This window comes from Chrysoperla carnea, chromosome 4 (genome assembly GCF_905475395.1).
Source record: "Chrysoperla carnea chromosome 4, inChrCarn1.1, whole genome shotgun sequence".
Lineage (NCBI taxonomy): Eukaryota > Metazoa > Arthropoda > Insecta > Neuroptera > Chrysopidae > Chrysoperla > Chrysoperla carnea.
Genome location: NC_058340.1, coordinates 34,313,892 through 34,602,249, shown reverse-complemented (window position 1 = coordinate 34,602,249; position 288,358 = coordinate 34,313,892). Strand labels below are relative to the sequence as shown.

Below are 288,358 nucleotides of genomic sequence, written 5' to 3'. Positions count from 1 at the left end.
TTAAAAAAGAGCTATTCCCTGTAAATGTAAGCATGTATGACATCTTGATTTTGAATGAAGTGAATACAAGACTTGCTGGTTTATTTATTTAATAAAAATTGTATACATAGATGTCCACAAATCGGAGTATTAAACTGTTGTTGTCTATCAAAATTATATTGAATGTCACATCCGTTAAAATATTTAATTACTTCCACTGGCGGTCTCAAATTTCCAAAACTATCATAATAGATGACACTTCGATTGTACTTTTTATATGCCGTCCAGTGTGTACCACTATTTTTGGATACATCATGGTTGATAATTCCTGTTTCATATTTATATGGTCTTTTGGGTAGGGTGTCACGCATAAAAACACCACGAAAATACGGAATTTTAAATTGTTTAGCATACGCACGTAGCTCCGTATCGTAAAGTGCTCTACGTGGTAGCGTTTCAATTAGTTTTTTGCTAAATATAATCCCATGCCTTTGTTGTACGGTCTTAAATACAAGCCTTTACCCATTGCTATAGCTTCCATTGTTTTGTTGTGTCTTTGACTCTCATTAAGTTGATCACGAGCACTTTTATAATTTGTAACGGCTTTAGCAATACCCGACGCTCCACCAGCCAAAGCACCTAAAGCAGAGAGTCCTGCGAATATTGGAATTAATGGAAGTACACCACCAGACTTTGGAACTGGTATTACACGTGTGGGTGCTTTAATACGTTGACCTCGCACGGCTGCTTTTGCTATTTTTACAGCTGCTTTTAAGTCCGTTGGTTGTGATTTTTTCAATGCATTTCGTGCCTTTCGCACTGATGCTGTAAAGTTTATAGTTTTCTTTGCCTTTTTCGTCTTTTTCTTTTTTAATCCCATACCAAGTGAAGTTTTTGCCTTCATGGCGCCTGTAACGAATAAAGCGGATGCTTTTTCACCAATTGTTGAATCAGATGCTTTGGCACGTTTCCAAGCGGCTTCAGCTAATTGTTTATCTGCTAGATGACGCTCCTTTAAGTCTTTACTTTTTGAATATGCTATATCATGTACCATACAAGCCTGATCCAATGCGTTTTTTGGTTTATCACCACGCGCTAATCGTTCTGCCAGCTTAGTTCCAGGTCCACAATATTGATAAGTTGGTATGTGTAACTCAAACGGTAATTTATTTATAAGTGTGTTAACAATACCTCTTCCTTTGTGTTGTTGCTTCTGATGTGACATACTACTAAATGATTTAAACAATTAAGTTCACATATATTTAAATGTTTATAAAATGGGTTGTATTGAAATTTTAGTCTTAGTTACATTAAAAATGCGTTTTCATAAACAACAACCCGCTCTGAGTGTTGAAAATTTAATACCAGAAAATACAGACACACAAACATATCATGGTCCTCTATTTTCAGATTCACTACGAACAATAATATGTGGCCCTAGTGGTTGTGGTAAAACCAATGTTATGTTGAATTTAATTTATGATGAAAACGGTTTACGCTTTGAAAACATTTATGTGTACAGTAAATCTCTTTACCAACCGAAATATCAATTACTAGAAGAGACTTTAAAATTAGTGGAAGGGGTTGGATATTTTCCATTTAGTGATACTAGTGAAATTCTTAGTCCGAATGAAGCTCGAGAAAAAAGTCTTTTCATTTTTGATGATGTGAGCTGTCATTCACAACAGAGAATTAGAGAATACTTTAGTATGGGCCGTCATCGAAAAATTGATTGTTTCTACCTATGTCAGAGCTACGCACGTGTTCCAAAGCATAACATAAGGGACAATGTTAATTGCTTGGTGTTATTCAAAACGGACGAAATGAATCTAAAACACATATTCTACGATCATGTTGGCTCTGATATGAATTTTCAAAAATTTCATGATTTATGTCGACATTGTTGGAGTTCACCAAATGGATTTGTTGTAATAATGAAAAATTTCTCTATGAATGAAGGTCGTTATAGGAATGGATTTGATGAATTTATTGAACTGTAGTGTCACCAATACTTTGTGTGTTTTTTCAGATTCATAATAATAATTTTTTTCTGTAAATTTTTTTTAAAATGTAAATTTTAATCATTAATAAATAAAAAAAAAATATTTATAAGATTTTTATTAAATAAAACCTTTATTCTAATCTCATAACACGTGTAAAATTATTTTAAGATCTAATGCGATTCAAACAAGTTTAAACATGTTCAAACAAGTTTGAACATGTATTTTTATTCAAACAAGTTTGAACATGTATTTTTATTCAAACAAGTTTGAACTTGTAACAGGATGATGATATCATATTTTTCAAGGTCAAATTAACATATTCTTGAAAATTGCTGACACGTGTAAAATTATTTTAAGATCAAAGTCCATTCAAACAAGTTTGAACATGTATTTTTATTATGTAAATTTCAAGTGTCATATTACATTGCTTAATCATAAAAAAATATTAGCATCCGGTCACGTGTTTTGACACATGTAAAATTATTTCAAACAAGTTTGAACTTGTTACAAGATGATGATATCATATTTTTCAAGGTCAAATTAACATATTCTTGAAAATTGCTGACACGTGTGAAATTATTTTAAGATCAAAGTCCATTCAAACAAGTTTGAACATGTATTTTTATTATGTAAATTTCAAGTGTCATATTACATCGCTGACTCAATAAAAAAAAATATTAACATCCGGTCACGTATCTTGAATTTTATCATGTATAAAGTGTCAAATTACAATATTTTTCAAGGTCAAATTAACATATTCTTGAAAATTGCTGACTAATGTCAACGTCCCGCCCCCGTTCACTCTCCGCCACTATTGGTCAAAGCCAATGACGTCATCAATGCTTAGGCAGCCATTATTCTCCTCCACCACACCTCCCGACGCCATCTTGATTTTTACAGTGCTACTATTGGTCCAAGCCAATGACGTCATCAATGCTTAGGCAGCCATTATTCCCCAACACCACACCTCCCGACGCCATCTTGATTTACTATTGGTCAATGCCGAGGTTTCCAACATTCACCTAGGTTTGCCCTTTTTGGAAAAGTGTACCATACTTTGGGGTTGAAAGTGGGCTCGATTATCTAACGTCCAATTCCCGCCCCCCTTTAACCCCCACTTCCAAAACCACGCTCACCACTTTAAGCCCCACTTCCGCCAAGAAACACACTAACGCTCTGTCAGCCACGCCCCACCACACCTCCCAACGCCATCTTGATTTACTATTGGTCAATGACGTCATCTATCCCCTCCAACTTCCGAGGTTTCCAACATTCACCTAGGTTTGCCCTTTTTTGAAAAGTGTACCATCCAAGCGGGGTTACTTGAGGTCAAACTGCGCCAGGAGTGACTTGACTCTTCTACTAATTTGTTCTTTATTTAAGCTTCATACTTATTTATGAAACAAAATGGGTTTATTATACATTCGACAACTGTCATTTAATTTGTAAATTTTCATTTGTTTTTCGAATGAAAATGAAGAGCAATTGTTATTGAAAGGTAATGGCCATACATATGTAGATCTAGCAATCTCGGAAATACAAGAGCCCATACTCCGTAGTTTTAAAAGTGAAGCTTTTTTTAGTAACATCGTTGTCATTCCTATATCACAATACTGAAAGTTGGCAAAAATCCATAATAAACTAGTTTGAAAGATTTAGGAATAGTTTTTGGACTATATCTTAAACACTTAATTTTCTTTATAATTCCAAACACATCTTTATCAATCCTTCAAAAGTCACAGATTCAGACATTTTTCACTTCATCTTAAGCTTTGGTATATTTTTAGTAGAACATTAATTTCAATGTATCTTGGATCATTCGCTAGTTTTTCGGGAAATGTTGCTGTTGACAGACACACACACACAAACACACATAACGGTTAAACTTTTAACACCCCCGTTTTTGGTTCGGGGGCTATTAAAAATACCAGCCTATAAGAGAAACGTGTAGGGCATTCTATGATACTGTTCCTTAGAGTGGACTGTAACGATTACACGTTGAAGAGAGCATCTTCAAGAAAAGTCGGTGGAGGTGATCCTAGGTACATTATGATATTGTACCATGGGTGACATTTCATATACCATGATTCATTCGTTTTATCGATAGTTATTTAATTAAAACAATTTATATGGCAATATTTCGAAAAATAGCTTTAAAAATCACATATATATATGAATTTTATTTTTTGATATTGCAGTTTCCTTCTTTGCTGCTAGCAAACTTTTTTCCATGATTAGTACTCACATTGTAAGAATTTCAGTCATAGCTACAATGAACGTTATTATATTATTTTGAAAAGTTAAATTGAGATTCAATTTCCTACTCAATTTTGGAATTATGGTATTTCACTTGTTCAATTTTTATAATGTAACACAATTGTCCCATCGAATATTATAGACAAGTCTCATGAAAATTAAATTTCCCTTTTTGGTTTACAAGTGATTAGATATAACAAAAGCAACAAATTCTGATTTATTATCACATATAGGGGATTCAAATCCCAATGTTGATTTTAGTATTTAAAAAAAAAAAAAAAAACATAAAATAATTATAAATTTTATTCGATAAATTACAGATTTGCATATCAAAAAAGTCCTAACAAACACAAATTGTTTATTTCATCAATCAAATTTTAGTGAATACAACTATTTTTAGAGGGTCAAATTTTATTGTCAACTAAATATTTTTAGAAGCAACATTTATTTTAATGATGTTGAAACACCTGCAACGTAATAATGAAATAAACAAGTGTGTCATCCATTAAACACAAAATATTTCATCCCTTTTTAAAACTGATACAGTAAAAAGCACCCTTCTTATTTTAACATATACGTATACATACAGTTTTGTAATAACGGAGTCACAGTTTAAAAAAAAAATAATAATATTCTTATTTTGTAAACTTATTAAAAAGACTTTAACGTCTACTTTGTTAATCTTTAAATCTTTAATTGTCTGAGAAAGTGTTAATAGATAAAAGAATAGTCAAGATATCAATATGTACTTGAAATAATAATTGTTAATTCCTCGAACTTCCACTTTAAAACTCTTTGATTATCCTTTTTTTAATCCTCTTATATTCTATTAAAAAGGACAATACTCGTTTTAATTTCCATTAAGTTGACGTAGCTTAATTTCTTTAAAAAATTGAAAAAAACATAAGAAATCATTTTGTACAGTAATACCAAAAACTTATATCTCCAGGCAGCGATTTTTAAAATAAAATCACTTGATTTATTGGTCAAGAACATCAAAAGAATCTTTGCACCACCGTCAAAATCGTTTATAACGATGGAAATCTCAACAAAGTTCCCAACCAAAACCTTATATATAAACACATTTATGAATGTCTCGGCTATAACGACACCGCTTAATTCATTCGTTCATTATACACTCCGCCCGCTTGATTTTCACAATGAAATATAACCTTTATTTTAAATCGGTCCAGTAGTTTTTAGGTCTATCTGTTGCAAACAAAAGAACAAACAAAACATCAAATCTTTTTTCTTCATAATATTAGTCTAGATATATCGGTTATAGCGACCAATTGACTTGAAATTAATTAGCAATAACATGTGTATATATGCACATTCCTAGACTCTAATATAAAAATGCACATATCACTTATAACGACCCTTCAATGTGGATATAATCGCTTTTGACTTTATTTTTTAGAAGATATAACAGCTTTTGACGGATATCCTTGATTATTCACTTTCTCAGTTTTCTCTGGTGATCAAATAGTTCTTCGTTTATGCTAGTAATCCTGAGATTATGTAATTTACCTCACTCGAGTGACTGACACTTATACTGGTTATCCGTAGCGACTTCTGAAAGAACGTTTCAATACCATTTAACAGTTTACCAATCACGTTTAATCTGCGCTGCAGAAAGCAAAAATCATATTATGGGTTAAATTTTGAACGTGCATAGAACTCCTGAGTAGAGCAGCACAATAATATTGATTCGTCTTCTTGAGCCAAAATTGATTCAAAATATTCAAAAATATAAAAAAATTAAATTACTTCTTTGGTTTTTACTTTTTACTATTTTATTTATATTTTTTGCTCATACTTTAAACCTTGAAGCACAGAAATTCTGGTGTGTTGCACGTTCAAATAAATATTAAAATAATGCCAGGGCGTATATTTATTCTAAAAAATTTCAATTGGTAGTGAAAATAATATTCAAAAATCTCAATTTTTAATTTAATTATTCAAGAATCCAAAATAAATTTCCCCACGTGTTAAACATAAAATTTAACACTTTTTATTACAACCAGTAAAGTAACACATTTGATGAGTAACAAACTGCACGGTCGGTCGGCCCAAACGATAAAACTCTGTAAAATAATTACTACTTTAAATTTGCAAACATTTACATTACAAAGTGGTCCATTTAAATGGAAGCAACCGAATATCCATTTATTCCGTACCAACGTACAAGATATATTGTAATGTTATATTAAATACTTATGAAAAAAAAATAAGCTACAAGACTCGCACTTGATCGCACTCAGTCGAAAATTCGGCTGTTTAACCATTGCGGTTTATGGATTCTCAGTAAAAGAGTTCCGTTGGTTACTCTTCGAGTACAGAGCTCTCTAAAACTGCCTTTTATTTAACAGGTAGCCAGGATACTGCAGCCTCTCCAACATCTAACGGGCTATTGTAAACCATATACTAGAATCTAAGAGTCCTTCTGAGACAACCAAGCTTCTTTTTTTGGGTGGAAAATCATCAGAAAGTCACAATACAGCCCTTATAGTAGTGTGAGATATCTGGAGAAGAAAGGTAGAAAAGTAGTATCTACACCACAGTTATAGTGCCACTTCAGCAGTGGGAAATGAGGAATCTAAATATGATCACCCAATACTGTTCCATACAAATTACAGGTTAGCGCTATTTTATTTGAAAAGCTATTTCACTTGTATAGATTCACCTGGAATTTTGTGGCGTATGGTAAGTATTTTTTGATTTCCCGTGGCTTCCACCATACATAATATACATCCGGTTTTGTAGTTTTTAATTGAAAATTTAAATGAAAAATATTTTTTTAGGGACAAGCTTTTATTGAATTAAAAAGTACAAAATAATTCTTCTATCAATCATTCATGTATGACTATTTATAGAAGCTTGAGGTGCTCTAAATCATCCCTGATATTTTAAATAGTCATGTATGATGATGAGTGACTCAAAAAATATTTTCTAATTTTTAATTCAATAAAAGCGTAACCCTAAAAATATATGTTTTACTAAATTTTTTTTGCAATGAATTACTTCAATTTTTAAGTATCTTTTTACAAGCTTTTATTTAGTTTCACCTGTCCCGTTGTCTGTCTGTAATCAAATCTTGCAAGTCAAATTTGATCCATTTCCCGGTTTCCTGTTGAGCTGAAATTTTGCATGCACAGCTGAATTAGTTTGAATGACAATGCATGGTGAGATTGTAGCGTCCTGATTTTCTCATCGCTTCCACCATATTTGATATATATATATATACATTTCAGCTATCCGAGCTTACAAACATCAATTTCATTGATTACATAAATTACATGAGCCTAATAACCAGCAATCAAATAATTCCGGTATGTATATATTAAATAGACCACCATGTATACCATGATCGGAAAGTAAAAATATATAATTTAAGATTTATTGAAATCATTAATATATAACTTAAATATATGTATATTACGTACGAATAAAAATATTTTTAGTCATCGTCTTTAAATGTGAACACAAACGGAAGTTGATTATTGTTTTTTTGGAGCATCATTTCCGGTTGTGACAATTTAAGAATTGTGCACGTCATATTAATGAACTCCAGTGGAAAAAGTATTACATGTACTTTTTATAGTATAATCGCATTGCTATTATAAAAATTTAAGTTTGGAAAATTCAATTTCTGTATATTCTTTTGTTTATTATCCACATTATTTTAAATCCTATCGGCAACAACAAGATACAACAAAATACTTCCTTACCTTTGCAACAATGTCCTAAGATAAGCCTTTGATTCTTTCTCAATAAGTAGTTTTCGAAAAATGAAGATTATATGTAGACAAAGAGCCGAGCCTCAAAAAATTATCAAAGTTCGCAAAATTTGAGCAGTAAGTCGGATTTGAATGCGGTTTTCGGCATTCGATTCGATAGAGCTCAGGAAATATTTTGACCTAGTCTGATTTATAAGAAATTAAAAATATGCAATTATAATAATTAATATGCATTTTATAATTGCATCATAAATTGATCGTAAATATTAAATTCATAATTCGGTTAAAAGAGATGAATGAAAATCATTTCAAACTTGTTAAATGGCGGTTTTTGAGGTCGCTGAATAAGAATATCGTGACAGAACTGATCTCAGGACGGAATTGGTACCTGGATCAACGGTATTCTGGTATCATTCCAACGAGTTGGACTGATTATACACTTCCCGTGACATAGAACAAATTATTGGAAATATGAAATCCAAAGACTCCATGGACTACTTAGGCATTTCCAGTAATGTTTTAAAATCGGTTTCAAAAACCTTATTGGCTCCTCTAGTCGAAATTGTTAATTGTATGTTAAGGGAGGGAATCTTTCCTGATCGTGGCAAATTAGCACGAATAGTACCCCTTCAAAAGAAACCCAATAATATGGATGTCAGTAATTTTCGTCCGATATCATGTTTACCTATCTTCAGCAAAGTTCTAGAGAGAGTTATATTTAATAAAATTTCAAATTTTCTAACTCGATTCAACATATTGACACCCGATCAATTTGGATATCGAGAGAATACAGGAACTACAAATGCAATTTTTGCCGTCACGGATCATATTCTCACGAAAATTAATGAAGGTTTTAAAGTAGCCTCTTTATTTTTTGATCTTTCTAAAGCCTTCGATCGCGTGAATCATAATTTACTCCTCTCCAAAATTTATGCATATGGTATTCGTGGCCAATGTTATAAACTTATAGAGTCATATTTATCTAATAGAGCTCAATTTGTTGAATTAAACATAGACGGAAATACTTTCAAGTCAAATTGGGGTGCAATCAGGTCTGGGGTCCCACAAGGGTCTATTCTTGGGCCATTGCTGTTTCTCCTATTTATTAATGACTTGCCAAATTCATTTAGTAAATTATTTTGTAAAGTTGCACTCTTTGCCGATGATACGACCATCGTCGTTTCACATAAAGATACCGATGAGCTTATGAAAGTCATTAACAATGTACAGGAATTAATGGACAGCTGGTGCCATGAAAACGATTTGCTTCTAAATCGTAACAAAACAGCAATTGTGTGTTTTGGTGGTGGAGTCGCCTTTACGCATAATCTGTTTGTAAGTAAAACGACATTTCTAGGAGTTGAAATAGATTCAGGAATGAATTGGAAATCTCATATTGACACCTTATGTGTAAAATTGAGCAGAGTGTGCTTTCAATTAAGAGCGTTAAGATCAAGAGTTGACCAAAAGACACTACTGTCAGTTTACTATGCAAATTTTGCTTCAATTATGACATATGGCATAGTAATATGGGGTGCTTCAGTAAATGCCTCAAAAATATTTAAAATACAGAAAAGAGCAATTAGAATTATTTTTAACTTAAAAAGAACTGAAAGTTGTAAAATATTCTTTCTGAACAACAGAATACTGACATTTCACTCTCATTATATTTTTGAAATCTACAAATTTTTTATCCAAAATAAAAATGTGTTCGAAATTAATATAAATCAGGGCAATCGTTATATGATTCGAAATCCATCTGAATATGTTAATCCCAGGTGTAAATATTCATTTTTAAAAAAAAATACGAGGTATCTTGCAATTCTTTTTTATGGTAAAATCAGTAAAGGGTCAACCGTTAATGACATTATGAGAGATAATAGAATGGCTCCGATCAATGCAGTTCGTAGGTACCTGCAACAGCAGTGTTTCTATTCATTGGAGGAAGGACTAAAAAGTAATTTTTAAACTTAATATATGTATTAAGTAATTGTATTTATAATTTTTAATTTCTGACACTTTCCGTGTTGATCTTAATCACCGGAATTCGATAATTTTATATTAATTTATTAATTTATTTATTTATTTTTTAATTAAATGACATTTACCGTGGAAATTTTTTATACACCGGTAATCAATTTTTTTTTTTCTTTTTTTATTATATAACATGTACCGTGGAAATTTTTATACACCGGTATCAATATTTTTTTAATTAAATGACATTTACCGTGGAAATTTTTTATACACCGGTAATCAATTTTTTTTCTTTTTTATTATATAACATGTACCGTGGAAATTTTTATACACCGGTATCAATATTTATTTATTTTTTATAATATTTGACACTTTCCGGTAGATTTTTTTTTATCACCGGAAAAAGAAATTTAATTAATATATTATTTTTTGTTTTTAGGTAAACAAATTTCATATTTATTTATTTTAGACATTCTTACTTTTTAAGGATGTCAACTATCCTACTCGTGAGTTTTTGATGGTTTTCCACGATGTTTAAGGTGAATACCGGGATAGTCTACGAAAAGTCGGCCATCACCGCATTATCTTTTAATATTATTATTATTATTATAAATTTTTTTTTTTTTTTTTGACGAATTCTATGTATACATTGTATATCGAAAGAACGAATAAAATATTATTATTATTATTATATGACGAATTTCTCGAAAACTCCAGGAGGCGACGGGGATGCCGTTGTAAATTTTTAATGTTTGAAAAATCTGAGGAACGGTTTTCATGCAACTATCTAATCATTAAAAACTGGAATTTTGACATGTTGTGTGTAAAAGGTGTTGAATAAACGCATACATTTTCGAATTTTCGATAAAGTAACTCCCTTTTTTTTCTTAACATAACGTACAAGATTTAATTTATAAAAGTAGAAGTTTTTTACTTTTATAAATTAAATCTCGTATTCAAGAAAAAGGTCTGATGAAGAGTTTTGTAAATAATTAAAAAGATACAAAAATTGACGAGTCAAAAGACGATTATATTTTAAGGAATGAAATAATTATATAAAACCGATTATTAGCGAAACAAGATGCTATCTAAATTTAAATAATTAACTTTTAATAAAATTTTTAATTTCTGTCAAAAAAAACTACTGTAAAATTGCAGTGTACTGTCCGATCAATCAAAATAATTAATAATAATTATTATTATTTACCTTAATTGTGTTTTGCCTCCAGCGACTAGACTATTGAAATATGTGCTAAATATAATGTAATTTTAATATATTTATTTCATGATGCGCCTTTAAACTGTTTTTAAATGAATGTTTATTAATTTAAAATAGTATTATTATATTTCCGAAACACATTTAGCCATAAATTTGTCTTTTAAATTTATCACATGCATACTAATAAAAATTTATTTTTGCACAAATGTATTAATAAAAACTTTAAATAGCATAAACTCAATAGCAGTCCCATCATGCCAACTAATTAATAAGATAATTAAAGCATACGTTCGCATGTAACCGGAACCTGAAATGATTTTGTTACCGTAACAGAAGAAGGCGTATTTTCTTAACAGTGCCAATTGACTTTTTACATCATGTATTTGCATGCGGTAATACTTCAATACTCGTTTCAAATGTACAAATATATCTTTGCATGTACATGCGAAAGAAAAGTTATCGATTCAGTAAGCAAACGAATTCAGGCGAAATAAGATATTCTTAGAGAAGATCTATTTTGTGACTTTCAGTATTATTTTAGATATAGGTATTTACCGGGCATATTTGTAGCACAGATATTTTTACGAAGAATTTTAAGAGAAATCGACGCAGCAAGCTAAAAGAAGTATGAAAATAAAAGCTGGATCATTGAACAAGCTGGCAACTTTACGATTAATAGAGAAAAGGGGATCGTGAAGGACGTTCAACCATGGACAGACCCAAGAGAAAGATGGCTGAAAGAAATGATTCAGCTGATATGAATGAATCTTTCAAGCTAATCCAACGAATTTTTTAAGGATGTATGAGCGTGTAAGATTAAGTAATTTCTGGTAAACAAGTATAAAAAAATTTATTTTCGATTATGATAGTGAATTATGCTATAACTTGATAATATAAGACGAAAAGTAAGAATAAAATTTTTCGATATCTGGCATAATTTTCAAAATATTGAAAGTTGTAAATTTTCTATAATTATTCATGCTTTCGATATTTCGAAAACCGTAAAAACCGCGTATCGCCAGCCCGCATGGGCTAGGCGCCCACACTGAGTCGACTCGTCCGCCATTCCTATTGCTAATGTACTATTCCGTCATTACACAACATTCAGCATGCAACAGGCGTTCACACCGATACTGACATAGTGATATCCACAAAAAATTTCTTACAGTGAAGATGATCCTGAAAGGTGGAAAGTGGAAAGTAAATAGAAAAACTACGTGTATACATACCTTGGTCGCTATAACCGATATGCCGTTATATCCGATTTGTATAAAGGTATTCGTTCGGGAACTTTCGTCGTCATATAACCGGTTTCTTTCTCTCTGTTCTATGAATTTTTTATGTCATTTTAAATGCTAATTTAATTATTCAGTCTTTTGTACATTTACGAATATTTATAATAGTCAAAGAAAAATAAATAATGGTCTTAGACAATACAACGATTATAAATAAATAATAATAATAATAACAATAATAATAATAATGGTTTATTTAACGGAAGTGTACAAGGTCGCACGCAATTGTAATGTCGGGTCACCGTTGTTTCTATTATTTAATTATTATATTATATATTTTTACATATATTACTTGTATATTATTTTTACTTCCGTCTCAACTTAACTATACCCTATATTGTGTCTTATCATAATTTAAATTATTTATTACTCACGTATTGTAGCTGAAAGTATTTATAGGTGAATATAGAGTTGGAGATCATCGTAATATTTGTAGCTTCCGTTACTTTAATACAAATATCCGCATATATTCAAAATAAAAAGGAATGAGAGGTGTCGTTAGACCCCGGCAGAATGTATGTTCCTTTCGTACCTTGATAAATGTAGCGCTTACTTTTTATTTACCAGATATGTTTCTGAAAATTTAAGGTATTAATTTTAGGAGTCAAATGCTTGTTTTATTCTTTAACTAAAACCCGCCTTAGCTTCGCACGGGTGCAATGCTGTTGCTAAGTATACTAAAGAATGTCTTTATATACAAAAATGTGTTTATTTATCAAATCAGAAACCTCTAAAATTATCAGTGTTTCTCTACTATTTTATGCATGAATTATACAGTTAAACATTGCTTTTGAATCACTCTATCAATTAAATAAAACCGCATCAAAATCCGTTGCGTAGTTTTAAGGATCTAAGCATACATAGGGACAGACAGCAGGAAGCGACTTTGTTTTATACTATGTAGTATAAATTAATTGTAAATATAGTTCTGATTTAGTGGAAAATTTTTGAATTTCAAGAAATTTTTTACCAAAAATATATTACTTGTGTGGATGATTATTACATCTGTGGGGACTAATTCCACTGCCAACAATTTGAAAAAACAAAAACCTTATTCAGACATCTCCGAATATGAAATAACAATTTATAAAGTACATAAAACATACTAATCCATAAATTTTGCTAGAGAATCTCCTGCTCTAAGTTCCTATTTTATTATTTGCATATTTATTTATTAATATACATTTTGCTTTTCTATTGTTTTCTGTTTTGCCTTAAGTTATTAGATGTTACTAAATTAAAAAATTATGTTTTGTGGGAGTTGTGGGAAGATTTATGAGAATTTTAGATTTATGAGATTATATTTAGTCTAAGCCTTTTAGTGAAGTGTTTTAGAACAAGATCGGTTATAAATTGTTTTTTAATCTATGTTATAGAAATTTGTAATATTAAATTATGACTTGATTGAAAAATATAAAGTGTGTCGCATTTAAGATGCAAACATCCCCATAATTTCTTTATTTATAGGAATATCCATTTGAAATTTTGCACAGCCATAAAGGGTGGATGCGTCACATTTTTTAAGAAACTTAACCGAAATCTGAACTCTAAACTCAGTCTACCACAAATAGACAAATAGGGCCAATTCTTAATATTTAGCCTAGCGTTTGGAATTTGCTTAATAGTCTGCCTCGCCTTAAATTATGTAAGAGTTCTGACGGCATTTATCAGTTTTATTTCAGTTTTATATTTTTTATTGACTGTTTTCAAACAGCATTATTTTTCGAAGTAAACGAGAATGATAATTGTCGGGGTAGATTTTAAATGTTTTAGAGGGATTCTGACAACTGATGTGGTAGTGTCTGTAAGTCCCAACCCTAGTTTTCAGATTGTGGACCTTTGAAACTACTGACAATCCGAAGTAATAAAGTCAACTTCAAAGTAAGAATTTTATTATTGAATAATAAAGCCTTTTTTCTCTACTTTCGTCTCTGTCTGTATGATTAAAAAAAGAGCCTGAAGAAAGGCAAGATCGGAAAAACAAATACTTGTTTACAATGTATTTTTAGATATACCATATAAAATTATTTTTCAATAAAAGGTGGGAAAACCCGAGGGCGTCTTCCACATACATTCTCACATTCACTCATGCAAACCACTCCCAAACGTTTGGAAAGTTTCTAATTCAGCGAATTTTTCCAATTACAAAATTCATTCGGTTCTTTTCAATCAGTCAATCCCGCATTTAAATGATTTGAAATTAATAAGATCACATTTTTAATTATATGCTAATTTGTTTCGTGAATTCATTTGCAAATATAAGCTTACAAATTATTCTGCAGGTACATAAATCGATTAAAATTCCTGCAGGCATCTCTTCGACATTATACCTACTAACTGCTTTAATAATACTGTATGTAGTCTTTAATTACTTACAGGAGTACGATCACTGTGTCTTGTAGGGACAATCGATGGCAGGTTCAATCTTGATTCACAGGGACGAACATATTTATAGGTTGAGTAACGTACAGTTTATACCAACAGCCGTAGATTTATTTTAAAGCTTTTGAAAGTTTTTAAATCGACTTTTTAAGGCTTGTGCAATGATTAATTTTGCGTTAAAAACAAAAAGTTCCACAACCTGTAAAATGACATCATCTCTTCAGAAATTGCAAGTTTGTCAGTTACGCGTGCATTGTATAGTTTGAAAATTTGGAAAAGAAAAAGGTTGTATTTTTCATGGTAATTCAGTCTTTCTTTCGTTTTCTGGGAGCATTAAAAAGTATAAAATAAAACTTGCGTACTTCTATAAGCCAAGAGATAATTCAGAATTTCGTAGGAAAATATGCAACTAAATTTAATTAAATATTAAACAGGCTACAAGAACACGCTTTGACATACAAACTTACATTAAATTTTTAATTTGAAAAGATAAAATTAAAAAAATTTTTGTACTTGTGAAAGTAATGCCACAAAAAATATATTATAAAAAACAAGAACAAGTACTGAAGCCTTTGAAATCTTTATACGCCGGCATATCCGACTTAAGGAAATTTCATACTGTACCATTTTATATAAAAATTAAATAATGGCAAAAATGGCTCATTTTAAACCTGATTTTCGTGAGTTAAAGTGATGAACACTAAGCTACCGTGTTCGTTCTACTTTAACAGCATGATTTAGTTAATTATTTATATTGCTGTATGTAAAATGTTTATTTTATTGATATCGTTAAACTATTTTTGATAACGTATCAGGAATCACTAGTCACGTTTTTTTTAACTATCAACATGAGTGGTAATGCTTTAAATTTATATTTTATAATTTAACATTTCCTATTCAAGAAGTAAGTACAACTTCAAGTACATTTGAGATAGAAAAAAAGAAGTCTGAATTTAAAAAAAAAATTATGAACAACAAATTTTATGTAAGTTCCCACTCCACAACTAATTTTTACACTGGATAAAAACAGTGCAGTGTGGCAGGTCGTTAAAATTATCAATTCACATATTTCAGTAATCCCGCTAAAAATTGATTTATCTGTGTTCCAGCAATTTTTGTCGTCTCATGCAAAGCAGTTCATCGAAAACTGAATTTTAATCACAAAAATTTTTAGTAAATAACACCAATTACATGTTATCGACTTTTTTGTTCTCGAAGTATAAAAAAGCCAAAGACAGGTCTTTAGAAGTTTAATGCTTTAAGAAATTATGGCTGAACAACCAAAATAGAGTATCTTGATTTTGGGATGGAATTTAATACATTTTTTCACTATTTACAACTTTTCTTGTTTGAAGGGGACAACATTTCTTGTTTGAGGGGGGAGGGAGGATCGCCCAGAAATAATAACCCATAAATACAATGTAAAAGGACAACTGTCTCTACGAAAATTGAATATTTTGTTCCAATAGACATAAAATGTAAAATTATACGACAGTATTATGGCTCTTATTAAAACGTAATCAAAATTCGATTTGTTTCAAGTTCAGGTGTCAAGTTCTCACAGTTTGTATTTAATATTATTTAAATTGCACAACTGAAAATCATCTTTTTGATATAATTTAATAAGTTATTTTTAATAACAGCAAGTTATTTAAGGTCGTATTTTACGGAATGTCAAATGGCCAAAGTTTATTATATCTAAATTTTAGGAAATAATTAATAATCCTTCTTTTTAATATAAATATTATTCACGAAGATAGTGATAAAGAATTTATCGCATTAAAAATTTTCCTAAAAACATCCGTTTTTTATAAAAATAGTTATTACCAAATTTTTCTAGTTATTATTAATGCCTATTAACATTTTTAACGACATAATCTATTTAGAGGGCAAATAAACAATTAGATTAGTTAGCCCTAAATTTTTGAAAATGGCTAAAGAATATAATATTATGGGATAATGGAATATATTTTATAGCTTCCAAACAGTTGCCACAACTTCACAAAGTGGGGTGTATTTAAAATCCATTTTTCAATGACTCAATGTATCTGATAGCATTGGTTGTTTATGCGAATGGTGTTAAATCAATCACACAATCTCAGTGACCTGTCGACGTCGTAGAAACACAAGATAAAATTGTCGTAAAACATGGCAGTTGGCAATGAGTATTCAAGGTTTGAAATCGTAACAGGAAAAGGTAACAGGAACATTACAGGCAAGTAATAGAAATATTAAACTAGAAATACTCGGGGCAATCTAGTTTCTAGTGAAATAATTTAATAGTAAAATTATTTATAAAATCATAAAATTGCTAAATTAGAAACATCCCACAAAATATTTTATATGTGAAATAATAATAATAATAATAATAAATACATAATTTTAAAAACTAAAAATTCATTCCGCATTTTTCGCATACATTTATATTATAATCTAAAATAATAAAACACGAACTTGTTTTTGCTACGTGCGTTCATTATTGAAATAACTACTAAACTTACAAGTTTGTATTCGAATTAACCATTCTATGTCCACTTAACAAATAGAGTGTGGCTTCCTCTGCCGAGGTCCTCCTTGAGGATGGTGTAAGGTATTGTACTTCCGATGACTCTTCAATTTCTGAAAGGTATTTCTATCTAAGAGACAACAACCATATGGAGGTAAAGTTATTATCGAGATATTGATTTGATTAAAAATAAAATCAATGAGTCAAAAAATGCAAAATTTTGCTTTTACTGCTTATTGCATTTGTCACTTGACTATTGTGTTTTGTATTTTCAATTACATACTTTCTAAAATTTTGAGGAGGTAAAAATTGAAAAGACTCGCCGTCATATATCGTGAATCTACGCAAACTTCTGCATCACAGAACAATATAAGTGTGTTGGCGCGAAGAACAGAGGGTAGAAAATAGAAGACGGCAAGGGAGTCACAGAGAAACACTTTCTGCCTTATTAAGGCTGTTCTATACACATTACATCCTTCAATCTATCGATTTGAAATTTGGATATGTTATAGGTACTCATATTCTACCTACCCTGGTTACTTTTATTTTTCGATAACTCTGTTATTTTCCCCAATTTTTACTGTTCACGTCCAGGTACAGAGTCGAATGGAAGAACGTGGGTGTGAACAATGAAAATTGAGAAAATTAACAGGATCTTCGAAAAAGAACCAGTGCAGAGTAGAATATAAATACCTATAAGATATCCAAGTTTCAAATCGATAACGTAAAGGGTATAATTTCAGGGCTTGAAATTCAATTCTAACTTAAAAATTCAATTCTTCTTTATAAAAATTTTTATCACCAATGAATATTTACGCCAATCAAAAGTGTGTATAGAAATAAATAATTTCAATTGACGTAAGAAGTCACGGACACCAACTAGTATAATATATAAATCGAAATAATATAAATGATATTATTTATTTATGTATATAAAAATGTTATAAATGTTTTATACATAACATATAGTAAGTAATAGTTTATTAGTATAATTTTATTGTTAACAATTTGATATTTTTATTGACTGTTTATTGATTTTTACAAATACATGCTACAAATATTATATACGCATTGGTAAAATTAGTAAACCTGTTGAAAAATTACACAACCTTTTGTTTTTAGTAACATATTTTCTTCACTAAGTTAGAAGAAAAAATTTTAAGAGAAGATAATATATAATACTAAAAGATCCCACTTGTCTTTAATGGTATGTTATTCCTATTTATCTTATTAAGTTAATTTTTGTACCTCCTTAAAAAAAAGTTTATATTTTGTCAAGGAAGTTTGCAAATAAAATATTAATATCTGAATGACCGAGCTTTGCTCGGTATTCTTAAAAAGACACAAATTTTATCACTAATAGAAGACCGTTTTAAATGTCTCCACACAAATACCAATTTGAATGTCCCGGTAATGTATTTTATTACATTAACTACGATATACACCAATAGATGTCAGGAAGAGTTATAATTTGCATTGTATTTCATTAACTACGATATACACCAATAGATGTCAGGAAGAGTTATAATTTGCATTGCCGGTTTTGTCAGGAAGAGTTATAATTTGCATTGCCGGTTTCAGTTTTTCATGAAAAAACGAATAAAACAACGTTTTTTTAAAATGAAACCTTGTTAGATCGACTTATCGCCCCAAAAAACCCCTACATACTCATTTTCATGAAAATCGTTGGAGCCATTTCCAAGATCGTTAATATATATATATATATATACAAGAATTGCTCGTTTAAATATATAAGATTTATCTTCATGAAAGTTGTTGAATTCAATAGCATTTAACGATGATGTTGAATTTGTCCCTTCAGGATCATTTTAAAACTAATCAATCATGTTTATAATTGGCAAAAGAGAGAAGAACATAATAAATAAGCCTGAATTCTAACTTTCTGAAGTAAAATCCATTATCTAAACCTTAATAATCTGATGAGTCTGTTTTCAAAAATTCACTTGTTCACCTTACCTACTTGAAAAATTAAAGCTTCTTTTAAGAGAAGTTATTTTAATACCCAAAAAAATTTGAATAGAAATTTCCAATTTATCTTTACGATTCAAGTTTAGGAAAATAAATTAAATTTCACATGTACTTATGGTCTTTCGTCCGTAGACATTTTGTCGTTCACGATTTGTCGTGATTGAAAGGTGATAACGGTCTCTAATTGCATTAGAAGTGTATTATCAACACCTATAATGAAAGTGGACTATTTTCTATTTTTTATACCAGTAAATACCTATAAATTAAATTTTAACATCCCATTAACCCAGCTTTTTTGTAGTTTATCTAGAATTGACGTCATGCAACGGATAAACGGATTATTTGTATTTAATACTGCAATTGCCATTTTGTTTTTTGATGTGATAAAAAGTCGTTAAATATAATATTTATTACATATAAATAGTAAAATAAATTTTTACATAATATTAAATATAATATGCAATATTTTTGCATATATTTATATGTGTATTTCATGTGTGTAAATGTAATAAAAAAATTATTCTCGTTGGCATAAAACTTTGAAAAAAAATATAAATTGCATTTTTAAGACATGAAAAATAGAGATTCCATTTACGAATTATCAAAATTAGATAAAATTTGGATGTGATAAAATTAAAATTTTAAATTTTTTAAATGTTTTGGATTCTGATGACGTTATAAGGTTAAAAAATTCAATTTTTTTGATAACACAGGCAAATTTGAACAGATCTTATTGGAACTTTTTTTGGAACCCACTAATTTTGGGACATTCTTTTCAGCTTCCATTGCAGCTTTTCGCTAGCCATCCCTTACGTGCCAAATTTCGGAACCAGGACTCCACATTATTGAAATTTATTAGAGCTAGATTAATTTTGATAACAAATTTGTAAAGTATGACCCAAATTTAGTAGGATTACATATTTGGTTTATCAACTCCGGCGACAACATTACTTTAGTATTTTTCATAAAACCTTTAAATATTATAGTAATCCAAACTTTACAAACACAATAACGCCATTAACAATGTCCTAATGATATATCGTTTTCAAGATAGAAATCAGAACAAATGAAGGTGGACCCATAAATACGATCCGGATAAAATCACAGTTTTGTGAAATATATTTTCGATATTTTATAAGCAATAGTTTACTTCGAAAATAGCAACAAATTATGTAAGATAATTTGAATTTTTGTTGTTGTTAAATAATTTTACAATCGATTATTATAAAATTTTCAAACAATTCATCTCATACGTCACACAAATCATTTTACAAACAAATGGAATTATTATTATATTAAACGCATGCAAGCAGCTCGCATTAAGTGCAACAAACAGGTTATAATATTGAATACAATACTTTAAATATTAAATTTCTAACAAATAATAAAATTAAATAATAATAAAGTAATAAAAATTATAAAGGATATAATACCTTAACAATAATTCTATAATCGCTTCTTGATTGTTACTGCTATAAGCAAAATAAATGCAGGTTTTTCAAATTTTATTAAAATGAACAGGGAAATGGATTGATCTTTTTGTAAAAATGTACTTATGACGCCATTATTTCATTTATATAGTGTACCATTTTTGACATATAAATTTAACATATAAATAAATACTATGGAAATGAATGGTCAAATAAACCTGGCTCAATTCATTTCGAAAAGTGAAATGGTAAAATAATTAGATAATTCAAAACAATACTTCAAAAGAACAAACTCAACTCAAATATTCCAATTTCAATTAAAATATTTCCAACAATTTGTCCCAAAAAATGATAACTCTCTAAGTATCCTTTTCATCTCATCTGATGTCCTTGACCATCACTTTGATATTGATTTAAGAAGGAGTGTTATAAGTTTAAAGTGTTTATCTGTGCGTCTTGTGTTTCTCAGTGGCATTGTAGCCCCTGAGTTTACAAAAATCGGTTTACTAGGGAGAAATCGAATTTGTCGGGGGTTTTTTACATTTTATAAATTTCACTTGTTTAACACAAACGCTAAAAACTTCAGAAACCAGCCAACACTTTTTAGTAAATAAACCAAACCAGCCCAACCAACTCGTAATTACAACAATAATCTGGGTCGATAAAATTTTCGGTCTATTTTTACCGATTACCGACTTACGCAATGAGCTCTTATAAGTCTGTGATAATTTAATAAATCTAATTAACAAAGTTTTGAATTTTAGGCTACCTAAATTTATTTTTACTAAAAATGTTTTTCAAAAATTTTGTTTTGTGTCCAAAACTATTATGCATAGATAATGACTCAAATTTTATAAGGTATTTAGAAAATTTATGATAATTTGTTAATAAATTAAATAATAATTAATTAATAATTATAATAATATTTATTTTGCATTCATATTTAATTAAATTATTTCGTTATTATTCTATAAAATCAAAAATTGAGTAACATTTTGTTTGCTTATTTATATTATTTCAAATATTTTGATAATAATATTTGATAATATTTTATATTATTTCAATGAAAACGAGCAAAAAAAATTTCAAAAATAACACCACTCTCAACCATAGAAAATGCCATGATCCGCTTAATTACTAAGATGAAGGTAATAATCTATAACGCTAGAAAAACCAACTTGTAACATACGAATTCAAATCGATCAATCGAATCATTCTACAGCGAAACAAAAAGATTATCCCGCATATAACCGATTATGACTCGCCTCTTTCCTTTTACAATTTGTGTAAAAATTTGTCCTAAATATAAATGTTATCACCTCATGCTTACCTGAACAGATAAAACTCATTAATTGTGTTAAAAGTCAACACCAAAAACAATTCAAATTCCAAATAAAAAAAACTTCTATTTGCGCGAGCATCATGGAACCTCTATATACAGACTAAAATTACTTTTGAATTTTTAAGAAAATTTTAATTTTCTATTTATTAAATTGTACTCCGTATGTGATGGTTTATTTTGTTAGCTTATGGTCGAGTATTATCGGATGAAAATAGTCAATATTAATGAGTATTTTCATCCGGGAACTCGCCTAAAAATATAACCGCTTTGGTGTCTCACGCTGCCAAACTCCTTCTTAGAATTTAGAATCGATAAACTCTTTTTGGTTTTTTCTTTTTTAATAAAAAAGCAAGCAAACAATTTCACATTTAATTATGGGTCGATCAAAGTCATTGGGTACAACTTAAAGAAAATTTGGAGAAAAGACAAAAGAACTTTAAAGCAGTCAATTTTGGATAAACCATAATTTTTCATTATTTTTAGCTATAGAAGTACAAAATTTGAATACTTTTATGAGAATGAGATATTTGATACAATTGGCGTCAAAATGTTATAATCTAAAGTAAAAACGCAGCTTCTAATTTGCATGAAATGAAAGCAATTTTAGATCTCTCCCTAACCGTTCCAAAGTTTTGGAGAATAATAGACACTTTTAATTGAAATCATTAAATTTAACGGTGACATGTTCTCAGAAACATGTAAAAGAAAGCCTTGGTTAGCATTGAAGAGGTACTTAGATTACGCAGCTAATTACAACGTAGTGAGTAATTTTTGTCATCTTTTCGAATCGCTCTAACTGCTTTTAAATAGCCTGCAATTCTGTTCTGTACATAGAGATAAAAACTACCATAACATAATTGATTTTTTTTCCAGCAATAATTATTAAATTACGTTATCAAAATCAGTAAATATATAATCATTTTTATAAATGTTTATATTAATATTTATTATCATAAATTAATATATAAAATGTATAAAATGGATTTTAATATTTTTATCTACAATAGATATGTTTTAATATCGTAAAACTTCCTGTTTATTATAAAATTTAGAAGCAAAAAAAAAAAATTAAATTAAATAAAACTTATATTAATCGTCAGTCTAATTAAGTATTTTTTTTACAGTTTCTAGTAGGTAAGTTGAATCTCCTTTGCTAAGTGCCTACACAAGTGCCTTGCTACTTATGACTAAACGTTTTATCAATTTATTATCTTACCTAAATAAATATGACGAATTCGATGATAAATACTTAAGTTTTGTACGAAATGAGTGTGCTAAATACATTCGTTGTTTGAGAAAATACCACAAAATTTCATAGGTCTCGTTCCCCGTTGCCTGAAAGTTAAATGGCAAGCATTTTATTTCAAAATAATTAATTTAAAATTCTTCCTTGCGCTTCCACCATCCTTCAGATCTCTAAACAACAACGAAAAGATTCACTCCGATCAAACCAGCCTTCAAATGAAAACTCGTATTAAAATCGATCTATCCGTTTAGTTAACCACAAATGTGTGGTTCCAGACTACGTTTTAAAAACGCGTTTACTTTAATAATCTTTTTTAATTAATGACCTAATATAAAATATTTATACAATTTTTTTTAATAATACTTGATTTAAAAATATTTATATAGTTTCCGTTAGGTAACTAAAAACAAATATTGTAATAATTTTAAAAAAAATTATGTCTTTATTTTTAATATTTTATCAGTTTACCAGCTTAAGTAATACTTTAAATAATTCTATAATGATTATATTTCCGATTCTAATAAATTCCATGGACGTCAAAATTATTAGATAAATTTTTTTTTTATCAAAGCGATATTTTATTTTAAAAAAACTTTTCAACTTGATGATTAAGTCTTATCATTTTGATTTAAATGATTAAAATCTTGTACTTTAATTACCTTTTATATAAAAAAAAAGACATTACTTTATTGAAAATTATTCAAGAAAAATAATTTATTGGATTTATTTTGTGTTTAAAGGTTGATTATCACTTCCCACAAATTTTTTTGTAAATATTTTGATTTGTGGCGGCTTACTGACTTAAAATTGTCATTCTAACTACAGGTTTTAAAACCAAGGCTTCTTTAGCCAATTCAATCAGTTTTGCCAATACACACTTAAAAATATGACTATATAGAAGAAAGCAGCCAAGCTGATGTTTAAGGAAGCTGATGCAAATTTTATTTTAACAATTTGATTCGCAGAATAAGTACCTATACTTAACTTATTATTTAAGTATGAGAAAAACTTTTATGGAACCCAAATGTACCCACTCTAAAAAGAATAATACAGTTTTTATGCATGTTGCTCCAAAGACGGACGTTCCCGACCACATGTTTTTCATATCAAAATTCTTGTTTCAAATACCCTGCCACCTCTTTTACAATTGACCATTTATTCATAAGCACCTGCAAAAAGGCGTTTTGGTTGGTTATTTACAGGTTTAAAGTTATACAAGAATCGCTACTTTAGAATTTGGAGAAAATGTCGGAAAATATGACCAAAAGAGATTATTAAAACGTGAAAACATACCGTTTTCAAAAGATTGTGCATTCTAATCAAGCCGTATTGAGTTCTAGCACCTTCATCCAAACAAAATCGTTTCCATATTTATACAACATCTTTTTTAGAACCACATGTAGCTACAGCTCTCAAACTTTGTTACGAAGCTCATAAATCATCCAATACTAGGAAATCTTTTTTAACATGTAATAAAAATGTAGTAATACAGCAGGAAAAAATCTAAATTAAAATATTTTTTATACACGAAATTTTAATTAATTCAAATTATTTGAAAACCAAAACAAAAAAAAACTTTAAAATTTGTAACAAAATAAATGAAATATTTTCTTTATCTATCTACTCAATTTTAAAAGAAATTATGTTGAAAATTAAAAAATTTGAACATATGGAAAGCTTTTAAAATAATATAAAAAGAATTCGTCATTTTGGAATTTATTTCAGAATGTATATGTTTTTCTTAGTGAGTCGGAAGCGTGTTTCATTTTATTAAAATACTAAATAATTTCTTTGTATACATTAACACACACAGAAAGAAAGCTAATTTATAGTTTACTTGGATACAAAATTAGTATCCTAAAAATAACAAACAAAAACTATTCTAATAATTTAGTCAAATTATACATGAAAAAAGGGGGCGAAGCTTGGATCAAATTAGACATGTTTGTTTTGTTCTCAATGTAAATGTAATGTTAAATCCAAGTTTTCAACTTCGGGAAACGACCAGATGATATCGAAAATTTGGACCATATTTCAGTGTTTGTAAATTTTGACCCGGAAGGGCTGATTTTTCATCAGTAATTGTGGTATTTAAATTAGGTTAAATTCACAACAATTTCAACTATTCGGACCGATGGTTTCGGAGACACAACTTTTCAAAGCTAGTCTATTTTGTCAAGTTACATGAATTTATGCACTTCTAAATCATTAGAAATGTAACAAAAGTTTAAATACGCGTTAACTGAGGACTAGGATTTATAAAATCAATTGATTTTTTTTTATTTACGCAGAAAAAAATAAATAATTAGTAATTAATCTTCATGTTTTGTCTGTAATATTTTGTTTTGAAATATCTAGAATTTTTTTTTATATAAAATTTATATCAGAAAGACATTAAAAAATGTTTACTTCTGGTCAGAGGAACTATTGTTATCAATAATTTATTGTTGTATGAAGGATTCCGTATTCGGAATGTTCTCGACATTGTTCAATCACATGTACCTAGATATCTACTTCATGAAAACAGTTCAAAGACGAATTAAACTTTACCAAACATAGAATGAATTTAGTTTGAAATGAGATTGCTTTCCTTGCGAATATATCAATTTTTAAAATTTAAAATAATTCCTTTTGAAATTCTTATATTTAACAGGAACTCTCTGACCACTTTATACTTTCTAGGTGATACAAAAACGATTTTTTACATTTTACAGATCCTTTGAAGACACAGACAATATTGCTGCTGTTGGTCATTTATTTAGTAAATACGCGGAATGTTTAACTTATTAAATTATTCAAAAAATTAACTATCAAAAAGAAGTTGAAGAATTGTTGAACGACAAGTGTTATCGTTTATATTCTATATTCTATAAGAAATATTTTAATTCTACCCTTTTCTAACCCTTAAACATAAAATTTGCTCTTACTAAAATTTATTCCGTTGTCTTTCAGGTTCATTTAAGGTCAAAAATTTTTAAAACTCACATGACAAATTATTTCTATAAATGATTTTTTTTTAATATCTTCATGGATCATTTTACTATAATGTAAACATTTTTTTCCTAAAATTTTTTACTGCGTAAATATTTATTTAATTAATTAGTTAAATTATCTACCATTCAACTTTTTAGATCAGCTAATTGTGTATGCATGGATGGGATTGTGCTTTGTGTCTATACAATCTTAGGACTTTACCCTTCCTTACTTATTACCCGTATAGGAATTTCCACATCATTTTAAAGCTCAGTCAATGAAAACTGGGAATTGGTAAAAAAAACGTAGCTTTTGAGACACAATGAATAAAAGTAGAAAAAAAATAATGGTTTTAAAAGACTAAAAAAACACGATTTTGTAACTAGCTGAAACTAAAAAATAGAAAATAATTTCAAGTTAAAGAAACAAATAGAGTGATTTAGAAAAAAATCCGTTTTATCGTCAAAAAGCGTGGGGTACTTTTAAGGATATTTTATAATTTTACAAATATCTGGCTATGAAACATTTACAATGAAATTTAGTATCCCACGCTTTTTTACGATAAAATGTTTATTTTAATCACTTTTTTTGGGCACTTGTAGAAATAATTTTCTACTTTTTAGTTCAGTTAGTTACAAAAGTTTATTTTATGTAGTTTTTTAAACTATTATTTATTTTAAATTTTTGTTATAAAAATCCAGTATCAGCTCATAATAATCCTGAATTCTTGAAAATGTCTAGATAATTATGGAAGTAAGAAGTTTGAATATACTTTAATTTATATGTTAATTTATTTAAAAGATAAGAAAAACTCATGTTTTTATTTAAACATTTACTTAACATCCTGTTCAGGTCAAAATTAAAATTATTTATTGTTTATTTATTACCACGTATCAAAATCGTTTTGTACGGCCTATCATAAAAAATATATCAAAAGGCAAAAGATACGTAAATAATTCAAAAATTAAAACAACTTTTTTTAAATGGGTTTTTCAACACTTTTAATGAAATTATTCAGTTTATAAAATACCCAGAATGCAGATATACTTCAATGAAAAAACATTTTTGGGAATAAAACTGCATTAAATATTTTGAAACAGGATGTTAGAACAATACTTAATCCTAGCCTTAACATTATGCAGTCAATATGGCATTATCAAGGCTTAAATTCAATGGTCTATAAAATGGCGAGACCATTTAACAAGTTTGCTAATTTTTATTAAACAGTTCATTCATGCATTTGGACAGTATTGGTGTAAATAACTATAGTTTCTTAATATGCATCTATTTATTCAACACCTGCTGGAAATCTTGTTTAAACCTCTTATCATAGTTCTATTTTAAATCATAATTTGTCACATAGAACATGATTTTTCCAATAACAGTGATAGTTTTCATAGGAATATGAAGTAGATAAATTTTGTAAGTTTTCTCCGAAATATGAGAGTCTGCGTCGTCACAAATATTCAAATCTGTGTAATAAAATAATCATGATCTTGAAACAACGAGATAGATTTCATTTAACATGGCTGGTATTCATCTCGATTAAAAAAGTTTGACTTTTAAAATGATTCATTTTTGTTGAAGAATAACTAACTAACTTGATATCTATGAATCAAGTGTAAACATTTAGACCGTAAACTCATTTGCAAAATTAATGGAAAAGTTGGAGTAGTAAAAAATATTGAGACTCTAATCCATTTTTGACGATCTAACGCTTGTGTTATCATTGACTTTTTTGAACATATCCTAAAGCCCTTTTCAAGAAATATGTCATGCTTTTTTCACATAGATTGTATCATAATATGAATTCGATTTTTGTCATTTTTGATCCTAAATTACTCAAGTTTTTACGCATTTTCCAAAAATGAATTTCAGAATGAAGTTCTATTACCATTGCGTTAGTACATTTGACTCACCGTTAACCACGTGAAGATGATTGAAATTGACTTGTTGATCGAAATAGAAAAAACACAAAAGGGCTGATTGGCATATATTATTGATCAGCAAGCGGGTACACTTAAAAAAGTGGATCGAGGTGAATTTTACCCCAAATTTAGAAACTAAAATTATCTTAAGCCAATTACGCATTTTGAACAATTTATAAAAGTAAAGATTAAATTTATTCAAAAATTAATTAATTAACAAACAAAAAAAAATCAATAAATCTTAAGTATAAAAAAGATTGAATTGAAATGTCGATAAAAAACAATTAATTACAAAAAAAAAAAAAAAAAAAAAATCACATGAAAAAAGATAGGAAATACATTAAATATTATTATTATTATTAAATACTTTATCAACAAAAAAAAATGTTTATGTTATGAAATAATAATTTATGGAGATAAATATATATAAAATGTTATCATTATCAACAAAACGGAAAAATGTGGAAGTAAGTGTTTTTATCTACTCTGGGTGGTATAAGCGCCTCCTGGTGTACCACCACACACAACTCATTTCTCATCAAAAACCACTTTTATTAAATTAGTTTAATAACACAAGTTATGGTCATGACAAAGTCAATAAAAAAATTTGTTTATGATATTAAAATAACATAAATGAATGGAGATTACAAAAATTTGTTTAACGGAGTTTCAAATCTAAATATATAATTTTTTTTTTTTTAATTAGATAACCTTTTGTGTATTAGTTTTCTAATATGTATATGTAATATTTTGACCATTGCCCAATAAATCTTTTGAAAAAAAAATCAATTTTAGTCTTGTGACTAGGAAATCACCATATCAGTAACATACGCATTTATAATCGTACTGAATGTTCAAGTATGTTCTATATATATATACAAATGAAATTTACAAAATTAAAAAAACTTCCGACAAATATGATTTATTTCTTGTAAACCAATTTTTGGAAACTATAAAATGTTCTCAATCGAGTCGTTTCGACCGTTGAGGGTCTACGATGCCACTGAGAAACACACAAACGCACAAATAAGCTTATAATAGAAGAATCGAAACTCTTGCAAGAGTTACCACGTGAATAAAGCAAGACCAAGATTAAAATCCGCTCAAATTTTTTTCCTAAATTAATTTCAAATTTACCATGACGAATAAATCATTAATTTCCTCTGTGATTTCTTGAATTTATATCATAAATATTAAAGTAAAATTTTGACATAAAAATAGTTTTTTATTTATCCAAAAGAAAACAATACCTTTTTATTTATGACAATACCCATTTTTATTTTCATGTCCAAACTCAGTTAAAATTTATTTTATTGATACAAAATTGAATTTGCGATTAATCAATTCACAAAAACATTTATTTGTATGAAAAAATAATAAAAATTAATTTAATTTTAAATAATAAATTTTATTTATTTGCATAATTTTTTAGTAGTGGAAGGTAATTTGATATCAGTAAAAATAAATCGTGTATAACTTATATCGATAGTATTGTGTAGCAAATAAAATTTGACACGATTATATTTTGTATTTCTATATACTTATGAATAAACTTTATTTTATTTTTTTATGGAAGTACGCATAGAAATCAAAAGTTATAAATCCCCAATCAGGTCCTTAGCAAAGGCGTGGCAAAGGCATCCACCACCGGCGCAACAGAAATTGAGACGCAAAACAAACAGTTTTATACATAAAGAATTACGTAAAAATGAAAATAACTGATCTTTGAAAAAACTTTTAATATTAAATTAATTTAGATCAAAAATTTGAAAAGTATGTTCCGAATTTAGTAGGATTACATACTTGGTTTATCAAAATTGGATGAAATTTGGAAGTGATAAAATAAAATAAAAATTTTTTGATTCTAATGACGTCATCAAGTTAAAAAATTCGATTTTTGTGGTACAATCATTATTAAAAAGATTACTACTTTTCAAAAATCACAATATATAAATAAAATAATTTTGTTGCTACATTTGTTTTTGTTTGCAATCAGTTCACTATTCCTAGTATAGTTCACTTTTAGCGCAAATAGGCAAAATTTTGATAACGCTTCTTGTACACATGGTACATAAATTTTGTTTAAAATTTTCATAATATTGAATCATAATTTTATAAAATGATTTACTTTAGAGTGAAATATATATATAAAGTTCGGATGTAAAGTTCAATTTATTTCTTAATAAATATATTTTTCCTCCTATTAAAAAAAAATTTTTTTTTAAATTTAATATAAGGTTTGCATATATATCTTGCAAAACAAATTTATTAGATCAGGAGCCAGACCTGCAAAAGTTTCTTCGGACCCTGGAATTTCGTCATTAGCATACACCGATAAAGTATAAGCGATTCGTAAGAAAACTTCTTGTCACTCCACATCAAATTACCATTCGTCATAAAAATTAAATAAACATTGGTTTTAATCACATATTAACACATTTTTTACACATTTAGCTCTTAATATCGTGCCACAGAAATTTACGAAAATAATTACATTAAATAATTTTTTTAGCCCAAATTATGATTAAATTTGTTAAATCTTAAAAATTTCAACACATCCCAGGAACCGTCTTCCCAATATGTGTACTATAGTGAGACGCAAGAGACCTGTTCGCAAAAAACAAGTAATTCGCAATCACTTATGCATTTGAGTAAAAAGTCTACTAGTGATTCAAAAATTAAAAAGAAAAGGTAGAGTACATTTCAGCGGCCATAACAGTCAAAGGGCTTATAGAATTTGCCTGTTAGTTGAATGGATTGTACGGACTACTTATTAATATCAATTTCCATGATGATTTTCAAGGATCCTTTGGTTAGGCTAGGTTAGATTGGCTGTCTTGGGGTGAGACACACATAGACCATAGGGTCCATTTTGATACCGAAAAGGGCTTATAAATTCCCGCCATTACTTCATGAACAGCGAGAGAGTTTTGACGTCAACGGACTGTAGACCGGATAAGTCTTCAAAGAAAGGTTCACTCAAATGAGTCCATCTTCTCATGGCAAGAGCTGAACATTGACAGAGAAGATGAAACATTGTTTAACCCTCTTCTCCACTGTGATAGCTTCTTCAGAAGAATACCTACGACTGTACCCCAATCTTATTTCTCTTGCAGTACCACAAGTGCATTTCTCCCTCCATCTAATATTGGCCTATTTTAAGATTTTCTCATTCAGGAGCAGCTTTTAGCCATTTCTAGCAAGCTAGTAGGCTTCAAAATTCTCTGGAATGTCTACGGTACCTATTTTTGGTTTACATTGACTTGTTCCTCCAGCTCATTTAAGGACTTTAGGGATTCTAACTATGATAGGAAAATCGTTGAAATCCAGCCTGTGTTTTGATATACGCACTAATACAAAAATAAATAACACAGGTCTTGAATTTGGCACATGGTCGGCTCTTGGTTTATATTAACATGATATGATAATAAAACTATTAACAAATATAAACAATACTTAAAAATTTCCATATTACTGTGATCAGTTTTGATGTCTTCTGATCGACCTTCTCTCTTTAAATGAATATACTGAATACTGTTGTTGACTGAACTAAATGTTTTTTTTAATAGTAATATTTGTCACATGTTTATTACTAAATTATGGTCACTCTATTGGTCAATTAAGTTTTTATTAACTCATTTCATATTACCAATACATTGATCATTTATGTTGCAATTGATACTCAAAATCCGGGAGATTTGCAATAGTTTTTGGTATATTGGAATAAAATTTATTACAATGCCAAAAATTTCAAAAACTATGTAATTAAACTCTGAAGAAATAGCAAATATAATACATGCGTGATATACACTCGGTGATTTGCAAATTTTAAAATTCTTAGGTTTTGATAATTTTATTACTCGATAAAATATTAACTTATACTCTTCTAATCATAAGTAATTTTGTACCTATGTTCATTCCTTATAGAAAAAGAATGAAAAATAATTATTATATATTAGAAATAAATATTTCGCAAAATAAGTACTCGAATCGAATAAAGTTAATTTAAGTATGAAAATTTAGTCACTTTTGATATACTTCGATCAACCAGTCTAGTATAAATGATCCAGTAAGAAAATTTATTAAGTTGCAACGTTTATTTCCAAATTTTGCGACTGGTACCACTATATCATATCATACCTACTCAGAATAACTTCTACATCAATGAAAGTCACCAAAAATCTTTCTATTCTAAGGGCTAAAAATCCTGATTTCTGGGAGTACACTTTTGCTTAAAGTTTTATTCACTTAATAACCTGACACCGATGAAATAACATATAAATAGTCAATTTTGTTTCGAATAAATATTGTACAGGCACTGATCTAGGATTCTTGTAATTGAACCAATTAAAGTCAGCCATTGCTTTAGTGATCCCCTTGACAATTTTGTCAACTTCAAGGGCTTATTTAACATGGTAAGTTTGTAATTAAATAGTAGGTGTAAGTTAAAAATTATTTTACTACCTACGGAACCTTAAATTAACAGTTTCACACACACAATACAGTGGAGCAATTATAATGATGAAGGTTTTCAAAAAACATTTAATTTAATTTTTTGTCCTGATTTTAAATAAATCAATTCAGATTAAAATTAAGAGCATGTGCTCATTAAAATTATATGAAAAAAATAAATAAATCTATACTTACTTCTAATAATTGCTTGTCAATAAAGTTTTTTTTACTTCAATCCATGGAAAAATGACATTTGAAATCTTACAACACATTTACGAACATGTGTATGTATGCAAATGTATGCATGCATTCACGAGCAATGAGATTAAAACTATTACCTTACATTTTTTTCTTAATGAAAAGGCCCCATAATGTGTTTAAAATAGTTTAACTATAGAAATTTAAAACAGTTATTTAAATTGCCATCAGATTATGCAGAGTCAAGAAAGGTATGATTATGCAGAGTCAAGAAAGGTTTTAAAAAGGATGACCAGATTTCCATCAAACTTAACTATAAACTATATTAAACTCTTGGATTGCTCCAATGTTCATAGACATCAGATTGTAATAAAATAAATGTAATTATTTACTTGCTAATACTAATTTTGAATCCCCATAAATAAATACATGGACACAGATAAGGGTTTCAAATTCTCCGGCTTTTAGCTGTGGTTAAAAACATATATTTCTAATTGGAAAATCACTAAGAAATCAATACGGCAGTCAGAGGATACTTAAATCTTAAAAAATAGCCGTGGTTTATAGATTAGATCATAAAAAAATGGGATAGTTTTTATGAGGCAGGTCTTTCATACATTTGAACACTATTATTATAAATTACTATGGTCTTTTATTTTCTGTTTAGATAACTTCTCTTGAAATCCAATTTTGAGTCTTTAGTTCTATTTTCAGTACATGGTCTCATGGTCTCATGGTTCAAAATTTTTCATCTACAAAAAACTCATCTAAAACATAGGTTCTTTTGACTTATCTGACGAGCTTTAATGACTATGTCCTCGTTGAATTTTTAATTTTATAATTAAAATTTGCCTGAATAAACAATATAAAATGCTTTCTAAGAAGTATAGCCTAAACTCTTTCTATCAGAATTGAAAATAATCTTACTTTTAGAATAAAAATTGAAAATAGTTAATATGACTTAATTTTATTTAATTATAAGGCCATCAATTGTCCAATCCTTTTTTCTAAATTTCTCTCGACAATAATGTAATGCGCATTTTTTAGAAAAATATTTTTAATATCAATGTAACTGACTTTATTGGAAAGATAATTTTATTTGAATATGATTTCGGATTTTTCTAGTTGTACAACTTTCACACACTTTTCGTAGCAATTTTGGTCCTATTTCACCAATAACTCACCAAATGTCTTATTCCAAGTATAGTACTCAACCATTTCTGGTTTACCAGCGTAGACAATTGACTTTACATTTTCCCAAAGAAAATAATCTAATGAGGTTAGATCGCACGATCTTAGATGTCAATTAATTTCAAAAAAATAAAAAATTGCCACAATTTGCTAGCGTTCCTCTGGCGTTATTCTATTCATTATAAACTGGCAAGCCAAACCAAGCACAAAACAAATGCCTGCTATCAAAACGGTTATCAATCAAAAACAAGTGTTACCAACTCAAAAATGTAAACCTCTAAAAAAACACCCCTTATCTACTATTTATAATTGTAAACATAATTAATTAATTAAAAATTCTCTTCACTGATAATAAAGTGGTGTTAATTTTAGAAAGTCGATCACTATATGCCTAAATAACATGATTATAATGACCCATGTCCGAAGATGAGATCAAAGCATTGAAAAAAATCACCACTAGATACTAGTTTTTAATTAATCATAAACTAAATCAAATTTCCGACTTGACTTCTTGAATTTATTACTATAACTAAATTAGGGTTGAGTAAACTTTTCTAATTCTAATCAAAATAGAGGAAACATGAAATCATTGCGCCTGGTGGTCCATTAAGTTCAAACACTTAATGTACCACCAGGCGCATTTCCTAGAAACAATTTGCTGAAATTTGGAAAGAAAAATAATATTCTTGTGAATATTGCCAAAACACCTGCTTAGTAAAATTAGACATTAAATAAAATGAGCTAAGGATTGTTATTGATTTAAGGCTTATAAGATATGTGATAAGTTACAATTACCAGGGGTAGATATATAGATATGCATATCCATTCGTTTCGAGAAAAAATTGTCTAACGCCATTGACTGGCTTGCAAATACAAAAACTTTATTCCTACATTAACGTTTTCAAAGCAGATGTTTTAGCAATATTCAGAATATTATCCTTTTTTTCTAAAATTTTATCACTCTTTATCTAGAAAAGATGATAATTACGGAAGTTTAAGTACTAAAAAGAAATCACTGCTGCAAAGAAATCACTAAAACAAAGTGGTTTAATAACAATAACTTCATCTTCCCGTGTCTCAATAGAAAAGATATTCGGATCAAAGCTTTGTAAAACAGTTTATTAACTTCCCAGAGGAAGTTAATGTAATGGGGCCGATTTTGAAAATCTGAAAAGTGGATAAAACACATCACTTTTTATGGAGATAATGATCGTTCCAGCATAAGCTGCAGGACATGTTCGAAGAATAATCTATGGAGGCTAAGAAGACCTTTTTTTAAATGTTTCCCCCTCTTTGGGATGTTAGTCGTGTGGACTACATGGGTCACACTCTCACGACTTCAGTACCACACCGACTAATATATGTACTGCCAATTTATTTAAATTATGTTTACACAACCCTACAACATTTAGCTATTTACATTAAAAAAATTTTTTATTGATAAAGTAAACTTTTATTTTTATGGTTAATTAAATTCCACTTTTTTTCGGTTGCATTTTAGAAAATTAATTCTATTACAATTTATTTACTCAATATAATTTTTCATTGCGTAATATTGTGTAAATATTGAATTTTCTCATATTATTCATTTATTATTTATGTTAATTGATCACAAGGAAATTGATAAAGCATTTTATTTCAATAAACTAATTAATTTTATATCAAAGGAATCACAAGACTAAATTTTTATTATAAATAATTTTTGCACATGTATATGTTTATTTCTTATTGAATGTGTTTTTTTGTTTTCTTAACTTGAACTGGCGTGCGTCCGCGTGAATTTGGTTGACGCAAATTTATTTGTTGTTTGAAGCTCATCTTTGAAAAACATTTCTTGCTTACAGATGTACTACTGCCGTGTTCGCTTTCTAAGAAGCCAGGAGAAGTTAATCAAGCAATCCTCTCAAATTCGAGACGTAATAAAAGGTATATTTTAGTTTCATTTTGGAAAAGAACACAGCAACATATCAGTTTCTGTTTTTTGAGTTTATGGAAATCGAGTTTTTCAATTTTCATGTTTCAATCTACGGTAAAAAAATTATTTTGGTAACTTACAACAAAAAATGATAGGTTTGGATTGTTTACAAACTTTTCCTGTCTGCCGAAAATTATCGTGTTGAAACATTGTTTTTATACCATGCATATATGTAATAAGTTTTTAACGCTTAACAATATTAAAGCTACAAACAAAATTTTGGTATAGGTGTTCATAAAATCACCTAATTAGTCCATTTCCGTCCGTCCGTCCGTCCGTCTGTGGACACGATAACTCAAAAACGAAAAAAGATATCAAGCAGAAATTTTTACAGCGTACTCATGACGTAAAAAGTGAGGTTGAGTTCGCAAATGAGCAACATAGTACATAATATAATAGTACATGAGCAACATAGTCAATTGGGTCTTGTAAACCGTTAGAGATAGAACAAAAGTTTAAATATAAAAAATTTTCCTTATCAAAAAATAAACAACTTTTGTTGGAAACATTTTTCGTAAGCATCACTGTTTACTCGCCAGGGCGCAAATTATGCGTAAATTTTATAGTATTTATTATATGGGAATATCAGTTATGTATGTGTGATATGTATGTATGTGTAATGTGATAGAGTAATCAACACTGTCTATGCATGGTATTTCAACAATTAACTCAGTCAATTGTTTGTTTTCTCCCTCCCATTAGAAAAATAGATCTCTAGATCCCTCCCAATAGAATGGGTTATTCATGGAGGAAAATTCTTATAAAGAGTTGTCACTCTTTCCTGTAAGGAGTGCGTAAGAGATCCTTTCCTACGGGATTTAAAGTCATGAATTTGACCAATAATTCTTGAATAAATTATGAACTTAGTAAAAGGTTGTCATATTGTTCCCTTTTTCATGCATAAAATTGCCCATTTTGATTGATTCTTATACAAGAATACACTTTCCTTGTGTTTTGATACTCAACCAACTGTGTCCTGGTCAACGACATTCTTTCTTGCGGGAATGGTTATCTGCATATGATCATCTTATTGCTAATCGTGTAAGATCTTCGTTTTCAATATAAAAATATAATACGGTAGTTCAGAATTCAATACTTGCCCATTTATTCTTTCATGTGCGAATGTTTATATGAAGAAGATCCGGTAAAAGATTTAATATTACTTATACATAGATAGGTACTTCTACTTCCTTTGGAATAGTATCTAAGTATTGTAAAGAACTAATAAAAATATGATATATAAATTATATTATTATTACTTACATTAGATGACTGACATAGTTATGTAAATATAATATTTAATAATAATAATAATTTACATCCTATTCCGTATGTATGTATTTTATAGATAGTACTTACAAGAAGAGGAAATGTTTACTTATACAGTTCCTCTATCTATACTTGTATTATATTCATTCACATAATAAAGTTTTAATATTAGTTCAAAGAGTATATACTTTTAACGGAATTTGATTCCGATTTTTTTTTTACAACTTTAAGGAAGTGGTGCTTTTTGCTTTAAAGTTTTGTTAGAAATATAATTTGCAATAAAAACTGCAGGGTAAACAGAAGGCATTAATAACGAGGGAAAATATTTTTCAGGTATCCATATATGTTTTAGCGGAAGATCACATGATTTTATGTTTATCCTACCGTACCTGCATTTAAAAATTTTTATTCAAACTAGAAATATGCTTTTCAAATTTTATCCACTGCATCGATGTCGACTTCAAAAAAAAAAAAAACTAAGCCATTCAATTTTTTTTATATTCTCTGATTCTGAAATATATTGGATACAGAAGACTCAAAACATAGAAAATACAATTCATTTACAAATACACACGCAGTTTTCGAGAAACACCATCCGAAATCTCTCCAAAATATAGGACTTCCTACTGGATATTAAGCGATATCTTTGAAAATACTCAACCAATCTTCAAATAAATCTGATTTCTGGGTTTTTTGGGTAGAAATAAGTAGTATATATACCTATCATGCTTTATCAAATTCAAAAACATAATGTGGTGTGTGATTTTTTATGATTTATTCAAACGATATCCGTAAGAAATTTGCGACTTAATTACTGAAGAAAATTCAAAAAACGAGACTATAGAAAACTCAAAAATCGAATAATTTTTGAATTGGAACCGCATGGTGTTAATCGAGATTAAATCGTAAAAACAATCGTTTATGTAAGATCATAATCATAAAAATTTTATTTTCTATTTAGAGAAAAATGCAAAAAATCATCGAATTTGGAACCTCAAAAACTCATTTGGAAAACTTGTACTTCCTAGTTTTAGAATACATTGGTCTAATTTTTATCTTCTCTATCGCTTTGTATTGAGGATTGAAAAGGGTGAGAAATGTCATCCCAAAATTTGTTTACAAAAGTTTTTTTAATTATTTTACAACAAATCTACTAAGACCACTTAAGGTAGTACCAGCATGAAATCACTTTTCGACAGATTTGGCCGAATTTTTTTTCTCGGGTTTATAATAGCTTTATTTATGAATTCCTAAAATTTCATAATTTTTGACCGTTTAGATCGCGAGATATTTAAAGACAAAGTTCGCGATTTTGAGGGTCATGTCCCATTTAAAGCATGTAAAATGTCCGGTCTCTCCAACTATTTTTTATGATATTATTATATATTGAAGAAAAAGTAGAAAAAAATGTTTATACAATACAATTCTAAAAAAAAAAATTAGAAATTAATTTTCACTTTCGAGATATTAATTTTGACGTAAATTGACCGTCGTGAAGTTGGCCCCCGCATTTTTTGTTCCAGAATATAAACCATATGGTTCGATTGTACTCGCATTAAGATGGATTGTTCCAGAATTTCACCCTTTTGTACCACCCCATTCTCGAGATATTCAATTATATATGCGCGGGGGCCAACTTCACGCTAGCCCCCGCATTTTTTGTACTGAAATTTTAATGCTACCTTTCGGAAGAACAATCAAATTAAAGGATTGTTCCAGAATATAAAGGGAAAAAAATCAAAAATACGGGGTGGGGAGCCAAAAATATACCAACCCACTAATACTAGTTAACAAGTTACCAATTCAGTAGAATAACGCTATAAACATAGATTTCTTACAAAAGACTATAAAATTGATACTATTGTTCATTTTGAGAAATGTATACTGAAAACGGCAGCCATGGGGAGGATATTTATAAGGGTGCAATTACATGATGATGGAAAATTATGTAAATGCTACTTCTTGAGACGTTAGTAATGAGCTACTGTATGTGCCAATTGATAGATATACGTTAAAAAAGGATTTTTCCAGAATATTTAATCAATACAACTTCAAATGGGGCGTGAGGGAGCAAAAATTCACCCCCGATACAAGAGTAAACACATAACGCATTCGTTTGTACTGGGCTATGAATGAAATTTTTAGAAAGAATACATATAGAATAACTTAGTTTTCCATTTTCACCATTTTTAAACTTCGAACGTAGCCACAGGGAGGTGATATATATTCGGGGGAGACCTAACCCTCGCTGTGCTGCTTTCTATGACGTTTGTACTGGGTTACTGTATACGCCAATCGATAGATATACATTAGTAGAGGATTGTTCCAGAATATTAAATCAATTCAACTTCAAATGGGGCATAGGGGAGGAAAATCAACCCCCGATACAAGAGTAAACACATAGCGCATTCGTTTGTACTGGTCTATGAATAGAATTTTTGGAAAGAATACATATAGAATAACTTATTTTTCCATTTTCACCCTTTTTAAACCAGGAACGTAGCCACAGGGAGGTTAGATATATGCGGGGGAAACCTAACCCTCGTTGTGCTGCTTCCTGTGACGTTTGTACTGGGATACTGTATACGCCAGTCTATAGATATACATTAGTAGAGGATTGTTCCAGAATATTAAATCAATTCAACTTCAAATGGGGCGTAGGGGAGGAAAATCAACCCCCGATACAAGAGTAAACACATAGCACATTCGTTTGTACTGGTTTATGAATAGAATTTTTGGAAAGACCACTTATAGAATAACTTAGTTTTCAATTTTCACTACTTTTAAACCAAGAACGTAGCCACAGGGAGGTGATATATATTCGGGGGAAACCTAACCCTCGCTGTGCTACTTCCTGTGAAATTTGTACTGAGATACTGTATATGCCAATCGATAGATATACATTAGTAGAGGATTGTTCCAGAATATTAAATCAATTCAACTTCAAATGGGGCGTAGGGGAGGAAAATCAACCCCCGATACAAGAGTAAACACATAGCGCATTCGTTTGTACTGGTCTATGAATAGAATTTTTGGAAAGAATACATATAGAATAACTTATTTTTCCATTTTCACCCTTTTTAAACCAGGAACGTAGCCACAGGGAGGTTAGATATATGCGGGGGAAACCTAACCCTCGCTGTGCTGCTTCCTGTGACGTTTGTACTGGGATACTGTATACGCCAGTCTATAGATATACATTAGTAGAGGATTGTTCCAGAATATTAAATCAATACAACTTCAAATGGGGCGTGGGGGAGGAAAATTTACCCCCGATACAAGAGTAAGCACATAGCGCATTCGTTTGTACTGGTTTATGAATAGAATTTTTGGAAAGACCACTTATAGAATAACTTAGTTTTCAATTTTCACTACTTTTAAACCAAGAACGTAGCCACAGGGAGGTGATATATATTCGGGGGAAACCTAACCCTCGCTGTGCTGCTTCCTGTGACGTTTGTACTGGGTTACTGTATACGCCAATCGATAGATATACATTAGTAGAGGATTGTTCCAGAATATTAAATCAATTCAACTTCAAATGGGGCGTAGGGGAGGAAAATCAACCCCCGATACAAGAGTAAGCACATAGCGCATTCGTTTGTACTGGTATATGAATGGAATTTTTAGAAAGCCAACTTATAGAATAACTTAGTTTTCAATTTCCACTATTTTTAAACCACGAACGTAGCCACAGGGAGGTTAGATATATGCGGGGGAAACCTAACCCTCGCTGTGCTACTTCCTGTGACGTTTGTACTGGGATACTGTATACGGCAATTGACAGATATACTTTAGAATAGGATTTTTCATGATATTAAATTAATCAAACTGCAAAGGTTGGGGACGTAAACGGTATTATATCCCACCGATACAACAATCAACAAATATCTTTCTCGTTTTTAGCTAATATATTTGCAAAATGTTTTTACTGGGCTGTTATCAGAAGGTTGGGGGAATTTATGTGGAGGGGACAAAGACAATGTGCCGATTGATATGTTGACGCCGAGTCCAAACAGCTTGTGATAGAATTTTACATATAGTTTATATATATGAGAGAAGTTTGTGTAAATGAAGTCTGTATATGTTGTACTAGAGGAAGGGGAGGAATATTGTTTAGGTAAGTGTTGTGCAAATTATTTACTTTCTAACAAAAATTAAAACGCACACCGTTGTTTTAATTCTATTTGGATTGACCGTTATTATTTCGGACTTTAAGCCGTCGTGTAGCTGCCATTTACTTGAAGCACGAAGGCAGTATGCTACATAGTGCCCAATACTATTCTCCACCTTTGGAGGTAAATTTGTAATGGCAGCGACAAGCTTAAAATTGTCATTGAAAATATTTATCTCTACAGGCAAATCTGATAATTTTATTTGGCCAGACCAATCTGGATCATTGTGTTTCGGAAAGTTTGTAAATTCTACGTCAATTATTAAATGATTCCCAATAACAGTAGAAGTTTCCATATCCTCCTTACATGATTTGCATTGTTGATTTAAAGCGATTCGTAGAGATTTTTTTATATTTTCTTCGACACCAGCAAAACCAGTTTCATAAAAATATTGGGGAGTTAAGCATAATGCAACAACAGAAGATGAACGTGCGGAATTACATTTTTTACATTTCCGGATATTTATGACACTGGGCTCATTTTTAAAGAGATATTCTGCCAGCTCTATTACGTTTCCAGAACAATCTAATACATTATTTTTCAGGGAATTCCCACGCCATTTCAATAAGAGGTCGGCCCTTTGTTTATAAATAGAAGACTTAGGCCCTTGCATTACAAAATTTTTTACTAATTCAAAAAACTGAATGCCGCTTTTGTCATGTAAAAAATGTAATTCCGCACGTTCATCTTCTGTTGTTGCATTATGCTTAACTCCCCAATATTTTTATGAAACTGGTTTTGCTGGTGTCGAAGAAAATATAAAAAAATCTCTACGAATCGCTTTAAATCAACAATGCAAATCATGTAAGGAGGATATGGAAACTTCTACTGTTATTGGGAATCATTTAATAATTGACGTAGAATTTACAAACTTTCCGAAACACAATGATCCAGATTGGTCTGGCCAAATAAAATTATCAGATTTGCCTGTAGAGATAAATATTTTCAATGACAATTTTAAGCTTGTCGCTGCCATTACAAATTTACCTCCAAAGGTGGAGAATAGTATTGGGCACTATGTAGCATACTGCCTTCGTGCTTCAAGTAAATGGCAGCTACACGACGGCTTAAAGTCCGAAATAATAACGGTCAATCCAAATAGAATTAAAACAACGGTGTGCGTTTTAATTTTTGTTAGAAAGTAAATAATTTGCACAACACTTACCTAAACAATATTCCTCCCCTTCCTCTAGTACAACATATACAGACTTCATTTACACAAACTTCTCTCATATATATAAACTATATGTAAAATTCTATCACAAGCTGTTTGGACTCGGCGTCAACATATCAATCGGCACATTGTCTTTGTCCCCTCCACATAAATTCCCCCAACCTTCTGATAACAGCCCAGTAAAAACATTTTGCAAATATATTAGCTAAAAACGAGAAAGATATTTGTTGATTGTTGTATCGGTGGGATATAATACCGTTTACGTCCCCAACCTTTGCAGTTTGATTAATTTAATATCATGAAAAATCCTATTCTAAAGTATATCTGTCAATTGCCGTATACAGTATCCCAGTACAAATGTCACAGGAAGTAGCACAGCGAGGGTTAGGTTTCCCCCGAATATATATCACCTCCCTGTGGCTACGTTCTTGGTTTAAAAATAGTGAAAATTGAAAACTAAGTTATTCTATAAGTGGTCTTTCCAAAAATTCTATTCATAAACCAGTACAAACGAATGCGCTATGTGCTTACTCTTGTATCGGGGGTAAATTTTCCTCCCCCACGCCCCATTTGAAGTTGTATTGATTTAATATTCTGGAACAATCCTCTACTAATGTATATCTATAGACTGGCGTATACAGTATCCCAGTACAAACGTCACAGGAAGCAGCACAGCGAGGGTTAGGTTTCCCCCGCATATATCTAACCTCCCTGTGGCTACGTTCGTGGTTTAAAAATAGTGAAAATTGAAAACTAAGTTATTCTATAAGTTGGCTTTCTAAAAATTCCATTCATATACCAGTACAAACGAATGCGCTATGTGTTTACTCTAGTATCGGGGGTAAATTTTTCTCCCCCACGCCCCATTTGAAGTTGTATTGATTTAATATTCTGGAACAATCCTCTACTAATGTATATCTATCGATTGGCATATACAGTATCTCAGTACAAATTTCACAGGAAGTAGCACAGCGAGGGTTAGGTTTCCCCCGAATATATATCACCTCCCTGTGGCTACGTTCTTGGTTTAAAAGTAGTGAAAATTGAAAACTAAGTTATTCTATAAGTGGTCTTTCCAAAAATTCTATTCATAAACCAGTACAAACGAATGTGCTATGTGTTTACTCTTGTATCGGGGGTTGATTTTCCTCCCCTACGCCCCATTTGAAGTTGAATTGATTTAATATTCTGGAACAATCCTCTACTAATGTATATCTATAGACTGGCGTATACAGTATCCCAGTACAAACGTCACAGGAAGCAGCACAACGAGGGTTAGGTTTCCCCCGCATATATCTAACCTCCCTGTGGCTACGTTCCTGGTTTAAAAAGGGTGAAAATGGAAAAATAAGTTATTCTATATGTATTCTTTCCAAAAATTCTATTCATAGACCAGTACAAACGAATGCGCTATGTGTTTACTCTTGTATCGGGGGTTGATTTTCCTCCCCTATGCCCCATTTGAAGTTGAATTGATTTAATATTCTGGAACAATCCTCTACTAATGTATATCTATCGATTGGCGTATACAGTAACCCAGTACAAACGTCACAGGAAGCAGCACAGCGAGGGTTAGGTTTCCCCCGAATATATATCACCTCCCTGTGGCTACGTTCTTGGTTTAAAAGTAGTGAAAATTGAAAACTAAGTTATTCTATAAGTGGTCTTTCCAAAAATTCTATTCATAAACCAGTACAAACGAATGCGCTATGTGTTTACTCTAGTATCGGGGGTAAATTTTCCTCCCCCACGCCCCATTTGAAGTTGTATTGATTTAATATTCTGGAACAATCCTCTACTAATGTATATCTATAGACTGGCGTATACAGTATCCCAGTACAAACGTCACAGGAAGCAGCACAGCGAGGGTTAGGTTTCCCCCGCATATATCTAACCTCCCTGTGGCTACGTTCCTGGTTTAAAAAGGGTGAAAATGGAAAAATAAGTTATTCTATATGTATTCTTTCCAAAAATTCTATTCATAGACCAGTACAAACGAATGCGCTATGTGTTTACTCTTGTATCGGGGGTTGATTTTCCTCCCCTACGCCCCATTTGAAGTTGAATTGATTTAATATTCTGGAACAATCCTCTACTAATGTATATCTATCGATTGGCGTATACAGTAACCCAGTACAAACGTCACAGGAAGCAGCACAGCGAGGGTTAGGTTTCCCCCGAATATATATCACCTCCCTGTGGCTACGTTCTTGGTTTAAAAGTAGTGAAAATTGAAAACTAAGTTATTCTATAAGTGGTCTTTCCAAAAATTCTATTCATAAACCAGTACAAACGAATGCGCTATGTGCTTACTCTTGTATCGGGGGTGAATTTTTGCTCCCCCACGCCCCATTTGAAGTTGTATTGATTTAATATTCTGGAACAATCCTCTACTAATGTATATCTATAGACTGGCGTATACAGTATCCCAGTACAAACGTCACAGGAAGCAGCACAGCGAGGGTTAGGTTTCCCCCGCATATATCTAACCTCCCTGTGGCTACGTTCCTGGTTTAAAAAGGGTGAAAATGGAAAAATAAGTTATTCTATATGTATTCTTTCCAAAAATTCTATTCATAGACCAGTACAAACGAATGCGCTATGTGTTTACTCTTGTATCGGGGGTTGATTTTCCTCCCCTACGCCCCATTTGAAGTTGAATTGATTTAATATTCTGGAACAATCCTCTACTAATGTATATCTATCGATTGGCGTATACAGTAACCCAGTACAAACGTCACAGGAAGCAGCACAGCGAGGGTTAGGTTTCCCCCGAATATATATCACCTCCCTGTGGCTACGTTCTTGGTTTAAAAGTAGTGAAAATTGAAAACTAAGTTATTCTATAAGTGGTCTTTCCAAAAATTCTATTCATAAACCAGTACAAACGAATGCGCTATGTGCTTACTCTTGTATCGGGGGTGAATTTTTGCTCCCTCACGCCCCATTTGAAGTTGTATTGATTAAATATTCTGGAAAAATCCTTTTTTAACGTATATCTATCAATTGGCACATACAGTAGCTCAGTACTAACGTCTCAAGAAGTAGCATTTACATAATTTTCCATCATCATGTAATTGCACCCTTATAAATATCCTCCCCATGGCTGCCGTTTTCAGTATACATTTCTCAAAATGAACAATAATATCAATTTTATAGTCTTTTGTAAGAAATCTATGTTTATAGCGTTATTCTACTGAATTGGTAACTTGTTAACTTGTATTAGTGGGTTGGTATATTTTTGGCTCCCCACCCCGTATTTTTGATTTTTTTCCCTTTATATTCTGGAACAATCCTTTATTTTGATTGTTCTTCCGAAAGGTAGCATTAAAATTTCAGTACAAAAAATGCGGGGGCTAGCGTGAAGTTGGCCCCCGCGCATATATAATTGAATATCTCGAGAATGGGGTGGTACAAAAGAGTGAAATTCTGGAACAATCCATCTTAATGCGAGTACAATCGAACCATATGGTTTATATTCTGGAACAAAAAATGCGGGGGCCAACTTCACGACGGTCGTAAATTGATCGAAATTGGGACGTTGGCATAATTATTTCCCATTTTAAGCGGTCAAAATTTCTGAAACTTTGGGAATTAATAGTAAGCATTATTAAATTCTTAAATTTAATTTTTCGTTAAATTCTGTCGAAAAAAAAATTGTACCATTGCTTTAACATAGAAACTGCAAATACCATGCTGGAACATCCTTAAAAGTTTGTTTATATTCTTGAAAATGAGTTTTAAAAAGTTCCTGTGCGAGTTTTCTAGACGAAAATATTTGCTTTCCACCCAAAATTGATAATCCTGGATTTAAAATTCTGTATCTTCTGAAATAATCACCGCATTGAAATTTGTCTCAAACCGCTTGACAACTCAAATTGCCTTCTTTTAAACCCTTGCCTTTTGATTTGTAAAAAAATTATCATTCTCTCACTTTTTCAATGTTTGAGTGTTTTTTTCTTCTGGGCACTATTTTGTATAAAAAAAGATAGCATCTAGAATCTCATCATATTTTTTCTCCGTTGTCAATATCCCAAAAACCTATGCAAAATTACAGATTCCTGAGCCAGTGTTTTCTTTAAACTTCAATTTAATAAAAAAGGAGTAACGATGAATATTGGATTTTATTTTAAATGTAGTTAAATTTTGTAAAACAACTATATCCATCACACAAACAACCTTGTTTCAATTCATATCGATTCTATTCAATAGAATTTGTTTAAAATTTAGGCCTTTTTCTTTGAAGAGTATAGGTATACCTAAATCATCAAAATAAAAATACACTTCAAATAGATAATAAAAACAATTGTCTCTTTGTGAAATAAAAATATACTTTAAATAAATTTGAAATGTCTTTAGTAAAAAGAACACACCTGTTTGTTTGTCAATGTAATAAAATTAGGTAGATATTTATTTAAATATGTATCTGTAACATGAAAAAAAAAAAAAAAATCAGTTTTATTTTTAAAATTGCGTTAAAATGCGACCTAATTTATTTTTATTTACTCAACAGTGTTAAATACACTATAATTATTATACCTACTTATAATAAATGGTACAGTCTGGATCAAAAGTTCAGAAATAGACAAAAGTGTGGAGACATAAAAACCAAACCTTTAAATTTTTTAGGAAATATTATTAAATATTCATTGTAAGCCATAGAATTATATATCCAGCACAACAACTCTTCTAAATTTTTGAATCGTTATATCTCAGAAACGGTGGCTCTCAAACAAAAAAAGTATTGAGACATTTTTGATTGAGACATTGAGACTGAAAATCGCGAAAAACCCTTTTTTGTGTACTTTAATCTCGAGTATATTTTTTTCCACATCTCGGATCGATGAGGACTTTTTAGATTTCATTTAAGAAGGTGTTTTGATTAATCCGATCAAATTTCAATAGGATGCGAATTTTTGTACCTTCGAATGTTTAATTTATCCGGATCATAAAGAAATAACTTAATAAATGATCATGCAATTTTGGATCGAAGTATTAAACGATCTAAATTTACAATCATAAAATTATTCAAATTTTAAATCCCACTTAAAAATAGGTTAATTTCCCCATTTTAATTACAAATAAAAAACTAAATTTATTTGTCCTAAATTACACAATTATTATCTAGACTTCTAGAGAATTAATTTTTCAATGTTATTATTATTTATTATAAATGAAGATATATTAGGCGCTATGACGACATACAACTTAACTTATTATAATGCTAGGAATAGTAAGTGATGATAGCAGAATTAGATTAGATAGAATTGAAGAAATAAATACAAATATACACATATTATTATTATTATTAACATTTAAAATTGGACAGGAAATAAATGTTCAACTATTAAACAAAAGGAAATACATCCGGTTTACTCAATCATAACATACCATACATACATGTTATACTACTTACTTATTTATTATTATTATATGTTCTTATTAAAGTTTAAATCCAAGCATCATGTTATATTTATTATTATTATTATAATTGAAGTATGTATAACGGGGATACTTGGGGAAAAAGATACACTTCGTTTGACGTACTGTTTGTTATATAACTGAGTCCACCTCTGAAATGCAGTAGGTTAAAGCACATCTATTTTCTTTATAAGGTAGTACCAGCATGAAATCACTTTTCGACAGATTTGGCCGAATTTTTTTTCTCGGGTTTATAATAGTCTCTCCAACTATTTTTTATGATATTATTATATATTGAAGAAAAAGTAGAAAAAAATGTTTATACAATAAAATTCTAAAAAAAAAATTTAGAAATTAATTTTCACTTTCGAGATATTAATTTTGACGTAAATTGATCGAAATTGGGACGTTGGCATAATTATTTCCCATTTTAAACGGTCAAAATTTCTGAAACTTTGGGAATTAATAGTAAGCATTATTAAATTCTTAAATTTAATTTTTCGTTAAATTCTGTCGAAAAAAAAATTGTACCATTGCTTTAACATAGAAACTGCAAATACCATGCTGGAACTACGTTAAACTGTAAACTTAAACTTTATCTTAACTTTGACTATTTTTACTCCAATCATTGTAAGGTTTCACCTCGAAATCTAACGGAATAAGCTGATTTTTTGTACAAACCTTTATTTTGATAGTACAAATGTTGCCTCAAAATTCAGATATCTCGTTCCCTTTGCCTTCAATCGTATTAACATTCATTATAAAAGTTGTAGAAAATAAAATTTTCTACAAATTTCCCCTGAATTTTTTTTTATACGTTGAATCGTTTTTGAAATAGAGTGCGCAGATGATGGTTCGCTCAGCTTAACGTACTTCAGTGCTGGATCAATATTTATAAATATGAGGTATTAAATAATTATGTAAGTAGTATTTAATCAATAATTAAGTGAAAAAACCGTATTATAGACTGGGATTCACGATTGACAAGTCTATTAACTTACGTACAAAGAAGAATACAGTAGAATCTCGATAAGTTAAAGTCCAAGGGAAACACAAAATATTTTAAGTTATAGAGGTTTTAAGTTATCAAGTGTCTATGTTAGGTAAAGGTTAATATAGAGGTATGTACATGTTTCTATGTACCCTAGTTAATATAGAGGTATGTACATGTTTCTATGTAGTTACTGAGGGCCTATACAGAGATTATTTATTTAAGTTATAGAGGTTGCGTATTTTAAGTTATAGAGGTTTTGGGCTCTGATGGGAAGGGAACATAGTATTTTTTGAAGTAACAGTTTTGAAGAGGTTTTTATGTTACCGAGGTTTAAGTTATCGAGATTCTACTGTATAATGTTTTCATTAGTTATTTTGACCAATTTTCCCATATTTAGTGTAGTTTGTAGTATAATCATATAGTCCGTTATCTTATTATTACTATTATTATTATTATTATTATTAACTAATGTAGTAAATGTTCGTCTCGGTAATATTAGCGAATAAATAAATAAGAATATTGTGTTATTAACTAACATTTTAACGTATATTAATTTATTACATTATTTGTTCTGATTTGGTAGAGAACCGAATAAAACTATACCCAATATATTTTTAAAAAAACATTCCTAGGATGATTCACATTGGTGTATTTCACACCGTCAATTCATACCCTCGTGAAATATTACTAGGTCAAAGTTGATAGTACCCATATTCAAAAAAACTTAAAAGTCCAGTTTTTTTGAATATGGGATTATATAAGTGAACCACCAAAAAAGGTCAACCCGTATTTACTTAACTAAATCTATCAGTCACCTGATGAATATATGATTGTCACTTGAACAAATAAAAATAATAATCACGAAATTTCGGAAGTAATATCTTACGAAAAAATCGCAAAACGCGATGTAAAGCTGCTTTTTTGGTATGTTATTTGGACTCTTTAGCGGAGTGTGAAACTACGTTTTGCAAGAAAAAATAATTGTGCTAATTGCGTAATCCGTAAAAAAAATGGCAAAACTTTCGAGCTCTTTTCAGTTTTTGCAGTTCTACACAGTTTTTTCAGTTTTTCACCTATTATGCGGATAGTACAACTTTTTTTGCCTGCAAAACGTAGTTTCACACTTCCTTAAGAAGTCCAAATAATTTTTACCAAAAAAGCTGCTCTAAAATAATGATTCAATTTGTTTGATAATTTTATTTTTTTCACTCCTTAACTTTAATTTGTACACAGTGCACTACATAAAAAATTATATCGATTATCTATCTAATCTATAATTGTATGGATTTTTGTTAATCGAGGTAAATCCAGATCCTTACTAATATATAAAACCGAAGAGTGGGTTTGTTTAGTTAAACAGGCAAATCTCAGGAACTACTTATTCGAAATGAAAAATTCTTTTAGTGTTGGGTAGCCTATTTTTATCGAGAAAGGTTATATAACATCACACGCAAGCAGCTACCCTCCAGCCCAATTAAAATGGTTTTAGTCAACTGGTACATTTAGCTCATGCAAAAAGTTGCAACTATAATAGGAAATAACTGTTTTAATTCTGTTAAACAGGCAAAAAAATTTGAATTTATTCTTAACCTCTCCTCATAATTTTATTACAATCTCTAAAAAAGTTTGTTTACGGCCATTCTACCTCAAAGTTAGTCTCCCAATGTTTCACAATGAAATAGAATTGTTAAAGGGTGTGTTTACGTGGGAATAGAAGAATCAGATTTTATTAAATTTTATCCAAACAATGTCGGAGTATAATTTGACGGTTCTCTACAAGAATTTATAGTTATATGTCAATAAACGGACTTAATTTATTGTTAAATTACTGTGTCATTTAATTTAATTGAAATTGTTTGTTGAATTGATGATGAACACAAATTTAATAAATAAAACGGGACATGCATGTGGACTTGGGTCTGTAAATATTAACTAACTATCAACTCTACTCTTGCTATTTAGTATGGACCGTAAGCCCATACACAAGCGATATTACCATGATTGATTTAGAATCTTTTTTTTTTTTTTTGAGGATTGATAATGGTAAGTTTGATAACTAGGAGGCTTGTGTGTATAATTCATGGAAAAATAATTTTCCGATTTTCGTGTTTTTCTACAATTTTTACCAACCATATTATCAAAAAATAATTAATGATAACAGGATACCTGGAAAAAATGGTAGATAGTTTGAAACTTCAAAGAGTTGAAAAAATAGAAAATAGTTGTTCTTTTTGTTCTTTTCCATTTTTAGCATCCGAATTAAAAAAGGGTATTATTAGTTTGACCGCAATGTGTGTGTGTCTGTCTGTGGCATCGTAGCGCCTAAACGGATGAACTGATTTTGATTTGTTTGGTTTCTTTTGAAAGGTAATTAATCTTAACTATCTTTCAAGTGCGAGCTAACAGTTCCGTTCTCGAAAATACTAAAAACTTGGTGATGATCTTCAAAATTGATTCAGTTTGAAAAAGGCATGGCGTATAATTTTATCCTTTCCATCTCTTCTGATGACCTTGACCATCAATTTGATAATGATTTAAGAAGAAGCGTTCTAAGTTTAAAGTGTTTATCTGTGCGTCTATGTGTTTCTCAGTGGCATCGTAGCCCCTAAAAGGTCGAGCCGCCTTGATTGAGAACATTTTATAGCTATGTTTCCAAAAGTCGGTTTACAAGGAATAAATCGCATTTGTCACGGGTTTTTTAAATTTTGTAAATTTCACTTGTTCAAGCTTTTCATCAGTCGCAAAATTAACTATGTTTTAACATATACGGCAGGCAAGGAAAATTGTATAAAAACATATAAAATACTTATCTATCTTTAGGAAAATAGACAAAAAGAATCATGGAAATTCTCTCTCCTCGTTATGTGCTCACGGTCTCAATACAATACTTATAACTTTTCTATTTACTGCGTTCTGTATCTGTTCTCTGTTGCTGTAGTAGTGAAGTAGTAAATATTTAAAGGACAGGAAATATCTGTCATTCTGTTAGTCTCTTATATTCATTTTATTTATCATTTACTTTTGACTTTTATTATATAATAATAATATTATTATTATTTTTATCTTTATTTTTTGAAATGACAATATGTTTAATTGTAAACTTGTTACAACTTGTAAACAAGTATTTGTTTGAACTTGGTAGAAAATATAAGAGTTGTCAGGCAGGCTTAAAATCTCATACTAACGTTTCTAAACATTTCAGATATTTATAAAACGACCATTCAAGCAAGCTTATATGAAAATTTAAGAAAAAAAATTGTATTTAAGGTAGTTGTCTTGCTATGGGCATATCGGCAGAAAATTCGTAATTTGTGTCTACTTATTAGGAATATAATAATACATTAACCAAAATTTGACGTCAATTGACCGTCTCTAACTCGAGTTAAATACAAAGTTCGGATAACTAACATGGAGAGCATAGGAAAGGTTGCGTTTTGTTATATTTTTAAGTTTTTTAATTCTAGAAAAAACCTAGATCAAAAATATTTTCAAATAACTAACTTTACATTCATGAATTTATGCATGTGAGTTTAAAAAAAACCAAAACTATTGACCTCTTCATTCTTGAGATATAGTCACTCAAAGTTATTTAAATTTTTTGTAAAACAGAAACAATTATATTTAGAGTAAAAGTAGTGTAAGAGAGATGTCTATTATATACAGAATTACAGATGTTTATTATCATACAGAATACGTGATAAATGGACAGTCGATGTTAAAATTAGTACTTATTTGAGTATGTTAAGCATATCTATACGTACATACCACTGCTGTATGATGTAGTACACTATTTTTACAATATTGTACAAAGACAAATACCTTTAAGATATGTAAACCGTAAAACACATAACCAAAGCGAATTAGTATTGATCTTAAAAACCTGTATATTAAGGTATATTTTATCGTCATTTTTTAGTCAATAAACCTATTTTAGTATTACAATATAATTTTTTGATATAATTATATATTTTGGTTCATTAAAATTTGTTCTTTATTTCTTTTTAAATAAAAAACTGCTTTAATTTTATAAAGACTTTTTATTACATACTCTTCACCGCGCTTCCACCATATTTCTTATATGCTATCAAATTAATGAAGTAGGACAATAAGCGTCCTAGATATGTTCGAACATTCTTAATAAAAGCTTGTAAAAAGTAATAATCTTTCCATTACCTTATGAGACAGCCACGAGAGGCCAGTGATGCCCAAATTATAGGATTAGGGTATTTTCACATTTAGGGAAATGTCTTGAATTTAGAGGATTTTTTGGAATACTAATATTTTGATACCGGAAATCAGCTAATATCTAACAATTTTAATGTTTTTAGAATAAAAGTTCTTTAAAAAATTCACTTGTAACTGGTAAACAAAATATTGTCAAAGGTACCTACACAAAAGTATGGAAGTACGATGTTTTAAGGAATTTTTGTAACTCACCGGTGAGTTACTACAGGGAAAAATTTTAATTTATTTATCAATTAATTCCATCACCAATAAATTATTGTTATTTTATTTCCTATACCCACGCAAAAGCAAATTACAGAAATATAAGAACTATTTAACTATCTATATTCTATAGTATTCTACTATAATAAAGCTATAGAGTCTGTTTGTTTGGTGTTTGATGAAGAGCGTTCATCTCTGAAACTACCATTCGCATACGAAAAATTATTTTTGTGTGATAGCCAAAATCAAGAAGAATTTCGTTACAAGAACTGTATTTTCCAAAAAATTAGACATTCTTGCGAAAATTGCAATAATGTAACCCAATGTGTCCGAAATTTCCCTATAAAAGTTAATTTTAATGAATAAACTCAAAAACTGCTAAATCGATTTTCAAAATTCTTTCATCTATAGAAAGCAACTTTATCAACAAGAAGCAGGGGTGTATTTTTTTAATAAGGGTAAGTGAGGGCAAGGAAGTGAAGGTCTTTGTTTTTCCAAGCGAAGGGGAAGAGTAACTGCTAGTTTTTAATATTCATAAACATATTTATAAAACAATTCTTATTAATTCTCAAGGTTAAATATCTGAAATCATCCACAAAATAAGAAATTAATAAAATGAAACTTAATCTACATATAATAGCATTTTTCCTCAATTAAAGTTGTAGGTCACATTTCTTTGAAATACTTTACAAAAAAAAAAAGAACTATTAACCAAAAGAAAAAAAAACGATATTATATAGATAGATATATCATAAACATTTTCCTGTTTTAATAAAAATACCTATATATTTATTAATTTGATGTAATTCCAGTGAATATATTTTCCATGTAAACAAATTTTTTCTTTGGAACTTATAAATAACATTCACATAAATTTTAATACAACATTAAAATAATAAATTATGTATTTTATTTGAAAATTTATTGTTTTCATTCCGAAAATCAACAAACATTTTATAATATCTTTGCGGTTTGCGAAGTGGGGATCCATCCCGAACGTTAGTTAGTTCCACGAAATTGAAGAATGTTAACCTGTCAGCACTTTCGTTATGAGAATTTCGCGCTCGACTTAAAACATAAATAACTTTTTTTTTTCAAATGATATTATGACGCAGGTAACATAAACTTTCCTGTACTTACTATAAATTATCTCTAGTATCTTTAACTTCTGATAACTCATTTTCACAACTAATTTTTATACCATGTATATATAAAATATATATAGTATATTAAGTTTTGTCTCAAGTTTGTAACGCATAGGTGTTCATAGAATCATCTAATTAGTTCATTTTCGGTTTCCGTCCGTCCATCCGTCTGCAAAAACGAAAAAAGATACCAAGCTGAAATTTCTATAGCGCACTCAAGACGTAAAAAGGAAAAAATCGTAAATGAGCAACATTGGTCAATTGAGTCTTGGAATAGTAGGACCTAATCTTGTAAAGCGTTAGAGATAGAACAAAAATTTAAATGTAAAAAATGTTCCTTATTAAAAAAAAAACATATTTTATTTGAAATATTTTTTTGTAAACATCAATGTTCACTCACGAGGCCACACATTAGATGCAAATTTTATAGTATGTATTAATATGGGATAATCAGTTATGTATGTGTGGCATGTATAGATATATGTGTAATGTGATAGAGTTATCAACACTGTCTATACATGGTATTTCAATAATTAACTCAGCCAATTGTTTGTTTTCACGTGTTTTATTGAAAATTCCTAAAATTTGGACAAAAAATACAAACGACAAATAATAAAATTATTTTTGCATATTCTCAAATTCAGGGCAAGTTCAATCGATTGAATAAGTTTTAGATTCTTTGGTGACTTTGGTGAGAATGATTTTGGTGATGGATTTTTGGTGTGGTTTTTAAGTTACACTTTTCTAGGTTTTACCTCTCAACGCGGAAACAAATCGAACATACGATAAGAATTGAAGATATGATTGGACAATCTATACTATTACTAAAATCTAAGAATAGCAATGGTTGATTTTAGAACAACGGATAATTATCTTATAAGAAAACTAATGAGTCTGAGTTTTCGTGTTATTATTTAAATCATACAAAGTTTCACGATCTGAGGTTTGCAAACCTTATCTTAACATCAAATCTGCAAACCAAAATTAATTTAGAATACTTCCTTCATATATTTTGCATTTATAAAATATACACACAAAAAATATATACCTACACGAATGAATATATTACAAGGAAGCAGAAAACTTCACAAAGAGAACACGGAAATAAAAATTTTATAATTAGGTATCACAAAATATATAATATTTAATATTTTTTTGTATAAGATATATTGTTTGTATATTATAATAAATGTTTGAATAAAAAATAAAAAAATATTGTAGGAAGTAATTTAATAATAACTTATTAGAAGATTAGATATATTATTTTTAAATCAGACAAAGTCTATATTATATTTATTATATACGAACCATGCTTCTTGCTATACCGTATATTAGTTCCAGTTAAATATGTTATACATAACTGGCATACATTCCAGTCGCATTATCATATAATCGCTAGAAAAATAATCATTTATCCACAGATAGAAAATATCTATTGATGTGGTGATGATAGAATTAGCCTGATTAGGTTAATATTTGAATAGGTTAGGTTAGGTTAAATTATATTGGGGCTGTCCACGAAGGACACACTTAGGCTATAGAGCCCATTGTGATATCATATATGTGTTTTACCACCTTTCCGATGATAATTTCAATCAGCTCCTCAATTTCAGAGTCTGAGTGCATCTCCTCCATGCATATACCTTGCACTAAACCAGCCCATCACAGCTATTAATTAAATTAATTTTGTTGCGACGGCGAGAATCGGATCCGCTACCCTAAGCATACCGCGGACGGAATTCGTTACGCCTTAACCAACTGAGCCTTAAGAGGATTAAGAGCCAGGCCAAAAAAATTCGTTGAATTTACTAAAGCTGGTAATTTTAGGATTGGTTATAGTAGTTGTGTACACACACATACTGCGGTAAGTCAAGAAAACGATAGAACAGGGCTCAGATATATGCTATCGAAACGGTTAAGTTTTACGTGGTAGGTATTAAAATGAATTTACTCAAGCTGAAAATTGTTATACAGATTTTATATTGCATATAAATAACAGTCATGATTGTCAGTCACCTAGGTGTTAGAACAGAGCTGGTCAGTCAGCCCTTATTTATGAACAATAATTACATCAAACTCATTTCTGATTTCCGTGGTATTTTAATGTATTTATTAAAGCTGAAGATTGTTTTACAGCTTCTATATTGCTTAAATATAACAGAGTTATTATATTTAGATAGCTTTGATAAAACTGTTGCAAACCATTCCTACATAATAGCAATAACAATTATTATTAATTATTATGTAATGATAAAATATTTTAATATTAATTTACTTGTCCTTCAAAAAATATTATTCATATTGTATGTTTTACTTTCACAGAGATAGAGACGATACTATAACTATACTAGGTTTGTGTTTTTGAATCAAATTACACGTAAATATAGACTAATATAGGCTAATGATTATAGCAATATGTATTCGTTGTGTGCGTAGTCATGGTAGGGACAATAAAATCGATGCCAGCGCTTCCAGTGAAATTTTTGCGTTAAAGGAGGCTGTTTTGACTAATTTGCAATTCAACTTTACATGTTAATATTATAGAAAATGTCAAATTAAAATTATTGAAAAACACTAATTAATTAAACTTAATGCATTAAAAATTGTGAAAATAATAAATCAAATAACACAAATATTATTTTTCAAATGTAAATTATCATAATTATTTATTTAAATTTCTGAGACAATAATATTAAATTTTCAATGTAAGTCATAAATGCAATCCATACAATTATATATGCATCCATATAATTCTATAATTAAAGTAGTGTATCGTTACCATGGAAACGCCTCCATAAAAAATACTGTGCGAATAGTAGATACTCTTTATTCTTGTTTTCCCCAAAATAACAACCGAATTCATTTAGTATTGAGTGATGGGAGCGATCGGAGGGAATCGGAAGATATCTGAAAATACATATAAGCATCAAAACTTCAAATGAAGAAGATTTTTATATTTTTTTGCGTCTTTATTACCCTTAATAATGCACAGACACGTCTTTAAAAAATTACAGCTTGGAAAAATTCGATATAATCTCAATTTTTGATATATTTCAAGCTACGAGCTTTTTATTCCTTCCAAAAATTGAAAGTGTACCAGAGAATTATGGAAAATTTATTACTTTGTCATGTAAAACAAGTGAAAATAAGCAATTGACTCAGTTAATTGTTGAAATATTCTATAAAGTGTTGTATGTCAGTGTATGTCAGTGCATTATTTTTAATAAATTAGAAAAGTTTAAAAAAAAAATCGACACAATTCACAAGCCCACTATAGTTGAAGCTAGCTACAAATTTTCAACCGCCTATCTTTTATCGTTTTGGTGAAAACGGACAGTGATGTTTACGAAAAAATGTTTCAAACAAAAGTTGGTTTTTTTTTTTATAATTAATATTTTTTACATTTAAACTTTTGTTCTACCTCTAACCTCTTACAAGATGGGTCCTGATCATGCTATAAAAATTTCAACTTGATTTTATGAACACCATAAAACCAAAATTTTGTTCAGGTCATAAGTATTTAATCGTTACAAACTTGGGACTAAAATTAGTATACCTTGATATATATTTCATATATACACTGTATAAAATCAAATCTATTGTTTATTTTTTAGAAAGAAACAATTTAGTAGTTATGCAATTCATTAAAATAACACATAATTTTTTATAGAATTAGTTTTTATTTTTTTTGAATTACTAAATTGATTAACCACAAAATATAATTAAAATTTATATACCATATACTTAACCTAAATTTTTTTTTTAAATATTAGTATGCATTGTTTCAAACATAAACTAATAAACTTATCCTACACATTTGAAATTCATTTTTTTAACTCAAGGCTCTTGAAATTTTCGATATAGGACGATATTTCTATCATGATCAAAAGTTGAAATGAGGCCTTTTAAATTTTCTGTTTTCTGTGTATTTTACATGAAATTATAATATGGATAGAGACTTTTCGTATATGTTGTAACTGAAAAAACACCAAACTTTAAGAAAATCAGTTCAGTGGATTTGGAGATAATTTCTGCACCAATGTAAAAAAATATGATTTCGAGAAAAGGAGTTAAAATTATTTGGAAATAGTGTGGAAAAGTTTATTTTGAAATAGGCCTCCTCCCTCGAAGCCTCGGGGCAATGCCCCGATTGCCTTATTTTAGATTCGGCCCTGGTAAATAATATATTAATTTTTGCATATAAATCATATGCAAAAACAATAGAAATCTTGTTATGTGAACAACAACATAATTATTTATTTATGATTGTACGTAGTTAGCTAAGCCTGCATATATATATTATTTTTTGACACTTAGCTTTTTATAATAAATAAAATTTTTATACATATGATATCAATAATACGCATAGCATTTATATAATACTAGCTGTTAAACCCGCTTCGCTGGGTTGTTTTTGCACATTTAAGGTAGTTCCTCCGCGACCGTCCAGTCAAAAAGTTTTGGACTAATACTATCATTCAGTGCATTAACTGTGCTATGACTATTATACATATACCATATATTATTTTCACAAGACTGTAGTTCCTCACTACTGTTTCTAGTATACATATAAACACACACACTATGACATATGCCTTTAACATTAGTCTTCATATCTTTTCCACAAAAATCATCGCTAAAACGAGTTAGTTATTTAAGTTTTTTATCGAAACTATATGGTAAATAATTTTTATTTTTATTTATATATTTTCTAAATATAGTATTCTACATTATATTAGTTTTTCATAGAGATGGTGGACGTCATTGTCCAGTCAAAAAGATTCCGTAATCAACACTGACTATTCATGGTATTTTAACAATTAACTCAGTCAATTGTGTTTTCACTTGCTAATAATAAATAATATGAAATCCCTTCGTCAGGTTTGTTCAGAAAATTATTTTACCCATATGAGTTACCAATTAATAGATATCCAAAAATTCAGATTTTTATCTGTACACTTCTGTACACTTCTTCTTTTTATCTGTACACAATTTTACACTGTCTTAATGTAAAATCAACTTTAAAGTTCAGACACTCTTCAGGGAAAACCTTTTATATACTTATATGTATTGAATATACAACAGTTTATAATTTACTTTACATTTACTACCAGCCATTACAATTATAACAATAAAATCAATTGTTTTTATTAATACCATAACCAATATTTTTAATATTTTTAAGACGGCATTTTATAAACACAACAAAAATTACCACCTATGTATATAACCACACTAATATATAGTTTAATTGAATGTTCCATGTGTAATACTAAACAAAATGTATTGATTAAAAAAGTTGTATATGGTTCGACTTAAAATAGCTAAATTTTATGCCTTTATTATTGCAAATTATGATATTTTTACTAAGATATTAAAAACATCATAATTGAAAAGAAAATAATTTAATATTATCGAATGTCTATAAATTGAAATCTTTGAATACTTCACTACGCTTCCACCAGTCTGCCTATGTCAACTACAGAAGAGCCTGATACGTCTGAATAGATTTGAAACATATATTTTGGCTCGTCATTTTTTTCATTGATATGGGAAAGTCATATTATTTTTTCCTTATAAAATAAAAATTAATTAACCTAACTCAAACAAATTTGGATTAATTTTTCAACGAGTTTTTGACTCGTACAAATATTTATACTTATGTTATTTTGTAAATATGTTATGATTTTTATATAGAAGTCTATAATATTTTAAACTTACAAAATACCAAATTTACAAAAAGTGTTCATAGAACATTGAAATACAGCAAGAAACATTCAAGAAGAAATAGTTTACCTTAATAAATAAATGAATTGTTTCAAAAATACATAAATTAAAAATTTAAAGAAACCCGCGACACAAAATCAGGTCTGATCGATTCGTTTGTGATATCGTCTCCTAAACGGATGAACCGATTTAGATTTTTTTTTTGAAAGGTAATTGTTGGTCAATTGAGAGTGTTCTTAGATGTTTTAAGCAAGTTCAACTCTTTGAAGATTATCATTCACCTCTCTTTTAGATGTTATAGAGTAAGGTACTGAATCCTAAAAACGAATTTGAAACATAACTAAGAACACTCTCGATCAAATTCCCCTTTAAAAAAAGCCAAAAATTAAAATCGGTTAATTCGTCAATTTGTTTGCGGCATCGTAACCCCTATTAAGCGGTTGAATCGCAAAATGGTAACACATTTATTAAAAATTGAATATCATATTCATTGAGGGACTGATTTGACAAAAATTTATTAATACCATACTTATCAAAGTTTTTATAATTATAAGTAAAAGGATATCTAAGAATAAACAATATATTTCATTTCACAGGAAAAAATTAATTATGATTACTAATTGAAAATAAATGTATATACTTTTATCAAATGGTTTTATCATTTCTATCTAAAAATTTTATGCTGAAGGTCGAATATGATTTTCTTCAATGTATTCGATTATTTTGCAATGTTTTCCATCAGCCGAAATAGCTCAGTTGGGAGAGCGTTAGACTGAAGATCTAAAGGTCCCTGGTTCGATCCCTGGTTTCGGCAACTAAATTTTTTTCTTTTTTGAACAATTTAGGAATATAAGATTTCATAATATTTCAAATATGATTGCTTTGGTTATTTAAAAAAAAATTAATAATAATAAAACTACGTTCCATCCCAGAGGTATAGGATCATAATAAAAGGGGATAGGCTACATGGAGAGAAGGTGGGGTTTTGAAGAAGGTGGCATTGGGCCACGTAATTTATGGACGCTTAGTAACACCCCAGATTTAGTCGGAAAATCAAAGATAAAATAAATGGTGAAGTTAAAAACATAGATTGTAACAAAAATTGTTGAAGAAGAAGCTGCGCTAGATAGATTGCTCGAGAAAACGAAGGCTGAAACTGATCTATCTTATCTAATTATTATTAATTATCAATTTAATTATAGATTTCATATCACACTTTATAAAATTTGGCCAATGAAGTCATAATTAATTTTACGTGGGCATACAAAAAAAAAATTTTATTGGTAACTAAAATGAAAATAGACAAGTGAAAACAAACAATTGACTGAGTTAATTGTTGAAATACCATATATAGACAGTGTTAATTACACTGTCACATTACACATACATACATGTCCTTCATATATAACTGATATTCCCATATAATACATACTACACAATTTCCGGATAATTTGCGCTCTCACGGGTTAACAGTGATGTTTACGAAAAAATGTTTCAAACAAAAGTTGTTTATTTTTTTATGAAAAACATTTTTTACATTTAAACTTTTGTTCTATCTCTAACGGTTTAGAAGGTAGGTCCTACGGACCCAATTAACCTATGTTGCTCATTTACGAACTTGACCTCTCCTTTTACGTCCTCAGCACACTATAAAAATTTCAGCTTGATATCTCTTTTCGTTTTTGAGTAATCATGATTACAGACGGACAGACAGACGACAGACAGACAGACAATCGGAAATGGACTAATTAGGTGAATCTATGAACATCTATACCAAAATTTTTCACAGTACCTATCAATATTTTTAAGTGTTACAAACTTGGGACTAAACTTAGTATACCTTGCATATTACATATATTCATGGTATAAAAATCTCTGTATAATGGAAAATTCTCTATCATATTAAAGAAACCAGAATGTTTCAACGTCATAACAAAAATTTAAAATAAACCACGTCATAACAAAAACACTATAGATATAATAATAATAATATATTTATTAACGTAAAAATTTAAAATCTATTTCTGAAAATAAAAACTCTTTTTATATATGTATAAATAAAATAAATATATTTATTTTTAAGATGAGTTGTTACGAATTGGCAAGAAGATTGGAATGTCGGCCACTTCCTTCCTTTCAACGAACATACATACATACACGTACGGACGAACTACGGACAACTCTCAGAGACGGACATTAAACAGTGAGTCTGTCTGTATCTCTATAGGCTACGCGATGTTGTAATTTAGATGATATTTATTATGTAGACATGATTCAAGATCCCATGGCAGTCGAGTTTGGTACCCATCTGGACCAAAATTATTTTCAATTTTCTTAGCCTAAAGGAAACAAAACAAGGAGCTTTATTGGATTTTATTGCTATGAGTTCGGGGAATTCTAAATAATACGTCATTATTCATGTTCATACATATTTTACTAACTTCAAGGGAGTCTGTTTTTTGTAATTCGAGTTATCTAGTTAAAATATGCACTTATTTCCTACTTACTGTAGGAAATGAAGCATTTGACTACGGAATTGTCTCCTCGTCAGTTGATTTCTATGGGAACCAGTGGAAAATGTTTGTCTGAGTGTACTCCGGACATCACATTCTCTTTATTAAATACCTAAACAAACTATTGGATTTCATATTTTGGGAAATTCTCGGCATATTTTATCCTAGAAATTTTTAACCAAACACACCGTTTTTGCAAACTCTTACAAGCTCTAAGCATTTGGAAAACAAAAATGTAGATTTTCGCCGACAACGACAAGTATTTTTTGCCTAGTGAAAATTTTCACTTAAACTAACCGTTTTCGTTATTGACGAAAATGAAGATTATTTTGTGGTTTCGGTCAAAAATTTGATTTGAAAACTATATGACTTTATATTTTGACAATTCTACACACTTTTCAACTCGTGACAATTTTTACCTTACCTCACCGTTTTCGATATGTCAGCGTTTGAAAAAAAAGAGGTTTTTTCCGAAAATCAAGATTATTGTGCGGTTGTGGTCAAAAATTTAATTTGAAAACAATATAATATTACATTTTGGATTATTTTAAACACTTTTTGACTCTTGATATTTTTTATTTTACCTCACCGTTTTCGATATATAAGCGATTGAAAAAATAAAAAAAAATATTTTTTTTTATGAATAGATGAAATTGAGACTTAAATACGTGTTTTTTTACGTGAGGTAAGACAAAAATTGTCAACAGTCTAAAAGTATCAGTACAGTCAAAAATAGTCCCAATATCATATAGTTTTCAAATCAAATTTTTGACCTGAACCACAAAATAATCTTTAATTTCGTAAATAACGAATTTTCGGCAAAATTTTACTGAAAATTGTCACAAAAAGTGCTGCACACAAAATCATCCAAAAGATTTTAAAGCGTTACGATCGACTCAAAGCTTGTTTCTTAAAGGCAGCGGTTGTCGCATGATATAATGTTTTTCTCGATATGAAGTTTGCTGTATATCTTGACGCAGCTTAATAAATTATGCTCTAGTTGTTCATCTTTTAATTTGATGGTGTTTTACGACGTATTCGATCCCGCTATGGAAACTTGGACTAACAAAGATATCTTGAATGTATATGATAAAGATAATATTATATAATTAGTATATAAATGAAATAAAGATAGATACACCATATTATATGTAAGTTTTTAATATAGTTATACTACATGCCAGAGTGATTGGTCACAATAATATTAACAAACACACACAAGATATATTCGAGTGAGCGAGCGGGAGCGAGCCCAACGCAACAGCAACTGAAAAACAGCATTTTATAAAACCACGACTTTGTGTGTTAATAAAATGTTTTTAATACGTTTAAAGTTAGTTAGTTCTTACTTATTTTAATTCTATTATTAGAAATGACTTAAGTTGACCGAACTAAAGCATTTTGTGTTATTTTACTTGAAACGTATCAAATCATTTTTTACAAAAAATTTTTATTTGCAGAGAATATTTGAATGCTCATCGTAATTATGTACAACCGTTGCTGTGGACCCGGATGTGCATACAATGCTTAAAGAGACCAAAAAATGTATTATTATCAATACGAAATTTGAAACTTTCAAGAAAAATTCAAGATCAATTAGTAACAATTAGTAGTAAATGAAAAAAACAATTAACTGAATTAATTGTTGAAATATCCTGTATAGAAAGCCATTTGTTTTGCTTTCCAAATTTAATATTAATTTTTTTGGGAACGTCTTTCACCGCTTAAGGATGATATACCATAAGCTATTTCCTAGTTTATAGTAAATGATGGTGGAAGCGCAAATAAATGCATTAAACATATCTACTTATCACAAAACTGAATGTTCCCAGCCCTTCCACCATTTCTTATTTATATAAAATGTTAAACTGTATCGAAAACTAAGTATACTTTTAAAAAGTATGCTTTTAAAATTTAGGAAAATAAACTTTTTACTTAGTTGTACGAATTTGAAGAAGAAGTATTGTGTTAGCGAAAAAATTTAGTATTGAATGAATCATTTTCCCCTCAATCGATTTTATTCAGTGTCGGTGTGACGCCTGAACGTAGTTGTGTGTATACATCGCATAAATCAAAAACTGTAGCCGTAGAATGTTGAAATTTTGAATTTAGGACTGTTTTGAGAGTCAGTACGTTCTTCGCTTTCTGTTTTGTAGTACTCATACATGATTTCGTCGAAATATTAAAATTCTAGGTATAGGTGCATAGGCTGAGATATACAAGGTGCAGAGAAGTGTACGATTTTAAAGTTGTTTAAAAAAAACTAATTAATTTTTGCAACATTTAAAAGTATATAAAAAAATTCAAAAAAATTACATAAGTTTGAATTTTTAAGTAAATTATAATTTTAACTAATAATTTTTACTAAAGTTAGTTATAAATTTGTCAAAACTTACGAACGTTTCTTGTAAGTTTCCCTAGAAAGAAGAGTATCAAAAGAGAAAGAAACTGTACCAGGATTATAGGCCCCTTACAATTGAAATAAAGCAAGGGTGAGACTGGTAATAGGGAATGCAAACCTTTTGAAATGTGATGAATAACTTGGTATCTATGGAAGAATGTGTACGGCCGAATGAATGTCATCTTACTGGAGTTATTTTTTGAACACACTTTTTTATATAATTGAATAATAATAAGAAAATAATGTGCTATCTACATCAGACCCTTTGAACAAATTATAAGATTTATCGGAAATGTGTTACAATAATCCAACTTTTCAAAACGTTTTAAAGATGAATTTAACAATGACTTCATCAGTTTAAGTAAGTTTTAACTTTGAATCTTTTTATATTTGAAATAAAAACCATTGGCTTAAGTCACAACATCGTGTATGTAAAGTTGTAAAATTTGAAGTGGTTTCAACAACTGTCATCAATATAATCTTATTAAAATCATTTATGCCAATGACCACCAACGATTTAATGCGATTTTATTTTACAGATTTGCATATGTTTAATAGTTTTTAAAAGTATTTTTAACGATTAATAAATTTTAAGTAACATGTATTTATAATAATAATCTTAGAAGATATGATTTATTTTTTTAAGGTTTTTAAAGATTTAATTTAAAGTATTGGCTAGCCACAATTATTATCCACATTTAGAATGCTGATTTAATCGTTATGGCTATGCGAGGAAATATATCATTGTACTTCTAAATAATCTGCAGGAGGTTAGACGGATCTGATGCAAAGATGTGATTTGTTAAAGCACAAATGATTCAATTCAGGAAGACAATCATAAAATTTGTAGCCTCCGAGACAACCTGGTTCTAGAAATCTTCCCAGTAATTTAAAATGTTTTCAAAATTTTTAACTAGAGTCTTTTTGAGACCGTTGATTACAAATGTGTTGCCCAAAATATTCTCCAATATACCTGGGATTGTGTATGCGTCTAAGGACCTTATCTAAGCAGCTTTTGTGTAAATTTACTTACTAAAATCATATCCATTGAAAAATTCGAAGAATCAACTTTTTATTTCGAAATTCAATAAAAGTAGGATACTTTTGAACAGGGTCGGATTTAAATGTGTGAAAGCTCTAAGGCGACAGAGAAGTAGTAGACCCCTAATTATTTTTCAAAAAGATATCAATTTTCATTTTTAGAAGGTTTTAATTATTTATTATAAAACAAACAGAATCTTGTCAACAAACACATGTGAAAATCGTAAAATAGATTAAATAAACCCAATTAAATTACATTGCTAGGCAAATGGAATTTTCCGAGCTATTTTCGTCGGCAAGTCATTAACTATTTCGGTAAAATCAAGCTCCCGAAGTAAGTCATTTTCAATTCTGGGCACGGATAACTTCGGCAAGTTCTAGAGGACGTCCTGAGGCTGCAGTCGCTGTTTCCCTCCCTTAAATTCGGCCCTGCTTTTGACCCAAAAATATAGAAATTATTTTTCGAGATATTGCATGAATTTCATAATTGAAGCGGATTATCTATAGAATAGATTTTTGTCATATGTCAAGAACTACAAGTGTACTACTCAAATGAATTACATTTGCCAATCGTTTTCTAGAAATTAAAATCGTTTAAGACTATACTGACAACCATTTTTATCAAACTTATAAATTTTCTTTTCTTTTCGGAAATCAAAGAATATCGTTACCGTTACCGGATTCGGAAATACCAATTAAATAAAATTTTATTTTTATGCAAAAACTATTTTTTTTATAAATATATGACTCTTTGTTTAAAGTTTTCATGTAATATAACCATACAATTATTTATTCTGTATATAATATAAGTGTAAATATTAATTTTGTGGATAAAGTCACTATTATGACGTCAATTATCAGTCAGTCTGTCTGTCAGTCAAGTCTAGTTAGTGTGTAATATATGAACAATGATTATTTTATAAAGTTCGTCTTTCTATCACCCACAATATTCATACGATGTAATTATTAAATGTATCTGCAAGAAAAAGATTTAATGTAACAACTTGCTGAGTTAATCGTTTTAATACTCTGTATAAGGTAAGATCTCTATCAGCATGTGTATTTTCTAAGCGTATTTGACATCGAAATTCAAATTATCGCTATTTATTGTAATTAACCTTCATTGACTGATAAAGGTCAAATGAAAACGTTGCGGTTAGCTATGTTTTGGCCTTCAAGAATTTCTTGGTCATCACATTGTTCGTTAAAGAAAGCAATAATATTATATATGTAAAAGAAAGAAACCCAAGTAAGGACCCTAAAAATGTAAAAAAGCCAACAAATTCTTCAAATATACAACAACACTGTTTCTTGTGAGAGATCTGTCTCTTTTTTCTTCCCAAATGAAGCATATAAGTCATCCACGAACTTTCACCATCGGACTCGATTCATAACCCGATTCTTAATCAGCTCTTTCCACCTTTTTTCTTTACTTTGTAACGACTTGGTGATTCTTTTTTTTGATCTTATACAAGATCAATTATATCCATGGTTACCATCTCGCTACTTTACTTACACTTATAAACAATTACCCTTAGAAAGTGGACTTCAAAACATCAATCAAGTTGTTATTATTTTCTATTCACGATTCATCATCATATGTAGGAACAAGATTCTACATTTTTGAATCCAAAAAAGGCAACCGAACCCGAGCCATACATTCCATAGAAACGCAAATTCAAGACGCAAATGCCTTACAACCTCTTTTGTGACGCTTGCGCTTTATTTCTTCTTTGACTGCACTCTACGTGTTTCATTTTTCATGTGTTTCATCCTACAAAACGCCTCGTTAGTACAACCAGGGGCCATCATATTTCAAGAATGTAACTACCTCAGCATAAATTGTTTGGTTGTTTTCCAAGTCTGATCTATACAAGAAAACATTTTTTATATTTATTCGCATTTTTGTGATCCTGCCCATCTAGCTGAAAGGCCAAGTAGACTTAGCCATCGAGAACGTGCCTTTGACTTTTGTCTAATCGGCATCTGATATCTTCTGGCGTGCCTTCGTCCGTGGAAATGATGTTCCCCAGATATAAAAACTGGCCAAACCGTTCTATCTCTTGCAATTATTTCTTTCCTCAGTAATTAGATCGTTTAGCTATGCATTCATTTAATGTCTCTGTATGAAATTGCGCAGAAGAATAGACAGTAAACAAAATAAAACCGGAATAATTAACATTCATTTATTATCTCAGTCATAACAATATTTGAACATTCTCATGTCCAAGTACAATTATTAGATCATCAACTAAAGTTTATTGTATTTGTTTAAAACTTTGAGTCCGTTGTCCATGTATACCAGCATCAAGTCAGTTAGTGACGCGGACATATCAATAATATTAGATTAGTCCGTTCGTTTACTTGTTAAATATTTATTATAATTTATTTTTTTTTCGTTTAAATTTTATTTTAAACATTTCATCATCACATCTTTTCATATTGTACGTAATATGTACAGTATAGTTGTTTGTGTCACTAACTATATTTATAACTACTTCCGGTTTGTTAAATTTTATTGTCATTTATCATTTTTAGATTAGCCGTGTAGACGTGCGTTTACGAAGGATAGAAAATATAGTTTATTTTATATTTATTTCAGTATTAGTAAATGACATAATGGTCATTTTTTTTGCCTTCAATATCGATAAATTTTATTATTAGATAATTTTGACCCAAACAATCCAAAAATCGGGTTTATTTCATGATTAGATGCGTTGCTTTTGAGATATAATCCAAAATTGGGCACAAAGAACGATTTTCTCAGAAACTATGCATCCAATCTATATATAAGCCCGATTTTTGTATTTTTTGGGTCAAAATTACCTTATATACAGAGTTTTATCGAAATTGGAAACCAAAACTTTATCCCGATTTTTTCGATTCTCTAAGGGGTACCCCTTAAGAAAATTGCCACAAATTGAAAAATTTTTCTTCCTTCGATATCGATAAAATTTATTATATAAGGTAATTTTGACCCAAAAAATCCAAAAATTGGACACAAAAAGCGATTTTCTAAGAAACTATGCATCCAATCGATACATAAACCCGATTTTTGTATTTTTTGGGTCAAAATTATCTTATAAAGTTGTATCGAAATCGGAAACAAAAATTTTTTCCTGATTTTCGATTTTTTTCATAGTGGTATCCCTAAGAAAATAATCGAGACCCAGTTGACCTATGTTGCTCATTTACAAACTTGACTTCCCATTTTACGCCCTTAGCACGCTGTGAAAATTTCAGCTTAGTATCTTTTTTTCACGCTGTGAAAGTTTCAGCTTTTTATCTTAAAAATAATGATGTGAGTAGCCTCTATTATAGATATTATGTCCTATAAAGTTTAATATTTTTTCAAAATTTATTACAACCTAAAAATAATGCTTTAATCTGAATGGATATTAATAAAATAATATTATTTTTATATACAAAAAAAAAATTAATCGGAAACATTTCATTAATTTCGAAATAATCAATTTTGCATTTGCATTTTTTTGCTTTTTTTTTATTGGCACAATAATTTATTACCAATTATTAAATCTGCAAAACATGACAATTATTAATAAAACAAAGGTTTTCCCCTTATCCAACAACAACAAAAACTTGTGTTTAAATATTTTTTTTAAAAGAATCAAATTTTTTTTCCAAAAATATTATATTACTTAATTAATTTATCACGTTTTTTCCGTATTGATTAAAAAAAATTTCCCCGGTATCAATATCAGTATACTGGTGGTCAAATTGGATTTTTCTCTTAATAATTTTCAATAAATATCCTGTGGTGTTTAATTTTAAGTACAAAAATAAATGGATGTCCTTGAATTTTTCATAAAAGTAATAAAAATACATTTCCGTAAGATTTTAATAATTATAATCAATTATGTGGGGATTTTTTATTTCTTAAAAATTCAGATGAATGCTTGAAAAAATTTCAATTTCTAAAATTTCAAATGAATGTGTTCTTTCTACAAAACATTTCTCGAACGATAAACCTTTGGGTAATAAACCTTTGGGAGTGTCGACCGAAAAAATGAAAAAATTAAAAATGCGAATTTCGTCATGAAAATCTGTATATGGGTAAAAAATAATCTAAGCAAGTTTTTCTGTTTTTATTTTTTTTTTTTATTTTCTCTAATCATCTCTGACGCTAAGTAAAATATTCAAAATCGACCCTATTTGTCAATTTGTAGGGTGAGTTTTAAAGTTCAGATTTCGGTAAGTATCTTGACTGTGCAAAATTTCAAATCGATTATTCCTATAAATTACGAAAATATGAGGGTGTTCGTTCAGTGTTCACCTGAAATGCGACCCACTGTACATCGCATAGTTTTACTCTTGTTTTTTATCTTATTTCCTCTAGTTCTAACATATTCCAGCATCCAAATGCAAAACGGAAGTATATGGAATATCCATACACTCGCTTTTTGAAATATACTACCTTAACGAATTGATATATTCAAATCAGTTTAATAGCATATTTCGTGGGGTAAGGTTGGAGTGGCTGTCCTGGAGGGGACACTTTTAGACCATAGAGTCCGTTGTTTTACCGAAAAAGGGTTGCTCGGTCCCAGGTCAATAATCCATGATCCATTTTGAGCTGTTTAAGAACAGCAAGAGTGCTTTGACATCAACGGACTTTAGGTCAGAGATGTCTTCAAAGAGAGACTGTCTCAAATAAGTCCATCTCCTCATGAACATTGATACACTGTCAGGCCCAGGTGTTCAGCATGCCTGCCTCCCAACCAATGTCCTATAATAGTCGCAACAACTTAGCAAATAGCGGCCCTTGGAAGCGATATAAGATCTTCGGAACGCCAACGATTGTACTCAGACCATGTCTGTCTTGTTGTACCACAAGTACGTCTGTCTCTCCCTCCATCTAAGATTGGCCTATTTAAGATATCCTCTTTAAGGAGTAATCTGCGGTAAACTTTACTCGGAAATAAAATCGAAGGTCAACAGCAATGTTTTAATGTAATTTCTATTAATTTTAAGATACTGCAGCTTTTAAAAAAAAAAAAAAAAAACTAAAATTTCGATAGTTTTCATCAAATCAAATTAAATTTATTACTTATTGAATTTTGAATTCATAAATAATTCAAGAATAACTTTTAATTTATTTACATTATGATGAATAATAAAATATTCTTTATAAATATTTTTATTTTAATTACAATTAATTTACATAAATTATATGTGTGATAAAAAAAAACCGGATATGAACAATAATTATTATTTGGAACTTGAATTGACATCATAGATTTTCAAAATAATTTTGTGGTAAAATAAAGTCATCAACTTAAAGATTGTTTATGTTCAATTAAATTTAATTATATCATTTTTGTTTCCATAAAATTGTACAAAAATAGATTTTTCCTTATGATATGGCGGCGCCAAAACTTATGAGTAATAGAAGCAATGGTGCAAGTGTGCAAGGCTGCAATCGTAAAATCAGCAGAAGGAAAACGGTATATAGACCGTAAAAAATAAAGGGTATAAGACTCTGATTTCTCATAACAAACCACAGGGTATTGGGTTTTTCAGCAAGAATTACTCTATCTAGCCTTTTAATAAGAGCTCACATCGTCGTTAAACAACCTGACACAACAACAAAATCAATACATTTTAGAAGTTTTTAGACACTTCGTCTTCGATAACCTCTGACAAAACCACTGGTTGATAAATAAAATGCGAAAAAAGCCAGGTTGAAATAGCTTTATCTCGGCTAATTTATAAACCAGAATTTTTTTCAGCATACCATTTAAAAAGAAATTTAATATATATTCTTTTGTCTGCAGCAATGCCTTTATCTCTGCCCAAATAAAGATATAGGCGAAAAGGCAAAAAACCACAAAAAATCGAAATTTTGTTTTTTATCTTTTGTTAAATACTATAATCCGATGGAAAATTTGATTCTCCACAAAAAATTGTATGTAAAAATTCTCGAAATTTAGCTTAGTGCTGTTTGCAAGCTGTTTGGTAAAACCAAAAGGAGTGCTTTTTCACTCCTATCTTCAATTTCCACCTTCTAATTTAATAGCACTCCCCGGTGTTTTGTTCTTTAATAACCAATTGAACGATTCCTGCAATAAAAACCCATGAACGCCTTATTTCCTTTCTATATGACATAATCAATCTATACTAAGAATTTTAATGTTTTTAGGGACCTAAATATGTAATATTATTTTGTGTCGTTTTGCATGTTAATAAATTATTAGCTAAGTTTAAGTTTAAGGTTTTATTTAAAGGGTAAGTGCAATAAAAACCATTGTAAAAATTGGAAAAATAAATTTCTTTCAAAAAATTTTGCGGTAAATTTCAATTGATTTAAAAATCATTATTTATATCTTTTATAAATAAGGTAAAACCTTTTTTTTGTAAAGAACTTGAATAATTTTTGCATTATATTATCGTGACAAATATTTTTGTCGGATACTTTCTTTAATCATTAGGTAACGATGTAAAATATAAATAGAATTCTATTTAACTCAAAGATACATTTATGGATTTCCCCAGTTTATTTCTTCTATTTACCTGCAGTTACCAAAATGGGTCACATCATCAATAAACCTGTCGGAATAAATTTTTTTCCTTAGAATACCTGATCTAAGGTCTAAGCTAAGGCTTTATAATACTAAATTTTGCTATAATATTCACCGACTCTACGAAACTATAATAGTCCGTGAAACAGTACCTTTCTTGTTAAATGATCAACACATACACCTGAAACTTTGTGAGTGCAATCTTTGGGCGAGTCTACCAAACTTTCTCTCTACATTTTTTTTTTTGAAGTACTGCGTTTTCAAATGAGCATGATAACGAGTTTAAGCTATCGGTCTGAAAAACGCAGCAGGGAATTCTTTGTGCATTATGACCACTTGTTAACATCAATAATTCTTCAACATTTCAGCAAAAGTGAACCATGTATGTAACATACAAAACAAAAATACTAAAGTACGGCATGTCCGAGATGGTAGGCAAGCTCATTAGTGCGTTACCCACGAATTTACTCGAATTACTCACATTTTTCAATTTCTCGTTACTTTTACAGCACTATAATTTTGGCGAAGTAGTCCAAACGTTTTGACTTGTAATATCACATATCCGTTTATATTCCTGTTTTAAGTGATTTATCAAATAAATGTAAAACTTTTACGAATTTAAATATGTAGATAAACATTTTTCCGGTTTGATACTTCCGGCTTTTATGTATGTAAATAGCTTAATTATCGTATATGTATATCACTGAATATATGTATATTCATAGAATATAAAAAATTTGCTTGAGCCCGAATTATGTCACCAATTTTAAGCTCTCGCGTTTGAAGATGCCGTTTCTGCGTTTTATCTTCAAACCCATTTATGTCGAAGTACACTCTACGATTACTAGGAAAAAAAGTTATGCGCCCTCACTAACAGTTGGGCTAAGATGGGGCCTACGAATCCAAGATCCAATTGACCTATGTTGCTGATATACGAACTTGACCCCTCTTTTTAACTTAATATCTCTTGAAGAAGAAGATGCACCATTAAAAAACTATCTGCAAAAATTACAAAAAGAAACTCACGAAAAAATTTTTGACTTTGAACACGAATAACTGCAGTGCGCCACCAAATTAGCAAAGAGTAACATTCACTAGCTAATTCTTACTGATGATGACTACTTGGTGGTCGAAAATACGTATTTTAAAAATATAAAAAACTGATCTAGGAAATTGGGGCAAAAATCGAAATTTATTACGAATAACTCTTTTTCTGTCAATCGTAGCGTGTACTTTGACATGAATCGATTTGAAGATAATAGGCATACAAGTCCAACGACAACAAAATCATCAAACTTTAATGAATATAACGCAAGATATGAGCTAAAACACAAAAAAAGTCATTTTCCAACAGACCCCTATTGAATTATTGAATACAAAAATCTAATGTCAAAAAATTTTGGGTGACCTATCTTCGATTTTCGTAAATGCACTAGACTACATATAATTTCTGCAGAAAGGAGAAATTTTAATAAAAATGAATAGCCTTGGAAGCCTTGATAATCAAAAGTCAAAGAATAATAATCAAATCCACACATCCACATAATCAAAGAATATGAAAATGGCACAAATAGGGCACGGCACGGAAGAGAAACCTCACAGTGGTTGAACTTCAAAAAATGTGAGAATTGAACAGCAATTTGATCAATTTGAACACTATAAAAGTTCAAAATAGAGCAAATATGTTTTGTTAGTAACGACGTATTCTGGTGATTAAGAAAGGTGCTTTGATGCTGAATGTATCCACCTACCTTCGTATTTAACGAGACGGAGAACTGCAACGAACAATCAACGCGATTTTACAGATTCTAAGAAATAAAGAACTTGAATCTAACGAACTTAAACAAAAATGTCTTTATTGGTAGATTTTTATTGCGTACCCGCGCAAAATTTCTTAATCTTCTGATGAAAAGGCAGATCCATATAAGGCGATTAAAGTAACTACCCTCCTGTCCCCTTAACATTAATACTAAAATCATAATCCTTCGAAGAGGTCCGTTATCTCAGACACCAAATACTAATATAGCGTCTCCAACCAAACGGGTTTAACATTATTATAATATTTTAAAAAGTTAAACATTGGATCCCTTTTTATAAATGATTAAACACGGGTAAGAAAGGAAATCACTGTCTGCAAAAATAATTCAGGTCACTTATAAGGTATACAAAAGTCTACATAACATATTGTCTAATAACATCAAATACTTTTACGATTAAACTTAAAGGAAGTGAAATCAATCGATAAAATAACATTCTTTAAATAATTGAACATATTAAAAAAAACTTGATAGGGTAATTTATAAACAAAATGATTTTATTAAAAAAAAACAACAACACAACAACAACAACAACACCATAAATATTTTGAAGAGTAAAGAAATTCTCATAATAAATTTCCATGGATATCATAAGAAACCTCATAAAATTTAAAACACCTTGCAACCGATCATTATGATCACAAAACTACTCACAGGTGTTCTTCATTTAAAAATGTCTACTTATTTCAATCTAACATATACAAATCACGTATATGTATATCTTTATTCAACACGAGTAAGATAAGTAACATCAAAACCATAGACTATACAAATTTTTATCAAACAAATAATGATAATCTTTTATGTTTATCCCTATCTATTACAACCATAAACTAGCAATCTATTTCGCAACGATCTCCCTCACACCTATTATATAATATATATTCACTTACTTCAAGTATGTTTGATAACTTGCATTTCAATTATATTTATGGTATTATTGTTACTTCATAACAAATTTGTACTTTTTTTTCTATCTTTATCAAACTTATATAGTTCTGTATATTGTTATTGCATACAAAATATTTTGTATTGCTTATGTCTTTTACTACTAAATGATTATGTCTATAAAGTTATCTTTATTACACAGATTTAGGGTACGGATACTTTTGTTTATCCTACACAACATATACTTGTTGGTCCCCTCATGTATTTACGGATATTTGAGAAGGAAGTGTCTGGTGTCATTTGTTCTTTGTCTATTTAAATAATGTTTTCTTTGTTTAAATGTATCACAGATTTATAAAGTATTTTACTTATAAAAACAGGTGTACAATATTCAAATTTTTGTAATATAAGGTTTTTTCTTCTTAATTATTTAATTTAATTTATGCGTTAGTAATTTTATTCATTTATGTTTAAAAGGTATTTTACATCTATGCAGTTTTTTTTAATTGTTTATAACGTTAAATTTTATTGCTCCTCAATTTTAGATTTACAAGAGATAAATAAGTAATTAAATATTCAAATTCAGCAGTTTCTTTCTTTTTATTTTAAATGAAATATGAGCTAGTCATAATTATTTAATTGGAAAATCGAGGATTTTGGAGATATATTAAATAGAAAAATCTGTTTCGAAACCTTTCAAATAAAACAAACCTGTATAATCGCACTGTATAAAATTGGTCTCAAAATCTCCAGAGGTTGGATCTAGGCTCATTAGTCTAAAGCTTAAAGCAGTAGCTATTATCAAATTTTATTTTAAAATCCATCTACATACCCTCCTAAAATCCTAACGTACCATTATGGGAAGGAGGTCATAAACTGCATATTTACAGCTCTGAGCTCAATATTTACGCTTCCTTCTTCCAAACAAAAGAAATTCTCACATAGGAATTGGCTGATAAACATCACTTGTTATAAATATCCATACTTTAAACTATCCCAGACATTATAGATATTACTTTCAGTATAATTTTGCAAAAAGTTTTAAATATTCAATATTTACATTGAAACAGAAAACAAAAACTTTTCAAACACATTCATTTGTTGCAAACGTAAAATAACAATTTCAATATGTTATCAAATTCCAAAACTGCTCAAAAACAATAACCATTAAAAGTTACATAACCTAGATTTTAAATTTGAAAACATAAGTTTTTAATAAATAAAATATATCCAATGACACAACAAAGATTTGCATAAGAGTTATGAAAAGTTGTGTTCTCAAAACGATCTGGTATATAATAACTATAACTCTATTAAATTCTCCCTTAATGTGAGTGATATTCCCGGAACCTGTCCCTACTCCAACACAAAAGCACCGACTATTTATTTTATATCTCACTCACTTAACACATTATCGAAAAACACATTTAAATAAAGAGACAAATAATGCATTTTATAAAATTTTGTACTGTATACAATATATGTATCTCATTTTAATGTACGTAAATTATATAGTGTTAAAAAAAGAAACCACTATAATTATATCTCACATGGTTTAAAAATAAAGGTATCTTTATTTAACTAATACTATTTTATTGGTTGATTAAACAAAGAGACACACAATATGCTATGTACGATAATAGAGGATAGAACGCGTAACATTACTTGCTTTACTTTATGCCACACACTAGGGGCTTCAAGCACCCACAAAATTCAAGTGTTTAGTTGTAAGGTGGCCGTAGAAGTGTGAATACCAAACGGAATCACAGTTACAACAATAAATTTTTTAGAAGAAGAAATAAGATTTTAACCAATATCTTGTGCTTTTTATTTATGTTTATTGTACGAAACTGATGTTATTTTCATTAACGGCGCCTTATTTAAAATTTATTTATTTTTTTGAGAAAAGTGTTTTCTTTATTTTTGCAATTAAGTGAATTTTTTTTGCGACAAAAAGTGTCTTGTTTCAAATTAGTGTTTTGTGTGGATTTTATCTTCACAATTAATAGAATTCTTAAAAGCACTTAGTTTTTTGAGAAAAAAGTGAATTTATAATATGTTTTTTATCGCAATTTTTTTGTGGTGAAACATTATTAAATTTTTAAAAATCAAACAACATTAACAATTTTTATTTATATCGGAAGTGTTCCAATTATTTTTCGACAATCAAAGGATTATTTTTGTGATTACTTCCAACTTTATCTAACAAAGGTATGTTTTACTTCCTTATTAATTTATTAGTTAAATGAGTCACCGATTTCAAGGATTCTCATGTAAGATAAATTTTGTTAAAAGTGGGAAAATTTTGTGTGAATCATTAAAGAAATTAAAAAAGATGCGACATATTCCTGTTTAAATATTCAAAACATTCTTTAAATAAGGTTGTATTGTGTATATTTCTGAGAATTAGAAGCATTCCAAATACATAAACCTCAGTTTGTTGTAGTATTGGTTTTTGTTTATATAGAGCGGCATATATGCACCAGCTTACAATATTGTAATGGCGCCAATAGATAAATAAACTATTATAGGAATTTCCCAAGACAATTTGGTAAATGGTTTATTAATTAATGTCTAGTAGTAATTAAAAATTTCTGAAATTTTTTCCATTACTCACCTTCGACAATTTAAAATTATTTTTCAATAAATATCTTACTACAGCGATAATACAGCGGTCTTAAAATGTGGATCGGGCCAGATTCTTATTTGAAAATAAACGAAAAGTTGTATGACACGCGTTAAGCAACTAAATTTGATAACCGCTGATTGAAATAATTTTTAATGTGATAATTTTTGTCACTTTCTTGCGAAAATTATTCAATGAATGTTAATGAAACTTTTCAATAATATAGTTCACAAATGAGATTATTACATGAAGTATAATTTGTAATGATAATGTCTTACAATAGAACTATAGCGCCATGCAAAAGGTAGTAAAATCTTTCCACTATTTCACTCTTCATATCTACAAACTCAAATTTTATAAGGAAAAAATTATATTTTTGACCATTTTAAACCGCTAGATCGATTTTCTGTTTAGTTTAAATTTCATATTACTTATTTTATAAATTCTATAGCCTTTACATTGGATACTTAATGCCACTTCCATAAATCAAATTAATTTGATAAGATTGAATAAATTTAAACAATTCAAATATATTTGAATCAATGTTGAAATATTTCATTTCACGCATATAAGCTTAAATTTCTACGTTTGTTGGACCGAATCATTTTTACGCTCAAATTTGGTATGGCCATTATGTTGTACTGAGCTAAATGCTTTGACCAAACCTAATTACAAATTCTTTTGATCATGAGTTAAGATTTAACTAATTTTAACGGTTTAATAGTTTTTAATTTTTAATTAATGTTGAAACAATTTACAAGGCATTATGATTTCCGCTTCTATAAAATATTCAATAATACTACCAACATCCTGTTGCCGCGTACACAAGATAAGGATGTAAAGTTTTATGTTACTGTTTTTAAGAGCAGTATTACCAACACATACACTCTCATATACATGTACATTCCGGAGCAGGATATCATAGTCAAGTATTTATGATTCGTATCTAGTAATTTAAATTTTGTAATTTATAATTTTTTATTTTCTGGTTAGAACAGATTCAGCCTTTGGTATCGATTCACTAAATCGAAATCAAACATGACCCTAAACGGTCGCCTTAAAAAGTATCACCTTAAGGTAGTGCTTTCTAAAGCTTGGGAAAGTTCTCGATAAGCGTTTAAAAAGAGAAAGAACACAAATGATTAAGTTCACTGCGACATTACGATCGCCATGCCTGGCTCTCAAAACTTGCTTAAGAGAACGCCGAGGTTTTATAAAGGTAGTATCTAACATAAGGACAGTAATAAAAACCTACTAGTTCGAACCCGTGGGGAATTCCGCTTTGCGGTTCCCGCGGCTTAAAAACAGGCCAGAGAAATAATATATAAGTGATTATTTACTTTCTTTCTATTTATAGGCAATTTTATTACAGATATGATATAAAAATTATATAGCAAACAAAATTAAATTTTAATATTATTTCTCGAGCCTGTTTGTTTTCCTAAGCGGTACATTCTTAGACCGTAAATTTAAATTGAGTTTTAAAATAAGGGGTAAATCATGGATTTTGATAAAGGAATAAGGAAGATGGTAAGGAAAAAAATCGGCTATGGAAATATTTAGAAACACAAAGTCTAGAACAATTTCTTTAGCGTCACGTTTTAAAATACTAAGTAATTTTTTATTTATGTAAATGGCCATTTTTTTACAATTCGTTGAATAGCTTTCTAAATCTGTTGAATTTGCGAAAAATTATCAACGAGTAACATAAGAGTAATTACGATTAGCTAATTCATACTGATGATGATTACTTGGTAGTCGAAATAAGTATTTATATAATACAAAAAACTGATCTAGAAAATTGGCAAAAATCGAAATTTATTTGTTGGATGTTGTAACATATATCCTATATTGATATAGTATATATACTCTATACAATAATTCTGACTCTTTCTTAATATACCCAGTTTTGTACAATAACCTTCTGATCTATTTCCAACAGAATCCAATAAACAATATATTATTGTTATTTAGAAATTTTAATGATCGTTAAAAAAATATTGCCCTGTTAAAAATTTATTATAACTACTTAAATTAATTGAAGTAAACAATAAATTGTTCTCCTACAAAAATCATTTTTTAAAATAGGATTATACGTGTATGTGTGTGATTTTCTTATCCGGAAATATTTAGTCATATGACATCATAAAAATATTTTAATTGTTTTCAGTTTTATTCTTAAATCGCCCCCATAATATTAATAATAATTGTGAGACGAATTAATTTCCTAGTTATTTGTTTTGCTTGGATATTTTATTTATAAAATGTTGTATGTATTTATGGTAAAATGTTTGACATTGAATTAATTATACTAAAGAAATTTTTTTTAATGTATGAACAATATTTTTATTTACAAAATGATTAGATTTTTTAAAGTATTTCTTTACCTCAACTAATTAGTGATATCAAATGAATTTGTTTTGTCTTAGCATTTAAGAATTCCGTTTATCAAAAAAAAGTTAGATAAGATTTCTAAACAATTACTCCATAAAAAAAAGCTCTCTTAGCAATAGATCACAGCTTGAAATCACTTTTCGATTTGTTTTGTCCTTAAAAATATATTATTCATTGATATCAAGTTGAAACTAAAGCTAAAGTTAGTTAATTTAGGCGTATGAGATATTCGGTAATCGGAAACAATAGACCCGGAAAAGTGTGACCGAAATTTTTTTAGGCCCGGATCATAGTTAGAATAACGAGTTGATTGGGTTGAATTTGTCGGCTATAGAGGAGTTGATTGGGTTTTGAGGTTTTTAGTCCATGCGTTCAAAAGTGGGACACCATCACAGAAAATTTTTTCGCTTAATTTTTTCTTAAATCAAAATTTCTAATCTAATTTTCCTAAAAATATATGCGCGGAAAAACTTTTTTTTCTATAACCGTGTTAAAATACACAATCGATTATTTATTTTGGTACTAGCTTCAAATGTAAAGTAAAAACAAGTGTAAACTTACAATTGACTAAATTAATTGGTGAAATACCATGTATAGACAATGGTGATATCCCAACCGTTTGTTTTTTTACGACATATAAGTAAAGAAAGATAGTCAACATACATACATACATGTCACACACACTTAACTGATATAAGGAACATTTTTTACATTTAAACTTTTGTTCCTCTAACGGTTTACAAGATGAGAAGAAATGAAGACCCACTTGACCTATGTTACTCATTTCCCAACTGGACCTCACTTTTTATATCCTGAGGACTATAACAGTTTCAGCTTGATATCTTTCCTCGTTTTTTAGGCAGACAGCCGGAAATGGTCTGATTAAGTGATTTTATCAACACCTTTACCAAAATTTTGCATCAATATTTTTAAGCGTTACAAACTTGGGATTAAACTTAGTATACCTTGATATATTTCCTAAACGTGGCATAAATAGAATGTAACTGCCGAAGAAAGATTTCATGATAGAACTATCTTAACTTCTATAAGATATCTTTTTTCATTATAATTAATATTAAACAGTCATTATTATTATTCATGTGACATCATCATTATGGGTTGTGACTGAATGTATTTAACAAAATATTAAATTGTCTTTTTCTTCTATCAAGAATATTTATTTTTATTAAATATAATGCGTAAACAATAGTTGTTGGGTTGATTGGCCTTGCCAAGGTCAGTCTTCATATCTATCAACCATTTTGTGGGGACAAACCGTCATTTCTTATGTATGTAAAAATTTTTTTTTACTAAGAAACATTATTTTGAATCATATACCCAAAAATATCACCACCAAAAAAAAAAATTAACAAACTCTTGTCAATATGAATCACAATAAAAATTTTGGCTTAGTATATTTCTACATGCGAGGAGATGACTGGTTTTTTTTTGCAATAGAATAAAAATTTCCTTTTAACAACTCGTGTGGAGATTTTTTTTGTTATTGCAAAATCCGGTTCATTTATATTTTGTACAGCGTGTTTCACGAATGAGATGATATAAAATGAAACAATCAAGCACTTAAAATTTTATAACTTATAGTAGACGTTGTGTGATAAGTTAGGTGGAAGGGATGACTGAATCAATCGCAAAGGGATGACTGAAAACGAATGACATTTTCTAATTGAAATTTATAGACATTTAATAATTTTTTGAGAGAAACTTTGGAGTTAAAATTTTGGAATCATACATTGGGTTTGATTAATGAAGACCTTTCGCGTAATGTTAAAGAACACTAGGATAATTTGATGAAACCAAGTCGGTCATCAATCTGAAATTCCTACAACATTTCTGAAACATTCTGTAGTCTTTTTTTTTTCTATCAATATTTCCTATGATCATTAATTCGTAAACAATAATCTTTTTGCGTTTTTTTTGCAAACTGTTACTAAGTAATATGTAAATGAGTTCTGTGAAAATGTATAAATGGATATTTTTTTTTTTAAAGAACAAAAAAGACATAAAAATACTTAATATGAATAAATTATCTTTCATTTGTTTTTGCAAAAAAATAACATCAATTTTCCTCATGTCATACAGAAGTTTTTTTTCTCATTTGCAAAAACTTTTATCTTACTTCATTAAATCAACCCATCTTGCTTTTAGGTTAAGAGTTGAAACACTTGGAAAATCTAAAAGGGTGAGTAGAATGCGTGGATAGTTATGAATTTACCAACGAAAATACTAACATTAATTCTAGTTGATTTTTCGATAGAATTAGGCAAGACTCTCGTCGATAGTTTAAAAGTGCTATAATTTTTGGTCGATGATATTATTTCTATAAGTAATGAGAATCTTAGAAAATTATTTTTACAAAATTAAACCTCAATCTATTTAAAATAAACTAATTGATAAATCAAGAACCTTTGTATAAATTTGAGTAGATTAATGGAAATCAAAAATGTTCTCCACCTAAAATAACATCAAATAAAAAGTCTCATTCAAGATTTTGACAATTTAAAAATTATTTATTCCATATATGTAATATTTTTAAAGGTGTGATTTCTAATTAAATAGTCACGTTTTAAGAAAAACGTGATTTTAAAAAAAATGTTGATTACTACCTAGAATTTCCCCTATATACTTTAATTTTAAATTACATCGGCATTTTTTTTTGTCAAAAATCGTAGACCTGAAATACAAGTTTTTTGACGGCACAACTCAAAAAACCAAATTTTGAATGAATTGTAATTTAACATTCATTAAGCTTGCTTGCTTGGCTGATTTTATGGATGGAAAGCGGAAATAGTAAAAAAAATTTTATAACTTAAAAATAACCACAAAATTGGAATGTAATGACTAAATTTGAGAAATAAAAACTCTTCCGTATCAAAGTTTGATTTTTATTTGTTTGGAAAATTTTTGGAAAAAAAATGTTATCTAATCAATAACTTTTTAACTATCATTCCACCTAAAATTCTAGACAAACAAGTTTTTAATGAAACGGTGAACTTCAATTGAAAAAGATAAGATTTTTTTGTATAGATTTCATAAAAATTCAAACAGAAAATTAAGAACAATTACCTTTTTGTTAAATAATGATAATTTTATCAATTATATAACAAACTGATTGTAAAGCCTGGTGTGAATGTCTTACAAGACATCCATATACAGATTCGATTGTCGAAGTACACATTAGTACCTACTGAGTTCTTAATTTTTCAGTGTTTTTGAATCTCTTATGCTTAGGGTGAATAAGTAGTAGTGATGATAATCTCAGAAAAACCATGCCAAAAAATAACGAATCTATAGAAATATTTCATTTTCTAAAGCATTACTTCATGCTTTGCGAATTATGGCCAAATTTATAGAAGTTTGCTTAGACGCCGTTCTGTAATATGGAAGTAAAAAACTATTTTGAAACAAATTTTTTTTGATATGTCAGAGTTATCATAATTTTAATTTTAAAAATTGTTTTGTTAAGACAATGTTTTGATTTTTTTTGATTTGGATAAATGGCGTCTAAGTAATACCTACTTGTTATTTTCTTTCCGACACACGTGTGCTAAAAATCACATTGAATTTCTTAAGTTTTGTAAATATAACAAAAATTTTTTTTGTTATTTTTATTAAAATAAATCAAAAAGTTTTTTTGTATAATAAATTTTTGAATAGAATAAAATGTAAATATTTGGATTTCAAAAGCATTTAAAGAGAATATAAATTTTTTGATATTCAAAGCACTCCAAAACAATTGTTTCTTACACGTGGAAAAACATTTTTCGTAAAAAGTTCATAGTATTCATCAAAATTAAATTTTTGAACTTCATTTCCAAGCAATCTGAATTTCAAACTTTTTCCGTTAATTCTTGATTATTCAAAACTATTTCTAAAAAATATCAAATAATTGTATATCTTGGTGATTTATTTCAAACTTTGTTCTGGCTTTGTATCTTTTTCGATGAAACTCGATTTTGTAATAGCGACGGATATAAAAAAAAAAAATACTTCTCAAAAATTGCCATCAGATCAATTTCATTTCCAAACTTTAATCTTTATTTTGTTTTTCAAAATCTAAAAACAATGAGGAAATTACTTTTACAAAATTTACATTTTTAATTTTATGGCATATAAATTTAGCCTCCATTAAATGATGATTTCAAAAGAAATTTGTAATTTTTTTCTGAATTACAATAAATATTTATTAAAGCCTATTTCATTTAAAATAATCAATTAAAAATGTAAATAAAATCAATTAAAATTAAATTTCAACACAAAGACGTAACACGAGTATTGTATTAAGGTAATGCTCTCACGGTATCCTGCTGTGAATCAATGATTTGGTATGAGATGTCAAGTGACTATAATCGCTTCTGATCTAGCCAATATTTTTTGTGAACCTCGTAATATTTACTTGCATACTTGCAATAGACAGAACACTATCTAGAACGCAGAAGTTTCCATCTTTCCTTAGAAAAACAGGTCCTTATTTCCCACTTGGAACTCCTCTATAATCTTGCAATCATTTTCCAAAGCTATATTATCATTTAATTAGTAAACATGACAAATTCGACAAAATCTTTGCTATTTCGAAAAATGGAAAACAAACTTTTCGATAAAGTAACTACGTGTAAACCTCGAAATTTTTTCTCACATTTTAATCAAAATTGGTATATGATAACTTGCCATCCGAGGCAAAATGCGTAAATAAAGCCCTGATATTTGACTAAAATGCAAAAAGTGGAGAGTTTTTTTAAATAAATTTCAGAAAAAACAAATAATTGTACCTGCAATCATCGATTACGACACTCTCTTTAGGAGTTCTAGTAATCGTTCTTCCTTAAACACCTTTCATGTATAAAATTATACTTCAGAAATTCGCTATAGGAAATAACTAACTACCTATAGCTGTAACTTACTGCTGTGTTGGTTGAATTTTTTTTTTTATAAATGTAAAATATCTAGGAAATAAATACGAATTAATGCTAATTATAATAATCTACACATAAGAAATATATTTATTATATTTAATTATTTTGTTTAATTTTATTTAATTTTTTAAGTAGGCGTTTTGGCATTTCCTCTTAAAAAACATTTAACAAGTATTTTGTATAAATTTTGTGTTTAGTATTTAGCAGAGTATCAAAAAAAAAATCTATTTTAAATAATATTTAACAAAAACTTAATTTAAAAATATAATTAATAGGTCTAGGGTAAGAAACTCATTTTAAAACGGCTAGAAATTTGAGATACTATATTGTCACTAACTTTTTCTGCTACAATAATTTTCATAGTCAAATACTTAGTTTTCTTTCAGTAGGACCTGCAAAATTTAATTCTATAGCAAGCTTAAAATTGAAGTGTATTCTTTGAAGCCAATATTTAAATAAGAAGATCATTCTTATAAAAAATAAAAAAATCATTTTAAGACACTTGAATTAACTAGGGTCCTCCACCTTAAACTTGAAAAATTGTTATTCTTAAGGTATTTTTGCTGTTTTAATTCAATTAACATGGTCCTAATACATGCTAATGAAAATTTCCAGTTTGTCTGAAAGAGAGAAGTCGCTATGAAAATTTTCGTGGAAGAAAAATAATTGTTGAAAGACCACCTTGAATAAGCCTTCTGAAATAATCTTCAAATACTAAACCTGGCCCCAGACTTACTAATAGCGATTTAGATGGATATAATAATAATAGCAAAAGACAACAATTTTTTATTTTAATATTTTTTAAGCATATTTACACAAAACGGTGAATTAACGGATAATTTTTGGTTTGTTAATATTATGTTAATATTTTTGATAATAAGATACTTAAGTTAAAAATGAATAAATAATAAAAAGAGCGAGAGGTTTCGACCCGGTAGGAACTATGTTCTTTTTGCTGGAGTTAATGTAGGTATGTTTAATTTAAAAAAAAAAAACTAATTTTTTTAATTAAAAGTTCGAAAAAAATCTTATGGCATGGAAGGTTTTTGACCTGACAACCTACCCCATGAAGAATGGATACCGTAACCACAAGACCATTGCGTCATTGAGAGTAATAGACATCCAAATTGTTTCTCATTTTAAAGCTGTGCACAGGTATTTCCATTTTCGTCCCCCAAGCGGTATCATACATTTTATAAAGAGCACACCCTAGGAGCGGTTTTTTTTTAAATTCGAGATCAAATATCACATTTTAATATAATGTAATAATTGCAATTTTCCGAATTCCTTACTTTCTCTGGTCTTCTGGTCTTTTTAGCTTACAAAATACTTATTTGCGCAATATATATTAAATACGTTTCAAAATAAATAAAAAAAATGTTGTTCAGGGAAAATTAAATTTAAAAAATACTTCCTAATTAAGGAAAAATTCTCATTAAAAGTTTTTTTTATTTTTCTTTCTTCAACTTTGTAATATAAATTTTAATTAACAATATATATATTTTTATGTAATAATCCATACAGCCAATCAGGTATTACATTTTTATGTAAATTTATTTTTATTATGTGGCAATCACCACACATCCAACATGATTTTATATAAAATAATGTAACACACATATACATGGATAATTACGTAACAGTATATTTAAATTTTATATAGTATTGGTATAATATGTATATGAAGTTGTATACCAAGTTATGTAAATTTTATTAGTATGAATACAAAATTATTTTGTATATCCTCTGATGCAGTCATTAGTGCCACTTTGTATTAAAGTGGATCTTGATTACAAGTGAAATTTACAAAATTTAAAAAACATCCGACAAATTTTTCGGGTACGAAACCCAAAACTTGAAACATAGCTAATAACACTGTCCGTCAAATTACCTATCAAACGAGACCAAAAAAATTAAAATCCATAGACACACACACACACACACACACATAGCGGTCAAACTTATAACACCCCTGTTTTTTTAGTTCGGGGGTTAAAAATAGCGTTGGCAATGGTAAGACAAAGTTGGATATTTCAAATATTTTCCGTTTAGTTAACTGTGTAACCGATACACGTTCCCCAAAAACGCAGCGAAAATTACTAATTTTTAAGATATTTAAAAAAAATCATTTTTCATGTTCTTTAAGCAAACTGTAATTTCCAGAACGTTTTGCCGTTGCTAATACTGCGCTGGGTTGAGTATTCAAAGCATCTTAGCGTGTATGTAATTTTAATTGGTCAGATAAAAATTTGATTGCTTTACTAGCGCACATACAACGTTAACTCTCAGATGCAAGAAATACTTCGTCACAATCTAAGTTCGATAAGGAAAGGAATATCCCAAAATTAGTCGCCTAAAAATAATGTATTGAAAACGTTGCCAGCCCTTGTACCATAACATATTAAAGCTTGTGATACTCAGAAATTTTTGATCGTGCGAATAAGCTTACAATTGGCGAACATCTATTTTTGGTATTACAGTAGGAAGAAATTTTCAATCCTTTTTATTGAATATCGGAAAAAAAATTTATTTTCACTAAAATGCATGCTTTGTTTTTCAACGGGTGATTGTGTCTCCGTAATATTATAAGATTATTAGTTAGTTATAATGTTGGTGCTAGATGCTAAGCTTGTTGCTAGAAGTGTTTGTGTGTGATGAAAGCGGAAGTAAAACATGCACCAGAAGAATACTATAAAAAGTATTAATAACATTGTAACCTTGAACAGGGTTATGGAAATAATATATACTGAAGTAAATATGTATAATGTTTTTGTGTAGTATATAGAGAAAAAGGAAATATAAGCTAGTAATTATTATACATGTGATTATAAAGTTTAAATACTTATTATATTGGACAAAATTATAGCTTTTGTTATGTTCACATGACTTCAAATGATGCTGTAAGAGAACGGATTCCGAAATTAAAATTTTGAAAACCTACAACTTAAGTTTGAGAAACTGCTAGCTTTAAAATTTAAATACCCAAATGCCTAATTTATTTGGAGTATTCCTTAAATAAAGACGATAATCTATGCGTTTTCCTAGGGATGATATAAAGTATAAAATTCGTTATTTCAAGAAAAAATCATGCATAAAAATTATGTTGACGACTATAGTTAGAGTATTAATGGTTGAAGAGCGATATCTATATTATCAAATTTATAAGCATGCACTTGCACACCATATATTATATATTTTTTTAGTTGTGTGATATTGTAAAGCCAAAATTAACTTATTACTTGACTACAAAGCATGTATATGGTTTATTGGTATGTACCGTGCAATAAACCAATACTTTTTTTATAATACTGTAGGTTTTCACAATCACCTTAAATGTTTGGAAAAATCACAAAATGCAAAAAATGGTCCTTTTTAAGCCTGAAAAATTGTGCTAAAAGATAAATTTTGAAGAATAATTATAGATTACTTCATACTTTGAATTTTTTTGTTAAATTTTAATTTTCATGTATAATAAATAACTGACATGCGCATTTCTTCACTTGCGATAGAATCAACAGCTCAATAAAATGTCATGAGTCATTTTTTCACGGCTTATAGGGACTTTGACTACCTATAATAACTAATTAAAATTTGAACCTTGACATTTAATGCTGTCGCAACTGGAGAAAATAACGTATCATCACAAAACCATTCAAGAACATGTGGTTACTCCAAGTAAAAAATATCATTGTCACAATTTCTTGTGACATGCTTTGTCTCAATTTTCTACTGAGTCATTATTGATAAGATTTCTACAAGTAATATTATTCTTTATGTCAGTTTAAAAAAAATTTACTCACAAAAAAAAAAAAAAAACTATAAAATTCGTTGACGTATGTATAATTTTTAAATAAAGGAAATGTATATAAATATACATAAGTATATTATAAAAAAAACTTCGACTTGCGGTTTTGTGTAATTTTAAAATAAAACCCGGAATTATCACTAAACAACCAACCAATGTCTATTATAATAAATGTATTCAATAATTTATTATTGTTTTTTTTTTCTACTATAGCACTATGAAAATGACCTTCATTTTAATTTATAATCTTCCAACATCGTTTGTATGTTTGTTCGTCGATTCTCTATGTTCAGTTCTCTCTGTTCTCTGTTTGTTGTTCATTTTATGTTTCATTCTTTCTTTGATGCTTTAAGTTTTTAATATAAAACGTGTCGTGTTGTCGTCAGACGATATAATATTTTACTTCCTAGTGCGTATATTTATTATATACAGGCTGGTCTAAAAAAAGGTGTTCCTCTTCAGACTTCACATATGTATGGAATGCAACTCGTGTTCACAAAAATAAAATTGTCATGCAAACATCTTTTATCATTATAGAGAGCATTATTTAACTTTAAGCCTTCTATATAAGACTTCTATACGCGCGTTAGACGATATTATATCAATAAATAATATTCGCTAGAGTAAAATCTTATGGTTTAGCGTCAAACACATGGTATGAATATACCATAGCCTAGAACACCTTAACCTAGAAAAATACAACAAAATCAATCGAAAAATGACACCTATATAATAATTATTAAAGCTGTACAACAAACTATTAACTAAGTGGTTCTGATCTTTGATAACTTATGATTACTGTTCATAGAAGGCGTTTTTTATGCCTGCCGAAAAAAATTTGGATTGACTTTTAACCTTTTTCTCGTGATCTAATCGAGCTGAAACTTTGCAGGCAGATTCTTGACGACATAAAACGATATATTAATTGCCAATATATAGAAACCTTTATTATGTTAAATTTAAGTATACATCGTTTTAACAAGCCCAAAAAATATATCTTATTTAAATTACTTTCAATAGGTTTTCTTAGGTTTTTAGATAAATTTGCCATTTTCAAATACATTTTCTCTTTTTTTTTTTTAAATTCAGACATTTAATCTTTATCTTTTATTTAAATATTGTGTTCTTGTAATAATTTATTGATTATATTTTCAATAACTTATTTATTATTTTTAATCGAAGGTAATTAAAAATTCCTTGAAATTATTCAGTTTTGATATTCGTAGAATTATAATTCATTTTGCCTTTTAAATCAGAATAATAATTTATAACGATTTACTAATATTTGATACATTTATTAGTCAATGTCTAGAAAAATGACGGTTTTAAAGTTCAACAACATGAGAAAATTTTTATTATTTTCATTTTCATGATCACTCCGTATTTAAATACTTCGTCTTTGTCCATTAGACAGTTTTTATTATGTAGTTAAAGTACCAGCTAAAATTTATTAGCTAACAAGCTAACATCACTGCTAATATTAATATATAAGTTAAGGTATTTTGATTATCATATGAGGAAAAGAATAATTACTTTATCTATTACAGCTTACAACATAATATTCTATTTATGTGTTGAATTTTTCCAACCTTCAAAGGTTTCCTCAATAATAGAGAGGTATTTATTTTCATATACAGGATGAATATTTATTATTCAAAATTATTGTCCTTAAGAAAAGTTGAACTAAAACAAATATTATCCTTTGTCCTGCGGTAAAATTTAATCAAATAAACATTTAATAGTTTGTAAAAGAACAATTTTGATAATTATAAAATCGATAAGTGATTGATTTACTAGTTATTGTTGCGGTATTGAAAGACTTAAAACAATGAAGAAAACCCGATTAAACTGTCTACTGAACCACTGTCCAACTGTCCAAAAAATTCACTGGAATTTTGCAATAAAAAATAATTAATTTTCAAAATTTCATATTTAATAAAATATAATATTAAAAAACAAATTTAAGTTTTATCTAAAATTTGATAAAAATTATCGTTAATATTGATTTAAATAAACAAACAGCTTTTCTAAAGAAATTTTATTTTATAAATAAAAATTATTTCTAAAAGAATTCTAACAAAAACTAATATTAAAAAAATAATTATTGATATATGAATTGGTTTCTTTGTAAAAATCGTTGAACTATTGAGGAAGAAGATATAATATGAAAGACAAATGAAAACGGTAAATTCATCGGTTTTATAAATGAACAAATCAAGAGAATGATGATAAAACGCTTCAAGCTATTTGGTGTTCGTTTTTATTATTTTTTGTAAAGAGATTATTAGTTAAAAATTTTATATACATTTTTAGGTGCTAATTGCTACGTTCCCTTTTATATTTAATAAACAATTATTATCTATTGATAGAAATCTAAACAAGAATACAAAATTAATGACTTTATTTAAGTTATTTTTAGAACATCTGCTAACATTTATGGAATTTTAATTCCTTAGAACCGAAAAATTTAATAATTAATTTTCCTATAAAAGTTTTCAAGAGAGCAAACCCCTTAGTTTTTGTGAAAACCATCTTTGAAAAATAAGCGTTAAAATAGGTTATGGGCCACGTAAACTTTTTAACTATGAATGTAAAGTAAATTTAACACTTAGTTATGAAATTCGTATGCTTGCTTTTAATACAACTAAAAGAAATATTTAAATACTAGAACATTTTAATAAGAGAAAATATTTTGATTAGAAATATTCAACCGGAAATGGCCTGCATACCTTGAAGTTTTTGATACTTATTACTTTTTATAATTAAAGAAATAAATCATCCAAATCGTTTTATATTTCACAATGACTTAATAAGTTTGTTTGTCGAGTGATAAATATTTGAACAAATCCGAAAGCGACGGATTAAAAAAAATTAAAGCAAGTATCATTTAAAAACAATAATACAAAATCGAAAATGTAATATTTAATAATAAATATTTATTTAAATGAAGATATTGTTGATAATATCAAATGTTAAAATTATTATCTTTACGAGGAAATACCACCTCATATTGGAAATTTTATTTAATTTGAATTTTATACCGGTTGTTATTATTCATATAAATTAAACTATACACTACTATCTTATATTGGTTATAATATTTAAAAAATAGGGGAAATCAAATCTTAAATTATTTGGGAGCAGTTATATCCGTTTGAAATTTCATTTTATTCAAACTCATCATGGCTCAAATGTTTAACTTGACTCTTAGCCTTCAATAATGATTTTTTCCAATCACAAATCAAAATATTTATAAGGGAACTTTGATTTACAAATATATTAATATATAAATTTCTTCCTGGGCTAAATGCCCCAATTTCCAATCTGTACGTTGTGGCCTCCTACGTGTATCGAAAATCAGTAGCTAAATTTCATATTAAATATTTCGAATAATTGATTAAATAATTTACAGTAATTTCCACAACAAACCTTATTTTGGACTGCCTGAGATCCGTCCACTGTGAATCTAAATAAAAGTGTCCCGTAATATTTAAGGGTTTCCCCTACAATAGGCATATTCGACCAATAAAGTAATAGGTTAAAATATTATTAATATTGATTTTATTACTAATTAATTTTTTCTGTTTTAAATATATACCATATATTTTATAAGTTTTATTTTAATTATATCATTGTTTTGTTTGACACACAACTAAAAATGATTATATACGTTAATCATAATTCTCTTTTTATTAATTTTTCAATAATAAATTAAAAATATTTTTATTTATAAATAATATTAATATTTGATTGTAACATAATAAATATTAATCAATATATGAAATATGATATTTAAATTAATAATCTGTAGTATATACATGTAATGCCATCTGTTTTTATTTGCTTTAATTTTATTATATTTATGTGTTTTTATTTGATATTATTATTATAAATAAAGTCGTATTGTTTAATTCATATAACTTGGAACAAGAGTTAAACATTTCAGTAGGAGATCTCTGTAAATAGAACAGGAGAAAATGTAAAAGTCTCTTGTCACTTCGAAATTTTAATAATCCAAAAACTGTATCTTCCAATTCGTTTAACAAATCGATTATTTGGGAAAAATAATACAAGATCGAATTAATTTGAGAGAATAAAACATCTCAATAGGCTATTTTAGTGGATAAACATAAAATTCTACTTTCAGTAAAATAGAAATATTTAATATAGACAAAGTTATAGAAAATAAATTTTACTATATGTTATCTTTGAATGGATATTTAACCGGACAGTTATTTGGCTTCATAAGATCCTACGGCTTGTTTAGGTTAAATTCCTTTGTGATGATTGAAACGATTGAGGTCGTACTTCTACTAAAATGATTCTTAAATTACAGGAATCGCGAATTATATTTTTTTCTATCAAACTTTGTGTTTAATGTTTTATCATAGTTTTTTAAATCAATTTTATTGATGTAAAAAATGAAATGAAAAATATTAATCATCGGCGCCGGTAACTGAGACGCTTCCTCAATAATTAATAAATTAAAAAAAAAATTAATCTATAGATTTTATTGTTTACATTAGTTTAAAAATAAACATTTATTTTAATAAAAGTAATTCGTTGATTACTAACTGAAATGCGACGCTTTTAATTATGGTACAATTCCGATGCTATAATTATATAAATTATAGTCCAAGATCTCATTCCAGTAACAATTACTTACGCTATTAACAACTTAAAACTAATTAAACAATTCTGCTCCAAAAAAATTTTCTTGACATAAAGAATTTATAATTTTGTCTACGCACGGATTTGTAATATTTTCTAAAATGCATTTATCATTTTTATATTTTATAACGTATATATAACCGCCTTGGGAGCTTAGACTATTTATTTATAATAATATCTGTGTACTGTATAATTAGTAATAGTGAACCATATATATTATTTTAAAAATAAAATTTGTGCAGCCACTAATTACAATTTGATGGCCATGCAAATAAAAAATAAATAAATATTTTAGAAATATATATATAATTATATTTATTATAATCACTAATTAGTATTTTAATATGTATATTTATTTATATTATAATAATAGGTCTAGAATCAATTGTAAAATTTGACAATCATTTTTAAACGACTGGAAATTTAATAAATTGTTATCAAAACTGAGCCTTACATCTTTTTCCCTCAGAAAAATTTGTATTGTCAGAAATTTTCCTTTCAAGAGAACTTTTTGAAGGTTTGATGAAATGTTTCTTATGTTTTCGTTTTATTCAGATATCTTCTTTGAATATTGCTCTAAATGAATATTTATCTTCAAGCTATGAGCAGGACGACCGAAATCTACAAAAGGACACCACGTTAGATCCACCAACTTTTTAGCAATATTTGCTGAAAACTACAAATCTTTTAAATCATTTTTACAACATAGACAGATTTTCAGTTGGCAACACTGGCCTGCACAAAGTTTTCAGTTATTTAAAGACCAATCACAACATAATAATTCCACATATACAAACTATAATTAATTAATATAATAATAAATTTATTGATATATAAATTTTTAATTGATGATTCAATCACATTCCTTGCATAGATGTTCTGTTCAGTTTATTTTCAAATGTTATTTTAATGCAAGAACAAGTTTATATTTAATTGGTTTAGTGTTTTAGAAGGGTAGACTACTATCATAATAATTGGATTGTAGAATTTAAATATTATTTTGTTGTATAAATTACATTTTGTAATCCCCCAACAGCTTTAATTTTCACACATACAAATTTTGAGAATGGTCTCTAAAGATTTTGAGTTTTTGACGATGAAAATCTTATTTTTTAATTCACATTCTCATAAAATAATTTGCATATGACATAATCTAATTCTAACAAGTGAAAACAAACAATTGATTGAGTTAAATGTTGTAATACCATGTATAGACACTGTTGATGATCCAATTAAATTCAAATGTCACCTTATTTTTTGGACACAGTATTACAGGATAAAAATTTGCACCTAATTTGCGCCCTCGCGGGTTAACAGTGATGTTTACGAAAAAAAGTTTCAAACAAAAGTTGTTTATTTTTCTATTAGGAACATTTTTTATATTATACTTTTGTTCTATCTCTAACTCTTGAAATGTATGTAATAACGAATAATTAATACATTTAAGTGTTTATTTAATAAAACATCTATGTTACTTAATAAAATTCAAACCAGGAAGACGGAACGACTTTAAAAATACTAGAATAATAGACTATTGTCAGTGTATATAAAAACATTTTTTTTTTTTTAAATTTTATTTTACTGTTTTAATTTGTGTACGGCCTTTCGCATTTTTAATATAAAATAAAAATAATTCTCTCAAGACTGTTGTAACAAAATACGTTTTATGCGCAATCATATTTAAGTAATTCTTACTTATGACATTACTGTATTATGACTTATAGTGTTGGTGGTGTTGGTTTGCTTCACGGCGTTGATATGCTTATACAATACCAACCAATATTACTTGTACAGAGATATTAGAAAAGAATGATCTAAATTTAACAACCCCCATATAATATCTAACCCTGAAAACGCTGGACAGTTGATACCCTGAAGGATCTAAGCGCTTGCTGAATTCTTAAATGACTTAACGAAACGTAAAGACTAAATAAAATAATATATTTTAATATTTATCTGACAATTATCTGATTATTTACAAATTTTCTCAAAAATTTCAAGGGAAAATCACAAATATAAAATCGCATGAAAAATTACTTCAAATATTAAAGAAATAAGACGATTCTAATTGAGAAGTATCCAATTTCACCATAATTTTTTATTATCTGAGAATTTTTTTTTAATTATCCCGATTTTTTCAAGCTTTCATAAAAAAAAAACAACGTCTGCATTTTATACACCTTTTTGTTTGAGGTTATGCGATCATTGGAGCAATATGACGATGAAAATTTGAATTTGTTACTAATAAATAGGGAATATATAAAATTTTGGAGGTCTGACTTGACTGAAATTTTAATCAACTATCGTTAAAGAAACTAACCAAATATTTCAAAGTGGAGCTTGATAAAGAGAAAATTTATACTTTATTTCAATTTAAAGAGTTCTGTTAGGGCGATTTAATCTAATCAAGCAAACATAATACAAAATCTTGTTTATTTTTCCTAAATGAACGATTCATAAAGAATGTGTTTTATAACTATAATTCATTAAAAATCACTTTGTAGAATACTAGACCAATATTAAACAATATTATTATGAAGTTTTTACTTACATTGGTTTTATCTAACTTCCTTATTTAATATTACTATTCTTGAATTCATTTCAAATCATAACTTTTATTACAAATCTGTTTGTAATCGATTAAGTAATAATTTTATATAGGTTTCTCCTTTTATTATTTCATACATTTCTTTCTTTGATTGTGTGTGTGTATATATAAAAACTACACTGATCGTCAAAAGTTTGGTCAATATGTGCATCTTTACTTCATCTGTAATATTATCTCTTCTAATTCAGGCTTTATTATCTATTCGAAAGAAACTAAACTTTAATTTCAAAGCCACACATTTTATAAACAAGAAAGTGACCTGTCATCCACTTTGAGTCTCAATTAAATATATCTTCTCTTTTAAATATGGGATCATAACGTTAATACAAAATGATGTTAATACCTTAATCTACCACCGGATGAAACTATCTGCCTGACAGATTATATCTCGCCATAAAAAACAACAGTTGAAGAATGAATTAAATTATTATTTAGAATATATTTTTTGCTTAGGTTATTATTGAGCTTCAACTTAAATCATTAACTTTTAAGCTGTTTTACATTGCAAAAATCATCCAACAGAAGAAATTCGATAATGTATTGTATTTAATCAAAAGTAAAAATCAATTTAACAAATCTGTTAGTGTACAAGGGCGAATTTTTTGTCTCTTAAGAAAATTGAATAGGTGCTATAATTATTGAGCAGAGAATACAAGCGGAAATATGACAAATATCGATTTCAACACGAAATTTTACTAAAGTAGCCCCTGGCTTAAACTGTAATGTTAATAATATAATTTTGTATATCATAAACAAATACACACACCGTTTATAGTCGGGTAAAAAAAATTTAACCTACTTTTAAAAATCTTTTTATGTAAAAAAATCCATAATGACATAATCAAAGAAATCATGTACAAAACACTTCCCAATTGTACAACAAAAAAAGAAAAAAAAATACACGCACTTACGTAACGCTGAAATAAAGTCAAAACATTTTTTTAATTAGTGTATAATAAATATTGTAATGGACGAAATCATGATTGTGTAATCATTTTTATTTTCCCTTCCTATCCATCTCATAGTAAGTAACATTCTCACCGTTCATTTAATAAAAATATTAGCAAATAATCAACATATTTATAAAATTTTTATATAAACAAATTTTTTTTAAGAGTTGTTAATTTACAAAATTACGTAATAATTTGTACAGAACAGAAATATTCATAATATTACAATTTTATTTACTAAACCACACAAATTAATTTAGTACATTACCCGACACAGATCGATATTTTTTTAACAATTTAAATGACACAATTTATCTTACATGACGAAAAGTTATTATTTTTTTTCATTTTTAATTCGAATTTTAACTAATAGGCTGTGAGTCCATAGTGAAGTAAAATTCTGTGATTCTTTATTTTCTGCCTTTTGGTAGGATTGACAATATAAAGTTGACCCAATGTAAATTTTCTTTAAACATATACCGCAGGAAAATCCGAAAAAAACCATTTCGATTGTGATTTTGATTAATGCTAAAATAATCACAAAATTCGGACTTATTATGGACTAACGGTTTAAAATAAAATACCTTAAATTAATTTAATTAACATATGTTTTTGTTTTGTTACAGACATTTACGGTGGTTAGGATCAATTGGTATGAAACTATTGCCTGCATTACCACCCGTATTTGCGGGCAATCAACTGCCATTACAACCATCCACAATGGACTTAAAACCGCAAACAACATGGCCGCTAACATTTAATCCATCGGAATTATTATGGCGGTATCCAATTGGATTACCATCATCACCACTGATGGATTTCAAAACACATTTACCAAATAATTTAGCAACAGATCCACGAATATGGTCACGTGATGATGTAGTCTCATTCTTACGTTGGTGTGAACGAGAATTCGATTTACAACCATTCGATATGGAAATGTTTCAAATGAACGGTAAAGCCATGTGTTTGTTGACACGAAACGATTTAGCGGAACGATGTCCTGGTGCTGGAGATGTTTTACATAATGTATTACAATTATTAGTACGTGATGCCTCGTTGTTACAACGGTGTTTACCTTCAAGTCCTGTGACACCAACTTCAAGACACGCATATCCATTATCACCGCATTCACATCCTCCTACACCAAATTGGAATATCTTGTCACAAGGTGCGACGGCGGATCACTTTCAAAATGCAGCTCATGCAGCAAGTTTAGCACATTTTATTAATCAAGGTAATTCAGTAACGTTGAGTCCTGCACCATCGGTGGATAGCCAATCGGGAAGTCCACAACATGCAGACAACAATAGCAATCCACCACAATTACCACCAATTTTTGTACCAAAAACTGAATGGACCTACAATGGTAATGGAAGCAATCATTCGGATTCCGATGAAGATAGTTACCATGAAAATAGTCCACAAAATGGTCATCATACAGAAAGTCCACCAAATACACCAAATTTATTAGCACCACCACCATTACGCAGTCCTAAAAAGGAGGCGCTAACTCCATCGTCATTCAGACCAGCACCAACAGCTGCACGGGAATTTTTCCCAAGTGATGCACCACCTGAACCAAATACAAGTAAGTATTGCACTTCTTTAATAAGTTCTCCATTTTTAAAATCACCCCTACCAAACTAAAATTGAAACCCATTTTTTCTTAAGATATTTTTGCTGCATTCTTGCATACTGACCCTTAAAATAATAAATGTATTACTTCTCTGCTCTTTGTTAATAAAAATATGATAAACTTTAACTTTCAATGCAAAAAAAGATGTCTCTCTCCCGCCGAAAGTTTTCTTTTTATTTTCCTTGAATTCCCAAAAAATAAAATTCTAAATTAAATTTTTTTTTATAGATGGCCGATTATTATGGGACTTTTTACAACAATTGTTAAATGATCCATCACAGCGTTACACGAATTATATTACATGGAAGAATCGTGAAACGGGTGTATTTAAAATTGCTGATCCAGCCGGTTTAGCGAAATTATGGGGCATCCAAAAGAATCATCTTTCAATGAATTATGATAAAATGTCACGAGCTTTACGTTATTATTATCGTGTAAATATTTTAAGAAAAGTTCAAGGCGAACGTCATTGCTACCAGTAAGTATTTTATGCTGTTTTTTTAATCACTTCCTCCTTTTTTGCTGAAGCTATTTAAATATATTTTCAAGGCCATTTTAATTAAAAAATAATACCGACTGAAAGAATGCAAATGTTTTTCTGTCCGCTTTTGAAATCCGGGTACATGAAATTGTTCAAGCGGTCAAAAGCAATATTAATTTTTCTTTCTAACAGACTCGAGTAAAAATGTCTAGCTGTTATTTTCTTAATTCGATTTGTTTAAAACACACACAGCTGAAGCTTCCGCACTTCAACTTACGTGCGACAATCGTTTAGTCAGAAAAGTTGGATAAGAAAACTTTTATTACGCTATCAAAACTTATATTACGCTGGCTGTTTCTACAAGTTTGCGGACTCAACGTGCTGGTTCTAGTGGCCTCTCTAGTCAGTAGTAAGGCTGCCGATCCGCAATCGAAATTTGAAGACAGGCTTGGCTTAATAATAAAATTTGAGATTCTTGGGTGACCGCGATATTAAAATGTTTTTTATTAATCAGGGTGTTGGAAATAAAATTTTGGGTGTTAAAAAATGAAAATCCTATCCTGTCGAAGTCAAACGTTTTAAGAAGCAGGCGTTGCCTAAAAATAATTATTATTAAATTCAAATTAAATGATTATTAGCGCTTAAGGAACGAAAAACTCATAAAACTTCGACATTAACTAAGACGTATCGGTTCATTATTCATGGCCATAGTTGATTTCATTATCCGTTTCTGGACGTAGAAATGTAAAACCTTGTGTTATTTAATTGCCAGTCCCATTTGTTAAAATTTTTGTTATTAATGTTATCACTTTTTTGTTTACAGATTTTTAAGAAATCCATCAGAATTAAAAAACATCAAAAACATCTCATTATTACGCCAACAAATGTCACCCACCCAACAACAACAAAATCAACAATCGGTTCATCAACAAAATCAACAAGCAGCTACACAAAATGGTTCAATGATGTTAATAAAAAATGAACAACAAAATTTAAAAAATATCACAGCATTACGTCAACAAATGTCACCAAATAACCATCAACAATCAATTGCCATTACAAATCAATTAAATTCAACAAATAGTGCAATATTAAATAGTAAAACAAATGAACAGAAACAAACTGAATTAAAAAATTTATCATTAATGCGACCATCATTAGTACAAAATAATTCACAAGTGACAATGTCCTTAAAAACATCACCAGAAATTACAATTAAAATGGAAGAACATCATCACTCCCCACCATTAAGTCATCACCATCAAATGGACACATCATCATCATCGTCTACGTCGTCAACATCAAATCAAAGGCATAAAGTGAATACCCCGATGGACGATGAAGATATGCCGACCGATTTGAGTATGATCCATCCTACCGACTTAAGTAGTAAATCCGATAAACATCGAATTAGTGTTTTATGTGCATCTGAAATAAACCGGGACTCCACAGCGTATTCAAACAAAATGGCAGTTAGTGATAAATAATTTAGACTCGAAACAATTTTGTGTCATAGACTGGCTTTTTAGCCCCAAAGTGTGTATTTTGAACAATTATAATATAGACAAAAAAAAAACATTGCACTAATTATTATAAACAATTTTTAAAGAGTGCCAACTTAGTTTTAATAAAATTTTGAAAAAAAAACCAATATGTGATTGAAAATAGTAACTTTAAACTAAAAATCGACTAAATGTGCCAAGAAAATTTTAAAAGAAAAATTATATTTAAAAAAAAAATTATTTTTATACTAAAAAAATTAAATTTTAGGTAGCTAAAAATTTTTTGAAGAATTAAAAAAGTGATATCAATATTTTTGAGAAAATTCTTTTGTTCAATTTTTTTTTTAGTTCTTCATGCAAAACAAAACCACATTTTCGTAAAAACAACGACAATAACAAAATTGAAATTTCTATTTTAAAAAAAATGTACAAATTTTTTAATTGTTAAGAGGGGATCTCGTATTTTTAAAAGGAAAATGTGACACATTTTTCGGGGACCAAAAAAATGATTTTTTTTGGTTTTGAAAAGTATTTTTTAATTAATTTTTATGAGTAAGCATTCCGTTTTTTAGTATAGAAAATTTAAAACACATTTTATTAATTTTTTCGAGATTTGCAATAGTGAATACTGCCCTGGTTATTCGCCCTAAGTTATATTCGGGTTGTGTTAATGACGACAAAAAATAAATTTTTTTCGAATCATTAATGATAAAAAAATCTGTCTTCCATTCAATTTTTTTTTGCCTAATTTTTGTTTTAATTAGAAATGTTTTGGAGTATTCACATTTTTCTCTGTGATCTCTTTAAAAATGTTTTACTCATGTGATTTAAAAATATAATTAAAATAGAAAAATATTAATTATAAAAATTAAAAATTACAAATTATTATTTTTAACTTATATAGATTTTTTTTTGTACATAATTTAATAAAAAAATTTTTTGTGTTTAAATGAAAAAAAGATTATAATTATTATAAATTAAAGATAAGATTATATGATTTGTGTAAATGATAAATACATCATCATTTTTTCTTTTTCTTTTGTGTCAAATGGTTATTTTTCCAAAAATATAAGCTTATACAATAATTATATCATTTGTTTTTATTTTGATACTCGATATAACCTACTAAATACGAAATCTACGAGTTTGAAATTCAAAGAGGTAAGTATTAAGATGCAAATTAATGTTGCGTCATTGTTGTTGAATATTTGCCGGGCTACGGTGGATTTTGCACACCTGTGGACATCGCGCGGGTTAGTTATGTTCGCTCACAATGGCCACGAAACATTTATATATACAATTGATCTAAGGAGGAAAATGTTCAGTCATTTCAATTTTTGATGATTATATGCTCTTTTTATAATAAACAGATGTTTAATTTTCATAAATAATGTATATTACTTCCTATTTACTTCCTTGATATAGAAAATTGACAAATATACCCGGGTACAACGACTTCGTTCTGTTTGGTCGCCACATTGACGCCGCGTTACGTAATTAATCGTTATCGATTTGGTGGAGCAATTCTGAATTCGAATATTTTGTCTCACAACAAATCTTACGAAAATCAGAATATATTGAACCCAAGAAATACAACAGTCAAGAACCCAAGAAATACAACAGTCAACAAGTGAAATTTACAAAACTTAAAAAGTCCCGACAAATGCAATTTTTTTCTTGTAGCTCTCTCCAAACTGAACCGATTTTCTTGAAACATAGCTGAAAACAGTATTCGTACTTTGTACTAATCACAGGCTTATACAAAATTAGTGAACTATAGTAGCTGTAGTATTAAGTAAATAAAGAGCTGTCAAAAACATAAATGATTAGTCAAGGTATTTATTTAATTTGATTTTTGTTTCAAAAAATTATTTTCTAAGTAATTCTAATCCCTGGATAATAATTAATAATAATAATCACAAAAGTCATAAGAAAAATAATATACTCCTCCATTTTTGAAAAAATCTAATACATTCAAAGATAAAACGTAAATTAACAGTGGTGACACTCCCGGGAAATATTCGCAGCAAAGCTTCTAATTGCGCAAGCTCAATTTTTATCTCGTTGTTGTTTACATTGTTGATTGTCAAAAAAATCCTTATCAATCTTTTGACAAAATAAATTAAAATGGCAAAAATAAGTTTTTTGGACTTAAATACAACTTCCATAATAATATCAATGAGATAGTAGTTTAAGAATAAAATCAACATACGCGCAGGCTAATTAAGTAAAATGACTGATGATTAGTGCACAGTCTATACTTAAATCACTTCATAAAATATCAATTATATGTAAATTTTTAATATAAGCTCAGTCATTGTTTACCTAACTTATCATAATTTATGTTAATGACATGTTTTTCAAAGGCCGTAACAAAAAAATATTAACTTTTCAAATTTAATAAATAGACTCCCAATACGGAACAACTAGATTTACTTAGTAGTTACGTTCGTTAAAGTATCATTTTTGCTAGCAAAACGAGTTTCCGCAAACAGTAGAAATTTTCATTATTGACAATGATTACGCAAGCCGAAGCTTATTTACAACAAGTGTTAACATATACGAACTTATTTTAAATCCACGGTGCCTTGTGACCCCTTATATTTCCAAACTAAATTACCGGAAGTTATGAGAAGGATTATAATGCTACTAAATATAAGCCGTCTCTACCGTTTATTTACATGTAAACAAACGGAGACCGTCTTGTAATACAAAAATGCTACGCTTATTGGTAAAGGGAACTAGTCAACAATCCGAAGCCCTTTTGCACAAGTGATTACTATTTGGGGTACACTTTATGGCGAAAATAAAATTTTTTTGGGAAAAATTCTGGAGAACATATTCGAAGTGGCTATTGCTTGTTGGTAATCACTTGTAAAAAAGGGCCCGAGGCTGTCGAATAGACATTTATATAATACATATCTTTTTTTACTATTGCAAGAACCTATGCAAGCCTCCTATTTTTAAGTCCATATTCGTGCACAACACGATTGCCTATGGAAAAAAAACTTGCTCACCTTGCATGCAATTAATTTACTTTGGAATAAAGCTTTTCAAATACAAAGTAAAAACTAGTGATAAATTTCTCTGAATTAAACACACAGGCGTATTCAGAATCCATCTAACTAATCAGTTCCTTAGAATTTGTATAGATCAGTCAGTGAGTCAGCTACAGTTATGGCGCTCACCGCTCTCTATCTCAAAGACGGTTGAGCGCATGAAAAATGTTTCAAATAAAATTTGTCGAAAATTTTATGCTCTACAATTTTTATAGCAGATGTTAATATCATCGGAGCAATATAAACCGAGATAATTACGAAAAATTGATTTTATAGACCTTTGACCTTGAATAACTTACGACTCAGACACGAGATTTTATGAGACTTTTGAGACAAATTTTAGAACGGCAAAATGAAGCTAGATACGAAAATTCAGCTTATTATCTATCATTCCGGGGTTGATCCCATTTTTATGCTAAAGTGACTGTATTAATCCTGCAACAAAAGACCCGGACCTTTTATGTTAATGTCACAGAGTCGATAATATATCCAAGTTCAGAAAAGCATACGCTTCTGTGTTTTATATATTTTTTATTGCAAAATGATTACCCACCATTAAACAACTATTTTAATTGATATGCATAATTAACTTTTTTGGAAATGAAATTCCATTTTTCAATACAAAATAATTCATTTGGGAGTTATTTGGCACTTTTGTAAGCTGTCGCATTGTTTCAAAAACTTATCTGCTTGTGTACTAAAACACAATTAAAATGCATTTTTATTATCTTTATTATCGCTTTAAATAAATAAAAATAACTTCAAATCCTTTTAGTATTTAAAAAATTTGAACACAGAAATTATAAATAAATGAACCCAAAAAAAAGGTCACTTATTTATTGAGTGATAAGATTTATTTAGCTACTTAAAATTATTACAATTGTGAAACCTTTTCCTCAAACAAGTTGTGAATTTTCAAAAAGAAAAATGGTGAAACAAACAAAAGTGTTTATCGAGCCACCGAGTCCAAAATTACAAGACGCCTATCGAATATTATTTAACGAAGAAATAAAATCCTTTTTGTATGAATTGTTTACTGAATTTGAAAAGGATATTAACGAGGTATGTACTTTTAATTTAAATAGTTGGAAATTTCTGATTCTTATATGCGATTTCGACGAGATAATTTTTGGGTTGATGTTGGAATAAAATCATATTTTACGACTATGAAGTCTGTAAATTTAGCACCCTTTATATGAAGTTTTCTGTAAAAAAGGCAGGTAATCAATGCTTGGGATGCTAAATTAACAGAGAGGGTGTAGCAGGGACTATTTTTTTAGCCACGGCAAATTACACATACTAAGCTATGCTTGAGACTTGAGATAAAGAAATTTGGGTACTATCGTGTAATCACTTTATGAATATATTTTCTGGGATAAAAACATAATGAACACTATGTCCCAATTTTTCAGAGGATCGATTCCTTTCAATATTCAAAAGTTGGTGCATTCGATTAACCTTACTCTGCCATTTCTTTATACTACTATTAATACTGGGTCATATCTCCTTCTTCCTTTTCCTTTAATCTATGTTAATGATCAGTTTGTCTACGTGATATTTAACTGCACCTAACCTTGCTTATCGAGACTGCTTACATGATTTCCTCATATTTTTGTGTTTGGAAATCCAACGTATAGACATTCCTTGCCATGGATCAAAAGGCTAACGTTTTCCATAACTCTTTAATAACTTTATCTTATCGACGCAGTATATAAGTGCAGCTTGGCTATCCAGGCAGAGTAAATTCCTGGTATCCTCATTTAAATCGATTAAAATTATCTTTCAACTATTTAAAGGAAAAAATTTTGATTTTAGTTATACAGACAAAGAGCTATTCGCCGAAAAGAAACAAACGCTGGAACATATAATTTACAATTTCGTAACAGTCCACAAGCTGCCGATGTAAAATGGCGAGTGGCACCAGTCCCGAAACGATTAGTAAACCGTCGATTAGATTTGGGTGATGTGTCGCCAACAAGCCTGGTACATTTTTCAAGTGCCTTGAATGCGGATGTTCAAGGAATTCAAGTGGATTTCGATGATGGCCACTGCCCCACATGGCACAATCAAATAACAGGATTATTAAATGTTTATAAAGCAGTACATAATCAATTACCAAATGTTCCTACAATTTGTAAGGCTCCAATATTAATGCTGCGCCCAAGAGCTTGGAACATGCTTGAGACTCATGTTTGGATCGATAATAAACAAATACCTGGACCAATTTTTGATTTTGCGCTGTTAATGTATCATAATGCGAAAATTTTATTCGAAAAAGAATGTGGTCCCTTCTTTTATTTATCAAAAATGGAAGGATCAAATGAGGCACGATTATGGAATGGTATTTTCACTTGGGCACAAAAGAAATTAAATTTACCATACGGAACAATTAAAGCATGTGTTTTGATTGAAAATATATTATCATCTTTCGAAATGAACGAAATTTTATATGAATTGCGTGATCATTCTTTGGGTTTGAATTGTGGAATATGGGATTATGCGGCGTCTGTTATTAGCAAATTTGGTAAGAAAAATTAGCGATAAACTCTTGGGATAAAATTAATTACTTTGTAATTTTAGGCCATAATCCAAAATATTGTCTTCCCGATAGAAATAAATATGTGAATATGAATAGACATTTTTTGAAACGTTATTTGCAATTAGTAGTACGAGTGTGTCATTTTAGAGGCGCTCATGCCACAGGTGGAATGTACGCACAAATTTTACCTGATGTCGGCGATAAGACTGAGTATGATAAAGTTTAAATTAAGTCTCGCAGAAAGTTTTAATTAATTCTTTTTTAGAACTTTTTATGGTATACAAAAAGCATTGAAAGCCAAACATACTGAAATAATCGAAGGAATTGATGGGTTCATGGTTTATGATATTCGATTGGTTCCATACGTGAATGAGGTAAGTTTTCGAGGGCCTTCGTTAATTTCCTAGAATTGAATCCTGGATACTTCCAAAAAATTTACGTAATTATTTCCTCTTTATAAAGGTGACAATTTAATACTAAACACTGAAGAACCACGCTCGAATACCTTAAGTTTAAAAATAAATGACCCTCCGTGCTTTTCTTTTTAGATGTGGGTCGCGGAATGTGGAACAAATCCAAATCAAATATCACAAAAACCATCATTTTTGAAAATAGAGGAATCGGATTTATTAAAAATGCCGGATGGAGGTGTAACAATGGATGGATTAATTCATAATATTCGTGTTGGAATATTATTTATATTAAATTGGTTAAATGGAGTTGGACATTTTATTTATTTGGGCAGTGTTGAGGATTCTGCCACAGCTGAAATATCACGTTCTCAAGTTTGGCAATGGATTAAACATAATGTAAGTAAATTTTCATTATTAATAAGTTAAAATTATATGGCAGTATATTAAGTATTCATTTTTCTGTCATTCCTTTATCGATTGAATGAATATTTTCTGAAATATTGACTAAAATCGTAACCGAGGAATGATATCCTGAATTTCTCCATTCGATACCTCATACTTTGCTCATACACTTATCATTAAACCATGCAGGTTTTTGTATCTAAATATTACATAAAAATCAATTTCTATGGTAATTATGATAAACACAACGTAAAAATCGTGCCCATTTGGCGATTAAACGTTTAGTTTCTGAAATATCGTCGAAAATCGTAAACGAAGGTATCAACGCTTAATTTATTTTAATAAATGCGACGCTAGTGGCCACATAACCTTTAGGTCAGGTGATAAAATATTTTAAAACTCTTTAAAATTCAAAATTCGTTTTTATTAATACAAGCAGTGTTTTTTTTTTAAATTATTAATTATATTGTCCTTAATAATTGACAAAAACACAACAAAGTGATTTACAAAAATACATTTTTTTTGCATTGCATATTAATTTAATTAACAAATTGTAAAATATATTAAAATACATTAAATGTGTTTCCATGATATTTTTTTTTTGTAGTCTGCAATTGAAGAAATGGACCAAACAGTAACGTTATCACTTGTTACAAAATTGACATATGATTTTATTGCAATCAAAGAAGCAGAATCAACTTGTAATATATTTAAAAAACGTGTACAGGATGCGGCAGCAATATTTTTAGAAATTGTATCAATGGATAATTTCCCGGAGTTTATCACAAGTTATTTAAATGAGCATCCTGTATTTAAAACGTATCATGATACTGGAGTTAGCACCATAAAACATAAATTGTAAACATTTATATAAAAAACAACAACATTGAACTTGTAAATAATTGTTTGTAAGTGTTATTTTTCCACGAGAAGCTACTCAAGTTTCTGATATTTAATAAATTAACAATGGTGATTACTACTTTTAATGGCAAATCTACTGCGGGAATGGTTTCGCCCAGTGATGCTTTTTTAAAGATTTAATTTGGAAACAATAGTTGTGACAATCATTTTGTAAAATATTATTTTTTAGTTTTTCAATGAAACGAAAATACAAAAAAAAAATAATAATAATACAAATAAATAAACCGATTAATAATAAGAATTATAAAAGTAATTTTGTGAATTTTAAATTTAAGTCCGTATCTAAAATATATAAAGCCAAATACAACTTCGACCTCCGTAAGTAAGATTGATTGCAGACCAGTGTACGTGGAGGAGGCTTTGGAGATCCCCTTCCCAAATTGAAAATCTCTCCACATTTAGAACTAGCCCTAAAACCCACTCAAAGCACTGGATCTTTAAATGAAGATCCGTTTCACAACAAGGGCGAATGATTTTAATTTTGCATGGACTCAAAACATACCTTAGATTGATAATGTCTAAGAATTGGCAAAACGGTATAGCGTCTTTCATCGTACATCGCAATGTAGAGGTCGAAGCGCACAGAGTTTCGATACTTGATCTGTAATAATATACCCAAAACACGAGTAATTAAGAACTAATCATAACCATGTTGTGCCATCTTGAGTAGCTTCTTGAGTGTCTTGAATAACTAATTGTTTAAAACGTTTAATTAGTGATCGGTTTTTTTTAATGTTAAATAATTCGAATTTATTTGTTTTAAATTTTCATCTTAGAAAAAATTGTACTATTAAAATTTTTTTGTTTTAAAAATATTACATTATCGAGTAAAATATAAATAATTAATTTCTAAACAAAATAATCAACAACTTAAAAATATTTTTTTTTTTAAATGATCTAAGGTCCGGATAAGTTCGAAATAAAATGCCTTGTTTACAAGTATTGAGCCAGAGTTTATTCTTTTTTTTTCAAGTTCCGTAAAATCTACCAAATAACAACATATCTTACGAACTTGAAAATGTCTAAATAAAAAATGAAACGTGTTAGAACACCATTGATTATTTTAACTGTATCCAATTATTTTTAAAGGATTGAAAGTTTTGTAAAATTTTTTAAGATAATTTATCGCAGTTAATGAATTATTTTTTCTATAATACTTTTGTTAGAGACAACTATGAATGATAGTCAAGCGAAACCTAAAAATTAGAGACGGGTCAAAACCAGATTTTTAATTCTTCGTAAATCAAACCATTGAAATTGAAAGATGAAACCTCGAATCTTGTGCATAATATTTTAGGAATTGATCATCTGGAAGAATCGAATTTGCGGAAGTTCCTAAAGCTTTGAATCTCTATCTCTGGTATCTATTACTTTTAAAAGAATCATTATTTGTTAAATAGCAGATATTTCCTGGATTGGTTGTTATATAAAATATATATTTTTTTAAATTGATAAAAATTGACTGGGATTTGTATATATAAATATTATTTTGAAAATGGAATGTAATATCGGATAATATAACAGGTTTTTTCCAATACTATGAACTGTGTAGCTTAAAAATTATTTTTTTTAGGAATTCACGATAAATTACATCTATCACCGTTTCGAACTTGTTGACGATTATTTACACTCCTACTATTTCGTTCAGATTCTTGTAAAGCTTTTGCTAATGCACGATCACTTTCTTCTTGGGTCATTCCACTATTTTCTTGCATCGATAAAGCTAACGCTCGGGCTAAAGCTTCGTCTTCTGACTATAAAAGTGAAAATTTTTGGTTAGTCATTTGTTCCAGGATGGGGTTATTTGGACACTATCGTGTGTTGAGACTTACGTTAAGATAATTTCGCATAGATGATTAGCGTGAATATACTATCTATGTTTTTTAAGCCTTTCTCAGAATTTTCCCGTGCTAACTCGATCCCATTACAACATAGCCCACCCGTGGATCAGTGAATGAACTTAATCATAAAAAAAGCTATTGATTGTTCACCAGCTCCGACAACGGATTCGTAACCTACGTAAAAATGCTCTAAATTGGTTTTTTGTTTCTTACATGACGCTGTAGAAGCTTTTTTTTAGGGAAAGATAGCGTAAATTAGTTAGCCGTTAGATACATGATTGTGTCCGAATATCCTTACCATTTGTTTATATAAGATTAGAAATATAGGAATAAAATATACTTACAAGATTTCCTTGAACCGTGGCTGGACTAGGAGCTTTACTCTTATACGAATGTCGCTCCAATGCAGCAGCACTATAAAAAATAATTAACCAGGTAAGTAATTTGATTTTATTAAAATTTCGCTCTTCAAAAAAACTGATAATTTAAGGTTTTACAGATTAAGATATTGATTTATATCAATCTTAGATATTTTATATGCTTTTAAACAAAACCGATAATTTCTACTTACCCTGCTTTTCGTTGTGCTGCAGCTTTTCCTTCACATTTATGATCGGCTGGATGGCGATGTTTCAAACAATAATTTAATTTACACTCTTGACATAACACGGGCACAATTTCTTTTATTTTACATCCTTTACTGGAACATTTATTAACATATGCTTTTCGTCTAGTTTTTGCTGGATCCGATTGGCAATCATTATCTATGTGGGCTCCAACTACGATATCAGGTAACATTCCTCGTGCAATAGGTATCAATGTATTGCATAAGGGACAAATAGGCACTTGAACATCTTTTTTATATGCTGATGGGCAGTTATGTTTAGAATAAGTGTAATGTTCGTTGCTAAAAAGTTTTCGAAAAATTAGTAACATCTAAAATGAAGTACGTAAAATAATTCAGGTGTACTTACCAGAATATTTGAGCGCATGCATCACATTTCATTGGAAGAAAATCTAAAAAGAAATTTAATTAAAAAATAATAATTTTCAGAACTATAGCCTTTCTCTAACTTACCTAATTTATTACAAGTACGTTCCAAGCACTGTTTTCCTAAATTTGGTAGTTCCATTATTGCTAAATATTGCGTTACAAATACGATCTAGTAATGCTTACTAACACGTTTGACTAAAACAAATGACTTACATAAATTATTAAATGTTTATATACTAAAACAAATGAATGACTCAATACAATGAATTTTTAACGTAACATTACTAGAAGGTTTCTCAATTTTTAATTTGTCATCAAACCAATAACCAAGGTTAATTTCTGTTGGTACTCTTTGGTTATTTGAAAACCTAAAAGTTACTAAAATAAAGTTTTCTAGAAATTTCTAGACTATTTAAAATATTTTATTTCTTATAGAAAATTTTACAATAAAAAACCAAAACCCCAATGCCAGAATAGTGCCAGATTTTAAAATATCATCTAATCTTTAAGGTTTTTTAAAATGTCATATACTCTGACCGAACTCATTTGATTAATATGATCAAAGAAAAAAATAATATTATTTCTATTAAAATCTGGATTACAACTTCCAAAACGTATGCCAAATTGGAAATTTGTATGAAAACTACATATTATTATCGGTATCTTTAACTAAAAATGCATAAATTTAACAGGATTCGTTTGTGTTTAGAATATCACAGTTATATTTCCGTTTTTTTTGCGAGATTAGGGCTGCTGGGATAGGAATACGAAACTCCCAAGTTCCCCGTTTCTTCAGTATATTTAAGAATCATTTGAAAGCAATTAAAATTTCAATTTATAGAAATGTTTATATTTTCGTTGATTGCTTTTGAAACGGTGGCTCGCCTAGAGTCATAGCCACATTATGCATTTACTGTTTTGACGTTTCATTCTAGGGAATTTTATTTTACCTTCAAAAAACCTAAGCGATACACAGTTTTATTAATACAGCTGTCAATAAACTGTCACAGACAGCAGGTTATGTTTTGTGATAGTAAAAATTAATAAATAAATTTTAGTAAATAATTAATTTGATTTTACGTGTCAGTTTTTATCGTATCAAATATAATCTTAATTTTGATTATGGAATTAATAAAAAAAGCTAAGGTAAGTGATTTATTATATAATTAATTGCTACTAATTAACTCAAAAAGTATCATAAACAATATATTTGCCCTAATTTTTTGTTTGTTTACAAAAATTTACATTAAATTTAAGTAATTGTTGTCATAATCACAAATTATTTTTTGCAATATTTAACATAAAAATCGCATGGGATTGAATAAACCCTTGATACGATAATTAGACAATTACTGAATTCATTAATAATATTTGTTGGTGATTTAATTGTTAGCTCTTTGAATTTTTAATAAAACAATGGAAAATAAATTTTAGTAAATTTACTGAAAGAAATACGTTTTTAATATGATATTTGCTTTTTGAATTTTCTCTTGCGCATGTATTCATAATACCGTTGGTATATTGTTGATACTGGAAAATTAAATAGGTGGGCGATGCTCGTTGAATGTTAATAATAGTAGCTTCGTTTTACGTACAAAATGCATTTGTCGATCACTTGTTTGGGATAAACGCACAGTGAAAACAAACGGAAAAGTTAAATAAGGAAATTCAATTTTTTGAAATTGATTCTGATTTTTGATGAATAGTAAATAAATAATTTTTTTTTTTGTTAAATAAAGTTTTTATTACTGATAGTACAAATATTTATGTTTTAAGAAAACTTTTTATCAGTTGTATTAAAATTGGATTTAAAAATAGATCTTATATTTGTTTGTTAAAATTGGAATAAAATTATAATCTTATCTTCTCAGTAGTTAAATTAAATGAAATACAAATAATCCAATTATCCATATAATAATTATTTATTAAAAATAATAACAATAATTGTGAAGAAATATTACAATAAAAAAATTTAAATTACTTCAAAAATTAATTCCGGTCATTGACTTTTTTTCCAATTTGTTTCCTTTTTGAAATATACAAAAATGATTTAATTTTCAAAAGAACTTTTTGTGTAAATAATTTTTAAAAAAATTGTGAAAAATTATGGAAGAAAATATAGATAATTCATGGAACTACGATTGTACATCGGGAAATGCACCAAATTATATTTTTCCAATATCACCATCAATTTATGCGCGTATACGATCGTGGATATTAAATGAATCGGAAGTATCACCGGAACTTATTAGAGGGAATCCGATTAATCGTAAGGTAAACATAATTTATTTATCTGTATATTTCGAGTTCGATTGTTGTATCTAATCAATTGTTGAGAATGTTTGGATGGAGTTGTTCATAATTTTATGAATAGGTAACACAAATTTTGATAGTTCCCTAGATCTCATTGTATGTATTGTTTCAAAATTGTGTTAACGAATTTTTGAATTATCAAATTTATTTGAAACGATTAAACTTAATGGCGCTTAAGGAACTATTGGACTTAAGCCAGAAGTTTATTTTTATACCCTGTTGTATATGAAAGATATATCAAGGTATACTAATTTTAGTCCTAAGTTTGTAACGCTTAGAAATATTGAAGATACGAATAAAATTTTGGTATCGGTGCTCATATAATCACCTAATAAGTTCATTTTCGTTTGTCCGCTCGCACGCTTGTCCGTCTGTCATCACGATAACTCAAAAACGAAAAGAGTTATCAAACTCAATTTTTTTCTTCCGTACTCAGAACGCAAAAAGTCAGTTTGAGTTCGTAAATGAGCAACATAGGTCAATTGAGCCTTGGGCTCGTAGGACCAATTTTGTATTTGTAAGAGATAGAATAAAAGTTGAAATGTAAAAAAATGTCCTTTATAAAAAACAAACAACTTTTTACAATATGTTTGTTGTTATTGTCAACATGTGCGTAATACTAATACAGGATACCTATCGAAGCCTAATATCGGATAGCCGTAATATGACTTTCCAGTAATTATGCGTCATTCTTTTCAAATGTTTTGTCAAAAACGTATCTCTAATAAATTTCGAAAATGCAGTTTACTTATTAAATATTATTGTTCAGTCATACTTTTCAAATCATTTGATATAAGGGCCAATATAAACGAACTACCACAAAAAATGAAAAATATGACCCAAAATTAGTGGGTTTAAAAAAAATTTCATTTTAATACGATAAAATTTGGTCAAAATATCTAAAAAATTGATTTTTTGAACTTGATGACGTCATAAAAATCCAAAAAAGTTGATTTTGCTCCACCACACGCAAATTTTATCCAACTTTGAACAATCAAGTATGTAATTCCATTAATTTTGGGTTATACTTTTCAAATTTGGTTTATACTTTTCAATTTTTTTTTAAGATACCTTAAATTTGGCCATATTACCCTAAATCATCGAAATACAGGAAAATACGGTTGATTTAGCTGTTTGCCGACAAGTTATGGAGGGTGTATTTTTTCCGAGTTTTGCTACCTAGATTTACGTGTTGATATTTGACGTTAGGATGTTTTTTTTGTTTTATAAAATAGATTTTTATGCGAGCATGAAAAATACCCAAGATAGATAAAAAAAATGTTTCCGCGGCATGTTTGTACCATCATCTATTTCCTTTATCTATATTTTTTTAGATGAAAAAAGGTTAAAAATAGAATAAAAAAAAGTTATTGTGTAGAGTTTTCCACTGAAAAACATAAATAATAACATGATATTTTAATATTTTTTCTAAAATAAAATAAAATTCACTGAAAAATAATATTCTCTTAGGAGATTTGAAATAAAGTATTTACGGCAATATAGAAAAAGCACTAATTAAAAATATATAACATAATACTTTTTATTCCCTATTTAATACATAAATTAATTTAATATATTAATAAAAATTAAGTATCTCAGGTTCAAATATCCAAGATTCACTGTTTGATTTCTTTGAACATTAAAATTTAAAAGACAAGCTTTTATTGTGCTAAAAAGTAAAAAATAATTTTGTGGGAGTCACTCATGTATATTCGTAAAAGCTTGAGGTGCTCCGAATAATTGTTGATATTTTTTATTAAGCGCCTCAAGCTTTTAAGAATCGTCATGTATGAGTGACTACTACAAAATTATTTTCTACTTTTTAGTAATATAAAAATTGACATATAGTGACACAGACTGTACATCATTTTCATCAATTAATCCATACATCCATCAAACAATAAAAACAATCTCAAATTTTTTATCTATTTATGAATTCAGATTTAGGGTGTTAGGCTAGAACCCTTTATCGCTGTTTTCATCTTTGGTACGTCTTATCTAAAAATAGCATGTTATCTTTTTCCTATAAAAAATTATAAGAAAAAACATTTAGACCGTGGGAGAGAAAGGGTGCTTTGTAAAATGATTAATGCATACTTGAAATTTCGTTAATTGTTTGTTTTTGGAGAGTCTACCGAACTTCTCTTTACGACTGTTTTCGAAAGCGCACGATGACATCATATTTAAGCTATCGGTCTGAAAAAACTCAGCAAAGAATTTGTCGGACACTATGGTCACTTGATAACATTAATAATTATTAAACAACAAAATATTTTGTCCGACAAAAATACTGCACCGATAAGCGTGTCTGCGACCTCGAACATGCCGTACTTAAATATTTTTGTCTTTCAATTCATACGTCGTTCATTTTTGCTGAATTGTTAAATTTGTGTCCGACAAATTCCCTGCTGTGTTTTTTCAGACCAATAGCTTAAATATGACGTTATTGTTCTCATTTGAGAACGCAGCGCTTTCGAAAAAAGTCGTAAAGAGAAGTTTATAGACTCGCCAAAAGGAAGTAACTTACAAAATTTCAAGTATGTATTAATCATTTTACAAAGCATCTTTTCTGTACCATGGTCTAATTATAAGATTCAGAAAATAAGATTAGATGTAACCATTTAAACAAAACTACTAGTGTACTATATATATTGACCAACCAACTGCGACTCGTGAGGAATTCCACAGAGCGCACCAAATCTTTTTATCTGGTATTCCAGTCTTTAACAATTCGGAAGAAATAACTTTCGTCTAGTCGATTCGTAACAAAATATCAACAATAATTTACGTTCTTTTTATTGCGTATAGGTAATTTTATTACAGATATGATATACAAATTACATACAGAACAAAATTATATCTTAATAATCAAATCGGTTTAATCGTGTGTGCCAGATCGGCGCAGTACATAATTAGATCGTGAGTTTAGTTTTCGTCCTTAGGAAGCACAATAAGCTTTAAAATGAAAAGAATTTCAAAGAATTCTAAATCTTTTTACCCAAATACTGGGTAATACATTGTTCTTATCTCAACTAATATGAAACATTCTGTATATAAAGCATTGCCTGTATAAAATCTTAAAAATATAGATTTCGAACTCTTTGAAAGTATTGTTTGTACATCATTATCCATTGTATTTCATATCAGAATTAATTATTAAAATTGCTTTTAAAAACATTAAAAAAAGTTAATTAATTACTAAGAAAAAATAATTTTATAAAGATAAAATAACACACAAAAAAGTAAAAGTAATCATCTAATAATGTTAAAAAAAAAGTAAAACAGATACTCAGTCAAGTCTCAATGATTGAGAGGAATATATGCGTTAAAATGTATGTTAAAGTCATTATAATTGTTCTCATGTTATAATTAATAGTGAACAAGTGAAAACAAACAATTGACTGAATTAATTGTTGAAATACCATGTATAGACAGTCTTGATTACTCTTATTACACATACATCACATTACACATACATCCATGTCACACATACATATTTGATATTCCCATATAATATACATACTATACAATTTGCGCCTAATTTGCCACCCCCCCCACCCGCGGGTAAATAGTGATGTTTAAGAATAAATGTTTCAAACAAAAGTTGTGTCTTTTTTTTTATAAGTAACATTTTTTACATTTAAACTTTTGTTTTATCTCTAACGGTTTATAAGATGGATCATATGGATCCAAGACCCAGATGACCTATGTTTCTCATTTACGAAATCGACCTCACTTTTTACGTCTTGTGTACACTGTCGGGCAGACAGCCGAAAATGGACTAATTAGGTGATTTTATGCACACCGATACCAAAATTTAGTTCGTAGCATTAATATTTTTAAGCATTAGAAACTTGGGACTAAACTTAGTATACCTTGTTATATTTCATATATACATGGTATAAAAATAGTCAATGCGTAGGTGTTTAAACATAACAAATGTGGTACAAATTTGAAATTTAAGATTTAGGCACATGTTTTATAAGCTTTTAATACTCCCATTAAATTAGGTGAAATTTACTGAAGTTTTGGAGGCAGCCGTGCCATCTTTTCCAAGTACGGTTTACGTTTTTTTATCTGTAGAATAAAAATTTTCATACGAGCACGTTTTTCCATGACATTATTTTGCAATTTTCTCGAAAAGTATTTAAGAGAACAAATAAATCAGTTCAAAGTTATCGGGTTTAAAATTCTCGAGCGATTTGTGTACATAAACTTTTTCTTACCTTTCATATTTCAGAAAAATCTTCATCAATGAACAATTTTTCATGTTTTTAGGTGTTGTTTTTTTTTTAAATTTTTCTTAAAAACTGTTCATTTTAGGAAACTCCTCAATTTTTTGCATTTTTTGAAAAATCGATATTTAAATAAAATTTTTCACGTTTTTCCGCAGTTTTTCTGAAATTTAGAAGTGGAGAAAACTTTCCAGTCCAAAGTTGTAGGGCGTAAAATTTTCAATCGACCCATATATATCGTTTTTTCCGGCTTATAATGTTTACCACTAGAAGGCGGAAAACAATAGGTCGATCGATAATATTACGCCCGATAACTTTGCGTTGACTTATTTTTTCTCTAAAATACATAGTTTTTGAGTAAAAATACGAAATCGCCGTTTGTTTTTCTGTGCATATGAAAATTTTTATTCTACATGATCTGAGAGACGGTATAAGGTCGATTTTCACCCATCTGATAACCAGATGAGATTTTACACCCTCCCATTCCCCTTAGCTCCCATAAACCCTCAATGTTTAGTTATCAAGTTATAAATTAATTACGTATCCGTTTGAACCCACACAATCTCAAAAACCATTGCGCTGCCAAAGTTTTTATACTGTTATTAATTTATCTATAGCTCGAAAAATTGTATACACTCATTCTTTGGTCACTATTAAACATTTAATGGGCCGTACCTACACATAAATCTACCCTTGACCACAAGAAATTTTTAACCCTTCTCCTATCACTAACCATACTGTGTGGTTTTAATGAAGAATGCGATGTGTTTGGGGTCTACCGCATAGACTATTATAAAAATATCTTTCACAGTCTCATACCTACACTTACGTTATTAATTATAATTTTCATTTATTCAAATTACATGTTTTTTGTACAGTGAATTTGTTTCATTTTTCTGACATACATTTTATTAAAGTCAATTGGAAAGTAACTTTTGACGCTATTTTATAGCTTTAAGGATCCGTTAAAGAAGAGGGAGGATATTTTACTTTCAGAATTTTTTTAATTTTTTTCTGAAAGTCACAAATATACTTTGATGTATGAAAAATCAACCCCGCAAAGTTTCGTATTTCGATTTTTCGTAATTTTTGTAACCCTGTAACCCTTTTGAAAAAAAACACAAATTTCTGCCTGTTTTAGAATTTGATAAAATGCGGCAGATGAGGCTATGTTGAACCTAAATAATACAAAATTCGGATACAATAAATAAACACGATTTTTGTAATTTTGGAGTCAAAAATACTTGAAATAATGAGTTTTATGGAAATTTTGAACAAAAATTTTTCCCGATTTTCTGAATGAGTACCTGCTACTTTTCGAAAAACTCGAATAAAACACAAAAAATCATCATACCTCATTCATACATTTGAACAGTATCAATCATCACCTCATTCATACATTTGAACAGTTTTGTTATAAGTTACTATGGTTTCCATAATATTCGTCTATTTATTCAACGCCTGTTTAAATCCAAACAAAGCCTGTTATCGTAGTTCGATTTAAAGGACTCGGGTGTCACATGACAAAATGATTTTCCCAATATTCCATAATGTAAAATCGTTTACAATTACCCTGTACGTGTAACATTTCATTGTTTCATTATAATTTCTGCACATGATAGAAGATTTTAATTTTAATTAAATATGGAGCTGCTAAGCATGAATATGAACGAACATAACATAATCAACTTGTTAATCATTATGTGTACAACATATTATATTTATAATTAATTAATTATTATAATAATAATGGTTTGGATAAAGGACTAAGGCCAAACCAAGTATTTGACAGTTATTTCAGAAGAAAGACAAATGAATTGAATTTGATTTATATGTGCTCTGAAAAAAATTCTTAATACCAAACGATATGAAGTTGTATCAATCTCATCGCGAGATCATATATGGCGAATGGTGCCACGAATGTGATTCAACTACGGTACGGGGTTGAGTGGTAAAGTTGACACAAACGCATGAGTTGTTTGTATGAAAGTAATACACTATCTAAAAATTTTAAATATTGTTGTTTTGTAATGCAACATAGTTTTAAACAAATCTTATATGGGAAACTGACCTGGTTAGTTAGGAAATGGAGTAAATGAAAAGCCTCTTTAAGTGGTAAAAAGTATTAAGCTCTTTGGGATTCTAGTTTTCCAGGTTCCACTGTAATGAAATAAAGAATGTGCGAAATCGGTTTGTCCAATAATCGAAAGACATCTTGCAAATTGCTACAAAAGACTTTTTTAAAATACAAGCTTTTATTGTAATAAATAGTAGAAAATAGTCATTTCTATGAGTCACTCATATATGATTATTTGTAAAAGCTTTAGGCGTTCTGAATCATCCTTTATATTTGAAATTGAGCAACTCCAGCTTTAAGAAAGTCATGACTCCGAGAAATCATTATTTTCCATTTTTAATTACAATAAAGCTTGTCCTTAAAAAGTATTTCTCAATAACTTTCTTATTTGAATACCATCCTCAAAGTATATAATATGACAGCCTCTAAAACTATCCGTTCTGAAATAACGGATAAATACTACGCCCAGTTCTAGACCTATTAGGTTTCTGTGCTGTCTATTATTATTGATTTTTTTATATCTAATTATATTAAATATTAATTAATAGAACCAGCTAACCGTATTTACTATTAATAATAAATAGACTTACTACAATAACGGTCATGATGTGAACGTTAATCTTATTGTAAATACTAGATAACAATGGGTATAAATCCATAATATATATTATAAATGTGAAAGTAAGGATGTTTGTTTGTTTGTTATGCTTTCACTCAAAAACTAACTAGAATGGTTTTTAATGAAATTGTATAGCAATATAGCTGATATATCAGAATAACACATGAACTATAATTTATAAAGATATATTTATAAAAAAAAAATTGAATTTAATCTGACATTTACTATTGTAAACTTTTACAGAAGTCTTTAATTTATCATAGATCTCCATCTATGTTCATCATTTTGAACCATAAATTAAAGATTTCTGTAAAAATTTAAAATAGTAAATGTCAAACAATTCATGGCTATCTTTTCTGATATACTCAATGAATTATGACTATTATGCAATTAAAAAAATTGTGCATATCTTTTAGCTGCGTAAAACAATTTCTTTAAGTGTAATTGAAGGGGGATAAGTGAGATCAAAGGAGGTGGAGGCTATAAGGCGGTGGTTTTATTTATCAAGCTAGTACTGTAATAAAGATACCTGTGTTTTGCCTACTCGTATGTAGGAGCATAGTCTATACAGTTATTCACTCTGGTCCCTGGTATTTGAAAGTAGGAGTCTTATTTATAGTATTTGTCTTCTCATAATAGAAAAAATTGTCAATAATCATCGAAAAAAAAGTGAAATAAGATAAGTAAAGACAAGAAAATTTTTATGTTTTTAGTCTTCATTACTTAATTAAATCATTTTACAGTTTTTGATAGTCCCGTCCATATTAAAAAGTGACACCTACTACGTCTACTGACTTACAAATTTCAGTGAATGGACGAATTTTTAAATTTTTCCTACAGCAATATCTCCGAAATTAGGAAGTGAAGAATTCTGCAGTCAATTATAAAACACTCTGTATAGTCGCAACAGTGATGTAATCAGTAAGTTTTTTTGGGCGTGGACTATAAATAATACATTTATCCTAAGAAAAAATAAAGATTGATTAGTTTAGATTTTACCTATACCTAGAATATTCATAGGTAAGTTTTCTTATATTAAGTTAACTTTTGTTTAAGTTTTCTTTATGTAGTTGTTATTTGTGCTAAAATGAAATTATTATTTTCTTTTTAAAATGTATGCAAATAGACTGTACGTGCAAGTAGTTTTCCAGCATTCTGTTTTTCTACACATATTGTTTTTGTTATTTTCATTTCAAATATATATATAACTTTTATAAATATGTCGACTGAACATATTTACATAAATTTTATTTCAACATTTTGTACGTAGAAACTTCGATATAATTTGATATTGCTACCAACACGTGTACACTATATTCTAGGTAATAATATTATTTGTTGTGTCTTCGTTTGTGAATTGAACTTAAGGTTGTTGGTATATTATTATACAGTGAAACCTGGCTAAGTGAGACATTAAGGGACCTGCAAATTTGTCTCACTTATAGAGGTATTCGACTTATCCAGTGTCTCAGATATCCAAGTATAAATAAATATCTGTCTTATTTACAGAGGGCTCCATTAATAGAAGTCAGAATACTATATCAAATTAAATATTATAATAATATATAGTGCTTTTTTTTTTAATCATCGGTCCACTTACCGGAACGTTTTTGCTACAAAGTTGCTTGACGTTTTAGTTTTCCTTGTCCTTCAAAACATTGTGATTGAATTTTATTTTTATTCTGAACTATTATACAAAGAGTAGATTTTGGCACATTAAATTCGACACAGACTTCATCGCGAATCTTCCCATTTTCATAAACTGATATTTACTTTAGTATTTTACGTATTGATAACGATTTTAGCCTTCGTTTCGACATTTTTCAAATAAACATCCATATGATAGTGAAGTAAAAATAAAACTGAAGGTCATTGAGACTCAAAATTAGTTAAATGTGGGATTTGCGGGTAGAATAACAATAAGTAAGTAAACAAACAAAACGATTTAATCTCAGTTCTCAGTTACAGAGGTTAATGCATAGAAAATTCACTCGTCTCAGTTATAGACGTGACAATAAAATCGAAAGTACAAATCCCAGATATACAGATATGCTTCGTCCCACTAACAGAGGTAATTCAGTGCCAAAGTGTTGGGACCTTAGCTTGAGTTCTAGTTATGAAGATTTCTCACTTATCTAGGTCCCACTTAGCCAAGTTTCACTGTAGTAATGAAATTCTTCTACAATTTATTGAAAGGTGGAGTTCGTTAACGGAAAATATCGGAGAGTATACAGGCTGTTCTATAATTAACTACAGACTTCTTCACTTCCTCAATTAGTTGAAAGTTTTATAGAACACCGTGTATAAAGACAGGTAAAATAAGGTCACTATTTTGGGAATTTCTCGATAATATTATATTAGAAAAAATGTCGCATGAATTGAATTCCTTGTAGTCGGATTTATGTGCATCCAAGTACGAAGGGAAAGAAGTACTAAATTAAAAATTTCAAGATTATACGGTTAATGGTTTTTGAAACATGCTAGGATATCGAAAATTTACGGTACATATTCGTACAAGGAAGGTCAAAAAAGGGGTACATAGAAGTACGTTCAGACCTTACGCTAACGTTCTCTTAAGTTTGCAATAGTGAAAGTAGTGACTATTCACTATTTGTTAGTGAAAAGTATACCATTATTTCAAATAACACTTGCAATATTAAGACAAATCTATTGACGTAAGAATCGAAATGAAATGAAATCGATCTACGCGCTCAGAGCGCCACAAGGGAACAAACATAAATACATAGACTCTTCTTCGCGGCGCGTAGTGTAAATATAATTTTGGGTTCTATATATACACTAATCTTATTGCAGAATTCTCGAATAAGTTTACATTTGCGCCTGATTCATAAGCAATGACTATCTTATTTTAACGAAAACTATACTTTATGTTAAATATTTCAACCATGTTTGTTTGAACTAGAAATGGACTTTTTGCAAATACGAACGCAATCAAGTAGAGAGAGAATAAGGTTTTTCTACAACACCGTAGGGTATGAAAACGTGGTCGTATTGTTATACAATTTATTCTACTCATCTGTCAGATGTTGATAGTTTCTAAAATAAATAGATGTAATATGGATTTGAAATTAAATGAAAACTTTAATTTCAAATATGGTTTTTACTTCTGTATAGAATTAAACGAAAAATAATATTAGATCTAAAATGTTCTAGAATGTTCTAGGGCAAAAAGAGCTCAAACATTTATAAGTAACATAGACAAAGATTCTCCATCGGAAATAGAACACTGAATTATTGGCTATTTCGAACTTTTTTTGGTAAAATCTTTTTTCTGTAGTTTATCGATTTGCCGGTTTGGTGGTTGCATATCTCGTAGGAGTATTAAATTTCTTAACAAAATTTTAGAATTTTCCTTTTGGAATTACCAGGCTTAAATGGCGAATAATTCGAAAAATGATACATTCCTGGCATAAATATTTGATCTGAAAATATTTACTCTCTTATTTTTTGGAATTTTCTTCTCTTTACAATCTTTATGAGGAGAAAAGTTTCTGAAAACGCTAAATGTTTAAAAAAATGAAATAATCTGAGGGGCGTATAATCAAGCAGATAGTTTGTGACCCAGTGGCCAAGGTTTTATCTAGAAAATGATGGAAGTTTTCTGTAACAGAACTTTGATAGCTACTTTTGATACGTTTAACCAATCAATTAATAACCTTTGAATAAAGAGTACGGTACCAAATTTGATCATGCAATTTAGACGAAATCGTATTATTTGTCCCGACTCTCGATATCAGTATAAATCCTCCAGAGTTCACAAGAGATTTTTTGACTTTTTGTTTCATATTCAGATAAATTTGACATATCTGAGCACCTTTAAAGCATTAAACGTAACGCATCGTACAATATTATGATTCGGTGATATAATTAGGTTAATTTCACTATCTTCCGACTTTTAATTTGGTCACTTTACTTAATTATTTAATCTAAAAATGTTTGACCTGAACTCATTTCAATAAAAACAATTGCAATTTAGGTCATTATCCTAAATAATATCCTCATAATAATTGCAAATGCTACATAAATTTATTACATCATTATTAAAAGAGTAGAGTTTAAAACTAAAATCGATAATGAAGAACATAATTGAAAAACCTGGGCCGACGGTAGTATTATAAATGTCAAAGAAATTATGTTATTTGCTTGAATGTTGTCATAAATAAAACATCGTAATGGTATGAATAATGAAAAATTTTGCTGGTTTGAAAAAAAAAATTGTTGGTAGTATAATTTACAATATTATAGGTTTATTAACGGTACCGGTAAAGGTTGATTTAAGTTAAAGGTTTTCAATCGAAAATGTTTGTAGTTTGACTAATCTGATTAAAAGTTTATTTTTGCTACATAATATTTATAAAATTTAAGGTCTAAATCAGTATGGGCTTTGAATAAGCCAATAATTCTAGGAAATTTCTTCGAGTTTACATGTACACGTTTATAAAAAAATAATAAACGACAATTTAATAAATTTGAATTGAATTATACTCTTCTCTTCAGTCAATGTGTGGCAATCATAAGCAAGCTTAAATTGCTAAAAAAATAGCAGTATTCTATGGAATAATTAGACCATACAGAAGGAAGTTCATTCATATTTTAACAGTATTGTTGTAAATTACTATGCTTTCTAAATATCCATCCATTTATCCTACGCCTAATGAAAGTCAGTTTAAATTTGTTATCGTAGCTCTCTTTTAAGGCATCATATGACAAGATGATTTTCTCAATATAAAAGCATGTGAGCCTAAACGATGGTTTGGTGTCAAAAGCAAATTAGCCGATTACCTTTTACACGAAGTCTAAGAGATCTAATAGTCGGCTAAGAGGATGCTAGTTGGCCAATAAAACATAGTAAATTGTAGATTGCAAACAGTTTTGTTTCGCAAAGAATATCCTATCGTAAAGTGTACTTAGAAATAATGGTAATAATATGTAGGAGCTTTATACGTATATGTTAGCCATTATCTACACCGAAGTATGTGTTATGTGCAATACCAGAGGCGTATCATCAAAGTTTTCTGATAATCTTAAATGCAAGAAACATCTCTCATGGGGAGAGACAGTAGAGCACAGTGTTTATGGCAGGAAGAAGTTACATTTTGTTCTTGTGTATATCATTGATTTTTCTTATCGTTTTCAATACTCAAACGGCTAACAACAAGCCTATTTGATCTCAATGATTTGATTTAACCAATATTGAGAATCAATGATTCTAGGAAATAATATTATTCTACATTAATTGAATGACACTATTGATATTAATGTCCTAACTCTACAGCTTAACCAACCCATCGAAGCTTGTTGCACATATACCAAAAAATATACTAAATGTTATACAAATAATCAATATGTTTATTTCAAATTCTCTGTTAATTGGTTACAACAATCTTCATGAAGTTGACTCAATCACATATGGACTAGACATGATAGATATGCGATCATAATAACCAAATACTCTATTTAAAGCAAACGCAAAGAAGTTTTCTTTTAATTCATCGATTCGCTTTATTTACACGATTATATATTCCAACTAAGTACAATTTTAGTTCCCATTAATAAAATACATGGCTTTAAACTAAAATCAATCTCTCTCATAGAAGTAATGGTTTTGTTTATTTAACTTCAGTGATTTTGTTTCAATGAATTCATATTTTAAATTCAATCCCATTCTATTGTAATTACAAATGTTTAGCTGTACTTGTTCCAATTGTTAGGCAATTATTTGAAAGTATTTTTACTTTATTTTAATATGAAACGACCAACTTCGGGATGAGGTTGTCATTATTTTAATTTGTTTTCAGTGTACTGCTTCTTAAAATTGATTTAGACTTTTGAGTTGCCGAATCTTTGATAGATACGCCATTGTATCATAGATATTGATTCCTTTCCATACATACCTACATTTGAGGTATAAACTACTTCATTACATAAATTAACATGAAAATATCATGTTCATGTTTATTGCCAATTTTCATCCTGTTTCTCCTTTAGTAACATAAAAATATATCAATTCTATCAAAATGATATTTGTATTATTTTAAAAACTTTATAAGTATTATATTTTTCATTCAGGGTTGTTTCAATATTTACGTTATAACAGACAACATTATTTCTAGTTAAATATTTTGTTTTTTAATGTAAATATAATTTAATGTTTATGTCTACAAAATTATTAAATATTGTCTATTACTATGAAAATATTGTTCAGTTGTTATTCGAATATGAATACACAGGTTGAACCATAAATATCTCGCTTTGTAGTTACCCATAAAAAAATAACTGAAACAAAAGTTGTAGAGTTTACTGGGTTACATCATGTTCTGACATCAGATTGGACCTACAAAACGAGATATTTAGGTGTATAGATTAAAATGACCCACTCAGTACAGTCAAAATCAGTTATAACTTCGAAAATTTAAGAATCCCTATATAGACACATATACATGAATGTATCAGCTATAATGACTTTGGTTATAGTGACCAATATTCATTCAGAATTATGCATGAAAATAACTTTTTTTTTATATATGTACATTCTTTTTCAGACAAAACTCCTCAACTTTATCTTTATTTTGGACCTTATTAAAATAATCCCTTAATGACGCGTGGTAAATAAGTTCCTGAGTGGATGTGAGCATTTTGTTTTATAGGACATATATGGCAGAGCCGCCATTTTCCAGATAGAGGGGAAGAGGGAAATAAAAATAGTAAAAATTGAGAAAAATTTCTGCCCTTTACCAAATAAGCTTCTTAATGATTGCAGAAATGTTAAATACTGTTGGCAGACATTTCCCTCCTCTCCTTCCTCCCAAACGCCCGAAAAAGACTATCATGGTTTGATTGATATTAGACGAGAAGGGAAGGGGGGGTATGTCTGCTAGCATTTCGTAACGTTTCTGCGGTCGTTAGGGAACTTATTTGGCAAGGAGCAGAAACTTTTTTCAATTTTTATTTCATTTCGAAAAAGAAAAGGCTCCACATCGACTCAGGAGCTTATTTACCACGTGGTAGAATGTGTGCTTACGATAACAACCATTACTCTCAGATTGTGGACAAGATAGCATCGTATTTTGATTGTTTTTACCCCGCCGACAAGGTTATGTGTTTGACCGGTATGTATGTACATGCTCATCTATTTCCCCATAGCTCTTAAACTACTTCTCATCATAAATTGACAAATGAGGGATTGTGGAAAGCGTCTCGATCGTACGCTGGTTAATGGCTGTATAACGTTACATTAAATGGGTACCCTATATGGAGTAATAAACTAAAAACAAATTTTAATTAAATGATACCATGGTAGGTATCAAACGAAAAGGCGCAATTAGCACTTTTTAGCGGTTTCAAGCCATATGACGTTTAAAACGTTTGGAAATAAAAATTATAAATGGTTCTATTATTCAAGCACACCTTTAAACGTTTAAAGAAAGAATGGAAAATAAATATTTAAACTGAGATATTAAATTTTCATTCTGGGAAATTCATCACCACATCCTAGTCTATTTTCAATTTTGTGGTTGACTAAAAGTCATCTTCACGTTCCATCTACATATGAAATAAACGAACATATACCATGATGACGAATGTCACATAGAATTCACGATGAAAGCCATGGATAAATAATCAGATTATACATTGTTTTAATTGCGACCTAATTAGATTTACAAATAATCTATGTACATACCACATAATATGGAGAAATACAGAGTTGTTTAGCAAGATGTTTTCATCTATATGTATCTGATTTTCTTTGTTTAATTCGCGCATTTTCAGTGTGCTAAACAAAGATCATACAAACAAGTGCTAATCTCTTAGTGAACGACTGTGTAAAGTGATATAAACATATTCATATATGACATAATCGTATACTTTGATATGCAAATTTTCTACATACTGGTATGAATGTTTCAAAATATACAGAATTTATTCAGCTCTTGTCATATATCGGCAAGAATCGTTTTTCATAAATGAAACATAGATAAAGGAAGCGTTTTAGAAGTTATACTTATTTAATCTGTTTAATTTGATCGGTAGACATGTGAAGCAAGCTTAATGTCATTCCTATCATCATCATATCTATCATTCACTTTTGTTTCGGACTAAATGATTTATAACCAACTAGCAGATACCTGCCCGCTATGCTGGGTAATTTCTCCTTTAAAAACAAAGACTATCACGTTATAGCGCTCACTTATCCTCCCTTTTGTTCACAATTTTATGGATTTTAATTTTTTGGTGGGGAACTTTTTTGAAAATGTAGTTTTGCCCATGATACTCGACATTGACTGACATTGTAACTCTATGTAGGTCCAATCATTAAATTAACCTGTTTTTTATACTTTTTGGATCAAAATTACCCCATAAATTGAGTTTCATCAAATTCCAAAACAAAATTTTTGTTCCGATTTTCTCGATTTTTCCCCCTCGATGTGCCCCTTAAAAAATTTGCAAAAACTTGAGAAATTTTTTAATCTCCAATTTCGATAAAATTCTAATGGCTGGTCGAATAGTTTTTGAGTCGAACCATTTTCATATAAAAATGTAAGGAACTCCTAAACGATAAATAAAGCCTGAACTCGAATCGTTATGATAGCGACCAAAAAGCAATGAACACATACTCCCGCAGCATCAGCAGAAAAACTCCTTATCAACCAGCAGACGGTTACTATTTTCACATAAAAATGTGTGTCAGGTCCTCGGCTACTGGAACTTTTTACTTAAAGTGCATTTAAAAGCAAAGCTTTCATTGTTCACCATAATTAATTTCCGGTAATATTTAAGCTTCATTTTAAAGTAAATAATTTTAGACAATAAATTTTTCAAACTTTTGTTAGAACATTAGAAACACCTTGTTTAACAGTGATTACATTTTATTCCTGGGGCAAAATCAATAAATTTAATTTCACAAATATTTAATATTTTCGGATCAATAACTTTTCAAATTTGAACGAAATAATCAACAATAATATTTATACGGTCAGAGTCAACAAAAAATGTTCACATTCTTTCGCCTACGAAAATATAAAAATAATTTCGTAATAAATTATTTGAAAAAAAATTTTTTTTATTCATTTTGCTTTTTCCAGGAAAATTTTTTTGTACTATCTGTGTATAGATAAACTTGTTATGGATTGTTATAGAAAAAAATATTATTTATTTTTATACCATGCATATATGTAATATGTAAGGTATACTAAGTTTAGTCCCAAGTTTGTAACGCTTAAAAATATATTGATGCTAAGAAGAAAATTTTGGTATAGATGTTTATAAAGTCCATTTTCGGTTGTCTGTCCGCCTGTCCGTCTGTCTGTCAACGCGATAACTCAAAACCGAAAAAAGATATCAAGCTGCAATTTTTACAGCGTACTCAGGACAAAAAAGTGAGGTCGAGTTCGTAAATGAACAACATAGGTCAATTGCATCTTGGGACCGTAGGACCCATCTTGTAAACCGTTAGAGATAGAACAATAGTTTAAAGGTAACAAATACTCTTTATAAAAAAATAAGCAACACTAATTTTAGTCCCAAGTTTGTGACGATTAAATACCCATGACACGAACAAAATTTTGGTATAGGTTTTCATAAAATCAAACTGAAATTTTTATAGCATGTTCAAGACACATCTTGTAAACCATTAGAGATAGAACAAAAGCTTAAATGTAAAAAATGTTCCTTATAAAAAAATAACCAACTTTTGTTTGAAACATTTTTTCGTAAACATCACTGTTTACCCGTGAGGGCGAAAATTATAATTAAAATTAATTATAAATTTTTCCGAATCCTTATTTTTATGTATGAATTATTTAGTTGACAAATTTGAAGAAAAACCAGCCGTGGTAGACATTACTTTTAGAGGCCCAATAACTTTCTTTATAAGTTAATTATTTATTCCTTGATAAATTAGGTCAAATAGAAAAAAGTTTCACTTATGATCATATATTCATTTCAATTTTTCTAATACTTATCGAAAATTTCCAAATTTTGAGTTCTAACCTTAAAATTGGTAATATTTTTGTAAAAAATTATCACAATTTTGCTTATGATTTATATTTCTATCTTGTTTTCAGTTAAACATTAAAATCGTAAATATTTCATTTGATTGGAAGCCAAATCAGTTAAGAAAAAGTTATAAATCACGCCTGAATTAAAATTTGGAGTGACAGTGCCAGTCCAAAAAAAGGACTTGTAAATGCATCAAATGTGATTTCCATACCTTTTTCAAATTGATTTTAGCATTTATTCGACAAACGGATGAACACATTTTTCGGTATCGGAGTTAAAACTTTGTTGAGGGCTCAAAAATATAAGATATAAGAAATTTAATGTTTTTTTTCGGAGTGCATGCACAATAAGTTTCTACCAAAAAGAAAAAAAAAGTTTTGATAAATATTCTTGTTAGCATATTATGAATGGGAAATCGATACAAAATCAGGTGTGATAAGAATATTAATATATCAGAATACACAGTAAAAAAAAAATTGCTCGACTGAATTAAACGTGTTTGCTTGACTGTTGATGTTCCCATAACAAGTATAAATTTTTTACAGTGTATATTGCGAACGCCTATCTAACTTTATCTAGTGTGTGTATTTATAATAATCATTTTCTGATAATCCTCAGAGGCTTTGAACATTATTAGTTACGAAATTTTGAGCTTTCAAATTAATATTTATAACTATAAATCTCCAAAATATGCAAAATTAATTAGAGTATTACGTTTGCCAATTTTTGTTTGTGCCAAGTCCAGATGATCATTATTAGAGCCGTTATCAGGGCCGTTTTCAACCTTTAGGTTAAGTGGATAGTGTTTAGATAGTAATAATGAAAATTATTTATTTTGATGAAATTAGTCATTATTTAAAATTTTTTTAATTTACCAATTTTTCCCTTTTTAACACGCTTTTATTAGTTTCATACGTATGTTCGGGATAGTTCACCAGGGACAGATGACAATACAATAATTTAATAAGTTTATTTTATTATCGTGATCAGGATTTTCTAGATTAACGATTTCCATATCTGAAAATATATACATTTACTTGCGCTCCCACCATATTTATAATGAATTTTTGATAAATAAATAATAGTTTTTTGATAAAAAACTAAAAAACACAAAATAAATAATAGTTTATAAATAATAGAAAAAGCTTAAAAGCACGCTTTTGTACTAGCTGAACTAAAAAGTAGAAAATAATTTCCTTAAATTCAAAAAAATCATTTTATCGTAAAAAAGCGGGGGTGTTTGTTATTTGTAAGATATTTTATAAAGACTTTACTTTTACCAATATCTGTCTATAAAATATTTACACTTTTTGAAATTTGATAACGATAAAATGTGGGCTTACACCAAAAATCCGCCTACAGGTAACAACATTTGTAAATGCGGCACTGCTACAATCATTCTTAAATAAGAGAATAAGCTTTAAAAAAAATTGCCGCTCGGTTAACCACTAATACAATTTTTTCCCTAGATATATTTCTTGGCTTTAAATAAGTAGCCCCCAAACACTTTAATATTGTTGTTTACGTATTCGCTCCGAGCGTGAATTTCGTTTCCATGACAACGATACACTACTTTAATTATAGAATTAATGGATGCATATATAATTGTGTGGATTGCATTGAAAACTTACATTTAAAATTTAATATTCTTGTTTCACAAATTTAAATAAATAATTACGATAATTAACATTTGAAAAATAATATTTGTACAATTTGATTTCTTATTTTCACAATTTTTAATGCATTAAGTTTAATTAATTAGTGTTTTTCAATCATTTTAATTTGACAGTTTCTATATCATTAACATGTAAAGAATTGCAAATTAGTCATAACAGCCCACTTTATCTCCAAAATTTTTCACTTAAAGCGCTGGCATCGATTTTATTATCCCTACCATGACTACGCACACAACGAATATTTATAAAAGAACTTGAATCGAATCACTTGAGATTTTAATAAAATATTTTATGTTTTTTATATTTGAATGTTGGTAGAAAAAGGCAAATAAAAGAAAATAATAAATTTTAATTTATTACATTTATAAGACGTGGTGAAATGGTCTTTCCCTAACAAAAGAAAAAAAGAAATGCAATGTTTTATTAAGCTATTTTGTTTTTTTATAGTAGAGAGTGGATTTGTATGTTGAATTTTAAACAATTTTTAAGGGAACTTATAGGCGCGAAAAACCGTCCTTTATTCCATCCTGAATAACTGACACATTTTTTTCTACATTTTTTTTCAATGCTCTTCGTAATAATCATTAATCGATTTCAAATTTTGATAGTAATTGTATTATAATATCCTTAAAAAGGATACAAAAATTAAGAACTTTCTGACACTATGCCAGAAGGTAGCACAACAATAGTATTTAAGGGTGTTGTCGTGCCACTATTTCTGTACGAAAAGTCTAAGCAGTACAAACTTGGAAGTTAGGTTAAGTGGGATGTGTATGGCAAAGGAAGAAAGTTCTCCAAGCGAATTTTAATTGCAGATTGGCATTCAACCAATAAGTAGTAGAAATATAAAAAATATTTCCAATTGGCAACATATTCTTCGAATACTTTGATGATTCCTGGAGGGAGAGCCAAAAGAAAATACTGGTAGACAATGTTTCGTAGTCGTAGGCTCATATCTACTGGACTAATATTAAAGTACTATTTTGACCTTAACTAAGAACAACATCTTATACGTACAAAGGTAATAAAATTATTACACTGTGACTCTGGATATTTGCAAAGTGGAGATGTAGATATACTCTTTCAAAGCTCCCATGTAGAACTGGTGAACGTGTGATAATGACGATGTTATTTAATCCTGCATAACTGATAATTATTGTATTATTAAAATTTCTTAGAATTAATGATATATTTCTAACAGTCAACATTTTTATTTGGGTATTCAAAGATATATATTTTTTCTGAAAAAGGTTTTATTTTATTTGATTGTAAAAGGTTTTATTTAATTTGTTATTTGACCTAGTAACATGTATATCCACCAAATTATTTTTACTTTAAAAATATAAATAAATACCAATATTTTTGCTATAAAATCCGTCCTCTATATAGTTATTATGTTGTCTTAGTTGCTATGTAGCTATTACCTACAGGAAAGAAATTGAGTCAAGAGTGAATTGGCTTCGCTCTGCAATGATGGTTTCATACCACTTCAACGTGTGTTAGAATTTTTTCATTTTGTGGTACATTTCGAATTTTTGTACCATTTTTAGAATGTTTGAGTTTCCGAATTAGCTAGTTGTTATAAGAATCTGTTAAGCCGTTTAAAACAACCAATACTTTTCTCTTACACTGAAAAAAATTCTTAATACCAACCGATATGAGGTTGTCTCAATCTCATCTCGAGATCATATATGGCGAATGGTGCCACGAATGTGATACAACTACCGTACGGGGTTGAGTGGTGAAGTTGACACAAACTCATGCGTTGTTTATATGATAGAAATATACTGTTTAACAAAATGCATCGCGGAATTCCTCATGGATTGAATATTATATACCTTAATATCAATTAAATATCGTAATCTGAAGTTATATTTGGAGGGTAGTAAAGTTATCATTGATTTAGTTTCGATTTTTAAGAAACGGGACACTAAAAAATACTATACAAAATGTACATACATTCTAATTTGCCGCACATATATGTATGTTTTGTACATAAAGAACCAAATAAAATCGTCATTATCACACGTTCACCAGTCTACATGGGAGTTTTGAAAGAGTATATCTACATCTCCACATTGCAAATATCCAGAGTCACGGTGTAATAATTTTATTACCTTTGTACGTATAAGATGTCGTTCTTAGTTAAGGTCAAAATAGTACTTTAAGACTAGTCCAGTACATATGGGCCTACGACTGCGAAAAATTGTCTACCGGTATTTTCTTTGAACACTCTCTTCAGAAATCATCAAAGTATATTCGAAGAATATGTTGCCGATTGGAAATATTTTTTTTATCTCTACTACTTATTTGTTGAAAGCCAATCTGTAGTTAAAATTCGCTTGGAGAACTTTCTCCGTTTGTCATACACATCCCACTTAACTCAACTTCGAAGTTTGTACTGCTTAGAATTATCGTACAGCAATTTATTTAAGGTTGTTGTCGTGCTACCTCCTGACAAGTGTCAGAAAATTCTAAATTTTTGTATCCTCTTAAGGATATTATAATACAAACAAATCACATTTTTCATCGATAGTATACATTTTTGAAAAATTCAACATAAATATTTTGTATAAAAACTTTTTGCACTTGTATGCTGCTGATAGGTACTAGTCTATATGTAAACTTAGAGTTGTTTTTAAGAAAATAAGAACATTTATAAAGTTTTTATTCGTAAGCTGCAAATTAAAAGCACTTGCCAAGTTTTCATTTATAAACCGCAAATTAAAAATGTTGAGTTTACTATGTTAGGAAGAAAGTTAAAATGTGAGTCTTGATTCTCAATAAAAATTTGTCGTCAGTCGAAAATTTTCCTTTCTAAATATTTTTTCACAAAATATGCTTGCAATAGACATTTAAATTTAAAAAAAAAAAAAAAAAGATAGATATTTAAATATAAAAAAAGGTGGGGACTGATTTGGTCGCCACTCTCATTAATTGCTAGATCCCTACAAAAAAAATTTCTAGCTCATACTGATAATTTTCTATCACTTTTTCTTGAAAATTTAACAACTAAAAATTATTTTCTTAAATCGGAGTGTCATTTATATTAACTCAAACTTAAAACCGATTCGAATCAGAAACGATATTTTGATATACATAAACATTTGCTTAATAGTCTATTTCGCCCTAAAGTATATTAAAATCCTGATACGATTTATCAGATATATTTCAGTTTTGCATCTTTTATCGATAGTATAAACGACATTACGATCCAATTTGCGTGAAAAAAATCATTATTTTTCGAAGAAAACATGATTGATAATTATGGGAATAGGCTATAAATGTTTTTTGGAGGAATTCTAACAATTAATGTGAGTGGTGGCGCGTTTGCTGTTCCGACCCATTTTTCGGGTTAAATACCAATGTAAAAAATTTTTGTTTTTTTCGTTGTTTTGAAAATATAAATATAATTTGAAGATTTTTATAAAAAATTTTCTCTTCCTGTCTTATTCGATTTCGTTGCTTATCTTCAAATTCTATTATGATTCAATGTTTATTATAATGTAAAAATATAGATAGATAAATAGAATGAGAATCGTAGAAAAAACAAACGTTATTATTTTCGATCTGATAGTATTCCTCTTATTATATTTTTAACGATTCGAATGTGCATATTTTTGTTATAATAATATTATGTACACTCGAATGCAATGAAGTTTAACCATTCTGTAAATGGATTTCTTTCGAAATGTACTGCAATGATATACCATATTTTATAATAGAACTCTCGATAACTGACAGGAGCTAGTTTTTGTGAATATAATAAAATGGAAGTATCAATCGAAGCATCTGTAGCAACAAGCTTCGCAATCATACTGGAAATAGTCGTTTGACAAATCTCTTATAAAGTATAGAAGGTACTCGAATTTTAATCGATTCGATAAATTGATATTAATAACTCACTTTTGGAGGAAAAGGTTGTTGTAAAAATTTTCTTTAAGAATCTGTTTTTGGTATATTTTGTAATATTTTGGAAAATTATATGATATTCCAGATTGATCAATCTACATTCAAGTCGATTCATTTTTATTTCATTCGAGTGTATGGAACTATCAAAGAAATAATTAATTATTGGTTCTTTTTCTTTACCCTTATCGTATTATTTTCTTTACTTTTGTTATTATAAATTGTACATTGGAGAGCAGCTTTATGAAATACAAATTAAATTCAGTTTATATTTAAAGATTTGTCTTTTCTCAGAGATATTATCTTCTGTAATTTACTGAAAGTAATATCTGATTATGACCACATAAAAATGACAAGAGAAGGTTTTCAAAAGAGAAAAAAAAAATGTAGGCCGTGTTTAATGTAGGTAGTTATTCTTAGTTGTTTTTGTTGTGTCTTCGACACCATTTGCTTTTTATGTTTAAGTATAATATTTAAGTATCTCTGTTTTCCGGACAGTTAGGTTTTGAATTATTTTATAATTCATTCTTTGGATGCCACTCGCAGCAGTTGTTAGAGTCCCTCAAAAAATATCCAACTGTAATAATCCTGAATCACCTTTACTTCGAAAAAGAGTATACCAACGATAAAGGATACAAAGCTGTTGAATTGTGTAAGGATTTTTACATATTTTGTATATTACGAGGCAGAGATTAAGCAAAAGCCTATGTGTATGTCAAATTCTTGGTTCTATTTTGAATCGGTTTTGAATTTAGGCTAAATAACTCATTTTTTATTCAATTCCTAATATCTATTATCAGTTTCTAATGAAACTAAAACAAACCCATATAAGATTGATCAAACTATGAAAAATACTTTTCAAAGGGCATTGTTTTGATTGAACTAAAAATTAAAAAATTATGATTTCTATCACTTATACAGGACTATTTGCAAAAGCTTTAAAATTCGTAATTAAACATATGAATGATCATTCGGGGCATCTCAAGCTTTTACAAAGAGTCATGCATAAGTGACTCATAGAAATAGTTATTTTCTACTTTTTAGTACCTACAAGCTTATCTTTTAAAAAGAATTTTTTATGCAAATTTTTAATTTAATACTAAATAAGAAACGTGTATCAAATATTGTGGAAGCGATGGGAAAATTAGGTTATGCTTACCATAAAAATGCATAGCTTAGCTAACCAATTGCTTTAATACTCATATCATGAAAATGCATAAAAATAGAATGAGTCATTTAACTAACCATGCATTGTCGTCCAAGCTAATCACGCATGCAAAATTTCATCTCAAGCGATTGAGGATAACTGCTCTAAAATTTAGTTGCAAGATTTAATTCTAACGAACATTGCATGTTTAAAAAAAGCTTGTCAAAAATTTAAATCGTTATATTTCAAAGAGTAACGTGAATCAAAATTATCGGATAGGATTGTTTTTTGGAGAAATTTTAACATTTTAAAAATTGATGCCAGTGGTGTTTCGATCCATTTTCGGGCTTAATGTCAGTCTATTCTATCCTCAATGGCTTAGACTGCATTGTCTGTTGGTCTAGAAATCTGTTAGCTTACGAAATATTTCCTTCTGCAAGATAAGATAATAAAATTTAATAAATTTTCGTACCCAAATGTTATACACAAACTCGTTAAAGTATATTACGTGATTTTCGGTTATAAAAATAGCAGAATCAGCATATTTTACAAGCTAAGTAAAATTTACTACTATTTAAATATAATTAAAAAATAATATTTTAATATATTTTATATCCTGTAACCTTAATTTTAATTTCAGGAATATTTCCCTAAACAAGTACATACGGAAGCTTTTTATATACTTGTATACCATGTATATATGAAATATACATAGTATATTAAGTTTAGTCCCAAGTTTGTAACGCTCAAAAATATTAATGCTACGAAAAAAATTTTGGTATAGGTGTTCATAGAATCATCTAGTTAGTCCATTTCTGATTGTCTGTCTGTCTCTCTATCGTCTGTCTGTCCGTTTGTCATCACGGTTACTCAAAAACGAAAAGAGATATCAAGCTGAAATTTTAATAGAATTCTGAGGACGTAAAAAGTGAGGTCAAATTCGTAAATGAGCAACATAGGTCAATTGTGTCTTGGGTCCGTAGGACCCATCTTGTAAACCATTAGAGATAAAACAAAAGTTTAAATGTAAAAAATTATCCTTAAAAAAAGTAAACAACTTTTGTTTGAAACATTTTTTCGTGACTGTTTATCCGTGAGACCGCAAATTATGCGCAAATTGTATAGTATGTATGTTATGACTATATCAGTTATATATGTATGGCATGTATAGGTATATGTGTAATGTGACAGAGTAATCAACACTGTCTATACATGGTATTTGAACAATTAACTCAGTCAATTGTTTTCACTTGTTTTCATTAAAATGAGAACACAGACTGATAATATAAAATGCATTAAATATTTAATGAAAGAACTGTTGAAAAAATAAAATGAAGAGGATCGTGTTATTTTTTCCCCGTAGAGAATTAGATAGGTAATTGTTTTTGTATTTTTTAGTTTTCGGTGTAACGGGTAACCTTGAACTTTTTCGAATCACATATAAAATTTAATATGAGTTTTCTCAACAACTTGATGTTTTTTATAATCGTTTATAATAAGACATGACATCAAAAAATATGTATAATCATTCATCATTATTTTTACGTTCTTTTTATAATATTTATATGAAATATAAATGCTAACGCTGCAAAACCCCTATATGGGGTGACCAAATAAATCTATGATTTAAAATACCGTAGGAAATGAAGCATTTAACCAAGGAATCGACTTCTCAGTTGATTTTTATGGAAGCCGGTGGAAAATGTTTGTACACTGAAAAAAAAATTCCTAATACCAACCGATATGAGGTTGCCCCAACCTCATCGCTAGATCATATATGGCGATTGGTGACACGAATGTGATACAACTATCGTATGGGGTTGAGTGGTGAAGTTGACACAAACGCATGAGTTGTTTGTATGAAAGTAATATACTGAATAACAAATTTCAAATATTGTTGTTTTGAAATGCAACGCAATAGTTCTAAACAATCTTTTTTTGATAGATTCTACCACTTATAAAAATTATAACAAAATACTGATGTGATTGTCACAACTGCACGAACAGGGAAAAAACAATAAAAGGTTTATACCTGCTAATAGGTTTATTTAAAAAAAAAATTAGATTTCTTCAACTCGTATTTGAACCAGCGACATGGACTAGAAATGATAGATATGCAAATACTCTATTTAAAGCAAACGCAAAGAAATTTTCTTTTAAGGATGTATGAGCACGGTAGTGGGAGCAAAATTTTAAAAATTATATTTTTTAAATTTTGATGGTGAATTATGTTATAACTTGACGTTATAAGACTAAGAGTAAGAAAAAAAACTTTTGAAAAATTGAAAATTTTCCTTAGGCCGCACGATAATCTTTAAAATGAGGGAAATTGATAAAAAAATATGGACGATCTCACCATATGATAGAAAAATATCTCAGGAATGCGTTGGTTGCATTGCTTTAAATAATAAATTGTGAAGAACTAATGATTCTTACATCAATTATTTTGAGATGTATTACAAAAGTTTTTCTTCTTTGCTCCTTTTCGATTGTTTCAATAACAAAAAATTCAAAAACGTTTTTATGATTTTTATTCAAATCTTCAGAGCTTTTATGGAGCTTTCATTAAAAATTAACATTGATTAAAAAACATTTTGGTTTGTAACTCTCTATATAGATGTAAAAAATTATTTTCGAGAGTCTGGGTACTTTATTTTTCTTTATACGAAGAATGTTCTACCATAAAGTAAGACTTAAAAAGAAGAATACATTTTTAAATGATAATGAAATAAATCCTCTTATGTATAGCAAAAAGCATCACCAGTATTGAATAAAGCTTCCAGCTCCAGTTAAATAAAATATTTAGTTCAACTTGACATTTAAAAATATGACTAACATTAATATTCTATAATGTAATTTTACCATTTTGTATATCTTCTTATAGGCGTCTAAGTATTTTCTAACTGTGTGATTGTTTGTGACTCTAAGCTCAACACTCTATCACCATATGTGTGTCGATGTCGTTCTGTTTCTTCTATTCTAATAACCGGATTGACATGAAATTTAGGTCGGAGTCCTGTCCGAAATTGTGGTATTTTGATCAACCCCTGGTTTGGGTTAAAATTATTCTATATATAAAGTTTCACCAAATTTCGAATCAAAAAGTTGTTTTTGAATGTTTTCACTATCTCGTAAATAAATCGCAAAGGAAAAACAAAGAACAATTTTTCATTTTTAATGTCGATAAAATATTGGCCCGAAAAATACAAAATTCGGGTATATTTATTGATTGACTTGAGATATACAATAACGTCAAAAATACCATACCCCATACGGGAAGATCAATTTCTCAAATCGAGACAAAATTAGCGTTTTTGACTTTATTGTTTTTAATTTTGAACCTATTTAAAATCTCATCCTAAGCGGGAAAACAGAAATATCATGACTATGGGAAGACACGTTGCAGGATATTTATTATCAGGATAGAGGATTAATCAATCTAAATAAAATTTTTATTTTACAAAGTAAATTGTAATTGTAATTGGTTGTTTACTTTTAGTCTTATACCACATTTCAAATATGTTTTGAATAATTTCAACAGTAAATTATAATGAAAATGGAAATAGAGAAGACAATATTGTTGGTATATCCTTCAAACTCACCTCAATGTTTTCTTTTACCCCACTGTAATCTAGTCTTACCATTTGACATAAGTATAAAATTATAACAAGGTATATAAATTCTAAATTCCTCACGTTTCAACACTGATATAATACAGTGGCGTAGATGTAAGAAAACAATGAAAAGTTTCCGTTGTCCGAAATAAGGAAAATTCCATTAAGATGTCCGATTATTAAATTTTTATTCAATTATTGTCATATTTGTATGCTCTACAACTCTACTCTTCAAAAAAAAAAAAATTTATGTCTATTCTAAAATGAGTCAAAATATATTCTGGTCCAAAACAGTTCACCCATTTCGGTTTCTTAAAGCTAGGTATTTCTTAAAATTAATAAATTGGCAATACATAGTCGGTGTGGTACTAAAGTTGTGTGAGTGCGACCTCTGTAGTCCACACGATTAACTTCCCAGAGGGGGGAAAAAAACAATAAAAAAAGGTCTTGTTAGCCTTTATAGATTATTCTTCGAGCATGTACTGCAGCTTATGCTGGAACGATCATTATCTCCATGGATAAATCATGTGTTTTATCCACTTTTCAGATTCTGTTTATTCAGTTTTTTCCAGTTTTTTATTATCATTAAAAAACGGCTAAACTAATTCTGCCCAGTCACGTGTTAATGTCATAACTGGTTCAAGAGATAATCGAGGCGAAAGAATCCGAACGAACATACGCACTTACACACACACACACACAGACATCATATTGAAAAGGTTTGATTCGGATATTGCGGCCTTGAAACCGCGGAAATATGTAAAACTGGAGATTTTCAAAATCGGCCCCATTACATTAACTTCGTCTGGGAAGTTAATAAAATATATATCCAGTGCATATTTTCAGGAGTATGGTGATAAAGTGAGCCCTGCATATAGTTATTCCTGTTAGATAATTATGTGTTTAAGACCGTCTTCTACGCTTGACCATCTTCTACGCCACTGAATAATACGTACACGAATAATCTATCTAGAAGTAAACATCCTAAGACATAAGAATGTAGAATTCTATATACTGAGAATGTAATAAATTATATTTTGAGTACTTTATTTTAAGACTGTAAGAAAATCGTCAACATAAAATGCGAAATATTTCATATTAAAAGAGGTATGTATACCTTAAGCCTTTTTATGTGACAATTAAAATTAAGTAGATTTTATAAATTTGTTAAATTTAAGCAATTTATTAATTTTAATTACCAAATACACGTGGGCACTCCTAAATTAATTAAAAATATTTATCAAGGAATTGTAGTGTTTACTTTTATGTAGGTTGTTGGATTAATCCTTTAGTGTAACAAAGATAAAATATAAATCTATTAATCTATTTTACTTATTGATTTAGTAAACAGCATTTTCAAACATGACATCTTCATTGAAGAACTAGCCGATATATCCAAAACTGCTGTAAAAACGTATTTTCTATTTTCATTTTTTTTACCCTTGTCTTGTATATTTGAATGATTACCAACAAATTTTTCATAAACGAAAAGGGCTAGGTCATTCAATTTGCACGCATAACTTAGGACTATTTGGAAATGAGGTCCAACTGGTACATTTTTCGAATTTTATCTCTAAAATAGTACTAAGAATTTCAATTGTAATTCATTCCATTAAGCCTCACGTGAACTTTTTTCTGTGGTCATGATAAAATCTTAAAATTATAAAGTTTAATTAAAATCGTCACATTAAACCTTAAAATATGTACCTATTTATAATTTAACTGTGAAGGAGGTTATTCCCTTCAATTTGCGGTCGAATTCGGGTAAAATGTGTTCGGGTAACAATGTTGCATTTAAAAAATAATAAACCGCGTTTTGTGGTTGTTTGGTTTTGAAGACAACGTGTAAATGAATACTAAATGAATGCATAGCTTATTTTTATTACTTTATGAAATACTAGTATGCATTAATTAAATTTATTACGTATTTAATTCTATTTGAAAATTTATTCTCTTCCGTAATTTGAGATGTTATTGGATATTTTATTTTATGATTTTATAAATATACAAAATATAAATCTGCTATTGTTTAATAGGTACTCAAAATATTAACAGAAATATACAGAAATTTCGAACATAATATACTTAGTAAATATTAATTTCTTAAGATTCTGCAGCAGGGCCGTTGACAGACAGTAGCCCGTAGGGAGGGGGTACAGAAAACAGCAAGTTGTCGAATTTTGACATCGCTACAAGACATGATTTAAATCCAGAGAAAAAGTTTATTTGGGCCTTATGGTTGACTACAGCGTTGTTCTATAAGGTCGAATTTAGTAAGACGTGTCTTGCCCCTAGACAGATATAAATATCTATCATCACTTTTCTAAAATAGATCTTCCTTCAGATTTAAAATTTTAGTCTTTTTTCAAAAACTGCGGCCCCCCTATGATTCACCAATATTCATTTGAAATGAATTTTAATTTTGAAAATATATTATCTCAGAACATGAGTTTTTAATTTTATTTTCTTACAATCGATTTAGCTGTCCTTATAAAATTATTTATATTGCCCTTATTTATTTACACCTAAATTTTGAAGGGTATAATAGCTACATTCTCCTAGAGTGCAAAATGGTCAAACGGAGCTAAAGGGTTAAAATATCCTTATAATATTACTTTGTGTTTTCAATCACGAATCGATGAACAGCAATAAACTTTGTTTGAAACATGATTTCATTTATTAACTTTTAATTAATTTAATTACTTTTTCTTTTTATTTCAGATTGAAAATGTTAAAATGTTGGATCGATACAACGTTCGAAATCCATCACAAGGTACACTGTATATAACAACAACTCATTTAATATTTGTCGGACCGGATTCTAAAAAAGAAACATGGGTAAGATCTTTTATTTTTATTGTGATCCTGGTGATTTAAAACGATTTCAGTTTGTAGTCTAAGGGGCCATTCATTAATAACGTAAGGACGATTTCGACGTTTTTTGACGGTTTTTTGTAACTTTCTATGGATCCAATCATTAAATTAACCTGATTATTATACTTTTTGTATCAAAATTACCCCATCCGCCGAGTTTCATCAAATACAAAAACAAAAATTAAAGGGCTACCCATTAAAAAAATTGCAAAAAATCGAGAATTTTTTTATCTACAATTTCGATAAAACTCAGTATATAAGGTAATTTTGACCCAAAAAGTACAAAAATCGGGCGCACTTGATGACTGGTCGAATTGTTTTTGAGATACGGATTTAAATCGTTCCAAATATTGCTATATCTCAGAAACTCTGCAACCAATCATTAAGTTAATTATTCTCTTCGTGTGAACGTGTGTACAAAATTTTAGGCTTCTAGACCCAGCTGTTTCAGCTGTGCGTTGATCGATCAGTCAGTTTCCATTTATATATATATAGATATATAAGCAATTAAATCTCCTGCAAAACAATTTTTGATATGTACTCTCTATGATAATTGCAGGTTATGACGTCACCAAGTGTTATTTTCCTTTCTTTCTATTTGTACATTTAAATCCTTCATATTTTCGTAGTCATTGATGTTATCCAAAAATTGATTTGGCACGGTGTTTTGGCTCAATAACGAACGTCCTTTAAAGCAATAAAAATATTTTAGGACAAAGGTCCATTTTTTTAAGACGAAGAGATGAATTTAATTCTTTTTTCTGTTTATTTTATAGATACTCCATTGGCATATAGCAACAATAGAAAAATTAGCTTTAACAACAACTGGCTCACCAATACAAATTCGTTGTAAAAATTTCTTATCAGTAACATTTGTGGTACCACGTGAACGAGATTGTTATGATATTTATTTAACACTACAACGTTTATCTCAGCCATCAAATATTGAAGATTTATATTGTTTTTTTTATACGTCAAGTGATGAAGATATACCACAACCAGCTGGATGGAATTTCTTCGATTTACAATCGGAATTTTTACGTATGCGTGTACCAAATGATCAGTGGTGTATGACGTTAACCAATAAAGATTATGATGTAAGTTAACAATATGAACCCATATATTTATGTTATTAAAAACTAAAGTGTTTTCCAAAAACTAAAGATCTTAAACGGTAAGAGATAGAACAAAACTTTAAATTAGAAAGTTGATCCTCATAAACAAAAAACTAATTTTAAATCGAGGAAAATTCCATTTAAAGATATGTCATTATTGCATTTAAAGAAAATACGCTAACTCCAGAAAAATGCTTTAGCCAAAAGTAGTCAAGGGCAATAGAGTACATTTTCCTGTGCCCATGACTTTGGCATAAAATTATCTATAAACTTTAAGCGTATTTCCTTTCGATTAAATGCAATAATGGCATATTTTTAAGTCCCATTTCCTCCGAAAGCTAACGTTTTTGAAAAAATGTTTTAAACAAAAATTGTTAGCTTTTTTTATGAGGATCAACTTTCTAATTTAAAGTTTTATTCTATCTTTTACCGTTTAGGATCTAAATTAGCTATTAAAGAAACCCGAAGAACTAGGTCCAATCTGATTTCAAAACATGATATCCCCCATCAAACTCTGCAACTTTTGTTTAGGTTATTTTTTGATTGGTTAATTACAAAACGAGGCATTTAGCTGTATAGATTAAAATGGCCCAGCCTGTATAATGAAAATGAGACAATTGTGAAATTGTAAGGTTAATATTTGATAATCTTGACTAACGAGAAAAGTCTAAACAGAAAAAATGCATATTTACTGAGTTCTTTAATGCCTAAAACAGAAAACTTCGCTTGAAAGTCATTAACATAAATACAGTGTGCATAAAAACAATTATAAATTATTAAAAGGCAACAGCACATAGTGTTCTCAAGCGATCTTGCTTTCAAGTACAAACTGTGTCAAACGTTGCTTAAATTTTGCGATCACGTGACCCGGTGTTTTTAACGTGGTATGTATGTCACGTGGTATGCATGTTGCTTCCAAGATGTCGCGAAATCATAAGTTTTACTCCTATCAAAGAAGTTTTCACTTCAAAAAATCACAAATTATCCAAAAATCCACTAAATTTATAGTTTGAAACTGTTAATTGTAAGATTGTAATATAAATTCTTCTATAAATAATTTTTAGCTATGTGATACATATCCACGGTATATTTATGTACCAACATCAGCAAACACAACAGTTTTAATTGGAAGTTCCCGATTTCGTTCAAAAGGACGTTTACCTGCACTCACATATTTACATCACAATAAAGCATCAATATGCCGGAGTAGTCAACCTTTATCTGGATTCAGTGCACGTTGTCTTGAGGATGAACAAATGTTAAATTGTATTTTACGTACAAATCCAAATTCTAAATTTATGTATGTGGTAGATACGAGACCAAAGGTATTCCCCACATTTGCCTAAGTTTAATTATCAAGTACATACTTACATTGAAAAAATAAATTTTTAGATAAATGCAATGGCAAATCGAGCAGCTGGCAAAGGATATGAAAATGAAGCATTTTATGATAATATAAAATTCCAATTTTTGGGTATTGAAAATATTCACGTGATGCGAAATAGTTTACAAAAATTATTGGAAAGTAAGTAAAAAAGTCATTTAACGTATAGTCGCATGCTAGCGTAATATTTGATTTGAATGATTATCGTTGGAGAAACGTCGTTTTATTTTTCCAAAACCGGGTACTTTTCAAACGAGAAATACATTCTGTCAAAAAATGAAAAATAGTAAGAATTTGTTATTTAATCATGTTTTAAGAAATTTTGGTCCTGAAAACATAAAAATCGTTTGTGTATTTAATTAAATAATTTCAGTACTTTTCCCGGTTTCGGGAACTGGTACCGGTTTTCGGTACTCCGAAATAGTTTGTGAATAGAAATAGAGTTAACTCTAAAAAAAAATTAATAAAATTTATTTTTTTAGCATGTGAATTAAAAAATGCAACAATGAGCAGTTTTATTGGTGGATTAGAATCAAGTGGATGGTTGCGACATATAAAAGCTATTTTAGATACATCTTGGTTTATAGCGCAAGCAATTGACGAAGGTATCAGTGTGGTTGTACATTGTTCAGATGGATGGGATCGTACCGCACAAGTTTGTTCAATAGCTTCGTTGTTATTGGATCCGTATTATCGGACCATTCAAGGTTTTCAAGTTAGTGTTTGTTGTATATATAATTTTTTTGTTTCAATTTCATACTGGACAATTATTAAGCACCATTATCAACTTGCCGAAATAGCTCAGTTGGGAGAGCGTTAGACTGAAGATCTAAAGGTCCCTGGTTCGATCCCTGGTTTCGGCATTTAACTTTTTTATTTTTTATACTATTACACTTGTGTAAGTTATTAATATAAATACTATTATTTAAATATTAACACGGAGCAATACTATTTGTACTACTTAGAAATAATAATTTGAATAAAAAATATCGTAATTTCTGCATGTCGAAAAATAAAATAATTAAATTAATAAATCCCATCCCATTGATTAAATTTATTTTGGTGTTTTTGATTAAATATATTTATTTTGATGTGGTGTCAAAGCTCGTTATTTTTGAATTTTTTATGAGATTTTTCCATTTTATGAATGTATTAGAGCAATGCTTTTGTTTTGAACAGGCTCTTATTGAAAAAGACTGGTTAGCCTTTGGACACAAATTTACTGAACGTTGTGGTTTTATACAAGGTGACTCAAAAGAAGTTTCACCAATATTTACACAGTTCATAGATGTAACTTGGCAACTAACACAGCAGCGACCATCTGCTTTTCAATTTAACGAACGTTTTCTACTGACTTTGCATGATCATGTCCAATCATGTCAATATGGTACATTTATTGGAAATTGTGAAAAAGATCGAGTGGATTTAAGGTAAGCACAACTTATACAGTCTTGGCTTGGGTAGTGTTATGCACTTACCAGTTTCCCCAAATTGCTTTTTTTTTTACTTTCTTTCTCATTGCATGTGATTTTATGTGTCATTTGTGTTTTCCAATTTCTACTTTCTTCTCCATGCTTATTTATTTATTTAACATTTTCGATTAGTAATGTCTCAGCGTCATTTAATTATACCTTCTGTCATATAACTGATTGCAACGAAAAAAGAGGATCGGTCGCTTAAATGAAGAGACTAATACATTTTTTATTTTTTAGACTTGCAGAACGAACTTTTTCATTATGGGGTTATATGGCGAATCATATGAATGAATATATGAATCCATTATATAATTCCGATGATGTTCCAGGTGTGTTTAAACCATGTCTAGCACCTCAAACGATTCGGTAAATTTTTGAACGTAAAGAAATATTTAGTATAATTTTTTGATATAATTTAATTACTTCTTTAGATTTTGGAGAGGAATGTATAGTCGTTTTGAAACTGGAATTCATCCACGTGAACCAATTAATGATCTATTATTAGCTACGTGTGATCATAGCAGTTCGTTGGAGGATCATATACGATATTTAACCAAAGTAAGTGAATAACGACCCAAATCTTGATGTACTTGCAGCTACCTGTTGATTTTTATTATTGCCGATAATCATGGATCTAGTAAGCAACCAATTACCCCAGAAAGTGAACTTCAAAACAAGAATCAAGCACTTCTTCGTCATATTTCCAAATCCTACATATTTACCCTCCGAGTAGGCTCAATTAATACCTCGATAAAATTTTAGAAATGACTTATCGGACATCTTTGTCTTGTTTCTTTCTTTTTCTGAATATGAATAAACTCAAAAGATTTTCTGGGTATCTTCTTCGTCTTTGGTCCTGGAATAAACAATTCTATTATTTTAATATGTGTGTTAGAAACAATTGAAGATATGTGTGTAATACATTTGTTTTTTTGCTGTAGAAAGTGACATCTTTAAAATCATTAATATCCAAAGCAAGTGGAATGCGAAAAGTCAAATCACCAACAAACTCAAATATTTCGTCACCGGATCCAACAAATGCAATTGATAATAAAACATTATATGAAAAATCTACCTTAGAATCAGCAGATGATTCACATCCATTAAAAGTAACATCAGATTTAAAACAAGAGGATGCGGTTAATTCAAATCATGTTAATTCACCAGCTATGGATCAAATTACCGAAGAATTAGAATCAGTTGCATTAGATTGGAAAACGCTTCGAAACGTTAAGGAATGTGTTTGCACAACACCTTTTGATAATTTTAGCCGCAAGGTAAGATTTCTAATCAATTTATGCAAACCTTCATATTCAATTCCAACTTAACTCGAGCCACGTATTATTAACGTCGTATTTAGAATATTGTTTTTTTTTTTTTTTTTTAGCACCACTGTTATAGATGTGGTGACGTATTTTGTACACGCTGCATAGACAAACATCATACATCGTTACCAGGGCATCATAGTCAACGTGCTGTTCCAGTATGTCGACCATGTTATCAAATTATTACACGATCTGAATCGATTGAAACACCAGAATAAAAGAAATATTTAACAAAACTTTGTGTATAAATTGTACTTCATACGCTTTTTTGGTTTTAAACTAAAAATTTTAAAATGTTAAAAACATAATTTTTACAATAACAGGAATTTTTTTTAAAGTTTCGTCTAAATCAATCTGGGAAAAGTGATTGCCAGTAAGTTTACGATCGGGCTTATATAAAGAGGAAGCTGGTTCAGAAAAGTATAGTTGACTCACCGTTTCAGAAGTTTTGATTTTGGAGAAATTTTAAAGCTGTAAGTTAAGGCAGACCCTAATGCAAAATAAATTGAATAAAATAAATCACAAAAATGTTTTGCGATGTAGATTTAATTTTTTTCCCATATTTTTGTACGTTGAAGTATGCTTAATTTGAAAATACTACGGGAAAACATCACATTATACTTGAAAAAATATTGAGGAAATTTACTGAAAGCTTATAATGAGTTACAGTATAATACAGGGTGGCGCAAAGTGATCTTTATAAGAATTATTTTTTATCTATATCGAATTCGTGGGGAATATTTTATCTCATACTCTTAACCTATACTTCAGGTGTTAAGGTCGCAATTCATTGTTTTTTATTTTTTTCTTCAAATTTGAAGAAGCGTTTAAATCCGGCAAACAAGAAAGTTTGTTGTTTTCGAAAACTCGCAATCAAAAGATTAATTGTTAGCTCTGAGGGCCCCATCTGCATTAAATTCTTAACGATAGGCACGCTTCAATTTATCAAAATAGTTTTTCGTTAATTTTCAAAATGGAATCCAATGAATTAAATATGTCCTCTAAATAATTGTGATATTTTTTTGCGCCACTCTGAATTTTACATTCTATAACTTATTGTAATTAAAAGTACAAACCTTAGATTCAACTTTCTCAATATTTAGCAGCACAATATATAAATATAACACTTTTAAAGTTGCTCAATAACAAGGATAGTCAAGGACGACAATAAAGAAGCAAGATATTATTTTATCATGGAATTTTTTTTTTTTTTTTTTTTGGAATAGATTCAATATAAATCATACAAAGTAGACTTTAAATCTGAAAAGTATTATTAAGTATACGGAAAAATTAGTTCTAAGTTAATTTCTTCCTACTTTCTCTACAAGTACTCTTTTACCATAATATTTTCTATACGATAGTGAGATGTTTTATCAGTTAAAGAGCGCATTAACTTGCTTAGCGTTTGCTCTAAGGGTTGTTAATGACAATTTTTAGCGGGTAAACTACCTCATTGAATAAATAGTGTGCTGTTATAACGTACTAGTCGGATAAATCGATTGTTTTATATACATTTTTATTTTATTTTTTGAAAATCAGGGTTAATATAGGATTTAGTTTATAAATTTAAGGTTTTCATTTTTTTAGGTGCTGGATTTATTCACTTTTTAAATTTCAGTAATTTTTTATTGATTATATTTTATGATATTATGCACTAGTCACATTCAAAGGGAGCGGCATAATATGCATTTTCCCTTTTGCTAAGTTTCTTAGATTTTGCACCCCCACAAAAAAAAGTCACAATTTCTAGACCTTTCAAAAAAACATGAAAATAGACCCATATTATTCTAGAACTTTATTAATCTAGTGGAAATGACAATTACTAATTCAAATAATAGGTACAAATGAAAATATTAAATTTAGTTTTTCCTTGATCAAATATTTGTCTGTGATTTTTATTTTTTGTTTGCTCATGCATATAATTCAATTTGTGAGGAAATTTTTTATTCATTTTAAGAGTGTCTAATAAAAATGTGTATATAATATGAAAAGTAAATGAAATTTTTAATATATAAAGGTAATCAAATTACATATTTTTATAGTTATTAAAAATACAAATTTATTGCTTAATTAAATGGATTTCAGAACTCAAGAGTTACTGAAGCTAAATCATACATTTCACGTTCCACAGTTTAAGGTTGTTATGAAAGTGGAAAAACAAAAACAAACGTTTTTGCCTATTTTTGTATTCAAACAATATTTTTTAATGATTAAAAATATATTTTTATTTCAAAAAAAAAAAAAGTTAATTGTGACGTATAAAGTCTGACAACACTGAAATGTTTATGTTGACATTCCCAAAGAAATTATTTGAATTTCGTGAAAAGTTCAATTGTTTTTAAACAAAATTCTTTTATTATTGAATTATGTTATATTTAAATTAATAAAAAATTATAATTACAACATTATTTAATAAGATAATTTTTTATCAATACAATGGCATATCTTCAACACATGTGAAACGTTGCCAAGCGTAATATAATTATATTAAATTTCATACATTTTGTTATAATTTTTGTTAATTATCTCAAAAACAGTTATTTATAAGCTTTTCATAAATACTGTGGTAGTTTTTTGTGAAACTGTCATTTCTGGGTCTCGAGTTTTGAATCTTAAATTAGTGTATTTACCGCCGTTTCCCTATAATGCAATATATACCCATCATAAACAAGTAACTTTAACATCGTTTTCTCGAAAACCAAGAACAGGAATGACTTCATACTTTGGCTAGGCTTTACTTTTTATATGAATAATTGAATGTCAAGTTTTTAAAAGTTTGTCATTAAATAGAATTTTCTTCATAACAACCTTGACAAGGCATAAAATATATAAAGATTGTAAAATGTTACTAAGGATGAGAATAAAGATAAATTTTATGTTATTAAAGTATCGAATGATAATGTTTAATCTGATTCAGTTCTGTCTGATGGCGATGATTATAAGTAAAAATTTAAACTTGAAGTATGTTGAATTAGACATTATGTAAGATGGATTACTTTGATCCCCACTAGGCGACTATAAGAGCGATTATCGATGGCGGGTTCTCATGCAATTTTGCACTTGCCAGGTGCTACAATCTAATGAAGTCAAAAAACAGCTGAATTTTTTAGTTTTACGATAAAAATGTTTGAAATGTCTAACGTCTAAGAATTATAAACAAAAACTTTTGAATTTTTTATGTTAAAATTAAGCTTTTTTTAATAATTAATATTCTTCCGTAGTTACTTTTAAAACTATTTCCATAAAAAAATACAATTAATGTCCAATTAGCTAGTTGAAAATAGAAAAATATTCTTCTTGTAAAAGGATGACCGTACATATAGATGTAAATTGTTTCTATGAAACTTGTTTTTCAGGAATTATTAGAAATTTTATTTTTCATTTGTTTAAAAAATATCGCTAGAATAATTTTTTTAAATTGGTTAATATTAATTTCATTACTCAAAGGTGTATATCATGCTATTGTACATAGTTATTAAAAAATATATAAATATTGTATATGTAATAAATTAATAAAACGGATAAATAAATAAATATTTATGAGATGTCATTCATTATTTGCATTTTATTGATTTTTATCTTTTGCGATTGTTTTCAATTGAATATTTTCTAAATAATTTATTGTTGCATGTCGTCGTTTGAAATCTGTATTGAATATAAAACATTTTCCATTAATGCAGTAAATTTAATTACATGAATATGCAAACTTTATTGAGATTAATGCAAGTGATCTCATATAACATCTTTTTTAGAGGTTACTCTTTCATGCGAATCATACGAACATCTCCGCAATATCTCCTCTCGTATAAGATTTTAGTCGATATCACATTTAGTCGATTCAAGTAATACCTGTAATATAAATCAACTAATAATTTGCTGGCCCTAATCATCTTAAATTATTTGCAGACACGATAAAATCGGGTTGATTTTGTGATTGAACTACATAGCTTGGAGGTATCGACTGAGAAAATTTCTCCGGATCATCGCCCGATCAATAGGGTTTTGGTATACATTTCATAACAATTTATCCAATCGACAAAGGTGTAATTTTCGTAAAGAGTATTTCAGCTTGTAATACCGTAGGAATTACTTAAAATATTTGACTTTCTTAATTTTTTGATGAGTCAATTATCGCCGATTATCTTCTCTCTGGGATTAACCCACTTGAAAATGCTATTTTTTAAAGACATCTATAATTATTCCAATCACGTTTTATATCTAACATTTTGGTGGGGGCCATGGAGGATGCACTTAAAGTTTCTCTTAGTAAATCCGTCCCTGGTTATAAATTAATTTACTGAAAATAATAACTCATAATAACTTATTTTAACTACTGTAATATTAGAAAGAAATATTTTAATTTAGTAGTATTAATTCTAGTAAAAATATTCTAAACTGTAATTACTTATAAGAAAATAATTTTATAGTCATTAACGACCTAATTTCTTTATATTTAATCGAAGCATTTAACTTTATTATTTAAAATGAAAAACCATACTTAATATTTCTCACGATCAATATTTTAATACTAATGAGTCATTAATATCAATTAATTTATTTTGGATATAGGCCTAACCTATAAACATGTACTCATTTGTACTCAGGGAAAAGAAGTTAAATTAAGTCATAAAAGTGTTACCTTGACGGTAACGGGTACCTTATTATGAAGGATATGGGAAAGGGTACATTACTTTGTATTATTGTTTCAAAATAAATTTTTTTGATGCGCGCGTACAAAGTGACGTGAAACAACATGTTCAAGCAAGTTACAATTTTTAACACCAAGAAGTTAGCCGATAAACGAAATGTCACTCACAGTAGACAACAATACAATATATAAGAACCATGAACACAATATATAAGTTAACTGGAGTATGTATTATTTGTTTACATTATCTATACATTATTATATTTCTTATTACCGAAGCAATTTTATTTCTCACGTGTGTACATAAGTACACACATGCTTTTTAGTACTTTGTTTTTGGGATACCTAAGAAAAAGATACCTAAGAAAAGTTTTTTTCACAAAAATTAAAAAAGACGCATTGCGGAATATTTTATACATGAACTTTTTTAGATGGTTAATGCGAACAAAGTATTCCTCGTCTTTAAAGTAGTTTTCTTTATTTGGAAAAATTTATTTATAAACCAATATTAACACTTTGTTTTAGATATAGGTACTAAGAAATTAGTTATCAAAAACGGTAAAATTTTTTCGTATGAAAAGTCTGAATTGAATTTGCCCTTGTATTAAAAAACACAAATACATAAAAAATACGCCAAAATAAAAAACCTTCAAATGGACATTGATAAATGTAAATTCATTTTTTAGTTTTCCGTATAAATTATTATTGTTTTATGTTAAATATTTTTCTTCTAATTAGTACATTTTTATTTAAAACAATTATTTGAAAGTTACTGCAAATTGTTGTTACATACTATATTTAATATTTACATTTATTTATCATGAAAATTTATTCTAAATAATGTTTATTAATATAATAATGAAATATGGGAGGTTGTTTTATTCTTGAAGTGTTAATTAATTTAGAATTGTAAACCCTGAATTGGTGGTTGAATTATAGAAAATTTTTTTTGTAGGTAAATTATGATTCAAGGTGGAATAAAAATTTCTTTGAATCTGACTAAACATTTTATCTTTTACAAAGTTAATTTTGTTTACGGAAAAATTTTTGTTTGTCGAACTTTTCACTATATTCCAGGCTATTTGGGTAATAAATATAGCCGTATCACCAAATTCTATAAAATAAAAAATCCTTGAAGAAAATTTCTGCAAGTATAATTTACGCATAATAGGCTATTATTAAAATTAGTCGTAAATCTAGAGTTCTATCAAGAATTCTCGAGGATAGAAACAAAATTTGAGTAAAGAGATGCAGTTTTAATCATCTAATTGGTCCATTTCTGAAAATCTGTCTGTCACAGGCAAAACAGACAAACAGTTCATCATCACGATTACTCAAAAACGAAAAGATATAGCGGGCTGAAGTTATGTTATGCACTCTACCTTAAAAATTTGGTTTTTGATTTGTAAGGAATAGAAGAAACCCTTCATACGCGACTCCGATTCGCATTTTACCGGTTTATAATGAATACTTTAATAAATCCTTTCGGTTGGGTTGTTGTAATCCTAGTTACTAAGAAAAACTCCTCAAGTCACAAAAGCTCTTTTTTGTCATGGGACGTAAAAGTTCCAATTGTTTATTTCAAGCGTAAAAGAATTAAAATTATATCTTCTTTTCGGTGTTTTATTTTCACCCGAGGCATTCTTTAAGCGATGTAATATAATAAAACTTTCAAAAATTATTATTTGTAAAATAAAAATCATTAAAAAATATTTTGCTGATGTCACTAAAGAAAGAAATAAATGATTTTAACAGATTCATTCATTTACTTACTTTGTGTATTAATAAGTGATCTCCTAAAAACAATGTTTTATTGACTTGTGGCGTCCCATCTTATAAACCGTTAGAGATAGAACAAAAGTTTAAATGTAAACTTTTGTTTGACACTTTTTTTGTAAACATCACTGTTTACTCACGAGGGCACACATTTGATGCAAATTTTATAGTATGTATTAATATGGGATTATTACTCATGTATTTGTGACATGTATATGTGTAATGTGATAGAGTAATCAACACTATCTATACATGGTATTTCAACAATGAACTCAGTTAATTGTTTGTTTTCACTTGTTTATAAAATACAAATCATTAAAAAATATTTTGCTGATGTCACTGAAGAAAGAAATAAATGATTTTAACAGATTCATTCATTTGCTTACTTTGTGAATTAATAACTAATCTCCTAATGCTTTATTGACTTGTGGCGTACAAATAAACATAAAAAATGTACATAAACATAAAAAATGAGATTCTATTTGAACAGACTAATTACTTACTAAAAACGAAATACAAAAAATGTAATGTGTTTTTATCATTAATGAAAGTGTAATTAAAAGTTTAATAATAATTTTATAATAGTCGTATAATGGAGTGATGAAACACGCAATATTTAGGGGAAATTGAGGAGGTACATAACAAAGTTCACTCATAGTTTTCCAATCTTATATATTCAAAAAAATTTTTAATTTCAATTTAATTGAAGGAAAATAGAGCAGATATCTTTCTCTGCGATGCTTATGAAAATATTACAATTCTATCATACAACCAAGAAGATTAAGCACAAGAGTGGAGTTAGAAACACGAATGAAGTGAGAAGTGCTTTAACTAATCGAGTACACATAAGACAATCCGAATGAGTTTTACAGAAAGTTTTTTCTTACGAATAATGGATTAGCCCCCCTACTCTGCATGTTGTGGTAATTTGTGCTCGATAAATTAATTATTCGCGCTTAATAAGAAACTAGATATTTGTCATGGCTCGGAAAATCGTGATTAAGAAAAGCAACCAAAGAACAAATAAATTTGCGCCTGCTAGAAATTGCAGAGAATGGTCTCTGTTTAAATTTATTGACTGGTTTTCATACAGATTACTATAAAATCGGGAAATCTAACTGAGGGTATAAAGAATTCTCTTTTGGTGAAAACGAAAAGTAACTTTTATGTTCATGGCTTTTTTAGCATTAAACGATTTTATGTAGAAGTATTAAACGATTTATTCGTATTCGTACTGCAGTGATTTTGCCCTATGTCGTTTTGCATGCAGAATAATAAATTCTTACATGTCTTTTCTATTCGATTCATACAGAAACATTTACTTCTTCCAACTACAAACATTTAATTGGATTGGACGGTACAATTGGAACAGTTGAAATCTAATCTAAAACTTTTATAACAATCATGACATTTACTAAACGTATGTCTGTATAGAAATTATAGAGGATGTTTCAGAATTACACGGCACTTTAGGTTTATTTTCAAGACCAAAATTAACAGAAAATTGCATATTAACTTTTGTCATTGGGCCTATTATATGGCAACCTTGATCTCCCGATTTATTGCCGATAGATTATTCTGTGTGGGGCGCTGCGGAGAGTGGAACGGTTGAATGGTAGACCTTAAGAATCGGATCATGGAAGACGTAGTAACATATACTATGAAATATGAATAGCAGAGTATTTGATTGTAGAGGGCTTTACTTTGTGGACCTCCATAATATAAGATTTGAACAAAAAACTTCCAATTTTCTTTGCTTAGTCCACTTGTATTTTATTTTAATTTCTTTTTAGGTTGTTTTTAAAACCGTACAACTCTGCACCACCCTGTATTGTTTAATTAATACATTTTATGACACCTATAAATTACTTTCGGTAATAAATTAATTTCAGCCAAATGTTTATATGAAGTTTTTTGTTTGTTTATATTATGATAGCACACACATACTTTAAATATTGCCGTGCAATTCTGAAACACTGTGTACATATTAAACATATTAACAACATAGGTGTAGTAAGAGTGTATAACAATCAAACTTGGTTTTGGTTTATTGGTTGGCATATAATCGTTGATGAGGATTGTAGGATAATAATGGTAGGTCATAGGTTTGAACTCTATGAGTGTTGAGTGTGTATGTACCTACACTAGGTGGGTGTAGGTGTTCTAGTGGTATCAGTTGCTTTTATTCATTAATTTTTTTATTTTTGTTTAACATACAAATAAATTTTATAATACCTTACCTTAGTTGACATACTTTTATGATCCGTAGTACGTAAAACAAGAATTTTTTTAATTTTTCTAGTCATTTTAGGGAATTACTTACGTGGGAGGGGGGCTAGTTAGGCTCATTGTGCTACATTATACGTGTTTTGACCTAAATTAGTGGGTTTCAAAAAAAATTCCAATAAGATCGGACCAAATTTTCCTGTGTTATCAAAAAAATCGAATTTTTTTACTTTATGACGTCATCAGAATCCAAAAACTTTAACTTTGCTTTATCACAGCCAAATTTTATTCAATTTTGATAAGCCAAGAATTTAATCTAAATTTGAGCCTTACTTTTCAAATTTGTGATCAAAATTAACCTAGGTCAAAAAATCAAATTTTTTAACTCTTCTAATTTATAAAAAAAATAATGCAAGCACTGATATTCAACACTTTGCTATACAGGATATTTCAACAATAAACTAGTTAATTGATTGTTTTCACTTGTTTTTCATATTGTTTTCTTTGCAAACAAATATTGGAAATAGTTTTATCCTGTTTTTAATTGTTGAATTGGTTTAAAGTTTGGATAACGGTTCAATAATTAATATGATAATTTAGATACAAATTTGGTGGAAGCGCAAAGAAAATTATTAAGCCTTTAAGGCTTTAGCCGTTAAAATTTTTATAGTTTTAATTTAAAAGTATGATGTAACGCGATGAAAAACTAGTTTCAATTACCGTCAACTTTCCTCTATAGTAATGTTAAAAGTAAGCAACCCTCGAAGTAATGCTTCAAATTCTTGAATTAAAAATTTTATTGAGATATTTTTAGAGAGCTTATACTAGCTCACTAAGCAACTAAATATATATTTTATATATTTAAGCTTCGATATCTTGAAATTTAAGAGAGCAATTGCGAAATTTGCTCAATTCGCCCGCCTAATTCCTTAATCTATTGTCAAAATGTATCACTAGACATACAATATTTGAGTTAGTTAATCAATAATAAAAAAATAATGTTAATTTTTCGTTTTATGTTGGTGCTCTTATCTCAGAACATAATAGCTAAACTAGCATCAAATTAAGCGTAATTTTCCAAAAAATGCAATATTTACCAGGATTTTCGATCTATAGCAGTTGTTTTAGAAAAGTAATATATATTGGATAAATATAAATATTCAATGTAGATTTCGAATCCCATGGAAAGTATACTTACACAATCTTCGCGATTTTTTTTGTGTTATTACAAAAATAGCTTCTCTGTATAACTAAAATTTAATGTACTATATGTATGCTAGTATGTAAATGAAATATATTGATTTTTTTTCCCATATTGGCTATATGACTATGAATTTGATTTATGGGATAAAAAATCATTACCCAGACGTGACTGACGTCTACAGTGACGTAATAAATAGTCATATATTGACATTTTTGCATCAGCGAACATTTGCTGTTTGCATTGAACGTTCATAGGCTTTATTTTATATATATATATATATATATATATATATATATATATATCTGTAATAAATTTTAGAATAACTTAATCAATTTAATTGCTTTTTTTCTGCCAAAGCTATGTATTAAATTTTGATAAAAAATTAGTTCTATATTTATCGGGGATAGTAGATATATAATTGATTTGCAATAAATTATTATTTTCGCTGTTTATTAAAATTCATCAAATCCGTACCATTTTCGCAATCGGTTTTATAAATAATAAATCGTCAAAATTAGTGTTAAACATTAACCTTTGAATGCAAAAACCAGTATTAGCAAAGAAAATAAGTTAGATATACGAATGAAAATTCTGACCACAAATTTACAAATGTAAAATAATTCCCTGAAATAAAAGAATCGCTGGGTTTTTCAGAAGAAAATAAAAGTTAAATATTTGAATATTAAAACTGTCTTTTCAAAGGTTTGTTTTTCAAGCAGAAATATTTCATGGCAAAATAAAAAGCAATAAAGTTTTTGGATTTTACTGTCTGTAAATTTTTGTTATTAAATCAAATTTTAAAATATGCATTTATAATTGAAAGAAGCTATTTTGAAATGTGATAATACTTTTCTTAATATAAAATGTCTATAAATTTTTTTTTTTGTTGATAAGAAACATTTTACACATATTTTAAAAGTTTTAACTAATTAAATAACATAATAATAAAATTATTAGAATAATAAATGAAATATATAGGTACACTCAATGTCAAAAAAAATGCTCGTTTTAAAACATTCTAAGTGTTACTATTATAACATAACATATGATGAGTACCCTTAGAATGTTTTAACTGAGGCAGTTTTTTTGGAGTTAAGTGTACCTAGGTACTTTTAGCACCAGAAGTGTGAATTTTCCGTTGTGAGTATGCAAAAATAGTTGAGCGGTGATTAAACATACCTACCGCACTTTTCGTTATTTGAAACGTGAAAATACCTACTCATTGTTGTCGATTCTTAGAAAGTAATCGGATAATCGTCAAAAGACTCCGATATTTCTATTTTTATAATTACTCTAGAAAATTGTAATCCAAATCGGAGAAAAAATATCCTACTTTTGTAAAATTTTTCTTATAGAAAACTTAATATATACAGTAATTTTGACAAAAAAAAAAATTCAAAAACCGTGTTTATTGAACGATTGTTTCAAGAGTTTGTGATGATATCTCCTAAAATACTCATGAAAACAACATAGTATACATAAGGTGTTTCAGCTTGAAATCACTTGCCGGCAGATTTGGTCTATTTTTTTCACAGTCTCAGTCAGAATTATGTTAACTGTGAGATCCCGAAGTTACAGAATTTTTGTTCGTTTAAATCACAAGATAATCAGCTGCAAAGTTCGCGATTTCGAGGATCAAATCATGTAAAAGTTACTGTCTTCCCGGCTATTCTTTACGATATTCAAAATTCTGTCAACAGAATTTAAAAAAGGAGGAGAGTTGAATGGAGTGTTTTAAGAATAAATTTAAAAATAATCACAGCGTCGTTTTGCTTTCGAGATATTATTTCTGACGTAAATTGTCAAAATTGGATACTTAGGTATTAATTATCTCGTAAACGGTCAACATTTCTGAAACTTTAGGATTTAATAGAAAGACCTATTCTAAGTCTGTGAAAAAAACTCCATAGTTTACCATAGTTTTAGCATAGGAACTGCAAATACCATGCTGGTAATACTTTAAATGGAAAATATACTACTACTCACTAGCTTTTGCTTACTTAACACCTGCTAGATTCACTTGAATATAAAATACTAATCATAATTTGCATTATTATTATAATGTAATAATAAATGACTCATCTTACTTACTAAATGGTAAATTTTATTATCAATAATATTATTTAATATTCAGATTAAATTCAAGTACTAAAATGTTATTATTTTTATTATAAAAATTCAGGGTTAGTTTGCCATACTTTTATCAGGAGGATTGTTAGGACTACCTTATCCTATTTTACGCTATTTTTATTATAGAACGATCGGAAATGAAAAATGTTACGAACGAATTCATACGGATCCCTAAAAATATATATTATGTATCTACAAATTATTGTTTTAGATTCAAAAGTTTTATTTTTCTAAAATTCAAATACATATAACAACTTTTAATTTTTATATGAAATGTAATTATATAGTTTCAAGGATCTTGTTTTAATATCGATAAAATTGTCATTGGTTTTAAATGCGTTGTGATTTAAATAAATTACGCCATGGCGAAAACGTGTCATAAAGTGGACATTTGTTTCTATATAACAAAGATAAAGTTTATGCTACTTCAATATTTACATTGCATTGTTTTTTTAATCAATTTAATTGCGCATTTTCTAAAACTACACATTTCCCGAAAGGCATTACGTTCAATAATAATAAATCAATCCATAAGGTTACCATAAAAAAACCAATGCAAATTTACATGCGTCTCTTAGCGAACGTTAATAAAACAAACTGCTGTTGATTAATAACAGGTGAAATATATTTAATTGATTTATTTATTTTAATTGGAAGAGGAGGGATATACAAAAATTGGAACAATAGGGTTTCTGGCAATATCTGGAATATATAAGCTTTTCTGAACAAGAATCAATTGACAAAATGTGGCCGTCGCTCACTCAACTCTATCTAGCGCGTGCTCTAACAGGCATTATTAACTTCCCAGAGGAGGTTAATGTAATGGGGCCGATTTTGAAAATCTCCAGTTTTACATATTTCCGCGATTTCAAAGCCGCAATATCCGAATCAAACCTTTTCAATGTGATGTCTGTGTGCGTGTGTGTATCTCGCCAACCAGTTAGGACATTAACACTGGGCTAATTCGACGCGTAATCGCGTAGTTAAGAACTGAAAGAGTTTTCAGTAAAATAAGTTGAGCCGTTTTTTAATGGTAATTAAAAAACTGGAAAAATCTGAATTTAAACGGAATCTGAAAAGTGGATAAAACACATCATCTATCTATGGTGATAATGATCCTTCCAGCATAAGCTGCAGTACATGCTCGAAGAATACTTTATTAAGGCTAACAAAACCTTGTTTATGTTTTTTTCCATCTCTGGGAAGTTAGTCGTGTGGACTGCAGGCGTCGCACTCACACGACTTCAGTACCATACTATGTACTGAAATTTATTTTATTTGCATTTGTATCGAATTTTATAAAATATGAAAAAACTAATTTTCATTAAAACAAGTGAAAACCAACAATTGACTGAGTTAATTGTTGAAATACCATGCATAAACAGTGTTGGTTACACTGCCACATTACACATACATATAATAGATACTATAGAATTTACGCCTAATTTGCGCCCTCAGGGGTAAACAGTGATGTTTACGAAAAAATGTTTCAAACAAAAGTTGTTTTGTTTTTTATAAGGAACATTTTTTACACTTAAACTTTTGTTCTATCTATAACGGTTTACAAGATGGGTCCTACAGACCCAAGACCCAATTGACCTATGTTGCTCATTTACGAACTCGACCTCAATTTTTACGTCCTGAGTACGCTGTAAAAATTTCATCTTGATATCTCTTTACGTTTTTGAGTTATCGTGTTGACAGACAGACGGACAGACAACCGGAAATGGACTAATTACGTGATTCGATGAACTCCTTTACCAAAATTTTGTTCGTAGCATCAATATTTTTAAGCGTTACAAACTTGGGACTAAACTTAGTATACCTTGCATATTACATATAGGTAAGGTATAATTACAAACTTGGGACTAAACTTAGTATATCTTGTATATTACATATATGTAAGGTATAATCACAAACTTGGGACTAAACTTAGTATACCTTGCATATTACATACATGCAAGGTATAAAAATATTACTTTTGTAAAAAAAATTCATTTTTATAACAAGACACCACAATAATAATTTTGTTATGCATGTTTTTGAAAAAATAAATACAATTTTTACCACATGAATAAATATGAAAATCAATACAAGAAATTTTACACGACAAAGTTTAAATTATCATGCAAGGTTTTATTTTCATTTTAGTGCTAAAAAAAAAATTGTATGATATGTTTCATAAAAATACTAATTTAGATTAACTAGACATTATTTGCATAGTTTTTAACATAATGATTATAAATTTTTGCTAATCTATGCTAATTTTATTGTAATAATCTAAATAGTGTCTGTTTTTTTATATTTTAAGGGAAAACCGATATTAACAATTTCTGTGATGTAACCAATTCAATTTTGTTCATATTCGCGTTGATGAAAATATCATTGAATAGATATTATTTCAAAAATTGACATCACAGCTGAAAATAATGGCCCGAAACTAGTGGGTTTCAAAAAAAATTCCAATAAGATCGGATCAAATTTGCCTGTGTTATCAAAGCAATCGAATTTATTAACTTCATGACGTCATCAGAATCCAAAAAATAAATTTTACTCTATCACATCCAAATTTAATCAAATTTTGATAAACCAAGTATATAATCCTACCAAATTTGGGTATAACTTTTCAAATTTGTGATCAAAATTACCCTAGATATAATTGGTTTCAAGAATGTGGAGCCCTGGTCGCGGAATAAAGCACATAAATGATAGCAAGTGAAAAACCGACATCGCGGCTGAAAAAATGACCCAAAATAAGTTTAAAAAAAAATTCCAATAAGATCGGATCAAATTTGCCTGCGTTATCAAAAAAATCATATTTTTTAACTTTATGACGTCATCAGAATTCAAAAAATTTAATTTTGCTCTATCACATCCAAATTTTATCCAATTTTGATAAACCAAGTATGTAATCCTACTAAATTTGGGCCATTCTTTTCAAATTTATGATCAAATTAACCTAGCTCAAATAAGTTTCAAGAATGTGGACTCCTGGTCCCGGAATTAAGCACATAGCTAGCGAAAAGTTGATATCACAGCTGAAAAGAATGACCCAAAATTAGTGGGTTTCAAATGATGAAATGAGCAATTGTTGTTCGATAATCTACGTTTCAACATATTTCACGAAACGATTCTTTGTATTGTCATTGATATGTTTTGGGTATAAAATTAGATCTCTGAAAGAAAAGTTCGTTGTTTATATAAGGATAACATTAAAAAGCTATCATCATTGTGATTAAATATTTGAAAAAAGATTGTTCACGAACTATTTCTGCTTGAAACACAGCTATTCATTCGTGTGACTTTTCTATCCTATAGACTTAAGAATCCGGTTGAACCTCATTCGAGGAATAAAGGCACTCAAGGAACTGAAATAATATCTTCACAAAGTTGAAAGTTGTTGTAACATTTCCATTACAGTCTAGTTTGAACGCCTTTTAAGAAATTGGATAATTAATATTTTATTAAAGTAAACTTTTGAAAATATATATCTGATACTACGATGTAAATGTTTGGTAAAAAATAATACCAAAAGTTTCATTTTAAAATGAAAAAGGCCCCAAAGCCACGAAATATAGTCATTTTTCTTAATCTTTCGAATCATAAAATAATAATAAATATTAAATAATGACTCATAGACAGTAGGTAATATAAAAAATTGTAGTAGCAATAAAATTCAAAATACAATACACCTTATATAGCGGAAATCCATAGCCGTCAGGTGATATTTTACTGTACCTAACTGATTTTAGTTAAAACTAGTTTCATTTTAAAAAAATTAAAAAAACTTTATTAATAGCATGAACATATGTTTAAATATTGATATTACCTTAAAGATTTTGCTAAAAACAGTAATTTTTTTACTGTTATTTTTCAATGATATTTTATTATTTTTAATTGGCTGTTAAGTATAATAAAATTTGGTTAATTATATAAACACGACTATTTGTAAAAGCTCGAGGCGCTGCGATTCATTCTTGATATTTTAAATTGAGGGTTTCCAGCTTTTACAAATTGTCGAGCATGAGTAATTATTTACTATTTTTGCAAAAAATTATTTTATATTTTTTAGTACAATAAAAGTTAGTCCCTTAAAAACTTTTTATTATTTCAATAATTTTAATAATATTATTAATATTGAATTATAAAGTATTGAATAATATAATAATACAGTTTTAAAAGAATAAAATCATCAAGTCAAAATTAAAATACATAATAAAACAAGTGAAAACAAACAATTGACTGAGTTAATTGTTGAAATACCATGCATATTCAGTGTTGATTTCTTTATCGCATTACACATACATACATGTAACACATACATAACTGATAATCAAGTATAGTACATATTATAAAATTTCCGCCTAATTGGCGCCCTCACGGGTAAACAGTGATGTTTACGAAAAAATGTTTCAAACAAAAGTTGTTTATTTTTAAACTTTTGTTCTATCTCTAACGGTTTACAAGATGGGTTTTACGGACCCAAGACCCAATTGACCTATGATGCTCATTTACGAACTTGACCTCACTTTTTACGTCCTGAGTACGCTGTAAAAATTTCAGCTCGATATCTTTTTTCGTTTTTGAGTTATCGTGTCCACAGACGGACGGACATTATTTTTAAGCGTTACAAACTTGGGTCTAACTTAAAATACTATGTATATTTCATATATACATGGTATAATAAAGTTTTGTGTTATTTGAGAACTTAGAAGAAAGTAATTTTATTAGAACTTATAAAAACAAAGCTATATTATTATTATTATTATTCTTATTTTTATGTAGATTTTGTGTGTAGACATTTATTAGAATTTACTGGTATTGCAAGAGATATGAAATTTAATAATCCCACGACTTAATCGAAGTGTGGGTTTGGAGAAGGACAATCGTGGTACTTAGCCACTTCAAATGGTAACAAAGTATACTATTATTAAAATAGGAAGTATGCAAGTCATAAATTTCAGACAATAGCTATAATACATAATACAATTCGAAAGCTCGAAGTTCGAACAGAAATAAAATCTAAGAATTTCGGAGACACCAACTAAAATCAAATACGAGGAGTGGCACCTTGTAAGAATATCTTTAGGAGAAATCTATGAAAATAATTGTTAATCATTTGCAAAACCAACTAGATTTTCGTGCTTATGTATCTAGGATTCAAAGTACATATACTTTCAGGAAAATCGCTAAATGAACCTGATTGGTAAAACTTTATAAATCAAGCTTCATAAAATTCGAAAATAAAATTTTTCTGTGATTTTCTCGACGAAGTACGTACCCTTATGAAAATTGCAAAAAATTAGCAATTTTGTCGTCTCTGATTTAAATAAAATTTATATTTTAGTGTCATTTTTACTTAGGTAATAAATGCAAGAAGTATATCTCGAATTAACAAGTTTCGAAACTTTTTTTCTTCGGGTAACCTGACTATTACCTAGAATGGGTTTTATGGTTACATGTGTTTTACAATATATGGCTAGCAAAATATATTGTGTCACAGATATGAATTGCTTTGTTTGGAATATGATAAAATATAAATTTGAACAGAAGATACGTTTAGTTTAAAGTTAAGTTATGAAGCAGCTCTTTTTAATAAAGGACGATCACAGACTGGATAATTTTTTATAAAAAAAAATCTGTTTTTATATGAGACAAAATGTTATCAAGATGCAGACAGCTACACTGTTTAAAACGTTTAAATTAATTATTTGTCCACTTGGAAGATTATAATTGAGAGATATCTTACTGAGCTGTAAAAAGTTGGAGCGAGTTCAAATAAAAATAAATAAAAAGTTAAAGTACTCAAATGTAGTGTGGGAAGTAGGTCAAGGTAGTATTTTAACTTTAAAATCACTATTGACAATAATTGATTGTTAATATGAATTAAAATCTAAATATTGGGAAAATCGCTTTGCCATGCGACGAAGTAGATATAAAGGTTGGGCTATTTTAATCTATGAGGACTAACAGATCGTTTTTTATAGTTAACCGATCAAAAAATAACTTACACAAAAGTTTCAGCGTTTGATGGAAGACATCATTTTGGACCCAGTTCTTCGTATTTCTTTAATAATTTAGATCTTGGTCAACTGGGTCTTTGTTGGACCCACTTTGTAAACCAATGGAGATAGAACATAAGTTTAAATTTAAAAAAATATTCCTTATAACAAAATAAACAACTTTTGTTTTAAACATATTCCTCGTTAGCATCACTCTTTACCCGTGAGGGCGCAGATAAGGACAAAATTTTGGTGTCCGTTTTCTCCAAAACTATAAAAGATAGTAAATTGAAAATTTGCAGGTATCTTCATTGTAATTAATTTGCAGGTAGTTGTCATATGAAATATTCTCGAAAAATGAAAAAAATTCCAGATAATGCTTTCGAAAACTTTTGAAAACCAAATAAATGGCGGCTGAAAGGCCGCCATAATTGTGTTGGTTTTGTAAACTCTTCTAATTTATAAAAAAAGAATGCAAGCACTAATATTCAACAAATTCTATAAAGTGTATTTTAACAATTAACTCAGTCAAACTCACGAAAGCGTGTACTTTGACATAATTGGGTTTGAAGATAAAACGCAGGCAAGTCCAACGACCTCAAAATCATCAAATTTGAATGAATACTCTTAGAATGCAACGTTTTGACTCTTGAAAAGCAAAATATGGGCCAAAGCGTATCAAAGAGTCAAAACTTTTGGGTCATCTCTCTGCGATTTACGTAAATACACTAGAGCAAATTCATGATCTTCTAAAATGATTGTGTCATACAACGCCGGATCATATTATTATTGGATGCCTTAGCGTCTTTTACGTTAATAACGCATTATTTCTAACTCATTATTTTTCCTGTTACATTCTGTACTAGAATCTGAACCACAGCAGGGAGTACTTTTAAAATAAACTTTGTTACTTGTCTAGTATATAAAATATAATTATATAAGTATGGTACTACTCGTTTAAGAGAGCGTTCACGTCGCGTCCGCAAAACAAGCAGTACACATAAACTATAAAGGTAAGCAAAGCTAAAAGGTAAACGAGAGGTAATACCAGCAAACATTCTACCACCACCGCAGCGCATAAATTCAAACAACCAAACAAAACAAACTAGCAAGGCAAGTTTAAATGTAATGCATCATCATCGCGTATATCGCGACTGACTATGTTTTATACAGTGGAATCGTGATTCATGTAGTGGAATCGTGGCCGGCTACGATTTAACATCATAATGTTAATTTTTGATTGTTTTGTTCTATAAAAAACTTTCTTAAAACTAATTTTTCATTTTATTAGTTTTCTTTTTTTTTGTTTTTGGTGTGTTAGAAAAACTCGACGTTTTGCTTTGTTGTGAACGCGAATTTCCACCGTATGTTTGTGTTTCAATTAAAAAGTTTTTAAACGTGATAATTTAACTTTTGTGAAGTTTTTTATTTCTTTGGTTTTTTGTTGGTCGTTCTTTTTTATTTGTGTTTAGTGATACTTTTGATTTGATTTGTTTGGAAAAGTGTTTTTTTTTCCTTGTGGAAATTTTGTTGGGATTTATTTTTCTGAAGTAGGTATCATTTTGATTATAATTACAATTTTGTTTATGACGACTTAAGGTAGTTCCTCCGCGACCGTCCAGTCAAAAAGTTTTGGACTAATACTATCATTCAGTGCATTAACTGTGCTATGACTATTATACATATACCATATATTATTTTCAAAAGACTGTAGTTCCTCACTACTGATTCTAGTATACATATAAACACACACACTATGACATATGCCTTTAACATTAGTCTTCATATCTTTTCCACAAAAATCATCGCTAAAACGAGTTATTTATTTAAGTTTTTTATCGAAACTATATGGTAAATAATTTTTATTTTTATTTATATATTTTCTAAATATAGTATTCTACATTATATTAGTTTTTCATAGAGATGGTGGACGTCATTCATTGGTAAATAAATATAATATTTGTAAATTTGTGTATTTTTATACACTTCTCCCATGTACACGTACAAATTGCGTCACTTTTAATTGCTAATATCTCATGTATGGCATGGTAAATCATCTTCTAATTTTAACAGCAAGTGTATTATGAATTAAATATTTTATATTCTGAGTTTTGAGAAATTCTTGGAATATCACTTTCGTGTAGGTACTACCTTAAGTTTAAAGTATGAAGGTTTATTATTTATATTTTTAGTAATTATAGTAATTTTATCAAAACAATTTTTTGTATATATCAATCATTAGAAGTAGCTACGATTTTTTGCTCAAAAGTTCAAGAACTATTGTTGAAATTTTTTACCTTCAGGCATATATATTATTACTAACTTAGATTTTGAAGAGAGTTGTAATGGATTCACTACTTTTGATACGTGGAATTACGACGAAAATTAAATGCACTTATATTCACGAACATATATGTGTTTTATTATTGCAATATCCCGAGGCTTTATTTTAAAATCAAAGCATTTCCGGACCAATGTTTGCATGCACATTTTATCATGCATACATATAGGTATTTATCTTAAGGTTGTCGGGCGCAACACAAACTTACCTTAAGATTGTATAGTTCGTTCAAAACATTCTACAAAGTTCAAAATAAAGTGAAATTATTGGCTTATGAAATCTGACTTAATTTATCTATATTGTATATTTTTACCCGACTGTCTAGGAGTGGTTATGTTTTTCGCACGTATCTTGTATGTATGTATATTTGTCTGTATATTTCTTTATTATCTCGTATCTTCCAAATGGCTCAATGGATTTGAACCATCATCATTGGAGATTTCATCATTGAAGGTATCATTATATCTGTCTCAAAGACCCAAGTGTGCTTAGATAGGTTTTTTAAAAACGAAAACAAAATGGTGGATTTTTGGAGTGAAATATTAAAACGTTACTTAAAAAAACAGCAAAACCTATCGAGTTGGGTATTAATATAAAAGAAATTAAAAGGGGATTACAAAAATATATATTAGTTATATGTTTAAATTTAATAATGAATAATCAATTGGTTTAAAAAGTTTTAAAATAGTATAATAAGATGGATTTTTTAGTGCTGGGACACTAAAAAGTCTAAAATAAAATAATAGTAAAAAAAATAAAAAAAACCCGACTGTGTTAAATAAAATCTGAAAAGAAAGAAACAAGTCAAGTGGTTTACATAGCGACTCTAATAACAGTCGGGACCCATTAAAATTTAGATTTACTCAAATCTTCCGAATAATGGGACCCGACTGTTAAAGTCGCTATGTAAACTACTGAACTTGTTTCATTCTTTTCAGATTTTATTTATCACAGTCGCGTTTTTTCTTTCTTTTTTTTTTTTTTAACTATTTATTTTATTAATTAAATGTAACTAAAATACATTATTGATTTTTAAGATTAAATTATTGAAATACTTAGTTTACAATTATGTTTTTAAAGCCTTACCAAACTTTCTTAGATAGGTTCAAAAATTAATCGGCAAAGACACATATTGAAAAATTCAAATTTCTGTAGAGTTAAAACATCAATTGTCTTAATGGTCAAATGTATTTTCATCCATCATCCAAAATACAGATAAACAGAATAATCCAATTTTAGACCATGGTCTATTTGAAGAAAAAATTTTCAAATGATTGATAAGATTTTCATAAATTTTAGAACCATTTCCATAGAAAAAGGCTATAATAAAAAAAAATTATACCCAATATCTTGTGAACTCCAGTCATATGGTTATTACCATTCGAAGACAAAGAATTTCCGGACAAATATTCACATTAACGTTTTTTCTCACGAGTTCGATCGCCCCATATAAAGTTATAATTAATATTGTACAAAATTACATATATAGAATAATTAGACTTCCTTCTGTTAACAATATATCCAACACGAAAATATGGAAATAGAAAAATATTACGCCTTGTTGAAATTTAGAAGAAAAATAAAATACTGAAAAAAAAAATTTTGAAATAGATTTCATCGCTGTGGCCTATAATTCGATCTTTATTTAAAGTAATAAAATTGTATAAAATATTAATTATTCATCAAATTGGGAGCATTCGGCGATGGAGTCTTGTGACATGTCTTCGTTTTCTCTCTTAGTCTTTAATTTATATTAGAATATTATCCGTTAAACAATTTTCTGACTCATTTTAAACAGTTCCTAGTACAAAATAATATTAAACAAACAAAATTTTACAACCATAATTAGCTCACGAAATTTTATTAAATTTTATTAGCCTAGCAATTATAATTTTAAAGAAAATCCAAAATAAATCTTAAATAAATGTTACTTTTTTCTAAAATGAGTAAGTTTACGCTGCGCTATTCACAAAAGATCCATTTTATCTGTAAAATATAATTTTAGAAAAAGTCTCAAAGAATTATTTGAAGATAATTACAATCGTATTAACGCGGCGTTTTAACTGGCTGGGGAACACTTTAGTAAATTTTGAACAAATAAATCATATAAAAATAGTCCACAAATGCTTTGCCGAGCTCCAAAAAACTATGATCAAAATATATAAAAGTTGTTCTATCGAGTCTTAAACTTAACCAAAATTGATATCAGATATAATTTAGTCTCGAAAATAATGGTATAAACTTGCCTGCAACTGCTAATGAAAATAATTTCAATAAAATTTCATAAAGAATATATCTCATCTGGTTATCAGATGGATGAACTTCGACCTTATATCGTCGCTTGTACTGATATTAAAAAAAGCTATAAAACCTATTGTTTCATCGTTGCCAATTTAACGTTGCAGCGAGCACAATGATTAAAAAAAAAACCACTTAATTTATTCATTTAAAAAGAGTTGGTGTTCAGAAAACAATGGCTTTATTATAAAAACTATTGTAATTATAAAATGGCATGATGTTTACGTTAAACGAATTTCAATTGCTGCTGTCAATTTTATGATTTGCGAGAAAATGCACACTTTTATCTTAATATAGTTATAAAGTTATGAGTTACTTTTTGTTATGAGACTTTTTCTAACCAAAAAAAAAAACCGAATTCAAAAAAAAATTATTCCTTTGTGATTTTTAGTGAATCTGAAGTACACTATGAATCATCGAAATCGGTTGGCGTGATATTCAGTTATTCGTCCATTTGTCGTGTAAATTAAAGACTTACATGGTTATCTCAGGGATGCCATTGTCAAAAGTGGACTAAATGAGACCACACGGGAAGCACCAGCTTACAAATTAAAAAAGAATAATCAAAATCGATTCACCCAAGTTATGAGATAACAAACATAAAAAAAAAATACAGTCGAATTGAATCTTCGAGAAGATCCTTCTCCTTTTTGAAGTTGGTTAAAAACTCCATTTCCTGAACACTATGTAATTTTTCCACTTATTTTTCAGTCTTATTATTTACATTACAATATAAAAATCTTTCAAAATCGATCTTGCAACAGGTGCAAACTGCCAACCGAGACGACTGCCAAAATTAAGATTATGATCAATTCCTTTTTTTTTAATTGTTTCCCTCTGTGAAATGAATAGAAAAACTTTGTTAGAAAAACGTTGAAAAAACGAATCTTTTTTTAACCTTTTTGACGGTTCTATTGTTCTTACACGTATTTCTTTTAACATACACGAATGACAAAAAATCGAAAAACCGAAAATTTCCTAAAATTCTATACTCGAATTTGAGTTGGTATATATATATACCTAATATTATAGTTAATAATAATAAAAATTGGACTAACTTGAAATTTCTCGACCTAATTACAAAATTCTCTTCGGATCACAAAGATTTGTCGAAAGTTTCCATTTCGAAAATCGGACTCATTACAATAACTTCCTATAGTGGGAAGTTAAAAATGAATATAAGATTTATGGGCTGTAAATATTTAATATTTTTATTTATTTAGTATTTCTGTAATAAATATAACAAACATTCAATCGGTTGTTGAAAAGGAAAATAACTACAATAGGTGATAAAAGTTGATAAGCTTGTTAGTTTTAAACCAACATGTTTGTCGTAAAACAAGTTAGGTATAAAGCTTAAGTTCTAGGTATAAAGATGAAGTTCTAGGTCCGGTAAATTTTAAACCGTCGGCTTAAAGTAAATGCATTTTCTCTTACTCTAACAAAAAAAATGACCGACTCTTCGATACTTTTTGGCTTATCATTGTCCTTTTGCTTTAAAACTTCAATCCACATGCATTTTTCGGACACCAAAAATTATTTTTGATATATGCCGTGAACAGCGACTCTTTCAATAACGCCCTTGCTGAGTGTTTTTGAACTAAGCCTTAGAATTATCTGTATAGAAATTTTTCACTTTCCAAAATAATTCCAAGAAATATACGCTAGCTTTATACCTATGATATATATGTTCATGAAAATATATATTTTTCCCATGACTTTAAGATTATAATTTGTTTTTTTATATGGAATGGATGCCATAAGTAGTTTGTTTATACCTGTATATTTAAGGAAGTTGATAGCTACTAATTTTATTGATTTATTAATTAAAATAAATCCATATTTTTTAGACACACCATATGCGTGTTTAATAATAATAATAATAATAATAATAACATAAAAATTTTATTATATGGCAGAAACACATACCTGTACTTATGGATGATTGGTTGATCTATTTGATCTTGTAATTCGGCGATACGTTTGCTAACTACTTCGTCGAGAAATCTTATGTATATAAAAATTATGTGTCACGTTGTTTGTCCGCTATAGATTCCTAAACAACTGAACCGATTTTAAATTTGATTTGCACACCGTGTGCAATTTGATCCAACTTGAAAGGGAGGATAGCTTACATCTCAATTTACAATCGCAATATTATTTTATTACAAATTATTTATTTATTATTTGATAGTCAGAATTTTCTGCTAGCTCCAAACGATTTTAAGAGATGGCAATATCTGTTGACTGGATTGAGTAAGTATTCAATAGATGGCGCTATGTTAAAAATACAAACGTTTCATATAAGCTACAATTAGTGTTCCTCTTGAAGAGTTTACTACAATGTTATATAACAAGAACATTAGCCACAGCAACGCGTATCTGGCTGTTAGAAAACGACAATATTGATGGAAGAAGTGGAAAATTAAGTAAAGAATAAAATACATGAGAAACTCATTCATTTACTCTGCGATAAGAACTCTGTAGTAACAAAATTAAGTTATAACTTTTCTCTAATTTAATTATAAGTGTCTTCTTTATTCTGGTGCCACAATTTAATAGATTAGTATAAACTTTGCCTACAAATTGTTCAAATAAATTTTATTCAAAAACAAACAGATCATTTATGATAAAGAATAAAATGTGACTGAATGAAACAGTGTATATTATAGCTACATATTATTATTATGATAATATGTATTGAATATAAGGTCATGACAATGTTTCATTTTGACAAGAATGGGAATGGAAATGGTAGGAAATAACGTCATTTAAATCATTTTGAACATATATTCATTTTCATTATTAAAACAAACTAATGTACCTTGCTTGCAAAATACATAACAGACGATGCAGCATTTAGCTTTTAGTTGCCAAATTAATAACTTTCTGATTAAAATAAATCTAAAATTTCATTGGTAAATTATTGAAAAACAAAAGAAGTATACAGCAGAAATTCTGAAGCAAAGAAAAGAAGTCGAATTAATAGATGAAATTGGCAAACGAATTCGAAATAGTGCATTTCAAAAAAACGACTAGATTAAGGGTGCTGACATTAAGGGAAGCGCTGCTTTGCAGAAAAGCCGAAAACAATCTTTGAAAGGCTCCCAGAGACTCTGAAGTGAAGGTAAATATACAGGATGGGCCATTTTAATCTATAATGGTTAATAACTCGTGTTGTAGAGTTTGATGGGGGGCAGTTCTTCGGGTTTCTTTGATAGTCAATTTAGATCCTAAACGGTAATAGATAGAATAACACTTTAAATTAGAAAGTTGATCCTCATAAAAAACCAACAATTTTTGTGAAAACATTTTTTCGAAAAACATTAGTTTTTGGAGGAAATTTGACTTAAAAATATGCCATTATTGCCTTTAATCGAAAGAAAATACGCTTAAAGTTTATCGATAATTCTAGATCAAAGTCATGGACACAGTCGAATGTCTTCTATTTCCCTTGACAACTTTTGATTAAAGCATTTTTCCGTAGTTAGCTCCGGTGTTTTCTTTTGATTAAGTGCAATAATGATATATTTTTAAGTCAAATTTCCTCGAAAGCTAATGTTTTTCGAAAAAATGTTTTCAACAAAAATAGTATCTAAATTGGATTAAGATTTCATTATAATCTAATTGGCTATTAAAAAAACCGAAGAACTATGCCTAATATGATGTCAGAACATGATGTCATGAACATGAAGGCTTTGAAAGAAATTATCAGGATAAAACACAATGAGAAATGATTGAAATGAATGAAACTTGAGGATTGTCACACATCTCGAACACTGTGGCCCGAAAGTTAATCAAACCACCCAGTTATTAAAAAGCAGTAAGATATCTTAAGCAATACGGGGTGAATTATAGGTGTCATTACAGGAAAATGGGCATCGGCAATAAATTCTTTGATGACCTCCTACGCACATTTATATGAAGGGGAATATTTAAGGCAATGAGCTGACTAAGTAATCATGGAAGAAAAGGATGTTTGGCTGGATCTTGAAAGCTTTATTGTCGGAGTAATGACAACAAACCGAACAATTAAGATATCATACAATGATTATTTTGATTTTCATGGTGAAAATAATAATTTTCTAACAGAAATTTAATGAAATTATAATATTTAGTTGAACAAGTTCTACTTTATATATGTTACTTAAGGTAGTACCTACACGAAAGTGATATTCCAAGAATTTCTCAAAACTCAGAATATGAAATATTTAATTCATAATACACTTGCTGTTAAAATAAGAAGATGATTTACCATGCCATACATGAGATATTAGCAATTAAAAGTGACGCAATTTGTACGTGTACATGGGAGAAGTGTATAAAAATACACAAATTTACAAATATTATATTTATTTACCAATGAATGACGTCCACCATCTCTATGAAAAACTAATATAATGTAGAATACTATATTTAGAAAATATATAAATAAAAATAAAAATTATTTACCATATAGTTTCGATAAAAAACTTAAATAAATAACTCGTTTTAGCGATAATTTTTGTGGAAAGCATATAAAAACTAATGGTAAAGGTATATATCAAAGTATGTGTGTGTATACGTATAGAATATATAATAGTGAGTAACTACAGTCTTGTGAAAATAATATATGGTATATGTATAATAGTCATAGCACAGTTAATGCACTGAATGATAGTATTAGTCCAAAACTTTTTGACTGGACGGTCGCGGAGGAACTACCTTAATACTTATATACCTGACTCTGAGAAGAACAACGAACATTGTATAGGTATATAATAGGTGCCGTATTACGTATGACTATGTGTAAGAATTCTTAATGAATATTATATAAACATTCCATATTTATATCAAAGATATTCTGATGTATGACATATTAATCATTTTAAATTCTATTATGTTATTATTGTACAGAAAGATTGAAATTACTTGAAATAAAATCTACGCTTTTACAATTTATATACAGTGGAACTTGGATAAGTACGCTCTTGGTAAGTATGTGACAAAACCCTTACTACTAGGTAATTAGAAAGAGGTTCCCACTTTTTATACCATACATATATGTAATATGCAAGGTATACTAAGCTTAGTCCCAAGTTTGTAACGCTTAAAAATATTGATGCTATGAACAAAATTTTGGTATAGGTGTTCATAAAATCACCTAATTTGTCCATTCTCGGTTGTCCGTCCGTCCGTTCGTCTGTGAACACGATACCTCAAAAATGAAAAAATATATAAAGCTGAAATTTTTATACCGTACTCAAGACGTAAAAATTGAGGTCAAGTACGTAAATGAGCAACATAGGTCAATTGGGTCTCGGGTCCGTAGGACCCATCTTGTAAACCGTTAGAGATAGAACAAAAGTTTAAAAATAAACAACTTTTGTTTGAAACATTTTTTCGTAAACATCACTGTTTACCCGTGAGGGCGCAAATTAGGCGTAAATTGTATAGTATGTATTATATGGGAATATCATATAAGCTATATTAGTTATGTACGTGTGACATGTACGTATGTGTAATGTGATAAAGTAATCAACACTGTTTATCCATGGTATTTCAACAATGAACTCAGTCAATTGTTTGTATTAAAATATCTCTGTTATTGGGAATAAAAAAACTTTCATAGCTAAGATTTCATTTTTACAGTTTCGTACTCAAAGGATAACCAACAGGAGCCTATTTTACTAAGACACCGCTGTCTATCCGTTCTTTCGACCTCAGTCTATCATCCTTTATGTATCAAATTCTCCCTTAATTGCAAAAGTTAGATATCTGAAATATTGACAAAAAATGTATTACTATTTGCCGCTAAAACAACAAGTAATGATTAACGATGTTCCAGCATGGTATTTACAGTTTCTATGTTAAAGCAATGGTACAATTTTTTTTTCGACAGAATTTAACGAAAAATTAAATTTAAGAATTTAATAATGCTTACTATTAATTCCCAAAGTTTCAGAAATTTTGACCGTTTAAAATGGGAAATAATTATGCCAACGTCCCAATTTCGATCAATTTACGTCAAAATTAATATCTCGAAAGTGAAAATTAATTTCTAAATTTTTTTTTTAGAATTTTAATGTATAAACATTTTTTTCTACTTTTTCTTCAATATATAATAATATCATAAAAATTGGTGGAGAGAACGGACATTTTACATGCTTTAAATGGGACATGACCCTCAAAATCGCGAACTTTGTCTTTAAATATCTCGCGATCTAAACGGTCAAAAATTATGAAATTTTAGGAATTCATAAATAAAGCTATTATAAACCCGAGAAAAAAAATTCGGCCAAATCTGTCGAAAAGTGATTTCATGCTGGTACTACCTTAAACCACCCAACTCGAACCGATTTTTTGCTCCATAACCTGTAGAAGAACGACAATAAATAATAATATACCATAATAATTATTGTTGTGAACAGGTTGCGACATGTTCAAACAAACATTTGGAATTCTTCCGCCAGAAATTTCTGGATATTTGGGAAACTATCTATTTCAACCTGGCTATTTGAGAAAATGAGTAAGCCTCTTTAAGTGATAAAAAATGAAAAGTCTTCTTAAGTGATAAAAGTCTCTTCATATCCCAGTTATCCACGTTTCAGTGTGAATCGTGATGTATACGTCGATGATATCTTTAAAACTTTACAAAAACTCACATAATCGACTCTTTGCAGGTTTCTTTTTTAACTTTTGTATGCAATTCCTTTTTCCAGGCGTGAGTTTTACATTATTATAGAATTTAGCCCTATGTTCAAACATGTTTTACAAAAATTGTTTTTATAATAGTAACTGAATCAAATAGAAAAATTTTGGCTTAAAAATAACATTTATTTATGTGATTATTTGAATGAAAATTTCTAAGTCATTGCCCCTTCTAATCGGTGTCATTATTCAATTAAAATTAAAATTTAACCTTTGTTCGAAAGACAGCTTTAGAGACTTGATTTATTTTAGATAAACTAAATGGAATTTTCAAGAAGTTAAATTCAAAACTAAATACATTTTCAATACATTTTCAATACTACGAAACTAAAATTATTTTGAAAATTATCGTCTCGACTCACAATACGCGTACGGATACGCACTTAGCGGATAATTAATTAAATCAATTCAAAGTAAGCAACGACATAAAATGAAAAACAAGTGTAGTGAAAAAACGATAAAAATTGTTCATGAACTCTCTCCTCATAAAAACATTCTGTATCCGCCCTTGATTTGTAATAAAACTAATCAATTTAAGAAAATATACGAACAAAGTAGCAAATGTTTGAAATCAAATATTTATATAAAATAATTAAATATTTTTCTCTTAATTAAGGTCACATGTAATTTGTTTTACCTTGTTTGATTGCAATATAACTAATTGATGATACGTTGATTAAAAAGTTTTTTTATTTTGGTTTTCTAAACTCGTGGTTATCAAACCAACCAATCCAATATTTTAACCAAACCAATATTGGCGTATCAATGTTGAAAAACTTTTAAACTTTTTGTCTTTTACAGGCTATAATTACTTTTTGAGAGGTACAATAGCAAAAAGCCTATCGATCTATGGTCACCTCACAAAGTAGGCCTTATGAAAACTACGAAGATAGATGAAAACTTTTTGCTTCCATAGAAATACTTTTACATGAGTTTCACACACACTGTTTGTCATTCTTGCTAAGGAATTGATATTGGTGGAAGAGTTGGGAACTGATAAAATATACCAAAAATCGTTTGTAAACAGTGAATGATAACGATATCTTGAATATGGCAAAATTCATGCGAAAATATCTTAGTAAATAATTATGTGCAGAAGAAAATTGTATTTTACAGCATTTCTAAACGGCAATACATCATATTTTCATAACATCTCTAGAAGTTGAAAAAGAAAAATTTTAGGCAAATACCTTTCGGTACTCATGCGTAGAGGCGTGCTTAACTAAAATAACAATTAAAAAATAAAACAATATTTTAATTGACCACATGTGGATGCCGTAAATATCTTTATAAACACTTGAAATTTTACCATATGTTGTGTGGTTTACGAGTTTGTGGTAGTAAGTACGTACCGCTCTGAAAGTTCATTTATATTTTAATCATATAATTATTACATGCAATTACCGCATCACATAAGACAATTTCAAAACAAACAGGAAAATGAAAAATAAAATTTTTCACATACTTCTGCAGCTCCAACCATTTTAATTCTCATTGTTTCCCATCAAATATCTGTCAGTATAGTCTATGAATATTCTTCATACTTGAATTGAACCCAAATTTGTCTCGCTTGGATTTTATATTCAATCCAAGTGAGAATTTTTGCGTATTGTTTTCAAGAACTGTTTATGTCTAAAGAAGATTTATTTTGTTTGATAATTACATCATTTCCATAGATTCAGAGCTCGGAAAGTTTCTTTTTTATTTTGCTGATTTTCGCTTTATTTATAATCGTATTTACATTTATCTTATATAATATTTCTCTAGCCTAAATTTTCCTGCCCTCTTATTCCTTCTTATTCCATTATCATATTCCATAATTTATCCCTCATTTTAAGTTATCGTGCCGGCTACTAACGAAAAACGGACTCACGGTCTAAAAATGTACAGCTTACGAAAAAAAAAAGCTAGAGAAATAATAAATTAAGTTTAAATTTTGTTCATTTTGTAGTTTGTATATCATACCTGTAATAAAATTGCCTATAAATAAAAACAAAGTAAATTACTCACTTGCATATTATTTCCCTAGTCTGTTTTTAGCCACGGGTCAAGTTAGTTAAATTTTAATATCCGACTTTTTTTGCCCATTCAGTGCGGATATTACATACAGCCCCGTTTGAGTATCTTTAAAATTAATGTATAAATAATAATATATTAATGATCTTTTACTTTCAAATTATATAGCTATTTAAAATTTATTAGGTATTTCGTAAACTAAAATTCATTGAACATTGTTAGTACCTAATTCGCGGTTAGTTGGTCATGGTTTTCTAAAGAGTAGGTACGAAGATATATTTTAATTACGTATTTAATATCGAATCTCTAATAATAGTTTTCCAATTAGTCTGTTATGGTTAATTAGAATCGAAAATTGCTGCTGATAATTGTAAAAAAATTTCTCCAAGCTATCTAATCTAATATGTCTAATTTGATAAGAAGTACCAGGACGCAGTTAACCGTTCTGATTAAATATTACTCGGGGACATCTTAAAACTTTCCTTGGGCTCTACAAGCTGCAAACATAATTAAGTTTTTGAAAGAATTTGAAAAAGTTGCGAACAGATATTTTTAAAGAATTATCCCTATTTTAAATTAGGCTCAAAGGATCATAGGTTCACATTATGAAGAGTTGTGTCTTTGTATTTTATTTACAAAATCAATATTGGAAAAATAATAATAAAAACATAAACAACATATTCACCATCTCTACAGGAAACAACTTATTTATTAAATTTACGCACAATATCGTAAAAAACCAAGCAGGCAGGGCATTAAATTATTGTTTTTAATAAAAAGAAAACAAAATTTATTGCGGAAATATCAAAACAATCAAAACATTTTACCTTCATGAATTGATTTAATTTTATATCTTTGTTTTGATGTTTGTCAAAATTTCATTAGTTTATCAATAGTTAGGAAATAAGAATAAATAGTGACCTATTTAATCAAACAAATTGTAGGTAATCGAAGATGGTTGAAACTAATTACAAATATTAAAGAACTAAAAATAGATTATTTATTTTTTACAATAATATCCTTTTCAAGAAAGTTAAACAAGAATCATTTCTTTAGTACAGTAGAACTTGTCTTGCAGTGAAAAATTAATTATTATTAATTAATGAAATATATAAAGTTTTATATTTTTGTTATCATTTTTATTTCACATTTTAAATTTTATTTTTCAATTAATCATCCTTTTATGGGTTTTTTGTGAAAAATTCATATCGATTCTCTGTACGGTTTAGGAGAACTATCAAAGTCAGTGGCTTTACCAAAAAAAAGTTTTTCATTTTTATGCACAATTCTTAATTTTGGTATATTAATCTAAAACTAACGTTTCGCTAAGCGTTCTTCAGTCAATTTTCCAGGTATCTCGATTTGATTAACCTATAAAATTCATAAATTTGAAAAGTTGAAAGTTAATCAACATGTTTTACTGTATTTGCTAATAATTTATTTTCCATTCACCACCAACGAAACAATACTGCACTTAGATATATTAACAACGTATTACAGGCAGTTACCATTCAAACTAGCCAATGGAAATTTAGAATTTCAATAGGAAGCCTATTTATTTTGGTAACCTAAATAGATGAGGCTCAAATAAAGCCATATAATCTCAAAATAAAGCTGTATTTTTTGCTTTCTACGAATTCAATACATTGAAAAATTAGTTTAAATAAATTTCTTCCGTAAAATACACAAAAACTTTCTTTGATAAAATTGAATTTTCGAGAAATTTCGAACTGGAATAACTCGCGTAATCGTAAGTTCATATAAATTTACGGTAAATTTACGCTTTGAATTATTGTCTGTCTTTATGCGCCAAATTTAACGACACCTAAATGGATTATTAAAATTTTAATATTTCAAATGGCAAGCCTAATGTGTCTCAACTTGTGTACATATTTACATATAACGTAAACTTTATCGATTATTTTTTACAATAAAAATGTATACCTATATATAGAGTTTAAGCATAATATCTTGAATGAACTGGTTTTCCACTGCCCTAATTTTCTTGTACTTATTTTCATTATTTATTGAAAATAAAACCATTCGAAATGATTACGATGTTATTATGAATAATAATAGCTGTCAAATGAAATGAGAAGTATCAATCGTAAACTATATTTACCCTCATTACTATAACATTATTTGTATTATAAAAAAGGAATTTTAAAGTAATTTTTTTTTAAATAATTTTATTTTGGTATGTTTAGAAATTAGGAAAAACATTACAAATAAATTGTTGAGTGCTGACATAAATAAATAAAGAGCTGTCATTAAAGTTGACATGAAAATCATAGAAGATTTTATATTTTAGAAATGCTTTTTGCAGGGCCGTAACTAGGGTACATAGCGCCGGTGGCAACTATTTAGGTTGCGCCTTATATATATCAGGATCGGCTCTAACGAGTTTGATGAAAATTCGTATACTGATAGTATTCAATATAAGAGTAACGCAAAATGGGAAGAGTTGCCATAATCGTGTCATTTTACCTTAAAAAGTCTGTACATTTAATTGGTAAACTTTTTTAATTTATTCAAATAAAAGAGTGTCAAATTAAAGTATTGTGTTCTCTCTAGGTTTCCGAGCAAAACAAGGAACTCCTTACTCTCCTAAATGATACGGGGGTATTTTGCATAAGAAACTGATTAACCTCTCAAATTTTTATCATTCTTAAGGCATTTTATTCCTCATAATGTTCTTTCTGAACTACAACTTATGATTCTTTTAAAAATGAAGACTTCTCAAACTATTGCAAACGATTATAAAACACTCTCTATTATGAAAATTTTGCTAAACAATGTTTAGAAATTATTCGAAATCTTATTGAATATTAAATCCGATTTATTTTTTTATTTAATAGAAATATTTTTAATGGGCAATGATTTCATTTATTTCCCTTGTAAATATTTATTTTTAGATATCTATATGACATTAAACTCTAAACCAGTGAAAGTGATTAACGGTAACTGTTATGGTATTTTGCACATATAGAGTATACATTACTTCAAAGTCAGTCATTTTATTATTATATATTTTTTATAAAAACTTGTATTTTCGATCTATTAATAAGTTGAATTAGGATTTTAAAGAATTTTTTTCTATTATTAAAGAATGTGATAGTTATTTTATAAAAACATACTTGAATTTTGTAGTATCTTATGGTATCTTCTATATTTTTTATTTAAAATGTATGTAAAAAATATATATCTACTTTTATACCATGTATATATGAAATATACAAGGTATATTAAGTTTAGTCCCAAGTTTGTATCGCTTAAAAATATTGATGCTACGAAAAAAATTTTGGTATAGGTGTTCATAGAATAATCTAATTAGTCCATTTCCGGTTGTCCGCCCGTCCGTTCGTCTGTCCGTCCGTCTGTCAACACGATAACTCAAAAACGAAATAAGGTACCAAGAAGAAATTTTTACAGCGCACTCAGGACGTAAAAAGTGAGGTCGAGTTCGTAAATTAGCAACATAGGCCAATTGGGTCTGGGTCCGTAGGACCCATCTTGTAAACCGTTAGAGATAGAACAAAAGTTTAAATGTAAAAAATCTTCCTTATAAGAAAATAAACAACTTTTGTTTGAAAAATTTTTTTGTAAACATCACTGTATACTCACGAGGGTTAGGTATATGTGTAATGTGATGTCTGTACATGGTATTTCAACAATTAACTCAATCAATTGTTTGTTTTCACTTGTTTATTCTATTAATAAGTAAATAATAACGGTATACACACATCAATATAAAAAATATGTACAGTAATTGTGAGTTTATTAAATTTAATAAGCAAATATCAATTATAATAATAATTGCATACTCATGATAGAAAAAAGTTGAGTAGATTTCATCATGAGAAAAATCATTGAAAACGGTACATGATTTGTTCCTTACAATACATCACAAGAATCGCGTGGTACATTTTCCGGTTCAAATTCCAGTATATTTTTTTCAGTTCTTCACATTATAAATTCAACTTTTATTTATATAGCAAAAAGAATATAGATTCTATACCGGGTGCCAAGAAACTTCTCACGCTTTTTGAAGTGAAAACTTCTTTAGCGGCGTTGGTCACTTTTGGTAGGAGAAAATGTTATCGGTTTGCGTTACCAACATTGCTGTGCGCGCGCCAATAGGCTTATAGCAGTATATCTGTAGCTATTCAGCTGACGTATTGTGTAACATTAGTGCTGCGTATATAACAAGTACATTGAAATTTATATAAATACAAATACTATCCACAAATCATATGATTGTATATTAATTGTTATTTCAATTGAATTGTATTTATATTTTGTCATAATCTTGTACAGCCCGTAATATGTATATTTAAATAATAAAAAAACATATAAACATGCATATAATTGTTGCTCGGAGTCTCAATAGGTTTGAAAACCAGATTGATGTTGATAATTTTAATTCAAATATTATGAAATTTCAAATTTTTATACTAAAACTTTTTTTTATACTAAGTTTTCAATTCTATTGGCAGTCTCTATGACTGCAAATTTTTTTTAATATTTAGTGCAGTTTGGAAAAAATATTTAATTTCAAATATTGAAATATATTGGCCGAATAAGTTAACACAATTAACTCACAAATCTTACCAAAATTAATAATGATGACGCGTTTCATTAACGGAACCAGTTTTACAGTGTAAGATTGTACATTAAAATTATTTTTTTAAAGTATGCAACAGTCGATAAAAAATGTTATTTTCTTATTTTCGTTATTGATTCTTGTTATAGTTTTCTTTGAGTTGATAATATTCCTTGTCGCAATTATATATAATTATCTACATGCTAATTTATCGGTATTATTTCATTAATGATTCAGTAAAAAATTGATTTTCTTTAAAAAGGAAAATATAAAATTGGGTCACATCATCTAAGAAAATATGCACATTACATAAATGAGGAAAATTTAGCTAGCCCTTTCATTTTCAGAGTCTATTGTCACCCAAATTCAACGCATATTTAACCCAAATTCAGTAGAATGTTTTTTGGTTATAACCTTGTAAAATATATTTTTTAATTGGTAAAGTTCTCAAATTTTCAAAAAATTGATTTTTCTCTACCACACACAAATTATCTCAATATGAAGTCCTTCTGAATTTGAGACAATTTTTCCAAATTTTTGGTTAAGCTGTAAATATCAAGTCAAATTGGGATAGCATTTTTTAAATCAATTTTTTGTACCTTGTGATGTCATCAAAGTTCAAATCATTGGTTTTCACTACTGGTTGTAAACTTTATCAAAGATTAAAAAATCTAGTATAAAATTGTACTAGTAGTAGTCGTAAGTTAGGGTCAAAATTTCCATTTTTTCAATTTTTGCAAATATTGTACTTTTGCATTTCGTTACATCTTAAAGTTGTTTACTCGTAAAATGACTTTTCTTAGAAATTCAATAAAATTGAAATAATAAAATTATTCTGTACCTATTAAAAAAATTTTCCGCGTTTGTAGAATACGATATTAACAATCAAAATGTGCATGCTGGAGGTAGACCGAGTATAAAAGCTCTAAATTATTTTCTAAAATTCTCGAAAACGGTTTTTTTCCAAAAAAGACGTATTAATTTATGAGAAATTTTTTGGTTTCAAGAAAAAGATTCTTACCCAATTTGTTGAAAAGATAAGCAAAAAAAAAAAAAAAAACTTAATAAATTTTCTTTTTTATGTGTATTAGAAACTTGCAAACTTTTATCCAATTTTGTTAAACAAAGAATGTTGTTATTACTAAATCACACCAAATTTGGGAAAATAAATCAATATTTTGTTGGTTGAAGTGTTATCAAAAGCCAAAATGTTAATTTTGTTCTATCATAAATTTAACAAAATCGATGAATATTCGTGGATGGCACAGCCAAACAAAAAAGTAACGTGACTTACGTTTTCGATATTGTTTAAAAAATAAAAAACCTCACAAAACCACAGGAAAAGTTCCTTACTACTCGTACAAAATCGTACAAAAGAACAATACAAGACTGAACCCACATTATCGAAATTTTTGAATTTCTCTGTAAAAAATTTAACTGTCTTACAATTACGGTTTATGAGATACATCCCACTGATAGTCAGGGGAATGGACAGGCGGACGTAAAGCGGAGTCTTAGTAAAAGGGCTCCGTTGGTTACCTTTGGGATACGGAACCCTAAAAATGAACACAGTACGTGAACTAATAATATTTTTATATTTTTATATTTTATTTATATTAAATATAATATAAAGTTTTAAAAGTTGTGAAATTGAAACTTATGCATTTTCCTTATCAGTGAAAATAATAATAATTTTTTTATCATCTTTTGAAATTGAACGGTTTTGGTAGAATTGATCGTATCAAAATATTATTTATTGCTGAATATGTAAATTGACTTTCAAATGCATGGCCATAAACAAAATATGAAAAACTTTTTCCATAATTATCATACAGTGTATCGTATTTAAGATGAAGACACCCTCATATTTTTGGTATTTATAGGAATATCGATTTGAAATTTTACACATTTCATTCAACGTGATGGGTCATATTTTTAAGATAACTTAACCGAAATCTGAACTTTAAACTCAGCCTACTACGAATTGAAAAATAAGGCCGATTCTTAATATTTTCCCTAGAGTCGGAGATGGTTTGAGATATCGAAAAAAATTGTTGGAAAAAGTCGTTTAGAATAACTTTGTATACCCATATACTTTTTCATTTACATTTTCATAACAAAATATTTAATTTGTAATCTTTCATAATTTTGGCCTACACTCGAAATTATTAAGTTTATTGAAATATTTGAATACATGACACTATTAAATTATCAAATTGTCCAGTTTTTTCATTCCATGGCACATAAGTTCTAAAATTAAAAAATGAACTTGTAATAATTTTGAGTATAGACCGTAAAATAATGAAAAAATTATCTTGTTAAATTATGAGAGAGGTAGATATTCATCAATTTTAACATATTCGGGAGAACATAGTTTAATAAAGTATAGCTCTCTCAATATCGTTTTTTTAAGCGTTGATAGACTACTTGCGAGCTATATCTACACAAATTTTCTACTTGGTAGCTTAATATACTTAAAATATCAATATATTTAATAGTCTGAATGACGATCAAATGTACATGATCTGTAAGAGTCAAATTTATAACACTTTACACTTTTCTTTAAAGCCTTTGTGTTAACATAAAAAGCACAGTGACTTTTAAATCACTCTGTTTAACATGAAGACAAAAAGTTTATAGTAAATAGTTTTTTAGCAAGTACATTGTACTTTCAATAATACTATTATCTGCATTTTATTTCAACTGTACATGCAATTTAAGTTTTCATCGATTATCTCAGTTTTGTAAATTTGCTTACTATAACATGTTACTTTATTGTTATATAAACTATATGCAACATTTACTCTCAAAAATACGAAAAAAGTAAAAACATTTAGGTCAATAATTTGTTCGATTATTTGGAACAAAGTTTATTTGAAATAAACAAAAATGTTTTTAAAAGTTTTCTACTTTTCAGAACTTCAATAAAAGTATTTTAAACTTAAAATAAACAATTTTCCAAAAACAACTCTACTTTTTTTATTTAAGGACTGATTGTAAACGTGGATAAATTTGGTGTTGAGAATTCAATGGAAATTCATTTTAAGTATTCTTGAATTAATTTCCATTGTTCTGGCGTGTTATCTGTAATATAAAAATGAATCGCTGAATGTGTTGCTAAGCGCAAATCTCGAGAGCAGCTGAACCGATATTCCTTGAAGTAAGAGAATGGTTCTTACGGAGAGAAAAATTTAAAAAAATTGCCAAAAAAGTCTAAAAACAACACTTTTCTATATTCCCATACAAAAGACTCGCAATAATATAATTAATTCAATTTGATCTTTAATTTACCATATAGAGGGGTTCCGGGAAAACAAAACAATACAACGATTGCTTTCAAATGACTTCATTCGGAGCAACAAAAGTATTTCGGAAAAATTTCATGCCAACTTTTAAGGTTTTTCAATAGTATTTGCAGTTGTATGTTTATTAATCATAACTATTTATACTTTTCCCCTTTACAGATAAGAAAATCTGAAAATTATTTAAAAAAATAAATAAATAAAGATTCGACTGTTAGGCGGTACGAAGTTCGTCGGGTCAGCTAGTTTGTACTTACAAATCTTATGTAAATCAAAATCCACTTAATGTAGAATATGAAAATTTCATTAGTTCGTCAAATGTGAGCTTTATTACCCGCTGGGCATTATTTACCGCAGGTATACTCTGCGTCACATAATGTACAAGGGTTTTACCATTCTAAGTGATGTTATGTTACAGCTATATCACTTAGAATGGTAAAACCTGTGCACATTTTGGGACGCAGAATATACTTAAATTCATGTTTCTAACATAGCCATTTCGAACTTTTTCCATAATTGAAACAAATTGAAATACAATTTTTCTGATCGTCAAACCAGTTATTACAAATTTTTCGTTCAAACAGTGCTAGTTTATAAAACGACATGCAATTAACACAAATTTTTCAAATAATTGAAAATTAGTTAAAAGTAATTTTCGATATATTATTTTTTAATTACAATACAATAAATTGTTAATAATATAATTAATTAATGATTTGAAAATTTGTTAATTCTACAAAAAGTATTTATTTTTTCAAAATAAGTATTTTATTTATTGTTTAATTTTTATGCTGATTTTAGTGCCTTGATTTTGATTGTACAATAAATAAAGATAATATTTTAAAACCACACAGACGCGGAAAAAAATACTATATACAGGTTGTTTTTTTTTTTTTTTTTTAACTAGACAATTGCAAATTTTCAATTTTCAATTTTGTGTTAAAATGAAAAACACTTCTTCACGTTCTACGAGTTTTCTAGAATGAAAATATCTGATTTTGATCACAAAAAATATATGCTACATATGAATGCTATGACTTAGTAGTCTTTGTTATTAAAGTTGAAATTGCCCAGCGAAGCAGGCAGGTAGTTGCTGGTAGTTTTAATATATTGATATATAGTACAGGATTTACGTTCACTTTCATTTACGGCTGTCTAAAACTTTCAATAACTTTTATTTATTATTATATTATCGAAATAATTTAAATAATTTTAAAAGTTTTTTTTTTTTACATGAAAATAATTTTTTAAATAAATTCAACTGTATATTATTTAAATAATAATAATAATAATATCTTATATACATAATATTAATTAAAATTATAAATAATAATTATAAAAATCTATATTAATTAATTCCACTAAATTAGTGGCTAACTGTTTTATTTACATACTCATTCATTGTTTATTTATATAAATTGTATTTATGTAATAATTAATACAGTTAGATAAGCATAAAATGTTATTATTGTTATATTTATAGTTCCTTATAGAAATAATATTCAACATATTTATATATAATTCTGTTGAACGTTCGAATTCATGTCACTCGTTCAGAAATAGGGTATTATCGTTAGTCAAAAATAAATCATGAAATTTGAAAAAAGTTAAAATTTATGTAAAATTATACTTAAATATTCTGATTTCGAGTCATAAAAGTACTTTTTTATTTAAAAATATTTAAATTAAAAATCGTAATTTTTAAACTGTATATCAAGTGACCTAAAACGCGGGTAAGACCTGCTGTGATGTCATAGCGGTATGAGTCATAGACCATAAATTAGTTCAGTGTAGACAGCTGGGTATAATATATGCATAGATAATAATTATTTATATTTATTATATTCAGAGAATATATATGTCAAATTTATTTGTGCTATTTCATATAGTGATACCCATATTACGTCATCAAATTGGACGCCTGCGTTTTTGACAGTTTAAAAAAGGTTTAAAATTTAATTTAAGTTTTTGGCAAGAAAGCCTGTGTATTTTTCGAAATAAATTTTTGGTGGCTTTATATTAGCAAAATCAACATTTTGAAGTACTTTTTCAAAAATAGTGGAATACCCTATTGTCTATGGTATTTAGAAGAGTGAGTTATGATAGCAGATTTTACTAAACGAAATTATGTCGAAATTTTTTTTTCTAATTTTTTTATCAAATTATAGAAGTCTTATACATTTCATCGATGCTGCTTGTTATTTTGGGTCCTTAGTCATTTGTAGGCGTTGTTTTCAACTTTCCGCTGCTAATTTGTACCAAGAATTCAATTGATACAACAAGCAGAATTTCAGCAGAGTAAAATTAAAAACGAGATTTTCGACATGAAGCGAACACTACTGCGATTTATTTTTCAATGAGTTTCATTAACCATTCTACATAAGTTTACATACTAATAAAGGTATCTATTGTTTTGAATAATTGAACATTTTAAGTGAACATATGAAAGGCGGATATATGAAAGGAATAGCATAATCTACTTACTGGAAATATTCTAGTCTCCTTTTAAGCTAACACTTTTAACTGAGACATTCAGAATTTTTTGTATTTCATAGAAGTCAGGCAAAAGATAGCTATAAAAATTTATATGATAATAATCAGAAATTTAATAAATATCTGTAAATTTCTCGAAGAAAATGTCATTAAAAAATAATAATATGGTTTATTAATAACTATTATTGTAATCAAATAATTAATATAATAATTTTGTTCTTATACCATGTATATGTATATGAAATATACATAGTATATTAAGTTTAGTCCCAAGTTTGTAACGCAAAAAAATATTGGTACAGGTGTTCATAGAATCACCTAATAAGTCTATTTCCGACTGTATGTCTGCCTGTCTGTCTTTCTGTCGTCTGTCTGTCCGTCTGTCATCACGATTACTCAAAAACGAAAAGAGATATCAAGCTGAAATTTTTATAGTGTGGTGAGGACGTAAAAAGTGAGGTCCCTATCTTGTAAACTGTTAGAGATAGAACAAAAGTTTAAATGTAAAACCTTATAAAAAAATAAACGACTTTTGTTTGAAACATTTTTTCGTAAACATCACTGTTTACCCGCGAGAGCGCACATTATGCGCAAATAGTATTGTATGTATGTTATGGCTATATCAGTTATAGATATGTGGCTTGTATATACGTGTAATGTGGCAGAGTAATCAACACTGTCTATACATGGTATTTTAACAATTAACTCAGTCAATTGTTTGTTTTCACTTGTTCGATTTTAATTTTACTTTCTTTGTAGGTATTTGAGTCTTGCAAAATACACAGTTTTAAACTAAAATACAGAAATCAATCTAGAATAATACAAAATTTACCTCCTACAAAAATTATGCTCAATATATAAAGGTGTATAATACAAAAACTTTTTGACGTAACGTAATTCATATAACTTTCATGAATTTATAATAAAAGGGAAAGTCACTGTCATAAAATATTGCGAATTTTCATTAGCTAAAAATAGTAATTATATTACCACCTATCTATAAAAAAAAATACACTGTCTCAATCAAACCATATACCGTATATGATTTCGTAGATTTTTCAAAATAATAAAATTCAGTTGTTGTTGTTGAAAAAATCTGCCTAACATTTCAAACACGATAGATAGGTTTTAATAAACCTTAGAATATAGAGATTAATAGTTTTAAACAAATAATTGTTTACGTATAACAGCGTGTAAATTAAATAGCCCGTAATCATTTACCAGCAAAAAATATTTTTTAAATCATGTGACCTATGGATGATGAATGTTTGATGTACAAAACTGGTGGAAGTTGGGAAAAATTACTCAATAATGCAAGAAACGCAAAATGAAAAAAAAGCAAATATATAAAGGAATTAAGGTAGTACGAGTGCCAAGGGAAGTTTAGTGAGTACCTGATTTTCAACTTTGATGATGAATTTTGTAATAACTTCATGAATGCAGCCGAAAAATAAAAACAAATTTCCCATTTTAAAATTTTTAGAATTGATTTACACTTAGACCAACTTCATATTTAAAAAAAAAATCAAGCCTTTTATTCAAAATTGTCCTGGCGCTCGTACATCCTTAAGTAAGGGAGTAAGATTGGTTTAGTGATTTTTATAGATAATCATACAGATATGTTTTAAAAGAAAACTGTATAAATATGCATAGATTATGGTACAAATAAATCCTCTTTACAATCGATTGAAAATGGTTCTTATATTTTGCTACAGACCTAATTAATTAATTAATTAATTACAATTACAACTAATATGTAAGTAATAAACGTGGTTGGAGTATAATGCTATTCAAAACCGGATAAAATGTTTTTTAGTGACATGTTCTTCGAAAATTAAATGCATTATGTTCATATATGTTGGTGATAATATTTTATTTCGATGTTATGGTTTGTTTATACCTAAATTTAAAATACTACATGAACTCCACAAAAACCTCTATATGCAGAAATCTGTATGAAGTATTATGGCAAATAAAGTTTTTCTATTTTATATGGAAATATTATCTTGATGCCCGCCCGCTTCTCTGGGCTTAAAAGTAACAACCGCCACTCTATAGCCTCCAGTTCTTTTGATCTCACTTATCCCTCTTCCATAACAACACTCGAAGGGATTGTGTTACACAGCTAAATTATACGATCCGTTTTCAATTTTTCAAATGTAAAAAAATCATAATTCCTTGAGTATATCAGAAAAGATGGCAATGAATTCATTAATAATCATTTATTTGCACTGCATTATTTCTATGGAATCCATATTACATTTTGATATTCAACAATTAAGGCCTGAGAAGAATAAATAGCCTCAAAAATAAAAAAAATATTTATTTCCAGGCATGTTTTTAGAAGTCCTTTATATAACGTTTCTTTGACATGGAAGTGAAACTACAGGTAAGTATTTGTAAGTACATGGTTGTTATAGTTGAATTGAGTACAAATTCATGTACCATCATGGTACATAAAATAATGATAATTTATACCCCACGTGTACCTATGCAATATTTAAACCATTGTATTTTTTTATTTCCGGTAAATATATGGATGTATATTCATATCACGGGTGTTCAAAGTGTGGTAAATTAAGAGCGAGAGATTATAGTAGGCGAAAGTTCGCAACTGTCATGCATAAACTCGTATACGTTCTTGTTTCTTTTATCATTTTTGAAACGATATTTTAATCGAGTCGGAAGGGGAGCGGGAGGATTTTGAGATTTTCTCTAAATTTGAGATTTTGCATTTTAAAATACGAATAATTATAAAAGGCACTAAAACGTTCTAGCCAGGAAAATCTATAGAGATAATTCATGGTGGTAAAAATGAAAATACTCTAATTAAGTAGATACATGATACTGAGTTTATCACATTACACAACAAACTGCAAAATTAGACTCGTTTTTGCAAAACGGGGCTTTGAACAAAGTTCCCATGTCAACTCATAAAAATTAAGTAAATACTATTAACAATATTTTATAACTATTTTTACCAATATATTGTTGAATGTTTAATGACGTATCGATTACTGTTACGGAATCTTTTACCATTAAGCTATCATTTTCACTGGACTATAAATATTTTAATTAAAAAAAAAATTGTATTGGATATCAAATAACTCGTGAAAATTGCATGCTAAAGAATAAACATTTAAAATTATTACATGAAACTTACAAAAAAAAAAAATTTATTTGTAATAACACCCACTGCGAACTGATACACGAGTTTCCGTATAAATCAACATGTGCATGTCTATCACGTGTATCCAGTCACTTATCAATTATGCAATATTTGGATTAAGATAAAGTAAAAAATTTGTAATGGTTATGCTTTTATAATTAATACCTTAAGGGAAATCGTGGAAAATAAAACACTTGGAAAATTTTACATACTCAAAATGTGTGACTTGTTGATAGAATAAAATTTTTTTGACAAAAGTGGAAAAATTCCATGGAAGGTTTATAACAAAACTATTTTTATTTTTTATTTTATCATAAAAATTTTAAAATTATATACATTTTTTAAAAACTTTTCAACAGAGGAAGGATGTTAAGTATGGGAAATATGAGAAATGAAATCTATTCACTGATTCGCATACCTGCGAGCCTCAAAAGTCTATCTAGATCTTCGATACGTAACCTTTGTTACTCAAGTGAAAAGCTATTAAAGTGGATTTTTGTCAAACTTGAGTGGTTTTCGAAGTAATGCACCTCTCAGTTTAAAAACCAATTTTTCACTTGCCAATTCTAAGCAGTGTATTTCTAATTCTAATGGTAGTAGTATCGTGTGGACTCCACACGATACCAACTTCACACAGACTTCTATAGAATTTTGTCTATTTTGTCTGCGCTACAAATCAGAGCAAACAAAAGTCGGTATGATGGTATGAAAATATTCTATAGAAGTTGGTATCGTGTGGACCTACCATAAGCAGTATACATTTATTCTGTATATGTATGTGTTTGTTTATAGCATATAATATGTTCACTGAGAAAGTTAGAAAAAGGAAACTCTTATTACTTTGTGTGTAAGAGTGGCTGTCTTTCTTTACTTACATGACGTCAAAAAACAAACGATTGTCGAATCAACACAGTCTATACATGGTATTTTAACAATTAACTGAGCTAATTGTTTGTTTTCACTTGTTTTTTCCTAATTATCCCGTTAAAAAACCAGACAAGTTAATTTTTTTTAGTCCTGAAGTACTTTGCGCTGCACATACTCCACTAAATTTTTAGAGTGTGGTCTACGGACAATTTTTTCGACCTTACTTTATAATCAACTAAGAAGAAAAGATTTGGTGTTTATGATTACGATTGCATCAATATAATTAAAATTATAATTCAATTAAGTTATAAATCGTTATCCAAATAAATCTTTATTATTGAAAATATTAATTATAATTTTATTATTAAATGTGGTTTACATTCATAAATATTTACCTATATATGTGCACTTCCGTTTTACTATTAATAATCAAGGATACAGATCATCATTATTTATTATTCATGCCAATAATAATTATTAAATATTATTTATTTCAATTAAAGAAGATCATGCAAATCATTTATTTATACAGAATGATTTTTGGAAATTATTCAAAAAAATTAAAAGATAATCGATTTATGTTTTTGGTTGTCAAACTGAGTGATTTAAAAAACATACATAAATTTTCAATTTCATAAAAATTTTTGGTTGGTTTATTATAATACAGTATATTCGTTTTTGCAATTTATTTAATCAGATTCTATGCAGAATCTTTCTCACTAGATTCTTTAGTAGAATCTTATTGGGCTTCATTCTCATCAGATTTTAAAGTATAAATAATTTTGCAATCTGTCTCACCAGATGCTTGAATAGAATCTTCTACGGTAGCTGTCTTATTTAAGCAATTTACTAGTTCTTGAAGTACTTCCTGTTTTACTTCCATTAGAACCTTTTTTCCTTCTGCTTTTGCTGCATTTCCAACAACTTTAAGTCCTGTATTGACTGTATTTCCAGCAATTTTTGCTCCTTCTTTAGCTACATTTCCAGCAATTTTTGCTCCTTCTTTAGCTACATTTCCAGCAAGTTTTCCAGCTCCTCCTATAGTGTTTATAACACCATTTCCAATTCCACCAGCAATTTTTCCAGCTGTTTCTACAGTTTTTAAAACGCCAGTTCCAATCCCACCAACAATTTTTCCAGCTGTTTCTACAGTTTTTAGAGCTTTAAATCCTTCAATAAGATTAGATAATGCTTCGGGTATATCGGATGTTTCGGGTGTATCAGATGTATCGGGTGTATCGGCTGTATCGGCTGTATCGGGAGTATCGGCTGTATCGGGTCTGGGTGCAGCTTGCACACAAGATAATACCTAAACGTATAAATATGTAATATTATTAAATTAAAAAAAGCGGAGTTGAGCCAGCAATTCTTAAACGCACGCTAGTTTTTTAGGCAATTTGAAAGAATTTAGGGACAACTTAACATTTTGAAATTTTAAATGATTAATAGACTATAAGTCTACACAAATCTTTATTTTTGAGTTCACTAATTAACCAGTTTTAAAATTTCTTTCACTTATAGAATGCTTCATTATCACCAATTAAGATGGGTTGTATTTTATTTTCAAAAAAAGTTAGGGTTCTGCACCAGAATTTAAAATCCATTTTTATTGTTATTAAATTGAAATATATTTTTTATACAAGTTCCACAAATATTGTTTAAACAATATTAATAACTTACAGTTATTTTACCACGTTATAGCCTTCAATTCTCTTACCTTCACTTTTGTTTATTAATTAATGGATTTTAACTTTAGTGCGAATGCTTAATTATTTTGAAAAGAAAATACGGCCATGTCACTCGCTGATAATATAGCATTCTATAGATGTAAGAATTTTTTAAATCGGGTAAGTAGTGAATTCAAAAATGACAGTTTGTATATGGGGGATGATTCTTTAGGATATGAATTTCGAAAAATCCGTTCTTAAATGATGCCTACAGTATAAAATCAATATCCTTTCGAAATTTTAAACTTAAATAATATACAAAAAGAATCATTTTGAAATTAAAATCATCAAAGTCGGTGCTGTTATTGAGGACTTCTGGGTAAAAACATTCTTTGATGCGATTAATAAACCCAAATTACAGAAAATTAATAATTAAATTTTTTCATTAAATTTACTTACCACGGTAATTGCCAATACAAGAGCAAAAATATTGAACCACTTCATTGTTATAGATAATTTAGAAATATCACTGACTTTGTTCTGATTCGAATTAGTTTGCTTTTGTCTAAAACAGTTTTGATAATTTATACCTAAAAATATAATCTTTAGAATAATAAAAGAATTATTTTTAATCCTTAAGCCTATGACGTAATAATTTATCATTACCATAAAATTTATATTTTTATGGCCAAATTTTAATTTTTTTCGCAAACTTACATCATACTGAACAGATAGTTTTTTACAACGGAAAAATTCAATTTTTTTCTACAGGAGATTTTTTTATGTTAATGGATTTTATTTACATTTTTATGCTTAAGAAAATATAAAATTAGGTACCAAAAAGTCAAATTTTCTTTTTTACGAAAAAGAACAAGAATCTGCAAAAAAAAAATTAGGTAAATTTTAAAATACAAAGTAAACTTCGGTTTCATCCTTATTTCATTTCCCATCCTTTTTTCAAAATATAAAAGTGGAAATTTTTAAAAAATCACCTGTATAATTTGTAATATAATTTACCAGAAAGATTAAAATTCCATTTATTTTCATTGAAAAAGATTACGCTAAGAAATAACCGAATAAAAAATAGTTTTAACAAACTAAAAACAAAACCATTTGATAACTAGCTGAACTAAAAAGTAGAAAATAATTTCTATAAGCTCAAAAAGAAATTTATCGTAAAAAAAGTGGGATGTTAGATTTAAATTATTGTTAATATTTTACTGACAGATATTGGAAAGTAAAAGTAAAGTCATTATAAAATATCTTTACAAATATCCCACGGTCTTGTCCAAAACTATTTTTTTATTTTTTAGTGAAAATTTCTGCAGTAGATTGCATTATGAAACTACTTTTTTTGCTCTGGGAAAAATAGTAAAATTATACTATTGTAAAAATCTCAAAACATAGAGATTATTGAAATTTTTTGATTTCTCAAAAAATTCTCAAAATTGAAATGCCTGATTTAAAAATATATATTTATATATTAGTGTCTTAGGTTGCTAAATTAAAAGTAAAAGTAAATATCGAATTTTCGCAAATTTTCTGAAACAAAAAATCTTAAAGGTTTGTCATAATGAAGCCACAAACGAAAATACAACCGGGCCTAACCCACTGCTCTCCCAAAATCAAGAATTATTAGGAATAAGCCATAATTGATTTTTTTGAATTAGTTATTTGTTATTCCTACATCCCAATAATTACAACTTTCAGAGTGTCTGACTACGGATCATTATGTCGATCTTTACTTGTTATCAACTAGGAAGAAAAGGAAAGGATTAAACGTTTATGAATAAGATTGCAGCAATATAATTGTTATCCAAATAAACATATGGTAAATATACTTAGTAATTCACTTGATTTTTAAATAAGCTAGCTTTATTTTAATACCCCAGAAGTGAGTACATTTTAATGAACCCAAAAGTTTACTCTGTATAACATGTATGGGACATTTATTTGGGTAACAGCTTGAGTTCCCCAAGTTTCCTAGAAATCGGTATTATCAAAATAAAGACGAGAATCGCGAATATGATAACCAGGTAAAAAGCCGGAATATGTATGTATAAATATTTAAATTAAAAAAAACCTTTTTGAAGAACAAGCTTTTTATGTACTAAAAAGTAGAAAATAATTATTTCTATCAGTAAATTGTTAATAGAAGACAATAATAAGTAATAGACATTAACAAGTAATTTATTAAATAATAACAATTAATAAATATTACATAATAAATAAATAATACATACAATAAAATAAATATATAATAATAGTTTATAAATATTTATTTATACAGAGTGATCAAATTTGATCTAGACATTTTTAGTTTAAAATAAAAGCAAAACGGTATAAGGTATCAATATGATTCCTTTTTAATTTTAGACATTGGATTATTTAAAAAACAATTTAACTTTAAAATGATTTCATGTAATTGAACGCCTCTTGGATGTAATGTTATTATCAATTTCATAAAATTCTGTATTGTATTAAATCATTACTGTGTACCGCCCTTGACGACTACGCGGCCACCACCACCAGACACACCAGGTGCACCATAACCACCTAACAGTATCTAAATATTATACAAACTTTTGTTAAATAAAACATCTTGTAAGAGCCTACACACAAATTCTATACTTAATTTTTGAGACCACAATCAAACAGAACGTACGTGCTAATTACGATTGGGTGATTATCTGTAATATTCAATTGCCCTAAGATTCTAATATAAACCAAAGGCGGTTCATTGAATAATGGAATGATGGTAAATTTTATTTATTATAATTTTGCTTTACGACCGAGTGAATTGCATTTGCATAAAAAATTTTGTATAACAAAAGGTCTGACAGAAGTTAAAAAATGAGAAAAATGGTTCATTATTTACTATAAATTGTGTAAGCAAAAGCAGGAGCTTTGAAAAAAACACTTTTTTTTTAGTTCACTTCAAAAATTAAAAAAGGATGACAGTTAACAAATTTTTGTTAGTCTGTCTATCTAATATATTTTATTTAATATAACTATTGTAAAAATTTTAATTCAACGATATTTTACGAAAGTTAAACGATATTTTACAAAATTCTATGTAGTTAAAGGTAAGTACCTACAACGAATCCGAAAGCTGCAAGGAACTTTCTTCTTGGAATTTTAGTGATAGAATGCGCAAATTCAAGACTTGTCCATCACTAATTCATTTGCTCTCCGAATTCTAAAAAAATGTAATAATTAAGTTCACTTACCATGGCAATTATTAATAAAAAAATTAAAATGTTGAAATATTTCATTGTTTAACTTTACTCAATTTTTAAATGCAAGTGAATTAACTGTTGTTCTGATTAAAATTGGATTGATATTGCCTAAAAATATGAATTATTTTATTTTTATATATTATTAATTTTATTTATTTTTCATAAAATTTTTATTTATATATTATTATAGTAAATATAATTATTTATTTTTAGTCTAGACTTTCTCGTAGAACTTACAGAGAAGCAAATGGTTGATTTTATCACGCATCGAAATATTTCTTTCGTAATCTTACGAAAGAATGCTTTTAGTTATTTTAAGTTATTCTTAATGCGGTGATATAATTTGTACTTACGTATAGGCAGTTGCCTAAACAGTTTATAAATAAGGTTTTTCCATATAAACAGATAGATTATCGGAAAATTGCTGATAATTTACGAATGATTAATATGCCAAAGTATAGTTATCGTATTAGATAGAAAAATTGACCTGGATTTCTATAGCACTTTAAAAGAACGTCAAATTTTTCACGTATCAAGTATTGACTTACCGAGGTGTCAAGTTTTGACTTTTCGAAATATACTTGAATGATACTATTGCTTAGAATGCATCCCTCTTTCGATTTCTGATGTCATTTTCAACACATATTTTTTCAAAACCTAGAAGGGGTGAAATTTATGCTAACTACAAATTCTTGTATTATGTGAACGTGAGCAGATATATGTATAGACTATTATATTTACAGTTCTATCTTTATGCCCTTTAAACGAAAGGGACAATGCGTTTTTATGGTGAGCAAGATTTTCCAATAATTTTTCACCATACTTAACATACATATCTTTTTTAATTTTATATAAAAAATTTAAATAAAAATACCTTTTAAAAGATAAACTTTTATTGTATTTTAAAAAATAACAATCATTAAATATTTATTAATATAGGATGATCAAATTTGGTTTATATATTTTTAGTTTGGAATAAAAGCAAAAAAAAGCAAAACGATATGTGATTTCACTATATATTCTTTTTACTTTTACACACTGGATCTTGGTATTTTAACTTTAAAATGATTTCATGCAGTTAAACGGCTCTAGAAGGTAACAATAAGGCCATTTTATTTTGCAAAAAATATTATTCTTTTACACTTCCATATTACAAAACTGTTAATTTTTGTAGAGAACTTTGCTTATTCACGGAGCCATTTAACCAGCAATGAGTATCGATTTTTTCATGAATAATTTCTTTGAACACAGAGATTTCCGCATATGAAGAAAACTCCACCTGACGCGGTTATTACATGAAATCATTTTTACATAAAAATGCGATGATCCAATACCTAAAAATTTAAATCTTATTGACATCTTACACTTTTTCATTTGTATTCCTATTATAAAATGTAAAACTTTTGTCCGGTCAACCTCTATTTAACAACTTATTTATTAACTGTTTATAAAAAATATATACATTTAAGGCACAACATTGATTTGTTAAATGTTAAAAAAAATTATTTATTAAATATTCAATAAATTAAAAATCCAATCACAAACAAATGTTATTATCAGTTTCATAAAATTCTGCATTGTATTGAATCAGGACTGTACACCGCCTTTAACGACTACGCGACCAGACATACCAGGTGCACCATAAACACCAAATAGTACCTAAATATTATACAAACTATATTAAATAAAAAACAAGTGAAAACAAACAATTGACTGAGTTAATTGTTAAAATACCATGTATAGACTGTGCTCATTCACTGTCACATTACACATACATACATGTCACACATAAATAACTGATATAGCCATAACATACATACTATACAATTTGCGCATAATTTGCGCTCTCACGGGTAAACAATGATGTTTACCAAAAATGTTTCAAACAAAAGTTGTTTATTTTTTTATAAGAGGCATTTTTTACATTTAAACTTTTGTTCTATCTCTAACGTATAAATATTATCGAAGATAATAAATGAGAATTCTAGGATATTTCGAAATAAAATTAGATTTTTGCCCCAATTTCCTAGATCAGTTTTTTGTATAAACATCTAGTAAGAGCCCACACTAAAACTCTATACTTAATTTTTTAGACCAAAATCAAACAGAACGTATGTATGTCCTAACTACGATTGGGTCCTTGTCTGGAGATAATATTCAATTGGCCTAAGATTCAATTATAAACTAAACGCGATTTGCCGGGAAATTTTAAGACAGAGAAATTTTTTCAAAAATGGTTCATTATTTACTATTAATTGTGTAAACTTCAAGTAGGAGTTTTGAAAAAAAAAATTTTTTTTTAGTTCACTTCAAAAATTAAAAAAAGATGACAGTTAACAAATTTTTGTTAGTCTGTCTATCTAATATATTTTATTTAATATAACTATTGTAAAAATTTTAATTAAATGATATTTTACGAAAATTAAACGATATTTTACGAAATTCTATGTAGTTAAAGGTAAGTACAACGAATCCGAAAGCTGCAAGAAACTTTCTTCTTGTAATTTTAGTGACAGAATGCACAAATTCAAGACTTGTCCATCACTAATTCATTTGCTCTCCGAATTCTAAAAAAATGTAATAATTAAGTTCACTTACCATGGCAGTTATTAATAAAAAAATTAAAATGTTGAAATATTTCATTGTTTAACTTTACTCAATTTTTAAATGCAAGTGAATTAATTGTTGTTCTGATTAAAATTGGATTGATATTGCCTAAAAATATGAATTATTTTAATTTTATATATTCTTAATTTTATTTATTTTTCATAAAATTTTTATTTATATATTATTATAGTAAATATAATTATTTATTTTTAGTCTAGACTTTCTCGTAGAACTTACTTAATAAATAATAGTTCTATCTCTAACGGTTTACAAGACCCAATTGACCTATGTTGCTCATTTACGAACTTAGCTATTAAACATGCTATAAAAATTTCAACTTCATATCTCCTTGCGTTTTTGAGTTATCGTCTTCACAGACGGACAGAAGGAAAGACAATCGGGAATGGACATTTTAGGTGATTTTATGAACACTTATACCAAAATTTTGTTCGTAACATCAATATTTTTAAACGGTGCAAACTTGAGACTAAACTTAGTTTACTTTAATATACAGGAGTTTGGACTGTGGGTGGATATGTCAGTCAGTTAGTCTGTTATTTGTATACCTTGTGTATATGTAATATACATCGTATCTGTAGTCTTACAACTACATGCTCAACACATGTATATAATACCTATCACTTAGATGCATTGCTTAACGCATGTCTTCTGTCATACTAGTGATATTGGTATACCTAGATGATACAAACACGGATTGTATATTACATATACACAAGGTATACAACTAACAGATTAACTGACTGACATATCAACCCACAGTCCAAACTCCTGAGGCTTGGACTGTGGAAATTTAAATGTGGATTTCTTTGACACTGTAGATGAGCATTAAAGAAGGAATTTTTAAAATTTATCTCCTAAAAAGGTGAAAAAGGAGATGAAAAGGAATATTTTCGCCTCCTTTCATATATTGGATATTAAGGAATAACTTAGGCCATTTTTACTTTAGAAAAAGAACTAGAATTCCTCACCAAAAACCAAATACCCAACAATAAGGAATATAGGTGAGAGTAAGAGAAATGAAGACGAAAACGCAATAGTCTTTGTTTTAAAATTGATATTACCCAGCGAAAGGGGAGGTATCTCTTAGTAATTTATAATTTAGATTGCAGCACTACCTAATATTAAAATAATTATTTAATTAAAATATCTGTATCTATAAGTAAATGTTTATTGAACATATTAATTATAATTTTATACAATTTATTTAGGAAAACCGATAAAATAATTCTTAAACAGTTAATAAGATTAATTTATTAACTGTTAGTAAACATTTTTTAATATTTAACAATTTATTAACTGATAATAATCATAGGTATATTATGGCGCGATATTTCTTTCCTTATTGAACCAAGCTAGGGATGGAATGATTTGAATGCGATTTTTTTAGTGACTAGAATAATATCTGTCAAGATGTTAGCAACGGTAAAACTGTCTGGCAATTATAATTTATAATGCTGTAAGGTCATGCGAAATTATTTAAAACAAATTGCCTTAAAATAATTTTTAAAAGGTGCAATTTTCGCAGATTTCTTAGAGAATGTACACTATTAAACTCAACCAGTTAACGCAACCAATCTCGGGTGCCAGGTGGATATCATGCCCAAGAGATTTCAATAAGAAAAAATGTATCCAATATTCAGCGGCCTTAACTTCAACCTTTTCGTAGCTAGATCTTATACTATTACGCACATATTAAAAAAAATTTACCTTTTAAAAATTTTATTTAATTTAGTATACTTAATAAATCATAAATATTGATTTAAATATGTTCACTTCCGTTCTATATATCATTATTATTTATTTTTGATCCCAAAAATTTTTTTCTTTTAATATTAAATTATTTAAACATACATACTTTGTTGGAAACAAGTCCTTAATTTACTAAAATTATAGACAAGTCCTTAATTTACTAAAATTGAAACCTATTCTGGAATCTTCCTTTATACCCATCTCTTCGTCTTCTAATTTTTCTAATAAAGTATATAAAGCTTTGGCAACAGTTTCAATAACATCCACTTCTATACAATATTTTTTGGAATATTTTCCGGCTTCTTCTTCGAAAACTTTTGAATTTTCATTTAAAAATTCGCTGTTATTTTTTGTATATCTGCTAAGATCTTCTTTCAAATTGCCCCCATCATCTTTTCCAGATCCTTTTTCGGTAAATTCGGAATTGTCTTTGAAATGTTCGCTGGTATTTTGTTTATATCTGCTAAGATCTTCTTTCAAATTGTCCCCATCATCTTTTCCAGATCCTTTTTCGGTAAATTCGGAATTGTCTTTGAAATGTTCGCTGGTATTTTGTTTATATCTGCTAAGATCTTCTTTCAAATTGTCCCCATCATCTTTTCCAGATCCTTTTTCGGTAAATTCGGAATTGTCTTTGAAATGTTCGCTGGTATTTTCTTTATATCTGCTAAGATCTTCTTTCAAATTGTCCCCATCATCTTTTCCAGATCCTTTTTCGGTAAATTCGGAATTGTCTTTGAAATGTTCGCTGGTATTTTCTTTATATCTGCTAAGATCTTCTTTCAAATTGCCCCCATCATCTTTTCTAGATCCTTCTTCGGTAAATTTGGAATATCCATTGACATCTTCGCTGGTATTTTCTTTAGCCTCCTGTTGCGAATTGTTTCCGGATTCTACGGGGCCTGTAGTTTTGAAAACCTCTTGCTTAGAATTTTCTCCGATCTCTTTGAAATCTTTGCTGTAATTTTTTTCGGAATATTTTCTAGCATCTCTTTCGGATTCATCACTGGATTCATTTCTGGTACCATCTTTGGAATTTTGTTTAGAATTTTCTTCGAAATATTTTCTGGAATCATCGTTAGATTCTGTTCCCATAACTTTTCCGACTTCTTTTCTGGAATTTGTTATAGAATCTTCCTCCACACTCGTTGATCCAGCATTAAAATTGTTTAATATTTTAAATTTATCTTGTACAGCATTACTCACTTCTTCGGCATTTTTACGAGCCGTTTCTGTTATTTTTAAAACCGGTTGGACATGATCTTTTTTGAAATCTTCAGTGTAATCTTCTTTGGTATCTTCCTTGAAACCTTCTTTCGAATCTTTTTTGGAATCTTCTTCGGAATTTTTTCCATCAACACTTACCTTTGCTGCAACATTTAGTTCTTTAATATTGGGAACAGTTCTTTGAATTTTTACTAGCTCTTCTTTTATTATATCATCATCAATACCACCTAAAATACCGGGTTGAGGTGCACCATAAGCACCCGACAGTACCTAAATATTATACAAAAATTATTAAATAAATCCATAAACTACAAATAACTTCTTTCTTAAACAGAATGCTCAAAATCAAGACTCAAAGGTCTTGTCCATCACTATTCCTCCTTTTCAATGTGCTCACATAATGCGAAAATCACACTACATCCCATAGAGATAAAAATAATTGTAATATTAAAATTTACTTACCGAGGTAATTGTTAATGTAAAAACTAAACTGTTGAACCATTTCATTGTAACTTTTCTCTTTGACTTTTTAAAATGCCAGTGTATGTTGTTCCAATTGAAATTGGATTGATATTGTTCAAAAATTTTGGATATTTATACCTAAAATCATAATCTGCACATTCATAAAGTGATTACTTTAAATCTTTAAGCCTCTGACATAATAATTTATAATTATCATAAAATTTATAATATTTTTAGTCTAGACTTTCTCGTAGACTTACAGAAGCAGATGATTTACAGCCTTTTGATTTTGTTATGCACCGAAATATTTTTTTCATAATTTTTTGAATGAATGTTTTTATTTATTTTACGTTATCACAATTTGGTGATACATATAATTTGTTCGAAAACTTTATACATAAAATATAGTTCATATTTAGCTCCTATATTATTGGAAAATTCTTGATAATTTGCTAATGATAAATATGCCAAAATATATCCTGTTGGGTAGAAAGAATTGGTCTGTTTGTATTTTTCTGAAAGGTGCAAATTATGGGGCAGCACTTGCAAATTGTACGAGATACATTATGGCGTCCTAATTTAAAATACACTATATCCCAGAATTTCTAATTCATCCTTTGATGAGATCTGTCTTTCAAGATATGGAAAATGTATCAAGGAAAAAGTATTCTTAACAAATAGAAACATCTTAAGATAATATTATATCGTATTAGATGGAAGACTGCATCAAATTAGAAATTTTTTCGTAATAAGAAAACTAATATGTTTTTCAAACATTTTTTTGAAGCATGAATAGATTCAAATTAGTGAGTTAGTGACCCACCTTGAATGTTAGGTGTGTGTTTTAGTGGATCGAGTAGGTGGTTCATTAGTTTTAACATTGAACTATTAGCCAGTTTTTTTTATGAATAACTGTAATATATGCAAATATACAATCATAATACCTAACACATGAGTTGAAATAAGCTGATGTGTTACATTCATGTGACCTCCATATTTAAAACAATTAAAAAATAGTAAATTACACATCTAGGGAGCAAAAGTAAAGAATGTCTCAAATCTCATGTTCATTGTCGTCCGAGACCCGTGGTGTGTATACTATTTTTCTCCCCGAGAGGCAGAAACCGGCAACTTCGTTTTGCGCTGGGGGCAGAAAACTGACACTTTATGCATGGAGGTGAGAAAAGATTTATCATGATACAATAACTGGCATCGTAAACGGCACTTCTAAATTATGAATATTTCTTTTCTTATTGAAATTGGGCAAGGGTTTGCGTTTACTGCTTTCACTAGTATGCATTTCCGCTCTACAAGTGTCAATTTTTTATTTTAAAATCAGCATTAAAATTTAACAATTCTTATACATCGTATAAAAGAAAGTCGTCCTTCGTATCTGTCTGTTTATCCGCTAACTCCTTCTAAACCCCGTAACCAATTTTAAATCAATTTTCACCATCATATAAATAATTTTTTAAATGATGGACTATCATACGAACCGGGCCATCATTATTGATTCCATTACCTTAATTATATTACATATTACTTTTTAATCTGTATGTGGAGGTGAAAAAAAGTAAATCACCTTGGAAAAAATAAAATAAAAATTATTGATCGTTTAATAAAATAACTGCAATAATGTATTATTATAACAAAAGAATCTGATTAATTATATTTCCGTGAAAGTAAAAAAAAAACTAATAATAAATGGTTAGTGAGTGAAACTTTGATTTAGCTTTTTCTTTATGTTTTTTGTTTGAAAACAAAATATTGAAAAAAAAATTACAATAATAGCAAACGCGGATCCAGATAATTTTACGAAGGGTGCAATATGATCTTTTCTTGAGTCTTTTGACATATTTATCATTTTATTCTTTTTAATACTCTCACTTATTTTAGTTTATTCCCTTGTTTACTGAAATTGAACCTCTTGTTTACTTTAACAACAAAAAAAAAACATGAAAATCTGATTCGTGATACCATTAAACGATAAAAGTTTCTGAGATAGCAACTGCTGAAATTAGTTTGGGAAACTGCTACTCAATGTCCGATTTTTCTCGACGGAAGAAATTGTTTCGTTAATCATCCCTCATATCTTATTTTAGCCGATATATCAAAAACTCTTTGTGCAATTTTCAAAGGGATTTATATAAGCCCGTAGCTAGGGTGTGGCAAAGGAGGCACCCGCCACCGGCGCAATTGAAATTTAGGCGGAAAACAAAAAGCATGTTTTAAACGTTAAACAAAGAGTTAGTAAAGAATCATGTAAAAGGCGATCTCACTTTTGTGCTTAATTCCGAGACCAGGACTTCACATTCTTGAATTAGAGCTAGGTTAATTTTGATTTGATTTGAAACACAAATTTGAAAAGAATAGCCAAAATTTGGTAGGATTACATACTTGGTTTATCAAAATTGGATAAAACTTGGATGTGATAGATCAAAATTAAATTTTTTGGATTCTAATGACGTCATAAAGTGAGAAAATTTGATTTTTTTGATAACACAGGCAAATTTGATCCGATCTTATTGGAATTTATTTTGAAACTCACTAATTTTGGGTCATTCTTTTCAGTTATGATGTCAGTTTTTCGCTAGTTATCACCTATGTGCTTAATTCCGGGACCAGGACTCCACATTTTCGAAACCTGTTAGAGCTGGGTTAATTTTGATAACAAATTTGAAAAGTATGACCCAAATTTAGTAGGATTACATACTTGGTTTATCAAAATTGAATAAAATTTGAATGTGATAGAGCAAAATTAAATTTTTTGGATTCTGATGACGTCATAAAGTTAAAAAATTTGATTTTTTTGATAACACAGGCAAATTTGATCCGATCTTATTGGAATTTTTTTTGAAACTCACTAATTTTGGGTCATTCTTTTCAGTTATGATGTCAGTTTTTCGCTAGTTATCACCTATGTGCTTAATTCCGTGACCAGGACTCCACATTTTCGAAACCTGTTAGAGCTGGGTTATTTTTGATAACAAATTTGAAAAGTATGACTCAAATTTAGTAGGATTACATACTTGGTTTATCAAAATTGAATAAAATTTGAATGTGATAGAGCAAAATTAAATTTTTTGGATTCTGATGACGTCATAAAGTTAAAAAATTTGATTTTTTTGATAACACAGGCAAATTTGATCCGATCTTATTGGAATTTTTTTTGAAACTCACTAATTTTGGGTCATTCTTTTCAGTTATGATGTCAGTTTTTCGCTAGTTATCACCTATGTGCTTAATTCCGTGACCAGGACTCCACATTTTCGAAACCTGTTAGAGCTGGGTTATTTTTGATAACAAATTTGAAAAGTATGACTCAAATTTAGTAGGATTACATACTTGGTTTATCAAAATTGAATAAAATTTGAATGTGATAGAGCAAAATTAAATTTTTTGGATTCTGATGACGTCATAAAGTTAAAAAATTTGATTTTTTTGATAACACTGATCCCGATATATATAAGGCGCAACTTAAATACACGCCCCCGGCACTATGTACACTCGTTACGGCCCTGGATATATGCTCGATTATTGTATGTTTTGGGTCAAAATTATTCTAGAACATTCATTTTATCCAAACCAAACATTCATTTTAACAAAACCATGTCCGATTTTCTGAAATTTTTTTAAAAGATAAAAGATCTTTCATCTTTTATTAAACTAGTCGATTCTTTATGGAGTGGACAATTTGGCCCTACTGTGCGCTTGATAATAGTTGTTATATATTTTAAATTTTTTCGCTAACAAATATTTAAATATTTGTTTCAATTTTTTTTAAATAATTTCTTATCAGCAGTTAGTTGTTGCTACCTTATTTTAAAATTAATCTTTTGTACCTCTATACTTATATGCACATCACAATTACGGGCGTAATTTGGACGTCACTTTATGAAGAAAGTAGAACAAGTGATTATAAACAATTGACTGAGTTAGTTGTTGAAATGCCCTATATAGACAGTGCTGAATATCGATGTTTTTTTGGAATATACATACTTTGTAAACCGAATTAGTAAAAAAAAATTTCTTCTAAAATTGACTCCCTAAATATTATCGGATGGGTTTAGTGTGAAATAAGATTCCATTGACTCACTATTCGAAGCTACTTACAAATTTTTAACTATATATCTTTTATAGTTTTTGAGAAAATGAAAACATAAGTTTTTCCCTAATTTGGGCCCTGTCACGCATAGCGGTCAAACTTATAACACCCCTTTTTTTTAATTCGGGGTTTAAAAAGACGAAAAGACGGGGAGAAAGAAGAGAAAATAGTAAAATTCAAATATAGTAAAAGTGAGGTTGTTTATGTACAGAGGTTGTGTGGAATTCACACAATTTTCTTTTTTTTATAAACAATTGTGTAAATATTTTTTGTAAGATTGAATAGAAATTGCACATTTGCTTTAGTTACATACACGTGCTGGAAACAAAATAATATTGCCATATTTTTAATTTAATTATTGTAATTAGTTAAGTTTTAATTTACATTATTTGTTAATCGATTGCATAAAAAAAGCAGGTTTTAAAAAAAAATTATCTGTGTTTATGTCGGCAGAGAACAGAGTGTTATATTGTCTTTATTCTTTGTCTGTGGAGTATAATATTTTTGTGGACTAAATCCAGAATGGTTCTTTGCATTTAATTCCTGATCAAATAGTTTAGTTGGCCGAGAAAGAATGGCAGGAAATTTTCAATGAGCTTTTTTCTCGAAAACTTTAAAACAATAAAATAAAATCTACTATATCTAATTTATCCTCAAAGTTTAATATCTACGTGTTATGTTGAAAAATTTTGCAAAATTTTGAATTTTAGAACTTTTAACGTAATTATACCTATCTCCGTAAATATTGAACTTGAGAAAATATTTTCTGTAGGCCACTATTATACTCTCTTATTATATATATCTTGCATTCAAGAAAAAAGTCTACCAAATCGCTTTAATATTCAGGGTTTTCAACAATCAAAATCTAAACGAATGTTACTACATTTTCTAAGTACTTTTTTCTTTGTTTCAGAATGCAAAACAGAAACTGACCAAACACCAACAAATTTAAAATTATCGTCAAGCCAATCACAATATTCATTTACAAAAAGAAAACAACTATGAACCAGAGTGTTAACAAGCCAAAATAGCGAAATGGAAAAAATAAAATAAATTAATTTTAAAAATAATTAATACATGGGAATGACAGATTTCCCACAAATAACAGAACCAGTAAAACCTTTATATGCAACAACGTCATCTGCGTTAGGATCGAAAAAGGATATAGAAAAACGGAAAAATAAAAAAATTAAATTAATCAAACAAAGAAAGTTTCCATCCAATACAGTTTTACCGTTTGACGGTGGTGTAATTTTACCAAAAATACAAGAACATTGTACACATAATATCTTAATACGAACTGGTTTCAAGTGGTGTTCGTATCTACAACGGCCAATCAAAATGGATGATGGATTTGAAGAAGTACGCTTTCAAGAAGATAACAATGCAGCTAGTCAAAATACTAAATCAAATTATCATAATAATTTAGAAGTAAATATGAAAGTAAGTTGCATTAATGCAATAATAATTATTCCAGGCATATTACTTCAGTTTTAGAAATAGTATCTTCCAAAACACGCCTTTTTTCACTCAATTATTGTATAATCTTTGTTCTAATCATCTGGCTAAAACATTTTCAGCCACAAGATCATTATTTGATTACCGTTCCTATAGTAATCGTAGCATGTGATTTTCTCTGGATTAGCCTTAACGCAACAGTTTCCTGTGATTACTTTAGTGTTAATAACTCTTTTCGGCGCACAGCAGGCTAGTCGATGCATTTTGCTCCACTATAGTAATGGCAGACGGCTAACAATTTTTTTCACAAGCGTGACTTGGTTCAAAATGGTTTTCTCAGGCATGGTCTTCTACATTTTTCGTAGAAAATATTGCCAGGAATGGCTAACTCTCGAGCCCATACAAATTTCTTTAAATATTAAATAGAAAGTAGGCTTTTCTTATACTTCATGGTTTATATTTAATTTTTTTGGAAATTTCTATTATTTTTATTTATTTTTCTATGCGCGAATTATTGTGGATATAATCCTACCCCAAATCATATTTCTACAAATGAAATGAAAGTTAAAAAATATATATAACAAAATAAATATTTACAAAAAAAAGTTAATAAAAATGAAAAGAGATGGTGGTGGACATAATGTGGTAATTAACCAAATAAATTATCTACAAATTAATTGAGTAAACAAATAAATCGGTTGTCAAAATTCTTTAATTATTTCATTGCTTTCTCACCGATAATGGAAAGTATTATATAATTATTTAATTATGAGTAATATAATTTTATGACAATAATCTAAATAAATAATAAACTCGAAATATTATTGCGTAATTATAATGGCATTGGAATCCACAATCGTTGAAAATGTTGTAAATACTTCCGAACTATTTGTCATGATTTAATTATTTTTTAACTACTTCAAGGTTTGAGCATAAAAATTTGTTGAATTCAAGAAAAGAAAAGTGATCTCACTGATGATGATGTAAATTTTTAAATTATCATCATGGGTTTTTTATTTCCCATACGTTAGAATCAATATGGTTTAATGAATGATTTATAAAAAATTTGATCTTCAGGTTGTGTTAGAAATAATTATGCTCAAAAGAAAAATCGATATTTTTTTCCCTTCAATATAAAATGAAAAAAATTCACCTGCGTGTTGAATTTTTAATGTAGGGGAGGAGTGCTCACGAGGACCTCCTTTAGAAAAAATGTATATTTATAGCAAAACTATTCGAGATATCTATATAAATCAACACATTCATGAGCGCCACATCATGGAAAACATGGAAGATTATTTTACCTATTACAATTTTACACATAAAATAGGAATCATTTTACCCATTATAAAGGGGATCATTTTACTAGTAACGACGAATTTGAATATCGTCATAAAAACTGACTATTCATTATAAGCCTATCAAAATATATTATATTATTAAAAATCAACAGAAACCATAAGTTAAACAACCATTACGAGAAAACTAACACAAAAAAAGAAATTTTACGCTGAAATTTGTTTTAACATAGATCAAAAGCAGTAAAATTAATATTTTTGCTACGAAACATCAAGTAGCTTTTACATTAATTTGATTACGTCTATCGAAGAATATATGGCTTTAATATATCACTTAAAACAATAAGAGATCATTTTACTTCGAAGGATCATTCTACACCACTTTCCCCTATTCTAATGTGATTACAATGTAAAAAAACTTTGGAGGATATCAATCACAGATCTAAATATATATTCTATGACCTGTAGAAATTGCTCCGAAATAATCACCTCTTGTATAAGATTATAGTCGACCTCAGAAATTTATGTCAAGTCGATAAAAGGTTTCGATTTTTATCCAAACTAGAGATTTTTATCCAAACTGTAAAACTTGGCATTTAGAGTAATTTTGATGAAAAAAATTCAAAAATCGTGTTCATTTAACGGTTGGATTCAGCCTAAAATTCAGTACAAAAAAAAATGAACTTCCCTACTCCTTAGAAGAGGCAATTGCTCCGATTGTCCGTTCCTCTTTGAATCCGCCCTCGATATAAGACATATTAATAAGATGACACATTATATATTCTTTCAACAGAATATAATGACCAGTCTTTCTTTTGTAAGTTCCATCTTCCCTTGAATAGATATGTCGTGTACTTATTTATTTGATGCCGATTTCACAGCTCCTTACTGAGAGCTGATTCACGGTTATGCGACTATGTAACACGTGTCATGTGTTTGGTCTTCAATTTATTTTGCCATTTTAAAATCGATTTTGCATTATATCTATACTTCACTGCCCGAAGGCACATTCTAAATGATTGAAATATTGATTAATGATTACTTTTATTATGTGTTTTAGGCTGGTGATTCATCCAATAATGTGGGTACATATTTGGAACAAAACAATCAACATAAAAATCATGATTACATTGATGATGTCTTAAGTTTTCAACCGCATTACAATCAAAATAAACAAGGTAACATTCAACCAATGCAACATCTACATCATCAACTACAAAACACAACAAATAATACTCTACTTTCTACTACTTCTACTAAATTCATCACTTCTGCTAGTATTTGTGCTACTACTTCTAATAATACAGCTTCTACTACTACTAATAATAATACTTCTACTGCCACTACTACTACCATTTGTACTACTACTGTTACTAACAACTCAAATCCAATAATTTCTTCGTCTACTACTTCACCATTGAAACCACCACGTCATGTAAAACTTAAAAAAACAACACAATTAAAAAATAATAATTTTAATAATAATTATCATAATAATATACAACAATTAACAAATAATAATAATGATACAACAATGAATGCAATTACAACAGCGGATGTAATACATAAAAGTGTTTATTTAGACCCGTCCAATAATTTGGAACAACCACCGCATACAGCTGAACGAAATTATCGTAATAAGTACATATCAATTGGTGTTCAAGCATCCCCGCTACCACCATATCGTTTACGAGTCTTACCGAAATGTCCTCAGCCACCGCCAGCAAAAAAATTAGGTAAGTATATTTTTTTATATTAGTGGGAGAATAAATTTTTTTCCGTGATAAAATTTTGGGAGTTAAATTTTCTGAAAGGAATACGAAAGTCTTCTGCAGCCAGGAATTCTTCACTTGAAAATCATTGGAGAACATATATGTTCGTTCACCTTTTGCTGAAGAATGCGGATAAACTCTGGTAATTTCGCATCTTCTGGGACTAATAACATTTATATTCGGTTTCCTTTTGCCATTAATTTTCAGAGAAACTGACTTCTATTTGTGTATCACCAAAACTCTACGAAAGCCAAATATATTACTATCAGCCACCTCATTACATCGAAAGTTCCAGAAGATCTTAGCCACTCTTTAATGAAAAATATCTTCCACGTTAAGTTAGGTAACGAAAAAATGTTTTAAAAAAAGTTCTTGAACTCAAAGAACGAAATCTTAAAATACCTTGAATTTAACTTGGACCTTTAAGTTAAAGAAAACGTAGCATTTTTTACTTCTTAAAAATTTTTTCATAAATCAGAATTTCAGTAAACATTTTTTCTTTATCTAGCTTACTCTATAAATTTCTTACTAAAAAGTGCTCTGGACATTTAAAACATACCAAACACTAAAAGGCTGGTATGAAAAGCTCTCTCGTTTAGTTGTGTCTCCCTCATGTAAACGAAAATCGACAATTGGTGGCTTCTGATATACACTAATAACAAAAATTACAGATCGAAAATTTGGAGCCCCATTTCTTTGCAAAATAAAAAGTGTGGTGACGTAATGGAAGAGAAGTTAAGATGTTTTCTCTAACTGAATCGTGTTTGTTTTGTAGATGAAGCATCCCTGGGTGATGAAGTACTTACATCACCTGGTTGTCTGCTTTGTATAGGATTTCAAACATGTGGACATTGTTTGGGTCGTGTATTTATGTCACAATGTGGTTTAGGTTTATTTTTATTTGCATGGGCGTTACTCGGTGCAGCTGCATTCCATTTTACAGAAGGTAGGTTTTTTTTTATGATATTGGTTTTTGAAAAGAAATTTTCCTACGAACAGCATTAACGTTTAAAATCACATTGAGAGTTTTCGAGGGAAAAAACTTTTATCCTAATTTTTCATAATTTTTTGTTTTACGTACAAAATAAACTTTTTGTTTTGCGTCTCACAATTTCTCGAAAATAAGCAAGTATTTGATGGATACTTGCCTATTATCTGATAGATACTTGCCTAATCCTTCAAATTGTATTAATAAAGCTACGCCAGACGCGATGAACATCAAATATCACCGAAAATAGGCAAGTATTGGATAGATACTTATATCGAATAATGTCTTAAAGTATAACTGTATCATATTTAAAAATTACAACAAATCACAATACATATTATAAGATAGATTGCTTTAAGAAAATTATTCCGGACATTGGCCTTTACTCATAAATTATAATTGCATTTTTAAATTAATAACTAGGTAAGGTTTTAAAAAGAAAAAAAAATTTTTAAATACAGTTAATTTATTATTAATATGACAGTTTGATTTGTAATAATTAATTCTCAAATTGTATTGAATTCAATTCTTTATATATTTAGAGAATTGAAAGGGTATTCACCTTTTTGAGAATAATAAAAAAATCAGTCAAGTATAAGATACATGCAATTTATAAAACTTATAATATTTTGTTGAATTATTTTTGTGAACCGTGAACCGTATATTATTAATGTTTTCTTTTTTATAGTTCAGTAAAATTGTATACAAAAAATAGTTTACCCTGTGAAAATTAAGTTGATTAGATTTTTTGGATAAAAATTACACTATAAGATAAAATTTTATTAAATTCCAAAATTTTTTTTTCTGAATTTTTTCAGAAGGGAAAAGAATATTGCATGCAATCGGAAAGATTTTGTCTTCGATTTGGATAAACACCAATTTCTAGAATTAATGACCTGAAAAATAACAACAACAAAAAAATCAATCAGATTTCTATGTCTTTGGATTATTTAGAGTAGTTAGGACCTAAAAAATATAGACCTATTTTAATTTATAGAAATATCACGAGTCTCAAAATAGAGCATAATAACGTATTTTGATGATTTAGAAAAGTGTTTTTTTATGGATGTATCTACGTTCTTAATTAACAATGATAGCTCGAGCATGAGAACTACTCCAAACAACCAACGCGATTTTGCAAATTATAAGAAAAAGCCCCTGTACTAGCAAATAAGTACGGCGTTGCTCCAAACAACCAACGCGATTTTGCAGTTTATAAGAAAAAGCCCCTACACTAGCAAATACGTACGGTGTTGCTGCATATACTAACTCTGCATAAGTATTCGAAGTGAATTACATAAGTAAATGATGTACAGAAATTAGTCACTCGCAGTGCTTCGAAAAATGACGGGAAATCAAAAACCTAGTACCGCTACTTTTGTAAGGCACTAAGTTTTCCGTCATTATTTTATAAGGTTCTATCTAACACACGGAAGAAAGCTGTACAAAAATACTTCACCATAACTGCTCATTTTTTCCGGTGACATTTAATTCTCACCTGTACTGCGCAAAACTGACGGCATGATGCTTCAACTTATTTGTACATATGGGAGCATCCTTTTCAACTTGATTCCTGGCGAGTCATTAAACTCGAAAAATTTTAGCATGGGATTGGGTTCTATTACATGACGAGAATCAGGGTGAAAAATCCCTACTGAAAATTTGTTCATGCTTGTGTATGTATTTGTTATTTTACTGGGCTATTTTTATTGGATATAGTATGTACGTACTACCGAATTATGGTTTTTTGCTACCCACAAAATTTATTTCTATTAAATTACCTAAGCGACAGTTTCACTCTGATATCTTTTATTATTTTAATATTTGAAAGTGAAATTATTTTAAAAAAAATTACAAAACCAAAACAAATTTAATGATATTAAAAATTCATTGTATTATTGTTTATTAGGTATAGCCGAAATATTTTTAATTGTATTAAATTTTATTGGTGTGAAATTTTTGATTTAGCAATTGCACATTGTTTGTTGAATTACTTAAATGAGTTCAACGTTTTAATGAAAATAATCTTTTAATGGAACCTGTGATGTTAAAAATACATAACTTGTACGAATAATTAAATAAATAAATTAATTAATTAATAGCATATGCCATTAGACACTGATCAATTTGTTTACAACATTTTGTTTCGCTAGATAATGATAATTTTTTATGACCCCGAAATACTATCAGCTAAATCGTATGATCAGTGACCACTGAAGGCGGCTTCATCGCTCATCTTATGTACTCCCGGTAAACATGAAACGAGTTACGGTTCAATTTTATTGATAATTATTTTTAATTTTCAGGTCCATTTGAATTATCAGAAGCTCAACGATTGAAGGCATTACAAAATGATTTAGTAGTGGGTCTAGCAACAGATTTACGTCTCGTTGATAATTTACAGCCAGCCTGGCGTGAAACAATCGAAAAATACATCGATAAACATGAAGTGTTACTCTTGGAGAGTGTTAGTAGTGGTTACGGTGAAGGTGGTGGTAAAAATGGTCAAATTTGGAGCTACCCTGGTTGTATTCTATTTGCCATATCCTTATTAACAACTTTAGGTAAATATACAATCAAAATTGAAGTGAATTTTTATTTCTGCATTTTCGTCCTTGGTTCAGACCTGCTCCGATGAAATGATTGCTTAGCCGAAATACTCATACTTCTCCAAATTGTCAACATTTTCGCTAGATCGGCTGGATATACTTGAGAAGCTTTAAATTCACGTACATTATACACAAATACTGATGTAATATATACGTCGTATGTTACTCGCCATAAATACTCATGGTTTTAACATTTTAAGTAGAGCTGCAGGATACAGATAAAATACGTTTTTTATTTTTACAGGTTTTGGTGCACCAGTTCCACGTACAACCATGGGCCGCACAACAGCCGTCGTATTCTCAGCTATTGGCATTCCCTTACACTTTTTATTAATATTAAATATTGGAATGGTATTAGCTAGACGATTACAACGTTGGTCAACCGCATACCCATCATACACACTAGACAATTTAAATGAGAAAAAATGTCATAGTTTTGATATAAATATTGCCCTACCAAAATGGTTAAATTGGTTTCCAGTTGGTACTGGCATCGCATATTATATTTTAGGTACATTAATTTTTGGTGTGGCACGTTCACGAAAATTCGAAAGTTTTCTATTTCCATTAGACTTTACAGCAACCGGTGGTGTTGGATTAACGCCCGGTTATATGCGTATCGGTTATGGCCTTTATTTAGAAGGTGCTGTTATATTGGGTGGTATTGCGATATCATTATTACAAAACTCTGCGACTAGTAAATTAACTGACATTGGCCTTAAATTAGGTTTATTGACGAATTCATAACTACAACTGCCTTGAGATATTTGATATACTAAATGTAATAAATAGTTATTATAACGCACATTTAAAAAAAATAAAAAGTATTGTCAATTTTTGTGATTTTATAAAAACAAAACAAACAGCCTTTCTTATAAAAGTAAATGACTTTCTGATGTATAACGCTATTTATATATATAAAAAGGAATTTTTATTTATTAATGTTCGTTCCTGTATATTATTATATTCATTTTTGGATAATTTTTTAAATAAAATACCTATTTATAAATTAGTTTTGTAGAAATTATTAACTATTCCCTCCTCCCGTCTTCATTATATTCGTTAGTGTAATAATAAGTATGGATGCCATGGCAAATAGCATAGAATAAATATTATACAGAATATTAATATTCTATGGTAAGTAGTGATAAACAAACAACTGTATCCATAATGGCTGTTGAATATAATTATCAACTGTGGGTTAATCAGTGCCAAAAAATAATTCGTGAAGCGTAAATAAAAAAAGAAAGTTAGTTGTAAAAGAATTATATGTGCTCTGTTATCCAATGAAATAGTTGTAAAAGAAAATATACCCCAAAGAAATTGTTTTTTTTTTTTTTCAATCCTGAGAATAAAAAGTTAACGCTGCTAAATTTGTTTCTAACTGGCAGCACGGCTAACACATTAGCATGAAAATACATTTTAAAATAATGCTACGTTAGTCTTAAAAAGCTCATACTTACTCATATTTCACTTTCTTTATAGAGGATCTATATGGCGTGAAATAAATTTAATTGTTTCAATATTAATGGAGCATTATTATCAATGCCCCAGAATGAGTGTACTTACCTAATGCTATGTCAAAGAAACAATTCATTTCCATTATAAATTAACAACTGCAATAGTAGAATGTGTGTAGCTTAGCATAATCGTTTTGTTTAACAAATTTCGTTTCCGTCGTTCTAAGAGATATTGCATTCAATTTTGAAGATGTGTATTCAAACGACGAAATATTAAATGAAATGGGTTACATTTAATCGATAAAAGCATTCGTTATCGCCGAGGGGCTAACGTACAATACCCAGATGGTAACTGACTGACTCAATTCTAATAGCACAATTAGTTAATCCAATTTCTTAATCAGCGATAATTAAAACATTTTATTTATTATTGTTACTTTCAATGTGAGTTTTTGCACAAGAAACGATGAAATATTTTAAATTTAAATAGTTATCGAGACATTCCTTTTAAAATGGGATAAAAACCAATTAAAATAAGAAAGAAAATTACAGATTTTATTGATTTAAACTTTTTACTTCACCGTTATGAAAAAACAAAACATTAATAATATGCTAAGATTTTGTTAGACCGTGTACTATAAACCTTGTAGTACTATAGACTGAGTATCAAAATAAAAAGTATGCGAACATCTGACAATTTACTGAAGTCAAATTATACACTGGCGATCAAAACATCGCGTCGGCAAGAAGCTGTAGCTTAGAAAGACAACAAAAAAGTTTTGTTATTATATTAAATTAAGTTGAAAAAAATTCCAATACAGAATATAATTTTTCAAAAAAAATCATTCTTAGAACTAGAAATTGTCCACCGATTGCAGACATTTTTTTGAATCTAACTACGGTTGGCGAAACGTAACCGACGATTATGTATTCGTATCTGATTCGAAGTGAGCAAATTAACTAAGATTTCAACACATTTCTCACAGTAAAAGATAAAAGCGGTCGCACATCTATGTAGTACAAGTTCTAAATCATGTGTTAAACACAGGGGAGCAAGGTTTTATTAAATTGAAATAAAAATAACTAATATCCCCTTCTAAAGGCATAATTTTTATAATTAACCGTCATAAAATTAACAATGTATATAAACAATCAACATGGCCATTTTGACTAAACAAACACTACTCTGCAGATAACAGAAAAAAAAGACTAAAATTTACAGCACGGCTTAGAAAAAATTAAAGAAATTAAAGTTTTTTTTTTTTGGTAAAACTGGTAATTATTCACAAAATTGAACTATTTATTTTACAAAAGACAATAAATTCTCAAAGTAATTATAATTCTTAAGCCCCGTTTACTTTGTGCACTGGAATTTCATGATCTATTTTCTTTTTTGATTTATCACCATCTTCATTGGTAGAATCTATGCTCACTTTTATATAATCAACAGTTTTTTCAATATCATCAATACTTTCATTTAAATTGTTACCATTAATTTCAGAATTATCATTATTACTATTTATTTCACTAGATTTTTCAATATTTTCTATTTTTGATTGATTATTATCATTAGTATTACTATAACTAATAGCTCCATGTGTTTTCTCGTTTTGATTTGACTCGAGTATCGTCTTCCTCTTGTCGTCTATTTTCTTTTGTTGTTGATCCTGTAAAGCAGCACGTATTGATTCCAATAAATCAGATGATTCGTCTATTATACGCTTGGTTCCTACAAAATTTTGAAAATACATAAAATTTTGAATAATTCAGACTCTCATTAGAAGCAGAATTACAAATTCAATAGTTAATAAAGGTCTAAAAAGTACAAAAAAATGGTTCAAGGTTTAATTTGTAATCACTAAGTTGTATAAAAATTAAACAAAAATTCGAATGAAATGTGTTTTTTGTTCTAGAAAATGCTTTTGTACCTTTTTCTATTAACTTTAATTATAAAAAGTACAAAAAAATTTTTGACTGTCTAAAAAATATACAATATTTAAAATTGTAAGCCTATAATAATTCGAAATTTCTAGGTTCTACGAGGAACAAAAGTATTTTTTCGCACGATTTGTTGTAAATTTCTATTTAAGCGTAAGTACTGACTTCCAAAAATCAGAATACAAGTAAAATAAAAAAATTTGCTAAGTTTTAAGATTTGGTAAATATTGCTCAAAAAACATAAAAACGATATTTATTTTGCGATAAATCGCTTAGATACTCCAAACACTTTTGACAGTTCTTAAAGCATTATAATTCACAATTATATTCCTTAATAATTCCTGATTTTCTCGGGTTTTGGTCACTCACAAGAAACAAGAAAATATAAATCTTGAATCGAAAATTAAACTTTGATATTTATTTGTACTTCCGACTCTTATTAACAGAACATAAAGAGCCTGAGAAAACAAAATAAAATTAATAAATAAAAATCATTCAAACCTTTTTCAAAAACCGAAGGATAAATCAAAAATAGAAAATATATGTCTTTGATATATGTATTAACCAAAAATTTTCCGTTTTATTTTTCCAAAGAAACCAGTATCTTCGGATTTGTTGTTTTCATCATCAGTTTTCGCTTGCGTTTGAGCTTCCGAACCTGCCATCCGTTCCCTTGAGCTAGTTCTGGGCCCTGCCATAAATAGAAAATTTATTTGTAAAAAAAAAAAAAAAAAAAAAAAAAATAATTTTTATTTTTTAAATTTTGAATTTTATCTTTAAAGGGATATTCTTTTTATTTTCTCTCAAAGCGCAAGCGAAAACGATAACATTTCAAAAAATTAACCTCATTATGAAGATAATTTTTGTTTTCGGAAAGTAATTAAAATAATAATAATAATAATGTTGGAAATTTTATTTACCATCGGTTTTAAATGTAACGCCCAGAATTTGACCAGGTGTATCTTCTTCTAATTCAGCATAGGATTGTATTAACGCTAATTGTTTCGGAGATAATTTTTTAGGTGTTTTTATTTTAATATGTATATAGTGATCTCCGTGTCCATATCCATTCATTTTTTTAACACCTTTACCAGCTAACCTTATTTTAGTATTTGATGAAGTTCCAGGCATTATTTGAACCGTATGATCCTCGTATATACCTTGAATTCGAATTGTTCCACCAAGAATAGCCTGTGATACTGATATTTCAGCTTCTGTATGGACATCATTGCCATCGCGTCTGAAAATATACAACAGTTGTAATTGTAAGAAATATATACATTTCCAATCAATTTCAGGGTCACCACTTAAATAATGATTAAATAAATTTGGTAAAAACTCAAAACTTCGTACTTTAATTTTGACTTCGTATTCAATAAAAGCATTTTTTCGATTATCTACAAAGTGGCCCCCTGAACTTTGAAATAAATTACCTAAAATAATCAGATTGATCCACCCTGAACGTGATAAAAATTTCTTTTCTACCCACAGGCATGCGTACAGTTTGACCATCTTCTATACCAGCTGGTACAGGTACAGTAAGTTTTTTTCTTTGAACTGTTTGACCTTTACCCTCACATTCCGTACATTTATATCTAATAAATGATTTTGATCCGTGGCATGCTCTACATGTAGATCTCATTATAAATGGGCCTGTGGAAATAGTTTCCATGCCTGTACCACTACAATATTGGCATGTCGTAGCTTTAGTTCCGGGCTCGGCACGTGCTCCGTGACACTTTGGACATGTATCAACCACATTTACTGTAATTTCTTTGTTTACACCACGAGCTGCTTCTTGGAATGTTAAACGCATAGTGACTTCCTTGGAACTACCAAATCCAAATTGTGATTCAGCAAAATCTTCAAAACCAGAACGAAATGATGTATCTCCAAAAATTTTTCTAAATAATTCCTCTGGGTCAATTGTTGATTGATAGCTCCAGGATTGGCTAAATCCTTCAGTCCCACGCCCTCGACCTCCTCCTCCTCCCATTCCCATTTGTTCTGATGTTGCCCCATACGTATCATATTCTTTCCTTTTAGTTTCATCACTTAATATCTAAAAAATTGTATTTTTAGAAATCTAATAATAAATTCAAAATGTTAGTCGCAATGTGAAGTGTAATACCTCATAAGCTTCAGAAACTTCTTGAAATTTTTTACTAGCGTCTGGATCACCTTTATTCGTATCCGGATGAAACTTTTTCGCTAATTGATAGTACGCTTTCTTAATATCCTTAGCTGCAGAATTTCGAGAAACTCCGAGTATTTCATAATAGTCTTTTCGTGCTAGCCATGCTGATGTAGAGTGAAAAGTCCGTTTTTGAACGATAGTTTTGACAGCTGATAAAAAATGGGGTTATGTTTAAAAACCATTATTGAAATTTAACATTTATTTCTTGTCTAATTCTTTATTTTTTTGGGCAATGCATTTTATGAATTATACGAACAAAGCATTGAACAATTAAAAAAAAAATAAATGTGAAGAATTTAGGACTTACTGCGTGAGGACGTAGTGTGATGCAATCGTTTAGTCGCTATATGATTAACCTTTTTATCACAAAACAAACATTTTTGGGAAAGATAGAACGAAATGTTGGACAATCTTTGTGAACTAAATAAATTTAAAGTCTTTGGACCTATGAATCGAACAAAACCACTTCCCGAGGCCATGTTGTACGAGAGGCCGGTTATGGCCGGTTGTGGGTAACAATCGTAATAATTCTAACTGATGATAAAAACGAAATCTGTGAAATGTACATATATATTTTTTTTTTGGTAAATTATATGTTTTTTTAAAAATTACCAAAAGGTATGCATGATAGGTAAATGTTTTAACAGTTGTGACATTTTGTTAATTAAATAGTAACTGTAGATATTATGAAAATTAAAATATTATTTTTTGGAGAAAAGACACAGGAGACAGACTTGAACACTGTGCTTTCTATACATTGTTAAGAGATGGCAGTTAGATTATTACATCTACTGTATACAGATCTATTTATTTTCAAACGCAATTTCTCATGGAATATTTTAGAAATTCTTTTTACTATTTGCTCTTTTTATTAACACAAAATGCGATTAGTGAGATAAGATTTTGTTTGAACTTTAAATCGAACAAATTTATTTACATTGAATATGTGAATATTCTTAAGTTTTCATTTATTTGGAAACACAAACTGAATCACTGGGCCGTTACAGAATGATTTTTTAGATGGATTTTCCTCAATAATGGGTGAACTGAGAGGAAGGCAGGCCGGATGAGCTTCCCTCCAATGAACCTGAATAATCATCGATTTAGCTTGCCAAGCATGAATTTATGATAAAAAATAGATAAATTTTTCTACCAAATTTCTAATTTGGCCCCTTCTATACCTAAAATTACAGTTTTAACTCCCGTCCCCTCTGGATCAAAAGTGGGACAAGTACGCCCATGTTTCCAATTATGGGATTCAGTAATTTTAAGATTGGTCAAGATATTTTTTTGTTCAAACAAAATGATTATGCAAAAATCGTTTTTATAACTACGTTTTAAATGTTTAAAAGCTGGGTTTTAAATATTTAATAATAAGAAACATGATTTTTGTAAAAATATATAGTTTAAAAAAACATAAGTTAATTTTGAATAAAAAACAGAAGCGCGTTCTTGCACTAGACCAATCACAAACACTTCTAATTAGAAGCCATCTTGTCAACTTTACCAATTAGAAATGCGCGCGAATACTTTTAAATTTTAAATCGTTTAATTAAATTGTCAAATGATCTTATCGTTAAATAGAGCTTACTGGATGCTTAATCTGAAAAAAGAAGAAAAATAAAAATCACTGTTATCAATTCTTATAATATTTTATTTCAATTTTCTGTTTTGTAGTCATTCATTATTGTACAATAAATATTTGTAATATATATAGATATATACTTTGGTTGATTTTTTGTAAATATTATTATTATGATCTTAATAGTATTTTGATGTAGGTATTTTGTAAACATTTCTTTTTATTTTTCTTAATAAATTGACGAAATTTTTCTTTTTTTAAGGATTTGTTCAAATATTAATTATCTGTTTTGATTTTTTATCAGTTTACATAACATTTGATACATTTCCTTATCATTGAACTTGTTTAACAGATAAAAAGCGCATTGATAATCCGTCAACTTCCAACCAACAGAACTTTGCTGCCATAACCCGCTGTTTTCAATTTTGTTTCTTATTGGTTGGTTCTTACGCATTTTATTGCGGTAAATTTCTGCTAAAAAAGCCCATTTTTAATTTTTTAAATTAAGTTATTGGTTTTACAATATTTTATATAGACATTTATATTTCAATTTAAATTAAATTTGATGCATTAAATGTACAATTTATTATTATTATTTTTTATTGTGTATTTATTTTTTTAAATAACTGTTTTTGGATAGTTTACTACACACTTGAAAAGATTTTAAAAGATTTTTTGTTGTTGAAAGTATCACGTTCTATTCACGATTGTTTCATATTTATTATAATTTATCAGTTAAATTTTACATAGACGTTATTATAACAGTTGTATAATTTTTAGCTCTTATTAATTACGTTGTTTTTTTTTTTGCTTTTTTACTTTTTTTAATCAGTAGACTTTATCTAAGTCTTTACGCATAGGGTCTCTAATGGTCTAGGTATTCGAAAATAAGTTATGCCATGGCGTAAAGAAAACACAATTACACAAAACAATCATTCAAATCGTATAAACATTTTTATAGCCTGTATATATGAAATATAAATCAGGGTCTACTAATAAATTTTTAAAATCACCGCATTATTTCACTTCCGTTTGTCAATTCTTTCGTCCACACGTTAACTAAAAAACGACAATAAATTTTTATAGCGTGCTCACTTTAAAAACGAAAACTTTATTTACTATGCCTTTGAGTACACACAGAGAAAGATAAATTATGTTTTTATACCAACTGCCTCTTACATTCTTTCGATTAAATAAAATAATTAAAGTTTAATTTCGCGCTGCTTGAGTGTTGGGACTGCACTTTAAAAGCTCGAATAAGGTATATTTAGTTAGATAAACATCGGTTTTAGAAAATAACACACCAGGAAATAAAATGACGATCTTTACGAAGAGTTCTATCTGCCGACTATCTTTGAAAAATTACTAAAAGTAGTTAAAAGGTTTCCATTCCAAAAATCTTATAAATTTCTATTTGTACGTGTCAATAAAATTGTGTAAATTCGCCATGCCATTGTAAACTTATTTTCTGATACCTCTAAGTATAAATAAATTTTTAAGGGATACATTTATTCTATTTTTATTTTGTCTGTAAAAAAGGTTTACAAACTAAAGAGATTCTTATTTTCTGCTTATAACTTTTTTTCAATATTAAGCGTTATTTTTTAAAATATTTTTAAATTTTTTTTTATATAAGTATTGTTTTATAAAAGGCAAAAATGTTACATTTAAATATTTTTTATTTTACTTTACTCTTTTTTTTTGTATAATAAATATATTTTAGTCTTTTTCTTTTATGATAGTTTAAGTATAATTAAATCATTTTTCGCCAGTCTAATCGTCATATTTTGTAAAATTTCGTACATTTCCTGAAGTTCAAACATAGTTTCAAAACAACTGCATGTTTTGTTATTTAAAAATTATAAAAAGCAGATGTTTCAATTTATTCCGAAAACCTCAAAAACTTATACAAAATTCTTGATGTTATTTTTACTTGCAATTTTTACACTCTGTGAGTGTCAAAAGAATAGTTCCTACTGTTTAGTCTACTACTGGACTATATTTTTCTACGCGAATGTAAAAATGTATGCAAAAAGAACATTCTTATTATATCTGTTCAGGTGAGCATGATTTTACAAACAAATGGACTAGCGAAAATGATTCAACTGTAATAGTTTTTTCTTTCTTAAACTATATTCTAAATTTTCAAATTCTAAATTAGTTCATAAATTGGGATTTAGTACAAAAATAAATTTTTATAGATCTTTTTTGTTTTTCTTTCTACTATATGTGAAAAAAGATAAAAAAGGGTATTTTTAAAAATGCGTATATAATTTTTGTTAGCTCTTAATTTGCAATTGCAATTGTAGTTCTTAAAATTAGAACATTAAAATATGCGTTTAATATAATTATTTAATTAAGTTCTTGTTTGGCCAATTTTATTGTAAAGGTTTTTATTTAAATTACCCTCTTTCAAATTTCAGTTAGGTGTAGGTACAATAAAACCTTATTTAAATTCTAAGGATTTGAAAGGGATTAATTAAAGGCGTTGTTTATTTTCGTAACAACATTTACTGTTTTCTAATTTTTGCATTTTTATAGTCTAATGATCTTTTCCACTTTGGAGTCTAAAATGATGTCTATTTTTGATAATTTTTTTTTTGTGCTAAGACAATATTAGATTTTTCTGATTTATAAAAAATGTTTTGTTATGGATTATTATTTTAAAGTTTGAATTTCAAACTTGTTAAAATCTAAGTATTATTCAATTTTATTTTGTATTTCTGGAAAAATATTGGACTTTTTTCACTGAATCCTTTAAATGTAGGAAATTTGGGTAATTTATATAATGAAAATTTCCTATGATAAAAGCAAAACTAATTTTCTAATATTATTTCTACTGATTTCGATATTTTCCGCTTCCAAACATTTATTAAAGTTTAACTTATATTTTTCTAAAAGATTATTAACACAGCCCAGTTTAAACAAATTAACATCTTACAATAGACTTAAATTCTAACATGTATACCTACAAGGTATTTCAAAACTATGTTTTCCAATTCTAGGAAGTGATAAAAATTATTAACATGAAAGTTTCTGAGAATATTAATTTAGTTCCTTAAATTTTTGGGTACAAATATATCGAAAAAATAACATTTAAAAAAGTTTTACTCAATCCACACCAATTCCCTGTTTAACAGAAGATTTTAAACAGTAATTTCAAAATAAAAATTTATGTTTGAAATTTTATGTCGTTTTTACATTCCATAAAAAAAAATTTCCTTACCATATAATTTAAACGATTTTTTCTATTTTTTAAAATTTCATTCACTTTCTGAAGTTCAAACATAGTTTCAAAACAACAGCACGTTTTATTATTTTAATATTATAAAAAGCAGATATTCCAATTTATTCCGACATCAAAAATTTATAAAAAAATGTAAAAATTTTCAAATTATATAAATTACCAAACACTTTAACCCAAATAAAATAACTCAAATTTTTTCTAATAAATACAAAATTATATATAATTGATGACGTAAATTTCGAGCACACTTGCGTATTTAATATTTATAAAATATTTTAAATATTTTAATATTTTAAATGTTTCGCATAAATAACCCCAATGATATTCCAAATAGTAATATTTTAATATCCATTCTTAGGAAATACGTCAATTCTACTCTATTTTCTTTGAGCTAGATTTAAAGATAATGAGAACTGAGAAGAAAATAATTATAAAAAATTCATAAAAAATAATTTTGCATAGAATATACTTTATTAAAAAATCTTATCTTTTTTTCATCGAATTATATAATTTTTTATGAAGGTAAGAGTTTTGATTAAATTCTTCGAAAATGATATCAAAACGAATAATATGTTTTTATAGTCGAGTCTTTTTAAATAATTTTTTCTAGTTTTCTGATTATTCACATAGAAATTGTTAGTTTTTTTTCTTGTATAAGTCTGAACACATTTAATAGTATAAGTTTATTGTATATTTATTTTAAATAAGAAATAATTATAATATATCGGGTGAGATAAAAGTCACTTTCATTCTAAACGTACCTACCTAATTGTTTGTAGCAATAATTATCTGGAAAAAGAATTTAATTTCGAATCACAAACAATTTTATTTTTTGAATGAGTAACGATTCGCCCACCCTGTATAATTCCATTTATACTGAGGTTTGTATATATTTTATAGCGATTAATTCTTATCGTATTATATGTCCTGTTTCATTTTTCCCTTATCAAATTACTCCTAACATGCTTCGAGCTAGAACTTTATTACCATACCAAGTTACATATTAATATAAATAAAAAGTTATCGAAAATGATCTTTTTAAGACCGAATTTATCATAAAAATTAATTTTATTTTCTTTTAAGAGACAGGTTAGGCTCTGGTTGGAATACGTGAAGGTCATGGACACATTTTTATAAAATACAAAGAATTTAAAAGGTAATGAAGATGAAAATCAAGTTTATTTTAATGTAAGATCTACCATCTACATATCCCAAGATATGTGGTTACAAATTCTTAGGATTGAAAATTTAAGTGTCGTGTAATTCATATTTCGAAAACTTCGTTGGACAGTTTGAACTTTTTTATTTGTGACTCTGTGGTCATATTGTCTTTAAATGTCGATAAATAAATATTACAAAGATATAAAATATACACTAAGCGAGTAAATTATTGTATAAAGTTGAGTACATACCATCAGATACCTACAGCTACTGTTCGAGAAATGCCAGATTTCCTGGCGTATTGTGGCTTTTTTGAAAGTGATTGGTATCCTATGATTATAATGTTATCAATTAAAGCTTAGTGTGATCATTAAATTATTACTCTTGCTAGATAATATACATAGAAAATTTAATAATTTTTTTACACATTTTCCTGTGATTGTGCAAATAGTAAAAGAAGTTACAAAAATCGGCTAATAAAGGAAAATGAAAGAAACCGCTCGCATTTTGCTAAAACCTCGTGGAATGTGTTTCTTAGGTGTCAAATATCATTAGTAACGCATGAGTTACTGGCGCAAATGTTTCTATTTGTTAATAAACAATAAGTTGTGGCTACTTCTAGGCAACTTCTATGACGTAAATATTAAGTGTTTGTCAAACAATCGAAAACTATTATATATATTATAACGTATACGTAATTCAAATTGCCTATTTAATAATTTTGCAAGTCAATTTTAACATGAACCTTTCCATTGAATTAACAATTTATTGTTTATTAACAAAAAGAAACATTTGCGCCACTGTGCGTTTCTAATGATATTTGACACCTTAGAAACACCACACCATGTGGTTTTAACAAAATGCAAGCGATTTATTTCATTTTACTTTATTTGTCATATCTTTAACTGTACTAAAAGTAATACTGGGTCTCAAATGAAATATTACGAGAAGTATTTATTCTCTATAAAATATAGTACAATAAACCTCACTCATTTAAACCATTGTCTTATATTATATTTTCTTAAAATTTACTTATGATATACATTTTTTTACTGCAAAGCGTTTTTAATACAGCCAAGTTTCAACGTAATATTTCAGCTTCAAATCCATTAATAATGAAACTTAACTGCATGCGATTTAAAGCCCTGACAACTATGAATATATTTTTATTTGTTAAGTGTGTCTTGTATGTGTGTAAACATCGAGTCTTAGTTACTATCACATTTAAATTTTTTGTTTTATTCGCCTAAATTTACATATTAAGCATGTTTGAATTACTAAAATTTCTTAAATAAAATTTGTTTATTAATTTGTTAACAATATATATATTTTTTAATATATGATAATTCTATAGACTTAAATAGAAAATAACACACATCTAAAATGTATTTTGTAAGTCGATTATATATATTTTTATAAATACTCTTCAATAATATAATCCTGTTTTTTAATACTTCCTTACCATTTCCAGTTTTACGCATCTTCGTATTTTATTTTGCCGTTCGCCGTGATGGTTATGCTTCTTATGATCGACATCGTTTTAAAAATAAAATTGTATATCGTTGATATTTTATTATTTTTATGATCTCATATTTTTTTTGTGTTTAAGTATTTTTTGTTTGTTTAGTATGTAAAAATTGAGCTCGTTTCAATGTTTAATGTTTTTTAACATTTTTTCACCTGAAAAAAATTATAATGTTTCTGTTTTGAATGTTTATAGTTTTTTTCTCTCTGTTATAAATATAATAAAATTTCATGAAGCTTTTCTGTTTTATTACTTTGAAGGGTGGTATTAAATGTTTTGTGACAAAATAAAGGTGTTTGGATTATGTAAAATTTAAGGGTTTTGGAGGCACATATTTTTTGATTGCATATTATTTGTTTTTAGAAACTAATTAAGAGTTTAAAAAATTTTTTTTGAAAATGTCGCGGCATTTTGGCTCCGTAAAGTTAAGCTTCATTCAGAAATTTGAAATAAGTGGATTAAAATTACTTCTATAATTACCTCGAGTTAAGACAGCTAAGACTTAAAGGTAGTGCTTCAGATGTTGTCGGTGAAATGTGTCCAGGTATCGTTTCCATTAATGTGTACCATTGTGCAACTGGTTTTCTGGGATTATCCAACATTTCTAACCAATGATCACGACCAATACCAATAAAACTTGAACCAATTGCTGTACAGCCCATTAGTTCATTTGATCCAATACTGCAAAAAAGAATAATAATAAGTAAAATGTTAAAATGATAAAGAAGAAGAGCGCATACTAGTTAAAAATTACTCCGTAATCACTGAAAAAATGTTCTTGCAATTATTTTTGTGAAAATATAGCGCTGAAAAAATATCCATTTCAGAATAACTTTATGGAAATAACGTAATATACTGATCCTTAACCCAAAAATTGGTCCAGATTTTGATCCTGACATCACTCATATACAGTAAACAATTTTTTTTGGATATCACTATATGAGTGTGATCGCCATACTGTTTTACTCATTGGGGGAATAGTAACATTAGCAATATGGCTGTCTTTTCCGAAAAAATCTGCATAAATTGCTTATTTAAAAAAATTGTCTTAAAATTTTTTTAAATAAGCAATTTTCCACGCTCTTTTAGCAATATAAATCATAATTGCCAGGTAGTTGCTCATACCGCGCCCAAGTTTGCTATAATAATTAAGCTAAACGTTTTCAAATCATTTTTTGGGGCTGTAATTTTAATATGATTTAGTTCTTGTGTTTATGTATGAATCAGCTTCTTTAATTAACAATTATTTTAAATTGTTCTATTCTATTTCTATGTCTTAATGTTTATTTATTTATTACTTTTTTTTTTCTTTGCCCATTTTGAATTAATTGATTATTTATTTTTTTAATTTTAAATTTAATAGTATTTTTATTTTTATTTTTATTGTATACAAATAGTGATTATATTGTTTTTGATTTTGTAATATGTCAATTAATAAATAATAATAATAATATATGATTTAGTTATATTATTAACGAATATAATTTTAATTTGCTATACAGCACAGTAAGGTTGCTTTACTAACGCGCATCTAATACTAGTTACCGCAACCATTGCCAGGTGCGAGATGTTATTCATTCCTACCAAAGTTCAAAAAGAAAAGCAATATCCGAAATTCAACTTTTTAAAAAATACTCTCTAAATATGGTGGAAGCGCAAATAAATGTATAATACGTAGTATGTTTTTATATACTGCATGATTTAATTTTGCTTCCACCATTTGTTTAAAATATTATTTGCAATAAAATTTGAAATAAAGGCTGATCCAAAAGTAAAGCAAAAAGTAATTTTGATAGAAAATACAGTTTTTTAATTAAAAGTTGTAAATTTTTCATTAATTCTTAAAGTTTGCTGTCTAAGGTTCTATAGAATATATTTGTTTGTAAAAATATTACGTGACAATTTTGTATAATTATAGCTTGATGATACAAATCTGAAATTCCTCCCTCAAAGTGTGAGTAGTCGTAGAAACCTCAGACTTCAAAAAAATTAATGGAAAAAATCCAATAGTGTTAAAACCCATGATTTTGGCGGCCTATCATGGCCTAATATAACCTGAATTTTTAAAAATTTGTCTTTTCACATTTGATGAAGCTAAATCACTATTTCAACATAGTTTATACGAAAATCGTGCGCTGCTTAATCATTATTATTTTTAAAACCTTGCCCAGCAGTGAAAATGCGTTCATTTTTCGTCCACTTCTTCATTTAAAAAAACTTTAAACTTTTTTATTGAATTAATACTTTACCACGCAAATAAACAAAACATTCATTTCTAGCGTTAATTTTGAGACACCCTATAAAACAAAATATGTACAAAATTGTCGGTAATTTCTCTGAAATTTAATTTTCACAGAGATAATTTTTACAAAAGTGTTTAGCAAGAAAATTTTTTCATATAAGTTATAAGGTTTCAGAAGTTTTAGAATGATACAAATGCAAATAATTTTTACCGATCATAATCGATGACTTTAATAATTAAACTAACATCCTCCACATTTTCTGATGGCACATCAAACACAAGTGCTTCATTGTATACAGGATGTAGTGTAGAACGTTTAACAGATGTTTTCTTCTTTTTAATACGTTTACCTTGACAAAGTAAATAAACTTTGACATATGGATCTGAAAAGAAACAAAACGAATGTGAAATTATTATATTTGTCTTTTATCTCACGAAGGTTGGTGTTATTGTTTTGAAAATGTCACGTTTTGTCACGTGGAAACATGATGAAAATAATTGTTTTGTAATCATTTTACAGGATATCGAAGATAATTTATTCTAGTCGTAATAAATTAATTTAATATTCAGTTTGAAAAAAATTTTCTCTTCCACGGAAATTGAATTTTTTTTTTTTTTTTTAAATAAAAATATTAAAAAAAAAATTATTTTTAATTTTTGAGATAATAAAAACAAGACGCGGTGGATAAGATACTTCGAAGTCAAGCCAAGAAGTTCGCTTAAGTAAGTTATGGTGCAGTGGTAAATCTCTTCAACTTTGCTTATACCAAATTTTTCCAATTTCTTAAGGTAGTATGAGCACCAAGGTAATTTTAGATTTAGGGTTTTTTTTTTTTAATTTACACAGACTAGCTTTGGAGAAATCAATAAAACATATCATCCATCAACCGTTTTACCATAAAATCAATGTTAAATATGCCTACTTTTGAAGTCAGTTATTTATTTAAAAAATCGGGCAACTTCTCTAAAATTTTCAAAATTGATTCAGACTTAGTCCAACTTCATATGAAAAATCAAGGTTTTTATTTTAAATTGCCTTGGTGCTCGTACATCCTTGACATTGACTTCTAGAAAAATTTATTTTCTATTTCGTTTTTCATTTCCCAAGATTGATTGAAATTTAACGAAAAACTTATTATAACTAAGACACTGACCTGATGAGCCAGTAATATCCATAGCTTTGAAATTTCGTCCTTTGATAACAGTCAAAGTTAATCGACCAGCTGTTGGCAAATAACATAAAGACAGCATAATTTCGCCCAGATCAACTTTTTCCTGAAACAATAAAAAATAAATTTGATCACATTTTTAGATAACCAAGAAAATAGCTGATTTAATCATACAGCTAGCTGATCAGATTCAGCCGTAGGAAATTTAAAATTAGCTAAGACTTATCATTTCATTATATCCCCTAAGATTTTTCGAAATAAGTTTCGATTTTTGCCCCAATTTCCTAGATCATTAAATAGATCATTTCTTTTTTCTAGAAATCTTTGACGATTTTCTTTAAAAATTTCTGTCGTGACTTTTTTCTAGTGATCTGCAGTCCCTAAGCTCTTTTTAATCGATTAATACCAAAAAAACGAGTTTTCTAAGGAATTACATAGAGTTTTTAGATATTTCGATATGCTCTCGCTAATAGACGCTTCCGCCTGTTGATCGACGATTTTAATCCAAAATATAGAGTTTATGAATTCATTTGAAAAAAAGATTTGGAATTCCTCATAAATATAATCTCAAAGGTAGTTATCCAAACACTTTTTGTTATACCATTACTAAATTGCACAGGTCAACAAACCAGTCTACCCAATAAACTTTATTACAAATTCCCTGGACATTGTAAATACGCAATATAAGTAATATTAGTGTAAAGATCAATATCTGGATAGGCTGGAGATATATAAAACAAGCCACGGTAAATAACGCATTTGAAAGCCAGGCAAATAGCTTTCTGATTCAATAAATTATTGTTCATGGGTGAAGTTCATTTTTTGAAACTTTAGTTTTGATAATTCTATTTTACTTACATGTTTCAAATTTTTTACAACCTACTTTTGGAATATTAAACTCCTATTTAATATCTTTTAATAGAACTTATGACAAATATTTTGATATATTGGAAACTGAACTACATACAAATATTATTAGCTAAGAAAAATAGATAACTATTTTAAAATTTTTCAATTCGATTTTCGAGGGGAAAACTAAAACATGCTATCAGAAAGAGAAAATTTAATTTTTTTTCTATCCACTACCTAGAGAATTTACATAAAAATAATAACAAGAATAGTAACCAACAGGTGTACCAGAAAACATTATACTACATTTTTGCCTCATATTACTATAACCACTATTACAATTTATGGACGGCTGTACATATATAACTTTCTATCTACATTGGTTAAATTGCTTTAATATGTAGGTACGAAACATATATATTCTATATTAAATATGATGCACAGAATGTTTAAGGTTCTGCGGCCACTGACATTATTTTTACTAAATATATATATAATGGGTAATCTCAACCCAAAAAGAGATAAGAATAGGATTCATTTGCCCAGTGGTCCAGTTTCTAAGTTATACCCCAAAATCAATCCAAGAAACTGATATTCGTATGGAGCTTTGGAGATATCTCAAAGTATATTCATCCAATCGTCAAATGGCCCCAAATTTTGTAAATTTCAGATCAAAATTACTTTGTGTTTTATCAAAATTGGAAAAAGAAATTTTTTTTCGATTTTTTGCAATTATCTTAAAAGAGGATTTTCTTAAAAATTGAGTCCATTAGCCGAATGGTCGAGTAGTTTCTTACTATATATACCCCAAAATTGATCAAAGAAATTGATATTCGTATGGAACTCGGTGATATCTTTAAGTGATTATTTTTCGGAATTTTTTAAAATAAGTACATATTCACCGAAATTATTCGAGAAACCGGAATTTGTATAGAATATTCCTTTTAACTACCGTTAAATTTATCTTAATCTAATAATAGTTCAGGGTATTATCTACACCTATTTTTGAAAAGTGTCTCAATTAGATTCTATAGTGCTAATTAACCACCAAAAAACACAAAATTTTATGCCATCAAATTGCATTGAGTGAAAACATTCAAGTTGTGATAATTAGGTGCTCCGTGATCATGACGTCAGTTGGCTGTGTAAACAAATGCGCTGGCATATTATGTGAAAATTGTTTTTAACTAAAACTTTTTAGTTTAAATATAAAAATATAAAACAAAAAAGGTTTATGTTCGCGAAGATTGTGTCAAATCTCCATTAACTTGTAATTATAGAGGGCCTTACTCTATAATACAAAAATTTTCAAAATATTTTGTTGTTGACGTCAACAACAAACCAACTTCCATTAGTATAGATCGACTCAAACCAGCATACTATTTGGATAGTTAATCTCATTTATTATTATTTTTTTTGTAATATATTGTAGTGGAAAATAATATATCGTTTCAAAATTTTATGATATTTCTTTTAAATATCAATCATTCCCTATCTCAAACCAATGTATAATTTTTCATTTTCTTTTATTGTTCAATTTTTCATTTTATCATTAATTTTTTTCCCCTGGCCAAAAACAATAATTATCAATAATTACATTTTCTTTTCTTATTCACCTAAGTTAAAATGTCTCTATTTTCTTCCAAATTAGATTGAAAAATTTTTCTAATTCTAAATTGTTTTTGGTCCGTTTTTTTTGTTTTTTTCAAAGTTTTCTTATTATGTTTACATTTATTTTTTGTTGGGGGGAGTAGATGTAGCGGACGCATCTTTCCGTTGGCGATCTTTCCATAATTAATGGACGAGGAAGGCTGTGACGATGCATTTACCATAACGACATAATTTGTATAAACATTCATTTCGATTTTGAAGTCAGATTTATTATTTGCGCGTCTTTCAGGAGAAGGTTCAAGTGAAGACTTCATAGTTTATACAGCCGTGTGACGTAATAACATGGTGGCTACTATTTCAGATTAACAAACTGAGAGCTTTGAATTGAATTAAATAATTTATTTTGTTATTTTATGAACTAAACTAACATTTTCCAACTGCTCTTTGCCTATCCTCTCATATAGAGTGAAATACCCTGTTGGTAAATTAGATTTGTTAGATAGTTTCTAGGATATATTTTATCCGTTGGACACGCAGTAGTCTGTGTAGTAAACCTGCATGCCATATATTTCTATAAATATATTTTTTTATTATGCTTTATACAATTTTCTTATTCCTTTTTTTATTTTTTATATAATATATCATTTATCATACCAAAATTGTAGATTTATTCTTATAAAATGATAATGAAAAACAATTTTCCAGCAAAAATAAACCTGATAAGAATATTTTTTCCGTTAATTGGAGTTACCATCCCGTAGTTTTATTAAATAAGAAAAAGGAAAACTCTGTTTTTGAAAATATTTTGACATCATTATTATAAACTATTATCTTTCTGTTCATTTTTGATAAACAAGTTAGTATTGAAAAATTTAAAAATCCAACTCATATTGATAAAATCATTTTGCCATATGAAAATCGGTGGCTTAAAAGTAGAGTGATATAAAGAAACCATAGTAATTTATAACCAAACTATTTAAATATATGAATGAGCTGTCTTATAATTATAAATCAGCCCACACTTTTAATTCTAAACTAACTTTTAGTTTCTAATAAAATTATTCCATGTAAAACGTGATAAGAATAAATATCACCAAATCAATAAGTTATAGAAATTTTCCTGACATGGTAATTTTCATAAATAAAATCAATTATATGATATAAAATTGAATAAAAGTATATTAGAATTTTATTTTCCTTATTCAATATGACAGCGTCTGATATTGCATTTATGTCTATTATATCTATGAATATTTTAAAGAATTATTGGATTTTATTATTATCGGTTAGTATCACATAGTTTTTATACCGTACGATTAAGGGTGGATATCCAATAAATAACTCTTATGACTTTGTCATGGTTACATGCTTTCTCAGCTATAAACTGAAATTTTAACAACCATATATGAAAAAAGAATCAACAAAATGAAACAAGTGAAATGTAGAAAATTTAAAAAAATCCCCAACATATGCGATTTATTCCTTGTAAACCGATTTTTGGAAACTTAGCCATAAAATATTCTCAATCAAGTCGGTTCGACCGTTGAGAGGCCACGAAGCCAATGAGAAAACCCCAGACGCACAGATAAACACTTTAAACTTATAACACTCCTCAATATCAAAGCGATGGTCAAAGACATCAGATATCTGATAAGATGAAAAAGATATTTAAGACATCTATCATTTTTTTGGACAAATTTTTGGATATATTTTAATTGAAATTGAAATATTTTAGTTTTGTTTGTTGTTTTGAATTACCTAATTATTTTACCATTTCACTTTTCAAAGTGAATTGAGCCAGATTTATTTGACTATGTTAAAATTATTATACGCCATGCCTTCTCCAAACTAAATCGATTTTGAAGATCATCGCCCATTTTTTAGTTTTTTCGTGAACGGAATTCTAAACTCGCACTTGAAACATGGCTAAGAACACTCTCCGTTAAATTACCTTTCAAATGAATTCAAAAAAGGTAAAATCGGTTCATCCGTTTAGGCGCTACTATGCCACATAGATGGACGAACACACAGATACACATATAGCGATCAAAATTATAACACCCCTTATTTTAATTCGGAGATTAAAAATGGGACACTTCTTTGATAGGCAACAGCTTCGAGAGTATATTTTAAAAAGCAAGTTCTTAGTAGAAAAACGAAAAAACTTTTTTTTCTAAAGTAATTTTTCTTGTTTTAAATTTAACTTGATCTGTGTTTATGCAGCTCTGGAATTATGACCATGGCAGTCAAATTCCAGTATGATATCTGTTTTTTGAGAATAGAATTGGAGAATAATGGACTAATTAGGTTGCTTAATGATTTTTTAAGATTTAAAGATTATAAGTAATACTTTTTCCCAAAAAGAATGTATTTTGGTTTATGCTACTACATGCTAAAATATACATCATTTTCTATTGATATACATAAATTATAAAAGTTTTTCGAATAAATTTATTATTAACACGTCATGAATACCAAATAAATGATATTATTATTAAAAGACAAAAGAAGAGGAACGTAGTAGAACGTAGCGTATTATTATAATAAGTTATGTTGTAAAGAAGGGATGAAGAACAAGTTAATAAAAGAGTATGGAATGTCATATTGAATTTATTCTAATATTTTATTCTTACTCGAAAATAAATAAATGAAGTACGAACCTTGATCTATTTATTTACATCATGTTTAGTCACATGGTAGCGCATTACTAGATAATTAAGCATGTACTCTAACAAGTTTGACACTTCATAAAGTGGACGCGCCTATTTTATAAGTGTCGTATAAAAGTCGATAATATTGGACCGTTGATTATCTTCTTATAATAAAAGATATTCATTAATTTTAAGGCAGGACATACTTTGTTCTATGGTGTTAGATTACCTAATGACTATTTCCGGATAAATTTCTAGCTTGGAGCTAATAAGTCCACAAAAGGTATCTTAGTTTTATTAAACCTACTTATAAGTGATAATGATTAACTGAGACTCCCATATAATATATATAGAGACTCCCATAACTGGGAATATCAGTTATGAATGTGTGGCTATCTAAGAGTGGATATCTTGCGTCATCAACACTGTCTATACATGGTATTTCAACAATTAACTCAGTCAATTGTTTGTTTTCTTGAACGATTAAACGAGTAAACACCATTTTACTCGCATAAAGCACCTGTAAAATGAATATCATATTATATTTCAAAATTAAATTGAATTTCCTGGAATCCTTCAAATAAATAAAAAACAAGATTTAAAAAAAAATCCGTTTTATGGTTTTGACATCGGTATATATATGTTATATAAAATGCTTTGTTCATTCATTAGAATTTCGAGGTAAATGTGTTATATAATATTTCAAGTGTATGCTATTCTTGAATCATTTAGGAAGTGTATAGCTAAACTATAGGTAATAGTATTCGAGTTTTAACAGGTAATTGAGTAGAAACGCATAATATAAGAACAGAGACTTTAAAAAAAAAACTTGCTTTTAATATTTCAAGAAAAACAACAAAGCAAACTGCAGGATAAAAGTCTAAATTTTGGGCTCTGTGTGTGAGTCATGATAAACTAATTTTCTCCAAAATTTCACACGAAAGATTCTAAAAGCTTGCAGTTGAACATTAACAGACCGTGTATTTGAGGAACCGTGTATGCACCTAGATGTGGAAAACGGGTATGATTGCAAATTTTGTAGACAAAAAGACCATTAGAGCATGCCCTAACACAAAAGAAAATTTGATGTTTGTCTTTTAATGGACCATTGTTTCGAGCCGTCGTTAAAGAAAAATATTGGCGATTTTTTAAGTCGCTGAGTAATCAAAGTATAATTTTCAGGCCGATGGTTCCTTGCTGCCGTTATTAGCTAATAATGCTTTCGAGAGACTTGTTAATTTTATTGGATATTTACAAAACGCGGTACGCGTAAAAATATTCAAGTCACATTAAGTGGATCAATTTTTGTAATCAGAAGTGTATCAATATATTTAACATGGCTTAAGCTCGGGAATACAAATTTGTTATACATAATACTTGATATAGCTTAATAATAAACAAGACAGTGGAATTTATAATGAATATCATATATCTTTCAAGGACTATGAATAGAAGATAGCTTGAGAGTTTTTTTTTGTTACAGCAAATCTTTCTTCAATCCTACAAAATCCTTAACGATTTGAACTATTCAAAAGTCCATTATTAAAATATATACTCGTATAAATAATTTGTAAAATGTTGACATGTTTTACTCTTTCGATTTGTCTGTAACTAAATTCCAAAGTATTGGCCAATTTTAAGTTATATTTATTATTTAAAAACTGTTTTATTCGGAAGAAATCATTGCAGACCGTGATATATTTGTGTGGCTTTTTTTAGTTTCTGCTCCTCCTTAATCTCACTCCTCTGAATCCTACTATCCGCCAATTTTTGCTGGAATTCTTTCTAGGTCTAATGGTACTCGTTTTTATACTTTCAAGCTTTCATACTTGTTTTCTTAGAATATCAGGTTCTTATTTCAACTTTGTTTCCACTTTCAATCTTTATGGTTATACCGTTTTGGAATGTTAGGCTTTATCATTCAGTTAGCATGCCATAGCTGTGAAAATTCCGAAATGCCTGTTTCGAAAAATGCGAAACCAATTTTTTTGACAACATAGATACGCGGAAAAATTTTTCCTCATTCTAGTTAAATCTTTTTTTCCGGATCAGCGGTCAAGCTAAGTATGTTATGTAATTCTTCTCCGTTTTCAACTGTTTTAACCATAGAGTTAAAATTTTACGAATTCTTTGTATAATGAAAAAAATAACAACATTTATTTAATCTCGAAAAAAAACTTTTATGATCATACATCAAGGGCATTGATGCTGCACCTGTTCAGATACCTCAATCCGTTTCTAAATGGAATGAGATAAAACTTTTTAAAGATTGTGTAGATATTGCTATGGAGATACAGAGGGCACACGCTGGTTGGTTATACGATGATAATAGATAGGTTTGGAACGTAAGCCCATAATGAAGCGAATTTTTCATGAATCACTTGGTCTGTTTTTTTGAGAATTGATAAAGGTAAGTTTGGTAATAAAGTAATGTGTTTTTTGAATAGTGACTCGAGTGTCGAACTAGTGAAAATCCTAGAATATGTGGGGAAAAATGAGACGCAGTTTGCAATTCTCGGAAAGGATTGAAAAATGGGTTTTTTTATACATTTTTCCATCGCTTCCACCATATAACATATATATAATTTTTTAATATTATAATAATACTTCTTAAGGGATAAGCTTTTATTGTACTAAAAAGTAGAAAATAATTTTATATTTCAGTCACTCAAACCCGACTATTTGTAAAAACTTGAGGCACATAATATCGAGAATGAATCGAAAAATAATTAGGCATGTGGAGTAGAGGCATTCCGATTCATTTTTTATATTTTAAATAGAACGCCTCAAGCTTTTACAAATAGTCGGGTATGAGTGACTCATAGATAAAATTATTTTCTACTTTTTAGTACAAAAAAAGCTTGTCACTTAAAAAGTATTTTTCATTAAAATTTTTATTTTATCCTGTTGCCCATAAGTAAGTATATTTTAACATTACAAAAAATTATCTCGAAAAACTCATTTTCCATAAATTGGGCATTAAAACTTATCAAATATTAAATATATCTTTATTACCAAACATACAATTATCAATCCTCAAAATAGGCAAACAAAAAGAATCATGGAAATTTCGCTTCATAATGGGCTCACGGTCTAATATACGAGTATTATATTTAGGTCACTTGAAAATCCAACTCTCTATATATAGGTACACAATAATGATCTAAATATATCTTTATACTGCTGTGTTGAATGCGACTGTTTACAGCATCACCAGCGCAACAGTGACGTCATTGTTGCCCCTGTACATTGGTTGATATTCACCTTGAATGTTTCTCTCCCGGGTTACATATGAGCCTTTTTTGAATGAAATATATTATTGTTATTATTAGTACAAAGTTTATTATTATTATTATATGTTTGTTTTGTTTAGATAAATGTGAAGGTCTTGCTTGTTACCTACCTGTGTTTATTTTCTTTTCTGCATGTTTAAAGGTTATGCTACATTGTTACATTCTAGGGAAATCATACAGGTTTCTTTTTAATGAAATTCTTTTGACAGTACTCAGTAATATCAGTAATTGGTAAACATACTCAGACGAAAGGCGCAATTCCACTGAGGCATCATGTAGCATCGACATTGCTGTATGCTACACATACGACAAAACGGAACAGAAAGCGACAAAAATTATGTCTCATTGCCGCATGCTACAAGTTGAACGGTATTGTCATCTATCCAACAGTGAACAGATCGGTGCGGCTTGTAGCATGCAACATGGAATCTGGACTTTGAATTGAATTTTGTGCTACGTTGTTGCACGCCTACAATGAGTAATACTTGGCAACAAATATCGAGCCACATGTCACCCAGTGTTGCTTCAGTGGAATTGCGCCTTAACAGTGTCGCCTTTTAGTCTCCTCAATTTGGCATCAGTATGAAAGCACAAACGTAATAAACTCGCCCTTGTGGTTCGGGATACATAAAGTTAAAATTCTGTGTTGAAATACAAAAAGTTTATTGGTAATACTTATAAGTTAAGTAATACCAAGAGAGGTGGAGGAATCCTTTAGCGAGAAACTGTGCAATCGGAATTAACTTCAAAAAGTGTCATATTGTGATCGAATTTAATTATAGGGATTTAAACGAAGAATAGCAGACAGGTTTTTGAAGGAAACACTTGTGAAAGAATTTAAATGCTAATGAACGTTGCACGGGGATGGAAATGGTTCAAGTAAAGGGCACTAAAATAAAGATTAGGTGAGCAAAGGTCCAGACAGATCCACCAACGGAAAAAATCTTTTTACCTAATGTTGTTTATACCTAGAATCCTTATACCTAGAGTTGTGAAAAACATCCCTCATCGTTATGGAAACTGGAAGTCCAAATAATTTGGCTGAGATTGTCATATATTTTATGAATTCTTTAAAATTTAGAGTCTTTGGAAAAAAACTTAACTTTTGGTGTGACTCAATCGATAGTAAGGTGTCCGAGAGAATCAATTCCAGTTAAATATTTAATTTTCGCACTTTCGTGGATAGCTTATTCAATTTGTCGAAGAAGGTCAACTTTGTTTTTATATTGAACCGAAATTTTTTTTCGGTTCAATATAAAACCCTTTTCCAAACCCTTGAATTTTTTGGATGGTTAAAGTAAGACAGGTACGCATAGCCTAATTATTAGTTATGGAGTAGAGAAATTTCGTATAACAATATACCAATATTAAAAGATCTTACCTGTGGAGGTGACAAAATATTCATTGTATATTCAATTTCCTGTTGTAAATCCGTCGTTTCTAATAAACCCTTTAATACCACATGTCCAATTAAATCATGCCGTGAAAATCGATCAAAATCATATACGGAAAATTGTAAATAACGATCACGTAAATCATCATACTCGCAACTGCAACAAACAAGAAAAAAAAAAACAAAAATTACTTTTTATATATTTTTAGCGAATTTCCTTTTCAAATAACAATGAGATATTGGTTTTGAACTGATGATGGAGTTTTTTTAAAAATCTAAGTGTCCACCGATAAATATTAAAGATTCTTACGGACAAATTAGAATGCATGCAAAGGAGGTTAAGAAGAGAATGTTCTGATTTGATATTCCTATTCCAACTTCTCTGTGTTTTAATTTGATTAATCATAATTGATTGTAAATTGCAATGGCTTTATCGTACAATTATGGCTACTCTTCCCTATTAGTAAAAGTAATATTTTTCTTAGAAGTTGAATATTAAAACTTGAATACAATTTATTCTCATCTGACCATTTTGTCTATCTTACTTCCTTTCCTTTTCCTTAAAGAGATGAAATATGTTTTTTAATTTCTCAAATTTATGAGGAAGTGACACTTAATGAATCTGCTAGTTTACGCAGTTCCTGGGTAACGACTTTTTTTTTTCTTACTAAAGTTTTATCGATGAAGATAAGATATAGTTCTTTCTCTTTGTGCACAACAATATTTAATAAAAGTTTTATTAGAGTTTTGTAAGCTATCAATGTTTTAGTTTGTTTGAAGAACTTCTTTCCTATACCTTATATTTTTATCACTTTATTATTATACTTTGATGATAGCTAAGTCTTTTACTTCGTGAAAAATAATGAATTATGTTTCCATTATAAGGAGTGTTTTTGGAAAAAAATATATTTGATATTTAACAACTTAGAGTCAGTCATGTGGACTGTGGACAGAAATAACAACTTAAAACTTTGGAATAACTGTGTTTTAACTTATTTTTATTATTTTTTAATTAATTATTATATTATGTGGCCAATAGTTCTCTATTCCTGTGAAACACTGACAATAAAATACGACGTCATAAACAAATTGAATGTATTTGAGATGTGGTGTAACAGAAAAATCTTGAACATAAAATGGTTATCTTATTTCATCTAACGACAAAGTTTTATGAATGATTGGTACAAGACAACAATAAGTGCAACTAGTAAAAGTCACTTATTTTGGACACACCATGCCTTGGGATAAATATCGTGCGCTACAGCTTGTAGTAGGTATTGCTGAAGGAAGTTTGGATCACAGAGAAAACGAAGTCGAAGGTGACTATCATGGTAGCACAAAACTAAACTGTTCACTAACATAAACTTCATACAGGTGAAATTAAATATTTATGACAGCAAAGATGGAAAAACATGGTGGCCAACGTCTCCTAGGAGAAGTGGCACTCACCATCACCAACATCATGAAAAATTAAAAATTTCTAATTTGCAAAGTGAGACATACAAAAATTTTTTGACTAGGTTGGGTTTCGAATGCAGGTTTTTTTACTATCAGTCCAGTAATTCACCAGGCAAGTTGAATTAAAATTGAATTGTTTTATTTTATTTCAAATAAAATAACAGAAAATGTGTTTCATAAGTAGGATTTGCAAAATTTTATTTAAAATTGAAGTGGTCAAAACATTCCTTTCGAATTTTTTCAATAGACACACGGTATATTGTATTTATTATGACAACATTTGTTGTCGATAAAATTTTATCGTTGATATAAAGGTTTTTATCGATTTTCAACCCTTTATTAAAAATGATATATCTATCAAACATTAGGAAATAATAATTCAGTATTATCACGTATCTAAATATGTATTAACAGAAATATGAGAAGTTTTTTGTTTTATAAAAGAAACATTGTAATATATTTAATTGGAACATCTCTCAGCAAGAAATATGAGATTTTTTTTATATTAAGAGACTTTTCTTCGAATATATCTATCTAAAGTAATTATATAAAAATAAAACTATTTAATAAGAAATGGGAATTTTTAATTGAGACCATACCCTTTAATAATAATGGCTTCGATTGATGATTCTATTTCCCATCATTTTATTGTATATTAATTGGTTTATTATAAAAAATATGTTCCGAGAATCATCAATTTAACTAATAATGATTGTAATAAGTCCGCCTTTCTAACTAGAAATTCGAAGAAGTATGGAAAAACCTTGGTAAGTAACGAGTACATCAATACATACTTACACAAGTTAGTCTGGGGTCGATTATTATTTAAAATGGAATCGAATGGAATTTTTTTTACATTAGAGTGTACATGGCTGGGTTTTTCGAAATACAAAAACACATTCGCCTCTACGTTAAAGCCCTTACACATTTGTCACCAAAGTTTGCCGTTTTCGAGAACAGTTCAAAAAATACTTCTCAATTTTTAAATTTTATTCCTGCATTTTCAACCAAGAGTAAACGGATAGAATAGCAGAGCAACTTCACAGTGTCGATGGTATAGGAGTATTCCACCTAGGAAGTTGCGGTTAATTTCGTCAGGTTGAGTAACAAATACTAATAAATTATAGTTAAAAAAACTAAAAAAATATGATTTATTGTACTAAAAAGTGGATAGTAATTCTAATTGTATAGTAAATTTAAATATATAGTAAAATTCAAAGCGTGGGGTGGTCGATTTCTATCAAATCAGCTAATTTAAAGAATGAATGTTGAGAGCACCTCATGCTTTGGATTTCATACATTAAAATTAAAATTATTATTCACTTTTCAATTCAATAACGCGTTTTTAGTATTCTTTAACTTCCGCATGAGAAACAAACACCTCAGCCACTACAACATCTCATTTACTGTAATATTTTAAGATAATTAGTAAGTTTTAAGATGAAAAGTAATAAAGATAAGATTATCCATATTTTATCTTGGTGATCCCGATCAAGATACAAGGAGAATTAATTTATTATATTAACATCGGATCTTGATATGTGTGCACATTTTCAAGTTAATCAATTGTTAGCTAGGTTAGCTAGTAATAGCTACACTTCACTTGAAACTAGTAAGTAGGTTAGCTAGTTTCAAGTGAAGTTAATAAAAGTGTGCTTATGATTATCAATGTTTTGATTAACAACTTCTTAGGGTCAAAAACTGAAAAAGCTCAATAATATACCTAACTGAAAAGTTTTCATAAAAGAAAAAAAAACTCCTGTACAAAATTCAATTTTTGTATGTGGAACAAAAAGTGGAAAGTAAGTATAATTATAAGTACCTATCAAAAAGCACACAATTAAAAATGATTTAATTAGCATAGTAAAAAAAGGCGGTGGTGACCCAAATTTTAATAAAACAAAAGCACATTATAATTAATGTACATGTTATAAAGTTAAATTTAAGTAGATTTTATGGTTTTTGGTGTGTACGCCTTTTTAGTGTGTATATTGTCATACAGAGAGTTCATTAATTATTGAAGCAGTTATTATTAAAGAAAAAAAAAGCATGTTTTGAAGTACAATTGTAACAAGCCAAATAATCCAAAACAAACTAAGTTTCAATATTTTATATAGTAACTTCGGTTATTGTGTGCCGATAGAATTGCCCTAAAATACTCAATAAAACAAACAAGTTATATTGACGTAAGTAAAAGGTTCCAGTCAAAATCCTTTATAAACACATATCCATTTTCGATATTTTGAAAATTACTCCAGATATCGAAAAATTTTATTTTTACTTTTCGTCTTATATTATCAAGTTATAACACCATCAAAATTGAAAAATAAAGTTCCTAATTTATGTCCCCCTGACGTGCTCACAAATCCTTAATTAGTCGAGCACGCCGTTTTTTTTTTGTTTCAGTAATTTATTAAGGTGTTCACTTTAATTTAAATAGTTTTTTTTTTTAATTTCCACCGACTAGTATTGGAGAAATCTATGAAAATACAATCATCTATCTTGTTTTTTCATAAGACCAAATATTCCTACTTTTGAAGTCATTTATTTATTTAAATAATCGGGCAACCTCCTGAAATTTTTAGAATTGATTTAGAATTAGTTCAAATTCATATAAAAAAAAAACAAGCCGTTTATCAACAATTGCGCTGGCGCTCGTACATCCTTAAATGTTTAAAAATTCTCTGTACTTTAAATACAAGACCACGTGATAAAAATTACACGTGATGTATAGTATTTGATTACATTAAACACACCACATAAAAGCAAGGCGAAAGAAGATTGTGTAAAAAATAACATTAAGAATATAACATAACACCTTTTTTCAGGTCAGGCTCAAATTACAACCAGGTATTATTAAAGTTACACGCGCTTAGTGTATATATGTTCTTTAGGTGTTAAAGATTATCTGTTACAGTAGACAAGATGTCGTTCAGGATTCGTAGAATCATTTTTTGTTACGATAAAGGAATTTGTAACGACGTTGCTATTGCGTTTCTATAGAATTTATGTACATTCCATAAAAGTTATTATTTGGTTTTTATTCTCATATTTTAGCTTTAAGAATTCATTAGCATTAACAAAATCTTACGAATTGGTGCATCGTCTGGGAATCCAGCACGAGCTTCCTGGTTGAAAGCTGGGAGCTCACCCAGGAGGCTCCAGTTAAATAATAAGTAACTATGTAAACATAATAAAGGTAACAATCATTAAAATGATATTCCATGAAATGATAGGCTATACATACCATTAATTTACAAATTGTAACGAGGAATTACGTATAATAACGAGGAATAATTTTAATGGAAGTATTAGGAAATCTAATTTAACTTGACGTGTATATTTTACTTCGAATTTTATACCTGGCAATTAATTGGCTTTTAAAAAAAATTGGTTTTTTTTGTTAATTAACGGCGTAGGTCATATGGTGTATATTGTCCGGAATTGTAGTTTCTAGAGTATCACTCGGCATTATTTCGCTACTATTCCGAAGCGCAATTCAAATAATTATTCCTTAAAGTCTTAATTAAAAAGGTATCATTTTCCAAATTTTATGCTTTCAGGTTTTTTTTTCTTCGAAATTATAAAATAAATAACATTGTTCATACAAACACCATTCGATAGCATTGAAAGGATTGAAAAGTCTCTACCAAGAAAATTTTTAACCAGTCAACTTTCAAAATAATAATTTTTTATAGTTTCTTATTTTTATCGAAGAGCAAATAAATGTTTTCTTCGATAAATTCTATTCACTATTCTTACAGTTTCTAGTCTTAAAAACAAAAACATAAATATAATTTTTCATAAAAACAAATTTTTACCGGCAAGGATAAATTGCCACAAGAAATACGTGGTTCTATTTAAAAAAAAAAAATAAAAACTGAGTGAACCCCGGTTGAACCATGACAACCGCGACGCCTCCGAATAAAAAAAAGGGGAGACGAAACGAAATTTAAGTTTTTTGGCAAATAACTTGATTTATCCTATGTTGAGAATGGTTTAAATTTTTCTTTTATGTCACCAAAAAAGAAATTGTTTATTTTTTTTTATATTTTTTATTTTATTTTTAGTAACAATTTTCGTTACCATATTGTCAATTCGATAACATATTTTAAGTGTTTATAGATTTGTCGAGAAAAAAAAACTTTTAAATTTGTATGCATACTTAGTTTAAAGCGTTAACTTGTATATGTATATGTTAATCTTTATACGGGGAAAAAAACTTTTTTATTGAATCACATTTGCGAATACATAAAAGAAAAAAAAACTGGGACACAATTTTTTTATGCCTATAAAACCAATTACTTGCACGTAGGTAGTAGCGTAACGTTGGGTCGCTTCTATACAGGGCGTTCTGTTATTAACTGCAGATCGTTGGCATACAGAATAAGCTCATAAAGACGAAGGAAAAAGTCATTTACCAATTTTGGATCTGAGCCCTAATTTGGGCGCTACAGGTATGACAAAAATTGATAAATTAGTAAATTCACTGGCTATCATTCGATAACCAGTAGCCAATGATAATTAGTAGATATTAATAAATGTCATTTGATAATATTCAACTAAAGAAGGGGTATGAACTGATTTCAATTGGGTTATCTTATTTTGAAAAAAACATTTAAACAAAACTATTATATTATTTCATTGGCTTGTTCAATTCCCACTTTTTTTTTATTATTATATTTTTGCAAGAAAACATTAGATTCTTAGTAAAAAAACAAATTACGTCACAAAAAGAATGTTTTTAATTTAGCGTAAATAAACAAAAAACGCCTTCTTTGTGACGTAATTTGTTTTTTTACTAAGAATCTAATGTTTTCTTGCAAAAATATAATAATAAAAAAAAGTGGGAATTGAACAAGCCAATGAAATAATATAATAGTTTTGTTTAAATGTTTTTTTCAAAATAATATAACCCAATTGAAATCAGTTCATACCCCTTCTTTAGTTGAATATTATCAAATGACATTTATTAATATCTACTGATTATCATTGGCTACTGGTTATCGAATGATAGCCAGTGAATTTGCTAATTTATCAATTTTTGTCACACCTGTAGCGCCCAAATTAGGGCTCAGATCCAAAATTGGTAAATGACTTTTTCCTTCGTCTTTATGAGCTTATTCTGTATGCCAACGATCTGCAGTTAATAACAGAACGCCCTGTATATGTAAATTTAAACTTTTTTTTTTGTTTGTAAATTTTCTATGTTATAAACTTTTTAAACTACAAGGTTATTCAATTGTAATTATCGAAAAAATAGTCGATGTTGTAATAATTGGAAATTATATATTTACTAGCTCGACTCGTACGGAATTCCATAGTGCAGTACCAGTGGCTAAAAACGTAGAGAAGTAAATAATTTACTTTCTTTTTATTTATACGAAATTTTATTTCAGATATGATATAAAAATTACATAATGAACAAAATTAAATTTCAACAATCTGATTTTTCCTAAACGGTATATTTTTAGATGTTGGGTGTATTTTTTGTCATTAGCCAGCACGATAAGTTTTAAAATGAGGGGTAAGTTATTGAATTTGATGAAATAATAAGGAAGATATCGCGTACCCAGGAAAAAAACAGGTTAAAGAAATCTATATAGGATTAGTGTACACATACGTTTTATAAACTTATTATTCTGAGGTTTTATTGAATTCCAGGAACAATCAACTTGTTTCATGCATTCATTTTTTTGAGCTTTAATTCAAAACTTCTACGAATTGAATATATTTCGTAGCTTGTATTTAGTAGAGAAAGCAATATATTCTCCGTACAATATATTTTTTATATAAGGTTCACAAATATTGTTTAAATATATAAATAACTTGCAGTTATCCACCTTATAGCCTTCAATTCTCCCTTCAACTTCCCTTTTGTTCACTATATAATGGATTGTAACTTTTAGTGAAAATTCCGAATAATTTGAAAAGAAAATACGGCCATATTACTTCCGGATAATGTAGCATTCTATAGATGAAATAATTTTTAAAATCGGCTAAGTAGTGAACTCAAAAAATAACGGTTTGTATATATTTTCATACAAACTTTCATCCCCTATATCACCCTTTCAGGAAATGAATTTCGAAAACCCTTTTTTAAATAACACTAAAAGTGTGAAATCAATATCTTCTCGAAATTTAAAAATTCTGTCATTAATGATTTAGGCTGATCGTCGATATATCAGTTGCGACATTGCCTATTCCCCCTCCAGAAAGAATCATTTTGAAAAAAAATCATCAAAATCGGAGCTGTAATTGAGGATTCCCGAGTAAAAACAATCATTGAAGCGACTAATAGAGCCTCTCACATTTTCAGTTTTATTTTGTATTTAATACGCTTTTCGAAACATACAATACACAATTTTCAAAAAAATATAATGAATTCCATTTGAAAATGCTGATAAAAGAGAAAAAAATATGTTGTACAACCAATTTTACTAATTGGAAATTCATTAGTATAAAGTTTTTAACTACATTAAACACCAATTTGTGTATATTCGTTAATTAAGTTATTTATTTACAAATTCCAATATAATAAATTAAACTAATTGTAATTAATGAAGTAAATAATTAAAAAAAATATATATAATAATTAATTTTATCCGATGAAATATTTCAAGCTTAGATTTGATAATAATACGCCTAAGCCGAATAGAAATGGGATACATTCAAGGACAATAACTTTATTCCAAAAATCATTCACTTAGCAGTCATTGGTGCGTATTTTATTTCTCGACCCAGTTTTGTTGTCGAGCGGTTTCAGTTTAACTAAACCCTTTTCTTACTGTAATATTTTCTCTCGTAAACTAGATTAGACAGTAACAACTACCCGGGGTATAAATTTTTGCGAACTGGTAAAAATCGTAAACTCTCTTGCGGTACCCCAAGTGAGGTCGCTTTGACATTGCCTCAAATATTTTAATAATATAAAGTGTTAATCGAAAAAGTTAAAATCGTTTAAACATATATAAATCGAAGCTACATAGACTATTGTATAGCAACCAATCGGTTACACTCATGGAAAGCGAGACAATGGGAATATATGTTGTTTATTTTGCTCTCTGAAACTATAACAAAAATCTGTTTCCCTTCTTTGTTCAAGAGTTTTTTGAAACTTAGCTGCTTATAAAAATTTTAATTTGATTAATATTAATCGAACAATTCTAAAAAATGTAAAGACATTTCTTTCTTAGAAATTTATATTCTATGTAACTGCAGTACATTCTGTATAAAATATTTTCAGATGGAATTAAAAATATCAGAAATACATTTTTTCCCAACTTTGAAGAATAAAAAAATCCAATCATTTTAAAAGATATTCGCAATATATTTTTACAAATAATATAAAATTGAGAAAAAAAAAAAATAAATAAAAATTTTATATGAAAATGAAAGGATAAAGAAAGCACTTACCTAAATATAAAACTTTCATTAAATACAGGATTCAAATTCTTTCGATGTACTTTTGTTTGGAATTTCTTTTTACGATCAGGTAATAAATATACTTTTATATACGGGTCGCTACTACCAGTTACATCTTTGATTGGTAAATCACGACATTCTAATACCTGAAATTGAAAATAACAAACAAATTTAAATAAGCATTTACTAAGCCTACAATGAAGTCAAAATTTTCTGGTTGGTTTGATCTGTTTTTTGGAGGACTGATAAATAACAAAAAAAAGATTAAGCCTTTAACCGTAACTCGGAAATTGAAAGTTTCAATTTTTATGTAGTGTGCGATTTTTGAAATGCTACGATTTAGAGGAAAAAATAAATCCCATAAGTAACATTTTTCAAATTATTTTTTTATTATCTTAAACTATATAACTAAAATTAAATTCAAAAAAAGAAACCCCGGACTTAAAATCAAGTCTGATCGATTCGTTTGTGGAATAGAAGCTTCTAAATGGATTAACCTATTTTGATTTTCTGTTTATTTGAAATATAATTTGTTTCAGACTGTTCTTTGTTATGTTTCAAGAAAAAGTGCTTATTCGATGAAAGATCATCACCTCTTTTCTAGTTGTATCGCGTACGGATGAATCCTTAACTCGTACTTGAAACATAGCAAAGAAAATTCCTGATCAAATAACGTTTCAAAAGAAAATCAAAATCATCCGTTTTGGAGTAACGATGCTACAGGCAGACACATAAATACACAGACACGTTTAACTTATAACATCCCACTTTTTAACCGAAGGTTAATAAAAAATTATTAAAGAAAATTAAGCAACAGCAGAGTTTTTAAAATCGCATACCATTCAACTTGTATTTGAACCTGAATTTGATTTAATATCAAACTTATTGTCATCAAATATCCAAAAAGTAGTGTGAAAAGAATCATAGAATACGAAATTGAGTATGGGCTCACGATCTATTATTTTAATTTTAACTAAGTTTTAATGATAATTGTTATTTAGATTTATACTTTAGAGTAGATTAAATTAAATTAACAAATAAAATGATTTTACAAAAGGCTGTTTTACAATGTTTAATATGGTAATTTTATGTTATTAACTATTGTAAAATAAAGGATAAGGTCTCTAGGCATTTACTTTCGCACATTGGTAGTCAGCAGGGATAAGAATAATAATTTCAATTTTGTCCTTATTTTAAGGATTTTGACAATATAAAGTGTTTTTTCCCAGTATTTCCACACTAATATTTCTTCACGTAAAAAATACGGTAAGAATGACGTAAACGTTTATTGTATAGAACTTAAGATTGATTAAAAATGAAGTAAAGGCCTTAGAGCTTTTGATTGGAACGAGCTGAAGAACATTATAGGGTGGTTTGAAACAGTTTCACAGAAAGCCATTTTCTTCACTAATCGGTCCATTTACAACTTGCAAATAATTAGTTGTAAGAAGGAAGAAAGTAATTTTTGCATCATATTTATTGAATTTTGCAATCAAAATTTGTCCCACCTCCCGGTTTTCGATTGAACTGAAATTTTGCATGCATATGTAAATCGAATGACAATGCATATTTATGATAAGCATAACTTGATTTTCCCATCGCTTGGACTACATTTGATATACGTAAATTTTATAGTTTTAAATTAAAAATTTAAAAAAAACAAGATGGGTCCTATGGACACAATACTGCATTGAGATATGTTGCTCATTTACGAACTTGACCTCACTTTTTACGTCCTGAGCACGCTTTAAAAATTTCAGCTTGATATCTCTTTTCGTTATTGAGTTATCGTGATGACAGACGGGCAGACAGACGACAGACAGACAGACAACCGGAAATGGACTAATTGGGTGATTCTATGAACACCTAAACCACAAATTTTTTCGTAGAATCAATATTTTTAAGCGTTACAAGCTTGGGACTAAAGTTAGTATACCTTGTATATTACATATATGCATGGTATAAAAATTTTGATCGTTACAATTTGTTTAGTATTATTTTATTATATTAGTCACTTTAACATATAATACGAATCTGAACCATCTATTTCAAATTAATTTGTTTGAAATAGTTGCATTGGTTTAAATAAATTGCAATACAGATTTAATATTCAGTTCATTGTAAAATTTACCAAACTAAATTAAATGTAGGTCAAATCTCATTCATTTGAAAATGGAAGATTACAAATTATTGAAATGAACAGTATACTGGCTGAGTCAATATGTCCATCCCAAAAATAAATTATGCTTATCTTAGCTTATCTGACATTTTTATATTATGTATAAATTAAATATGTATATACTAAGTTTAGTCTCAAGTTTGTAACGCTTAATAATATTGATGCTACGAACAAAATTTTGGTATAGGTGTTCCTAAATTACCTTAATAGTCCATTTCCGGTTAGCTGCTCGTATGCCCATTCGTTAACACGATAGCTTAAAAACGAAAAGAGATATCAAGCAGAAATTTTCAAATTGGGATAAATAGACCGGTCTTTTTATTTAATTAATAAAATAGGCATAAAAAGAATTGTAGTCTTTACTAAAAATCTTTATAAAAAGTCTATTGTTTATAATAATATATTGTTTATAATTTTTTTAGATATATGTGAGGGTTTCAAAAATAAAATTGATATATTCTGATCAGAAACGAAAATTAAATTCTATTATCTTAGAAAAATATGCCAAAAGACCTTCTAATTTTAATCTTTTAAGATGAACTTAACTAAAAAAAATTAACGGGCAAGAAATTAATATTCACTTCTTCCCAAAATATTTGAACATCGTTGTTTTTGGTGACACAATGTAGAATTGAATTTTAAAACAGGTTTTTTATTAATTATTTAGTATTACTTAAGTATAATTTTTAACATATAGAACTATTTAAAATTAGTTTTATTTAAATAGAAAATTGTGTAGTTGATTGAATATATTTTGGCGTAAAAGAATAAAAAGTAGAAATTTTTTTCTACGCCAATCTGTGTTATTGAAATTACTCACTCTGTATTATTTATTATAATGCATGCATATTGTACGTAGCATAGGAAACTTTTTTCTTTTTTTTTTTTTGAAATGTAAATAATGTAGAAAAAAATTTTTTTCTATGAAATATGTTTAATAAAAAACTATGCACAAATGAGACAGATTGTATGAATAATGCTGACATATATGACTGACTATAGAACGTTTATTATGATGTTTAAAGAAGCTTTGAAGATTATTCAGAATAATTTTACAATATGTAATATTTTAAAATATATAAAGGCTGTTTGTTTAAGACATTCATATCTCCGAGTTGGAAACACTCTTTTGTTTGATAGCCCATTTGACAGCTGACAGACATTTTGTGTTTCGTGTTGTTGAGAATAAGAAAATTGTTGAAAAGTTTTGAAAATCAGAATTTGAAAAAAAAAACATCCTTTGCTTACCTTAACAATTAATCCTTCAATATCATTGTCATATCGCAATGCAAAATGTAATTTCCCACAATACTCCAATTCGCTGGTTACAGAACTGTCGTTGGATGATTGACGCACTAATTCTTTTTTGTATAATTCAGGCTGGAAAAAGGAAAACAAAAATTTTTAGTTACAAACAAAGGCATGCCTAGTCATCAATTTTGTTTGCATTAAAAGGAGACAATTTGTTGACTTAGGTTTGAAATTGGTTTTTTTTTGTATAATATTTTAGTCAAACAATTTTTCTGTTTGCTTCGATTTTAATATCGAATAGAAATTGTTACTATCCAAATAAAAATTAAATTAGTTTTTTAGTTCGTAAGCTTTAGTATTAAATTTATTCATGAAAAAATAATAAAATCTGTAGTCCACAGGTCCACGCCCAAAAAAACTTAATGCAACGTTGAAACTATATGTGCTACGTCCTGATGGGCAGAGTTTACATAAAAAAAATTTCGTTCTTTTAAAAGGGACTCAGAGAGTAATCGAAAAAATAGTCCCGAAATAAATTCCAACTTAAGAAATAGAACGGAAAAATAGGCTTGGAAAAAATAACGACTGAAAATATAGACCCGGAAAAAATATCGTTAGAAAAAACACGCAATCAAATTGAGACGGTGTTGTTATCACGTTTTTTTTTAGGCGTGGTCCTGAGGACTATTGCTTTGTTAAAAAATGTTTAAGTAGGTACTATCATGTTATTAATTAATTAACAAAAAGAAAATTTTATTTAATAATTTCTATTCTAAGAAGATTTTTGTATGGTAAAATATTAGTAAAATCAAAGAATTTCTCCGAATACATTACATAATTTGGAATAAAATTAGCATGAATTTAAGATTAATTAATTATACATTCTAAAATATAACATCAAAGTATTTCTAATAAAATTATTTATCATTATTGATAAGATCATATGGTAGAGAATAGCGTGAGATATGACACTTTAAAAGCTGTAAAAATTCTCACTAATTTGTGATTTGGATATCAAGAACGTTTCAATGCATTTAATTTAGCTAATTTTGTTAAATATTCACCTAAGAGACAAAATCTTTGGAAAATATTTATTGTATTTAAAATAAAAATGACTGGGGTCGAAATACTAAAAAAAAAAGCCGTTCATATAATTGCGATCCTTAATATGGTCCACAAATTAACCTTTCTACATTACGAAAAAATCTTTCTATAACTGCCTTAAACAAACATTTCAATATTATTTATTTCTATAGGTCATTTAATTAACCTGATTTATATTCTTTTTGAATCAAAATTACCCTATTCACCGAGTTTCATCAAATTTCAAAACAAAAGTTTTTTTGCTATTTTTTCAAAGGGGTTGAAATTATTCACTTAAAAAAATTGCAAAAAATCGAGAATTTTTTTAGATCTCCAATTTCGATAAAACTCAGTATATAAGGTTATTTTGACCCAAAAAGTACAAAAATCGGGTGCATTTGATGACTGGTCGAATACTTTTTGCGATACGAACTAAAATCTATCCAAATATTACCATAAGTCAGAAACTCTGATGAAAAATATGGATGAAAAACAGTATTACAATTAAATCATGATAAATTGAAAATATTCAAGTAAATCTGTTTTAAATATTACAAGAAGTATTGAAAATTTTCATAAGATATTTAGGTAAACAAACAAGGTTTTCTATAATCCACCCACATAATCAGACATAAAGGCTCCGTGTATGAATGTATGTTGCATAGATTATGTATAATAAATGAAATATTTTTGTATGTCCGTAGATAAAATTTCTTATTAATTTTCCAATGGAAATTCGGAACTAAAAATTTGATAAATTAAGGGATTAAAATTATTTCTTTTCTTTTATTTAGAAAAAACTAATCAGAAACGAACCGCAAGTCATAACTTATAAAATTTAAATGTCTCTGTTGAAAAATAAATTTTAAACAACTTGTAATATTGTATGTCTGTATGTTCTAGTCAAATCTTGCAGCTAAATTTTAAAGCTGTTATCTTTAAAAGATTGAGCAGCAATTTTCCATACACTTTCAGTATAGATGATAATGCATGATTGACTAAGTGACGCCATTTTGAATCCAATATAGCAGTAAATATGGTGGAATATTTATTATTTATGCACTCTCATGATATGGATATCAAATAAAAGAGTTTGTTGAGAAGAGTACGAATGATCTGAAAAAAATACTTTTTAAAGGACAAGCTTTTATTGTACTAATAAGTAGGAAATAATTGTTTCTATGAGGTATTCATACATGACTATTATTCGTATATGACTTGATATTTTATTAAAACTGTTCGACTGCTTTGTTTAAAGCTTACTTAAGAAAGTTCAATGCAAATATTTGGGTTTTAAAGTGTTCCTTGTAAAAAAATAAACAACTTTTGTTTGATATATTTTTTTATGAACATCATAGTTTACGCTTGAGGGCAGTAATTAGGGCAAAAAAAGTAAACATTTTTTCTCCACCTAAGAAGAAGCTTCGAGCGGCTACATAAAAAAATATTTTCTAAAATTTAATCAATATTACCTTTTTTCTGGAACATAATCAAAGAAACCTTTTGCTTTGCAGTTTTGTTGTTTGCTTGAAATATATTTTATATATTCATTGAAATGCATCCGTCAAGAGTATCGACGGATTTTCAATTTATTTAACACAAACAATAGTTTAATATTTTATTGAAGTTGACCTTCATACAAGTAAGTAGTTAAAATTCAATAAGTAACATTAATTATGAGTGGTCTATATTGATTTTTTTCCTGAAATATTAATTGTAGCCAGTGGAAAAACGATCCATTAAAACACATATATTTTTAATGTTGAAAAAAAATTTACGTAACATTATGATTAAAACTTCGAGAATATTCAGGAAAAAAACTACACTTTCTTGGGAATTTATTGACTGCATTATTTTACTATTTTATTTCTAGTTTTTTAGCCCCCGGCATAAAAAAAGGGGTTTGACCGCTATGTGTCTGTGTGAATGTCTGTCTGTGTGTCTGTCTCTCTATCTGTGGCATCGTAGCCTCTAAACGGATGGACTTGATGAACGGAATGTTTTTTTTTTGGTTTCGTTTAAACAGTAATTTAATGGAGATCGTCCCAGTTATGTTTCAAGGACAAATATAGGGTTCCGAACTCGAAAAAACTAAAAAATAGGGGAAAAAATTTCATAAAGAGGACTATATCCTATAAGATCAGTATGATATAAGATCAATTAACTTGGAAATGGGCGTATAAATTTCCAAAATTGCTTCTTGTAAAAAAAAGTATATCCGAAAAAGACTGTATATTCGAAGTTTTGCTTCTATTATATTTATCTCTCTGTTTTCGGATTAATTTCAAAACCAATTTTTCGCAACCAATTTACTGTAGCTATTGGACTACAACGATTAATTCAATATAACAATAATTGTTAAGCTATTTTTCAAGATATCCCAGGTATATATTGAGTTATAAAGTAACAGATATGTAATTAATTTATTCTATTAATTTCAAATAAATTATATCTGACTGTTTGTATTGAAAAAATAATTATTAATTCCAAACGTCTAATTTATATGGGCGTTCTGTTTTTTCTAAGCAAATTTGTTAAAATTCACACGGTTTCATTTCATGAAAATTGGTATATGGGTATAAAAAAATGTCCTGATCAACTTTTTCGAATAATTTTTTTTCTATATCTGCCAGACCTTGTCAGACTTTTAAAAGACGATATCTTGTCAGACTTTTTTTCTATATCATCTTTGACGCTAGACAAAATATTAAGAATTGGCCCTATTTGCCAATTTGTAGTAGGCTGTGTGTAAAATTCTGATTTCAGTTCAGAATCCTAAAAATTTGATCATTGCGTAAACTCTTTTGGTAGTGTAATATCGTTTGAAGTCTTTAGAAAGTCAAGCAAGGTCTGACAATTATTGAATTGCACATCCACATAAAAATTGATTAATATCTCTTTTTTTATTTAAACAAGAAGATGCTCGAGTATTGCTTTCTTGAGTTTAGAATTAAAGTCAACAGTGTTGTAGAATGGATTCTATTATTTCTAGAATAAGAAAATACGCCGATGTTCATCAATTTTAAGCTGGAAAGCCAATTAAAAATTTTCCGAACTGTAACTCAAAATGAGATAACTCTCTCAAAATCGCTCTTATTCACTAATGTTAGATTATTCAAGGACTCCTCCCACAAAAAATTTTTGGGAGTAGCAAATTGGTTCAAGAAAGATACTCTAGTTTTTCCAACTATGTGTGATTTTCTCACATTAAGTATTGATAATGAAAATTATAAAATAATTGCCTAGCATTTATACCATTATCATCAAATATTAGTTTTACAATCTATTAAATAAAGTTATAAAGACTTCGTGACTATATGGAATGATAACAAAATCATTTCGAACACGAAACTCAAAACATTAATTTATTACAAAATGTTTGCTAACAATATCCCAAAAAATTATTTTCGTTTCGCCGAAAAATTACTAACTATTGTATGCATATTCCGTTCGAAAGATAGTGGATGGAAGTGGTTATTGAAAACAATTGCTCTTTTTAATTCACAATTTGTATATACATTTATCTTAGCCTGTGAAGTACGTTATGTATTTTTTGCTAGCGATATGGAAAATTTTGTGGAAATAGTAAAATTTTTTTATCTACAATTGGCTTGTAAGTTTGTTTTTTGATCTTTTTATCGCGAATAGTTAACTCCAGCGTAGCGAATTGAGTTCCACAAAATCAACCTATAGTTTTCGGCGTATTTTTTTCTGCTGAATCCAAAAATCAAAGTTTTGTTAATCAAATAGATTTTTCGAAATATGGTGCAGTAACTTTTTATGGGCAATTTCATTATTTATAACGCTACCAATATGATTATTAATAACTAACTAACTTGCCACTCGAAAGAATTTTTCAAAAATTTTCACTAGAATAAAAGTTAATCAAAAACTTCGTGAGAAAACCGGGAAAATAGTTTTTTTTAAGACATTTTCGCTTATATCTCGGGGTCTTATGAAAATAGGAAACTCTATTGCGTCTCATTATCAAGCAGGAGGAATAAACATTTATAAGTATCATGCAATACCCAAAAATTGTTTAAAAGGAAGTTAAACCGGTTAAAAACATGAAATTATAAGAAATTTATTATCTATTTTTCCGGTATTCTCCCGAAATTTTTAAATAACTTTTATTCTAATTAATCTTTGAAAAATTCTTTCTAGGAGCTCATTTAAGTATGAATAATATTATCCGTTCTTACAGTTTTCTCGTACAAACTCTAAAAGTTTTTTAATTACTCAAAAGTATGAGAACAGTGCTACCATAACAAAAATTTGACAACAATACAATAAACTAATCAAATAATGTATTTTAGATTGTGGCTGTTCATGTTATCAGATATTAAACGGAAAAAAAATTGAATGTATAATAGCGAAATTTGAGCAAAATGAAGAAATGAAATTCAATTTTATTAAATGTGGTTCTTATGAGCAACAAAGAATAAAACGTTCAATGGCAATTATTGAAATACAGGTTGAAAATTTGAATATATTGAAAATTTGTTAAGTTATTCTATCATTATCGTTCGGTATCGAATATGATGAGTAGTATCATCTCTATTTATTGTTAATTTTTTCTTTAAGCTTCAATAAAACCCAGTGTTAACTCGAAAAATAAAAGACTTCGTAGAAATCGTAGGGTTCAAAAAAAAAACGTACAGAGTCAACTCCATTTAATTTTTAAAATTAGTCTTCTTTATAAAGCCAAAGCCATGTGTTCGAAACATTTTTTCGAATCTAATACATTCAATAGAAATGTATAAAAATGTTTTATTATTACTAGAAAAGTATCCGATGATATTAACATACTTTTCAAGATCATTTGCGAGTAAACATTTGTAAACATATTTGACTGACTGTTGACTGTATCTTTAATGAGAAAAAATATATGTTTTGTAATCGCGTTCATTATTTCGAGTTACAACTCATTTTGTAGTTAAGAAGCCACCCTGTATAAATATAAAACCTCACTTTGTAACACTATTTTGTTCATTACAAAAATTTTGACAAGATTCCGCTTGGATAATCTTAAATTTTCGATTTAGCAATCCAAGTTTCCGTGTGCATCTCGAATTATTCACACTTCGAATCGCATGTTTTCAAAAAAAATTATGTTAAAAAATATTTTAGAGCATAATTCTTTTATTAATGGCTGCAATTACCATACTTTTTGGAGTAGTGAATAGTGTGGTGAGTTATTTTAATGGTATTTACATATCGCCGGTAATACCAATATCATTCATTGATACAAATCGATCACCGATATTTGAATTATTTTGTATGTATCAAATGGTATCATTTTTGCTATTTGTGGGTGGAAGGATTGCAATGGATACATTAATCTTTTCATTTCTAATACACTTATATACACAATTATTGATTGTACGAAAATCTATCAAACTGTTAAGTGATTCGGTAAGTAAAGACATGAAAGATATTAATTAAACTCATTTTGACATCTATGTTTTTTACATTTAACCGCCAAATAAAACTTCATTTTTTGTCTTGATTAATCGATTTTGTATAAACGCTACCAGTTGTGAAATATCCCCCGAAACCACTTAAGCTTCCGTACAACTCAAAAACAGTGAACTTTGTGAAAAAATCACAGGGAGCCAATTTGACGAAAAATTACTCAAAAAACCTGGGGTTTCTTTATTTGGTTCAAAATCTCCGGTAGCTTTATTTGGTTGACTGTTTCTGTGGAGGGGGACTCAATTTGGATAACTCTTAATTCTTTTTACCTTCAAAGTTTTGTTTGATACATTAAAAAAAAATTTTTTTTTTTGGAGAATTATCTTACACTTAATAAATTTTTTATTTAGGCATTTAAACCCAAAGATAAACATGGTAAAATAATTTCAATTGAAGATCGTCTAAGGCACACAATCAATCTTTATGCGGAAATTTTGAATATTTCGGCCGACATACGCACTGTACTAATACCTCATTGTTTTATAACTTTTGGTACTTTCGTAGTGCTTACTTTATCAATATTTAGTTTAAAAATCGTAAGTGAAACTATAATATATTTAGAAAGTCAGTTTCACCCAACTTCAAATTAATCCTTACGGGTTGTGGAATAAATATATCCTAACATTACTATTAAGAAATGTTGGCAACTGTGGTCACGAAAAACACTTGATTCCTTAATATCTTCAAAAATAGGCAAAAACATCCAATTTAAATAAAAAATTTCAAATGATTTGAATCGTAAAACACTTCTCTGATGGTCATTTACAAAACCACAACCTGTCAAAATTAATTTGAGGCTTTGTCAATTGAGCAAAATCGATTTCTAAAAAATATTAAATAAATATTTCATTAAATTTTTAGACCGGAAATAAATTACATCTTATAAACCAACTTTTTCATACGGTAGGTGTAGTGGCAGTTCAGTATCCATTTTTTTTTTGGGCCGAGAAGTGTAAATCAGCATGCGAACTTATTGAAATTGAGATTCAATCATCTAGTTGGTTTTTATTTTCTCGGAAAGTGAAACGTGCTTTACAAATACTTTTACATCAAGTGCAACAAAGTATAGAATTTAAAATTCCCTTTTATGGAATATTATCGCTGATCTTATATAGAAAAGTAAGTATTAAATATTTATTCGTCGAGAAATAACCATTCTAATTCTATTACCCAAATTCGATCGGGAAAATTTGAAACGATTTTTTTTTTAGATTTTTTATGGAGCGGTGTCCTATTATACGATATTATCAAATTTGGCTGGTAAAAGGGACCAGAAGACCGGATTAGTAGAAGATTAAAATGGAAACATGATTTGAAGAGATGCGCACATTTGTCTTTTGTGATTCATAAATTAGTTACATAGAATAATAAATCACTTCAATTTGTAGTAGTTATTTTAGTAAAACAAGTTTAGAGTAATTTTTATTTTTTCACATGCTTAATGTACCTTGATTCCTCGAAGTGTTTTTATTTTTATTTTTACCCGCTGAAGATTTAGATTGATGGTGACTTATCCAGAAGTGGTCCGGTCAATGGGATGTAAGTTTTCGCTATTTGTTTTGCTTTTTATTTTTATTAGCTATGTAAGCAAACCTTTAGACTTTTGCTTTTGTTAATATGTTAACCATTTTTCTATTAGACCGTGAGCTCATATAGTCCACGGGGCAGCATCCATTTTATTATATGATAAAACTTACTTGAAACTTCGTAAGTAGCTTCCATTTGGCGAGTCTGCTTTTCTAAAAATTTAAGCTCACTGTTATCGGAGGAGAATTAACTTATAAATTTCATATCATATTTGTTTAGTTATCGTCCATGAAAATTAAAATGGTTTCAATGAAAATTGAATTCGTAAGTAAATTAAGAAAATGAGGACAAAAACAATAACAACATTATCAATGACCTTGATAAACGATTAGAATAAAGAGAAAAGCCATATTAATACATCTTGTGTACGAATATGTGTTGTTTTTATTAAATCGATATATTTCTTAAAATTAAGACACGAATAATGAGTAAACAGGTTAAATTTATAATGAAGTGTATAGAATCTGATCTTTTTGCAAAAAATATATTTGGAAACTTAAATTCGGAACCGAACAGTTTCTAAAAATGCTCCTTTTGTGTTTAATTGCCCAATTAGATTTCCAAATTGATCTTACGTATGAATCAAGTAAAAATTACCCATATTATATAATAGCTCGAATTAAAAGCTTTAAAAACGTAAAATTCAGGCTCTTACAAAAACAACACTTATTACCTTTGTTTATTTACATATTTAATGAGTCGCCATTATAACAGAAGAGAAAATTGAGACTCTTTGAGATCCTCGAGTAAACTCTTTTAGTCCATTTTCTTCAGAACTATTAAGTAGCGACCTCCAAAACCCCCAAGTATACGTTTCTGGCCTATTTAATTAAATACTTTCAAAGTTTTAAAATTTTCAAAAATCACTTCAGAAATAGATTCTAATAATTGGCCTATTTGACCCATAGCAATGGCCTAATTTTCTGGCGACACCAAGTTAGATATGGATTTTGATGTATGCCTCTTCTTAAATATTTAAAAAAAATTGGCCCGATAGTTCGAAGGTCAAAAAATTCTCTTTGAAATTCTACAACGACGCGACTATTCCAAGCTTTAATTTAAAAAAAATAAAAAATAAATAAAAAACAAATCAAGAACAAAATGTAATATAATCTTAGTTATACTTTTGTTAATCGAATATTAAATATACTCTAGAGCTGGTCGGGACCTTATATAGCAGTTTATTGGCATGAGGTAATTTAATATGCCTTTTTCCAAGTTATACATTGGCGGATGCTAGCTTTTAGGTGCTCAAACGTTGCAGGATTGTTGAAATAGACGCAACTCTTAAGAAAACCGAACAAAAAGAAATTCAATGTCGTATTCTTGGCTGACAGCTTTTTGGACCTTTCACACAATGATGCGAATGAAACAAGTGAACAATTTGAGCGTTATTGAGCGCTAGTTAAACGATTCATATTGTAAACATAATATTTTGAACTAACATTTGACAAGGAAACAAGCAAAAGTATTCACAGCATTCCATTTTATAAACATAGGAAACTAAAATTGATTCACTCTTTATTATACCCGCTGTACACCACTGCTCTCCGAGAAAACCAAAGCTGCTGCTATATCTCGTGTACCGTTTTTGAACCACTCTCTACGTATATAATATAGTTACTAACTAAGTACAAGCAGCTTTAATATTATTCATGGCTAATGTTTTTCATCCTTCTATACAGATTTCTCACTCCAACCAAATTTAGCTACCTTCAGCCTACCTTAACTTTTAATATGATACTCATGGAATAAAAAACACACAACAATAACAAAAACAACATCAAGGTATAAACAAACAAACAAAATAATAACGAATCTTGTTAAATGGGAACGAATCAGAGACACATAAATGGTTTAGTAGTTATAAATAATGAAACAAATTGATTATCAAATATCTTTGATAAACTCAATCCATAAGTGTATCTACGATGGAGGCTATGGGACGATGGAGGCTATATGAAAAAAAACAAGCCGTGGGTCGAGTCTGGTGCAACCCTTGTGGTCCACACGAATAACTTCCCAGTATAATGAATATGATAAAAAATATTTAAAAACCAATGCTATGAAATTCTTTTCAAATCATTATGCCATTAATACGCTTCGATCGACACCTCAACGTCCTCAAGTCGATATCATTTTTTTTTGCACAACATCGATAACGAAAAGAATGACCACGAACGTACGAAAAAACGGACCCATTACAATAACGTCCTATACTGAGAAGTTAAAAAGGCAAATTTTTAAATTTCTTTGTAAATGACAAATTACTTTTTAAAAGTGATGAACAACCATTTTCTTGATAATTTCGAGTAAAAATGATTTACTATTTCTACAAGTTTGAGTATGAAAACTACAATGGTAATCTCTGAGGATGTCTATTATTATCTACCACTATCAAAAAAATAAACATAATTCGCTTTTAAAAATTTAAAATGAAGAGCAAAAAAATTTATCTGTATAAGGTTTTATTCAACCTACTATCTTTAACAAGCTTTTCTTTAAGGTAAAAAATTTCTATCACCAATGAAGGTAAAAATTTTTACACATGAAAACTCGAGCACTGTTGATCTTTATAGAAAAGAATTGATACGGAATGTTTAAATGTTTATTAAATAGATTTCAATATGAAAGTAGAAAATACCCGTACTTGTATAAAAGAAGGCCAATACTAATTTGCTAGATTGAATACACCACATAAAGTATATGTTTATAATGAAAAACTATATCTACATCGAATGGTTACCCACCTAGAATCGAATAGAACTTATAAAACCATATAATCAGGCCTTTATCCGATTTTCTTCTCATTTTTTCTTCGTATTTCTATATGTGTGTAAAAGTATGCTCTATAATCCTATTTAATTTTATAACAAAAGGAACAATAGTTTTTTTATGTTTTTTCTATTGTAAGGACTATCTTCAAAGTAATAGATAGCTTAAATGATATTTTTAACTTTCTGATAAAAAGTTATTGTACTCAAACAAAATCGAAATCGAACAATCTGGAATTATATAAATCCATTGGAAGTTAAACGTAAATATTTACCATAAGAAAAAGTTGTATCAATATGAAACAAGTTAAAACAAACAATTGACTGAGCTAATTGTTGAAATACCTTGTATAGGTAGTGTTAACACGACTGTAGTGTCACATTCACATAACTGATATTCCCATATAATACATACTATAATGTTTTAAATCAATTTGAGCCCTTACGTGTAAACAGCGATGGCTACGAAAAAATGTTTCAAACAAAAGTTGTTTATTTTTTTTAACATTTTTTACATTTAAACTGTTGTTCTATCTCAAACTTTACTGTTGTTCTATCTCTAACAAGAAGATCCAATTGCCCTATGTTGCTCACTTACTAACTCAACCTCCCTTTTTATGCCCTGAACACGCTATAATTTCAGCTTAGTATCTCATTTTGTTTTTGAATTATCGTGTTCACAGCCGGGCAGACAGACAGACGGACGGGAAACCTTAAATGAACTAATTGTGTGATTATATGAATAACTATACCAAAATTTTGTTTGTAGCATCAATATATTTTCAATCGTTACAAACTTGAGACTAAACTAAGTATACCATAATATATTTCACAAAAACTTTTACTATAATTTATCATATGAGCTATTTTTAAATTATTCCCTGTCACTCTTGTAGCGCTGTGACAAGTCACGCTTGTCATGCTGTGACAAGAGTGAATCAAAATTAAAAAAGTGTACAGAAACAAGGTAAGACCAAAATTAAAATCAAATAAGCAATGAACTGCAAACGTCACACTTTTTTGAAGCCAACCTCTCTTCATGTCATACTTCGTCATGCTAAACAATATCCCACTCCCTAGCTGCTAACTTGACTAATTTTATGAATTCCACAAGTCTAAAATCTAGGAGGAAGATTTAGCCCCTATTAGTTTCCAAAACGAAATAAATTGTAGTATGAAGCCAATTTTACTATGTTTAAAAAATGATACCAATATAATTTATTTAAGCAGAAACATAGTGGTCGGGTATTTTTTGCTCAAATTTACCATTGATTGTTTTTAATACGTTGTACATACACATTTAATACGTATTTCTTTGTAGAATCGTAAATGTAAGAAAAAAGTCAATTTCTATATCGATAATTCGATATTTCTTAGTATATTCCAGCGTTTTCTTAGAAATTAGTTATATGAAAATTTGTTCTTGTTTTATTTTCCGATTGTTATGAATAGAAAAAAATCATAATTTGTTTTGAAAAGCTTTTCTCGAAAGGCAAAATCCTTTGAAAAATGATGATAATCTCTGCAATAATGAAAACTTAATCAGATAGTTCTGTCTCTTTCTTAAGAATTATAAAGAAAATTCTTTTTATAAAGAAGATGTAAATGAAGTTAAAAATGTAAAAAATTTATGTCTAAATTGAAGTCAATCCTGGAGTGAGTTATTTCCGGCATCAATTTTAATCAAAATTCATTGGATAAAGAGCATCACGCGTAAGTGAAGGGCTGAATTTTGTTTTATTATTAAAATCGAATTTTTATTGAAATCGAATTAGTAAGGTCTAACGTCTGACACTTGAGATTGATGCGTTAACTGGATAAACTCGTGCGCATTCCTGAAAAGTTTAGCGAAAAGTGCTGATGTCTGGCAGAAATTTGTTTGTTTTATTATTGTGAGCATTCTGCGTTAGTTACTAGCTCTCGTAGCACATGCATTCTAGTTTTATTCTCTATGATAATTAGTTTTTTTGGGGGGCATACAAGTATGTTTCAGAAATGGCTTTTCTAAAAAACGTTTTATCTTCTATAATAGGCCTAGAACCAGACGAGTAACTTGGCAGTCATTTCAGAATAGTTGGAAATTTGGGTTATTGTTGTCAAGGAAGGTTTCTAAAAACTTTTTACTTAAAATTTGCAAGTGGCAAGCTTAACATTAAGGAATATTCATTGCAGATGATATTGAGAAAATTTTCGAAGAAGAAAAAGTTATTACCTCTTATCCACACTATCGCTGACTATAAGAGGCGAGACACCACAAATACCTCAGAGAATCCATATATTATTCTTTTTTTATTAGCTGTTATGAAATGATAGTGAAAAGCGAAAGACTACGGTCTAGCTTTCGACCTATTTATAGCCAGAGGCTAATAGTAAATGAATCTATTTTAGAGTCACATATTAAACAGAGGTACTATTATGTTCCTTGATCATCCCTATTATTCTGTTTATTATTAAAATAAAGTAGACATCACAACCAGCATAGAAGAAAATAATTTATCTAAAAATAGAATTCTAATATCAAAATGAAACGAAGGCCTACCTACGCATTCGTTAAATATACGGAGGCGTTTTAGTATACAATGTTGTTTGTTGTTGTTAAATATGGTAAAATATATTATTTACTTACATGTTTTGGAAAATCTATTTTAATTAGGGGAATGATTAATTGAATTTTATAAATGATATTATGTACTTGAGACGACAATATTAATTTATGTATAAAACTAGAACGATACTCACCCGCTTCGCTGGGTTTAAAAGTAAAGATTGCTCTCGCTTATCCCCTTTTTATAACACTCGAAATAATGGTAAAAATTGTTTTACACAAGTAAAATATATGTATGGTTTTCTATTTTTTTTAATAGTATAAAAGTCGTAATTATTCATTGAGTCTATCAGCAAAGATGGCCGTGTAATATTTCATATTGACTATTTTTACAGAAATATGTAATTTATGGTAATGTGAAATGATTACTTTTACAGAAATCTGTAATTTATGGTAATGTCAAATGCCAAATTAAATTAATTTTTAAGTTTCTTATTTATTTTTTATTAATATATCTTTATAAATTATATATCATGTGTTATTCTGAAGTATTAGCTAGATGGCTGTACAGTTTCATTAAAAACCATTCGCTAGTTTTAGCGTGAAATCGTAACAAACACACAAACATGCTTACTTTCCCATTTATAATATATAGAGATTTTATTAGTATTTTATTAGTGATGGCGCGAGATAAGATGAGATGATGAGTTTATATCATTTGTACGGTTGAAAATTGGGGCAGCCCCAAGTACGCAAATATGGGACTGATATTTAATAAAAAATAAAAATCCAGACTTGAGTCAGAAAGACAAAAAACTTACTTGGTGGCTATGAACGTATAAATAAAATGTCCTGCGTGTTGCGGCATTACTATTTTTCATATATAAATAATGTGAAAAATAATTTTCAAGCTGTTAATAATTATTATTCTTATGTTTATTAATTTGTTACTTATAAGGAATTAATTTTTTTTTTAATTTCTAAGAAGTGTTTGTTTTGAAACTTTTATTTTAACGAATTTGAATTTTTAATACTTCTTTTTTTTAATGTTTGAGATTTACTTAAGTGTAATTATTTTTTTTACAGAGAGCTGTAACTGCAAAGAACTTTTTAAGTATTGATATTTGATGAAAAATGCAAGGAAAGAAATGTCTTAACATTTTCCAATTTCTTTAAATCAACTGGTCCAACCTTCGTTTTGTATCTTATTTTATTCCAATAGAAACAAAATGTATTATTTTGACTAGAAGAATATCTTAGAATTCTTACCTTTATTAATCCAATATTAGAATCACTGCGATGTTCCAAACTGCATATACTAAATTGAATATTTGGTAAGTCTAAACGATGCGACAATTGTCGTTGAAAGGTTTGGTGACGAGTTGGTACAATTGGTAAAGTTGTCTGCCGTAAAACCTATAAAATTCGTTAAATTGAATAATAATTCTATTATCTCGTTCAAATATGATTTCTGTGGCACTGAAATAATACTATAGAATTATTCAAAATGACACGGAAAAGAAGAGCAGATGTCTTGCTTAATGTTTTTGAAGGCTTAAAGTGAAAATTTTTGCAATCACTGGCAGTGTCATAAACTTAATAATTTGACTCGATAATCTACGTACAGAAAAAAATGGAAATTTTGGATCGATTTCAAATAATGGCGCCACAGAAATTCTTGTCTCTCTCATAAAAAAAATTTTCTTTATAGTCCCAAAATTGGAACAATTCGTGATTTTCTACAACATACCTTTTTAGTATCTGATTTATGCTCTTGCACATATTCTTGTTTCATTGGTTCTGACTGTAAGTCTGGTAATGAATGACTGATACGAATCGCTGATTGTTTTGATATTGAATCATCCCGTTCACGTTCAACACTTGTAAATCGACTTCGATCTTTTAACCAACGCCATGTGGCCGCAAACTGATAGCTAACTGCTGCAATTAATACCAATCCAATTGTGATAAATGCCATTATACCCAAAAATTGATTTGATAATCCAATCCATTCATCTGGAATAAAGATAAAAAAATTGTTTAAAGATTCTAAATTGACAATTTTTGGAAATGTAGATTCAAATTCAACCCCATAATATTTAACTTTGTGGATGTGGTTGGAATTCAATTTTAGTAGCCTTGAGTTTGATTTAATTAATCTTAATGGAAATTAAGATCCTAACATATTAGACTCTATAAATCAATTTAGTTAGAATTTTACTAAAAAAAAATCATTTCTTCCAAATTTGAAACTTTTTCAGATCGATTTCATAGAAATGAGTCTATATATTCCTTTTCAGCACTAATAGAATCGTCATGTGCTAGGTTTCTAACAACAACAAAAAATCAGATGAAAAGTTCAAAATGCAAACTTCGGCTTTGTAAAAAATCCAATTAAAGAATTTTGAAAATATTAAAAAATAATAATTAAAGTATTAATAAATATTAAATTTCATGGTAAAATTCATGCTTTCTATGAAGTGTCAACCTTTGAGCCCAACAATTTTTGTTTGATACATTTTTCCAAGTTCTATTTGCAGTGTCATGTTATTAACTTTGTAGTGTCAAGTTTCTCAGTTATTTGCAGTTGTTAAATATAATTTTTTTTAATGTAAGTATATTAAATTTATTATGTTACTAAACTTTTACCGAGGTTTATTTATGAAATTTAATAACCGTATGCTACATTATAATTATGACGAAAGTAAATTTGTATAAAATACCATAGTTGTGATAACAAAACTTTTAAACAAGGTGTTTAATTGGGATGTTTAAAAAAGTTTAATTTATTATTATACTCAAGTCAAGGCTGTTTTAAAACTTTGTCGAAAAATGTTGTCATTCTTTCGAAAAACGTTTTCATTTTATTTAGTAGATATAATCTTCCTGTTTTCATTTGTTTTTGTTAATTTGAATCAGTTTTCGATTGTTTCAAGCGCGGAACCAGTTTTTTTGTATATTTTGGGTCAAAATTAATCTTTATACGAAGTATTTATCATTAAATTTTGACGAAAGAAATTCAAGGGATAAAAGAAAATTACAACGAATAGGAAAAACTTAATTGCTTTCAATTTGGATTAAAAAAATTTCGTAACATAATTTTTGAGTCCATTTGACGACAAGAGTTTCTATAAAAATATCGTCAAAAATATAATAGTTGGGCAATATCTTGGATTATTTGAGCTAGACTTGGCATTACTAGATTCAAAAGTCACATTTTACATAGGCTATTTCTTATATCTTGGGATTTTACAATATCCTTAGAAACTACGAATAGAGAAATCAGTAAAGTTCTGAATGTCAGTTTGTTTATTTCTTTTATGCCTGTTTGTCCTTCTTTTGCGTCAAAATGAAATTTCATACCGACACGATTGCTTCCCAAAGACAAGATTATTTTATGTATATACCTAAAATATTAAATTAAAAATATACCTCCAACATAAAATAATGTCGATTGTTCGTTTTTGGACTGATCGTAGCTCCTAAGCGAATAAACCGAGTTTGAGTTTTTGTTTGAAAGGTAATTTGATCGAGAGTGTTCTTAGCTATGTTTCAAAAAAATTGTCTCAGCTGTTTGAAGCCTCTTTTCATCACCTTTTTTCAATTTGTTTCGGGCACGGAGCCATAAAATCGCAATTGAAATAGCTAGAAACATGCTGGGTAAAATTACCTTTTCATCTGTTTAGACGTCTTTTTAATCGGGGGTAAAAAATTACAAAAAATTATGAATAATATACGATTAATTGCATATAAAACGTTTGAAATTATTAGGTTCAAGATTCATGATTATTGAATATTATTTCTTTACAATAACACCGCAATAACACCGTATGTGAACGCGAGTAAGTAAAATAAAAAGAAAATTGATTGAAATTTGTTGTATGAAATATTAATTAACTAAAATATTCCATTAATCATTAACTAGAATATTCCATCAATCGTTGTTCTAAATTCTAATAAAATATATCTTCTTTGTTAATGTATAGAAAATTCTGTGGTTTGATACATCAAATATGTACATACAAAGGATTTATGAATAATTTAAAGTTATGTATTTGTTTTATATCGGAATATTTTATGAAATGACAAAAACTTTATCTTGGTTTTCTGGCCATGTTTTTGTAATAACCATATGTAATATTTTCTAGTACAGTCCATAAAATTCACGGGGAAAAGTGCAAAACCTTAGCATCGAGATTGTGATACCAGTTAAAGATATCGTCTTAAATGCTGTTTTGCACAAAGCCTCGATCTCTCGAATATAGTGGTTTTCATGTATATGGCACACACACAGCATATCTCATACTGTTACGTGACAATTTCTACCAAAAAACTATGAACACAAAACCATGACAACGTTTAACTAGTTTGGGAGATACTTGCAGAAACTTTTCTGCGGAATTTGAAGCGATGACGACTTTTTTGCAGGTTCAAAAAAATACTTAAAGGAAGCTGTATATAGATTTTCAGAATTTTTTTCGAAAATTAAACTATTGCTATATTTGTTATTATAACTGAATAAAATGGTAAACGTTGGCAGTTATCCAATTATGTATGATAACAATGTGTTAATGATAGACAATTTGACTAAGCAACAAGTGGTACAATTGTAATCCTACGATATTGTAGAGAATATATTATGTACATATAAATACGATTGCCACTTGTTAAAGGGAACCTTGTAAGGATAATGTTAATTCAAGATCCTTATAATGAACTTACTAATCAATTGTACAATAACTTGACTGAATACATATAACGAAACTTACTATTTTTTTTTTAAACATAATAGCTTATACAATAATAAAGACACAATTTCAGTGTATAGTATTAAAATGACAATTGGAAAACCCAATATTCTAAAAGTAAAAATGATAATCATGCCTTCAAATTCTTTCCAATAATATCAACGTTCAATTTGTACTATGTCTTATAGTTTTCGCACTACTTTAATAGAGTATTAAATAAACCTAAAAGTGATAGAAAAAAACCTATTGAATAGTATCGGTCCAAATTGGCATGACAAACAGCTTAAACAATCTAGTTATATCTTGGAAAAAAGCTTTGGAAATCTTGAAAATTTTGAAAACGTTTGTTAAATTTCCTCGATTTTTCTTGGAAAGTTTTCGAGTCAGGAAAATGAAAATTGGGATAATAATTCACCATGGTTCCGAGGTTATCATAATTTTTGACGCTATGATCGGATCATTTTCGGGAAAGGACGTAATTTGAAATTTCTGTTTTACTGATTTCGTTCTCTTCATAATGTCCAATTAGATTGGTATGAAATTAGTAGCAAGGTGAAATGTGAAGAGGCAAGACAAAAATTTGTCATTTATAATAAATACGACGATACCAATTTTTTTTCTTTCTCAATTACGTAAGCTTCCATTTATCTTTTTTTTTGTTTTACAAAAAAATTAAATCATAGGCTGAAAGAAACCGTATAAGGAGTCATTATACTCGCACAGATACACACAATAGAGCTAATTGTCTTTGAAAATAGCTTTTTTGCTATGATACTGATTTCTGAGAACTTTTTCTAGATGAAAACTATAATGTAAATAATTTTGTACAGACATAACTATTACCTATAAAGTTTAAGTGAATTTCTACACAAGAAAAATGAGCTAATGCTTTCATACCAAGGATGAAATTTTTCAATTTATATGGATCATATCTAATAAATTTGAATAACGATCTTATGTATATATTGACGTATCGGAATTAATTTGAAAAGGACAAGTAGGCTAAACTGGGCTTCAGCACGCATTGAAATAGATGGATTTTCAGAAACCATAGTAATAACTTACAACAATTCTGTACAAATGTATGTATGCCGTAATTTAAGCCAGCTTTATTGATATACTGATTGTTGGACGTCATTAGGAATTTTCTCAATAGGGAATATTCATGAAATTTAAATTTGGTTCAAATATTTTTCTTCCATAACTTTAATGACTGGACATTTCAACTAAACCATTATTTTAGTAATTAATATCTTTTTAATTACTTAAAACTAATTAATAAAAGTACAAATTCAGTGGGGGAAATTCAAATTTTTATACGGACGTGACATCAAAGTACGGGCTTGTCAAATTTGTTGACATATTGTATGATATTAATTACTTACATTTTTTATGGTATTTCATTAAATTATACTATTCTACGGTTATTTATAAGAAAACTTAATAATAACGAGTGTAAATTCTGTGTTGTAAATTCATTTTTTAAAGTGTAAATTATACATTGCACTGTCACCAATTGACAGATCACGTACTTATACGCCATCAACAGAGAGCGCCAAAAAACTGCGTTTGAATATCTCAAAATTATAATGTATTTTCAATATTTTTTTACACTTAAATACAGCATTTTTAAGCAGTATTTATATTTTTTACTTTGTTATAACGGTGTACACAATGAATTAAAAATATAAAAAAATACATGAATATTCCCTATACTGCAAGTTATAGTTTACTGACAATGGACTATCAAATGGAATGGCTAAATATCGACGTATTCATCACAAAATATGTTTCCTTCTTTTAAAAAAATTATATTTATCGAGAGAGTTATAATAGTTACGATTTCTCAACAAGTGATACTGTTACATTTAATTATTATTAAGAAGGAATTCGCTTAGTTTGTGCTGATTTTTCTTGGCGAATTGTATATATATATATATATATATATATTTACATAATACCCGTATACACAATATATTGTATTGTATTCTATTATGTATATCATAACATTTATAATGACATGACCTTCAAAAGTGATCCTAGTAACCAGATTGTAAATATTAAAACGATAGACTTTCCTAATGTATGTATTGTGTGTTATACAGTTTTCATGTAAATTATCGGAGTACATATTGTTTATTGTTTGTAAGGAATTTTCTCTCCGATGTACATGTCACCGTAATATTGTAATTTCCATGAGATTGTAAAAACAAGTAAAATTGTAAATTGACTTGAATTATTATTTTTTACTTTACAAAATTAACTGAGTTAACTGAAAAAATCAATAAAATTTGCATAAAAACACAATGGATTTTACTTCATTACTTAATTTTTTCGGAAAAAAATTGATCGGATTCCTTTTCAAAGATTTTTCAATATCGCTACTATGTCGAGTCTCTACTCGATCCTGCATTTTTTGTATCTTATATATTTACTATCGTATTTACGATTTCAATGTTCTTAAAACAAAACTTTAAAATTATCTCTGTATAGTATAATTAAATTAGAAATATTCATCGGCTCTTTCTATTTAAAAAAATCACAAACTTATTGGTCTGATTCTAAAGGTCAGATTGACCGCGGCCTCCAATTGGCAATTAAAAATTCATTAAAAATGTATCTACTAAAAATAAGTGGTGGAAACGCAATTAAATTGAGCAGTGTATATAACAGTTAATATATCGATGCATTTATTTGCGCTTCCACCACATTTTGTTTGTAAGACATGAAATACAAACTTTCAAATGTAGAGATCGAACGAAGTGTACCGTTAATATTTTAACAGGTTTTTCTCCACATATTAGAATAAAAATATGACTACATCATATTTAACTGTGGCATGAAACATGAATAATAAACAAATGTTGTATGTATACCACCTGAAAATTTCTAAGCTTTTTACAGGTTATTGTAGAAAAGATACTTTTTAGTTTTACAGTTTCGAACTTTTCAGTTTCAAAAGTTTAACGTGAAGAAAAGCATACTGTTATTTCCTATGAACAAAAATTTCAGTTTTTAAACTTGCATTGCTTTTTACTAATGTTGATCTCTTACAAGTACATGCGCCAAATGATTTGTGACAATAATTCTGAAGTCCTTGAGAAACATGCTCACCATTGGGTAAGAGCGTACCCAACGAATTCGAACCCATCATATTTGTTATAACATCTTCATCGGTATAACAATTATTAGCAATCTATTGTGTTTAAAATTACACAAATTATTTGAACATGTTAACACTGTACGAAATAAGTTTCTTTGCACAAGTTTGCAGCCGTAAATCGATTAGTGCGATTTGAATTATCGTGTTAGGTTAGCTTAATGAAGACATTCATAAAAATTAAAAGTTTCGATATAACCGCAAAATGTGAGTATACATCATGTGTGAGCACACATGAGGTACGCAACATGCATTTTACGTTCTTAGTTGTGTTATCAAGGAAACAACTATCATGGTGGTTACATTAAAAATCGTATTAATTCTTATTTAAAAATGGCGTTAAATATCTCTATTTAAAATGTCTGCTAAATTGATTTCATTGAGAAGGTCACATTGAAAATAAATCCTTGAATAAATACAAAGATTGTTGAAAGATTAACACATTGTATATTTTACGTAGAATATTATAAATAATAATACTATGTTTGTGATTTAGATTCGAGGTTCTAAATTAGGGTACACCAAGAGAATATCAAATATTATATATAAGGTGGGACCTAATAACCAAGTGGTTTTGGGTCAGGATGTACCCGGGCGTTACAGATAAGGGTGAACTATACGCCCATTCACGTATTTTTCATGAACTTAGGCATCTGTAATATTCGCGAATGATTATTCTGTCGAAGCGGAAGTAGCAACTATGAAACACTGTATCTTACAACTTCGGCTCCTGGGCCTTCCGTTCGAAAATTTTAAACTGAATATTGATTCTCCGGAGGAATTCATAAATTCACTGACTCATAAATACAAACGTCCACAGCAAAGTTGTACTTTTTCAGGCAGAGTATGGCCCGATTAAAAATCAATTGGTTATCATATCTCGTCTTTATAAGTAGTCTACATAAACACCCTGCTGTGAATATGTCAAAATAGTATTAATATTAACTATTATATTTATATAATATAGAAATTAATATTATTAGAATTTATTATTATTATAAACAATATTTGTTTTGAATAATTATTGTGATTTGATGAAAAGGTAAAGGGATATTATATATTTAGAATACAAACGTGTTATAACGAATGATTCAGATACTTGTTTACATACTCATATTATACTAGCTTGATACCTACCGCTTCGCTGAGTTTAAAAGTAAAGACAACGCGTTATGGCCTTTTACTTTCTTGCGTTCACTTTCTCACTTTCATAACACTCGATTTAGGGATTGTTTTACACAGGTAAAATAAAGGTCGTTGAAAACTTCCTCTATGGGATTTTTTCGCAAAACTACTTTTAGTCACATGTCGTTAAAATACCTTAATTAACTTTCGTGATTAATTCACTCATGTTTCCTTTTTTTCCACTTCCAATGAGTAATTCTACTGCTTAAACTGCGAGCTACCGCGTGGATTTTTTGTAAATTTTTATTTCAATAAAAAACGTTTTCGGACCATTACAAAAATTTTATAACAAAAAATAGCCAAATCGGTTTTACCGTTCTCAAGTGCGCTGACTAAAGACCAGCATTTGATTTTCTTTAATATAGATGATACCAACTAACCGTTGAGTAATCCTTGAATACTTTCAAAAAAGAAATTCGATAAAAGCCTCCCTTAAAAAAAATTTCATTTAAAAAAACAAGTTAGATATAAAACAGTATGGATTAACCATTTTTTATGACTATAATATAATGGATTACTTTTCAAAAGTACTATTTTACCGCTCATAATAACAATATAATTCCATTTAAGTGGTATTATTTTAAAAGGTTATATTGCGGTAGAGGATTGGTTGCGGTAGAGAATTGTTGGTTTGTACGCATAACTAAACATAATATTTTAGTATTTCAGTGGCTAAGAAAATTATTGTGAACTTTTTGAAAAGACTACATGTTAAAGTTTTAAAGCATCAAGTAAGTAAATAGTCCACGGAACAGCACCCTTTTTGTTAAATGATCAATACATACTCGCAACTTCGTGAGTAGCTTCTTTTTTTTCGAAAGTGCTACTTTTTAAACTGAACATGATAACATCATATTTGAGCCATCGCTCTGAATAAATGAACCAGGGAATTTGTCGGATACTATGTCCACATGATAACATTAATAGTTAATTAAACAATAAAATAATTTGTCCGGTAAAAATACTGCAGCCATGAGCTTGTCTTCCACCTCAAACATGCCGTTCTTAAATCATTTTATTTTTTAAAACATCATAGTTTACTGCTGAATTGTTTAAATTAAATTCCTTGTCTGATAAATTCCTTGACTCGTTTTTTCAGATTGATATCTTAAATATAACATTATCATGCTTATTTCAAAACGCAACACTTTCGAAAAAAAGTCGTATTGAAAAAGTTTGGTAGATTTGCCAAAAGGAAGTCACTCACAATGTTTCAAGTATGTATTGATCATTTAACAAAAAGGGTGCTATCCCGCGGTCTAAAAGTTTTTGTCTGTTTAATAACTTAATAAACTCAGTGAAAGTGTCTTTTATGAAAAAGAAAGCTTTAGAAATGTATTGTTTCTGTTAATGAGTGAGTGACTTTATATTTCATACAATTAAACGGTTTTGAACTTTTAATTATTATACTTTTAATTCTTAATTAATACCTTTTGTGTTAGAAAATTAAATTTTCCATGCGAAAACTAGTGCCTTTAAATAGAACTACAAAATAAGCTTTGAACTGGATTTCAACTAGAGGTTGAATAAATATATGTATCTATATTTAGAAACCATAGTAAATTACAACAATATTGTTAAAATGTAAGAATGAACTGTTCAATAAAAAATAGTCCACTTTTTTAATAGTCGACTCTTTCCACAAACCATTGCTGCTTTTTTTTAAGACTTAATCCTTCTTATGACAGCTGTCTTCTGGTTTGACGGCATCTAGGTTTGCTGTTGAGGTAGATTACGTGATTTATTATATATATGTTCTTTATTTAAATTATAAATATAATAATTCCCAATTGGAGTTTAAGGAAATAATGCAGTTTAAGAAAAAATTGTTGGTTGCAGAAGTTGGCTATCAAAATTTATTTGGAACGAAGGTCTTTAACGCGACTTGCCATGGTGAGCAAACTAGCAAATCACGTAACAGTGTGACATATACTTTGAGTGTGTTTTTTTTTACTTGTTTTTTTTTTTTTTAGTTTAGTTTTTTGCTGAAAAAAAAATATTTTTGTTGTTAGGAACAGCTGTATACTTCTAAGTTTTCTTCTATCTTGTACTTAACTTTTCGATTTACTTTTCAAAACCATATATGTAAAATTAGCTTAAATCAAAGCTGAGTTTATAATTATAATTGTAATATAGGTATAATATTACTAGAATTGTTAACATATAAGTAATTATCGTTAATTAAAGTTATACATAATTTAATTGGTAACCGTCCGTATAATCATATAATTTGATATGTTTAGGTAGATATGGGATCATAGTATTGTTGTAATATGAGTCTATAATATAAATAAAATTTTACTCGAACAGATTATATACACGGTGTTCCAACATTACCGCAAGATTTGAACTTGACAATAGTTAGTTAGTAGCCATTACTCAAAATTAATTTAGTCGTCCAAAAAGCTATTAGTAATGTATGGCCCACCGTTTTTTGGAAATAATAGAGAACTTACGTTAATGTTTTTGTTTGGTTAAAAATTCGTATCTTTATTAATGAAATAATAATTCATCTAACGTATATTTGAGTAACTTTTTTTAAAATTAATAATTCCATTTTTTTTTTTTCATTATGTATTAATAAAAATAGTTATATTTTTGAATAAAAAGAAACGGCAGTGGCGTATTTACACTCGTTGAGGCAGTGAACTAATCGGAATCATGCTAAATTTACATTTTTCAGCTTGTTTCTATGGAACATTACGTCATTGAAGTTAGAAACAAACAAATTATCATTTTGCATGTTATTTTATCATTTACCCGTGCTTTGACGTTGCTAGAAACGATTTGTTAACGCCACTGGCGTTTGAATTCATAGTTTAAAAAAACCATTTACAATTGTAAAATTACATGAAAAAACAGTTAAAAAAGTTTTATTTGTTAATTTTTCTTAATAAATTTTTGTAAATTTTCGAAAAAAAAATTCTCTATTGGGAAAACTTTTATTAAGTCGAAAAATGTTACAGCTAGAGAACTGTTAATTGGAAGCTCCAGATTTCACGGTAAAAATTTTTGCATAAAATCTCTATTATAACCTCCTTCATAGGTGTTGTTTCCGTATATTGATGATAGGGAAACAATTTGGTTTGTTGCCACATGGAAACAATAAATTTAGAGTTATAGCTATAAATACTTCAAGTATTTGTAAAATTAAACAAATCATTTTCTTGGAATTGAATATCGATACGATAATATTTCTGTTCTATTTATTTGCCTCGATATATCTTAATAAAAATGACTTATATCGTAATAATTAATTACTACTATGGATAGATAACATGGCCTAAAGTAATAAGTTTCATAAAATATATTTGTTTGCTAGTAAACTCCTTTTACAATAATACAAACGTACATATAAAATCCAAAGGCAAAGTTATGTGAATATAATTTAAAGAGGAGTGTGGTACCCAGTATAAAATTTATATTAATATATATTAAAAAGTCATTTTTATTACAACAACAAGAACCTCAACAACACCTACAACACCTTAATTTTACCTGGGCGTACTCCTTTAAAAGTGTAATGTTTATTAAATGACCCAGGGTGGCCATTTTTTTTTTAACTTTATTTATCCTATTTTCAATACTCTAACCACCAAATAAGTTCAAAATAATTATAACATTAAACTTCTTCCAATAATCAATGGTGCAGTTCGTTGGTTTGGTGCAGTACGTTGGTTTGATCCTTTCTTTACAAAAAAATAAAGTTAGGAAACTTAATTGCATTCACAAATTTGATTTATAATCCTTGAAAAATGACATACCCGGACAATCATATTCTTAGTTGCTTTCCAGTAGGTAAGCTTTGTTTTCAAACAGTTACTGTGACGAAGACAGCAATATTTTTTATGGAACTGTAGAGTGATTTAAATTACACATTGTTGTCTAGGTACAATACTTTACCCTTATATGTATATACCAATGAATTATATACCAATGTATATAAAGTTTATGTTTACATAATATTTTACATAAGTAAACATAATGTTTTATAACATTCAAATTTACATAAAGTTTGTACTGTATATCAAGCCATTAGCAAATTATAATATAGTACATTACCCACCATTAATTAGGATACAGTAACTTTTTGAAATTCATGCTAACAAAAATTTCTACCATAAATCATTTTGATTATTTTTCATGACTGGTAAAAGTGCTACACCAAATTTAGCAGCCACCCTTAAAACATCCAATTCTCCGTTACAACATGTAATTTTTTATCTCAAAATTCTAAACTATTAGAAAAAGCCTTTCTGAAATTTTATATGAAGGCTTCTACTATGGAAACAAACGTGGGGACAATCTTAATATTTATTATACAATTTCGACCGCAAAAGTTCTAGCGTTTAATTTTTACTGAAAAATTGTATATATGATCTCTAATTTTTTACCGAAATTGACTTCTTTTTAAAATTTCGAGCCACTTCTAGATTGTATTCCCATAAAATCAAAAGAAGTTATGATGAATCAAAAAAGTCTTTTGAAATAGGTGCTAAAAAATTGTTCTATTTTTAATATGAAAGCGCAAAGATTAACTCATTCCAACGGTTTCACAGTTTTATTATGTTTTTAAAAAATAATTGTTGATTTCAATGCCTGCTCATGAAAATTTTTATCAAACAAATTTGAATATCACACTTTAACTGGTCTCCAAATAAAAAAAATTCATTAAAATCGGTCCACCACTTTGGAGCTACAAGCAAGGGCAGGCTCAATAGATATTCACTTGGACAGGGGTTGGAAAACATAAAAAGCATGAATCGGTTACAAAGGAGATAATTACTTGTTTGCTTTGGTTCATTTTCACTATTTCCTTGCCTTTCTAATCTGTCATACTCTTGTGAAATTTAATATGAAGGGCAACTCATTGCTTTTCATAAAATCCGTATCTCTTTCTTTGACTCCGTTATGATTATGACAAATGATAGACTTTTCGTTAAATGTCATGTTAGATATTTTCCTAAATATTAAATAAATTTGTTGTAAAGGTTAGTTTATATCATGATAGACGATTAACGTACCAAAAACATTTATTAAATGACATTCAAGTTACAGAGAAACTTGAATGGTAAGAGAACTTTTTTGGTAACAGAGAAGCATTTTAAAAAAATTTTCACGCATTTTAAATTTTATTTGTTTGATTTCCTGATATACAAAAATAACTTACTCGAATAACTATGAACAATATCAAATCACTTGTTCTCTTTACGTTACATATCATTGAAACTGCATAGATAAAAATTTGTCGGATTGGCCTTTATGGGTCACAATGGTTTTGATAAATACTGTACCTAAATAAAAATTTTTTTTTTCAAGTTTTTAAAAGTCAATAAAAAGGGCATCAAATTCTAAGAAGACAGGTACATAAGAAGATATTGTTAATTAAATTTTTTATCATTAAAAATAAATTATCCAAATCCTGACAGATGAATTATTTTCGCAACCATTGAAGTAGGTACACTGTATATAGAAAATACATGCTTGAAATAATTTTAAGTTTATGAAAATTAATGTTTGTAATAAAGCTGTTCTTTATTTTAAAACATAGCTAATTAAATATCATAAATATCATAAATATCCTATGGAGTAACGTCTACGCACCTGTGTGCGTTCGTTTACATAAAATGGGGCTATTAACCTTTTGCTTTAAATAGGGATGTACTATAGACAATATATAATGTTCAGTGTTTAATTATTTAAAATCGGATGTTATAAGGTCGAACTAAACGAACATACAAAGCGTTTTAGGGAAGTTGTTATCTTTTGTATATTCTGTAAAATATAACAAATTCTTTTGTATGAAAATTTTGTCAAATTTGTTGTAGAAACTATTCAATTTACCTTACCAATGGGATAAAAAAAAGATCAGCAAAACTTGAAAAAAATACAGTATTCTCTAAAAACGAAATAGTGAAAAGTAAAAAAAAATATCTATTTTGTAGTGACTACTCACTATTTGCTAGAGAGTTGCTTGAAATAGTGGTAGATACTCTCAATTTCTATGGTTTTTTTAATGTTCTCTATGGTTGTTAAAGCCGTTTTCACGGTTTTATCCAAATTTCAAAAAAAAAAACACAATGTCTTAGTGTTTAATTTAGAAGGTAATAAAATGGCAGTTTAGGTGAAAGAAAAAATACTTTTTCCGTATTTAATTTGACGTGACTATACCTACTTCGAAAATACCTAATTTCCAGGTCATTGAATCATTACATAATTCTAATGTGGGAAATCTGACATAATGTTCAAATAATCAAGAAATAATCATATTCGCCGTATAAAAATGTAGAAATTCTAAGAAAAATTGTTGTTAGGCATAATAAATAAAACATTTTTCCGGTTATATAATAATAAATCCATAATAATAGATATTCAAGAATTTAATGGTATCTTAATAACAGAATAAATATATCTCTCAAGCATAAAAATATAATATTTGCAGTTTTCAAGTGGTGTTGAAAAATGTTTTTAATTTCCATAATATTCAATAACAGGGTAATGACCTTGATTGTACAACAATTGTGGCTGCTAACAAGCAAATGTTATGATACACGCTGCGCACAATTTATCACGCGCAACAAGCGAATAACCGTTACGACCGTGTTACATACGTAGCAGCTACTAGGCAAGCTACACAACATAGAGCTACATACTATAATGTTGACTAGATATCTATATAGTATATACACGTACATACGTGTTGAGCCAGTCTGGATGACCTTGAACTGATTGACAATGACTGGTGCTATACGAAAGCATTAGAGAGCTTCATATGTAAGCGATACGCGAGCAAGCTTGTAGTACTGTTATATAAAAAACAAAGATGAAAGATTAAAACTTTTATGTTGTCTGTTGTTGTTCTTCTTCTTGTCTATGTTATATAACATATTTACTTGTAACTATAATGTAGTTTTCTCACTCTTACATGCATGCATGTGTCTCATGTTTATGTTGTATAACGAATAACGGGATATATTTGTGTTTTTTTTTCTTTTTTGTGTATGTTAATATTGATGCATTTATTTCATTGCCATTACCGCACACAAGCTAAGAGATAAAGCTTTTCGTTTTTCACTTGTTCGGGTCTTGTGTGGATTATTATGATATGATCAATGCTCTCGTGTACTATTTTAGCTCTTGCTCTTGCATATCTATCTAGGGCTCTTATGTAATTTTGTTTCATAGTTTTTTAATTGTTTTTTTTATTTATTTATTTTAATTATTCAAATATTAGACCGTAGGACAAGAAGGCTGCTTTGTTTAGTGTCTATTGGAAACTTCGTAAGTGATTTCCTTTTAGCGAATCTACCAAACTTCTCTCCACGACTTTTCGAAAGCGCTGCGTTTTCAAATGAGCATGATAACGTTAAATAAGAAAATGCAGTAGGGAGTTTTTCTAACTCTATGACCATTTGATAGCTGAAATATGCCGTTACCATCGTAAAGAGAAGTTTTTTCGCTGTCTGATTACCTTTTTTTGATAAACTATTCTGAGCTTTTGTACTATCAGCTTACTCTGCTGAATTGAAAGATTTAAATACTTTCACACCTAATAAGTTGTTTTGTAAAAAAGCAGTAACGGAGGTCTTTAATTATTTAATGAGGATTTGCGAGCCAAAAAAAATATCATAAGAAATTTCCTGCACAAATTTAATAAAGAAAAAAAGAGATTCTTTAAAAACAAGGTAGACAAAAGACAAACTAAATCACCACATTATTTGTTATAGCATTCCGGTGTGTATACAATTTTATTACCCTCGTAGTTTCTCATATATAAAAATATAAAAAAAAAAAAATAAATAAATCACATTTTTCACAGACACTTTTATTCAATTATATAACTTATTTTCTCCAAATGCAATTGTTTTTCTTCAATTGTATTACAAGGAAAACTGTCCACATTCATTCAATTGCTAAAAGTAAATAGTAATCCATTTTAATGGTGGTTACACAAGTACAACATGCTTGGGTAATTTTTTTTGTCAAAGAATAACTTTTTTTTACAACATTTTAGTTTTAGTTTCTCTAAACATTTACAGAAAAAAACCAGTTTGATTAATTTTCTAGAATGTTTCAATTGTTTTTGATTGGAAAAGCAAAATTAAAATGAATTCTAAGGTAGTTGTCTTTTGGTAATAAGACATCAGTATAGTTCATGCCCATAACAAGTTTTTGAAATTATATTTGGTAGTTATTTGGCTATGTCATTGACAGCTAATATACAGCATGCTATACTATAACGATATTTTTCCATTTTAAGATAAGGAATTTGGGTGATTTGTTCGTGTAGCTACAAATACTAGTTCTGATGGGCTAGAACTTTGCCTAACCCACAAATGAGATATCCCATATTTGTCGAGGCTAAGTAATTTTGATTGCACATCTTTATACCAAATAATACAGTATAATTATCCTATCAGCGCTAATGTCAATTACTCGATAATCTTTTGTCCCGTGATGAGAGATTTTTTCAAGCGTTAAAAATTATTTTATTTACTGAGTACGAATTTCAATTGAATAATCAAAATATACATAATCATATTCCTTGCATATACTATAAATATTTAAAAATAATTCTTTGCATATTAAAATTGTCAATTTTATATAGAAAATAAATATACTTATCGGTCGTGTACTGGAAAGAATGCTTTCAATAAAAATTAACAAATAAAAATAATTCATAAAAAAAATCACTTACAACAACTCATTTGAGTTGTTTAAAATTATTTAATAATTTTTAATTATTAAAACAATTATCATCATTAAGGTAGTAAAAGCAACAAGGCAAGTTTAGACTTGTGGTTGAAATTATTCGTACCTTAGTTTCAACTATACCGTACGGGAGGGTTGACGATTTATATCGGTGGATGTTTGGACAGCTCAATGTCGATTTGTCTGATTTTGAGTTTATAAATGAATAGTTTAAGTCGAAAGACAGTCGACATATATGTCCTTGCCATAGTATATTTTGATGATAATATTCTTAAAATATTTAAAGATTTTATGGAAAAAAAAT

At 28.6% G+C, this 288,358-nt stretch overlaps 9 protein-coding genes and 2 non-coding genes across 16 annotated transcripts; 6 read left to right on the top strand and 5 right to left on the bottom strand.

The window, feature by feature from the left end:
* Nucleotides 1-61,170: 61,170 nt before the first annotated feature.
* Nucleotides 61,171-61,243, top strand: Trnaf-gaa. Its single transcript has one exon. It is a non-coding gene; the product is annotated as a tRNA-Phe (tRNA).
* A 16,097-nt stretch (nucleotides 61,244-77,340) lies between these two features.
* On the top strand, nucleotides 77,341-101,345 carry LOC123299138 (ets DNA-binding protein pokkuri). 3 transcript variants are annotated; one of them, XM_044881392.1, is made up of 4 exons: nucleotides 77,341-77,839; nucleotides 98,240-99,204; nucleotides 99,481-99,730; nucleotides 100,557-101,345. In XM_044881392.1, the coding sequence occupies exons 2-4, from the start codon at nucleotides 98,268-98,270 to the stop codon at nucleotides 101,218-101,220; spliced, it is 1,851 nt and encodes a 616-aa protein (XP_044737327.1). In that variant the 5' UTR covers nucleotides 77,341-77,839; nucleotides 98,240-98,267; the 3' UTR covers nucleotides 101,221-101,345. The 3 variants fall into 3 exon arrangements, with proteins under 3 accessions (XP_044737327.1, XP_044737326.1, XP_044737328.1); XM_044881391.1 differs by lacking the exon at nucleotides 77,341-77,839 and adding an exon at nucleotides 97,805-97,943; XM_044881393.1 differs by lacking the exon at nucleotides 77,341-77,839 and adding an exon at nucleotides 98,023-98,040.
* Nucleotides 101,346-104,961: 3,616 nt separating this feature from the next.
* LOC123299141 (malate synthase, glyoxysomal-like) lies at nucleotides 104,962-108,741 on the top strand. Its single transcript, XM_044881395.1, has 6 exons — nucleotides 104,962-105,356; nucleotides 106,110-106,818; nucleotides 106,875-107,043; nucleotides 107,099-107,207; nucleotides 107,382-107,642; nucleotides 108,256-108,741. Exons 1-6 carry the CDS (start codon nucleotides 105,222-105,224, stop codon nucleotides 108,508-108,510), a joined length of 1,638 nt encoding a protein of 545 aa, XP_044737330.1. The 5' UTR covers nucleotides 104,962-105,221; the 3' UTR covers nucleotides 108,511-108,741.
* A 1,377-nt stretch (nucleotides 108,742-110,118) lies between these two features.
* Nucleotides 110,119-111,711, bottom strand: LOC123299145 (AN1-type zinc finger protein 2A-like). Its single transcript, XM_044881402.1, has 5 exons — nucleotides 111,489-111,711; nucleotides 111,385-111,427; nucleotides 110,982-111,317; nucleotides 110,755-110,824; nucleotides 110,119-110,323 (listed from the first exon to the last, which is right to left on the bottom strand). Exons 1-5 carry the CDS (start codon nucleotides 111,541-111,543, stop codon nucleotides 110,147-110,149), a joined length of 681 nt encoding a protein of 226 aa, XP_044737337.1. The 5' UTR covers nucleotides 111,544-111,711; the 3' UTR covers nucleotides 110,119-110,146.
* A 693-nt stretch (nucleotides 111,712-112,404) lies between these two features.
* Nucleotides 112,405-151,017, top strand: LOC123299136 (myotubularin-related protein 6). Of its 2 annotated transcripts, XR_006535304.1 has the most exons (12): nucleotides 112,405-112,550; nucleotides 143,736-143,852; nucleotides 144,665-144,985; nucleotides 146,068-146,328; nucleotides 146,396-146,528; nucleotides 146,870-147,102; nucleotides 147,567-147,817; nucleotides 148,100-148,228; nucleotides 148,294-148,420; nucleotides 148,804-149,139; nucleotides 149,250-149,660; nucleotides 150,775-151,017. XR_006535304.1 is itself a non-coding variant. In XM_044881389.1 (11 exons), exons 1-11 carry the CDS (start codon nucleotides 112,527-112,529, stop codon nucleotides 149,403-149,405), a joined length of 2,088 nt encoding a protein of 695 aa, XP_044737324.1. In that variant the 5' UTR covers nucleotides 112,405-112,526; the 3' UTR covers nucleotides 149,406-149,999. The 2 variants fall into 2 exon arrangements, 1 of the variants encoding a protein (XP_044737324.1); XM_044881389.1 differs by lacking the exon at nucleotides 150,775-151,017 and having other exon boundaries at nucleotides 149,250-149,999.
* Trnaf-gaa lies at nucleotides 147,178-147,250 on the top strand. Its single transcript has one exon. It is a non-coding gene; the product is annotated as a tRNA-Phe (tRNA).
* Nucleotides 151,018-168,218: 17,201 nt separating the features above from the next.
* On the top strand, nucleotides 168,219-219,054 carry LOC123299142 (TWiK family of potassium channels protein 7-like). 2 transcript variants are annotated; one of them, XM_044881396.1, is made up of 7 exons: nucleotides 168,219-168,723; nucleotides 210,943-211,472; nucleotides 213,846-213,963; nucleotides 214,369-214,521; nucleotides 215,333-215,503; nucleotides 217,852-218,109; nucleotides 218,399-219,054. In XM_044881396.1, the coding sequence occupies exons 2-7, from the start codon at nucleotides 211,107-211,109 to the stop codon at nucleotides 218,899-218,901; spliced, it is 1,569 nt and encodes a 522-aa protein (XP_044737331.1). In that variant the 5' UTR covers nucleotides 168,219-168,723; nucleotides 210,943-211,106; the 3' UTR covers nucleotides 218,902-219,054. The 2 variants fall into 2 exon arrangements, with proteins under 2 accessions (XP_044737331.1, XP_044737332.1); XM_044881397.1 differs by lacking the exons at nucleotides 168,219-168,723; nucleotides 210,943-211,472 and adding an exon at nucleotides 212,017-212,132.
* LOC123299146 lies at nucleotides 195,562-197,184 on the bottom strand. The gene is made up of 2 exons (XM_044881403.1): nucleotides 197,079-197,184; nucleotides 195,562-196,261 (listed from the first exon to the last, which is right to left on the bottom strand). Exons 1-2 carry the CDS (start codon nucleotides 197,121-197,123, stop codon nucleotides 195,692-195,694), a joined length of 615 nt encoding a protein of 204 aa, XP_044737338.1. The 5' UTR covers nucleotides 197,124-197,184; the 3' UTR covers nucleotides 195,562-195,691.
* Nucleotides 203,585-205,969, bottom strand: LOC123298693 (uncharacterized protein DDB_G0290685-like). Its single transcript, XM_044880786.1, has 4 exons — nucleotides 205,925-205,969; nucleotides 204,619-205,732; nucleotides 204,433-204,549; nucleotides 203,585-203,601 (listed from the first exon to the last, which is right to left on the bottom strand). The coding sequence occupies exons 1-4, from the start codon at nucleotides 205,967-205,969 to the stop codon at nucleotides 203,585-203,587; spliced, it is 1,293 nt and encodes a 430-aa protein (XP_044736721.1).
* A 1,649-nt stretch (nucleotides 219,055-220,703) lies between the features above and the next one.
* Nucleotides 220,704-224,302, bottom strand: LOC123298147 (protein tumorous imaginal discs, mitochondrial-like). Of its 2 annotated transcripts, XR_006535259.1 has the most exons (6): nucleotides 224,057-224,300; nucleotides 223,684-223,898; nucleotides 222,986-223,614; nucleotides 222,473-222,792; nucleotides 222,054-222,243; nucleotides 221,220-221,343 (listed from the first exon to the last, which is right to left on the bottom strand). XR_006535259.1 is itself a non-coding variant. In XM_044880063.1 (5 exons), exons 1-5 carry the CDS (start codon nucleotides 224,226-224,228, stop codon nucleotides 220,958-220,960), a joined length of 1,722 nt encoding a protein of 573 aa, XP_044735998.1. In that variant the 5' UTR covers nucleotides 224,229-224,302; the 3' UTR covers nucleotides 220,704-220,957. The 2 variants fall into 2 exon arrangements, 1 of the variants encoding a protein (XP_044735998.1); XM_044880063.1 differs by lacking the exon at nucleotides 222,054-222,243 and having other exon boundaries at nucleotides 220,704-221,343; nucleotides 224,057-224,302.
* A 6,870-nt stretch (nucleotides 224,303-231,172) lies between these two features.
* LOC123298479 (synaptotagmin-10-like) lies at nucleotides 231,173-272,247 on the bottom strand. Its single transcript, XM_044880488.1, has 9 exons — nucleotides 272,000-272,247; nucleotides 271,519-271,665; nucleotides 256,783-256,914; nucleotides 253,347-253,501; nucleotides 244,461-244,629; nucleotides 234,661-234,781; nucleotides 233,718-233,889; nucleotides 231,745-231,945; nucleotides 231,173-231,419 (listed from the first exon to the last, which is right to left on the bottom strand). The coding sequence occupies exons 1-9, from the start codon at nucleotides 272,225-272,227 to the stop codon at nucleotides 231,416-231,418; spliced, it is 1,329 nt and encodes a 442-aa protein (XP_044736423.1). The 5' UTR covers nucleotides 272,228-272,247; the 3' UTR covers nucleotides 231,173-231,415.
* Nucleotides 272,248-288,358: the final 16,111 nt, after the last annotated feature.

What these genes read in the sequence shown, in the direction of transcription:
- LOC123299138 (XM_044881391.1), top strand. Translation starts at nt 97,915, where the DNA reads ATGACACAATTTATCTTACATGACGAAAA. An exon ending in TTTATCTTACATGACGAAAA is followed by an intron (nt 97,944 to 98,239) that starts GTTATTATTTTT and finishes GTTTTGTTACAG; the next exon opens with ACATTTACGGTGGTTAGGAT. An exon ending in GGCGAACGTCATTGCTACCA is followed by an intron (nt 99,731 to 100,556) that starts GTAAGTATTTTA and finishes TTTTGTTTACAG; the next exon opens with ATTTTTAAGAAATCCATCAG.
- LOC123299141 (XM_044881395.1), top strand. Translation starts at nt 105,222, where the DNA reads ATGGTGAAACAAACAAAAGTGTTTATCGAGCCACCGAGTCCAAAATTA. An exon ending in GTCTGTTATTAGCAAATTTG is followed by an intron (nt 106,819 to 106,874) that starts GTAAGAAAAATT and finishes TTGTAATTTTAG; the next exon opens with GCCATAATCCAAAATATTGT. An exon ending in GATGTCGGCGATAAGACTGA is followed by an intron (nt 107,044 to 107,098) that starts GTATGATAAAGT and finishes ATTCTTTTTTAG; the next exon opens with AACTTTTTATGGTATACAAA.
- LOC123299145 (XM_044881402.1), bottom strand. Translation starts at nt 111,543, where the DNA reads ATGGAACTACCAAATTTAGGAAAACAGTGCTTGGAACGTACTTGTAAT. An exon ending in ACGTACTTGTAATAAATTAG is followed by an intron (nt 111,428 to 111,488) that starts GTAAGTTAGAGA and finishes ATTTCTTTTTAG; the next exon opens with ATTTTCTTCCAATGAAATGT. An exon ending in GCAGCACAACGAAAAGCAGG is followed by an intron (nt 110,825 to 110,981) that starts GTAAGTAGAAAT and finishes TATTTTTTATAG; the next exon opens with TGCTGCTGCATTGGAGCGAC.
- LOC123299136 (XM_044881389.1), top strand. Translation starts at nt 112,527, where the DNA reads ATGGAATTAATAAAAAAAGCTAAG. An exon ending in TGGTAGATACGAGACCAAAG is followed by an intron (nt 146,329 to 146,395) that starts GTATTCCCCACA and finishes ATAAATTTTTAG; the next exon opens with ATAAATGCAATGGCAAATCG. An exon ending in ATATACGATATTTAACCAAA is followed by an intron (nt 148,421 to 148,803) that starts GTAAGTGAATAA and finishes TTTTTGCTGTAG; the next exon opens with AAAGTGACATCTTTAAAATC.
- LOC123299146 (XM_044881403.1), bottom strand. Translation starts at nt 197,123, where the DNA reads ATGAAGTGGTTCAATATTTTTGCTCTTGTATTGGCAATTACCGTG. An exon ending in TTGTATTGGCAATTACCGTG is followed by an intron (nt 196,262 to 197,078) that starts GTAAGTAAATTT and finishes TTATACGTTTAG; the next exon opens with GTATTATCTTGTGTGCAAGC.
- LOC123298693 (XM_044880786.1), bottom strand. Translation starts at nt 205,969, where the DNA reads ATGAAATGGTTCAACAGTTTAGTTTTTACATTAACAATTACCTCG. An exon ending in TTACATTAACAATTACCTCG is followed by an intron (nt 205,733 to 205,924) that starts GTAAGTAAATTT and finishes TATAATATTTAG; the next exon opens with GTACTGTCGGGTGCTTATGG. An exon ending in ATCTGGAAAAGATGATGGGG is followed by an intron (nt 204,550 to 204,618) that starts GCAATTTGAAAG and finishes AAAATTCAAAAG; the next exon opens with TTTTCGAAGAAGAAGCCGGA.
- LOC123299142 (XM_044881396.1), top strand. Translation starts at nt 211,107, where the DNA reads ATGGGAATGACAGATTTCCCACAAATAACAGAACCAGTAAAACCTTTA. An exon ending in ACCGCCAGCAAAAAAATTAG is followed by an intron (nt 214,522 to 215,332) that starts GTAAGTATATTT and finishes TTTGTTTTGTAG; the next exon opens with ATGAAGCATCCCTGGGTGAT. An exon ending in TGCATTCCATTTTACAGAAG is followed by an intron (nt 215,504 to 217,851) that starts GTAGGTTTTTTT and finishes TTTAATTTTCAG; the next exon opens with GTCCATTTGAATTATCAGAA.
- LOC123298147 (XM_044880063.1), bottom strand. Translation starts at nt 224,228, where the DNA reads ATGGCCTCGGGAAGTGGTTTTGTTCGATTCATAGGTCCAAAGACTTTA. An exon ending in AAGTTTCTGAAGCTTATGAG is followed by an intron (nt 223,615 to 223,683) that starts GTATTACACTTC and finishes ACAATTTTTTAG; the next exon opens with ATATTAAGTGATGAAACTAA. An exon ending in CGTTACATTTAAAACCGATG is followed by an intron (nt 221,344 to 222,472) that starts GTAAATAAAATT and finishes AAAATTTTGTAG; the next exon opens with GAACCAAGCGTATAATAGAC.
- LOC123298479 (XM_044880488.1), bottom strand. Translation starts at nt 272,227, where the DNA reads ATGGCATTTATCACAATTGGATTGGTATTAATTGCAGCAGTTAGCTAT. An exon ending in TTGAAGGATTAATTGTTAAG is followed by an intron (nt 253,502 to 256,782) that starts GTAAGCAAAGGA and finishes TTTCAATTTCAG; the next exon opens with GTATTAGAATGTCGTGATTT. An exon ending in AATGAAAGTTTTATATTTAG is followed by an intron (nt 244,630 to 253,346) that starts GTAAGTGCTTTC and finishes TGTTTGTTGCAG; the next exon opens with TTGCGAGTATGATGATTTAC.